Consider the following 248702-nt stretch of genomic DNA (forward strand, 5'->3'; position numbering starts at 1 on the left):
GATGACCTAATTTCAGTGAGACTCGGTTTCCTCATCTGGGAAATGGGGCTGAAAATAATAAAAATGAAATAACAAAGCCTACCTCATAGGGCTCTTGCGAGATTCAATGAGATAATGCATGGAAAACCATTTTCACAGTGCCAGGCTGGCACAGAGTTAGGACTCAGCAATTTCATTCATTGTATTAATTGTGTAATATGAATTGCCCTTGACTGTGAAAGAGCAGAGCTTTTAATTAGAGGCTATGTGGATTGACAAGACAGAATAGGACTCCCCATCAACAAGGCTCTGAGGCCGCTAAGGAGACGGAAGAAGGAACCTTTGAGGACAAGTTCTCTGCATTACTAACCCCTGCCCCCAGCAGAAGATCTAAGGGGTTAGGGGTGGCATGAGTTGGGCCTTTCTGTGCTTCTCCTGGTTTACTCTAGGGGTGAGGTACAGTGAGGAGGAAGGGAAGGCAGAACTGGAGGCAAAACCAGAGCCCTTTTATTTTTATTTTTTTAACATCTTTATTGGAGTATAATTGCTTTACAATGGTGTGTTAGTTTCTGCTTTATAACAAGGTGAATCAGCTATACATATACATATATCCCCATATCGCCTCCCTCTTGCGTCTCCCTCCCCCCCGCCCTCCCTATCCCATCCCTCTAGGTGGTCACAAAGCACCGAGCTGATCTCCCTGTGCTATGCGGCTGCTTCCCACCAGCTATCTATTTTACATTTGGTAGTGTATATATGTCCATGCCACTCTCTCACTTCATCCCAGCTTACCATTCCCCCTCCCCGTGTCCTCAAGTCCATTCTCTACATCTGTGTCTTTATTCCTGTCCTGCCCCAAGGTTCTTCAGAACCATTTCTTTTTTTTTTTTTTTTTTACATTCCATATATATATGTTAGCATACGGTATTTTTCTCTTTCTGACTTACTTCACTCTGTATGACAGACTTTAGGTCCATCCGCCTTACTACCAATAACTCAATTTTGTTTCTTTTTATGGCTGAGTAATATTCCATTGTATATATGTGCCACATCTTCTTATCCATTCATCTGTCGATGGACACTTAGGTTGCTTCCATGTCCTGGCTATTGTGAATAGAGCTGCAATGAACATTGTGGTACATGACTCTTTTTGAATTATGGTTTTCTCTGGGTATATGCCCAGTAGTGGGATTGCTGGGTCATATGGTAGTTCTATTTTTAGTTTTTTAAGGAACCTCCATACTGTTCTCCATAGTGGCTGTATCAATTTACATTCCCACCAACAGTGCAAGAGGGTTCCCTTTTCTCCACACCCTCTCCAGCATTTATTGTTTGTAGACTTTTTGATGATGGCCATTCTGACTGGTGTGAGGTGATACCTCATTGTGGTTTTGATTTGCATTTCTCTAATGATTAGTGACGTTGAGCATTCTTCCATGTGTTCATTGGCAATCTGTATATCTACTTTGGAGAAATGTCTGTTTAGGTCTTCTGCCCATTTTTGGATTGGGTTGTTTGTTTTTTGATAGTGAGCTGCATGAGCTGCTTGTAATTTTGGAGATTAATCCTTTGTCAGTTGTTTCATTTGCAAATATTTTCTCCCATTCTGAGGCCAAAATATAACAGAGGGAGGAACACTTCCAAACTCATTCTATGAGGCCACCATCACCCTGATACCAAAACCAGACAAAGATGTCACAAAGAAAGAAAACTACAGGCCAATATCACTGATGAACACGGATGTAAAAATCATCAACAAAATACTAGCAAACAGAATCCAACAGCACATTAAAAGGATCATACACCATGATCAAGTGGGGTTTATCCCAGGAATGCAAGGATTCTTCAATATACGCAAATCTATCAACATGATACACCATATTAACAAATTGAAGGAGAAAAACCATATGATCATCTCAATAGATGCAGAGAAAGCTTTCGACAAAATTCAGCACCCATTTATGATAAAAAACCCTGCAGAAAGTAGGCATAGAGGGAACTTTCCTCAACATAATAAAGGCCATATATGACAAACCCACAGCCAACATTGTTCTCAATGGTGAAATACTGAAACCACTTTCTCTAAGATCAGGAACAAGACAAGGTTGCCCACTCTCACCACTCTTATTCAACATAGTTTTGGAAGTTTTAGCCACAGCAATCAGAGAAGAAAAAGAAATAAAAGGAATCCAAATTGGAAGAGAAGAAGTAAAGCTGTCACTGTTTGCAGATGACATGATAGTATACATAGAGAGACCTAAAGATGCTACCAGAAAACTACTAGAGCTAATCAATAAATTTGGTAAAGTAACAGGATTCAAAATTAATGCACAGAAATCTCTTGCATTCCTATACACTAATGATGAAAAATCTGAAAGAGAAATTAAGGAAACACTCCCATTTACCACTGCAACAAAAAGAATAAAATATCTAGGAATAAACCTACTTAGGGAGACAAAAGACCTGTATGCAGAAAACTATAAGACACTGATGAAAGAAATTAAAGATGATACCAACAGATGGAGAGATATACCATGTTCTTGGATTGGAAGAATCAACATTGTGAAAATGACTACACTACCCAGATCCCTTTTAAATGGAAGCGCTGGAAGAGAAAAAGACACAGAGATAGATGACCATGAAGATTGTTCTCCTAAGTCCAGTATCCCATGAGGGCACTCACCTCTGCACCCAGGGGCATGAGCAAACAGACATCCCGGAGCTAACTAGTTGGCCTCGAGCTTGCTGAGAGCTGCTGCCGCTCCTGGCCCCTGCTGTGGAAATGCCAATCATGCCAATGACCTCGGAAAGCCCTGATTTGTACATGGACGTAGTCAAAGCCTGGGTGGAAGTCGGCATCACAGCCCTACCACCCCGAGTGAATGCTGCCAGTCAGTGGGGTGACTGTCCACGTCAGAGCCATTCTGATTACTGGTGGCTTGAGGGGTGGGAGTTCTGGAGCTCATTGTGTGATCTGAGGGGCAGCCGTCTCCATCGTGGAGTCCGAGGACTGCATTTCAAGAACTGGGTGAATCTCTGGTGTCCTCCCGCCAACCTCACACAAGGAAAAGAAGAAGGGGGAGTGATCACGCTCTGCTAGAGGTTAGCTTATTTTACAACTAGTAAGGGGAAAGGGGGCCCTTTCTCATACTTTCATTTCAGGTGGAGCCCAGGTTCCTCAATGAGTTGGCATCCCCGCAAAAGACACTTCCTCTAGAAGTAGCTGGGTTCTTCCCCTCCCCCTCCCTGGGTCATGCCTCGGAATGATCAGCTCCAAGGTTCTTCATCCACTGATTGGTGGATACACAACACACACACCTGGTTGGGGGAACAGAGTATAGCCGTATTTGAAAGGAGTTGGAGACATTCTCTTGAAGGTCGGGAAAGCCATGTCACACAAGGTGAGCCTTCAGGGGGTTAGTTTGTTCTAACATTTTGGCAAGGTCTATCCAACCTGCTCAGCCGATAACCCACTTGAGAGAGTGGCAACTTATGTTCTTCATAAAGAAGTGTTTGTGGCGGGATGGGTTGGGGAAGGGTTGCAAACAGTCCCCTCATGGGCCTCTTACCAAGTTCTGCGTTGCAGCTTACATAGCTCCAAACCTGCCCCACTTTTTGCTTCATTCTCAATTAGAGCTGGGGCCCATAGGGCTTGCATTCATATTCTATTCCTATTCATTGCTGTGTAACAGATGACAAAAATTTGAGTGTCTTACCACACAAATTCACTATCTCTCAGTTTCCATGAGTCAAGGGACTAGGCATGGTTTAGCGGGTCCTCTGCACAGGACCTCACAAGGCTGCAATCAGTAGATGAGCCAGGGCTGAGGGCTCATCTGAGGTTCAGGGTTATCTTCGAAACTGACTGGTTATTGGCAGAATACAGTTTCTTTGAGGCCCCTACTTTCTTTTTTTAAATTTATTTAGTTTACTTTTGGCTGCGTTGGGTCTTTGTTGCTGCACGCGGACTTTCTCTAGTTGTGGCGAGTGGGGGCTACTCTTCGTTGTGGTGCGCGGGCTTCTCATTGCAGTGGCTTCTCTTGTTGTGGAGCACGGGCTCTAGGCGCACAGGCTTCAGTAGTTGTGGCATGCGAGGTCAGTAGTTGTGGCTCGCGGGCTCTAGAGCATAGGCTCAGTAGCTGTGGCACACGGGCTTAGTTGCTCCGCGGCATGTGGGATCTTCCCGGACCAGGGCTCGAACCCGTGTCCCCCGCATTGGCAGGCGGATTCTTAACCACTGCGCCACCAGGGAAGCCCGAGGTCCCTACTTTCTTGATAGCTGTCAACCAAGGGTTGCTGTCAGCCACTGCCATTCTCTGCCACTTGGTCCTCTCCACAGCACGGTACTTCGTTCCTTCAAGGCCTACAGGAGCGTGTCTGCTGCAGCTCTCAATCTCTCTGACTTCTGTATCTGACCTCTACACCCTCTTTTCAAAGAGCTCACCTGTTTAGGCCAGGCCCGCCCACACTCAAGGGGAGGGGATGTACAGGGCATACAGACCAGGGAGGCAACAACCTTGGGGGCCATCTGCCTACCACAGACTCTATGAAAAACATTTCATCCTATCAGATTGTTTTTTTAAAAAATGAGGCCAGCTGCTTCTCATTAGCATTCCCCACTCTGGGAAGGCAGAAAATCTGTCAAGCAAAGTCTTCTGAATCCTTGAATCTGAACCAGGCTGTGGTTAAAACATTTCAATAACCTTGGAAGACAGGCCTTTTTCCTTGTTTTTCTCGCTTTTTTTCCCCCCCTAGAGCCCTTGTTCAGTCCTTCAGTCAGTTTGAGAAGGAAAAGGCAGTTCTGGGGCTTAAGCCCCTGAGGTTGGCCTAGAGAGAGCAGGCAAGCATTTACATAGTGACTGATAATGCAGCTTTATATCTCGGCTGGGCCAGACTCCCTGATGACCATTAGTACAGGACTTTATCCTCTTTGGAAGTGGTTCTGGAGGCCCCTCATCCTTCACTGGATAAAAACGTACATTATTTCCTCTTTCCTTACACAGCTTGCCAGCTTTTTCATGCGACTTCATGCAGAGGGGTCTTTTGCTGCAAATGTGTCTTAGGTTGTCCCTGTATGTTTAAAAAAGGGGGTCATTTCCCCACTGATGCCTATTTGTCACTGCATGCCTCCCCCAACTCCTGCATTCATCCATCCATAAAAATGCACAGTGAGCACCTTCCACATGCCTGGTGTCGTGCTAGGTGCTGGGGGTCTCCAGATACGTGAAATGGGGTACTTGTCTTCGAGGGGATATCAGCTATGACAGGGGCACGTACAAGGGGCGAGAGCGTGAGGCAAGGGTGGTAACCTTTGAGCTGGATTTTGAAGAATGTGTAGGATTTCAAGGTTGTAGAGCTGAGGGAGGCGAGGTTCCGGGCTAAGTGAACAGCCTGTGCAGAGCACAGAGAATGCAAAAGAACGTGGTGTATTTAGGGAATGACTGGTGATTCTGGGAGACCAAACCATGAGGGTGGGAATGGGGTTGGACTGCTGGAGAAGGGAGGGGGGCAGGGAGCACCCGATCACTGAGAACTTTGTGAAGAACTTGGCTTTTGTCCTGCAGGCAGCAGGATGTCGGTGAACTAGTCTAAGCTCATGGTCAGATTGGTATTTTAGAGAGAGCGTTGTGACTTTTTTTTTGAGTTACCACTGAGGTGACATTTTGCTAAATATCATAAATAAAAATAGAGACCAGCCTGGAGGCAGTGCCGAGGCCGCTATTAAAGAGCCCTGGTATAATTAAGGAACCAATTCACTTTAAACTTATATTAGCCATGAGACACATGAAAGAAACACAGTCTTTTGTCCTCTGTGAGGAGATACTGGGGAAGCAGAGCTCTGGTTAATAAGTCAGCCTGGGGTAAATGGAAAGAAGTTTTGCCAGTGGTGGTATCTCTTCCTGAAACCTCCTCTAGGAGGATCTGGGCCTCGCCCAGCTGAGTGGGGCTCCATACACAGGAGTCCCGTGTCCGGGACACCCGGGAGTATGCTCTCTGTGACAAGGACAAGAGGCGCCCACCTTGCTGGGAGGGAAGGCAGGGCCTGCTAAGCTGGCAAGGAAGGAGCTTCCCGCCCCCCCACGACAAGTCTTCCTTTGCGTCCTTTCCTTGCCTCGACTTCTCAAAAATTTCTGACCACAAAGATGGTTCTTACGTTACTTCTCCTTCTTTCGCTGAATGTACGCATTCATTGAACAAACATTTAGCAGGTGCCTGACAGAGGTACCAGGTACCATTCCAGGTGCTGGGGGATCCAGTGATGAACAAAATGGACAAGGCCCCTGCCCTAATGGAATTTACATTCTAGTAGAGGAGACAGATAAGAGACTGTAACTAAATTAATATAGAATATAATTTCAGACATTGATGAGTGCTACGAAGATGTTAGTAAAGGATAATGTGATGGAGAGAGACTAGATGCTTTAACTAGGATGATCATGGAGGTCCTCTCTGGGAGGGACCCTTTGAGCTGACTTGAATGCTATAAAAGAGGCAGCCATGCAGCTAGCTGGGGAAAGAGCCCTCTGGGCAGGGGGAGCAGCAAATGCAAAGACCCTGAGATTGAAAGGGGCTGGCTGTGTTGGGGATTAGCAAGAAGGCCAGTGAGGCTGGAGCACAGGGAGAAAGTGGGAGGGTAGCAGGATGGGTGGTCAGTCGGGGGGACGTGGGCATGGGGCCAGAGCACATAAAACCCAGGAGGAGTGAGTGTGAGGGGACCCAATCGGCCGATATGCACTGTTAGGTGGAGATGTTGGATAGACAGTTGGCTATAGGAATATGGAGTTCAGGGATGAGATCCAGTCTAGACATAGAAATTTTGGAGTTCAGTGTCTAGATAGTATTCATAAGGTGTGAATGAGATCATCTAGAATATGGTAGTCCCTAGACCCATGTGACTACCGAGCAGTTGAAACGTGGCTAAGTCCGAATAGAAATGTGCTATACGTGAAAAATACAAACCAGATTTCAAAGGCTTAGTATGATAAAAAGAACATAGAATATCTCATTGATATTATTTTTTATAATGATTACATGTTGAAATGATAATATTTTGGTTCTACTGACCTAAGTAAAATATATTATTAAAAGTAACTTCACCTGTTTCTTTTTGCTCTTTTGAACGTGGCTACTAGAAAATTTAAAATTACCTATGTGGCTTGCAATTGTGGTTCACGTTAACATTTCTATTTAATGGCGCTGGTCTAGGAAATGACTGTAGATAAAGAAAAGGGCCAAGGGTAGAGCCCTCGGGTGCTACAACATTTCAGAAACAGGGAAAGAAGAAAGATACAGCAAGGGAGGTTGAGAAGAAACAGCCAGTGAGGTAGGAGGAAAATGAAGGGAGTGTGATGTTCAGAAAGGCAAGTGATAACATTATTCAAAAAAGAGGGAGTGTCACATGCTGCTGGGAGGTCAAATAACAGATGGGTGGATTGAACGAGAGCAGTTTTAGTGGAGCGGTTTGGAAGCAGTTGGATTTGGAAGGCCTGTTGGAGAGAGTGCAAAAGAATAAGAAGTGAAGACATAAAGGTAGTAAGTATAGATAACCTTTCAGAGTTTGGCTTTAAAGGGAGGCAGAGAAATGGGTGGTAACAGGAAGAGGATTTCGAATCAAGGGGAGGTTTATATGTTTTGTTGTGGTTGTTGGTTTGTTTGGAAGAGGAGGTAGCTCAGCTGATGGTTCTACTGTCCTCAGGGCCTGCAGTCGGGGATACAAGGTAAGTATGCCAGAAAGAATTTGAGACAGTTTAAACTCAAAAGTTAGTTAGATCCAGTGATTCTATTAGTGCTCCAGGGACGCAGATGCCGCCATGATGCCCTCTTTCTTTGTTCTCCCTTTGTCTTTCATATTTTTCTCTTTGGTTATCATTCCCCTTTCTTCTTCTGCCCCTGACAGTGGTGGGTCAGGGGCAACGTTAGCCTGCTGTGGCCTGGCATTTTGGAAAATGGGCTTCTTTTCCATGGGCTTCTCTAAAGCTCAGAGGTAGTTTATTTCCCCAGTGTCTAAGAAGCGTTTCTTAGCGGCAGGGGCTGGGGTGCTGCCATGTTTATTAAGATGGCCCAGGGACTCGCCAGTGATGTGAATTGCTCCTGGCCCAAGGAATTCTCCTGTTCTCCCGCTGAATTTCTGAGGGCCTTCTGAATTTCCCTACCCCTCTGCTCTGTCCAGATCTCCAGATGGAACTTGTGTATGTGTGTGTGTATGTGTGTGTGGTAATTAGTGAGCATTGTGTGGGCCTGCGGTTGTCATCTTCAGGTAGAATTATGATATTGGCTCATAGAGTTTGAGTGACTCGAATAAAGTGTCGATACCTTTCAGCCAAAGCCCAGCTGCAACACACCTGGTGTTGAACAAGCTAGGTTTATTCCTCATTGCAGCGAGAATGAACGTACACTGTGGGGAACCATAGGACTTCTCAGTGAGAGGGTCTCAAGCCATCTTGACACCAGGACCCTGTCAGCTCTCCCTGTGGTTTGGAAGCTTTTGCTTTCCAAAGGCCTCAGTCACTCTCAGTGGGTGACCTCTCAAATCCACCTTAACCTCAGAGCCTGTGGTCACCCCTCTCTAGCTCCAGAGAAGTATCAGGGGCTTAACGGCTAGAGGGCAGCACACGATGGGCCTGGAGCCCATCCATGAAACAGCAATGGCAGCTTGACTGTTTCTGGGAGCAGGACAGATCCAGTGTAGGGAGGGGGCTCCAGAATCTACTTAATCCAACCTGATGGTACTTGAGTCAGACACATCGAGACCCCAAGGCGAGCTGTGAGGAGGGCAGTCTCTGCTTGCCTCTCCGCGGCATTCTTGCTCTTTTCTCTGGGTCTGCTGATCAGGTCCCCCCTCCCCTCCACCCACAAACTCCCATCAAAAATGTCAGCATTGATTTATAAAGGTTTGATTATCAACTGACATGCTTCCCTGGCTAGAAGGCTAGACTGAAAATGTACAGTAGGCTCTCAATTGATTATCTGCACTAGTGGAAAGGAGCCCAGGGACAGATAATTCTCCCGTGATATAGAATCAGAGTCATGGGAGGATTACCCTTTCGATGGTCACTTTGGTTGTTTCCCACTTTGGACTGCTTAAAACAATGCTGTGATAAACATTCTTGCATATACATTTTTGTGTACAAGTGTGAGTATAGCTACAGGGTGAAGTTCTAGTGGTGATGCTACTGGATCAAAAGGTATGTGTATTTTTAACTTTTGATACTGTGAAATTGTTCTTCAGAGAGCAATTTACACTTCATAATGTATGAGCGTGTCCACTTTTCTCATCCTTGTCAGCATGGAATATCATCAGAATTAAAACTTTTGGACAATCTGATAGGTAAAAATGTTAACTTGATACTTTGATTTACATTTCTTTAATTATGAGTAGGACTGAACTTTTCTTTATGTATTTCTTTTTCTATAAACTTCCTGTTGTATCCTTTGCCCCATTTTATATCCAGTTGTTTGTCATTTATTAGTTTATATGCACTCTTGACAAATTTAGAAAATTGGCACCTTTATCTATATTTGTTGTAAGTATTGCTTCCTAGTTTGTTATTCTTTTGTAAACTCTTTACTCTTTTTGGCCAAAAGTTAAAAGTTTTTATGTAGTCAACTATCTCAGTTTTTTCTTTATGGCTTATCTATACAATTTTGTCTGCCTGGGCACACCCATGAATAGTAACAGACCTCCAAATGTAATGGGCCCCAACACAAAGCAATAGATCAGGTTTTGTACATTTGCCTTTTATATTTTGGTAACAGCTTTATTGAGCTATAATTCACATATTATACAATTCACCCATTTAAAGTGTACAAGTCAATGCTTTTTAATATATTCAAAGATTTGTGCAACCATTACCACAATTAATTTTAGAACATTGTCATCACCTCAAAAAGAAACCCTGTATCCTATCACTCAAAAAAAACACCCTCGTCCCTCTAGCCTTAAGCAAGACACTTTCTGTGTCTATGTGTCTGCCTATCCTGGACATTTCATATATGTGGAATCATTGTCTTTTTTTTTTTTTTTTTGGCGGTACGTGGGCCTCTCACTGTTGTGGCCTCTCCCGTTGCGGAGCACAGGCTCCGGACGCGCAGGCTCAGCGGCAATGGCTTACGGGCCCAGCCGCTCTGCGGCATGTGGGATCTTCCTGGACCGGGGCACGAACCTGCGTCCCCTGAATCGGCAGGCGGACTCCCAACCACTGCGTCACCAGGGAAGCCCCATTATCTTTTTTAAGGAAGAATAATTCTCTCTAATGGCAATTTCCTTTGTATATCTTTTCTTGCATAGTGTAAGAATCTAACTGGAGGATAAGGAGTAGGGTAAAATGATTGTATTATATCCTAGATAGTAAATGATTTTTTGTTTTTTCCTCTATATTTTATTTTAGTGATTGAACTATAGCTGAATCACTAAGTGAAATTTCTGGCAGTATGGAAGTTCTGGAGTCCAGTGATGAGGGTAAGTAACCCAATAAAATCTTGGTAACTAGAACTAGATTTGTTTAATGTGTTTAACCCCTAGAAAAAGAATCAAGTCACAGAAAACAAGTTCATATCAAATTTCTAATGACACTAGACTCAGTCCATATTTAGTTTTCCATCTTCTAATCTGTTCTCTTTCATCTCAAACTCTGATAGTCAAAAGAGTTTTGTCTAGGCCCTGCAATCTTCTTTGGGGATGGTTAGCAGGTTCCATTTACTAAGGCATGAGAAGAATTTCTGCTTAATCAGAAAAAAAAAAATCAGAGCAGGCCAGGATCTGAGAGATTCAACTGAGGTTTTGCTGTAGATAGGAATCCAGACTTAACCAACAGATAAATTTGTAATTTGAGGAGTCAAGGGGGGATAGTAACAAAGAAGCCACCATAGGCTTCTGCTAAATGGGAATCAATTTACAAAAATTTCTTTTGCAAAACCTATCCATTGCATAAATTATGGTGCCACCTGTGAATGATAGGAGACCATGAGTGGGGTAATAGAGAGGCAAAGGTCACTAAACAATGATACGCTTTATTGACACTGGAAAAAGGTGGGGGGAAGGGGAGGAACCATAAGGCATAAGATGAGCCATTGCATTTAAAGGCAGAACTGAATTTAACAGTTCACTGGGTTTTTCTTCAATGTTTGCTGAGGTTTCTTAGTGTGGTGCAGAAGACTTGGTCTGGAAGGACAGAGAGAGGGGAACCTTCTTGTGGCTTCCTGGAGGCTCTTCATCTGTGTCACCATTGTTCAGTATTGGGTCTCAGAGAGACTGATTAGACACTCAAAAGTTTGTAGTGAATGAATGAATAAATGAATGAATGATAGGCCTCCTCACCAAGGCAACCCCAACTGCCAAATGAACTGATCTATCTTTCTGGATATGAGCTAGACAGGTGCCTAGAGAAAAAGGTGTCATTGCGCTGCATCCTGATAAAGGGTGGAGGTAAGGAAATGCCCTTTCTCTGTTCCCAAGATGTTTTTCTCACAGAGATCCAGCATTTGGGTACATGTTTAGTATTAGTCATTGCCAGCCAGAGAATAAGGTGCTGTTGGAGGTTGAAGGGAAGAAAGGCCGGTTAGAAGCGTCTTCTTTCCAAGCAGCAACACAAGAGAACAAGGTCACCGTTATGCGCGATGCATTTTGAAAGCTCAAGTGCAACCCAGAAGGGCTGCCTGTGTGCGTGGTAAATAAGCAAATACACAACCCAAAGCAATGATCTCTTCATTGGATTTAAGTGTGTTCTTGTCTGGGGGAACGGGAGAGGACTGCTTCCATGGGCTGTTTTCTGGCATGTGATGCACTGCAGGCCCTCGGTGGATGAGGGTGTTGAAAGCTACTGCCTGTTTGGGGATATGTAGTCCTTGGGCTTGGACAGAGAAGTCAATGGCTTCGTTACAGAAGTCCAAACAGCAGTCAGCTCACTGACCACCACTGCTGTGCCTTGTGGTGGCATAAGTTACCCAGTGTATAGGTGATCTCCATAGACATTGCTGGATACAAATGTGAGTTTTGACCCAAACCTGCTGTCTAGGTCTATCTACCCTTTACACTTTCAGCAACTTTGGAAACCAGCCCACACAGGGCTCAGCTGCTGGCAATATATTTTTAAAAATAAATTTATTTATTTATTTATCTATCTATTTTTGGCTGTGTTAGGTCTTCGTTGCTGCACGCGGTCTTTCTCTAGTTGCGGCGAGCGGGGGCTACTCTTCGTTGTAGTGCGCAGGCTTCTCATGGCGGTGGCTTCTCTTGTTGCGGAGCACGGGCTCTAGGCACACGGGCTTCAGTAGTTGTGGCTCGTGGGCTCTAAAGCGCAGGCTCAGTAGTTGTGGCGCACGGGCTTAGTTGCACGTGGGATCTTCCCGGACCAGGGATTGAACCCGTGTCCCCTGCATTGGCAGGCGGACTCTCAACCACTGCGCCACCAGGGAAGCCCCAGCTGCTGGCAATTTAAAGGCACCCCTTTGCAAAAGAAAGTTTGAAAGGCCAATTTACACCAGTGAATATATGGCAAGTGTCTCGGATTCCATTCGGGTTTCGAAAGTAACATAGCACGTGGACAGTTCCCAGCTTTGTATCTCACTCCCAGGGTCTCCATACACGGGGTCTGATGCTGTCGGGGATGGAGAGCTCTCCTAAGCCAGAGCAGGCTGAAGACTTGGACTCTTGCAACTGAGCTGGATGTCTGGCAATGGGTTGCTTAGTCAGGCTATGTCCAATTTTCAAGTCACTGCCCCAGATCAATGGGCAGCCCACCCCACCTCTTGGTGTCTCCCCAACTCCCTACCAACGAAGCTATACCACCACTATAGCCAGAGCTACCCCCGAGGGAGGAAAGGAAACATTCTTTGCCTCCTAGTGGCCAAGGTTGAAAGAAACATGCATTGCTTAAGGTATTTTAAATCCTCGTGGGAAAATAAGTTGTTTCTGCCGAGCAAAAAACGGAAGACTGGGGAAACATTGGAATATACGCATACTTAATTTTTAACACCTTTTACAGTTCTATAGTCACTAGTCATTTGGTTAATTTAGGAACATAAAAATGTGTTAATGCATAATTTGGTTTGCTCATACAATGACTATGTTTGGTACATTCAGTTTTACAACCTGAAAAGTTTATTAGAAGTGTTTTTATTCAGTTCTTAAGTGTTTGTAGATTGTGTCACCTACTGATTCTGTCCCTCTGTCTTTGCTGGTTTGTGAAAAGCAGGTTTGCAACTCCAAATCGTCTAGCTTTGCCCTCCTCCCTTCCATTCTGGGATTTCAAAGCAAGGAGGGCAATAATCATTATGTTTCCAAACACTCTGAGCAGAAAGTTGTTCTCGTTTCAGAAGGAGATCCATCTGTCAAGAATCGATAAATGTCATTCCTTCTGTTTGAAAAATGGCAGTGCCTGCAAAGGCTCCTTCCCGCTTGTGAGGGGACGCTGCCCAGTTCATCCTCACTGGGCAGGAGTTATTTAGTGGTGTGTTGGAGCTACCTTACGCTGGCTTGGGAGGCTGTGCACATCTCTCCCTAAATGTCATGTTAGTAGCTTGAAATTGACCATGATGGGAGGATTTACACCACAAGAGTAGGCAGACATTACAAATAAGGGCATTTTCCCCAGAGATCCAGTTGGTAAATACATCTCAGCAAAAACCTGATTCTAGTGATTAGTATAGTAATCAGGATTTTACATAAAAATCGCACTATTTCATGGATTGTAGAAATCCTTTGGGGGTGGGAAGATTAAGAAAGAAGGCCGGAGAGCAAAATATAGATTACTTTAGAGCCAAGCCTACTCCATCCTGTATACTTCTCAGCACTTTCACGTTGAATCCTCACAGTGGTTCTATGAGGTCAAATAGCATTTTAAATAATTTATTATCATAGAAATTACTTTAATTTTGTCCTTAAAAAATTGAAGAAGGAAGCTTGGGAAAACATGTTTCCTATTGTACCTCTGCTCTTTATTCTGTCTATCTCAAGGTAGAATTGCCAAGTTTATCCTAACCATGACCCTATCTGTATAGGTACATCCTAGTAGATGAGAAATTCCTCAAATCATTCAAAACTGAAGTTACTTAAGCAACGATTACCAAGCACACAGGCCTACCACCTTCTTGTGTTGCCGCAAGCCGTGCTGGCTTCTGCTTCTAATCATGTATATTTTAGAATTCACTATTGAGTTATAGATATGGGGTTCTTCCCCTTATCGCTAGATAGATAGAGTAGATGGATAGAATTGATAGATCAATTCTACAGATAGAATTGAATCTGGTCTTAATAGACAATTATTGATTCCCTAATTTTATCTCACATCTATTAGCATTTACTACATGCCAGATCTTATGCCAAGATCTCTACCACATTATTTATCATTTATATCAACCCCAATAAGGGCCAGTGTATAAATTATAGGATGCTTAAGGATGGCGCTGCCCAGTGTTCTCAATTTAAGGGAAGTGACAAGCTGTGTTCGTACTCTGCACCCCTCAATGGACTCAGTTGTCTCTCGAGTGTCACAGCGTGCTTTGCACTGTGCTAGTTGCTAAAGAGGATGCTAAAGAGGCCCCGCCTACAGCCTAGATGTGGGAGACAGTAGCTAAGACGTAGAACCGTATCTTATTTCTCTCTCACTGATACCCAAAACATAGTAAGTGCTTGACCTTAATAAACGTTCATTGAATAGGTGAATGAATGAATGAATGCGCAGACTAGAGAACATTCAGATGCAAAACTTGTGGTGCCGACAGTCAAGTTTTAGGTGTACAGAGAGGAGCATGAATTGTAGTGATGGTGGGAAACTGGACTTAAGTCAGGCCTTGAAGTTTAGAAACCTTTCGAATAGGCAGGCCTAGGATTAATCAGTACACAAGCTGGCCATAGCGTTCAGCGCTAGAAGGAGCGCTACTTCAGCGTTTCCCAAAGTGTGTTTTGCCAGACATTCTGCATACACGCGTTGGAGAGACAACACCGTTACCCCGTTTCTCGGCGCTACACCATACACATAGGCATGCTGAAGTTTCAGAAGAGTCTTGTTGCAAATCACACCCTTAAACTCTGTTTAATCAGCATTTCCCAGATTGACGAGACTGCAAACCCCCTTTTCATGCAACAGACCTATGAGTATCCTTCTGAACGTACTCTGGGAGATGCTGATTAGCGTGATACCCTCATTTTCCAGCTGAGCCCCAGAGAGGTTGAGTGACTTACCTGAGGTCACAGAGCTAATCGATAGCAGAGCCAAGCCCGGGATTCCAGAGTTTTCTGACTCTTCGGTGGTGCGTTCCGTCACACCACTCAGTCTTTCTAATGGCAGCCTTGTCGGCAATTCCCTTGGCTGGACCCTTCACTGCTGCTGCAGCATTGCTGTGCTGACAAGAGCCCTTCCAGAGGCCAGGCTGTTGGAAATTGGAATGAGACACCTGAGTTGGTAAATTATTGCATGCGAAGCAGTAAGAGTTGGTTCCTTGCCTCTGAAGAATGCAGTGCAAACTCCCCTGCCTTTTCCCCTCTTCTACTGAGCCCTGATAAAGATATATGTGTTTACTAGGAAGCTCAAGAAAGCCCAAACAAAGCCTGAGGAGCATTTAAAGCTCACATTCCTTACTGCTGCAGAGGGCATCAGCACTGTAGATAATCTGAACCAATCAGTAATAATTGAAGAACATACACAATGCACATAACACACACACACACACACACACACACACACACACACACACTCACACACATCCTCCCTTGCAAAACTCTTTCGTAGGTGATTTTGTCATGTCCTTTGCACAGGGAGCTTCTTTGCCCAGCAGCCCTTTCTTCCCCGTTCCCAGCCCTCTCCCTTGCTCATAAATCCCTTCCTTGAGGACGTCTTCCCTGACTGCACCAACCCCACTGCACTCACTCCTTGGGTCTGCATCCTTTCAGCACACAGGTTGGGCAGTACCAACTCCCACAGGGATTTCCAAGGGTCCTGAAGAGTTTGTCACATGTGGAAGCTTTGCTCCCCAACTGGATCACCATGACTCCAGCGACCGGAGTACCAAGTGCTTATGTTGGCTCAAGAATTGCTGCCTATGAATGAACTTCTTAGGGCCAGGAAAGAGGTGTGTGTTCATAGTTGAAATTGAGTGGCAAGTGAACGCATGGTGAGTTGAGCCAGAATAGAGGCTGCCCAGAGGCCACAAGTTGGGATCTGAGCTTCTGCTTTCACCAGAAACTCAGCTACTTTGTTAGTGAGTTACTAAGAAGAGAACAAACCGGATGAATGGTGCTGTGGGCACTGGGGATGAGGGCCGAGACCTGGAGGGCCTCTGGGATCATACTCCTCATTCCTGCAATGAAGGCCGTTTCCTCTCCTGTCTTCCCTTCCACCATCACACTCTGCCTCACTTTCAATTCTAACTTCCAGGAAAGGAGAAATCCAAATTTAAAGGCTTCAAGAGATTTTTTGGGAAGAAGAAGAAAAAAGAGCCTGAAGATGCCCAGGGAAAGAGGAACCTCAAACCAAACTTGTCCAGTGATAGTACTAACATCTCTTCCGTGAAGCCAGTTTGCGAAGGTCGACAAACCAAGCCTAGGTAAGCTCAGGTGGGGCGGGGAGTGGGGGCGGGGCAAGGGGCAGGTAGCTAGATCCAGGTCCCCCTTTGGCAGCCAAGTCTCCAATGGGCCTTTGGTCCCAGGGACTCTTGGCCTCCCTGCCCGTGGGAGCTGGGCCTGGAGGTCTTTCCCTGTATGCGTGTGTGTGTGTGTGTGTGTGTGTATATATATATATATATACACATATATACATGTTTGCCGTCTGGGCTGCACAGCTCAGTGGGTTGCACGGAGTATGACAAATGCATACCCCCTCCCCCAAGAGTGCTGTGTGAGAGGGTGCGGGTAGATCAGGGCAACCTGCGCAGTCACAGCTACAATGAGATGTAGGGGCCTACCATTAGTTAGGAGCCAGAGGACTCTGTTTCATAAGGTAAGGATGGCCTCCGTCGTTTAGGAAGCTTGAGCTGGTTTGCTTGCCCAGTCCTCAGACTCCAGATCTCCTAATGTGTGATTAAAATCTTAGATAGTGAAGCCATCTAGTTGGGTTGGGGCATAAGGATGAAATCACTGTGTTAATGTAAAAACAAAAAAGCAAGCAAGCAAAGAACCCAAATTCATTTCTCCCTCCATCCCAGGAGACTGGGGTAAATGCTGTAACTGGTCACAGAAGGTATGGGGAAGACTGTTTCTCAGCCAACATTGCCACTCCTATTCAAATTTTCATCTTTGAAGCCTCAACTTCCACATCTTATTGTGGAAAATCTGGACACCCAGTACCTGCAGCTCTTCCTGGATCAATTGGATTCCTGTCTGTGGAGTTCCACTTGGGTCTGTTCCCCTGGCCTTAAATTCCAGGCTTATCTGGACTCCCTACAGAGCTCACGTGTACTGCTACCCATTCCCTCAAGGCTTTACTTGGAGGTAATGGGATAGTTAGCAAACATGTTATACTGCCCACTCACAGCACGTAGGTCTCCTTAAAAAGGACCTTAATGAGTGCATTGAATGTGAGGTATTTCAGATAGCTTTACTAGCAAGGGAGATGGTTTTGCAAAGGGACTTGCCTCATACCTCACAAATCATACCATTATAGACCATTGCATTAGAGGTCTAAGGAAAACTGAGACTAGCCCTAAGAAAAACCCAGAGGGTGAGGTGGGAGAGGGAAGTTTGGGTTTATTCTGATTTGTCTCTACAAATTGGCAAGGGCTGTCTCTACTGAAGTTCTACCTTGCCCCTTTTTACTTGTGCCTCTCCCTCCAAAATGGTCCACTTAGTCTGATATATTCTCCAGACTAAGAAGGTGTGTGCATGTGCACCTCTGGGGCGGGGAAGGGAGGAAAGGAGAGCGAGAGGGAGTGGGTATAAGTGCATGAACTAGTTCATACATGAGGAAGGGTGTTTTTCTAAGGACCTGAGATTGGTCTTTTTTTTTTGCAAGGAGCGTAAATTAATTAAGAATATACCTTAGGAGGCCTGAAGTTCATCCCTGACCCGAACCTCTTGCTTAATTGCTAGGGGAGAAACCCTGGAGAATATCACTCGGGAGTTAGGGAGATCAGCTTGAAGCGATCCATTGAAGCGATCCATTGAAGTGATCAATCATAACAAAACTTATGGCCAGCCCTCTCCTGTGCTGTACAATAGGTCCAGTATCTATTTCCAAGAGTGTTTTAAGCTGTATCTGATAGAACGGACAAATCCCATTCCTCTGTTTGATTCTTTCGTGGGTGCTGGTGTACTACACTTTATTGCCTTTAATTAAGGCCAAGATTTTATTTAGATTTGGGATGTGTTTTCTTTGCCTCCAGGGAGTGGACAGGAGGTTTGGTTTCCGACAGACCTGACCACAGCTGGTGCTAATGTAATCCTTTGATCAGGGAGGGCTTGACACTAGAGAGCCAGTGCAACGGTTATACTCTGGCTGACGCACGGCATGGAAATGACAGAGTTTCTAAGCCCACTTATGGCCTAAGATTTCCTTGCAGTTTTTCTGCACAAAGCAGGGGAGCTGGAGTAGTCACAGATCCTACACTGGTCTCAAGCCTGATTTGAGCCAGCAGGTCATAGAGAAGCAGTGAATGGAAGTGTGTATGTGTGCGTAATGAGCGAACGTGTAGAGATGCTCCCCCAGTGCTGCATCAGAAACAACTCCATTGTGTTCCTCTGGAGTCACGTTAATTTTCTGCTATTTTCATAAAGCAGAGAACCTTGCCTTCACCACCAGGGCCACCTGGGTAGGAGAGTTTTAGGGAAAATGTGGGTAGGACTTTACTACAAAGTGGCAGACATCTGCCTCCTCTCCTCCCTGCTGGCCCACAAGCCACCTTAGCGTTGGTGCCATTTTAATCCCCAGAACACCACATTGTCCTCGGAGTGTGTCACAATCAAATAGCCCATGTGCTCATCCCTCAGCCAGGCAGGCTAACAACGACAAGGTGGGTGCTAGCCCTACACTGCCTGAGCTGCCACTCTAGTTACCATTTACAGATTCTTTTTAAAAATGCCAACCTACATGTATAATTTGGTAAGAAAGGTAATAAATGGAAAAAAAGTATTTGAAGTATTAAAAATTACTTTAACAACATTTTCATCCCTCCCTAAAAGAACCCCTGTACCCATTAGCAGTCAACCCCAGTCCAGTCATAGGTGGCCACTTACCTACTTTCTGCCTCTGTAAATTTGCTTATTCTGGATATTTCATATATATGGAATCATACAATATATGGTCTTTTGTGACTGGCTTGATTCCCTTAGCGTGTCTTCAAGAGTCATCCATGTTGTAACATGTATCAGTACTTTATTCCTTTAAAAATTGAATTGTATTCCACTGCCTGGATATATTACACTTTATGCACTCATCAATTGACATATATTGGGTTATTTCCACCTTTGGGCTATTATGAAGCATGCTGAGTTAGATATGTGTCTAAGTTTTTGGATAGATATATTTTTATTTCTCTTGGGTCTATACCTAGGAGTGAGGTTGCTGGGTCACATGGTAAGTTAATGTTTAATTTTTCAAGGAACCACCAGACTGTTTTCCAAAGTGTCTGAATTCTTTTACATTCCCACCAGCAGTGTATGGGGTTTCCAATTTCTCTACAACCTTGCCAATACTTGTTATCTTAGTTTTGTTTCTAGCCATTCTAGTGGGTATGACGTGGCATTTCATTATAGTTTGAATTTGTATTTCCCTGCTGACTAATGATGTTGAGCATCTTTTCATGGGTTTGTTAGCTATTTGTATGCCTTCTTCGGAGGAATGTTTATTGAGATCCTTTGTCCATTTTTAATTAGGTTATCTGTATTTTTATTTTTTTATTTTTTGAATGAAAGATTCTTTAAATTCTATTGTGCTTTACAATTTTCAAAAGTTTCACACACATGATTTCATATAATCCCATAGTAATCCTTTTCCCCCCTTACCTCTATATTGCCCTTCCACCTTCCCTCTTCCCACTGGTAACCACTAGCTTGTTCTCTATATCTGTGAGTCTCCTTCTTTTTTTGTTTTATTCACTAGTTTGTTGTAGTTTCTAGATTCCACATATAAGTGCTATCATACAGTACTTGTCTTTCTCTGTCTGACTTGTTTCACTTAGCATAATGTCCTCCAAGTCCATTCATGTTGCTGCAAATGGCAAAATTTCATTCTTTTTTATTTTTATTATTGAATTGTAAGAGTTTCTTGTATATTCTAGATACAAGTCCCTTATCAGGTATACAGTTTTTCTCCCATTATGTGGGTTGTCTTTTGAAGTACAAAAGGTTGTAATTTTGATGAAATCTATTTATCTGGTTTTTTTCCTTTTGCTGCTTAAGTTTTTGGTGTCATGTCTAAGACTCCATTGCCAAATCCAGGTTATGAAGATACACCCCTATGATTTCTTCTAAGAGTTCTGGCTCTTATATTTCGGTCTTTGACCCATTTGGAGTTAATTTTTATATATGGTATGAAATAAGGGTCTAACTTCATTCTCTTGCATGCGGCTATCCAGTTGTCCCAGCACTATTTATTAAAAAAAACATTCTTTCCCAATTGAATGGTCTTGGCACCCTTCTTGCAAATCAGTTAACCATAGATTAATGGGTTCATTTATGGAATCTCCCTTCTATTTCATTGATCTGTATGTCTATCATGCCGTACTACCCTGTCTTGATTACTGTAGCTTTGTAGTAAGTTTAAAATTGGCAAGTGTGAGTCCTCCAACTTTATGCATCGTTTTCAAGATTGTTTTGGCTATTTGTGGTCCCTAGCACTTCGCTTTGAATTTTAAGATCAGCTTGTCCATTACTGCAAAAAAAAACTTAAGGCAGCTGAGATTTCTAAAGAGATTGCATTAAACCTGTAGATCAATTGGTGGAGTATTGCCCTCTTGACAAGATTGTCTTCCAATTTGTGAACGTAGGCTGTCTTTCCATTTATTTAGATCTTCTTTAATTTCTTTCATCAGTGTTTTATAGTTTTCAGAGTATAAGTTTTACACAGCTTTCATTAAATTTATTCCTATTTTATTCTTTTTTATAAAAAAATTTAAATTGAAGTAGAGTTGACACACAATATTGTTAGTTTCAGCTGTGCAACATACTGAGTCGATCAAATACATTATGAAAGGATCACCATGAGAAGTTTAGTAGCCATCTGTCACCGCACAAAATTATTACAGTATTATTGACTATAGTCCTTATGTTGTATAGTACATCCCCGTGACATTTATTTTATACCTGGGAGTTTGTATCTCTTAATCCCCTTCACCTATTGAGCCCAGCCCCCCACCTCCCCTCCTCTCTGGCAACCACTAGTTTGCTCTCTGTTTCTATAAGTCTGTTTCTGTTTTGTCTTGATTTTTGTTTTGTTTTTTAGATTCCACATATAAGTGAGATCATACGGTATTTGTCTTTCTCTGTCTGATTTATTTCACTTAGCATAATAATCTCTAGGTCCATCCATATTTTATTCTTTTTGGTGGTATTGTAAGTGGAAGTGTTTTCTAAATTTCACTTTTGGATTGTTCATTGCAAGTATATAGAAATACAATCAATTTTTATATATTGGTCTTGTATCCTGCAACCTTGCTGAACTCATTGATTAGCTCTAGTAGTTTTTAATGGGTTCCTTAGGAGTTTTATACACAAGATTATGTCATCTGTGATTAGAGATAATTTCACTTCTCCCTGTCCAGTATGGATGCCCTTTATTTCATTTTCTTACCTGATTTCCCTGGCTAGAACCCAGTACAATGCAGAGTAGAAGTGGTGAGAGCAGACATCCTTGTCTTGTTCTTGATCCGAGGGAGAAAGCATCCAGTCTTTCATCATTATGATATTAGCTGTGTGTTTCTCACAGATGTTCTCCGTCAAGGTTGAGTGTATTTTTCATGAAAAAATGTTGGATTCTACAAATGCTTTTTCTGCATCTATTGAAGTGACCATGTATGTGGTTTCTTCTTTTTATTCTATTGATATTGTATATTACATTAATTGGTTTTCATATATTAAAGTAACGTTGCATTCCTTGCAAGTCCTACTTGGTCATAGTGTATAATTCTTTTTATATGCTGCTGGATTCAGATGGCTAGTATTTTATTGAAGAATTTTGCATCTATATTCATAAGATATATTGGTTTGTAGTTTTCTTTTCTTGTGATGTCTTTGGTTGAAAATTTTAAAAGGTGAAATATATTTCCACATCCCCAAAGGAGTGTCTTGTGCCTTTAGCCTTTCATTTGCTTCTAACTTTCCCCTGATTTGTCCTAACGTAATTCTTATCAACCTGGTTCCATTCCCAATCAGAAGGTGTTTCCATCTGGGTTTAGCAAGCTGGAGGTGGGTAGGGTGGGTGCATAAGATGAATTTGAAAATAGGACAAATATATTGCAGAACCCTTGTGTGAAAGAGGAAAAGACCTGGTGAATGAAAGTATCCAGCATCTGGGCACATATGTGATATATATATATATATTTTTTTGCGGTACACGGGCCTCTCACTGTTGAGGCCTCTCCCGTTGTGGAGCACAGGCTCTAGACGCGCAGGCTCAGCGGCCATGGCTCACGGGCCCAGCCACTCCACGGCATGTGGGATCTTCCCGGACCGGGGCACGAACCCTTGTCCCCTGCATCGGCAGGCAGACTCTCAACCACTGCGCCACCAGGGAAGCCCACATATGTGATATTTTTCATCAAAACAAAAACACTAGAGACAAATTGTGTGTGAAAGATCTTTTATAACTCTCATCTTAATAATAGCAAGATTCAGGGTCTTCCCTCCCCTTCCTCAGTGTTGCCACTACTGAACTATATACTTTCAATGGTGAATTGTATGGTAGGTAAACTATATCTCAGTAAAAGTAAAGCTATTATATAAAAAAGATACATGTTGATCATTTTAAAAAATCAAAATTATGCAGAAGTACATAGAGTATAAAATGAAAATATCCCTCCTGTTCCTAGTGCCATTCTTCAGAGTTCCTAGTGCCATTCCACCACTAACAATATGGTGGATATCCTTCCAGACTTTTCTCTATGAACACAAACTACATATGTATGTAATATATGTATATGTATTAAATGGGACCATACTGTTCTTTATTTTGTTCACTCTATATCTCATGGACAACTTTCTGTGTCAGCACATATGCTTCTGAGGTGTCTATGGTAGGCCATATTATAGACATATTGATACATGTGTCTTAGGTTCATTTGGTTCCCTTGGCTGCTTTCAAGACTTTTTCCTTCCTGTCCAGGGCCAAGAGCAGCATGGGGAACAAAGTCCTGTCCCACGACAGCATCTTCATGTTGAAGTCTGAGTCTGAAAGATCAGGAAGCAGAATATGCCCCTCTCCAGAGGTCCAGAGAGGCAGACAGCTTCAGGTAACAGTGAACTCGAGCATCAGTGCCTAATTGGACTATTCATCTTCCATTCCCGACTCCTCTCCTGTCAAAAAACAAGGAGGGAGGAATTTGGACCTGCTTCTCAGCTGATTCTACCCCACTGTTGTAAACATTGATGAGAGAACAAATAAATACATGATGTGCTTACCTAGTACCCGGCACACAGTGTTGGCTGGTATCACCATATTCACTTCTCTTTACACACCCCAAGAATGCTTTAAGTATTATGACAGTGACATTCCACTGTTAATGTGCAGACATTCCAACCCCCATGTTTTTTCTTTCTTCCACAGAGATCTTATATTTTTAGAACTCTGCCTAGAGCTTTGAATGGTAGTGTGCACAGAGCTGCGTTTGGAGCTAGGCCACAATCTGTGCCCAGAAGTGGAGTCGGGGTTGCAGGCACCAAGATCACTGAGGTAATAGAAGACAATTGTTCAAAGTCGGACAGATAGACCTACACTTGAATCCTTGCTCTGCTACTTATTGGCTCTGAGACTTTGGGCTGATTGCTTAACCTCGCTAAGCCTTCCTTTCCTCATCTACATTGGGTATAATATTAATATCTACCTCAAAGGGTTGCTCGTGAGGATTGAATACAGATTCAGAGAGATTAAAGAAATTGCTCAAGCTGACCCGTATAGTTAGTGGTAGACCTGGAACTCTGACCCAGATGTGTTGACCTCCAAACCCATAGTCTTTCCCTTACACCAGTCTCTAAGATGTTGAGCTTCTCTGGCCCTGCCTCCACAGGAAGGAGGGTACATCTTTAGTCTATGTAAAATGCAACACCTACGTAGAACAGTCTCTTACCTTCAGTTACCCCTACCCATTGCTCAGTCAGACTCTTCTCCACTAGAGAGCTGATTATTTTGCATTTGGCAAGAGGTAACTGGGGCTTATTTCTGACATGTCTGCTTAAGACCCCCTATCTCTCGCTCTGGTTTTCATACTGTGTGTGGAAGTTCTGCTGGGTACATTAGCCATGAAGGGTGGAGAAGCAAACACTGAGATGGTCACCAGTAGTGCTGATCTTATGGTTGTAAAGCAGCTCCTAGGTCAGCAGACTGTTGGCCTCTCGCACTACAGCAGGAAAAGTCACTTCCATGAACTTTCCAGTCTTCAGTTTTAAACATCAACACCAGCTTTCACTTGTCTCCACAGCTACACTCCCTTGGCATCCAGTGGCAAAAATCGGCAAAAATCCAGGTACACACGAGCAAATGCCACGGGGTTATTTCTTACATTCAGAAAGGGGAACATTGTTTCCTGGACTCCTCCCTCTCTCCCTCCTCTCAGTCCCAGAAACAAAGAGACTCTTATAGAAGAGATAGTCCATTAAAATAAAAAAAGATAAGAAAAAGATTCTAGGGGTGTTTCTTCCCACAATGAAGGGGGCAGGGAAAACCACAGTAGCCCAAAAACAAGTTTTCTTCAATGTCTGGTTTGGGCCCACACCTCATACTTTTGGTTTGCTCCCTTAGTCCCTCCCTTGGGAAACAGGGCTGAAGGTGGAGTAGGGTGTTAACAGAAGCTGAGTCATCAACAACCAGATTGATGCTTGCGTGGGAAACTTCCCTTAAGTGCCAAAGTGACATTCCTAAATGACAGGGTGGTTGATAGCATTAAGTCAAGGGTCCTGACATGCAGTGTTGCATAGAAGCTGGGGTAAATACGGACTTGGTCAATGGTTGGGTCCCTTGAAGGAGCAGGATTCTTAATGGATTAAGTGACATTCAGAGCAAGTGGGAGATTGTGGGAGAGGAAATCCAGGCATACAGTTTTGTTAGAAATACCAAGACCGAGCCAATTTTTTGTTTTGATCTGATAAATGCACGCATCCCCCACGCCCCGAGAGGGGGTGTCAGCGCCCATCAACATGTATTAGCTCTAGAATTACCACAGTTATCTAAATAGGAGCGGAGTGAACGGCTAAAGGAACCATAAGTGATTTCATGAGCCATTCGGAGTTTCACCGCCCCAGCTGTGCGTACTTAGACATACATGGATTCATCTCTGACAAGCATATGCTACTGGCAGATTTTCACCTGATGTCCTATCTGAAGTGTTAGGAATGTGGGTGCCTAGATTACTCTTCGAGATGTTTCATGTTCTTTTTATTTGAGGACAAATTGACAAGAAGAGGTAATAGCAGATTATTAGCATCTTCTTATTGTTGAATCAAACTGAATTCAGTCATTTAAGAAACTGAGAGCACAAAGCAGCTTTTCTTATTGCTCACAGACCCGACTCTCCCTCTGCAGCCCTTCTAAAGGAAGCAGGCACACCGCCTCTTCTGGCTGTTGCCTTTAAACTTCCTGAACTTGAGTATGGGACATCCCCTTCCCGGCCCTCGTAGTTAGGAGACAGGAGTGTGGATTGGTTAAGAACGTAGGCTTAAAGACAAGCAAGACCTTTTCAGATGCTTGCTCTGCCACTGTGAGAGTTAGGGCCAGTCATGTAACTTCTCAGACCTGGTTTCCCCCATCGGTAATATGGAGACCACAAGAGCAAACGCTTTCAAAGAATTGTAAGGTTTGAATGAAATACATCTATGGAGAGCACTCCCTGCCTAGCAGGGAGAAAAATCTCAAATCAATAACGTAACTCTCCAGATTAAGGAACTAGAAAGAGTAAAGCAAGCTAAACCCAAAGCTAGTGAGGGGAAGGAAATAATAAAGATTAAAGCAGAGCAATGCCTTCAGTAAAAGTTAGCTGCCATTAGTATAGTGATTATTATCGCAGTTGGGCTTGGGGATGGTTAATCCCCAAGGTCTCTCCTCAAGAGCCCCCAGTGGGACCTGGTAGTAATAAGAGGGCACCTTAGACATTGGCTGGGAGTACCCCACAGGCAGAAACTCATTGTGGCCCCTTTTCTTTGGCTTTGAGAGTTTGACTGCCGTCTGTCCTGAACAGGAGCAGAGCCTATGACAGAAGCAAGCATGTCAGCTCCATGACAACAAGGATTTTGTTTTGTTTATTGCTGTGGACTCACTGCCTAGAATGGGTATGGTACACTGCACATGCTTAGCCAGTACTTGTTAAAGATAAAATCAGGTGTTCTGATCCACATCAAGGGGACCGTGGCAGGGACCGGTGCCTCAAATTCAAGTGTACCATGAACTTCAAACTGGAATCAACTAAATCAGTCTGCTGAAGCTCAAGGTAAACCCAAACGATCAACTTTATCCACTTCAGAAAACTAGTAAAAACCAGTTCTAACCAGGACTAGTTCTGTAGATTTTCTAAAAATCCCAGAAAATCAATCTTGACCGGCTTAAGACAAGCAACCAACACGGTCAAGATTTGATCCAGACAATTCCTGGACTGATAGAATGATAGAAAGCCCAGATCGTAACTCAAAGACTCACCTTCACAAGATCTGGACTTCCAAAGACAGGGCCAAGGTCGAAACAAAGATCAGACTCAAACAAGATTTATAGTTGGCATCAGTAGGAGGTAACACCAGGATTCTGGTTTGGATCAAACAAGCGATTTGAAGTTTCTGTCTTTGGGGATTGGCAAACGGGTGCAGCCAATCCCCAGAGAGTGAACCAAGGCTATTCGTTTTTGGTTTGAGTACGTACTGGAAGGGAAGACAAGGAGGTAGGAGATCCTTTCCGTGGCTCATTGTTTTCACTTTGGGTTCTTAGCCCTTCAATCATTAAGCAACAAGTAATTTGGAGGAAGGCACACAAGTTTTAACTTTTTCCTTCTATCCTCCTCCTTGACAGATCCCACCACGGCACCCACGCCAACCCAGCATCAGCTCACCTCTTATTCAATCTGACACAGTCTCTAAGGAGTTTGAAGAAATCTCTGTTGCTGATGAGTCACTGAAGAGCCCACGGAAGAAGGGTTTATCACACACGATCTTGACATTGAAGAAGGCAAGTGTTAGCTCCATCCTAAGTCGCAGGTTGTGGGGGACGCTTTTATTCCTGCTGTAGCTCAATGCTAGGGGGATGTCTGGGGAAGGAGCTGCCATTCTTGCTTTTGGTTTGCCTGGTGGTTTACATTTTCTGTCCAATTCTACAAACCAAATAATCAGCACTGTAATTTATAAGAAATGGAAGACAGTATTTCTGAAAAAAGTTTGCAGATGTTTTCAGTTATTTCACGAAGAAAACAATAGAGATTTTTATGGAAGTAAAGCCTCTATAGATTCCAATGCCCAAATCTCAAAGGTTAGGGCACGTAGTATTGTTTGATAGACACATATTCGTATGAAAAGTCATTTGACACGAGAGGGCAGGTATGTGTATTTCATATGTCTAGCTTTGCCAACCAAAAAATACCCATCAACAATTGGAAAATCAGCAGATTTTGCTCACATCAACACTTCCATTCTCATACTATTGTGTGGTTAATTTGATTGGTTGTTTTTGAGCTTGAGAGGGCTTTTAGAGTGAAGTAGAGTTTAGAACAATTAACCTTGGGGACTAAAAAGTATACAGAAAGGTAATTTATGATGAAGATAATTGTCCAGTCAGCGCAAAACTCCTCTGTTTTGATGTTAAAAGATTCTATGGAGAGAAGCAGCCTTCAGTTAGATATGGCAACAAAAAACCAATTTGGTTAGGACCAAAGTTAAAGCACAGGCTTTAACATTCCTTGTTGTCATGGAGCTGACACGCTTGCTTCTGTCATAGGCTCTGCTCAGGACAGATGGCCGTCAAACTCTCAAAGCCAAATTAGGATGCTCACTGATTTATGAATTTAGGCTACGACAATAGCACTAAGTCAGACAAATTGGAACAGTCTGAACTGGTGGAAGGATTGAATTAGATAACATTTTTTATCATGGTAAAATACACATAACATAAAATTCATCATGTTGAAGTGTACAACTCAGTGGCATTAAGTACAATCACAATGTTGTGCAACCATCACCGCTGTCCAATTCCAGAATAGCTTTGGTTCCTGCATAAGGAAGCCCCAGGCCCACTAATCACTCATCACTCCTCCTCCCTCTCAGCCCCTGGTAACTACTAATCTGCTTTCTGTCTCTGGATTTGCCCACTCTGGATACTTCATGTAAATGTAATCACACAATATATGGCCTTCTGTGTCTGGCTTCTTTCACTTAGCATAATGTTTTTGAGGTCCACAGCACAGATCAGTACTTCAGTCATTTTTATGGCTGAATAATACTCCATTGTATGGATGTCCCATGTTTAGTTTAGCTGTTCATCCATTGATGAACATTTGGGTCCTATCCACCATTGGCTATTGCTGCTGTGAACATTCATACACAAGTCTTTGTTTGAACACCTGTTTTTAATTCATTTAGGTATATACCTAGAAGTGGAACTGCTGGGTCATATGGTAATTCTATACTTAACTTTTTGAGGACCCACCAAATTGTTTTCCCCAGCAGCTACACCACTTTACATTCCCACCAACTATATATGAGGGTTCCAATATCTCTACATCCTGGCTAACACTTGTTATTTTCCTTTTTTTATATACAGTGTTTCTAGTGGGTGTGAAGTATCTCACTGCGGTTTTGATTTGCATTTCCCTAGTGACTAATGACGTGAAGCATCATTTCATATGCTTATTGGCCATTTGTATTATCTTCTTAGGAGAAATGTCTATTCAAGTTCTTTGCCCATTTTTAAATTGGGTTGTTTGTTTTTTTGTTGTTGAGTTGTAAAAGGTTTTTTTATATATTCTGGATACTACACCTTTATCAGATATACGATTTGCAAAAAAATTCTCCCATTCTGTGAGTTGTTTTTTAACTTTATCAAGAGAACAAAATTGGATAAAATTTTTAAATTTTTGTTGAAGTCCAATTTATTGATTTTTTTCTTTTGGTACTTGTGCTTTTGGTGTCATATTTAAGAAACCATTGCCAAATCTAAGATCATGAAGATTTACCCCTATGTTTTCTTCTAAGAGTTTTAGCTCTTATATTTAGACCTTTGATCCAGTTTGAGTTTATTTTTACATATTGTGTGAGATAAGGGTCTAACTTCATTCTTTTGCATGTGGCTATCCAGTTGTCGCAGCACCATTTGTTGAAAAGACTATTCTTTTCTCCATTGAATGGTCTTGTCACCCTTCTGCAAATCACTTAACCGTAGATGAATGGGCTTATTTCTGGACTCTCAATTCTATTCCATTGATCTATATGTCTATGCTTATGCCAGTACTACACTGTCCTGATTACTGTAGCTTTGTAGTAAGGTTTGAAATCAAGAAGTGTGAGTCCTCCAATTCCATTCTTCCTTTTCAAGATCGTTTAGGCTGTTCAAGATCCCTTGAAATTCTGTATGAATTTTACAATCAGTTTTTCCATATCTTCAAAAAGACACATTGGCATTTTGATAAGGATGGCACTGAATTTGTAGATCACTTTCGGGAGTATCACCATCTTAACATTAGGTTTTCCAATCCATGAACATGAGATGTCTTTTCATTTTTTTAGTTCTTTAATTTCTTTCAGCAATATTTTGTAGTTTACAGTGTGCAAGTCTTGAACCCCTTGGTTAAATTTATTTCCAATTAGTTCATTCTTTTTGATGCTATTGTAAATGGAAGTGTTTTCTTAATTACCTTTTTTGGGTTGTTCATTCTGAGTGTATAGAGATACAACTAGATTTTGTGTGTTGATTTTGTATCTTTCAACTATGATTGATTCATTTATTAGCTCTAACAGATTTATGGGGATTTTTCAGAATTTTCTTTTTTTAAATTTGTTAATCTTTTAATTTCTTTTCTTTATAGTATGTCATTTATATTGACTTCTCTATACAAATTTATTTGGTATTTTCTTCTGCTTTCATGAGTATGCAAAATCTATCTGGGAATTTTTTCCCCAGACATTGTAATTTTCATATGTTCTGGGAATTTCTATTTGGCTCCTTTTAAAAATAGTTTCCATTTCTCTTTGAAATTCCACATCTGATCATTCATTATAAGTATAATGACTATATCTATATACAGAATTTTCTGTACATAAGATTATGTCATTTGTAAAGAGGGATAGTTTTACTTCCTTTCCAATTTGTAGGCATTTTCTTTCTTTTCCTTGCCTAATTGCTCTGGTTAGAACTTCCAGTAGACTGCTGAATAAAAGTGGCAAAAGCAGACATCTTTGTCTTGTTCCTCATCTTAGGGGAAAAGCTTTCACCGTTAAGCCTTTCACCATTAAGTATGATGTTAGCTATGGGTTTTTCATATATGCTTTTTATCCCTAGTTTGTTAGGTGCTTTTAGCATAAAGGGTATTGGATTTTGTAAAATGCTTTTTTTACATCAATTGTGATGATATTATTTTTTCTTTCTTTCTATTAATATGGTATATTACATTTGATTTTCATAATATATTACATAATTATTTTCATATGTTGAACCTCCTTGCAATTCTGGGATAAATCCCAGTTGCTTATAAAGTATAATTGCCCTTAATATGCTGTTGGATTTGGTTTGCTAGTATTTTGCACATGTATTCATGAGGGATGTAGGTCTATAGCATTCTTTTCTTGTGATGCTTTTATCTGGCTTTGGAATCATGGTAATGTTTGCCTCATAGAATCAGGAAGTGTTCCCTCATATTTTTTTTTGAAATATTTGTGAAGGATTGGCATTATCCTTTAAAAGTTTGGTAGAATTCACCAGTAAAGCCATCTGGTCCTGGGTTTCTCTTTGTTGGGAGGTTTTGATTACTGATTCAATCTCTTTACTTGTTATAGGCATATTCAGATTTTCCATTTCTTTTTGATTCAATTCTGGTAGTTTGGATGTGTCTAGGAATTTATCCATTTCATCTAGGCTATCTATACAGTTATTCATAGTACTGTCTTATAATCCTTTTTATTTCTATAAGGTCAGTAGTAATTGTTCCCTTTCATTCTTATTTTAGTAATTTGTATCTTGTCTCTCTTTTTCTTAATCAGTCTAGCTAAAGATTTGTCAGTTTTGTTTTACTTTTCAAGGAACCAACTTTTGGTTTCATTGATTTTCCGTACTGTTTTTCTGTTCCCTATTTCATTACCTCTGCTTTAATCTTTGTTATTTCCTTCCTTTTGCTAGCTTTGGGTTTAGTTTTATCTTTCTAGTTTCTTAAGGTGGAGAGTTAGGTTATTGATTTGAGACCTTTCTTCTTTTTTAACAAGCATATACAGCTATAAATTTCTAAGGACTGCTTTTGCTGTATCACGTAAGTTTTGTTATGTTGTGTTTTAGTATTAATTCATGTCAAAGTATTTTCTAACTTTCCTTTTGATTTCTTCTTTGACCCATTTGTTGCTTAAGGGAGTGTTGTTTAATTTCCACCTATTTGTGAATTTTCCAGTCTTCCTTCTGTTATTGATTTCTAGTTTTGTTCTGTTGTGGTCAGAGAAGAGACTTCGCATGATTTCAATCTTTTAACATTTATTAAGATTTATTTTGTGGCCTAGCATATGGTCTATACAGGAGAATGTTCCATGTGTATTTCAGAAGAATATGTATTATGCTCTCGTTGAATGGAATGTTCTGTATATGTCTGTTAGGCTTACTTGGTTTATAGTATTGTTTCAAGTCCTCTATTTCCTTATTGCTCTTCTGTCTAACTATTTATTCATTATTGAAAGTGGGATACTGAAGTCTCTATTATTGTATAACTGTCCATTTCTCCCTTCAATTCTGTCAATTTCTGCTTCATGTATTTAGGAGTGGGTCAGTTGTTTGGTGTGTATACATTTATGATTGTTCTACCTTCCTGATGGATTGACCCTTTTATCAACGTATAATGTCCATCTTTGTCTCCTATAACAATTTTGACCTGACGTCTGTTTTGTTTGATGTTAGTATAGCCACCTGACCTCTCTCTTGGCTACCATTTGCTTGGAAGCCCTTTAATCATCCTTTCACTTTCAACTTATTTGTGTCTTTGGATCTAAAGCGAGTCTCTTGTAGATAGCATATAAATGGATCATGTTTTTAAAACTCATCTCGCCAATTTCTGCCTTTTAATTGGAGAGTTTAATTCATTTACATTCATGGCAATTACTGATAAGGAAGGACTTCTTCTGTTTTGCTCTTTTTTCCCTATATATCTTACATCTTTTTTGTACCTCAGTTCTTCCATTACTACCTTATTTTGGATTTAATTAATTTTTTTCAGTGTACTGTTTTCATTCCCTTCTCTATATATTTTAAAATTACTTTCTTAGTGGTTACCTTGGGGATTACAATTAAGAAAATTAACATTTTAAGACATGTAGTTTTCTCTTTCTATTAACTTGAGTAAGCTAACTATGTATTTTATAGGTTAATGAATAGAGTTAAATTATTTATAGTCAATATTTCCTAACAGCAATCTAAACATTTGTCCTGCTTTAATGTCATAAACTCTCTATTAGTAAATTGAAGAATTGAGTCAGGTTGTTATAGGTTAAATCTTGGGCTTGCAGGCAGAAAGTCTAATCTTTGGTGGTGCAGTTAAACCCTTACCATCCCTAGGCATGAGAGTTTCTCAGCTATTTCTGCCATCCTCCCTCGTTTATGAATTCACTAGGGTGACTATAAGGGGGGCAGATGGCAGCAACAGTAGCAGGGCCACACTGTATCCAGTGTAATAGGTCATGTTCATTATTCATCCAAATCATCAAGAAAAGTTGGACTATATTCCCTGATCCCTATTTAGGAAGATAGGGAAGTAATGCCTTTGGAAAAGATGTTTACTAAAGGCTAAGAATGAAAAGATGTTGGTATTTTAAAGGCTGTGTCAGTTAGCTGGAAGATTCACTTTGGTGAATCTTTAGTCTCAGTAACTCTGGACTATAAGTAAAGGGCTGTAAATCAGAGCTGGAAAAGATGAAAAGATTTCATAGTTAAAAGCATTTTACAGGGAAGGACAGTAAAGCACAAATAGATGCCCAGGGTCAAACACTCTGATAGTGGCAGAGCTAAGACCAGAACCCAGTCTTTTGACTTCCGTCCCAGTACACTTTTCACCCCATCATGTTGCCCCTAGCTTAAACATTACAGTTTAGCTTTAAAAGGAAAACAAAGTATAAGTTGAAAGAACAGTTGGTAGGGTGGCCAGCCTAGGAGGGCGTTCTGGTGGCCCTGAGAGAATCTCCTTGGTTTGGTGTCAAGCAGAGGCTGATCAATTGCTATGCACTAAATCCTGTATGTGCATGATCGCCTGGAAACCTCACCACAAACCTGGAAGACAGGGAATGTTGGCTAAGGGAAACTTAGCGTGACTCTTCTTTCTGACTTTCTTCCTTCTGTCTAATTGAGGAAAGGCCTGGGTAGCGCTCTCTAACAAGGCCAGGACATCTACTTCTTCCTTGTGACTCTCTCCCTGACACATGGATGAATACAAAAGAGTCCAGGAACATTTATGACACAGAGGCTGCTGCCACTGGCTCCCTGCTTTGGAATCTCTTAGGTCTGCAAGTCCCACAGGAGGTTTGCCCTTATCCTTAATTTATAGATGCGGACAGAGATTTAGAAAATAATTTGCCCAAGATCACACAGAGAGTAAATGATGGAGCAAAGATCTGAATCCAGGTCTATCTGACCTCATTCACTCAAAAGTAAATAATTTTGAGCTGTGTCTGTTTACATAGGCACTTCGAGTAGGAGCATAAAGAGTTGTATGTTTGCCTTTAGATGTATATCACAAAGGCTTACGCAAAGCTAATTACAGACACTGTTCAGTGCAGTGCAACTCTGACATTTCCAAAGCTGCACTGTCATTACCTGAAAACCTTGATTATACTAAACCAATTTCACCCCCTTCAGTGTGAGGGCTGAGCCCTTCATCTTTTTCTCTCTTCCTTCCTAACCAAACCCCAATCCTTTTTCTTCTTTTGAGCTAGAAAGATATAATTCGTGCTTTCATTAAATCCCCTGAAAAGAAGCCAAACAGGACTTGAATGTGGCTCCCAGGTCTGGTGAAGCAAATTTAAGAATTCCAGTGTTGCCAAGAGTATGATTGTTGTCAGGCCCAGCAACCCCATTTTCAGATTTATGGCCTTGCAGTGTGGGTCAGTGGTTTCTGGGGTGTTTTCTAGAGTTCCCTGCAGCATATCACTCAGAGATCAGAAACCTCAAATCTAGGTGAACCACTTCTAATAGGTAAAATGATCACCAGGTTATGGACGCCATTGGAAATAATTTCCATTGTGAATTGTATTATTATGCTTCCAACAGAGCCATTTGGATAGTAAGGACTTTTTTCCTGATGCTTTTTTCTTCAGCAACCATTCAGGGGTGGGTTCAGAGCACTTAAGTTTGATTCAAGCTCTTTCTTTCCCTCTTTTAGGCAAAACCAAAGCAGGCGAAGCCACGCCTTCCACTGGCTTCTGAAGAAGAGAAAAGCACAACCGAAGGGAAAGAAGCTGACCAAAAGAGGCCGAAAAAAGACAGTATAGGTTGGCATATCTTCACCCTCACCCAGAAACATGTCCTCAAGCTTACCGGCATGATGCTATGTGACAGGAACCCAGGCCTGCTGTTGTGGTCCTCAGAGAGCTTTCAGTTTAAGATGCATGCTAATGTGGTCCAAGTTTATCCATCTAACTGCCCAATTAATACAGTTGCCACTTGTGTGAGATTTAGGTAAAGGGCCATACCTGGATTCCCATTGTACCTAAATGAATTTCCAACCAGAGAGGTGTTTTAGGTTTGTTTGTGTGTTTAATTCTATGTCTAACGTACATGCTGAGTTCCTCCGTGAGCCCAGATATCTGAGGGCAGCCAGTGATTCCCCCTTCAGCATTCCCCCTCAGCAACAGAACCAGACAATAATAACAGAACTGGTGAAAAAGACCCTGGTTTTTTAAAGTTGCTTTTCTCTTCCAGTAGAGAGAAAAGGTCTTGTGTTAACAGTGAGACCAGTTCCCATATCCGTGGGCAAAGAGGGCTTGGGAAGCTGCAGACAGATGTCCTTGGCGGCCAACACCCATCAAATCCCCAAACAACAAATACCACTGGAGTGAAAACCTGTGTGTGTGTGTGTGTGTGTGTGTGTGTGTGTGTGTTAGCTCCAGCTGATGGCAATCTAATTTCAGGCAATACTTGATAAACCAAAATTCCTGTTCCACAAATTAAGTCAAACAGCTCTTTCATATTTTTTCCACAAAGGATTTCACATGTGGGTTCAAAGGCAGGATATCCCTAAATACGTTTTCCCATGAAAAGAAACAAAACCACAAAACTCTTCTGCATAACAACAACAAAACAAGAAATTAAATGAGTAATTTCTTTTGCTTTCTTTTTATCCTCTTTTCATATTTAATTAATTAATTAATTAATTAATTAATTTTTGCAGTACGCGGGCCTCTCACTGTTGTGGCCTCTCCCGTTGCGGAGCCCAGGCTTCCGACGTCCAGGTTCAGCGGCCATGGCTCACGGGCCCAGCAGCTCCGCAGCATGTGGGATCTTCCCGGACCGGGGCACGAACCCGCGTCCCCTGCATCGGCAGGCGGACTCTCAACAACTGCGCCACCAGGGAAGCCCTCATATTTATTTTTAATAGCTGTCACTTTTACACACAGAGGATAATACTTATTCAGTGTCCATGAGGGCAGATACTTTGGTTTTCCATGTCATGGGAGTGGTTTGGAGTACAGCACCCCATGCTCAACACTGTATGCTGGATGTGAAACCACTAGATGGAGCTAGGGACCAGTGGATGATGAGGGAGGGGAGGCCCCCGAGGGCCCTCCCACCTGGGGATTAAAATAAGTTCCTTAGTAAAAGTACTAGAGAGGAGAGGAGCAGTCTGTAGAACTGCTGCCTTGTGCTCGACCTGAAGCCTGTGGACCGATGCAGTTGTTAAGGCTTTCCAAGAATGGCTTTGCATGTATATTACATCAGATTATTTTAATAAAGAGAGTTGAAAGCAGAAGAAATGGGGGGCCATAATCCTACCTTCCAGATAACCCCTGTTGACACCTTTCTAAAAAATAAAGCAATACCTGCACATTATATAAAAATTAAGTAGAATTAAGTAGAAAATAGAAATACTAAGTAGAAAGTAGAATTTCCCTTCACCCTGCCCCAGTCAGTTTCCTAAAAGGTAATCGTTGTTACAAGTTCAAAAATTGCCTTTTGCTGTGTCTCACATCTAATGGTGGAACAGAGTATTGATATAATGGTGATGTGCCGACCTTGGAATCAGTTCATAAAACCGGATTTCACTTTGATTTAAAAATTTCCCACCACAGAAGGCTAATAGTGACCAAGTTGTTCCCTGTGTTCTGAATAGCTACTTCTCCATGCTAGGGAATTCAATAGCAAATAGGTACCCATTGGGCCAGGGAGGAGTATTCTTATCTTACAGAATCAAAAGTACACATCTTTCCTTTTCCTTACTTCTATTTGGTACAGGTGCCTCAGGCTGGGAACAGAGAAACAAAACTGGGATTTATGAACAGAAGACAAGAGATCCGGCTGCAAACAGAGATGCCGCTGAGAGCCAGGGCTACCCATTTCTAGTGGCATACAGAAGACAGTGTGGAAGGAGAGGCTCAAGTACTTTGGAAAGAAGTGAGCATGAATCCAAAGGAAGAAGCTTTAAAGCATCCAGTCTAGCACTTGACCTAGGTAATGGAGCTTGGTTCCCACCTGCCGGTAAGACTGCCAGGGACTTCCGTTCCTGGAACCTGCCCTTGGTGAAGCAAGTCATGGAGCAGCCCCCGACGGCACGAACAGAAAGCACTACTCCTCAGGAGCTGCTTTCAGATAAAGATGACATGAGAAGGAGCAATGCCGGTATAGATTTTGAACGCAGAAAAGCACCAGCATCACAGCCCATACCTGGAGACATGGAAGAGTCCACGGTTAGTGGTCTGTCACCATCCCGTGAGGATGGGGCTTCTGGAGCCGAGAAGACAGAAGCCAGAGCCGCTCTTTTACCCGTGGTGGGAAGCCCTTCTACAACCCGAGATATTTTCTCAGCGTTTACGGATCCTTCTGATAGCCAGTCAGAAGAGGAAGAAGCGTCCATCTTTGATTTGAAAAGTGTCCAATTTAAAATGAAGTCAGCTCAAGATACCTACAAAGAAAAGTCTCCTGGAAACGTTCTCCAGGCCTTTACTGCAAGCACTTCAGATAGCTTGCTGAGAGCTTCGGTAGAGGGAGGTATTTCTGCAGAGAGGCTGCCTCCCAGAAGCCTTTCCCTGTCCTCGGGGGAGCTGAAAGCTGAAGCCATTGCCTCAGAGGGTACTTTAGAGGCTGACAGTGGTTCTGAGCAGCAGCTGGCTCTTGGATATCTTTTCCAGCCCTCCAAGAAGCACAGAAATGAACAAGAAGACTTCCCAGAATCAGAAAGTTCAGCTGCGGGAGTGAGCGGTCCTGAGCAGCAGCAGGTTCCTAGGCGGCGGGCTCCTAGATATTCTTCCCGTGCCTCGGGGAAGCCAGAAGTGGAAACCGTCTTTTCGTGTTACGAGAGTGCTTCCAAAGAGGGGAGTGGCTTTGGGCAGCAGCGGGCTCCCAGGCACTCTCTCCAGCCTTTGAGGAAGTCCAAAGATGGCCAAGAAGTCTTTGCAGAATCCGGTTTTGCTGTGCAAATGACCGGTTCTGATGAGCAGCTGGCTCCCAGATGCGCTTCCCAGACTTTGGGGAGGCCCAAAGACCAAAAAGAAGTCTCCTGGGCTTCAAAGAACGTACCTGGAGTGTGGGGTGCTTCTGTGCAGCAGATGCCTCCCAGGCGCCCTTTCCAGTCCTGGGTGGGCCCTACATCCGAGCAACAAGCCTCTGCAGGTCCAGAGAGCGCTGCTGTGGAGTGGGGCTTTTCCCCGGAGGCGCGGCCTCCCAGAGTGACTTCTCAGGCCCAGAGGAGACCAGTAGTGAAACAACCAATCTCTGCAGGTCCAGAGAGTGTCGACACTGAAGGGGATGCTTCTACCAAGCTGCTGCCTTCCAAACATTCCCAGGCCACTGTGAGACCTAAACTCCAGCAAATGTCAAGTTATGAGGGTGCTGCTGTTGAGGTGGGCATTTCTGGGGGGTCACTGCCTCCCAAATATCCTGCCCAGAGGGTTAACAAGTTTAAAGTTGAGGAAATGTCCTCACGTCTAGAGAGCATGGCGGTTGAAGAAGGCATATCTAAGGAATCGGTGCTTCCCAATCATCTTTTCCAGTTGTTCATGAAGTTTATGGTACAGCATATCTTTTCAGAGATCCCTTCTACTGAGGAGGGAATCCATGTGGATCCTCTGTTTTCAAATCAACCTTCCAAACCCTTGTCGAGGCCTGAAGTCGAGCACCAAGTTTTCTCAGGCTACGAGGGGACCGATGTTGAGGGAGGCATTTTTTTGAAGCAGCTGCCTGCGAAAAGCCCTTTACCGTGCTTGGGGAGGCCCGAAGGCCTGCAGGAAGTCTTCTCACGTTCAGAGAGCACTCCTGTAAAGTGCAGTAGTTCTAAAGAGCAGCCGCCTTGCAGATACCCTGGCCAAGCCGAAGATGAGGCTGAATTTCAGCCACAGACTTTCGCAACAGGCCCAGTGAGTGCAACTGTGGAGTGGAGAGGCTCGGAGGAGCACCTGCCTCCCAGACACCCTTTTCAGGCTCCTGCAGCCCCTGAACACCAGCAACAGGTTTATTCAAGTCCCATGAGAGCTGCTGCTGAGGGAAGCATGTTGGAGAGCGATCCTAGCTGCTGGTCCCTACCGAGAGACCCAGCTTCTGCAAACAAAACCAAGAAACACAGCCAAGACTCTGAAGACCTCACTAAGAACGTCCCGATTCCTGCTACCAAAACTGTGACGTTCACCGATGCTCCTGTCTGGCAAACATCCACTTCTTGGGGCACCTACTCTAAGGAGGAAGTTCTTGAGAGTGGTGATCAAGGTAACAGACATTCAAATTTATCCACCAATCGGGCTGTTGTTGAAAACATTTTTGGAGTCCAACTGAGAAAAACCTCTTCCTCATAGAAGTATAAGGGTGAGAAAAGAGATTTTACCAAGCTTCCTTCTGTTTCCCAAAGGGGTCCCCTCTGGACATTTGTCCACATTCTGTAATGGACACATAACCGTCTCGCCATCCCCCTTTCCCCGTGCACCTTACATGTAGATGGAGTTTATGCTTTTCTCAAAATACCGTTACGTGGATGCTCTCCTCGGCACCATGTAGATTTTAAAAGCCGGCTCATTAATAGAGCACTATGTTCAGACCCTCAGCTTGAAATCTTAATCTATTGTAAATGTTTGTGCTTACACAGCTTCTTAACTCACCTGAAATGTCCAAGAATCCAGAGCTAGGTGATTTCTTGAGCATTTATGGCTCTCAAAGCCTTTGTACCTTCAGACTCATCATCACACAGTCTTGTACGTGCCTATAACCGTATCCATTTAACCACACACTTGCATTAGAGACCACGAAGTAACAAATGCAATAAGATTTTCCTTGGAGTTAGAGAAATGACATCAGTGACCTAAGCGTCTGGCCTCCTAGGAATTTTCCCAGCCCACCTGGCAACCATTGTCCTACCCTGAAATGGGGATAGGAAGAGGGATGGACAAGGGAGGCAAAGGGACCAGTAAGAGGATGGTTTGCAAACTTTGAAGTACAGCTTCTTATCTACTCAAGGAACTCCTGCCTTGCCAAGTTGTGGGGAGGGCACAAAAGAAGGGGGCCCTTCTCTATATGTTATCTTTTTATTTTCATTTGGCAGTTAACAAGGATCCCCATTTGGGACATTATTGTGGGTAGGTCCCAGCCAGTCTCAAGACCCTGCCTGCCTCACTTTATTTATTTATTTTTAAAATAAATTTATTTATTTAATTTATTTATTTTTGGCTGCGTTGGGGGGTCCTCGTTGCGGTGCGCGGGCTTATCACTGTGGTGGCTTCTCGTTGCGGAGCACGGGCTCTAGGCGCGTGGGCTTCAGTAGTTGTGGTTCGCGGGCTCTAGAGCACAGGCTTCAGTAGTTGTGGCACGTGGGCTTCAGTAGTTGTGGCTCGCGAGTTCCGGAGCACAGGCTCAGTAGTTGTGGTGCATGGGCTTAGTTGCTCCGCGGCATGTGGGATCTTCCCAGACCAGGGCTCAAACCCGTGTCCCCTGCATCGGAAGGGGAACTCTCAACCACTGCGCCACCAGGGAAGCCCCTGCCTCACTTTAGTTCTAACTTCTTTCATTCCTTTCTCAGGTAAAGCTCCTGGTCGACAGTCAGATCATGCCACCTCAGAGCCAGCTTGGATAACCATGATAAACCAGAGGCAGGAGAGTCTCCAGGCCAACATTCCTGTGAAAGAGCCAGAAACCAAGAATAGAGCTGGAGCCGAGGCTGAGACTAAGGAACCTAGATACGGGGTAGGACCTGGAACAGCCCACAAAACACTCCAAAAGGGTGCTGGAGCCAACTGGTTAAGCTTACAATGGGAACTTTCCCAGACATGCAGCTCCCCAGCTCTTTGGATGTGTTAGGCAAGGGAAGGGAACTCTTTGGGGGAAAAGACTTGCTTTGTACTCATAGAAATGTGCTCCACTTTATGTTCTTAAAGCATTTGTGAAAAGTAATGAATACGAGAAGATTCTGTAAATCAAATCCTGCCCTAAATATTCTAGAGCAGGATTCCATGAAATTGGTTGAGAAATAAGTAGTTATTAAAAATCCCCAAAGGTCACCACTGGGGTGAGAGTTGAGGAACTATTCTTACAGATATTTTAAGCCTATAAATATGTATATGTATTTAAGAAAATATAAATGGAATTAAACTATACATATTATTTTTCACTTATTTTATTTCTGGGCACCTTTCCATATCAGTACATAATGATTTAACTTCATGTAAATAAAGGTAGTGTTTGGTGTTTGGGTTTCCATATATTGATTTGGTTTGGTCTGGCATCTCCCTATAGGTTAAAAGAGGAGTTATGTGATGGACTAGGCTAATGGTACCACATGTGGATCAGGCATGCTGGGATGATGTCTTGCTTCCAATGTCCCATTTTCAATGTCTTTGGAAGTTTTAGAATGAGAACCCCTCTTGTCAAAACTACATAAAACTGACTCAAGAAAACTCAATGAAATTTACATATCGAGATGTCTAAGTTCCTATACTTTTTTAGGTGCTTACTGAATTTGTTGTGGGATCATGTGAAAATCTGTTTAACTCTTTGCTTTAAAGATCTTTTCATTTCATTATTAGTATTTTTAAGGGAGCAGGGTCATACAGGGGGCAAAGTCCACCTTGGTTAAAGCTTTGTCAGAGGGAAATACACTAGGGTATATGAACTAATTAATTTAGACCAGTTGTGGAGAGGTTAATTTGAAAAGCTTAAACTGTACAATTTTGAAAAGACCTATTGTTATATCACTTTGTAATGCAAGGAGCGCACATCAGATGTAAATAGGTTTTGTTCCATAGAAATCTATGGAACTCAAGTCAGTTAACTGATAAGGTTTGTTTGTGACCACCGCATTTCTGTTAGCTTTCTGTTAAGTGCTGGTAAAGTCCTAGAGAAGACGTTGTTGTCAAGTTACATAATTCTCTTGTTAACCTGTTTACATTGTTTGTATGATTAGACAGCCTTTTCTCCCAGCTCAGAAAGGTGATAAAGTTGAGCCAGCTTAGATTTTGTGAACCTAAATTCTGAACCAAGGTGCTTTCTGTGCTATTTCTTTCCTTATCTCTCTCTTTCCTTTTGATTAATGTTGAACTTATAATACCCAGGACAGGACTTGCACCTTGTGATCTGAATAAGTAATTTGCTGTTTTCATGTCAGGACTTACAAGCTTTCTGTTTTCGTTTTTGTATTAAAGAGAACTGGCCTTGCAGATGAAAACCAACCGAGGAGTGTTTTCACTTCTGATGTTAACAGACAGGAGAAGATGGCACTGAAGCCACCGAAGTCTACCAGAGCAGGTAAAAAACACACCCCCAACCCCCCACTCCCAAAATAGCCCTGGCAGAAGTTGTGAAACTTTTGCAATTTCAGACAATACATGTCTCTTCCCCCAAATCAGCTTATGATTCTCTCATGGTTCTTCCATTAGATACAGATATTAGCTTGTTTTAGGAAAATCCAATTATTATGACTAAGTCAGTCCAATGTATAATTTTCAGAGGGTCTTACAGTCTTTTACCCCATCGAGGAAGCTGTATCGGAACAAAATTGTGATCACTCACTGGAACTTTCCTGTGGCTGGTATTCAAGAGGAAAGAACCAAGCCACTTTCTAGTCCATAGCAAAATGGTATTTTCTCACCTTCTACATTCCCAGGGAAACTGTGGAAAGTAATCCACTATAAATGCCCAACGGTATTGAATTGTTTTTTAACTATTTAGAAGGCTTGTTTCAGCCCCTCTGTATTCTGAGCAGAGGTATGAGAGGTGGGGAAATGTTGAAAGCTGAAACAAACACTGTGCTGTGATAGAATAGAATGGGGTCTCGTCAGTAGAGTCATGTGCCAGAGGGATTTTTTTTTTCAGAAGGAGCAGGGGGAGGGGAGGATAGATTTATATTGAGTCATCTTTGTTCTCTGCCTCAGTCCGCCTCATGAAGAAATTAAACTAGGAATTAGGAACCCACCATCTGGCCATGATACAGCAGCACTTGACCTGCTTATAGCTGTGAATATTCTCATGGGCACAGTAATCCAACTCTCACTGTGCATTAGGATCACCTGATGTACTTTTTAAAAATTACAGATGGCCCTGGATCCATTGCTAGAGATTCTAATTCAATTAGTTCAGGAAATAGCATGTGCATTTGTATTTTTAAAAAGAGCCCTAGGGGGTTCTAATGTGTGGCCAGGGTTGAGAACCACTGGTTGAGTCTAAGCCACTAAGTCAATCAACCGTAAAGCAGGATGAGGGAAGGAGTAGAACTGGGGAATAGTGAAGTAGGCTGCTAGGTAGGAGTAGTTGATATAATGTTATTTAGCATATAGACTTTTACAGGGTGTATCTATTGAGTCATCAACAATCATTTCATACAGCATAATGGATTGGCAAAACGAAAACAATATTACCTAATATGAAATTTTAAAAACTGGACAGATACCATACAACATGTTCCTCTCTGATCTCAATTCAAAAGGGTAAGACAATCCAATAATAACCACCCAAAGATTGGCATTTATAGCTGTAGGTATCTTCTCTCAGGCCTTCCCATGTCAGGCCCCTGTGGCTGTAGCCATATTGATGTTACCCTTTTCACATATCACCCTATGGCATTGCCCATGCACTGACTTTTAGAAGCCAGAGGAAACCTGAAAGGAGGAAAATTTTTACTGCATCCCATAAACATACTTCAGTATCTCTGGGGCTTCTTAACTGCTTGTGTGTTATTTGCTATGGTTCCAGTAGGATGCGAAGATGAGAAGATATTTCAAGTACCTTCTACGGAAGAAGAAACCAGAAGGTTTTCAACTCTCCCAGCCGTGCTACAACAGCCGGCTGAGCCGGCTGAGCCAGCTGAGCCGGATGAGCCAGTCTGGTTCTCCCTGGCCAAGAAGAAAGCCAAAGCATGGAGCCGTGTAGAAGAAGCCACGCAATAAATAGCTCCTGGGTGGAGTATCAGCATTTTAAATGATAATTGCCAATAGCTGCATTAATGTCACGTAGTGAATTATTTACCGTAATCATTTTTATTACGCATAAGAGCCTTAAAAGGGGAATTAAAGCTAATAATTATTTGAATGAAACAGATGCCATGAATGCCTAACCTTCAGTACAGTCACTGCCAGCATCTGAAAACCCAGCTTTTCCTCTATAAAAACTATGTAAAATGTAAAACAGAAAGATAGATCAATGGAACAGGATAGAAAGCCTAGAGATAAACCCACGCTCATATGGTCACCTTATCTTTGATAAAGGAGCCAAGAATGTACAGTGGAGAAAGGACAGCCTCTTCAATAAGTGGTGCTGGGAAAAGTGGACAGCTACATGTAGAAGTATGAGATTAGATCACTCCCTAACACCATACACAAAACTAAGCTCAAAATGGATTAAAGACCTAAATGTAAGGCCAGACACTATCAAACTCTTAGAGGAAAACACAGGCAGAACACTCCATGACATAAATCACAGCAAGATCCTTTTCGACCCACCTCCTAGAGAAATGGAAATAAAAACAAAAATAAACAAATGGGACCTAATGAAACTTCAAAGCTTTTGCACAGCGAAGGAAACCATAAACAAGACCAAAAGGCAACCCTCAGAATGGGAGAAAATATTTGCAAATGAAGCAACTGACAAAGGATTAATCTCCAAAATTTATAAGCAGCTCATGCAGCTCAATAACAAAAAAACAAACAACCCAATCCAAAAATGGGCAGAAGACCTAAATAGACATTTCTCCAAAGAAGATATACAGATTGCCAATAAACACGTGAAAGAATGCTCAACATCATTAATCATTAGAGAAATGCAAGTCAAAAGTACAATGAGATATCATCTCACACCAGTCAGAATGGCCATCATCAAAAAATCTACAAACAATAAATGCTGGAGAGGGTGTGGAGAAAAGGGAACACTCTTGCACTGCTGGTGGGAATGTGAATTGGTACAGCCACTATGGAGAACAGTATGGAGGTTCCTTAAAAAACTACAAATAGAACTACCATATTACCCAGCAATCCCACTCCTGGGCATATACCCTGAGAAAACCAAAATTCAAAAAGAGTAATGTACCAAAATGTTCATTGCAGCTGTATTTACAATAGCCCGGAGATGGAAACAACCTAAGTGTCCATCATCGGATGAATGGATAAAGAAGATGTGGCACGTATATACAATGGAATATTACTCAGCCATAAAAAGAAACGAAATTGAGCTATTTGTAATGAGGTGGATAGACCTAGAGTCTGTCATACAGAGTGAAGTAAGTCAGAAAGAGAAAGACAAATACCGTATGCTAACACATATATATGGAATATAAAAAAAAAAAGGTTCTGAAGAACTTAGGGGCAGGGCAGGAATAAAGACACAGACGTAGAGAATGGACTTGAGGACACGGGGTGGGGGAAGGGTAAGTTGGGACAAAGTGAGAGAGTGGCATGGACATATATACACTAACAAACGTAAAATAGATAGCTAGTGGAAAGCAGCTGCATAGCACAGGGAGATCAGCTCGGTGCTTTGTAACCGCCAGGAGGGGTGGGATAGGAGGGAGGGCGGGAGGGAGGGAGACGCAAGAGGGAAGAGATATGGGAACATATGTATATGTATAACTGATTCACTTTGCTATAAAGCAGAAACTAACACACCATTGTAAAGCAATTATACTCCAATAAAGATATAAAAAAAACCTATGTAACATGTTTGCACTGCTGTCAAACTGAGAAAACTTTAACTTTGAACAATGCGCTTTAGAAGGGAGAAAGCTAAAACATTTTGTTGGAGCAACTAAGAGGTGGTCATTTCCTTTGATCAAATAAATTCATTCTAATGGAAACATCCAGATGATTTGGTGCAACGATTGGCTCCTAGGCTTTATGAGCCTAGTTAAATGCTTCAGTTCTTTGGTTACTGCTCCAAACTTTGCAAAGCCCCCTAAGAAGAGGTGGTAGAAGTGAAAATTCTGGGTCTCCAAGAAAAATGTTGCACAGCCAGTCCCCCAATCAGCCCACTGCCCTTTGAAACACCTTCTTTGTATCCCTGAGGGCTCCCAACACCTGCAACTTACACAGAGCTCTCTTTCCACGTGCCCCATGTCAACGTGTCACAAGTCTGGCAGCAGTGAGCACCTTCCTATGGGGCATAACATTCCTTGGGGATTATCATACTTCTCTGCATCGTTAGCCCATCAGTGTTTGACCTTTTGCCCCAGTGCCACTGTGACCCTCCCTAGTTGCTCAGAAGTGTACTGCACTTCATACATATCCTATTTTTAAAGCACTTAAGATCCTGTTGAAATTCAAAATTCTGCAGATTCCAAAAGCTGTGCTTTCAATGGGGCAGATGGGAAGCCTTCCACAAGGAAGTCTGGGGCCACTAGAGAGCTGTCTTATGCCCTGGCTCCAGCCTTAAAGTGGAAATCTCTGAGTAGCCCAGTTTCTTGTCCGTTTCCCTCAGCAGTCTCTGTTTTAGAAGATTTTAACCTAAGACAAGACTGCACCCTCAAAGCCACAGAACAACTGACTTTCTGCTAACGGGAAGCCTGAAGTGATTGAAGCAGCCTTTCCCTGCCCTCATTCCTAGAGGCACACACACCTCAACAGTCACTAGGCTGGACAGCCCCCACCTCCCCAGTGAACCACTCCCCCCCAAGTCCTTCCCCTCTATTCCAACCCCAAGCACATTAAACACTAATGGAGAGCTCCCTTTGGATGCCTGGACAGTACCTAGCTCATTTTCTCAGGAAACCCAGAAGTGTCTTAATATACCTTTCACTGTGTCTGCCTCTGTCACCTTGGGGCTACTTTGCTTAAACAGAAATGCAGACCTAGACATAACTGTGCCTTTAAATCCCAAGTAGGGTGCTGCCTCATGCAAAAAACAAATTCAGAGAGGCTGTGAGGTGCCAGAGCTAATTTAAACCCTTGGTGCTTGGTTTTCCTGATGATGGTATAATGTGATATTGTACAATCATATGCTAGTTTTGTGTTTTCTCTGTAAAACATCTATTTTTCCTCATACTATATCTTTGCCTTTTTGATAATGCTAGGTTTTTTGGTGTTTTTTTTTTGCGGTACGCGGGCCTCTCACTGTTGTGGCCTCTCCCATTGTGGAGCACAGGCTCCGGATGCGCGGGCTCAGCGGCCATGGCTCACGGGCCCAGCCACTCCGCGGCATGTGGGATCCTCCCAGACCGGGGCACGAACCCGTGTCCTCTGCATCGGCAGGCGGACTGTCAACCACTGCACCACCAGGGAAGCCCCACACGTATTTTTTAACACCGTCGGTTGTAACACATCTTAGCAGATTCCACTTCAGGTTATACTAAGTGTTTTTTCAACTTCTTCAAAAATATTTGACCCAGAGTAGTTCCATGCGGACTGTTCATAGCTACTAATCCGTCAGTCATTTTAAACTCAGCAGTCACCCACCTCAGTCCTAGTCTGCTCAATACTGTTACTGCCAAATTCCTAGGATGACAAGTATGAAAATTTTGACATGTTTTGTTAGACAGTGCAAGTACTACCAGGAAAATCTCAGGCAGGTCTTGGAACTCAAATCTCTCCCAAAGTAAATAAAAATGCTAATTGACTATCTGACTATACCTCTCATATCTGTTCAAGAAGTCCCATAGCTCTGCCACTTGGCACCCCAAAGACGAGCTCATTAGGAAGCTGCCAATGAAAAACAGCTATGAAATGACCAAGATTACTGTGACTAATCATTTCAGAGCTGAGTCCTAATTCACACATAAAGAACAGTAGTACCGGTATAGGATATGATGCTAAAACAGTGCTTCTGTCCATACAATGAAAGGTGATCTTTCATTTGGAGTTCAAGCTACCTTCAAGCCCCTTATTGCTCACCCCAATTTAACAGAAAGTTGCTACATAGCTTAACACCATCAGAGTCAAGTCTCTGTGACACTCAATATGAAGTAGACACAGCAGCTAAATCAAAAACATTCAAGGAATTCAGACAAACCATTGTCAAAATACTTGGTAATAACTGTCCACTGGTAGAAAAGCATGAGGGGTATGTGGGCCTTTGTATAGTGGTTTCTGCAATTTCTCTTTGTGATATTTTACTATCGATAAGTCTAGCTGGCAAAGATAAATATTTCATTCATGAATGAGCACACTGCTTCACCACTTCCAGTTCATCAGAAAGTTTCTCTACCTCTTATGATCAGAGACAAGAAGGCCGGTAATAGTTCTATGGACTTGTTAGGAAAAATCCAGTCCAATGCGGTCTGCCCTTCATAAAACTCATATATGAAGAGAGTCCCAGACAAACAATGTAAAAACAACAATTCAGCATTGACTCCTTAAATAAACAGCAACAGCCTAGCAATATTAATACCATCTGTTGACCCATGAAGTTATAGGACATACACTACAGATCCTAGCCATTCAATCATTCACCAGGCAAGTACTGAGTACGCACTTATATACCCAGGGTTGTGTTAGAGAGGCCTCACTCACAGATGTCCGAGTCTCATGACTTGCTCTAGTTCATGGTCTAGAGGCAGACAGTTGGACAATGATGACACAGGTGTCAAGTGCTAAAACAGGGATGAACACAAAGTGCTATGGGAGTATGGGAGAGAGAATGATTAACTGGGACAGGGGAAGGAAGGAAGTGGGTTGGTGCCTGGGAAGGTACTCAAGGGGAGGCATTTCACCTGGACCTTGAAGGATCACTGGGAGTTTATCTAGCAATGAAGGATGGCAGGGAAAGGGTAAGGAGGTCTCTGCATGGAGAGAAAACAGCCTGCATAGTAGAAGAGATGTGTGTGCATGTGTCCCTGTCCAGGGAATGAAATGGCTCCAGCATGGGCAGCGTGGCAGATGGGCCTGGAAAGGAGATTGAGGCCATAATTATTACTACTAATAATTATTACTACTAAAATTATTACTAAGAAAGTCTTCTACCTCCTATATAAGCACATATTCCTGTTTGTGCCACCAATCTCTTCCTCTCTTGCCTAGCTCAGTGCCCTCCCATCCTTTTCACCTCCTACCCAAACCTATCAGTTTTATTCATTAAATCATGCATTTACACATCTACCAAATTTATTGGGTAACTTTCAATGTACCAATGCCACTCGCCATTGGAACTATCATTTGTATCTGTTCTTGTTTGACACATGAAACTCAAAGATGGCAGAACTGTCCACAGTCCCCATCTTACTGTCTCCCCCACCATCATTCCTGGGCCCTTCTTGGAGGGGTTGGCTGAGACCTCTGGAAGCTGGGCCCTCCCAGCTGCACACAGTGTTGGTGTTTCGATATATTTGCCAAGATTCTATTCATATTTATACTCAATCATATCCTCTCCAGTTGTCTCCTCTACTTCTCAGCAGGGCCGAAACACAACATGATGACTGCTGTCAATCATGAAGTCTCTGGTAACAAGGTGTGCACCTAGAGCCTCTTCTTTGTGAAGGGAGGTGGGACTGGGCACTGGGCTTGCCATGGAGAAAGCTATTGTCATGGAGCAAGGTGTTGCCAATGAAAAACTATAGCTATGAAATGACAGGAGTGAAGAGGACCCTGGAGGAGATGGTGCGTTTGCAGCGGCAGCAAGCTATCTCCCCAGGAGGTTGGAGCTGGGTCCAAGTCCCTGGGAGTGAGAACTAATTGGCACCAGCAAACAAAGAAGACAAGAAAATGCTGAGCGAGTGTGCCTCCGGGAAATACCTAAAGCAAAATGGAGGGAGAGTCTCCTCCCAGCTCTCATATTGGGACTCTCTTCATGGCAAGTACGTGGCCCAGAAGTCCATGGGTCAGTCTCCAGGGCCTCAGTCATCTGCCTGAGCTCGCCCAGGGGTGCAAACCCACCCAGGACGTCCCACTCCCTGTCACTGGTGTTCAGTTGCTGCCTGCCATCCGTCTCCAGCCATCCACCCATAACTTCTGATCTTCTCCAAGTCAGGAAGTTGGCACAATCCAGGATTTCAGATTTCCTTAAGTAAAGGTGCTCTTTCCCCACCCTACCCCTTGTTAGTCAGCAGAAGTGACCACGTCTTTTCCCTTTGCAGATCCATCATCAGGGTCAGGGGGGACGGGGGAGGGACCCAAGGCCACAACAGCTGGAAGAGGTTTTCAGTTCCTGCCGGGCATGGCAGGGCACACTCCCTGAAGACCAGTCCAGAGCTCTCCTTTACAGCCCGGCCCCCAGCTCACCACCTCCGGGAAGCCTTCTCTTCTGCATCTGCTGCCCCTGCTCCCCCACAGGCTCTCCTGGTTGCACTGAGATGTGTGGACATTGTTTGGCTCCCCTAGAAAAGCACAGGCCCTTCAGGGGGACGGTCCCGATCTTCTTCAAGTTTGTGACCCCCATGGTGTCTGCACAGGTAGGTGTTTGTTGACTGAATCACGAGGCCTTTGGAATCCCTCTTCTCACCATCAGTGGCGCTTCTCTTCTACCTGCCCAGGGCCTGTCTACAGAGGGCCTTCCCATCCTCTTCCTGTCTCTTTGGCTCCTCTGCAGGGCCTCCTGGGAGGTTTCCGCTCCCACGGCCGCCTGTGATGCTTGTGGTGCTGTGATGGCGGATACAAGGAGGGACTGCGCCCCCCCCCCCGCCCCGTGAGGCCTCGCCCCCCCCCCACACACACAGGGAGTGACTCGTCCTGTCCCTGGCCTCCTAGACCACCGTGTCACAGCCAGACCGGGCTGTGGGTGCTCACCGAAGAGAAGCACCCACACAGGGGTGTCATCTGCCTACAGGAGCCAAAAGCCCTGGGGTGAAGAGCACAGGGTCCTCAGGCCCAGCACCTCCTGCTGTTCATGGAAGCCACGGAAGGGGCAGGGGACCAGCAGGAGTGCCGGGGTCTCAGGACTTGACCTTGCTTGCACATCCCAAGGGGGTCACTGCACAGGCCTGTGACCCGGAGCCCCTGGGAGTGGCGTGGAGTATCAGGGCTCCATCCCTCCTGCTGAGCAGGAGGGGCTCAGGTCCGGGACCCTGGTCCCGGCTGAGCTGGCACCGACAAAGGCCCCTTTTCACTCACAGGCTCCCCTAGCTTGTGGGGTTTACATTTTTTCCTCAAGGCTCAGCTGTCCTCCCCAATCTGAAGCTCATTCATCATTCTTGGTGACTTTAACATCCACTTGGATCACCCATCCCACACCCTAGACTTTCACTTCCATTACTTCTTTTTTATGAGTGTGTGGTGAAGGCAAGTACAGCATTTATTGCCAGGTACCAAGAAGAGTAAGGGTTGGCTAATGCTCAAAAGACCTGAACTCCCTGATGGCTTTCAGGGAAGGGGTTTTAAATGCAAGGTGAGGGAGAGGGTCACTGGGAATGTGATCAGCTCCTGCACAGTTCTCTGATTGGTGGGTGGTGAGGTAACAAGGTGAGGCTACAGGAGTTAACATACCCATCTTCAGGCCCCAGCCCGTCTGGGGACTGTGCGCTCACTGCTCAGCACCCTCCGTCTGGGTGGGGTCTGGTTTCTGCAAAACAACTCCGAAATGCATCAGCTGCTTCTTGGTCTATGAGGTGCGTTCTTTAATTTGTAATTCTACAACTCTGCTGATCTTTGAGAGTGGCCTGGAGAGGCAAGAAACAACTGCAGTTCACCCTGGGAACACAGACACTGGTGACAGCCATTCCCGGGAGCTCCCTCCACTGTGTGGACACCAGTGCCAGCAAAGCACCATCGTGGAATCCGCCCTCTAGCTCATCAGCACCAAGATCCCATGACTGCTTTTTGTTTTTATTATTGGAGTATAGTTACTTTACAATGTTGTGTTAGTTTCTACTGAATGGCGAAGTGAATCAGCTATACGTATACATATATCCCCTCTTTATTGGATTTCCTTCCCGTTTAGGTCACCACAGAGCACTGAGTAGAGTTCCCTGTGCTATACAGTAGGTTCTCATTAGTTACCATTTTATACATAATAGTGTATGTATCTCAATCCCAATCTCCCAGTTCATCCCACCCCCGTATGGTGTCCATACGTTTGTTCTCTGCATATGTGTCTCTATTTCTGCTTTGCAAATAAGATCATCTGTACCATTTTTCTAGATTCCACACATATGCATTAATATATGACACTTGCTTTTCTCTTTCTGACTTACTTTACTCTGTATGACAGTCTCTAGGTCCATCCAAGTCTCTGCAAAGGACACAGTTTCATTCCTTTTTATGGCTGAGTAATATTCCACTGTATATATGTGCCACATCTTCTTTATCCATTCCTCTGTTGATGGACACTTAGGTTGCTTCCATGTCCTAGCTATTGTAAACAGTGCTGTAAAATATTACATGAATATTACATTGGGATACATGTGTCTTTTTGAATTATGGTTTTCTCTGGGTATATGCCCAGTAGTGGGATTGCTGGGTCATATGGTAGCCATGACTGCTTTAGCTGGTCTTTTCTACAACTTTACATCAGATACTCACCTCTGTGATATGATCCTACACGAGCCTTTTTCATCACCAGAAACTGCTCCATTTTGAAAATTTCTACTCTAGTGCTACAGTTCTTCGATCCCTTCAGATTACTTCTCCAATTCATTGATTCCACCACTTTTTTACTCTTCATCTGCCCATCGTTTTCTCCATTTGCCTCCTTACCTGGTGTAGAGTCCGTCCATTAACATTGTTATAGTCACTCTGTGGTAGGGAGAATGATGATCCACCCCTCCGCCAAGGATGTCCACAACCTAATCCCTGAAATCCTGTGAATACTTTAGGTTATATGGCAAAGGGAAAATAAGGTTAAAATGGAATTAGCGTTGCTAATCAGCTGACCTTAGGATAAGGAGATTATCCTGGTTTATGCCGACAAGCCCAGAGCAATCACAAGGTTCCCTAAAAGTGGAAGAGGGCATTAGAAGAGAAAACTGGAGAGATGGCAGCATGAGAAAGACTCAGCCCAACGTTGCTTGCTTTTAAGATGGAGGAGGGGGCTATAAGCAAATGAATGCAGGGAGCCTCTAGAAGCTAGAAAAGGTTCTCCCCCAGAGTGTCCTGAAGGAATGCAGATCTGCTGACACCTTGATTTTAGCCCTGTAAAACACATTTTGGACTTCTGACCTTCAAAAGTGTAGGATAATAAACCTGTATTGTTTTAAGCCACTAAGTTTGTGATAATTTGTTACAGCAGCAATAGGAAACCAATACACACTCCCTTGTTAAAGTCAGTCCACTTCCTTTCTCCTCTTAGCTGCCTATCATATCCACTAGGCAAAACCCCAAGCCTACTTGAACCACATGGTTCTTTGTCTATATTGAAGCAGCTGAAAATATTAAAAATTGCCTGACTGGTTTGGCCACAAATTTGTGATCACAAGCACACTCAAGACTGCCTGGCAACCTCACTATGCTTCCTCTCCATCTCAAATCCTTGACAACTTCACCATTCAACACCCAAGCCTCTCTGTTCTTAGCTTCCTCATTTCCAATGATTTGTCATCTACTCCCAGTGCCACGCCCAGGGTCCCAGACCTTTCTTAATGAAAATCGACATTACTTCCAAAAATCTCAACTTCAAGCATCCCACACTCTTATATTTCCAGTCTGGTCCTCTTGTTCTTATTATGATCCTCAATGACCACCATATGGTCAAAGTCATGGATCACTTTTCTAATTCTTATCTTTCTTGATCCGTCAGCCACAGCTGTCCACACAATTCTTGAAATAGTCGCCTTTTGGCACTTCTGTGGCACAAGTCTCCTGGGGTTTTTTTTTTCCTGCTTTGGTCACTGTCTACCTGATTCCCTCAAACTGGAGTTTCTCTGGGTTCTGTTCTGAGACTTACCTCTCTGCATTTTCTTTCCCTAAGTGCTTTGATCCTTTTTCATGGCCTGAAAAATAGCCCAAATGATGATAATTTCCAAATTGATATATCTAACCCAAATTTCTCCTCTGAGCTACAGTGTCATAACAAACTCTACTTGACATCTCCACTTGACTATCTCACACATATATCTTTAACCTGAAATGGCTAAAATGGAATTCTTTTTTAAAAATTGAGGTATAATTGACACATAACATTATATTAGTTTCAGGTGTACAACATAATGATTTGTATATATTGTGAAATGATCACCACAATAAGTCTAGTTAACATTAATCACCATACATAGTTACAGATTCTTTTTCTTGTGATGAGAACTTTTAAGATTACCTCTTAGCAACTGTCACATATGCAATACAGTATTATTAACTATAGTCGCCGTACTGTACATTACATGCCCGTGACTTATTTATTTTATAACTGGAAGTTTGCACCTTTTAACCTGTTTCACTCATTTCATCCACCTACCATTCCCCTGCCTCTGGCAACCACCAATCTCTTCTCTGTATCTATGAGCTTGTTTTATTTTAAATTTGGATTCCACATATCAGTGAGATCGTATGGTATTTGTCTTTCTCAGTCTTACTTATTTCACTTAGCATAGTGCCCTCAGGGTCCATTAATGTTGTTGCAAATGGCAATATTTCATTTTTTATGGTTGAGTAATATTCCATTACATGTATATACCACTCTTCTTTTTTTTTTTTTTTTTTTTAAATTGGGCTGCATCAGGTCTTAGTTGCGGCAAGCAGGCTCCTTAGTTGTGGCATGAGAACTCTTAGTTGTAGCATGCATGTGGGATCTAGTTCTCTGACCAGAGATTGAACCCAGGCCCTCTGCATTGGGAGCACGGAGTCTTATCCACTGCTCCACCAGGGAAGTCCCAATACCACATCTTCTTTATCCGTTCATCCATCAACGGACATTTAGGTTGTTTCCGTATCTTGGCTATTGTAACAAAATGGAATTCTTGGTTTGCTCCTTCTCCCAATTTGTTCTTCCTCCTGTCTTCCCCATCCTAGGAAACAGCACTTCTTCCCACCCAGTGGCTCTAGTCAAAATCCTGCTATCCTTCATTAATTCCTTTACACAACTTACATCCAAAATATCTCTTAAATCTGTCCATTTCTCACCTCTTCAACTGCTACTGTCCTAATCCAAACCATCGCCATCTCTGATCTGACTACTCAATAACCTCCTAATCCCTGGAATTCTATGAATATGTTAGGTTGCATGGCAAAGGGGAATTAAGGTGGCAGGTGGAATTTGGGGTGCTAATACTGGAGGGGTCTTGCCCCTCCATTAGATCCTCTGCACAGCAACCAGATCGATTTTCTTAAAATATAACTCAGATTCTTTCACTCCTTCTACTTAAAAACCTTCACTACTCATGGATTAAATAACATACAAACTCCTTATTCTACCTTATAAGAACCTGTGTGATCTGGCCTCTGCCTGCCACTGGTCTCATAGTTTCTAGAGCACGTGAAGTTCTTTCCTGCACATGCAGTTCCGTCTGCTTGAAGTTAGCCATGGGAAGAGTTGAAGCTGGGTCCTTACTCCCCACTCCCATCTAAGTGTTGTTTTCTACACAAGGGTACCCAGTTGAGGTGTAGAGTGAGCTGAAATCTAGCCCACAATCTACTGTCCAAGCTGTACGCCATGGTGTGGGACTGTAACTCCCTAGAGAAAGTGCTTTATCTCTTGACCTCAAAGTGACAGTGAGCACTTAGCACAAGTCAGCAGGGCTATGTGTGTTCAGAGAAGAGTTAATTTTTCTTTTGGAACAAAGGCACTCTATGGGCTGGCAGAAGCCCTGCTTCAACTCTTCCTATAGTTGACTTCTTTTTTGTTAACTAAAATATAGTTGATTTACAATATTATATTATTTCAGGTGCACAACAAAGTGATTCAATATTTTTATAGATTATACTCCATTTAAATTTATTACACAATAATGGCTATATTTTCTTGTGCTGTACAATATATCCTTGTCTCTTATTTATTTTATACATAGTATTTTGTATCTCTTAATCTCCTACCCCTATCTTGCCCGTCCCCACTTCCCTCACTATTTTGTTTTCTATATCTGAGTCTGTTTTTGTTTTGTTATATACATTTGTTTATTTTCAGATTCTACATATAAGCAATAACAGAGTATTTATCTTTCTCTGTCTGATTTATTTCATTAAGCATAATACTCTCTAGGTCCACCTATGTTGTTGCAAATGGCAGAATTTCATTCCTTTTCATGGCTGAGCAATTTTCCATTGTATACATATACCACATCTTCTTTATCCTTTCATCTGTTATTGGGTACTTAGGTTGCTTCCATATCTTGGCTATTGTAAATAAGGCTGCTATGAACATTGGGGTGTATGTATCTTTTCAAATTAGAGTTTTCCTCTTTTCTGGGTACACACCCAGGAGTGGGATTACTGGATCATATAGTAGCTCTATTTTCAGATTTTGAGAAACCCCCATACTGTTTTCCACAGTGGCTGCACCAATTTACATTCCCACCAACAGTGTATGAGGGTTCCCTTTTCTCCACATGCTTGACAACATTTGTTATTTGTGTTCTTTTGGTGATGGCCATTCTGACAGGTGTGAGGTAATATCACATTGTGGTTTTGATTGTCATTTCTCTAATAATTAGTGACGTTGAGCATCTTTTCATGTGCCTGCTAGCCATCTGTATGTCTTCTTTGGAAAAATGTCCATTCAGGTCTTCTGCCTATTTTTTTTTGTTTTTTTAATTGAAATATAGTTGATTTACAATATTTTGTTAGTTTCAGGTGTACAGCAAGGTGAATAATTTATATATATCTATTTTTCCATTATGGGTTATTACAAGGTATTGAATATAGTTCCCTGTGCTATACATTAAATCCTTGTTCCCTATGTATTTTATGTATAGTAGTTTGTATTTATTATTCCCATATTCCTAATTTATCCCTCCCCTCCTTTCCCGTTTGGTAACTGTAAGTTTGTTTTCTATGTCTGTGAGTCTGTTTCTGTTTTGTATACAGATTCATTTGTATTATGTTTTATATTCCACATGTAAGCGATATAATATTTGCCTATGACTTACTTCACTTGGTATGATATTCTCTAGGTCCATCCATGTCGCTGCAAAAGTTCTGCCCATTTTTTAAATCAGTTGTTTGCTTTTTTGATAATAAGTTGTATGAACTGTTTATATATTTTGGATGTTAACCCCTTATCAGTCATATCATTTGCAAATATTTTCTCCTATGCAGTAAGTTGTCTCTTCATTTTGTTGATGGTTTCCTTTGCTTTGCAAAAGCTTTTAAGTTTAATTAGGTCCCATTTGTTTATTTTTGCTTTTGTTTCCTTTGCCTTATGAGACAGATTCAAAAGAATATTGTTATGATTTATGTCAAAGAGAGTTCTGCCTATGTTATCTTTTGGGAGTTTTATGGTTTCAGGTCTTGCATTTAAATCTTTAAGCCATTTTGAGTTTATTTCTGTATGTGGTGTGAAGAAGTGTTCTAATTTCATTTTTTTACATGTAGCTGTCCAGTTTTCCCAGAATCACTTGTTGAAGAGACTGTTTTTTCTCCACTGTGTATTCTTGTCTCCTTTGTTGTAGATTATTGACCATAAGTGTGTGGGTTTATTTCTGGGCTCTCTATCCTGTTCCATTGATCTATGTGTCTGTTTTTGTGCCAGTACCATGCTGTTTTGATTACTGTAACTTTGTAGTATAGTCTGAAGTCAGGGAACATGATACCTCTAGCTTTGTTCTTTTTTCTCAAGATTGCTTTGGCTATTCAGGGTATAACTGACTTCTTATTCTCCAAGTCTCAGTTCAATGTCACCTCCTTGAAGAAGTCTTCTCTCACCTCAGTCATTTTCCATCTCAACACCATGTCCATTTCCTTCATAGAACTTATCACCATCTGTAAGTACAGATTTGCTTGTCTTCCTCACTGTAAGCTCCATGAGACAGAGTCCTTGTTTGTCTTGTGCAGTGCCGTATTCCCAGCACCTAATACACAATCCCTTTCTGAGAAATGGCAATTGATGAGAAAGAGTGAAACTCCTGGGGAGAGAATGTAAAAAACAAAGTGACGACCTAGGTTAGCACCTTGCCCAGGTTAGCACCTTGCTCAGGTGCTGCCTGCCATCCTGATTGGCACTAGAAAAAGTCTCTGCGTCAGGGGAAAATGCACATTTGGCCAGCCATTCTCAAATACAGCAGCACGTTAGAATCCCCTGAGGGTTAAAAGATAATAACATGGCCACTCCTCCCTGCCACGTCGAGGTACTGATGCAGTCTGGGTGGCTCTGGCAGACATTCTCAGTGCACTACCTCAAGACTGCCACCGGGTGGAGCGGTGGGACTGTGTTTTGGAGTAGAGGTTGGGCTTTGCTATAGGTAGAGAGAAGACAAATTAAAAGTTTTTGTGGGTTTTTGTTTCGGGTGTTTGTTTGTTTGTTGGCAACTCTTACCTCAGACCTTATTCCAGGAGGCTTGGCTAGGCAGTGCCTCCAGGAAAGTTCTAGTCCTGGATTCTTTTCCTTGTCCTTCCAGGTTCACAATAATAATAAAAAAAACTACCTAAACCTTCCCTCACCTCTCCTAACCCACCTCCACAAAGCTCCACCACTATTCTCTCACTATGGCCCTCCACTTTCCTTTTTTTCCCCCAGCTTTATTGAGATACAATTGACACATAACACTGCATAAATTTAAGGTGTTCAACATGATGATTTGACACATGTATATGCTGTGAAGTGATTACTACAATAAAGTTTGTTGACACCTTCATCACATCACGTAACTACCACTTTCTCTCAGAACATTTAAGATCTATTCTCTTAGCAACCTTCAAGTATATAATACAATATTGTTAACAATAGTCACCATGGCTTACCTTAGATAGCCAGAATTTACTCGTCTTATAATGGAAAGTTTGTAGGCTTTGACTAACATCTCCCCATTTCCCCCAGTCCCCAGTCCCTGGCAACCACCATTCTACTCTCTGTTTCTATGAGTTTGGCTTTTTTAGATTCTACATATAAGTGAGATCATACAGTATTTGTCTTTCACTATCTGACTTATTTCACTTAGCATAATGCCCTAAGGTCCATTCATATTGTCATAAATGGAAGGATTTCCTTCTTTTTATGGCTAAATAATATTCGTGTGTGCATGTGTGTGTGTATCACATTTTCTTTGTCCATTCATCTGTCAATGGACACTTAGGTGGTTTTCATGTCTTGGTTATTTTGAATAATGCTGCAATGAACATGAGGGTGCAGAAATCTCTTCCAGATAGTGATTTCACTTTCTTCAAATATATATCCAGAGGTAGGATTGCTGGATCATATAGCAGTTCTATTTTTAATTTTTTGAGGAATCTCCATACTGTCTTCCATAGTAGCTGTATCAATTTACAACCCCACCAACAGTGCAAGAGGTTTCCTTACTCCACATCCTCAAATAACACTTGTTATTTGTTGTCTTTTTGGTGATCCCATTCTAACATGTGTGAGGTGATATCTCATTGTGTTTTTGACTTGCATTTCCCTGATTATGAGTGATGTTGAGCATCTTTTCATGTACCTGTTAGCAATTTGGATGAGTTCCCTAGAAAAAAATGTCTACTCAGGTCCATTGCCCATTTTTTAATTGGATTATTTGTGTTTTTGCTATTGAGTTGTATGAGTTCCTTATATATTTTGGATATTAGCTCCTTATCAGATATATGGTTTTCAAATATTATCTCCCATTATGTAGTCTGAAATGCCTTTTCATTTATTGTTTCTTTTGCTGCTCAGAAGCACTAAAAAGTTTGACATCGTCCTACTTGTTGATTTTGGCTTTTGTTGCTTGTGCTTTTGGTGTTTTATCCAAAAAATCATTGCGAAGACCAATGTGAAGGAGATTTTGCCTTATGTTTTCTTCTTGGAGTTTTACAGTTTCAGGTCTTACATTTAAGCGTTTAATCCATTTTGAGTTAATTTTTGTGAGTTGTGTAAGATAGGGGTCTACTTTTATTCTTTTGCATGTGGATATCCAGTTTTCCCAACACCTTTTATTGAAGAAACCATCCTTTTCCCATTGAGTATTGTTGGCTCCCTTGTCAAATATTAGTTGACCGTATATGGGTTGGTTTATTTCTAGGCTCTATTTCTATTCCATTGACCTATGTGTCTGTTTTATGCCAGTGCCATGTTATTTTGATTACTATAGCTTTGTAATATAGTTTGAGATCAGGATGTGTGATGCCTCCTACTTGGTTCTTCTTTCTCAGGGTTGCTTTGGTTATCTGAGGTCTTCTGTGGTTCCATATGATTGAATTGTTTGTTCTATTTCTGTGAAAAATGCCACTGGAATTTTAATAGGGATTGCACTGAATCTGTAGCTCTACTTTTCTTTCTTTTCTTTTTTACCTTTTTATCTTGTCTTACTCTTTTCTTTTTAGGAACCACTCTGTGCTGTGGTTTCCTTACCTGTAAAATGAGGATAAGGGTAGCATTGTTGTGAAAGTCTAAGGAGATACCACAGGCCAAATTGCATTGATCTATCTTCATAAACCCTCACAATGCTATCCTCATCCACGTAGTAGTGGTACTCTTCTGTTTAAGCCAACAGTTTTATTAATGTCGATTTTCAAGAACATGTATTGATATTATGTAGAGTGAGTTATACCTGAGAAGTATTTGGGGAGAAAATCTCCACACACCACTACCCTGCCTTTTGTTATCCATTAACCAGCCTATTATTAACCAGCCTATTATATTAACCAGGCTATTAGTGAACTGGATGGAGAAGGGGCAGGGGAGGTAGCAGAAGAGCTAATAAGAGGTGTTTTGTTTTCACCTGAAAAATGGAGATAATAATAGTGCTTTATAGATTTGTTGTATTAAATGAGTTAGCACATGTAAAAACTTAGAACAGAGCCTGGAACATAAAAAACATGAATTCTCTTGGGCTTCCCTGGTGGCGCAGTGGTTGGGAGTCCGCCTGCCGATGCAGGGGACGCAGGTTCGTGCCCCGGTCCGGGAGGATCCCACATGCCGCGGAGCGGCTGGGCCCGTGAGCCATGGCTGCTGGGCCTGCGCGTCCGGAGCCTGTGCTCCACGGCAGGAGAGGCCGCAACAGTGAGAGGCCCGCGTACCGCAAAAACAATAACAACAAAAAAAAAAACAAAAAACAAACATGAATTCTCAGCATATGATCCCTGCCCTCAAGTAGCTTAGGGTTCATTTGGAGAGATAGGACTCATGCAGTAGAAGGCAATTAACAGTGCATGTTACCTCTTATCACTACATACATAGATTGCATGTAGTGTTAGGCCCTAAAAGTGCCAATAAAATAGAGAAAACTATAAAAGCACCAAGATCAGAGCAGCAGGAAAGTCCTTCGGAGTGGAGTGATCAGAAATGGCTTCATGGAAGATGTAGGACTTGGGGTAGGCCCCAGAAATATGCCAGGGGATGAGTAGGTGGAGCTAGAGCAATGCAGTGGGGGCAAAAGAATGTGGGCTTAGACACAGAAATGCCTGTGGGGTGGAGGGGGAGGTCAGCCCTCTTTGAAATGCATTTAAGGAAGCCGCCTTGCACATGGCCTGCTGGTAAAGCACCAAACTAAAAAGAGAAAAGCATTTCCTAACATCCAGGAGTTAGCCTGGTACTATCGGCTAGCCTTGGTGTTGCTAGGTGCTGGCCTGGCACTAGTAACACCACCAAACTAGAGCTTGGTGTTCTGTTGAACCCAAACAATTTCACAGGACATCAATATTGGACAAGGAAGCTCTGCGACTATGATGGATAGTCACAGACAAAATATGAACATTGTCCAAACCACAGAAATGACCGAATATTTCTCCTTCCTGCCTAATATGAGTGACCACTGCTTCTTTACCAATTACAGTGTCAGCCTCACTCTAGTCTGCCCCCAACTCCAGATAAAATTTATTGAGATACTCATCACAGAACTGCTCTGCTTTCTGACAGCACCCAACCTAGAGTGAACCACAGCTTCCTTTGACCCTCCCCCAAGTCACCCAACCAAAGCTCAAATCCTATAAGTTTCTTTAGCACCCTTTTCTTGAGCTGCCTCACAGTTCTCCATGGTGCACATTCTCTCTCACTGCAGCAAGTGACAAACCCAGCTTGATCACTACATGTGTGTTCCTGGGAGTCTTTGGCTAGAGGACATTGATATTATCACTAAAATGACTGAGGGCTATGGCTGCAGACCTGCCACTCAGTTTCATTTCAAGAATCCCCACACACAATCCAAGAAATGTCTGAAACATTCACAGTACAACACAGCACGATAAATGAAATGACAGGGGCAATCTTAGGCACTGTGGAGACAGAGGAAGACTTCTTTTAGTAACAAGTCACAATCCCACAATCCAGTGCGCATCATACTTCCTTTTGTCCTGATCACGCTCCAGTTAGGGAGATGACTCAGCTCCTCTCTGCTATTGTTCCAACACCCAGACAGTGTCTTTTCACTTCCCAACAAGACTTGCAGCCATGGCTGGTTTTTCCCTGTAATCTATGTATAAAAGTCCACGCACCACAATGAAGAGCAGCCCCCGCTCGCCGCAACTAGAGAAAGCCCGCCCGCAGCAACAAAGACCCATCGCAGCCAAAAATAAACAAATTAATTAATTAATTTAAAAAAAGATAAGTATCTGAACTACAGTTCAAAGCAAGTTAACTCTGATTACAGCTACTGAACATATCTTCTTTTAAAAAATGTTCTCTTAACATTTGGATGCATCATCCTTTCAATTAATAATATGCTGACAACATTTTTCTAAAACTGAGTATAGTATTTCCTTAGTTATGAATAAATCACAGACCCAAAATAACAAATTCAAATTAAAATTCATACTTCTGTACCAATTATCTCTGAAACTTTAAATTTAGATCCCTACTTGCACAGGAGCAACCCACTCACTGCAGCAACGTGGAGAAGGTCTGTGTGCCATGATTTTGGAAACTTTTGACATATGTGAACTAGCCTTACTAAAATGTTCAATCCTATTATCTATCTCATTGTTGAGTCGTTAACAGAAATCCAGTTCTGAAGGACCCCAGTCTCTCGTTATTCAACCTTTTCAGTTGCCTCACATCTTTTCCCATATTTTTCCCCCATAGACTTTTCTCTTGATGAGTTTCTCTGGATGACACAATATAGGTAGGAAAGGTGTCACCTGGCGATGTGTATCTATTCCTATTGCATTAAATCCAAACTTTCTTTCCAAACTGAAGCGTGGAGCAATAGAGATCTGATTGCCCTAGAAGTACTTGAAAGCCTGTTAAGATTACTAACACTGAAACACTCAGCAAGTGTTTCTCAATTTGCCTGGCTAAGTTCGAAATGGTAACATATACAGCATTGTATTGAAGCTAAAACTGGAAGCAACCAAGGTGTCTTTCAATAGATAAATGGATAAACAAATTGTGCTATATCCATACAATGGAATTCAATGATACAAGTAAAAAACTACTAATTCAGGCAACAATATGGATGGATGGATTTTAGATGCATTTTGCTAAGTGAAAGAAGTCAGATAAAAAATGCTACATAATGTATAATTCCATTTGTATTACATTCTGGGAAAGGCAAACTAGAGAGATGGAAAATGGATTAATGGTTGCTAGCGGTTTGGAGAGGAGGAAAATTTGACTAGTGGAAGCACAGGAGATATTTTTAGCGTGATAGAAGTAATCAGTATGCTACTCTAGTGGTAGACACATGACACTATGCATTTGTCAAAACTCTTAGAACTCTACAGCACAAAAAATAAACCTTAATATATGAAAAAATAATAATTTCTAACCAACCAGGAGGTTGGAGGACCCCAGTATGAGATGCAGACTAATGAATCTAGCTGTATTACAAACATATGACATAACCTCCCTGAAGGGAGTGTGGAAAATGATGCTTACCTAAGTAACTTTGCAAATGGTATTTTGACTGGCTAATGTAAAGCTAAAGATAAGAGAGTACATAAACACTCTACTTGGTAAAGGTGTTTCTCATGGAGGTACAGGTGCAATTCTAAAATTGATGTACATGTATACATTGGCCAATTAAGTAAATGGATGGCAGATGGTGGGAACCAGATTCCGACCTGTAGTGGGAGGTTGTAGTGGGAGGCTACAGATAAGCAAGGGGACGAAGCCAGAATGACACATGTGATAACCAATTAGAGATATCAGTTTGAACTCATGTCCATCTTAACACAGATACAGATGAAGACATAGAGAAATAATTCTTGATATGCAAGTATACATGGGTTAGTATGTATGCATATATCTCCTAGCTCTGTCACTGAAGGGGCCTAGAAGCAACAACACTCCAGTAACAATGAGCACACCCAGTCCCCTGATATTGGTTTCTAATGCTATTCTCCAATAAAGAGAACCAGGTCTCCTTGGAGAAGACGCTGATTCCAGGACTGGGGCAGGGAATACATAAGATGAGTCTGGAGCATCTTGTAGCGACAGAGAATAAGAACGTGCTAAAACCAAAATCCCCAAATGATGAGGGTATATCGAAGAGACACAGGAACTGATATGAAAGAGTTTCCAGTGAACAAAGCTGAAATAAGCTGAGTCAAAATATACATAATGAGAATATTGGATTATAACCCAAAGTAAAAAATAAATATCCATGTGTCCATGCTGATATTAAATAAATAATTAATAAATAAATAAATGGGGGAGAAGAGACAAAGCTCCTGTGCTGAAGAATTCCAAATAATTTATGTAGATACTCTGCCTTCAAGGAGGTGGAGTGTAACCCCGCACTCTTTAACTGTGGGCTGGGCATAGTGATCTCCTTCTGAAGAGTGCAGTATGTAAAGGGGGTGGGCTGGGAAGAGTAATGTTACAGTGGAGAAAGCTGACAGACAGTACCTCCAGCCAGGTGACTAAAGTCAACATCAATAATGACAAGTTGGGCTTCCCTGGTGGCGCAGTGGTTGAGAGTCCGCCTGCCGATGCAGGGGACACGGGTTCGTGCCCTGGTCTGGGAGGATCCCACATGCCGCGGAGTGGCTAGACCTGTGGGCCATGGCCGCTGAGACTGCGCATCCAGAGCCTGTGCTATGTGGCGGGAGAGGCCACAGCGGTGAGAGTTCCGCTTACTGCAAAAATAAAAAATAATAATAATGACAAGTTACATTGCTAGCATGTACCCTTGATATGATGTGATGAGAAAGGCACTTGACCTCTGTGGTTTTCCTCCCTCAAAACCCATAACCTTGTGTTAAAAGCATCAGGAGACCCCTAACACGATAAGTCAAGCAAAATGAGAAGACAAAGAAACACACAGCAGATGAAGGACCAAGGTAAAAACCCACCAGACCTAACAAATGAAGAGGAAGTAGGCAGTATACCTGAAAAAGAATTCAGAATAATGATAGTAAAGATGATCCAAAATCTTGGAAATAGAATGGAGAAAATACAAGAAACAGTTAACAAGGACCTAGAAGAACTAAAGAGAAAAGAAAAAATCACAAACAACACAATAAATGAGATTAAAAATTCTCTAGAAGGGATCAATAGCAGAATAACTGAGGCAGAAGAACGGATAAGTGACCTTGAAAATAAAATAGTGGAAATAACTACTGCAGAGCAGAATAAAGAAAAAATAATGAAAAGAATTGAGGACAGTCTCAGAGACCTCTGAGACAATATTAAACATACCAACATTCGAATTATAGGGGTCTCAGAAGAAGAAGAGAAAAAGAAAGGGACTGAGAAAATATTTGAAGAGATTATAGCTGAAAACTTCCGTAATATGGGTAAGGAAATAGTTAATCAAACCCAGGAAGCACAGAGAGTCCCATACAGGATAAATACAAGAAGAAACCTGCCAAGACACATATTAATCAAACTATCAAAAAATAAGTGCAAAGAAAAAATATTAAAAGCAGCAAGGGAAAAACAACAAATAACACACAAGGGAATCCCCATATGGTTAACAGCTGATCTTTCAGCAGAAACTCTGCAAGCCAGAAGGAAGTGGCAGGACATATTTAAAGTGATGAAAGGGAAAAAACTACAAGCAAGATTACTCTATCCAGCAAGGATCTCATTCAGATTTCACAGAGAAATTAAAACATTTACAGATAAGCAAAAGCTAAGAGAATTCAGCACCAACAAACCAGCTCTACAACAAATGCTAAAGGAACTTCTCTAGGCAGGAAACACAAGACAAGAAAAGGACCTACAATAACAAACCCAAAATAATTAAGAAAATGGTCATAGGAACATACATATCGATAATTACCTTAACTGTAAATGGATTAAATGCTTCAACGAAAAGACATAGACTGGCTGAATGGATACAAAAACAAGACCCGTATATATGCTGTCTACAAGAGACCCACTTCAGACCTAGGGACACATACAGACTGAAAGTGAGGGGATGGAAAAAGATATTCCATGCAAATGGAAACCAAAAGAAAGCTGGAGTAGCAATTCTCATATCACACAAAATAGACTTTAAAACAAAGACTATTACAAGAGACAAAGAAGGACACTACATAATGATCAAGGGATTGATCCAAGAAGAAGATATAACAATTGTAAATATTTAAGCACCCAACATAGGAGCACCTCAATACATAAGGCAAATACTAACAGCCAAAAAAGGGGAAATCAACAGTAACACAATCACAGTATGGGACTTTAACACCCCATTTTCACCAATGGACCGATCATCTGAAATGAAAATAAATAAGGAAGCACAAGCTTTAAATGACACATTAAACAAGATGGACTTAATTGATATTTATAGGACATTCCATCCAAAAACAACAGAATAAACTTTCTTCTCAAGTGCTCATGGAACATTCTCCAGGATAGATCATATCTTGGGTCACAAGTCAAGCCTTGGTAAATTTAAGAAAATTGAAATCATACCAAGTATCTTTTCTGACCACAATGCTATGAAACTAGCTATCAATTACAGGAAAAAATCTGTAAAAAGAATATAAACACATGGAGGCTGAACAATACACTACTTAATAACCAAAAGATTACTGAAGAAATCAAAGAGGAAATCAAAAAATATCTGGAAACAAATGACAATGAAAACACGATGACCCAAAACCTATGTGATGCAGCAAAAGCAGTTCTAAGAGGGAAGTTTATAGCAATACAATCCTACCTTAAGAAACAAGAAACATCTCAAATAAACAACCTAACTTTACACCTAACACAATTAGAGAAAGAAGAACAAAAAAATCCCAAAGTTAGCAGAAGGAAAGAAATCATAAAGATCAGATCAGAAATAAATGAAAAAGAAATGAAGGAAATGATAGCAAAGATCAATAAAACTAAAAGCTGGTTCTTTGAGAAGATAAACAAAATTGATAAACCATTAGCCAGACTCTTTAAGAAAAAAGGGGAGAAGACTCAAATCAATAGAATTAGAAATGAAAAAGGGGAAGTAACAACTGACACTGCAGAAATACAAAGGATCATGAGAGATTACTATAAGCAACTCTATGCCAATAAAATGGGCAACCTGGAAAAAATGGAAAAATTCTTTGAAATGCACAGCCTTCCGAGACTGAAACAGGAAGAAATAGAAAATATGAACAGACCAATCACAATCACTGAAATTGAAACTGTGATTAAAAATCTTCCAACAAACAAAAGCCCAGGCCCAGATGGCTTCACAGGCGAATTCTATCAAACATTTAGAGAAGAGCTAACACCTATTCTTCTCAAACTCTTCCAAAATATAGCAGGGGGAGGAACACTCCCAAACTCATTCTACGTGGCACCCATCACCCTGATACCAAAACCAGACAAGGATGTCACAAAAAAAAGAAAATTACAGACCAGTATCACTGATGAACATAGGTGCAAAAATCCTCAACAAAATACTAGCAAACAGAATCCAACAGCACATTAAAAGGATCATACACCATGATCAAGTGAGGTTTATTCCAGGAATGCAAGGATTCTTCAATATACGCAAATCAATCAGTGTGATACACCATATTAACAGATTGAAGGAGAAAAACCATATGATCATCTCAATAGATGCAGGGAAAGCTTTCGACAAAATTCAACACCCATTTATGAAAAAACCCTCCAGAAAGCAGGCATAGAGCAAACTTACCTCAACATAATAAAGGCCATATATGACAAACCCACAGCCAACATCATCCTCAATGGTGAAAAACTGAAACCATTTCCACTAAGATCAGGGAAAAGACAAGGTTGCCCACTCTCACCAGTATTATTCGACATAGTTTTGGAAGTTTTAGCCACAGCAATCAGAGAAAAAAATAAAGAAATAAAAGGAATCCAAATCGGAAAGAAGAAGTAAAGCTTTCACTGTTTGCAGATGACATGATACTATACATAGAGAATCCTAAAGATGTTACTTTAGGATTACTAGAAAACTACTAGAGCTAATCAGTGAATTTGGTAAAGTAGCAGGATACAAAATTAATGCACAGAAATCTCTGGCATTCCTATACACTAATGATGAAAAATCTGAAAGTGAAATTAAGAAAACACTCCCATTTACCACTGCAACAAAAGGAATAAAATACCTAGGAATAAACCTACCTAAGGAGAGAAAAGACCTGTATGTAGAAAACTATAAGACACTGATGAAAGAAATTAAAGATGATACAAATAGATGGAGAGATATACCATGTTCTTGGATTGGAAGAATCAACATTGTGAAAATGACTCTACTACCCAAAGCAATCTACAGATTCAATGCAATCCTTATCAAACTACCACTGGCATTTTTCACAGAACTAGAACAAAGAATTTCACAATTTGCATGGAAACACAAAAGACCCTGAATAGCCAAAGCAATCTTGAGAAAGAAAAATGGAGCTGGAGGAATCAGGCTCCCAGACTTCAGACTATACTACAAAGCTACAGTAATCAAAACAGTATGGTACTGGCACAAAAACAGAAATATAGATCAATGGAACAGGATAGAAAGCCCAGAGGTAAACCCACACACATATGGTCACCTTATCTTTGATAAAGGAGGCAAGAATATATAATGGAGAAAAGACATCCTCTTCAATAACTGGTGCTGGGCAAACTGGACAGCTAAATGTAAAAGAATGAAATTAGATCACTCCTTAATACCACACCCCAAAATAAACTCAAAATAGATTAAAGACCTAAATGTAAGGCCAGACACTATCAAACTCTTAGAGGCAAACATAGGCAGAACACTCTATGACACAAATCACAGCAAGATCTTTTTGACCCACCTCCTAGAGAAATGGAAATAAAAACAACAACAAAAAACCCAAATGGTACCTAATGAACTAAAAGCTTTTGCACAGCAAATGAAGCCATAAACAAGACAAAAAGACAACCCTCAGAATGGGAGAAAATATTTGCAAATGAAGCAACTGACAACGGATTAATCTCCAAAATATACAGACAGCTCATGCAGCTCAATATCAAAAAAAACAAACAACTCAATCCAAAAATGGGCAGAACACCTAAACAGACATTTCTCCAAAGAAGATATACAGATTGCCAATAAACACATGAAAAAATGCTCAACATCATTAATCATTAGAGAAATGCAAATCAAAACTACAATGTGATATCATCTCACAGCGGTCAGAAAGGCCCTCATCAAAAAATCTACAAACAATAAATGCTGGAGAGGGTGTGGAGAAAAGAGAACCCTCTTGCACTGTTGGTGGTAATGTAAATTGATACAGCCACTATGGAGAACAGTATGGAGGTTCCTTGAAAAACTAATAATAGAACTACCATATGACCCAGCAATCCCACTACTGGGCATTTACCCTGAGGAAACCATAATTCAAAAAGAGTCATGTACCCCCATGTTCATTGCAGCTCTATTTACAATAGCCAGGACATGGAAGCAACCTAAGTGTCCATCGACAGATGAATGGATAAAGAAGATGTGGCACATATATACGATGGAATATTACTCAGCCATAAAAAGAAATGAAATTGAGTTATTTGTAGTGAGGTGGATGGACCTAGAGTCTGTCATACAGAGTGAAGTAAGTCAGAAAGAGAAAAACAAATACCGTATGTTAACACATATATATGGAATCTAAAAAACAAACAAAAAAATGGTGATGAAGAACCTAGGGGCACTTCGGGAATAAAGACGCAGACTTACTAGAGAATGGACTTGAGGACATGGGGTGGAAGGGGTAAGCTGGGACAAAGTGAGAGAGTGGTAGTGTATATATGGACATATATACACTACCAAATGTAAAATAGATAGCTAGTGGGAAGCAGTCGCATAGTACAGGGAGATCAGCTCAGTGCTTTGTGACCAGCTAGGAGGGTGGGATTAGGAGGGTGGGAGGGAGGGAGACACAAGAGGGAAGAGATATGGGGATATATGTATATGTATAACTGATTCACTTTGTTATATAGCAGAAACTAACACACCATTGTAAAGCAATTATACTCGAATAAAAACGTTAAAAAACAAAAAGCATCAGATATATCCCAGTGAGGGACAGTCTATGAAATACCTGACGAGTAGGCCTCAGAACTATCAAGGTCATCAAAAACAAGGAAACTCTGAGAAACTGTCACAGGCAAAAGGAGTCTAAGGAGACATGACAACGAAATGTAATGCAGTGTCCTTGATGGGATCCTAGAACAGAAAAAGGACAGTAGGTAAAAACTCTGGACATCTGAATAAAGTATGAACTGCAGGTAATATTAATGTATTCAATACCAATATTGATTCTCTAATTGTAACAAATACATCATACTAGTGTAAGATGTTAGCAATAGGAGAAACTGTGTGTGAAGTATACGGGAACTCTGTATTCTCTTTGCAACTATTTTCTTAAAGGATTCTAAAATAAAAAGTTTATTTAAATAGTAATTGCATGTTTAGTACATGTTTTGTTTTTAGTGTGGTTTAGGCACTGGGAGGAACATAGTAATGAATAAAATGACAAAAAAATCCCTGGCTCATGGATCTGACATTTTAGTGAGGGTGGACAGGCAATGAACAAAATTGCGTAATATGTTAGATGATGACTAATAAAAATAAACTCAAAATGGATTAAAGAACAAAATGTAAGGCCAGACACTATAAAACACTTAGAGGAAAAAATAGGCAGAACACTCAATGACATAAATCACAGCAAGACCCTTTTTCACCCATCTCTTAGAGAAGTGGAAATAAAACAAAAATAAACAAAGGGGACCTAATGAGACTTAAAAGCTTTGCGCAACAAAGTAAACCATAAATAAGATGAAAAGACAGCCCTCAGAATGCGAGAAAATATTTGCAAATGAAGCAATTGACAAAGAATTAATCTCCAAAATATACAAACAGCTCATGCAGCTCAATATCAAAAAAACAAACAACCCAATCCAAAAATGGGCAGAAGTCCTAAGTAGACATTTCTCCAAAGAAGATATACAGATTGCCAACAAACACGTGAAAGGATACTCAAATCACTAATCAGAGAAACACAAATCAAAATAACAATGAGGTATCACCTCACACAGGTCAGAATGGCCATCATCAAAAAATCTAGAAACAATAAATGCTGGAGAGGGTGTGGAGGAAAGGGAACCCTCCTGCACTGTTAGTGGGAATGTAAATTGATACAGCCACTATGGAGAACAGTATGGAGGTTCCTTGAAAAACTAATAATAGAACTACCATACGACCCAGCAATCCCACTACTGGGCATATACCCTGAGAAAACCATAATGCAAAAAGAGTCATGTACCACAGTGTTCACTGCAGCTCTATTTACAATAGCCAGGACATGGAAGCAACCTAAGTGTCCATCAACAGATGAATGGATAAAGAACATGTGGCACATACATACAATGGAATATTACTCAGCCATAAAAAGAAATGAAACTGAGTTATTTGTAGTGAGGTGGATGGATCTAGAGACTGTCATACAGAGTGAAGTAAGTCAGAGAGAAAAACAAATACCATATGCTCACACATATATATGGAATCTAAAAAAAAAAAATGGTTCTGAAGAATCTAGGGGCAGGACCAGAATAAAGATGCAGACGTAGAGAATGGACCTGAGGACACAGGAAGGGGGAAGGGTAATCTGGGATGAAGTGAGAGAGTGGCATGTACTTATATATACTACCAAATGTAAAATAGCTAGTGGGAAGCAACTACATAGCACAGGGAGATCAGCTTGGTGCTCTGTGGCCACCTGTGGGGTGGGATAAGGAGGGTGGGAGGGAGAAGCAAGAGGGAGGAGATATGGAGATATATGTATATGTATAGCTGATTCACTTTGTTATAAAGCAGAAACTAACACACCATTGTAAAGCAATTATACTTCAATAAAGATGTTATAAAAAATTAAAAATAAATTAAAAGAAAAGAAAAAAAGAAATTAAAAAAGAAAAATAGAGGAAAGAGATATAGGATATGTAGAGGTGAGATTTTTAAACAGAGGTCCAAGGACAACCTCGCTGAGAAGAGCACCAATATTAGGACAAGGGCAGGAAATTTTGTAAGGGTCAAAACATAGTAAATTATGCATTCTATCTAACCCTCCGTTAATCAGAATACAGCTCCCTCAGGCATTTTTGTGGTTGGTTTCCCTGCGCTGTGCTTTTTTACTGACGTTCCTAGAACATCTTTTATCCATTTAGACCCCCTTTCTCAAACATTTTTGTTAGTGCCAAATAAAGCAAAAGAGAATTGCAAGAATATAAGGAAAGTTGTGATTATCAAGCTATTTTAGGATTTTTAAACTTTTGTTTATGGTAAATTTAGGAAAGTAAGTAAATATGACTTTAATAGAAGTAAATAGTGGATAACTCCTGAATTAGGAAATTCATGTTTTTGTCCCCTTTATTTCTAAGAACATCTGTGGCCTATATTCAAGTATAAATTTCACCCCCTGTTGGTGAAAACATTCTTAAGCCTAATCAGATGAAGCCACTGATGATAAAATGGGCATTTTCTATTTCTGTATATTATTATATTTCTGTATAACTTGATCAGATGGCTAGAGATCATGTCTTCTAAATTAGGAAATCACAGGGTTCAATATTAGTATTCAATTTCTAGAAAAGGGACAACAGAAAGTCTAAAATAAGTCAGTAAACAAAATCAATCTGTATAAGAGCAAGTTAATACATAATAAAGTGCAAACTATTTTAATTGTGGTGATGTCCAATTTATTTATTTTTTCTTTGGCTGCTTGTGCATTTGGTGTCATACCTAGGAAACCATTGTCTAACCAAGGTCACAAAGATTTACATCTATATTTTCTTCTAAGAGTTTTAGCTCTTACATTTAGGTCTTGGATCTCTTTGGAGCCAAGTTTTATGTATAGTACGTGGTAAGGATCTAACTTCGTTTTTCTGCATGTGGATATCTAGTTGTCCCAGCACCATTTATTGAAGAGAGTATTCTTTCTACATTGAATTGTCTTGGTACCTTTGTGGAAAATCAATTAACCATTGATGTATGGGCTCCTTTCTGGACTCTCAATTCTATTCCATTGGCCTATATGTCTATCCTTATGCTAGAGCCACATTGTCTAGATTACTGTAGCTTTGTAGTAAGTTTTGAAATTGGAAGTGAAAAGTCCTTCAACTTTGTTCTTCTTTTAAAAGATTGCCTTGGCTATTCAGGGTCCCTTGCATTTCCATATGAATTTTAGAATCAGATTATCCATTTTGTCTAAAAAAATACAGCTGTGATTTTGAGAGGGATTGCCTTGAATCTGTAGATCAATTTGGGAAGTATGCCATTGAACAACAGTAAGTCTTCCAATCCATGAATATAGGATGTCTTTCCATTTATTTGAATCTACTTTAATTTCTTTCAACAGTGTTTTGTAGTTTTCAATGTACAAGTCTTACCTCCTTGGTTAAATTTACTCCTAAGTATTTTATGATTTTTATGCTATTGTAATTAGAATTGTTTACTTAATTTCATTTTTGGAATGTTCATTGCTAGTATAGATAAATACAACTGATTTTTGTATATTAATTTTATTTCTGCTATGGAAAGCTTTTGCCCAGGGGAATGACTTCTCAATGCTTAATTCAGGAAGCATCATATCAGAGCTTCGTTTGGATAATCCCTGGGTTTTTCTAAACCCTGTGCTTTTAGGGCTAATGAGGTCTTGAAATAGGAACAGTTGAAATGGAGAGAAAGAAGTGTTTATGAGAGAACTTTGTTTTATTTTTAAGAGATTTTCCTTGTCTGTCTCCTCCTCGTCTCCCTCAATACCACTACCTCAATCCAGGCCCTTATGGTCTTTCTCTTGAAATTTTGGTAACAGTGATTTTCTGACTGGAATCTCCCGGTTTCCAGTCTTGCCACCATCTCCCATCCACTCAAATGCCTTCTCCATGCTGACACTAGAGTGATCTTTTACACCATAAATCTGATATATTGCCAAACCTAGCGGTCATTTCTCCTCCCCTCTTCCATTACCTTTTAGCAACACTTAACATATTTGCTCACACTCTCCTTCATGAAACACTCTCCTTTCTTCACTTCTGGGAAAGTGCTCTTCTGATTTTCTTCATACCTCACCAACTCCTTATTTTATATTTCCTTTTTTGGATCCTATTGGTCTGCTAAATCTCTAAGTGTTGGGCCCTGTCCTGGGACTCTTGTTTCCCATACACTCTCTCTAGCAATCTCAGCCAGTCCCATGGCTTTAAATACTGTCAATACTGATGACTCTCAAAAGTTTATCTCCAGGACTGACTTTTTCCATGAACCCCAGACATGTGTATCCAGCTTCCCACTTGTATGGCATCTCAAACTTAATATGTCCAAAACTGTACTCTTGATTTTCCCCCACCTCCAGTTACAGTGTTTCCCACTTCAGTACCAAGTTGCTCAAGCCCAACACCTAAAAGTCATCTTTGATTCCTTCCATCCTTTTACCTCTCACCTGAAATCTCTTATCAAGTCCTATTTCCTCTACCTTCAAAACATATTCCAAATCCATCCACTTATCTCCATCTCAACTACCACCACGTTAAGCTAAGCCACTATTATTTCATTCCCAGATGACTACAATGGCCTCCAGCCTGGTCTTTCTGCTTTAATTCTTCACAAACACTCACACTCCAGTCTCCATACCAGAGTTATCTTTTAAAAACATAAATCAGATCATGGTCTCAGGGCAGCCAATAGTGTAATTGCAGTCTGAAGGCCAAAGGCTTGAGACCCAGGAAGAGCTAATGTTTCAATTGAATCTAAAAGCAGGAAAAAGCTGATGTCTATGCTTGCAGGCAGTCAGGCAGGAGAAATTCTCTCTTACTTAGGGAAGGGTCAGCCCTTTTGGTTTATTCAGGTCTTCAACTGATTGGATGAGGCCCACCCACACTGGGTGGAGCAATCTGCTTTCCTCAGTCTACCGATTCAAATGTTAATCTCATCCAGAAACACTTTCACAGACGCACTCAGAATAATGTTTGTCCAAATATCTGGGCACCATATGGCCTGGTCAAGCTGACACATAAAATTAACCGTCACAAGTGATAATTTGCATTTGCATAACCTGTAACTCTTCAAGAACATTCACATATTTCTCCTCGTTGACTTAATAGCCACTCTGTATGTCGGAAAGGTAGGTATTAAATAGCCTAGGGGAAACTGAGCCTCTGAAAGGGTAACTGAGACTAAAGTCCAACTCTCCAGATTACCAACTCCATCTACCAGCTCAAACTCTACTTCCAAGGAACAGTAAAATGTTTGGACAATGTCATGGAAATAATAGGGACCCAAGTGATTTGAATGGAAACTGAAAGAGGTATTCACTAAATAATCAGATAGGTCCTCATAACCTGTACATCCTAGCATGGTTTCTCTTGTGGGTTTTTTTGCCCATATGAGGGATTAAATGAGTTGCTTCAACGTGTTGCTTTATGGTTTATCTGGGTGCTGTAGAGGGTACCTAGTGCTCAGTTGCAGAGGAGAAGGAAGGTGGGAAATGTGTATGAAGACATTTTGTGCGGGAAAAAACCAAATAGGTGCGAACACAGAGGATAGATCCATTACCTCAAGTGGCTTTATTCTACCAAAATTCAGTGGGAGGAGATGTATGAATGATTGGAAAAGACAAATAGAATAAATGGATTTATCCTTTCCAAACATCCCAGGATACCTATTCAATCAATATTTCAATTCTTCAATTTTTGCCTTCCCCCTCTTAATGCCAACCTGTGCACGTTTGCAAGGGCTTATCACAGTGGTGAATGTCAATGAGAGCATTCAGAAGGGAAGAGAACCTCCTAGAAATGGCTTTGTAAATGTTAACGCAGGAAATCATCTTCTCAGGATACAAATTAACAAATGTACAAATCAGTTCTGACATTCTGCCTTATAGAGTCTGGTCAACATAAATATCCCCTCTAGTCTGAGTACTCTTCTCCTTGGATTAGATTAGTTAGTTTAGTAAATTAAATATTAAGAGAGTTTTATGGTGTGATGTGTAACCTTGGCTCAGTTACCTGACCTTTCTAAGCCTCCATCTCTTTGTCTATAAAAGTGGGGAAAATTGGCTTCCCTGGTGGTGCAGTGGTTGAGAGTCCGCCTGCCGATGCAGGGGACACGGGTTCGTGCCCCGGTCCGGGAAGATCCCACATGCTGCGGAGCAGCTGGGCCCATGAGCCGTGGCCGCTGAGCCTGCGCGTGCTCCGCAGGCTGTGCTCTGCAACGGGAGAGGCCACAACAGTGAGAGGCCCGCGTACAGCAAAAAAAAAAAAAAAAAAAAAGTGTGGAAAATATAAGTCCCTACATCTTAGAGTTGTTTTGGGGATTGAAACCGATAATGTGCTTAACACAATTCCTGGCACATAGAGAGTGGTCAAAAAATATTAGCTGTTATTATCTAAGGTAAAACAAATGCCAATACAGTGGAAAGTACACGTTGTCCCAGAAAGAGCACCGAACTGGATTCTAGCTCTGATTCTGCTACTAAATTGCCATAATGGCCTTGGGTAAATGACAAAAATCTCTCTGGACTTTATTCACTTGTAAAAAATGAAGACCTTGGACTAGATGCTTTCTAAGGACCTGCCCAATTATAAATATCATTCCACAATAATTCCATAAGTCCCCTATGACAGAAAAGTCCACTCTCTCTGCTCCCTACTAGCCCAAAGGTAAGAAAAACTAAAATGCGTGAATTACTGGATTTAAGAATATATCCATGAGACGATCAGAGGCAAAGTTGCACAGGCTCCTCAGCAGCACTGCAGAACTTTTCTGCCCGTGGCTGTAGCCTGTCGTGAGGGGTGGATGACAGCGGAAGCCCTGCAGGAACCTGCAGGAGAAGGTTGGCACAGTCCAGGGGCGCGTCATGAGCACACCAAACGAGGCTGAGGAACCCGCGCCTTATCACCGACATTTATGTGCCTCTACCCTTCGCATGTGGAACACATGGGCGTGCTTCAGAGGCACCCCCATAATAGTTCTTTGATGACCGTGTCTGGAACAATTAAAACATCGCACTGATCTAGCCTTTGGCCTTGTGCGTATGAAACATTACCGAAAATTTGTTCCTGAAAAAAAAGAGCTCTCTCCAGAGCCTGGAAGCCTGTCGATTTCTCATGACTACAATCCGGAATTGAAAGGCTGTGTGGAAAATTGGTCCTTATTGATTTGGGGGGAGGATATTAAAAGCACACCCAGTCCTGAAATTGTCTGTCTGCACCTGTTGTAGAAAAGACAGCAACATTTCATAGAAGCTCACTTGCAGACTTTCCTTTCTCTGGAGGAAAAAAAATAAAGAAAAAAAAGGTAAATGTAGAAGTTTAGAGGTAAACATCTCAATTACTGTAATGTGCTGTTTCCAGAGAAAGAAACTAGCAAAATAGCCTTCAGTTCGAGGGTTGGTCAGTTCCATTGGTTGAGTGTGATGTCAGGGCACCCAAGGGATACCTATAAGGGATGTCAAGTGTGCAGGGAACCCAGAGGGAACCCAGGGGGCACCCAGGTGGCCAAAGGACAGGTTCTACTGACAGTGAGGAAAAGCATCATGTTTCTATGTGGCTTGGACAAACCATTCCATCAGCATAAACATGGAGAAACCTGGGACACCACTTGCCCTCACAGAAGTGTAACTAGCGGGAGGTAGTTACTGCATAATCCACTCCTTACCGTGTACAGGAGAGGTACAGGGAGAAGCCCATGTGATGTTTCACGCACAACTTTGTGGGGTATGTGCCCTTTGATGTGGTCAACACATGCTTAGGGGCAGCCCTTCGCTTGAGAAGTTGGATTGGATCACTGCCTCTTCCTCCAGGGTGATGAGGTTTTGAGGAAATGATTCTCAATAACCAAGCTCATAACAGAGAAACTTCCAAAAATATTTCCAAAATGATTTGGGGGAATGACTTAATAATGACTCACACTCATTCAGTACTTACGTGTGACAGGGACTCTGAAAATTTCTTTCTATGATTGATCTTGTTTAAACTTCACAGTAATCCTCTGATATACACCATGAGGTACTATTTTCCCCCCATACTGTAGCCAAGGAAATTAAGCCTCAGACAGAGGAAGTCATCTATAGGTAGTAAATGACAGATCTCTGTGACTCCAAAGCCGTCATGACTTCTGTCATAATAGTAATAGAAGACACAGCCCCTTCCTCGAAGAAGAACTAGGAAGACTATGGGGCGGGGATAAGGAAGAAGGCTTATGAGAAGCAAGCACACCCTCTCTCCTTGTGCCTGTGACTCAGCTGCAGCTGTGACTCACAGAAGACTGAAGGTCGCTCAGCAACTTGGAAATGACCTGGACTTCAGTATTAGAGCCAACACATGAGCGCTGTGGTACTGGGTGTTATCCCAAACTGACCTCCCTCACCACCACTCCCACGGAATTAAACATTCTTCCGTCTCCCACGCCTGCCTTCTCTCAGACACATGTGATCAAAGACGCAAATAAGGTGCCTGATTGTGCTGGTTGGGGGGGTGGGGAGGGCAGAGGTGGGTTCTGAGACACAAGGGAGGTTGACACAGAAGCGATTTCCAGGGTCCAAGAATTGGGCAGCCCCCCAGACCGGTCTGTCAACATTCACGCAGCTGGTGAGAATGGGGACTTCGGCCCCTCTGGTGGCGCTGGTGTTGATCAGGTGACAGACTTCCCTCCCACAGGATGCTGAGAAAATAGAACGCATGTCCTTCTCTCTCTCCTTCATCGTATTACCCAGACTGGGAACAAATTTCTCTAAGTCAAACACCATTCTCATCCACAGGTGCAAAATAAAGGAGCTGCCTTATATGAGGCGCTGCAAAAGCAGCGAAAGTGGGCTGATTCATCTATTTACATCTGGTTTGCAGAGGTGTGGCTGAGATAAAAGAAACTAATGGCGGGGATTCATTTCCAGCAGTCTCTATACTTATCATCAATTTTCTACCTGAGCATAAATGGGAATTTCCGGTTGTTGTCATAGGTTTGGGATGGAGGAGACTGAGGGCTGCGGGGGACGTGTCTACTGGGCAATTTAGCCCTTTTAGCCTTGGTAAATCCTCAGGTTCCCAGGCCTAGGTTTTTTGTTGTTTTTTATTTGTTTTTTTGGTACCCGCCAGCATGCAATCCTGGTCTTCCTGTGTTTTCTTGCCCACACATCACTTTACTCTCAAGTACATCTGGCTTGTACTCATCTCCACCCACCCTTCCCCCCCAAAAAGGAGGCCTGCCCATTCTTGCCAGGGAACCAGACCAGCAGGGATTACCTAGTCCGAGTAGCACCAAGCTTTTCAGAATGAAGTCTTAGGCTTTCTGTTTTCTCAGGTTTTGTCCTCCCACTCTTTAGGGCACTCCCCACCCCCCCATTCCTGAAGACATGTACACAACATATATACTCCCAACCCCCAATCCCCACCCCAGGTTGAAGGCCTTCCTGACAATAGGGCCATATTACACAGCCTCAGGCTCCTCCTTGATAAGTGGGCTGAAACCGTCACTCATTCCAGTTATATAACCATTGGTCAGCCAATTCCCACAAGGCCCATCTCAGACTTAGTTGCACCTCATAATTTAATGATTTCATAAGTTACAAGAGGTGTGGCTGCCAGGTTGCTATAGAAACTTTTGCTCCACTGACCTTTTAGTTTCCCCCCAATAAAATTTTAAAACAAAGTTAAATCAACTATCCAATAAGGGATTGGGTATATTTTAAGTATAATGTGCTCTTCCACACCGCTGAATGCTTGAAAGCCTTTTACCTCAGACAAATTCAATTTGTCTCCTGGGTTTTTTGTTTTGTTTTGTGTTTTTACATTTTCAATCAAATAATCTTATTAAGTTCCCCAAAAGGAGAAATAATAACCTGAAAATTACCCTTAATTGTGTATGCTCTTGCCAAAGGACTGTCTTCAATGTCACGCCTAGACTCCATAGGCTGGAATGGAGAAGGAAAGACCAGGGCATTTATAAGATATGGCAAAGAAGAGTTGGAGGTATCGAAGTCTGGCAAGCCTGAGGTCACACCGTAAAACGATCAGCTAAAACTATGTTCTAGGCCCAAGGGATTAGGCCACAAAAGCCCTGAGTCCTGTGCCTGGGAGACCAATGAGCAGAGGTAGGGGCCCAGGCAACCGGAAGTCAGGCCCCAGGCAGGTGGCTGAGGAACAGTGTAAGTCCCTAAGAGCAAAAATGAACTCGGGGCTGAATAACTGCCTTCTGATATAATGTTGGGGACCACAGATGCCTCCTGTCCAGGAGTGGTGGCACCAACTAGTAGCCTGGGAGAGCTATATAGACCCCCTCATATCCGTCTCCCAAAGTTACCCTCAAATAAAAATATTAAAAGCCTTCTTTGATGAGGACAACCTATATTTTAAAATATTGGGTAAAAGTTCCAAAGGACCATATTTGGAGACTTCTGGTTTTCCTACTCCTCCACTATGTACCACCTAAATAGAAGTAGTGTGCTAGTTATAGAAACTCAGCTTCAAGCCAGCCCCCGGCCACACGGAGTGCCCCTGCTTCTTGGCCCAACTCCCCACCTCCCACTAGTAACTATTTGTTGCCCTTAATAGATATATAGATATTCTTTCTTTATAGATATTTTAGAGCTACCGCTTGGTCTCAGGATGACCCTTGGTTTCCAAGTAATAGAGAATCAACGGTTACACAGAAATAATGTCGCATTTTCCTTATTTACCAGTCTTCATGGCTGAGTCCAAGAAGGTCTGGGATAGGGCAGAGGGGGACACATTCTAAGGCAGCTTTCATTCCCAAGACAGCCCAGACTAAGCAGGGCTCACAGCTTCCTTCTCCCAAGGGCCCCACTTAGGGCTGAACAACGTTGGTGGGCTAGCCAAAGCATTAGCTAAGGATGAGGAATGAAAAGGAAGGAACAAAAGGAAGTGGGAAAGAGAAAAGAAAGGAGCACCTCAGGTCAGGTGTTCCTCTTGAGAGCACCTCCGATGGCTGGAGCACTGCTCAAAATTACCTCAATCCTGGGAGCTCTGAGGCCATCACCCATCCAACCTTGAACGTGCCTGACACCTAGAAACTTCTGCAGTTGAATTACTCTCAGGTTACAGATGCAGACCTGAACCATAGCGGTCAGTGGTCTTAATCATAAGCCACAGAAGCCATCTCTAACTGATATAGGGAGAAAATGTATTTATTTAAAGGTTCTTGGTAGCTCACAGAATCCCTGGAGGAGCTAGGGAGCAAGCTAGCTGTAGAGCTAGCCCACCCAGGACATTCCTACAGTTGCCTTCAATGGGCACTAGACATGGCAGCCTGAACTATTAATGCTCTCAACGTTGAATTCCATCTTGATGCAACCATTGCTGCTGCTAGAGAGGCTCTGCCTCCCCCAATATTCATCAGTGGGGACTTCCTCAAATATTGGAAGGGGGTTTAGAGTCTGGGAAGTTCAAAAGAAAGGGGGTGGAATTCATTCACTAAGGCTGCCATAACAAAATAACACAGATTGGTGGCTTAAACAACAGAAATTTATTCTCTCACAGTTCTGGAGGCTAGAAGTCCAAGATCAAGTGCCAACAGGTCTGGTTCTCCTGAGGCTTCTCTCCTTGGCTTGCAGATGGCCACCTTCTCACTGTATTCTCATGTGCCCCTTCCTTTACTTATAAGGACACTGGTCAGATGGGACTGGGACCCATCCTAATGGCCTAATTTTAACTTATTTAACTCTTTAAAGGCAGTATTTCCAAATACAGTCACATTCTGAGGTACTGGGCGGGGGTGGGGTTGGGTTAGGGCTTCAACATATGAATTTTGCAGGGGACACAGTTCAGCCCACAACAGGGACAAATGTTTATTTCCCCAAGTTTGCCACCCTGCACTATTAGTTTGGGAGGACTCACTACTCCATCCCCTTGACCCTTGTGGGGGCAAACCAGGTTGTCTTCCCCTCCCGCAATCTTATCTAATACCAGCTACTTTTCCTTCTCTACCAGTCCTCTATTGAGGTCCCAGCAAGTTTTGTGGCTGCACTTACCCAAATTAATACATCTGGAGTTCTTAAATCTCCTGATCTGATATTCTTCTAGATGAACCATTGAACTTCAAACTCCTTCCTCTAACAGCAGTTGGTTCCTATATAAGGTATCAACTCATGTCCCAAGGACCAGATGGGTGGGGATATCCAGGAAGATATGACTACCATGTTCCTCAAGATAAGTTCTGAAGAAAATGATTTAGAATGTGGTCCCACTGACCTTAGAGGGATCACAGTGTATGTGCACCACTGTTAACCTAAAAAAGGTTAGGTACAGGGGCAATGTTTTCATTATCAGAAATACACTATCTTCTTTTTGCAATGCACTTCTAGGTCAACGAGGAGTGTTAACCCAAGAGTTTGTCTATCTAGTGCTCATTTTGAAAAATTCCATAATCCCATTTTGTAAATTGGTAGTTATTCATTTTCCCCAATGGATGGCTTTATTAGAAGTGACCTGGCTAAAATTCTGTTTGAAAAGAGTAAAATGAGCTGGTTTTATTTGTGACCCCACATATACATCTCTGGACTCGATGTGATGACTTTTCTTTAGCCATATAGACAGAATGTTCTACCATTTAGCTCCACAGCTAAGGGATGGGAGAGGTGGGGAGAGGTGTAAGGCTACTCCTGGAAAAGGAGGGTTTTTGAATGGTGGAAGCCAGTAGAGGATAGAAGGAGAGTCAGAATGAGACTTTAAAAAATATATATAACATGGCTTCCTGAGGTGTGGGTTTTGTTTCTCTTTTGGCAAAGCCAAAATCTATGGGGACCATAATCAAAATGCAAATGTATATTGGGAAGCCATAAGGAAGCTCTTCAGGAGAATAAGGCAAAGCCTGTTTGTGGGAGATGCTGGGAACCATGAGCTGGGCCAGGCAGAGGATGACAAGGCACGCGGTGTTCGGAGGCTAATGGGGAAAAAGGGACGCTGAGACCAAAAGACCAGAATGATGTAATGCGAGCCTCAGAAAATAAGGGCTAAAGGTGTAAAGGAGGGAAACCAGGTGGAAATATAACTATGGATTCAAGATGGGAGAGCTCAGGTGTGGTGGGGCAAGGACAGAGACTACCAGACGAATAAAACGGGGGAAACCAGGAGGTGAACGTCCGATTGGCTTTAGCTTAGACCCTAGAGTCAGAGAAAGACTATTTCAAGAAGGGCCCAGGTCAGAAGGCAGAAAGTAAATAGAGCTGCCTATGGTCCTCTAGGCAGGATGGTCCATAAATGCATGTCAGGGGGCTCTAAGAGCCCCCAAATATATGTACCTATGTATATGGCTTTTAGCAGATTCTCAAAGGCAGAACGACTTATATACATTTTCTATTTACACAGAATGGCCCCAGAGAGATTCAGTGAGTATTTACATTTGCTTGTTTTCTGGGTCAATTCTAGGCTGTAGCCAAATAGTCAGCATGCTGGGGAGACCAAGTCAGAGGGAGGTGTGGGGTGCAGTCCTCAAACTGGTCAAGACTGGGAAAGTTGGTAGTTTGGGTCCTCATACTGGTCAGACTGGGAAAGTTGGGAGTTTGGGTCAAGTTCAAATTTAGCATGTGGTCCTGATATGCTGAACCACCACCAAATCACTGGTATATTATGGGGCTCTTATGTTAACCTTGGTGACCTCAAACAATTATGGCTTAGAACTTCCTATTAAAGAGTGTGGACTTTACATTCACACTCATAGTGAAAGCCAGGCCTATCCCTAAATCTTCAGGGTCCAGAGCAAGTGTACCAACAGAAGTATGTGTATCATGTTTATACATATTGAAAAGTTGCAGATAAAGCTAACAAAACGTTAAATAAAATAATATTCTCCTACCTTGACAACTATTCCTTTATATTGATAAAATCAAAACATTATAACTATGGTTTTCACATGTGGAAAATTAGTAAAATGCCAAAAACTAAAAAAAAAAAAAAAAAGAGTGTGGACTTTAGTGTGTAGAAAGTTCTTAGACAGAGAGCACATGAATGGGCTTCATTGATTCCGAGGAGGTCTGTAAACTGTATATATGCAAAGTGTATTCAAAACAGTGTGTATGCCTTTTTCTAGAGAGCAGATACATAAAGTTCTGCATTTGTGTGTGACACAATAAAGGTGATAACTAGTGAGATACAGCAATATAAAGAATGATGAAACAACAAGGTCCTACTGTATAGCACAGGAAACTATATTCAACGACTTGTCGTAAACTACAATGAAAAAGAAAAAAATATATATATATAGTTGAATCACTTTGCTGTACACCAGAAACTAACACAATACTGTAAATCAACTATACGTCAATTTTTAAAAGTTACAACAAAAGAATGACGAAATAAGGTTAAACTATCTGCTTGAATGACCAAAAAAGTCGGGACAAGGTTGTTTCAGCCTGGAAGGGTTTTCAAGCTTGGGCAGTCCCTCTGGAAACTACAGTGCGGGTCAGAGCTGTGAAACCGAGGATGAAATTGACAGTACTTGCGAGAGGCCCTCTGCTGCCAGAAGGCTTATGTCAGGGCAGGGCAAAACATGGCCGGGGCAGCTAGGAAAGTCATTTGATCAAGGCCTTACATTCACGACCGACTTCAGGGTTTGAGGTTATCTCACAACGAGGCTATTTTTCATACATTCACAGAGTTTCACTGATAGGTCTGGACAAAGACACCATTCATCATACAACTTAAAGCTTGTGTCCCATTTTCAGACAACACTGCGTATAGTGCAACACAAATTAATTTTTATATAAATATTGGATTTATCTTGTGAATAGTAAAGTCATGCTGTATTAAACTGCTCTGTAATTAAATATGTGAATGTGTTACCACAAATTTTGTAACCTTATCTTTGGGGTTTCCTTTTTTTTTTTTTTTTTCTGTATACTCACTATAAAATTTTTTTAAAAATTGTGGTAAAAAGCACATAACATAAAATATACCATCTTAATCAACTTTAAGTGTAAAGTTCAGGTGTGTTCACTATATTCATATTGTCGTGCAACAGATTCTTAGAACTTTTTAATCTTGCAAAATAAACTCTATCCTCATTGAACAAACTCCCCACTTCTCTTGTGAATAGCACAATTATATTGCATTAAGCTCTGTATTAAATGTGTGAATGTGTTACCACAAATTTTGTAACCTTATCTTTGGCATTTCCTCATATTTTTGTTTGTTTTAATACATTGGAAGGATCACAAAATGATCTGTGATTTTCTCACTTAACGGTCAAGTTCAGCCATACATCTAAGCCCCTAGGTGTGCCATCCTGTAGTGGGCAGGGAGAGAGAATAAGCTGGTCAGAGAGAGGAGAGGATGAGTCCCAGCCAAGCCCGGGGAAGAGCCATGAGGACACCTTTGATGGGAGAAAGCTCCCTGCCATGGTAAGAAAGCAGCATTCTGGAAGCAGACTGCCTGGATTCCTATCTCCCTCCGCAGCTTGATTGCTCTGTGCCTTTGAGCAGGTTCCTTAACCTCTCTGAACCTCAGTTTCCTCTTCTATAAAATGGTAATGGTAATGGTATTTGCCTTCCAGAACTCTTGTGAGCACTAAAGTGCACTGCCTGGTACACAGTAAGCACTCAATATATATTACCTGCTTCTGCTATTATTATTATTATTTACCCTTGTGTAGTGGTGGTAAAAGTGAATCTCTCTAGCTGGGATCTCCTGGGCTGAGGACCTGTCAGTCCATTTTGTCATGACCTTAGTGGGATGAATGATGAGGATTCAGCTGCTTAATTCCACAGAAATCCTAGGCCGGGGGAATAGTTTCAGGCTTGTGGTCTGAAGGGGGTGAGTGTGGAGGGATGACCTCAAACAAAAGCATAGAGGGGATTGTTGTCTATTACATCCATTTCAACAGCCGCTGAAAAGGTTGGTCTGAAAATGTCTTGTCGATCACACCATCTTGGCGTCCCCAGAAGACTCTGTTAAAGCACGAATAAATTATCTAAGAGCCCAAACCAGAAATCTGGACTCCTAGAACTTTGCATGTCCACATGAATTAGTTTTCAGGATTGCATTTTCCTGAAAACAGCTATTGGCATTGGGGGTAAGCTGAGAGTTGGAGAAAGGAAAAAGACCCAGAGCCAGTGCTGTGCTGGTAAAAATGTAGCAAACGGCTCCCTGGGAGAGGACCCCTAACTTCCAGTGTGCTGTACAGCACACACCATGGCTGGTTTTGGCTACCAACCTGATGTCACTGATGAGAATGAAAAGTAGTACAACAATTAGGAAGTGATAAACTTTGAGTATCCATTACTTTGTTTTTAACGTAATGTATTTAATTTTAAGTTTATATAACTCGTTTTAAAATAATGGCCGTGTTTAACAACCGCCCTGTAAAATTTCTGAAATCATAACAGTTGGCTTTTGTGAGCCAGGATGAGCCAGCTCCAGCGGCCCACAGCCGGGGCCCTGGCTTATGTTTGGTTGATCAAGGTGAAGAGATTCATCTGGGCCCATTGTCCCAAAGCCTTCAGGTCTTATAAATCACAACCCTCACTCCAGCCCTGCCAACTCCTTTCTTTCCCCACTCCACCCTGGCCTCCCCACTTCTGAAGGTTCCAATCACTCCGCAAAGCATGTCCAACCCACAAACCCTCACTTCTCTTTCTCTCGTCCAAACCCTAATGGGGCTCCTGGGCTCAGCAGCAGGAGTCAGGCTGTGCCGAGAGGACTCCCGTGGCGGTTACCCCACGAACCCTGACTTGGCTGGCAGGCTGGGCTCTCACACGCTAGCCCTGCAACAGAGCAGCTGGTGGTTTCAATCAGGATACAACAAAAGTGTTTGGCACTGGGCCCTGTTTCCCTGTCAGGAACCACCGTGCCTTGAACCCTGTGCTCTGCCAGGCTGAACTGCTCACAATATTCCACACGATTGGCTGATGGACCACTAGATTTTTTTCATGTGTTTCTTCTGCCTGGAATGTTCTTCAACCCCTCCACTCTTTCATCTGGAAAATTTCTCGTCCTTCAGGATTCAGCTTCTGCACCATCTCCTCCAGGATGCCTTCCCTGAATACCTCCCCAAGCAAGATTAGGTGATTTTCCTTTGAGGAAAGTAATGCTCTGTATGATGCTCTGTGTTTTCTTCCCTAGGCTGTGAGCCTCTCAAGGAAACAGACATGTTGTGTTCTTCTCTGTAGCCCAGTGCCTAGCATATAATGTGTCCTGTAAATACTTGTTCCATTAACAAGTGAATGAGTCGGAGGTGCTACTGCCCTTGCAGGGCCTGGACTAAGAATTACCACTGTCGCTGAGCCTCTATTTTGCTGCCAGTTCCTATAGGCAGAAAGGCCTCTGGTGAACACCCTCCCATCTGAACTTTGAAGTAGAGGTGAGCATCAGAAGACCCCCCTTTTCCACTTATTTTTGAACACACGTCAAAGATTTTATTTAATTCATAATTAATGACGGAACCAGTAAGATGTCGCAACCTGTTCTAGGGAGAATTCAAAGTACCTTATTCTACTTAAAAAATCCCTTCATCTGTGGATTTATAGTCCTGTATTGATGGCCAACAAACCCCCCTGCTTCAGGCATCTGGCCCCAGTGGGAAGGATTAGGTAGACAGCCTTCTTTTCTTTGTGAAGCTGTTTCATTAATAATGAGGCTTTAAAAACATTCAGGAAAGATGGAAGTGGACCAGGCACTTGATGGGATTATTGGACCTACGAACCAACCTTGAAATCTCTTGCTTCTGGTCTTCCTGTTAAGGTAGATAAATGTCTGTTGGTGGGGGTGGGGAGGCAGTGGTGGGAATACAGCAAACCCAAGGCCCGAGAAGTGAGAGCGGTGGGCTTCATGAGACGCAGTCTAACAACTGTGGAGTGAGACAGCCTGGATCCCAAGCCCAGCCTCCCTGCCTCCCAGCTGCGTGGCCTTCAACGAGTTGCTTTATTTTTCCGAACCGCAGCATCCTCCTCTGTAAATGATGGGTGATAACAGCACCTACCTCAGGACCAAACAAGATAATGTGAAGCACAGCACCCAGCACATTGTTCACATTCGGTAAATGGGAGCTGCTCTTTTGCTGTCCCCCTTACTGCAGGTTCCCCAACCGAGTATCCACCAGCTGAGTTGTTCTCCTGGGTCCGTAGCACCGCATGGTGGGCAGCTCATAATACTGGTTAAGGGTGTGGGCTCTGGAATCACATTGCCCAGGTTTTAGTCTGTATGACCCTAGGTAAGTAACGTAACCACCCTGTGCTGCAGTTTACTCCCCTATAACATGGAACTAGGGATCTACTTCCTAGATCATAGGGAGGATCCCACAAGAAGCTAAATATTTAAAAACCTAGAAAAGAGCGTGGCATGCAGGAGACACTCGGTGCATGTTAGCAGGGTCTTTGAACGCCTAAGGTTTAAGAACATGACAGTCATTGCTTCCTGAAGACATGACTGCAGTCTTGGTTTGGACATAAGTGGCATCCCCAATCAGGATGGAAGATCAAATCCAGTCACCACGAGAAGAGGATGCCTGAAGTTCTGTCTAGAAGGCGGTGAAAAGTAAGTCACTTCATTTGTCATGATTAACCATTTCCACACCCTTCTTTCCCTCCCTCCTTCCCTCCCACCATTTGGAACTCATCCCTGTAGACTGCCGGAACTGAAGAGCTTAACTCCATTTGTGGACTTCATGCTTCCCTAGCCCTCCTCCCTGGTCCTCTTACGAAAGTGCTCACTGGGGCTTGCAGGAGGAGTACGTGGTCCTGAGAATGCAGTTGCACGCCAGGTGTGGCAATGGGCGTCCTGATGGGTCAAAGGGGCCAGTGATCTCCCCTGTTCCCGAGACCGTGCTGAGTATTTCCATAATGCACCTCTAATATTCAAGAGAAGCAAGATTTTTATAGCGAAACTGGACTTCTGTTAAGTAAGCTATTTGGGGACTTACTTAATTTCATTGCCCTTGTGGTATCCAGAAATTGTTGATATTGCCTTACTGGGAGGTAGGTGGTGTTCTGCAGGAGGGCTAGAGGGCAACACTTCAATAAGCAGAGGAAAGGGTTTTTCAGGGCTTTCTAATGCAACAATGACACTGGCTAATACATGTGTATAAGAGGACAGTAAACATGGGTGGCCAGTCAATGGGAGGATCAGTTGAAATGGGGAAATCGGCAGAAACAGAGGGTGGGAGAGGTGGGCTCCGAGATCCAGAAGCAGGGCTCCTTGGGGCCTCCGCTCTTCTGCCTTGACCAAGGCATGGCTCTGCACTGGGCTGACCATGGACAAGTCTGGCTGGGAAGCTTCTGCATTGCCTGGAAGAAGCCAATATGGAAAGTATTGACACCACCCCCTTCCCATCCCACCTCAGCCCCTCCTGGAGTTAAGAACTCATAAAACATAAGAGGGGAAGGAAATGTTTAAACATCTGAGAGCCTGTGGATTTAGGGCATTTGTCCTTCCCTTCTCTTGCTCCTATCTTATTTTGAGACTGGGAGTTCCTTCTAGGGAGGCATCTTTGGCCCTGGAGAACTCAAAAGGGTGGATCCCAGAGGAGAGGAAGCAGCAAGTGTTGGCTTTGGCTTTGCTCAAACAAGACCTTCTTTTTCGATGATCCAATCCAGTTCTCCAGAAAGGATTAGGCAGGCATTCTGGGCAGAAGAACTGCCTCGGAGGGAAGATCGTGCCTTTGGCCAGCGTGTGCTCTATCTCATGAGAACCAGACAGTAGCAGACGAGGCACAGAAGGGCGAAGTCCAACAGAGCCAAGCGTCCCCTTTGGGCCCTGGTTGGCAGGAGTTCTGATTTTTCTCAACTACCCGAAAGATCCTGTTACAAAGAACAAGGTCAGGCCCAAGTGGAGTGTTCTATCATTTTGTTTTTTTTTTAATTGTTTTACTCCTATGTCTTTTTTTCTTCAGTGGTAAAATAGAACCTGTGTGAAGTCCTCAATGGCACGAGACTAAGATCTGTACCGTAAAGGAGGTGAGATGTTGCTGAAGCTCTCGTGCCACAGGCAGCTCAGTCGACACTGCTCATTGCCCTAGTCAATTTTACCAATTTTCCTGTCAAAGGGTTCATGCTGTGGGCCTTAGCTTTAGCCTATTGTTGAGAAACCATTTAATTGAAATAAAACGTGTAATTTGCTTTCATGAACATTTTATCATGCCAAAGAAAACAGAGTAGGTAGTGCGCTCTGCTTTAAGCAAACTCAATATATGAATGGATTGACAAATAAAGTAGGGGCAGATTATTAGCAAAAAGGTTCAATATAATTAGTAACAACAAGCTTTTCTGGTGCATTTTTAAACAATTAGTTTAATCAGTTCACACCTGCCTCACTGTCACGTACATAAGAGCTTGCTTTCTGAGTGCAGGTCTATTTCCTTGGAAGATCTCCTGGTCAAATGTATTACAACCAATAGGAACAAGAACAAAATAGATGTTCTGATCCCTTTCCTTTCTATTCAGCTTCCATCAAAAAGATACTGGGCTTCCCTGGTGGCGCAGTGGTTGAGAGTCCGCCTGCCAATGCAGGGGACACGGGTTCGTGCCCCGGTCTGGGAAGATCCCACATGCCGTAGAGCGGCTGGGCCCGTGAGCCATGGCCGCTGAGCTTGCGCGTCCGGAGCCTGTGCTCCGCAACAGGAGAGGCCACAGCAGTGAGAGGCCCACGTAAAAAAAAAAAAAAACAAAAAGCTGAAGTTATTTGGGCAATTCTTGCCCTAAAGTATGGGTAGAGTGTGTTAGATACAAAGTGAGACAACAGGAAACATTTTTTAATGAACAACAAGCTTTCACAAAGACTGTCTATATCACATTGTTATTACAACATAGATGAGCTGAAACTTCTTTTGTACAGATTTAGAGGAAAGAAGACCCTAAAGAGACATCAAGCATATAGAGGTAGTTGAATAGCAATATGGGAAGAAAAAAAAAGCATTATCTTAATTCCCCTTTCAGCTCATTACAGTGCAAGAGTAAAATGGCTGCTTAACAAACAACTGGAATTACAAACACAAAGACACATTTGCCACTGTTTAAATGGCTTGCTGGATATTTTAATCCTGGCATTACTGAGAACTGCATAAAATGACAGAACTAGTTTATCTAATAAGCTTACGATGCCACATTGAACTATTTGCTCTCCTTTGATTTTGTTGTTGTTTATTATTTTTGCTTTGACTACAGATAAATGTCAAGCAAGTTTTAAAATGATGCATAAGCTACAGTGTTGCTTTGTAAACTTTAAATGGCTACACAGTCACGAAGCAAAAGCTTGAAAATGACACCAGGAACAGAGATTACAGGCACTTCTCTCTCAAGGTTAATTTAGCTCATTTGAAAATACCCATTTGTAAAGGAAAATGTCTTCATTTCACCTCTGGATGTGCATAATCCAGATTATTAAATAGTCGAACAGTGGGAGCTATCATTCTAAGAGGAACCAAACGTGTACATTTTACTTGGCTCCTTTTCCTTCTTTCTGCACTCAGGAAAGGCCACAAATTGCAGCCCATGCAGCTGGCTGCTTCTCAGAACTGTCTTCTATCAAATCAAAACCTCATTCCTCAAGCCCAAGAATGGGCTGAAAATCTGTCCTTTTCCCTTATTTGGGCTGCCTTCTATTTGCATCTCGATTACATATCTCTGCTATGATTCTGCCTTAGGAAACAGAAATGGATGCAAAGTCAACATGTTGGGAACTCAAGGAATGAGTCCCTGAATAAAACTCCCATCTTGGAAATGGAGTTGGTGAGGGGAAACACAGCCCCCAGCGGGTTCCAGTCTATCAACAGTATGCGATCTATTGACAGTAAGAGACTTCTGAGTGCTGTGAACCAGCCTCAGAGCTCCACTGCTCCAACAGCCAGCCACAGGGGACTATCTGAGCCCAGTCCGGCTCCACAGGCAGAACTGGAAGGGCCACATGTGCAGTGATTCCATGAGTCCCAGCATGCTGCAGCAGCAAGGGGCTAGAAGCAGTCGGCCTTCAGAAAAGGCAAACTGTTGACACAGTCAGTTCTCTACCCCACTGAGTAAGGAGCAAGCACTCTTTTCTCCAAGTTGTCTACAGAAAATTAGTTTTATCATTTTTCATTTTCTACATTTTGCTGGTTATTAGCTAGCAGCAATAGTACAGTACAAAGCAGAAAGGCATAATGTCTGCTTGGTACCTAATATATATACACACATGTACATATATACACAAACACACTCATATATATATATATATATATATACACACACACACACACATCTATATACATACACACACACACACACACACATACACACACACAGAAAATAACCTACTAGGAAAAGACTAGGTAAATCACAATAAACAGGAAAATTAGCTGAATAAATGGCACTAACTACCAAGGGGGAAGTCTTGTCCTTCTGGCCTAGATTTAACTTTATGTTTTTCCTGTATATACTCTTTATTCCCAAGCTTTGCAGCAAAATCAATTTACAAGCAGTGAAATAGTCATGTCCAATTGATTACCCCATTCAAGTACATATCAAAGAAAGCCAAGGCTTAGCCTTGCACTTTGCCTCCCGCCACTACTGAAACAAAAGCTTGCTGTAAAACAGTCCAAATGTGTATCCAGGCTACTGAGAGAAAAGTGCAACTCTGCCCAGCCAAGCTACATTTGCTGGGGTTAGGTCCTCTCTTACCAACGCGAAATATTCTATGATGTGGACTTTTAGACATTTTGGAGAGCAGGAAGTGATGAGATGGTTATTCTAATGGAGCTAGAACTTAAGGCTTCCGTTATATCAGAAATTCTAGACCTCCAAACAACACTAATTTTTAGCCCTCTTGAAAGAGGAAAAATTTGCTGGTATGGGATTCTCCCTTATCTCTGACCCTAATTTGTTTTCCAGTCTTTTCATTTTCCCAAACAGACTTGACTCTCAAAGGCATTACATGTAAATATTTCATCAAGTTATGGTCTGAAAATCAGAGGTGTGGATTCCCCCAACCAAGTTTAAAGGAATTGGAAATGGGTATTGTGTGTAAAGGCAGGGTTTTATGCCAATGTAGTCCCCTGATGATATTTGTAACTATGAATAATCTAATCGTAGCTACTATTTGTTGAATGACTCCTATGTGCTAGGCACTATGCTAAGTGATGTATGTATATTATCTCATGTAATGTTATAAGAACCCTACATGCAGTATTTATCCCCACCACTTGCTAGTTGACAAACTGGTGCTCAGAAAAAGTGAAATCACAAAAGTAACACATCTAGCAATCCAAGACACTTATGACCCTTTTCTTTCTTGCATTTACACTAGACAGTAGGAAATTACTGTCCTAGGACTGTGTTATGACCACATGGTTGGGCACCAGGTGGGAGAGGGAGCCTTTCATTTCCTCCTACCTGAGCCTTGTAGAGTTTGCTTAGGCAGTAACCACACCTATGCTTCCATTCTTTACCAGCCCAGCTGGGCTCCAAACATCAAACCTGGTAACATAATGTTCTGACAACACGGTGTTCATTAAGAAAGTGCAGAAAAGGTTATTTGGTTTCTGCTTACATGAATCTCTTTTTTGTTGCCTGGATCATCTCATTCTCCCTTTTCTGTTTCTGGCCACAGGTGGTGATGGAAGAAGCCAGACTGATTACCTGAGGCATTAACCTCTAGCGGGAACAGAGTGGATGGGCTGTGTGGGAGTCTCGCACTGCAGCTGTCCAGAGTCACATGGGGGGAGGATAATTTGCGTGAAGGTAGGAACAACACGATTCACTTCTTCGCTGTCCTAGTCTTTTCACCCTGTCATTATAACACTCCTGTTTTCAGGTTGTCCTGGCACTAAAGAAATCAAACTGGCACTAAGCAAGCTAAACAAGACCTCACTCTTACCCCCTTTACCACTATTCTTCCCCTGTATTGAAATCTTTGGCCCATCTCAGTGAGGAGGAAAGACCGTGTTTAGATAAAATCATGGATTAATTGCTTCCTTTGAAAAGATTTAAAAGCCAAAAAGATAGTTTGAGGGTTTCTTAAAGGGTTCTACCCTCTTTCCTGGCTTCTTTACACTTTTAATAATGAACCGTCCTTCATCAAGTGTTTGCACACACGCTAGCCAGGCCCTGATCCTCAGAACCCTGAGAAGAGGTGAGGTATGGAGGCTAGCTGGGCATGGCTGTGACACGCCAGACTGAAAACCATTACCTCTGAAGGGTTAAGTATTATCCTGCCTGAAAGTCCCATTACTAACTGCCCTGGGGAGAAATTAAGATGTAATTAGACTGCTGAAATAAATGCCTATAAGAGATTGTAATAGAAGACACTCCTCTAATTCATCTCTTGATTCCAGGAAAATAATTCCTTCATCCTGGCTCTGTATGACACATAGAAAATGGATTACTTTTATTGTACCCTGGCTTCTTCCACAACCTATGCCAAATCCCTTAAGTATTTTATATTGTTGGATTCAAACTGAAAGCAAAATAGAATCTGTAAGGATAGATGATCTTGGCATGATTCTGAACTTCCTTTAAGCATCCAATTGGATAGATACAAAAATGGTTCAAGAACTGGGATCAAATGTAGCAAAAACTGTTAAAGCAAAAATTGCACATTTCTAGTATTGTTACTTCCCCCTAGGTACATGGTAAACCACATCAATAAATAAAGCAGTATTTTTCAGTAATGCACACTTAAATAGTTACAAACATACATGTAGAAAAAAAGGATATGATAGTGCAGAAAATAAATTATTAATACAGAAGGAAGTATGAACATTATTTTACACAACGCTATATAAAATATGAACCATTTGGAATGACACCTCAAAAGTCAGTGAAATAATGCAGCAACATGATTAGTAACTGGGCATCACATTTCAACCACACAGTCATTCGTCTATGAAAGACAGAAAACTAAAGCAAAATCACTTTAAACTTTGAGAAAATTTTACGTCAAAATCAAAAAAAAATTTTTTTTCTTCTGGGCTCTTAAACAACCTCTGCTGTGCATGTAGTTGTGCAGCATGTCAAGAAGCATCTTAAGAAAGAAAGTTTCAAACAGATCACATTCTTTTGGTCTTTCTACTTAATCTCTTTCTGATCAATAGCACGCTAATGCCTCTGTTTGATGCTTCCTTCTAAGATGTTATTGCAATTAGGTGTATTTACAAGACGACTCCCCCATGGTGGTGAGGGGAGCGTGGGAGCTCCTTTTCAGCAATCCACTCACTAGTTTTGGTTTCGGGATATAAAGGCCAGGACTCGCCGAATACCGTTCAGTCTATCCTTTAGGGACCTCATGGCTAGGAACGGGAGCTGAGCTCGGCTTTCCAGTGGAAGAACCGCTAATGTCCACCAGCACCAGGCCGGGCCATTGGGGTTGATCTGCAAGAGAAATGCAATGGGTTCGTCTTATTCCTGTGGAGGTGATCCTAGCCTGTAGGCTTCCAAAGTTGCCAGGAAACATCCCAGGTGGAACTGCTTCCGCGTGTGGCAAGGACTGCTAATTACCCCCCATCTCTATTTCCCTTTATCTTAGCTGGGCATACAGCCACCCAGGGGGTGGGGGTGGGAAGGCTACGTTTCTCAGCCTCCCTTGCAGCTAGGTGAGGCCATAAGACAAAGTCCTGGCTAAGGAGATGTAAAAGGCAGTGGTAAGTGTGACTTCTAGGCCATGCTCTGGGAAAGGGGCATGTGCCCTCATTTCCTCTTTGTCTCCCCTTCCCCTAGCTAGAACACAGACATGCTGATGATCAGTCTTCTTCCATCAGGAGGATGAGGGCAACACTCAAAGGGCTTTGTCAGGAAGGAGCCTGGGTCTGAATGATCTCACGGAACAGGGGTGCCCCAGCCCTCCATCTCTATGACTTACACTCTCTATCTAGTTTAAGCTACAGTTATTTTTGGTAGTGGTTAAAGCAAACACATCAGTTTCCTAACGAATACACCATACCTTCTAGCCAGTGTGATTTTACAAGCCGAACTATCTACTACAGTCGGCCCTCCACATCCATGGATTCAACCAACTATGGATCAAAACTGGTTGGTTGAATCTGTAGATGTGAAACCTGTAGATGCAGAGGGCTGACTGTACCCATTGCACTACATAATTTTATAGAAGGGATTTTGGTATCCATGGGGCCTCCTAGAACCAAACCCCCATGGATACTGAGAGACAGCTACTCAGCCTCTTCCACCTCTTAGATTCTGTTTAGGCCCTTTGGCCTGATGCATAGAGCATATGGGTCTTCAGTTCTCATGACCCCTTAGGCTTTGCATGTCTCTTACCTCCATTTCCCTGTTTCTGGCTGAAGGCAACAGAGTCCACATATGCCAGCTCACTAAACGGGGCCACGGCTAGCTTCTCCCCTAAAACCAGAGCCTATGATTCACAGCCCCAAAGCACAGCGATCCCACTTTGCAAAAATTCCAATTGGAAAACACAGTCACATAGAAATATATTCCATCCCAGGTTTCCTCTAATAAAGAGCTTTCCTATCCTACAGTGATCCTGCACCAAAATTCTGTTTGTCAGCAGCGTCCCAGGTACACGTTGCAGACATTGGTGACTTAATTTCCTACTAAGCCCCAAATGAGCTTTCTGCCCACACCCTTCAGAAGGTTGGCTTTAGGACCGCAGAGAACCACATTCTACACGCGGGATTGTTTGCTTCCAAACTGGTCACCTGATTCTCCCACAACCTTCACTGCCTCTTTGCTTCTCTGTGCCTCTAGCTCCATTTGGATTCTTTTTGTCCCTCGCTGCAGTCTGTAACGTGTTATCCCTCCTATGATGAGTTCTGAATGTTAGACTGCCATATCCTGAACTGTATTTCCCAGGACCATTAACAAAGATGTTTAAGCTGATGTGAACACATGTGGTGGTTCCTAGGAAACCTCCTGCAGAGGCTTAGAACATTCTTATTAATGGGACCACTGGGGCTACAGCATTGACTCGACCAAACTGGATGGGTTTTATTTTTTCTGCTGCTGCTGCGGCCAAAGCAACAGTCCTAATAAGACGTGAAATGAAACCCAAGATTTCGGCTTTCTGTGTCACTGAGCCCTTATGAATCACACAGTGGCACCTGTGTTTTGTCTTGTGGAAGATGCTGTTACCATTGCTGATCGCTATCTTCTGCCTGACTAGGGGAGAATGCTTTCCAGAAGGTGAAGGGGAACATTCAGCTTGACCATGAGGTTTCTCAGAGCTCTGCCGTAGTCCTGAGTCACAGTGGCCCAGAGCCAGGAGCTGGATCATCTGGAAGCAATGGCCTTTCTCCCTCCAACATTCACGATGCCTTTGAATGGGGGCGGGAAAAGGAGCCACCTCTGCGGCCCGGAGAAACCAAGACACTGCAGCGCATTAGGGAACAGACTGGTGTTTTACAGCCTCGGAATGCAAGAGGAAGAAGGGACTTTAGAGACCTCGTCGTCTACCTCCCTCATTTCAGAGATGGGCGGAAAAGTCAGAAAGGGGAAAGGACTTAGCCGAGGTCACACAGCTAGAGAGGTAAGGAGGACCAGTTTTTTGGCATGGAAGTCAGAATATACATATTCTATTTTACTATTGTGATAAAGTCAGGAATGAGTACAGGGAAAGAATCAAGGAAGTTATGGAGGCGATTATGCAGGAACCAGGTCAGAATGTGGAAAGGTGATGGGGGGAAAATATTTGACTAGGATATCTCCAGCCTTGTCCTAGAGAGAGTATTCCCTGACGTACACCAGGCAAACAAAGCTTGGTGAAACTTAACTATCTCCACTTTCCTGGAGAGCTTCAGATCTGCAGCTTGATCTCTCAAATGGACCTGTCCCTCCGGGAAATAGACTGATCCAGTAGAATCTAATGAACTCTTTTCTAGTATAACTCAGCCAAGGGTAAATTTAAGGATTGGGTCAGTTGTCTCAGGAAAACTTGTTCATCCCTGATGAGGACAATGGCAGGGGTCTGGACCTGCAGGGCTAAGCGTGGAGGGACCTGGGGGTGAAAGGTTTCTGTGATCCTGCAGTTGGAAGCCTGTAAGGCGGCTGGCCCTAGCTCCTCACTCCTTGCTCCTGCAGCAATCAGGGAGAGAGTTATGAAGCCTCCAGGAAGTGGCAGCCTTTGGTCTCAGCTCCCTAGGTACCCTTCTCTTAAGCCTGGCCTTTTGTGAATCTTGTCACCCTAACACATCATCACGGTAGGAATCTGGACTCACAATTAAAGGTTCTTCTGTTGATGGTGCCTGTGTTCCCATCCTCTCACTTAACTAATCTCTTAAAACCTATCTTGGATCCAAGTTCCTACTGCTTTACTTTAGCTCCTCCAGTTCTGATGAGGGGTCCTTTTGTTCTTACCCATGATGCCTACTGCCCAGCCGAACAAGACCGATTCGGATCCATCTTCCTCTCTACGCTAAATTTGCTGGGTGGAAACCACACACGCATCTAATCACAAACCCCAGGCTCTCTCATCTGGTGGGGACGACTGATTACAAAGAGACATTTTTATATACCTGGGGATCAGCATCTTTCTCTGGCATTGGACCAAAATGATTGAGTATCCGATTCTTCAGAGATGATTTGAGTGAATGAAACCATGACGACGCTTGCTCATAGACACAGTTATGTAATCCCATGAGCTCAGCACAATCCTCTCCTTGAACCTGAAAGTATCAAAGTGGAAGTGAAGCATTCTGTACCTTCTCCCTCATGCCTAGAGCCCCTTTTGACACCTGCCTATTTGAGCATCCATCCTGTCATCTTACGGGAAGACTCACCCTTCCGGCTTTCTCCTGTGTAGTGTGTGAAAGGCTCCTCGGCCAGAGGATGGGCTGTGTGTAAATATTGCTGAGGGTGGAGGACAGAGAAAGGTTCAGCTGGGTAAATGAGCTGAAACAGCCAGATGTATAGAAAACCAGTGATGCTAACTGGCCTGAGTGGAGGCGTGCTGTTAAACTAGGTTGTGCCTGTTCATGCCTCTCTCCTTTTCATTGTTTAAACATCTGCTTTCCCACTGCTCCCCGGGAAGAGAGGGAGCAGTGTCTGTGTCTCCGTATGTAACTTTATCTTCCATGTCAAATACATTTATTCGTTGAGCAAATGTTTATTAATTTCGTACTATGTAGTGAATGTAAATATAAACACTTATGGGATTATTTACCTCTTCTTCTACCCGTTAGTTCAGAAAACCAACGATTAACTGGACATGTCATCTTTCTGCCTTATGGGATGATGGATTATTGGGAAGGGCTCTTGGCCAGGCTGCACAGCTAAAAATAGACATGTGCATGTGAATCTACAATTATCTCAAAAGAAAAAGGTTTCAAATATAAATAAAGCAAAATATAAAATACATATGTATAGATCCAGCTCCAGATCTTGGTATCCCTGGCAGAGACCTAACTCCTATGCTGAATGGGCCCCAGGGTTGGCCTGGCTTGGCATCTCTTATGCATGAATATAAATCAGCAACTAAGCGGGGAAAGCCCAGACAAGGGGCGCAATCACTGCCATTCCACAATCGAACAGCAGCCTGGCAGCATTCAGTGTGGCAGCAGCAAATCGGTGAGAAATCCCAAGGCCCCCATCCATGCCCAGAAATCCTTTTGCAATCATCTTGGTCTGCCAAGCTACAGGGCTAGCTTGGCTTCAGGATTCGTGGCACTGACCACCCTCACCTTTTGGTCTTCAATGTATTCGATGTCAGCTGTGTTGTAACCATCCCGCTGGCCCTGATGGAGGACCTTGAAGCGTCTCTTGCCTATGCTGTCGACCACTGAGCGGCCGTCAGCAAAGAACTGAACGTTTCTGATCTCTAGGATGCAGCCATATTCCGCAAACCTGTTTATGGGGAATGGACTCAAGAAAGTAAATTCTTGATGAGCTGTTTCCCTAGCCTGCGCACCTCCCCCCATTTTTATAACCCCATGTTGGGCCTTGAGGGACTTCTGCCTTCTTGCCTGTCCCAGGGTCTATAGCTGCAATAACACCACAGGCAGTGCCTGTATGAGAAAAAATTTTAACGTGTAACTGCTACCATTTATTGTACTGTGCTCACATGTCCATTATTAACTCACCAATCCTCCCAACAAACCCCACGAGGTAGGCACTATTATTGTACCCACTTTACAGATAAGGAAACTGAGTCACCGAAGGTTCAGTAACTTGCCCGAAGTCAAACTTGCTCCAAGGATGGAGCCAGAATATGAACCCAGGCAGTTTGACTCCAGGGACCACACTCTTATAAAACACGTTTTAGACTATATACCATCTGTTTAACAAAAGGTTGATCCTGGGGTTCCTTTAAACAGGCAGCCTCTCACACGGTAAACTAGGGGCCAGAGGGACCCTGATCCTTACAAATGCTCCTGGGAGGGCCCCAAAGTAAAACAAAAAACCCTTTCCACCCAACCTCCCTTTACTTGCATAGCTCCTCACTTACCTTTTGACAGGATCTCCAAGGCACATGCCAAACTGTCGTGTGCCTGTCTCAATGCATCTACGAATCATCAGACGGTAACAAGGCTCAAAGATGTGCAGGGGACAAGGAACCGTGGGATATGCCATGGTACACACGAAAATAGGCACGTTCTTATTTAAGCTGTCAGGAAGAGCAAAGGACATGCATCTCACAGCGTTGAAGCAGAACACAGAAAGGCTGGTCAAATTTCACCATGTGGTTCCCCCGCAGGAAGGCAAGGAGACATCAGGTTGAGACTGATAAAAAATACTAAAATGCATCTGGTGCTGTGGGCTGAATCCTATTATCCGGTGCACAGGTTAGCCTAAGGGCTACGATTAAAATTGACATTCTACACATTCTAATTTGGGTAATGAAGTTCTCTAGTACCTTAACATTGTCGGTGATAGTTATACCTCATATTATTCTTTCTTTCTTTCATGCTCTCCACTCCAAACAATCTCTCTAGGTGTCTTGCTGGCAGTATGGGGAAGGGTGGTAAAAGTGGACCCAGCTCTCCAGAGGAATGGTGGGAAAATCTCTGCAAGACCCCCGTGAACATCTCACATATTTGCAAAGCCCCCAGAGGATCTGCATGGCAGGCCCAGCTGGGAGGAGGAGGGAACAGTGGAGAGGCAAGAGTAATCTAGCCCAGTGATGTTCAAACACTCCTGTGTGTGCATCAGAATCACCGGAGGCCCTTAAACGCAGACAACAGGCCACTGCACCCCCGCAGAGACACTGGTGCAGTAGCTCTGAAATCGACACCTACGAGTCTGCCTCTCAACATGTGCCCATGAAGACTCAGACACATGGCCTGATGGGGAACCACCAATCGGGCCAGCTCCTCCTGGATCACTGTTATTTTATCCAATACAGGGACATCTGAACATAAACTTACCAATAGATATATAAGATCATTTGCCCAAATCTCAAAAGGATTAAATTTAGGATTCCTTTTAAGAGAAATCCACCTAGTATATTCCAGTGTTTGTCAATCAGACATTAAATGGTATTTGAGAAGAGGGCCCAGAGAGACTCAAGGTGAACTTAAGAATCAGAAATAAAGATAAAGATGCCTTGAGTAGATCTAATATGTTAATGAGCAAAGAACGATTTCATTTCTGGCTCCCCAGCACAGCATGTTATTCAAAGTGAGAGGCACAAACGAACTGGTGGCAGTTTAGAAATGTTCTCTACAGGGTGAGCATAAATCCAGAACAGCTTTTGCCGTTGGGAACTTTGCCCCCAGAATGCTGTGAGAATCCCACCAGGGATGGGGAGATGGGGGGTCAGCAGTATGAGAGACAGAAATCAGTGATTTCCTTCCTGCTTTTTCTGCTAGGTGAGTTGTTCTTCCGGCCAGGCAGAGAGCTTGGAGCCTTACTTCTTTCTCCATCCCTACTCTCTACCTCTCACAATACCTGTGATGGAAGAGGAAGCATAATAACAAGCAGCATTCTTACTATTGCTTTTAGTAAGTGCTTACTATGCACTAGCTCATTTGATCTTCATAACAAGTCCAAGTCTGTTATTATCCCCAAGTTACAGATGAGGAGACTGAGGCCCAGAGACGTTAAGTGACTTGCCTAGGGTCATGAAGTATACTCACTTTGTGGCAAAACTGCATCATAAGCCCAGGTCTGGCTGATATCAAAGTTCTTAACCTCATAGAACCTCCTTATGTACCTGAAAACCGTCTTCTGGATACAGCTGACCCTTGAACAACACGGGGGTTGGGGCGCCAACCCTCTGCCCAGTTGAAAATCAGCATATGACTTAGAGTCGCCCTCAGTATCCGAAGTTCCTCTGTATCCGCGGTTCTGCATTCATGGATTCAACCAACCACGGATCGGATAGTGTAGGACTATAATATTTACTACTGAAAAAGACCCACGTATAAGTGGAACCGCGCAGTTCAAATCCATGTTGTTTAAGGGTCAACTGCCCTTCATTAAGCCCCCCTGATTAAATTATTCCAATAATTTGGTATCCGTGATACCCAGTTACTAGTGCCAATATGTGACCTGGTCAGTGGTTCGGCTTAGGTTTCTTCAGTGGGTGCTGGTAAATGAACAACTCGCTTTCTGAGGATGGAGCGGGTAAGCCCTTGTTACAGCATTTGCCAATTTCTGTGGTGTTAAATACTCTCACTGTGGCCAATTTCAAGCTACCAACATGGTATCACTAAATGAGGAGTTAGGAGGGAATGTACACTTTCAGTTCTATGACCTGGTATGAGTGAAACTGAAAACAGCAATGTGCATATGCATACTTAGAAAGTTCTTCCATTTCCTCTTCATAAAGCCTTCTTCGTTCCTTGAGTTCTTCTGGAAGGAATTTAGCTATTAGCTCTTCCATTATGACATTTTTACTGTATTTTCTTGATGCCAAGCACTATACGGGGAACAAGGCAATTAGATATTATGCAGTCAACAGAAAAACACAAACCACTTCTGATGTAATCAGTAGAACAGTTAAATGTCCCACATACTGGAGTAATTTAGACCCACACACTGGCAGCTCATACTATCATAATGTATATATTCTCTGGAGGTTAGAGTTTAGCTTAAAAAAAACCCACATGCAATGAATTACTTTTATAATTAGAAAAATTATTTTAAAAAGGGGAAAAGACCTGCAATGGAGTTTTAAAAATGTCATAGCTTTCCTACAACGCTGAAATTGATTGAGATCATGTTCTTGTCAAAAAAGGGAGAAAATCCTTTCCTTTCCTTTTTCTGATTATTGCGTTTATAAGCTCCCAGAAATGGTCTCCATCTGGGATATGCTGAAAGTCCGTGGTCAAAAGGTTCAGGGAACTAAAAAGCAATTTTCAATTATTGATCCTTTCCTGCTGTGCCCCACTCCCAACCCCACCCCAATGCTTGGGCTTCAGGATATTTCAAGTCTATATATTATACATAGTTTTTTCTCCTCTAATTTTAGTTTTAAAAAGAAAAGCTATACTGGTGATTTCATTTGCCTATTTTTTTTTATTATACCGTCTAGGTATCACTGGATTTACGTTATAAACCCTGATTTCATAACCTAACTCGGGCTCAGTTGTCAATTGTCACTATTACTCTCCTCCCAAACCCCCTAGTCGGTGCATATCCAGGGATCTGTAAGGAGTGGGTGTTTGTGTGAACCAGGCAATGGGAAGGAAAACATCTGCAGAGAACTGCTGGCTATGGAAACCAGCCACACAGACCCAGCAGGGGGAGCTCCGGAGTATAAAACGGCAGGCTTCAGACATTTTTTCCTTTCCCAGTACGGGCTACGTCTGCCTATTCCGCAGTGAACATGATCGGAATAAGATATTTCTCTCTCTGGAAAATGGTGCAAGTGTGACCCTGTGCGAAGACACAGAGATAGATGGGAATATCTTCTAGGCCCTAAGTCCAGGACCTCACAGCCTCTGCCTCCACGATGCCTTCTCAGCCACTGCCATTGCCTGGCTGCAGAAAAACCGGCTGCTTTGACCAGTCCCAGTCTTTGGGGAAAAGCAATGACTCAGGAGGTAGCCTCTCCAAGAGGGAGGTGACTCCTCCGCTGATGCTGAAACAAAAACCCAGTAAAGGTACATACTAAAATTTTAACGGTAGATTTTCCTTCTTTCTGTTAATCTGAATGTTGTAGTGTTGCCACAACACCAATGTATTATTGAAGTATAAGGACCATGGGCTTCTCACCTACAATCAGGACAGCAAATACCACCTCTTCACCTAGGCCAGATATGACACTGACCCTGCCCGGCAGCCCAATACACAGCTTCAGGGCTATCCTGGATGATTATTGCACTCCCTTCCCTTAATTTAAATGTTGGGGTGTTGGGAAAGCTTGACACATGACTCCTCTGGATCTACATTCACCTAGAGGTAGTCTTGCATCATCTCCAACCTCTCCTCAGGGATGACAGGGGTCAAGGAACATTTATACTGATTGTAAAATATGGTACACAAGTCCCTGGGGTGGGGGGACAAGACGGATGCCCACATCTGCTTGTGCTATAGAAAATTACAGCAAGTCCATTTGAAAGACAAAGGTGGCAGTTTGGGTGATTCATTTTAGAGAATCTGGAAGCCCCAGAGATTTTCCAGCAGACAAATGTCTGCTAATAAGTACAGTGGCAGCTGAGGAGTGGGGCAAGGACCACAATGAAGGTCTGTGAGGTTTTCCTGGGGACCTGGGAGTGATCTCTTCAAACCACAGAATAAACATTGATGATAAGGGGACATCGGAGCTCATCTGGTCCAAGCCCAGGGAGGACAAAAGATTCACCCAACATGATAGTGAATCAGGTGCCATGATGGGATTAGAACAAGAATCCATGTTTATCATCATTTTGATACTTTTGTTTCCAACACAAATTAATTTCACTACTGACAGTTCATAAAAAGCTAGATGTTGCCTCATTTCCCTGGAGGACTTTGTGGAGAGGGGAGGGGTGGCTCTAAGACAGGAGAAATAAATGGTCTGAGGGGGTGTTTTGCTCTAGCACAGTGCAGTGGCTTGGGATCCAATAGGATGCTGTCTTCGTACCCAATTCCCAATAAGCTAACCCAATCAAGAAAGAAAGAACGTTTTACCTGTGAAAGACCATCTTTGCACAGTGGGCACTTCGCATTGTGATCTAGGCATCTTTCAAGGCATTTTAAGCAAAAGGTGTGTCCACAAGGTGTTGTGACTGGCTCATAGAATAATCTGAAATTTAGGAATCAGAAGGCAAGAAAACTGCAATCAGACCAAACATGAAAGACAGAGCTATTCAATGTTCAGGTGTTATAGTATTATTTGGGAAATTCTATGTGCGGGGGTGGTTCTTTTTCCTTTTTTAAAAAAAAAAAACCCTGCTGTTGTTGCAGTTCAGAAAAGCATTTGCTTTTTATTTCTGAGCTGGATTTAAATGCATTAAATTATGCATTTATTAAAATTTAGGACATAGCTAGATCATTTTGTAACATTAGTTCTAGACAGTCTCTTCCAGGGCATCCACACTTTTTTCCCTGTCAGGTCCTAGAGAGATGAAGATGAATGCCCAGAGTGTCTTGAATAGCTTCCATTCTAAAATACTCAGCCAACCTGTTCACCTGAATATACGTAAACACATAGATAAACAAACACACACTCCCATATTTAAGTACTTTATATCATATTACACTGGAAAAAGACTAGGCTTATTTGCTAACCTTGATTCCATTTTTCACCTAAGCAATGTTTACAGCCTGAAGGATCTCAAAATTGCACCTGTAACAAACATAACTGCCTTTTATATGGATGGATCATTTTCCTAGGGACAACAGAGTAATATTATTAATGTGCTTACTGATGGATAGACAGACAGACACATACATATATACATGTGTATGTATACACATACTTTAATTAGATCCTATTTTAATTGTTTTGCAGGAGCTATTTTTTCAAAGCAATCTGAGGATCTCTTAAAAAGCGGTTCTGTACATTCAGAGATTCATGGATTTATTTTGCTTAAAGAAAGGCTCACCTGCAGCAGGACCACTGGATGGGGGCAGCTGAAGATGATGCTTCAGAAGCGGAGCTCGCACTCACCAAGAGGACAGAGAGAAGGGAAAGACGCCTGACCAGCCTATTTTGACCTCACAAGAGTGTTCAGTTGACAGGAAGAGGCTGCAGGCTGCACAGCCCCCTCGTGTGGCCAGGAGGTGCACCAGCAGCCTGGCCCGCACAGCCAGGCTGAACAGAGGAATCAGAGCGTCAGAGCTGAAAAGTACTTGAGGAAAAAAATCGAACCCGCCAATCAGAATGAAACTGAGATCCAGAGAGGATGAAGTGGTTGATCTAAGAGTACACAGCCAACTGTTGGCAGATGACATGGAAAAAGAAAAGGTACACGTCTTCCCCTTCCAGTAGTGTGCCTTTTCTGTTAGAACAGTGATTCTCAACCCCTGCTGTGTGTGAGAACCACCTGTGTTGCTTTTTCTTTAAATAGCTTTATAGATGTATTATTGACATAGAGGTATAGACTGCACATACTTTAAGCGTACAGCTTGAGAAGTTCTGACACACGTACACACCTACGGGGCCACCTCCACAACCAAGATAATGAACATGCTTGTCACCCCCAAGTGTCTCCTTGTGCCCCTGAGTAAACCCTCCCTCTTGCTCCTCCCCAGACCACCGCCCTCCCACCATCACCTGGGGAACTTTAAAAAACTACAGAGGCCCAGGATCTCACCTACAGAGATGCAGATCAGTTGGTCCAGGGTAAGGGCCAGGCATCAGGATTTGTCGAGCTCCTGGGGTGGTTTTAATGTGTAGCCAGGGTTGGGAATCACTGTATTATACAATCCTACTAACCTCTGCGTGGGCGAATCTACTCTATTGGTCTCCAAACCTAATTATCAGAGTCCCAGGTGGAACTTTAAAAACGCAGACGTGGCAAAGTCTCACTGGATAAAGTTTACAATTCGGGAGGTCAAGGGGAGGAGCAGAGATTTGATATTTTTAACAAGCCAATGAAGGTGTGGGCTAGGAGAGAGATTTTTCATATATTTACTGTTTTCTACTTTTTAAATGTTATCAACCTGTTTAAAAAGCAGTTAATTTGTTTAACCGAGTTAATAAATTTTAGTTACTAAATTGGTCAAAAAGTAAAATTAATTTTCAGAAAACCTCTTTGATGAAGGTCCTAACCAGTGTACTGAGGCAAGGAGAAAAAAAGTTTGAGGACTTAAAAGGGGAAAAACCAAATCTGCTGTTATTCACAAATGGTATGATGATGGACTTAGAAAATCTAAAAGAATCTATAGAATGATTATTAGAATTAATAAGAATTGATAGAATTAGCAAAGAAGCTAGAGAAATACACACACACACACACACACACACACACACACCCCATTCAACTGTAGCTCTATATACCAGCAACAAGCATGAGAGAATACATTTTTGAAAAGATGACATTTACAATTGCTTTTGAAAATTGAGTGCCCGGGAATAAATCTAACAAAAGTTTATGAGACGTCTATTGAAAGAAACTGTAAACATTTCATTGAAAGAAAGTAAAGAAGACCTAACTGAGTCCCAATAAAAACCCCAATGGGTTATTTTACTTGTTTGTTTGTTTCTGTGGAACTTGGCAAGTTGATTTCTAAACTTTATAAGGCAAGGCAAAGGGCCAAGAAGAGCTGAGACACTTTTGAATAGCAGCGATGTAGGAGGACACGCTCTACCAGACATCAGAACTTACTATATAGTGATTAAAACAGAGTAAGACTAGCACAAGGACAAATAGATCCGTGGAATAGAAAAGAAAACCCAGAAATAGACCGAGACCCAGATTCTTGATTTATGACAAGTGTGGCGCTTCAAAGCAGAGGGAGGATTTTCAATACATAAATAGCATTCTCAATAACGCTATCTGGGATAGTTGGCTATCCATAGGCGGCAAAGAAGTTGGACTGCCTCTCACACCATACACAAAAAGCAATTCCATGTGGGCTGTAAAAATAAATGTGAAGGGCAAACAGTACAGCTTTTAGAAGACAAGATAGAACATCTTTCTGACCTCAAGGGGGGGAAAAAGATTTCTTAAACAGGACACACACACGAAAAAGCTAACTGTAAATGAAAAGAGTGATCATTGTTACTGCATTAAACTTAAGAACTTGTTAGCACGTCGAAAGGGGCCATTAAGAGAGCAAGAAGGCAAGCCAGAGCGGGAGAAGATATCTGCAGCACACGTGACTAACAAAGGACTTATATGTAGAACATACATAGAGCTCCTACAAGTCAGTAAGAAAAAGAGAGATAACCCAATCAAAACTGGGCAAAGAGTTATATACGCACCAGCAGACATAAAAACTGTTCATAGTAACGCTGTCCATAATAGCCCTAAACTAGAAACAACCCAAATATCCATCCAGAATATAACTGATTTTGGTCGATTCATACAATGGGACACTATACACTAATGAAAATGAACAAACTTCACCTACATGTAATAACGTGGATAAATCTTCATCCTGAGGAAAAGAAGCCACAAAAAAAGAATCCATTCTGGATAATTCAACTTATATGAAGTTTCTTTAAAAATAGGAAAAACGAAATTACACAGTTTAGAGATACATACAAAGGTGTCAAGTTAGTGGTTTCAGTGTCGGGGGGGGTGTCATGCTTTGGAAGGGGCACACGGGCAGCTTCTGGAGTCCTGGCAATGTTTTATTTCTTGGGCTGAGAGGGGTTCCATGAGTATCCTCTTTACAATATTTTGTTAAGAGAATATATTCATATTTTTACATACTTTCCCACTGTGTCTATTTCACAATTTAAAGTGTTTTTCAAAATTGAGATTTGCAAGCTGATTTTGGGAACTACTGCTGTGATCTAACTCCTAGAAGCAGCCAAAGCAGATGATCTCATTTCCTCAGTAATTTGAGACCTATGAATCCGAATGCTTTTTATACATTACTTGACGACGCTAATGATGAACACTGACTGATGAATCTGTATCTGCAAAACGATTTTTCTTGAGAATTTCAAGCCTTTTGTTCATTGAAGAATGTAATCCACATACAAATAATAATGATATAGCTGGCCAATTAATTGCAACAAATACTGACAATTAATGAGCAGACGAATGAAACAGACACAGAAGGATAGAGCAACTCTTAGCAAGAGCTATGATTAAAATGCTCCTGATTTCAGTGGTCACAAACAAGAATGCTGCCACAGATGCTGCATGATTATTGCTTTGAAATAATTCAAGGTTCAGATGCTTAGAATAGATCATCTTTCAATACTCAACCCACTTCTATATTCAGGCTGACTGAGTAAAGTGACTGGGGACAGATGGAATATATTTCTCTCGCTATCCTGGATGTGTACAATACTGTTTTTCATATAAATTAACTTTATACAGTCACAGGCAATAATTGGACTAGCTCCATTTTACTATTGAGGAAATTAGGACTCAGACAAGTTAAAGAACTTGTGCAAGGTCACACAGCTAGCTAATAAGTATCAGGGCTTGGGATTCTAAGTCACATGTGAGTCACAAGCCCATCTTCCTTCTCCACTACATGACACAGCCACGACTGTTGTGTTCATCTATATCTAGAACACACACCATCCGTGTATATGTAGGTGCACACACTCACACACACACCCTTTCCTCTCTCCCTCTGTCTCTCTCCCTTCCTTCTCCCCACTGCCAGAGAGAGAGAAACTCTCTCTATGTAGACAGAGCTAGAAATAGATATATACTCAAATCCCTCTCCCTTTTATTTACCAGTTTAGGTAATGATTTCGGAAAACACTTCAGGGGGGCATTTATAAATCAGAGTAGGGCCAGATTTTCTCACAAGAGAGCATTTTACATTGTCACAGTGATGGAGTAAACAATAGTAATAATAAATGCTTTCAGTTAGATGTCAGCCCGGATAAGATGTTTGGCCTGTCTGGAAATAGCTATCTTTTCCCACCAGTTACATCCTTGTATTGTGCTCTTTTGCTGCTATCAAATGAGAGCAAAGAGGGAATCAGGAGGAGGGAGGGGGCAGGGGGAGAGAGAGAGAGAGAGAGAGAGAGAACTGAGCAGCTAAAACTAGGTTAAATATAAAGCTTTTCATTTCAATTGACAAAGAGGTCACTGGGCCATTAGGTAACTGGTTCAAATATCAAACATTCTTGCTCCACATCTCAAAATATCCTTGTCACCCCAAAAGTCCTGCTCCACAGCAGCCCCAGAGGTGGCCCCCAGGGCTAGGATATCTGGAGCAGGTAAATCCCAAGGGAGGATCTGCACTCACTGAAGACTGAGGGGCAGAGAGTGACTTCCCTCAGCACAGCTCTCCCCGTCCAGCAAGGGATCCAGCAAGGGAAACTCGGAATGGAGACTGGAAAGTTTCTCATTAGCTCACCCTCCAACTGCTGCTCCATTCACTCTCTCCACCATTCTCCCTGAGGAATTTATAAGCCCCTCGGGACTTTCCCTCTAGAATCAGAACAAATAAATTCACACTCTAACTTGTCTTCTACCAATGCAGCACCACGGCCACTGGATTTCATTCTAGAAACCTGCACAGGAGGTACAAATGTCTATAGTTTCATGACTCGGCAGATTGTTTGAAAATATCTACCCTTAAACCCTCTCCACCAAAGACACATGAGGGTCATAACGGAACGTAATAATAATCCTAATAACAATTTAAAAAAGAAAAGCACTGAAGAGAGGTAGAAACAGGAGCTTTTCCAAGACTGCAATAATTCCAGCTAAAGCATATATTTGAAATGGCCTCTGTCGATATGTGATTTCTGACTTGGGAGACAAGCCCTGTTGGAAGGGGAACTACATGCTTTTGAACTAGTTGTAAGAGCCTTGCGATCAGAAACGTTCTCTAGACCTGGCAGGCTTCTTTTCACCTTAAAGCAGCTAGAGTCCCACCCACCCCACCCCCCGGCCCCGGTAACTTACCAGCCCATACAATAACTTCTCCAGGCAAAGATGGGTTTTTGCTTTGAAGTCTCATTTAGAACAGAGGGGCAGGATAAGGGAAATAATGGCTTTTAAACTCAGAGCGAGCCAACTAGAAGGGGGTCTTATCCTCTTGGTGTTTATTTCTTGGACCAAATTTCTAACCCTTCTCTGAAGCTCCCTGTTGAGATCAGGGACAAACAAGATGAAAGGGAGAAAAGCAGAGGAAAGGGAACAAAAGAACTTCAACCTCAGGATTCTTAGCCCTCAGGGAAAACACAAACAGGATGAGTCTGCGTGTTTGATTCTGCGTCCCCGGGATGCCGGGAGGAGTGTTAAGGAGGATAAGTACACCAAAGACCCAGGCTTTCTGAGTGAGCTGAATCAAGTCTATCAAAGTCTGACATCTGAAGGACCACGGCTCACATCGCGGGCTGAGAGCCACAAAGGCGTTATTACCTGTGGAGGCCCATTTGTCTGCTATGTTGCTGTGAGGGGGAGGGGGAACTGGTTATACAGCCCATCCTACCCTCGCCCACTCCACCTAAACTCAGACAGTATACGGCAGGCTTGCTGCTACCTTCTTTATCGAGTCTGTCTGAGCTTATGAGCAAATCTGACAACTCTAATTTTTTTAAGAGAGAGAAAAAGTATGTGTTCGGGTAATGGCCACCTTACTCATTTTTCTTCAGAGGACAAGAAAAGTCATTCCGAGTATGCCTGGGATTGATACGGAAGGCATATGTGCTTGTAAAGGGCAAGAAGACCTCTGAGGAGCCTCCGCTGGCTGGATCCATCTGTGTGGTGGACCGAAAGATTTTTCCTGACTTCTCTTCTCTTGGTTCAACCATCTTAACAACTTTTGTGCAAATATCTCAGCCTCCTTTTAAAGCTCTTTTGGGGGAATAAGGCACACTTGAGAATCTACTGAAAGCTGTGGACCTCGTCCTGGAAAACTCACACACACGCACACAGACACACACACACACACACACACTTTTACATATAACTGCAGGGAATTCTTAGATCTATTAGAATCCATAGATAGAACCCCCTCAGGGGTCCATGGACCTAAAGTTAAAGAACCTCTGGTCTAGGAAAAAAAGTTAACATTTATCGAGTACTTACTATATGTCAAGCACTATTCTAAGTGTCTTAAATAGATTTTCTCAGTCATAACAAGCCCATAGAGCAGGTACTACTGTTCTCTATTTTACTCATGAGAAAACAGTGGCAGAGAAAGTCACTTGCTCCAGGTCAAACAGCCAGTAAGTGGCAGAGCCTCGGTTGAAACCCAGGCACCCTGGCTTTGGAGCAGCTCCTCTTAGCCACAAAGCCACAGCTGTGAAATGAAACAAGTGAAAGTCATTTCTTTGCACAGACCACTGCTGTAGCAGTTTCCTTTTTGTGTATGTTGGAGGGTGGGCAGGCATGTGGATAATTTGTGTGTCCAGAGGTCTGAGAAAGTAGAGATGACGTGGCAGTGGGTGGAGGAGAGACGCTTGGCCAAGTGGTACATGCCTACTACTGACTACTGTGCAGGGCACAGAACAAAAACTAATCAGGCCCTCTCTTGGCTTCCAAGGAATAGGCCTGTGGTGCTGACACTGGCCCTTGAGCTTTGAGACCTTGATCAAGTAGCCAGTTGAGATTAGTTCCAGGGTCACAAACTTAAACGCCTACAAGGCACCCGGAAAGCAAAGCAAATGCGAGAGGAAGGCTGGTGTAAGGCAGTGGCCATGGGAGGGGGGCCGTGACCAACTGGAGTGCGTGTCCTGTCTCAAAACATTCACTTTTCACAAGCCCCCAAATCCCGTGAAGGCCGAACAAAAGACATCCAGCCTGTGCGCCATCAGTCTGTGACCTCTGAGTAGACTGTTTCCTTTCCGCTCTCTAGGTATTTCCAAGTCAGGAGTGCGGGGAATGCATTCTGTAAGCAAGGGACACAAGCTAGCCCGTGTGACAGTTAACGGCGTGATTTCCATTTTGTTAGAACCACGCTTTTCCGTGCTAACCAACCAAGCAGTAGTTCACTAGCAGACAAGTCCTGACACCAGAGGGGAAGAACACTCAGGCAGTGACAGTACACATCACATACCTCATACAGAGGGAGCATTCAAGGTCAGAGGCGTCAAAAGATGCGAGTGGAACACTGAGAGCAGGTTTGGCCCCCGGAGCAGCGGGAGGATCTGTGGTTTAGAGAGCAGAAGTCAGAGCTGAACCAACCTTGGTTTCACAAACAGCACTTCTGAGGCAAAAGAACCCAATTATTTTTTCAGCCTGCCACTCTCACCACCTCCCAGAGAATTGATTTAGTGGCCACGTGAGCCACTGAGAATGGGGTACCCTGAAACAGGCGCTCACGGGCTTCCAACAGTCCCATAAAGAGACGCGCAAGTCAGGGACCGTCCGGAGCCCTGGGGGCTTCCTTCAAATGCAACAGGCGCCTCACTCAACAAGCGGCGGCGGCAGCAACTCCGCGGACTGAGCCAGGCCTTCAGAGCTGACACTGAATCTTGGCACTGCCAGCGCTCTGGGAAAGGTCTCAAGCTGCGGCTGCCGCTTCTCAGATGCCTGCCTACGGGAACACGACTGGGAAGGAGCGGAGTGAGGCCTGATCGCGCTGCCCTTGTCCTACGTTCCCGGAATGGGGATGGGGGTAGCCAGAGGCTGGCCTGGAAGGAGGTGACACCACCGAGGGCATGAGATGTCACTACTGGACGCCGTGCTCTCACAGAAGCCCCACAGGCACCCTGGAGGCGGCAGAGCTGAGAGCTGGGCCCCGTGCAGAGCCGCGGAGCCCTCCCGTGGAGGGTGAGGGACCTCCGCATAGTGGTGAGCCGGGCCCTCCTCCGAGCCGCTTGCCCCCCGGGGAGAGTCCGCACCTGCCTTAGACGCTTTCCTAGGCACCTCGGGGTCTTGGGGCTCGAGTTGGCCGCGCTTCCTTTTCTTCCCCTGGCATTTGCCGGTCTTGCTGGAGGCAGCCTGGGGAGAGGCAGCGGCCCCCTCCTCCTCCGCTCCATCCTGGTCTTCGGGGCCGTCTTGCTGCCTGTCCCCTTGCACCGGCACGAGGTTCACCGGGCTGCCTCTGTGCCCCCCGGCTGCTGCCGTCTCCTGACCAGAACAATGTGGGCGCTCCAGCGTTTCCTGGAAAGGAAGAGCCGAACATCAGGATCTCCTCATGACCAACGTCGTCCTCTGATACTTCTCCCCAGGGGCACAATGAGAAGATACCGCACAGTGTTGATCATCTAGAGGACGTGTAGCTTAACTGATGGGCGGTCACAGGGCACAGGCAGGCCCAGCTGGGGCGGAGCGGAGGAACCTCTGTCCGAGGCGAGGACAGAAAGGCATGCGGGGAGAGAGTCTTTGGGCCGCGCTGAAGGGGGTGATGGCAAGTGCAGTGCCAGGCCCCGCTCCCCTCCAAATCAGTCCCCAGTCACTACCTGGGGGAAACCAAGGCATGCAGTGCAGCCAGGGTACATCCAGCCACTCAGTACTTCCTCTCACCCTCACTGCCATTCCGGGCCCTCCTCGAGCCCCACACCCAACTCCCAAAGAACTTTCGGGAAGGCTCTGGCACAGGTGTGTTCACAGGCCTGCCGAGTGCCCTCACGCTCCAGAGCTATGTGTTACACTGGTCAAACTAGGGACAAATTAGTCTTTTCACTAGATTTGGGGTGAGAAGTCTGAAAAAGAGACAAGATCATTTGGCAAAACGATCCATAATGTCTCTAGCCTTTTAAAGAATTTTTGTCCAGGAGAAGGACCTAGAAAAAAACAAATCCAATGACAAGGTGTTCATGCAGGTTTACCTAGAGAACCCCTCTCTACTCCACATCCATAGCACATGGGTCAAAACGCTCACGCTGTTTTCTCCCCTCCAACTCCAACCAAAAAAATTGGTAGATAGATGAAAAATGGGCAGTGCACAGCTGGGAGAAAATGATGAGGTACGGAGAAAAAGGATGTGGGTTTTCTGAGTCCCTAACCTGGGGAGTTCAGGGGTTTTTTCAGCACTGTGGCACTGCCGCATCCTTTCCATGAGCCCCAGGCATAGTCTACACGGTACACCGCTTTGCAAGGCAAAGTCTGGGTGGAAACCCAATCCCTGCTCCCCAGCTGGCTCACATGGGAAAGCCAGGGGTGCTACTTTTCTTCATTTCAGATTGAGCTGCCATTAGAAGTCACCCCAGGGACTCTGGTTCAGTGTTAGGGCTCTCAGTCCTGTAATAATGATCTCAAACACGTATTGAGATGCACTAGGGGTGCTTTGATTTCAGGAGATACTCTAAGTTCTGCCCCCCCACCCTTTTTTGAGTCAGGTACACCTGCATTTTATTCATTCTCCAGAGCGGGGAAAGAAGTCAGGGAGATGTAAGATTCTCACCTGTCAGAGAATCCAAGAAGCCACAGAGACCCCAGGGCTCACATACAGGGGAGGAACACGGATAACAGATGGTGGGCAGGCAGAGGTCCCGAGGTGCCTAGACCTTCAGAGCTCAACTCTGCCTTCACGTCTGCCCTTCTGAGCCCCAGCCTCTGCCCACTTGCCCTCTGCTGGGAAAGCTAGGGCCTGGAGACCATCGTTTTCAAAGACTCAAATACCTGCGACTTCCTAGGTCGCTTCCCTCTCCCCCGCTCCAAATATGTATTGGAAGTCTACTTACGTGTAAGACACGGTGCAGGAATATGAAATTACCTCCCCTTGGGGATCAAATGGAGTTGTCTTTGCACAAGGAACTTAGCTGGGAGCAGCTTGCACAAACAAAAAGCAGGAAAGGAGGGGCTGTCAGGCCCTCTTCCCAGGCTCCGCCCCTAAGCTGATAAAGCCACCCCGACTGAAGGGCTCCAGGGGAAGTGGGCCAGATCCTTTCTAGTTCTGTCAACTCTCTCCTTCAGCTGGATCCGACCAAGAACTGAAAACTGAACGTAATAAATCATCAACCCCGGGCCCCCGCCTAAAATCCAATTTCATCTTTAGGAAATAGCCTTCTAGCGAAGAACGCAGCCATGAGCGACTCCATTTCTTCTTTCTCGGGAACCGAATGAGGTAGGAGAGTGAGGGCTCACTCCCCATGTTTGCCCACAAAACAGCCGAACGAAGAGTCACGAGCGAGCTGGGTGAGTGGAGTTTTACCTGTGACAACTTTGGTAGATTATGGCTGGTGCCTTCAGTAGCCAATGACTCTACGTGTTCCTTTAATCTAGGGTGAGGTGCCAACAGCTTCAGGATATCGGGAGAATGTTCCTGAGAAGCCCCCGGGAATGATGGTGAAAAGAAACTAAGGAGAAGCTGTGACATAAAACAGAAGACTTCACTACTTAAGTTTCTACAGGTGCTTGGGTGAAGGGTGGGGGGAGGAAGGGGCAAAGGGCACAGCTTGCGGGGCCAAACTCCAGGGAGGAAGCCTTGGACCACAGACCCCGACACAGTGGGGTAGGGGTCCTCACTTCAGTGCATCGGAATTGCCTGGGAGCTTAGGGAAAGTCCAGGTTCTAAGTTCCCATGCCCGGCTCCCCCAGGTCTGAAGTGTGGCCCGAGAATCTGGATTTTGAAAAGGCACTACAGATGCCTTTGTCACCCTAGCCAGAGGTACAAACCACCACTCCACTGCTGCCATTCCATAGAAATATCTGCAGGGGGATTTCAAAACCTACCTAGGAGGAAAGAGGCAGAGGTGAAGACGGGAGAGAAACATCAGCTGGGGGACCTGGAGTCGTGTCGGCGACACCCCCATGGGTAGAAGGTGACAAATGTCATCGAGGTTCCTCGCTACTTCTTCCCACCCTGCCCATTTTGCTCCCTCCTCCATCAGCCCCGGACCATGAATCCCTTCAGCAGTGAAATGTCCGGAAAAGCAGAACCCAACCTTCCTTCCTCTTCTCCTAGTCTCTCCTCCCCGTTTCTGGCCTTCACTTTCCAGAGAATATCAGGTATCTTCCAGGACCGGGGGCAGGCCGGTTCCAGTCTATGGCTGGCTTCCTTTGCAATTGATAAGCTGGGGGCAGTGGTGCGGGGGCAGGTAGAAGACCCAGAAGGGACTGCGAGACAAAGATGTGCGGGCGCGCGGACGCTGCGCCATCGGCTGCCCACATCCTTGTTTCAGTTCTCCCCTGTGAAAGCGCCAGTCATCAGCATACATACGTATCTATCATGTGTAACACAACACAGGAAGGCAGGTCACTCACTTCTAAAACATATTCACAAGTTTGCCACTGAGACCCACTAAAGGGCGCTCCACCCTTTGTTCTGGGTAATAGGGTATTAACTCATCAGGGGAATCTGACCGAAACTCTGACCAAACTCTCTCTGGTTTGACTTGCTCTTTTGCTGGGCCCCAGCAGTTCCTTCATGATGTTCCTTCTGATGCCAGCACTTTCCACATAGCCAAGCCCTGCTCGTCCCTCAAGGCTCAGCTCCAGCACTACCTTCCCCTACTCCCCCAGCCTTCCTGATCTCTCCGGTCCTTCCGTGTTCTCGACTGCACCATAAGATAGCACCTTACACTACACAGTCTTGTGTTAGCCTCAAATTGCATTGCAGATGTAAGTCTGGTCACCTTCTGGAGGGCACGTGACAGATGTCCAATAAATACTCATCACACTGGATGGAACTGAATTAAGACACTAGCCATTCCAGGGCCCAGGGAGAGGCCTAGGGTTCAGACCCAAAGTCTTCAGACAGATGCCTCTATCTCCTCCCAGCTAGGAGTTGGTAAAGGAGTGAGGTGGGGAGGTACTCACAGTGACCAGGGCCATAAATGCCACCTTTCAGAGGCTCCTCCCGAGTGGCCCACCAGGACCAACCCACCTCTGAAGCAATCTCCCTGGAATTCTCCCAAAAAGAACAGTATCAGCCATAGGGCATCCCAAGGTACAGGGATAAAAGGGTAGAGTGCGGTGAGAGGGAAAGAGAGGCAGAGAGGGAACTCGAAGGAAACAAAGCAGAAGCAACAGCAGCACTGACCTTCTTCCTTTAATACCTAAGATAGACTAGGCCTTCTCAGTGGCTTTGGAAAACAAAATTTGGGGTCGACTCTCAGTGGGAATGAGCATTCCACATACGAACGGAAGTCAATTCCACTTCAGTGTCTGCCTTTGAAAGGCCCAAATGGCTCAAGAGGGCAAAAAAGAATCTGAGGTAAATACAAACATTAAAAAGAAACCCAGGCCTGTGAGTGGCTAAGGCAGCTAATTCATCCCAAGTGAGCCTGGACCATCTCTGTCATACCTTTATCCCTGGAATGGGAACAATCCAGTAAATAAGCACAGCGGAGGTCCTCAGTGTTCTTAGGTAACTGCCATGCCCTCGCCACACTCAGTGGAAACTCGCCTCTAAATACTCACCCCAGCTTCAGAACTCTGCAACACTCGTCACAGGCAAATGCTCGCTTGTATTGTCTGAAATTTATATTACACTATATAACAAGTGCAAGATTGTAAGGTAGGTCCTTGAGGACTGACACTGTGGCTTATGCCTCTCTGGGTCTCAGAGCTTAGCACAGTGTGTTCCCCTGCCCCGCTAAGGCAGCTATGGGAATGACACTAGGTGGTCTGTAAAATCGGGCTGTAAAGAGAGATCAATCCAACTGATGATACCAGAGCCTCTCAGGCCAACTGGGAAATGGACAAATGAGAATAAAGGAACCACTCCCTCCTGAGCCCAACACCTGCCTCTTTTGGCCTTTGCACACTCTGTCCCCCAAAGTCAAGGCTCTTCTAATCGCCTTTGTCCATCCATCCCAGACCCGGATAATTCCATTGCTGCTGTCCCCCCAGCCCCATCGGTGGGTGCTAAGACTCCTGACAAGGCCTCCTGGGGCAGCAGGATGGTGGAGCAGCTCACAAGGCAGACTCTGGAAGCAGGTGGAGTTGGGTTTGATTGCTCTTTCACCAATCACTAGGTGTGTGACCTCAGGAAAGTCACCAAGCCTCAGCTTCCTCATCTGTCTCATCTGTAACATGGGCATAAATAATAGTACCTACCCTCATAGGGCCATTGGGGAAATTAAATTATATCTTCCCCATAAAGCCCATAGCACAGTGTGGGGTGCACAGGAAACGCTCAATAAATGTTAGCTGTTATTATTATTATTACTCACACTATGGAGTGCAGTTAAGATTTGGGAAAGGGTCCACAGCTTGGAGCAATTCTCTGCCACCAGCGCTCTGACTAACCAGGCCAAAGCAACTTCCCGGAAAAGAAACCTTCTGTGAGAGGCATAGCCTCCAGAGCTCAGCTTCCCCTAGTTCATTGATTTTGCTAAAGATTCCTTTCTGGGGCCTTCAGAAACCACTCCTGTCTCTTGCGTCCTTTCTTCATCCACTGCTCTGCCAAACTGTACTGGGACAGAGGCACTTGGGGAGTGGCGGTGAATAGGGAGTGGGAGAGCAGAGGCCACCACTGATTGCTAACATCCAACTTCCAGGCCAGTTAGCCAGACCGTGAGAATACATTGCGGAACAGTAAGCAACGAAGTCCACGAATTGAGGATGCTTGAGCCTTCACTAATGCGTCCAGTATTTAAACAGTAACATCCACATTCTCCCAGGACTCAAGAGTTGGAATGACTGTTTGCATGTATTGTAATAGTCCTTGACTTATATTCTGTATGTGTTTTATTTCCAGCAAAGGAGCTGAAGGTTGGAGTTCTGCATATGGCAGGGCAGATGGGACCCAACATCCCTTCTGAGGAGCTGGCTGCCCTGTGTGACTGGTGAAGCTGTGACTTAGCTAAAGAAAAGTTCTACAACTGCAGGCAGCCTCACACACAGGACCTCTTGCCAACAGCCAGAGTCTCCTCAGGGGGCCTCCATCCCCATGTTAACTTATTTGGTTTTATTTTGTTTTGTTTGTTTCCCACTGACAACCCAAACCCCGAGTCAAAGAAGCAAGAACACCCCTCATCAGCTCCTACAGAAATGCAGGAACTGCTCGATCTGATTGTACACGCCAAAAGGATGGTGCTTCCGGGCCATCAGTTGGCACTTGTGTCTCGCTCCTGTCCCCTCAACCCAGGGAGCCACCCACTCAGGACCCCCAATCCCAGGAAGGGCAGTTCCCTCACTCCCCCCACCCCGGAGAAGACAGAGGGGTGGGGGCCCACTGGGCAGCTGGACCTGACGTCATCTCAACTCACCCTTTGGGCTTCAGCTCTTGCTCTTTTGTTCTTTCCATCGAGGGACACACAATATAAAAACTCCCTTAGTGCTTCCTCCACCTTGCCTAGGGTGGCTAAGGCTTGCGCTTTTCTGAAGTGTGCCTGGAAGAAAACATGAGCATTCAATCCCATTCTTATCCACCTCTTGATGCTGCTATCGTTCATAACACCAGCTAACTGCTTCGTGGGTTTTCATTGTCGTGTGAAGGGTTTTAAAAGGACTATCTCATCTATAGCCCTACTAGGTAGGCAACTGTTCTGAAGCCCATTTTCAAGGAGATAAAACTGAGATCCAGAGAAATGACTCACCCAAAATAATAAGAGATTGTGGAATCAAGTTTTGAGCCTGGGACTGACTGATACCGAAGCCCAAATTCTCAACCACTGTGCCTCCGCCTCCCTCTCTCCCGGCCCCACCACTGTATTGGAGGACGTACCAAATGTAGCAAGAACCCCCATTTGAGCACATACTAACCAGGTTTCAGGACCTGCCTGGATGGACCTTCCTGGTAACTGGTCTGTCAAGCAGAGACCTAGTCCATCTTACCGGCTGAGCGACCATCTACACTCACTGATCATTTATCAGAAGAGGCCCAAGTGAGCCAAGGCATGTGATCTCTCCAAGACCTCGAAGGTAGCTAGTAGCAAAGCTGGAACTAGAACTGTGCCCCTCCCCGTGAAGCAGACCGCCCTTTGGAGGGCTAACCAGGGCCTGCGCAAACTCTTTGGCTCCGGTGGGCTCAGCCCCCTCGCCACGTCTTGAAATAGCATAAGAAGTTTTAGGGCTCCTCAGGGTCCAGGCCCAACTGCCCTGGGAAAGGTGCATCCCGGGGAAGAGTGAGGAAAAAGAAAAGAGGTGGGAGGAGGGCTGCCTCCTCTCCGTGCCTTAGGACAGGTGCTCCTGGCAGCTTGGCTTGGAGGCTGCCCCTCAGGGGCCTGCTCCCCACTCCCTCAGCTCCACGGCTGAGCCCGAGTGTAACTTAGTGAAGGAAATAATGCAGGGTGCAGCTGCTGGGCACTCTAACATGCGGGGCCTCCCCTTCCGACACGCCTCTGCAGGCCGCAGTGCCCTCCGGCTCGGGCCTGGCTACAGGGGCCAGCCGGGATCTGCCTTCCTGAACAGTGGCCCCTGCTCCAAGCCTCTTGGGGGCCTCCCCAAGAACTCCCCCTCCTTCTGGAGCCGGATGCATGGCTTGTTGCATCTTCCCAGCAGTGCTCCGGGGGCCCTCAGGAGAAAGGCTGGTGTGACATTTCAGGGCGGCTAGAGGGGATAAGTGCTGGCAGCCTCGAGAGGCTTTGGGATCTGACCAATCATACCAAGCAGCCACGCGTATATACTCCAGCTGCTCAGGGCCGCCAGCTCACCCTCCTGGAGCTGCACCGCCTGCAGGAAAATTTGAGAAGCACGAGCCCTGGCTGGGGGGCTGGAATAGGGCTGCACGTGATGAACTCCTCCCACAAGGGCGTTTCATATAGAAACGGTGGGAAATATGCAAATCAGGGTGTGAGGCGGCTCTGAATCAGAAGCACCGTTCAAGTCTTCTCTCGACCCCCAAGTCAGCAGAGGTCTCTCGTCACTGCCTCTCTGCTTACGCCAGCACTTTGGGGAAATGAACTCCTGTTTAATATTTCCACCAACTCTTCCTTCACTGGGGAAGTCACTTTTCCTGTTTCATCCAAGATGGTCCACTGCTTACTCAGCCTTGTTTCCCACTGCACTGTCGAGGCCCCAACCCTTAGGGGGCCTAAGCAGAAAGAGTTGCAAGAGAAGTCCTCTTACGCCCAGGCAGCTCACTGGCCCGCACCACTACAAGGCCTGAAATAGCTCCCACTGAAGCTCCTGTGGGTTAAGACTTTGGTGACTTTGAATAAACTGTAATTGTGCTCCTTGGGAAAGAGAATATACTAATCCATCATCATTCATGAAAACCTTCTCATGAAAGAACATACGAGATTCACTCTGACATTAATGGCCCAGTATGCAGCTCCACAATGTTTTATCTGAAGTTCCCAGATCCTGAAAACAGTCTGATAATCCAATATTTTCATAAGCTTTTCAATATTTTCAATATTTTCATAAAATATTGATATTTCAATATTTGAAATATTTTGAAAATATTTCAAAAAATATTTTCAATATTTTCATAAGCTTGACATCAGAATCATTAGGTGGCAAAACCTCACCTAAAACGATGTGTGTTACAGTCTTTGTCCCACTTCGTGTGTATTTTCATGTAATATCCTGCAGAAATAGCGTGTGTGACTATGGGGCGCTGTCCAGAGCTCAAACCTGGGCTTTGTGAGATTGGGAACATTCTGGATTCTGAACATATCTGGCCCCACAGGATTCAGATAAGGGATCACAGCCTTGGATGAGTTGGGGTTGTGTAGAGAGAGCACCACACCAAGAGCCAGCGTTACAGAATGGTCACAGAATGGTCTCTTGGCCATGCTCACCTGTAACCCTCACTGCACCCCTGTGAGGCGATCAGGGCAGACAGCAAGATCTTCCTTTTGCAAACTAGGACACTTAGGGTTCAGAGAGTGAAGCGACTTCCACATGGTCACTTGGCTTGCAGGTAGTAGAGCCCAGGCTCAAATCTAATCTTCTAAACAAAATATTGAAATGTGGCTGAGGGCCAGTCCTGAGGCCTGACAGAGATGCAGAAAGTGACACTTTGCACCCTGGCATCTTGAGAGATGCTGAACCTGTCTTTCTCCCCACCCCTCCACGTGACCTACATGTTTAGGGGAACCGGCAGGCTGACTGACTACATTAAGGACTTGAGATGGCAGAATGAGCCAGCAATACTTCTCTCTCCCTCCTGTTTCTACTGTCCTGGGAAAAGAATGATGCTGTTGACGGCAGACACATGCAACGCTATGTGCCAGGCACTGTTCTAAGTGTCTGCGTGCATTAGCTCATGTAATTCTCACAACAAACCCTGTGAAGTAGGTGCTTTGAATATCCTCATTTTATAGATGAGGAGATGAGGTACAGGGAGGTTAGGTAACGTGCCAAGGCCGCACAGCTAGTAAAAGTAGCAGAGCTGGGACATAAACTCAGGCAGTCTGGCTCCCAAGTCCCTGCTCTAGAGAGTCACAAGGCCCAGGCTGCTCTGCGGGTCATCAGTGGAAGATCAGGTTGGGGAGGAATCCAGCTCCCTTGCAGATCCCTAAGTCACCCTTTGTCAAGGGACCCCCCAGCTCCTCTGAAGAGCCTTCTCCCTGCTCTGAGTGAGGGAGGCGGTCCTTCCTGCCAGTTCCGGTCTACAGTACAATTCCTTCCCATCCCTCCCATCCCACACTCACCTTAAACCCCATGGGGCGGAGCTTACATGCTATTTCTGCATCATGCAGTGCATCCTCATGAGACTCCAAGGTGAAATAGATTTGAGACCGGTTGCTGTAAAGCAAGTGGTCATTTGGAGCTGCCAAAATGAGAAAAAACAAACAAAAAAACCTTGAGCAAAATGGCAAGTTATCTAGGACTTTTCTGCTAGGGACCCAAAGGCATAAGCTCCATCTCCAGCCCTAATATTGCCCTGCCTACCACACCCCCCAGCCACTCTGGGTCTGAGCTTCCCCAACTGTAAAAAAGTCATTTTTCCCCTTCTCTCAAGCAGTTCCTTAGAGGGCCTGTGGTGTCAGTGGTGCATTAGCAACTTTGACTCTCGCACCCTGGAACTCTCGCACCCTGCTTCATGGCCGTGGCTAGCAACTGGCAGCCTGGCTTCTGGGTGAGGTATTGCCCACAAGGAAACAGGCCAGGGAGGAAGGAGAAGGGGATGGCCAGATGTGACCCCCATCCTTGCCACCAGGAAGACAAGTCCCAGTTAGTCTCCCGGTGATATCAGCGACATCTCTGTCTACAAACCCCAGCACACGTGAAGTTCTTCTGAAGAAAACAGAAATGCATCTGCAAGCCTCCATCCTCTCATTACAGATAGGCAGATGTGAATGGACAAGGCTTCTGGGAATAAAGTGAGGTTGGCTCTCATCAATACTCTGAACCACTAGATGCCAGGGCTGGAAAGGCCTTTAGAGATCATCTGGCTCAATCAACCCATTCTTCAAGGAGAATCAAGCCCAGAGAGGGGAAGGCACCTGCTCAAGTCTAGCTAGCTGGCCAGACTCATTACTAACTTGCAGACTTTGAATCTGGGGTGGGAGACAGGTTCCTTTTTTTCCGAAGGGGAGTGTAGTACTTTGAATAGTAAGGAAGAGAGACTGGCCATCTTCCGGCACCAAGATACTCTTTGTTGGGGAGGTCCCTTTCCTCTTAGAAGGGTGAAGAGGTCTTGACATTTTTCACCTTGACTCCTCTGGTGGTGCAAGGAAGAACCCCCAGGGGAAAGTGGTGACAGCAACAAACGGGGAGGAGGAGGAGGGCAGGAAGGGGCTTTCGTGGCCCTTGGGGGTCGGCTGAAAGGAATGGAACCTCCCTTGGAGACCTGGGCTTAAGCGGTTGCCACCTGTCTACGTCATACTGCCCTGCTCTTCCCCAGGGACTGGGCTCCACCTTCTGCTGCGGGAACAGGCTTTGTTGGGGTTTTTCCCCCAGGGGTGTGCAGAGGGTTCGCCTGGGTGCCCATTACTTGCTCTTAAGACATCAGTCAAGAGTTTGCAGTCTTCTCTGTCCCTTTCCTTGCAGCACACACTGTGCTTTGCTTGGGCACACGGGGTCTCGTTCCTCCCCCTCCCCCACTACCTGTTGCAAGCTCGGGTGGAGATGCAACACGTGGAGGCGCCAGCCCACCCCCTCCTCCACCCTTCCGAGTGGGGCTCAGGGCACCCTGGGATCCCAGAGCCCTGTCTGCCCAGCCCTGTCGCCTCCTCCCCGGCACGCTTCGCCAGACACCGCGCCCCGCCGCCGAGCTCCTGGCAGCCGGCCTGAGCTGGGCAATACCCGCGGCTCGGCGGCCACTTCCTGGGTCCAGACGCGGGGGGTCGGGGAGGGGGGAGTCGTTCCCTGAGGGAACTCGGGCGCCCTAGTGCGGCCCGAGGCGCGGGACTGCCCACATCGCCCTTGAGGCCGCAAAGACCACCCATCCCTCCTCAGGCGGCACGGGAAAGCGGGACAGAGGCGGCCCCCTTGGCAGCCAGCCCACGGTCCCCGAGGATCCCCGAGCTGTCGCCTGGCCGGTCGCCCTCTGGTCTGTCGGGCTGGTGTTCGAGGCGAGAGCGCAGGCTGCGGGCGGTCGGGCGCGGGGGGGGGGCATCTATTTCAGCCGAGGATCGTGTGATAGGAAGCGGTGACAATGAGTCACAGGGCGACGGGGCGCGAGCGCTCCCCCCACCCCGCCCGCACACGCTCCCGGGATGGTTTCCGAGGCGAGCGTGGCCCACTTCAGCTACCTCAGCCGTTACACAATCCCGCCCGCCCGCGCGGAGGAGGGGCCGCCCGGCCCCGGCCGCGAGCGGCCCTTATGCAACCAGTGCTCTCCTGACCTAATTCCACGCCGGACCCACCCCACCGGGAGCCGCGGCCCCGGAAGGGACAACTCCCGGCAGCCACGGCGGCCCCAGGCCGGGAGGGAGCTGCAGACGCAGGCGCCGACCGAACATCCCAGGCTGGCGGGAGCCCAGAGGCCCCGGCGCGCGAGTGGGAAGGGTGCGAAGTTCCCCTGCTGGCCCGAAAGCTACGGACAGGTGTTAAGAGGGGCCCGTGCGCGCAGCGACAGAAGGAGAAGGCGAGCCCGAGAAACAGACGGTGACACGGAGCAAGAGCCAGAGTGACAAAGATACGGAAAGAAAGAAAAAGACGGAGAAACAGAGCGACACAAACAGAAGCAGGGACTGAGACACGCAGAAACACACAAGCTAACAGGAGACACAGAAGAAGACAAAGAGCAAGGAGATAGACAGAGACCCAGAGAAAGGGCCATGAACCAGCAGAGACAGAGAAAAAGTCGGAGACGGAACTCCAGAGCCCCCCTCCCCCACTCCGGTCGCGGTCCATCCCAAGGTCCGCGCGCCCTCCTCCGCCCGGGCCCACCCCGCAGCTCCCCGCCGGGCTCGTGCCCCCACCCGCCCCGGCCCCGGCGGCACGGTGGCCTCACCCAGCCTAACTGCCTCGTTGTACTTGAGCAGCGCCGCCTCCACCTGGCGCTCGCGGTACAGCCGGTTGCCCTCGTGCCGGAGTTGCGACGCCCTTGCCGGGCCCGGGAACAACTTCCCGAGGAGGCCGCTGAGCACCACGTTGACCCGCAGCGGCGGCGCCTGCTGCCCAGCTCGCCGGGCCCCGCGCGCCCGCCCGGTGGCCACCATCAAAGCGGAGAGTTTGACCCCGCACAGCGCACAGCGCCGGTCGGCTGCCCGCCCGCGTTCCAGGCACAGTTTACAAAAGGTGTGTCCGCAGGACAAGGACACGGGGTCTGAGAGAAATCCATGGCACTTCCGGCACTTGAAGCCGTCCCACACCTCGGTGGCCTCGGCGGCCGTCGCCGCCCCTGCCTCTTCCGCCGCCAGAGCGCAGCTCGCCCCGCGGCTCCCGTCCGGGGGCTCCGGCGCCGGCTCCTCGCCTTGAGGGACTTTCTCGGCCAGGCAGCGCACCAGCTGCTCCAGCTGCTCGGCCACCAGCTGCTGCCGCTCCGAGAGCTGTCGGTACACCTCGAGGGCTTCACGGAGGCGCCCCCCAGACGCCAGGGCGTCGGCCTGCGTGAGAAGGACTTTGCACTCCGGCGTCGAGGCCCTCGGAGGACGCTCCTGCGGCGGCGGCCGAGTCGGTAGAGGTGCGGGGCCTTCTGTAGCCGCTTCTGGGTGGGGGCCCGTGTCTCCGCGGGCCGGTGATGCCGCCGGCTCCGCCAGCTCTAAGTTGTTGCTGCAGAGCTCGGCGGGCAAGCTCAGCATCTGTTCAGTCTGAAATGAATCCATAGGGAGAGGGACATGCGTGGGGAAGAGGCGTCTAGGGGCCGGGGACGCGGAGCAGGGAGCGGCGGCTGGAGGGAATCGGGGCTGCCACGGCCGCCGCTCTGCCGCTCGCCGGTCCCTGCAATGCCTCCGCGAGCTCCATGCCGGCCGCCCCGCGCCGCCTAATAACTGTCTTGTCTCAGCAAAGTGTTATATAAAACGACACCACGTGACGCGCCGCCAAGCCGCTCATTGGCCGGCGGCGGGGCGATTGTTACAAAACCAGACAGTTTTGTAACAGTGTTGTGCTTGCTTCTGTGGGCTTAGCTTTTCTTGGCTTCTTTTTGCGGTTGTTTGTATTTACACTCTGTCTTAGTTCCCCCTCGCAATGTGGTTCCTTTTCGGAAGACGGGGAGAGAAAGAAAAAACCCAGCGTCTTCTCCTGGACTTCTCCGTCTCCAAACCCTACCCCATCCCTCCTCCAAACCCGTCAGCAAACAGGTCCTCTCTGCCAGCCGCCTGCTAGCGGTCCCCTCTCCCCTCAAGAGGCCGGTACCTCGAGGCACGCAGTCCGCCAGGTCTTTAGGGACGCCGGAGGCTTGCCCTCCCAGGGGCGACGGCGGCTGTCTGCGAAGGGAAGCGGGTTGGGAGGGTCCCCGGGCAGCCCCCACTCGGGTACCGGCCCCGGCTCCTCACACCCGGGGTCCCTGGCCACCTTCCCCAAGGAGTCCCCCAAAGGTAGTGAGTGCGGTTATCCGAGGGCGCTTGATCTCCTGTGCCGGGAAAGACTCGGAGCAGCGGGCCCGGCGGGCTCAGCAGTTTGGCGGCGCTCGCTGAGCGGAGAGGGACATGCGGAGAAGATGCGCTCGCCGGCTAGCGCCCGGAGGAGGCCCCCCGCGCGCCCCGCTTCCTCACCTCTCTCTCCTCCAACGCTGGAACCTGCGCTGGGGCGGGAGGCCGGCGCCCCGGCCCTGGGGGCCACCGGCAGGATGGGCGCGGCCGCGAGCACAAGGCCTGCTGGGGTCCGTGGGCACTCCGGGGGCGTGGGAGAACGGCGGGCGGAAGGCGGGAACCCAGAGCGCTGCTCGGGAGAAAGTCCACGAGTCCCGGCGCACTCCAGCGGCCGGCCCCGCTGCCTGCCGGTCCGCCGCTCCAGAGCGGAGACTTCCGACGCAGGCGTGTCACAGTGGGGGGCTGCGCCCAAGCCGCGATGCTTGGCTCACAACGGCTAGGGGTCTCAAGGGTGCCCCGCTTCCTTCCAGAAGGCCAGAGTGAACCGCCCACCCCACGTCTCCCTCCCACCCCCACACTTCGGACGGGAGCCACTCGCTCAAATAAGGGTCCTGCTGCTCCAAGCAGGGAGGTGGGGTCTGGACTTGTCTCCGGCTCAGTGGGCCTGCAGAGTCGGCAGGCTCTCGGTACTGCCTGGAGCCACGGCCAAGGTAGAATGCCGCCGCAGAGGCCTGAGGACCTACAATGGGCACCTGCTCTGGCCATTTCTTAGCTGAGTGACCTTGGGCAAGTGATCTAAAACTCTGGGAGCCATCGTTTTGGCTTCTGAACCAGTGTCAAGGATGACTAGTTATGTTTCAGAGCTGGGAACCACAGGCTCCATCCGGGCTGTGTCTCTTTAGGTCATTAATCCCCCTTGAGTCAACACCAAGGTCCCAGAGAACAGGTACTGTGCAGCTATCCTTAGAGCCTCCCTCTGAGACAGGATGGGGGGAGAGGGTCAGAAGGGAGAAGGGACACGGGCACATGGGGAAAGGGACCAAGAAAAGAAACCAGAGGAACTCAGGATGTAGGGAAGAAGGCACACATCGGAAAACCTGGCTTGCAGCCCTGGCTTTGTCATAACTTGCTGTGAGACTTTGGGCGAGTCCTCCCACAAGGTCTTAGTTTGACAAGGTCTTGTCCTAATGTCCAAGGTTCCCTCCAGCTTGAACCTTGACAGCCTTCTATCCTAAAACTAGGTGTCATGATACCCAACTCAACTACTTAAGTACAAAAGACTAGTCCAGATGTTGTGGGAGATGGTGGCTTGGACAAGGGGGTGAGGTCAGCAGTAGTAGTGGAAGGGCAGGGGTGGCTAGATGGCTGTCCTCTTCTTCAAGGTCAGGCCTGAGCTAGAGTTTGAAGCTGGGGGAGTCAGGAGGCCAAGAGGTGGAGGAGAAGACTATGCTGGGCAGTTGGGGAGAAGCTGGAGCTCCTGCTGACTTGCTGTCTAAGGGGAGCTCCTTTCACCTTCAGTTTCCCCTGTTAATTGAATGGCGTCTATCAGTCCGTTCAGGCTGCTATAACAAAACGTCATAGACTGGGTGGCTTATAAACAACAAACGTTTATTTCTTACAGAGAAATTTATTTCTGGAGACTGGGAAGTCCAAGATCAAAGTGCTGGCAGATCCAGTGTCTGGTAAGAACCCTCTTCCTGGCTCAAGACAGCTGTCTTTTTTCTGTAGCCACACATGGTGGAAAGGGGCAAGGGATCTCCGTGAGGTCTTTTATAAAGGCATGAATCCCATTCATGAGGAACCCTCATGACTTAATCACCTCCCAAAGGCCCCACCTCCAAATACCATCACATTGGGGATTAGGTTTCAACATATGAATTTTGGCGGGGGGGGGGGACACAGTCTGTAGCAGGGTTCCAGGCATTAATTATCTGCCTGTCCCTTCTGGCGCCTGTGAGGAGGGATAATCTGTGGGGCAGGTAAAGAGATTTATATGAAAGGGCCATGAGATGGAAAATGATGACCTCTTAATTCAAAAATTTTATCCCTTTGACAAGTTTTAAAAATAGATATTGGTTATCCAAAATTGTCTTCCAGATGCAGATTTGGGCTGTGCCTTTGCTCCCTGGACCACCTCGACAAGTAAGCATTCCCTGGGTTGGCTTCCCTCCCTTACCCGCCATGGCAAGGAGGCAAGGAGAAGGCCAAGTCAGGCAGCGGGTTTCATTCAGTCCTGCAGACTTCGAGTGGAGTTGCTCTCATCAGGTGGCCCCTCCGGACAGCTGTGTGTGCCATGGCTAACCAGGAACTTAGGAAGGTTGAAAGCTGCCAGTGTGTTGCAGGGTGCAATGGTGCAAAAGGCAGCACCATCCACTCACTACCAGGCCACGTGAGAGTTTTACGTTGCATTTTCACATCAGGACTGCCTGTAGGATAACACCCAGTGGGTTTCTATTGAATACTGGAGAACATTACCACAATGCTTGTCCTTCCTTCTTTCTTTAAACAAACATTCCATTGGTATTCATTTGTGGACCAACTCACAAATCTCCTACTCAAAACTTCTTCTCCTCTGCCCTTAATGATTGAAGTTCCCTAGAACTTGACAATGAGGGGAGAGGAGAAATTGAGAACGCTTTTTCAGATGCCAATATTCCCTTTAAAGGGCTGGGTCCTTCAAACCTCCAGTTATTTTGCCAGCATCCCCTCCTGGCTAAGGTTAACCAAGAAAAAGAGCAAGAGTTGATCCGCTCCTCCTTTTCAACTGACTTACAGCAAGTTTTCCAACTGGGCCCTGAGGATTCTCGCTGGGGCCCAGAGGAGACAGCAGGCAGGGTTCAACTCTAGCTCCCCTCAACCAGGGCAACCTTGTGTCCACCTGTTTCATGTAGTGAGCTTTGGGGATGATTTCATTGAAGAAAGGCTTTCCCTTCCTTAAAATTAAAAAGTTTGAAAACTGTAGCAGTTTTCACCTCTTTTAACATATTTGCTGAGCATCTTCTATGTACCAGGCACTGTTCTAGGTATTGGAGATATATCAAAGCAGCACTTCGCTCCCAGGTCCTCCCTTATATATGGTGGCAGCTTTTCCCCACACATTCTTGTCCCGGCCTCCCAGGCCAACTAGAGGGCAAGGACTAGTGTCTTATGTCTTTCATTTCCTCCTCAGGGGACAGTATTTGAACAGACCGTACTGAACACTGCAGTGGACATTCTGACCCTACATGGGAGTGTGCAGAGGGACAAGAGGAAACCCAGCTAGAATATGTCATACCTTTGCCCTGGGTTGTTCACAGAGAGAGAGGGCATGCAGATAATTAAGGGTTAACAGTCCTACACTTGGGAAGGACTGGTAACAGCTCTGGGATGGAAGAATCCAGTCAAAGCCAGGGAGCTGCAGTGAGGAATGAGCGACACCGCCACACACACACACTCACTCTCTCTCTCTCTCTCTCTCTCTCTCACACACACACACACACACACACACACACACACTCACACTAAGCATGGAAGCTTGGCCAAAGCATTTACTTGTTCTTTACTTGAGTTTCTCATTTTATAAACTGGAGATGATCCATCGATTATGTAGTCCTTAGAGGAAAAAAAATTAGGCATGGTGGGCATTAAAGACATTGACATGAAAAAGGCTGCCCTTGCTATCTAGAGTAGCCAAAAAATCCAAAGCTAAAAGAAACTTTACAGATCAGCCCCGGTTTCACAAGTGAGGGAACCAAGGGCTAGAGAAGGCGAGCGACTTGCTGCAGGTCACAATGGGAGTTTGTGACAGAGCCAAGATTGGAAGCTAGGGCTCTTGCCTCTTTGTTTAAAGTTCTTTCCATGTGACCAGAAAGCTTCCAAAGGACACAGAGCGTCTCCCAAATAAATAAGAAATTATTTCAGATTTCCGAATTACAAGATTTGCCATTCAACAAATATTTACTGAAGAGATACTAGGTGCTAATGGAGCTGGCATTTGCGGGGCAATAAGAGAAGGGTAGGTCATGGTTTTTACCCTCCAGTAGCTAACTGAGGAAACAAGAGGCAAAGATTTGAAACAGTTAAGTAAAAATAACAAGCAGTATGTGAGAAGTGCCAAAATTGGGGGAACAGTGAGTCCAAGGGAGAGCTCAAAGGAGACAGAACGCAATGCTTCCCATCTCGTAGCAAAGGTTCCTTTAAGCTGAGTTGGAGAGGATTTACATAGAAAAGTTAAAGACCACCCCGATGCTCAAATCAAGGGGGTTCCCTTCACCCTGGGGGCCACTTGGCCGGGAGAAAGGAGAAGAAATCCAAGTAAGCCAGGCTGGGCAAGGCCCAGGAATTTGTATTTTTAAAGGCCACCATGTGATTACCATGCTCAGCCAGGTTTGAAGTTCACCCGTGTAAAGGGTAACGCAGAATAGACTGGATAAGGGCACCCCACTCCTCTCCCTAGCGCACCCAGCTTCTCTGGGGGTAGGCACCAATAAATCTTGTCTACATTTTACTGAAGGGAAAACTGAGGGTCCAGAAACTTTCGATGATGTGTTCCAGGTCATTCAGTAAGTAGTGGGGACTCGGTTTCTTGCCAACCAGTAGAAACCGAAAGATCATAATACACCATCCCGAAGAAGATTTTGCTTCATTTCTCTGTAAGACAAGTCAGACCCGCTTGGTTAGCTAGAGAGTTCGTTGCCCAGAGTACAAAAAGGAGCAAGTCTCTGGAGCTGCCAGGTGTGTGGGACAGAGCCCAGGGCGACGGTAGTTGCTGGGAGATCAGAGTTCTAACTTTGCTGTGTGACTCAGCCCAAGCCACTTCCCCTCTCTCTTTGTCCTTCACCTATTAATAACGATGTCCCACGTCACGTTGGGATAGCTACCAGTGATGGAAAATGCACAGCGCGGTTAGTTCCGATGTGATTCCTGGGAACAGAAGGGATCCACAGCCATCTGCCGACTGTTGTGAGTAAAATATGTGCTGGCTGCCTTCGGAGCAGAGGCATTTTCTTCCCAGGAAGAGGGTGGGCTGGAGGCCTGAGGCTGGACTCTGCCCTCTTCAGGGGCATTGACCAATGCGAGGCTCTAGAGATCCTGGCAGAGAGCAGTCTGGTCTTAGGAGGAAAAAGAAAGAAAAGGCAGGTTATCTGGAGGGAAAGCAGCAAACATTCATCAGAAGGAAATTATCTGAAGACTTTGGCAGGACTGGGAAATGGGTAAAATCAAGGCTTGGATCTTCTTTTATAAATTGTGGTAAAATATCGAAATGTAAAATTTACCATTTTAGCTATTTTTAGGCGTACAGTTTACTCTTAAGGTCATTCACATTATTATGCAACCATTACCACCACCCATCTCCAGAACTTCTTTTCATTTTGCAAAAGCGAAACTCTGAACCCATTAAATAACAACTCCCCGTTCCTCACCCCCTCCAGCCCTGGCCAATCACCCTTCTATTTTCTGTCTCTGTGAATCTGACAACTTTTGGTATCTCAAATAAGTGGAATCATATGGTATTTGTCCTTTGGTGACTGGCGTATTTCACTTAGTATAATGACCTCAAATGTTCATTCATGTTGTAGCATGTGCCAAAACTTTTTCCTTTTGAAGGCGGAATAATATTCTCTTGTAGGCATATCCATTTATCCATCAGTGGACACTTGGATTGCTTCCACATTTTGGCTATTGTAAATAATACTGCTATAAACATGAGTATACAAGTATCTTTTCTAGACCCCGCTTTTACTTCCTTTGGATATATACCCAGAAGTGGAATTGCTAGATATATGGTAATTCTATTAATTAATTAATTAATTAATTAGGTTGCACTGAGTCTTAGTTGCAGTAGGCGGGCTCCTTAGTTGCGGCTCACGGGCTCCTTAGTTGCGGCATGCATGTAGGATCTAGTTCTCTGACCAGGGATCGAACCCGGGCCCTGGGCATTGGGAGCATGGAGTCTTAACCACTGCACCACCAGGGAAGTCCTGGTAATTCTAGTTTTGTTTTTGTTTGTTTGTTTGTTTTTGCGGTACGCGCGCCTCTCACTGTTGTGGCCTCTCCTGTTGCGGAGCACAGGCTCTGGAGGCGCAGGCTCAGCAGCCATGGCTCACGGGCCCAGCCGCTCCGCGGCACGTGGGATCTTCCCGGACTGGGGCATGAACCCGTGTCCCCTGCATCGGCAGGTGGACTCTCAACCACTGCGCCACCAGGGAAGCCCTGGTAATTCTATTTTTAATGTTGAGGAACCACCATACTGTTTTCCACAGTGGCTGCACCAATTTACATTCCTACCAGCAATGCATAAGGGTACCAATTGCTCCATAGCCTTGCCAACACTTGTTATTTTCTGTTGTTTCTTTTTATAATAGCCATCCTAATGGGTGTGAGGTGGCATACCATTGTGGTTTTGATTTGCATTTACCTAGTGACTAGTGACTTGAGCATCTTTTCATGTGCTTATTGGCCATTTGTACATCTTCTTTTTTTTTTTTTTTTGTGGTACGTGGGCCCTCACTGCTGTGGCCTCTCCCGCTGTGGAGCACAGGATCCGGACGCGCAGGCTCAGCGGCCATGGCTCACGGGGCCAGCCGCTCTGCGGCATGTGCGATTTTCCCGGACTGGGGCACGAACCCGTGTCCCCTGCATCTGCAGGCAGACTCTCAACCACTGCGCAACAAGGGAAGCCCTGTACATCTTCTTAGGAGAAAGTCTTTTGCCCATTTTAAAAAAGGATTGTTTGTGGCTGAATGAAATTTTTCCATCTGCAACAACATGGATGGACTTGGAGGATATTATGCTAAGTGAAATAAGTCAGACAGAGAAAGACAAGTACTGTATGATCTCACTTCTATGTGGAATCTAAAAAATACAACAAACTAGTGAATTTAACAAAAAAAAGCAGACTCACAGATATAGAGAACAAACTAGTTCCCTTTCCAGTGGGGAAAGGGAAGGGAGGAGGGGCAACATACGGGTAGGGGACTAAGAGGCACAAACTATTAGGTATAAAATAAGCTACAAGAACATATATAGTACAACACAGGAAATACAGCCAATATTTTATAATAACTATAAATGGAGAATAACCTTTAAAAATTGTGAATCACTATATTGTACATCTGTAACATATAATATTGTACATCAGTTATATTTCAATAAACAAATAAAAATTTTAAAAATCGGGTTGTTTTTTTGTTGAGTTTTAAGAGTTTTCTATATATTCTGGATATTAATACCCTATCAAATATGTGATTTGCAAATATTTTCTCCCATTCTGTGTGTTGCTTTTCACTCTGTTGATAGTGTCCTTATCTGAAGACTTTGGCAGAAGTGGGAGATGATTAGAATCAGGGTTTGGATCATAAACTCGAAGTTTCTGGATTCAAAATCTGGCTATTTGCTACTGGGAAAGCTAATTAACCTCTTTGAGCTTGCCTTACTTTTTTCATCTGAAAAATGGGGATAATGCTTATAATAATACCTAGCTTGCTATAATGAGGAATAAATGAGATCACACATGTAAAATCTCACCGCAGAATCTAGCCCAGGTTAAATGCTCAGTAAGTGGTAGCCTTTATTAGTATTGGGCATAATAAGGAACCAGAATGATGTAATTGAAATGTGATATTAGTTACGATCAAATGGGTGAGTAGGCCAACAATATCAAATAACCGACCTGAGCACAGTAATATTACATAATACTTATTAACTCTGGTGTAACAAGTTGCGGTTTACAAAGCATTTATTTTTTTTCCCTTTTGCTTTTTTTAAAAATAGATCTTTATTGGAGTATAATTGCTTCACAATACTGTGTTAGTTTCTGTTGTACAACAAAGTGAATCAGCCATACCCATACTTATGTCCCCATATGCACTCCCTCTTGAGCCTCCCTCCCACCCTCCCTATCCCACCCCTCTAGGTCATCGCAAAGCACCGAGCTGATCTCCCAGTGCTATGCTGCTGCTTCCCACTAGCTAACTATTTTACATTCGGTATGTCGATGCTACTCTCACTTTGCCCCAGCTTCCCCCTCCCACCTGGTGTCCTCAAGTCCATTCTCTATGTCTACATCTTTATTCCTGCCCTGCAACTAGGTTCATCAGTACCATTGTTTTTTTAGATTCCATATATATGCATTAGTATACAGTATTTGTTTTTGTCTTTCTGACTTACTTCACTCTGTATGACAGACTCTAGGTCCATCCACCTCACTATAAATAACTCAATTTCGTTTCTTTTTATGGTTGAGTAATATCCCATTGTATATATGTGTCACATCTTCTTTATCCATTCATCTGTCGATGAACACTTAGGTTGCTTCCATGTCCTGGCTATTGTAAATAGAGCTGCAATGAACATTGTGGTACATGACTCTTTTTGAATTATGGTTTTCTCAGGGTATATGCCCAGTAGTGGGATTGCTGGGTCATATGGTAGTTCTACTTTTAGTTTTTTAAGGAAACGCCATACTGTTTTCAATAGTGGCTGTATCAATTTACATTCCCACCAACAGTGCAGGAGGGTTCCCTTTTCACCACACCCTTTCCAGCATTTATTGTTTCTAGATTTTTTGATAATGGCCATTCTGACCAGTGTGAGGTGATACCTCATAGTAGTTTTGATTTGCATTTCTCTAATACTTAGTGATGTTGAGCATCTTTTCATGTGCCTCTTGGCCATCTGTATGTCTTCTTTGGTGAAATGTCTATTTAGGTCTTCCGCCCATTTTTTGACTGGATTGTTTGTTTTTTTGATATTGAGCTCCATGAGCTGTCTGTATACTTTGGAGATTAATCCTTTGCCTGAGGGTTGTCTTTTTGCCTTGTTTATGGTTTCCTTTGCTGTGCAAAAGCTTTTAAGCTTAATTAACTCCCATTTGTTTATTTTTGTTTTTATTTCCATTACTCTAGGAGGTGGGTCAAAAAAGATCTTGCTGTGGTTTATGTCAAAGAGTGTTTTTCCTGTGTTTTCCTCTAAGAGTTTATTTTTGTGTGTGGTGTTAGGTAGTGTTCTAATTTCATTCTTTTACATGTAGCTGTCCAGTTTTCCCAGCACCACTTATTGAAGAGGCTGTCCTTTCTCCACTGTACATTCCTGCCTCCTTTATCAAAGATAAGGTGACCATATGTGCGTGGGTTTATCTCTGGGCTTTCTATCCTGTTCCATTGATCTATATTTCTGTTTTTGTGCCAGTACCGTACTGTCTTGATTACTGTAGCTTTGTGGTATAGTTTGAAGTCAGGGAGCCTGATTCCTGCAACTCCGTTTTTCTTTCTCAAGATTGCTTTGGCTATTCAGGGTCTTTAGTGTTTCCATATGAATTGTAAATTTTTTTGTTCTAATTCTGTGAAGAATGCCATTGGTAGTTTGATAGGGATTGCATTGAATCTGTAGATTGCTTTGGGTAGTATAGTCATTTTCACAGTATTGATTCTTCCAATCCAAGAACATGGTATATTTCTCCATCTGTTTGTCATCTTTGATTTCTTTCATTAGTGTTTTATAGTTTTCTGAATACAAGTCTTTCTCCTCCTTAGGCAGGTTTATTCCTAGGTATTTTATTCTTTTTGTTGCAATGGTAAATGGGAGTGCTTCCTTAATTTCTCTTTCTGATTTTTCATTGTTGGTGTATAGGAATGCCAGAGATTTCTGTGCATTAATTTTGTATCCTGCAAACTTACCAAATTCTTTGATTAGTTCTAATAGTTTTCTGGTGGCATCTTTAGGATTTTCTATGCATAGCATCATGTCATCTGCAAAGAGTGACAGTTTTACTTCTTCTTTTCCAATTTGGATTCCTTTTATTTCTTTTTCTTCTCTGATTGCCGTGGCTAGGACTTCCAAAACTATGTTGAATAAGAGTGGTGAAAGTGGACATCCTTGTCTTGTTCCTGATCTTAGTGGAAATGCTTTCAGTTTTTCACCATTGAGTATGATGCTTGCTGTGGGTTTGTCGTATATGGCCTTTATTATGTTGAGGTAGGTTCCCTCTATGCCCATTTTCTGGAGAGTTTTTAATCATAAATGGGTGTTGAATTTTGTCAAAAGCTTTTTCTGCATCTATTGAGATGATCATATGGTTTTTCTTCTTCAGTTTGTTAATATGGTGTATCACATTGATTGATTTGCGTATATTGAAGAATCCTTGCATCCCTGGGATAAATCCCACTTGATCATGGTGTATGATCCTTTAAATGTGCTGTTGGATTCTGTTTGCCAGTATTTTGTTCAGGATTTTTGCATGTATGTTCATCAGTCATATTGGTCTATAATTTTCTTTTTTTGTGATATCTTTTTCTGGTTTTGGTATCAGGGTGATGGTGGCTTCGTAGAATGAATTTGGGAGTGTCTCTCCCTCTGCAATTTTTTGGAAGAGTTTGAGAAGGATCGGTGTTAGCTCTACTCTAAATGTTTGATAGAATTCGCCTGTGAAGCCATCTGGACATTGTTTGGCTCCCTTAGAAAAGCACAGGTCCTTTAGGGGGACAGTCTGTTTATATTTTCTAAACAGATAGGTCTATTTATATTTTCTATATTTTCTAATTCTTCCTGGTTTAGTCTTGGAAAATTGTACCTTTCCAAGAATTTGCCCATTTCTTCGTGGTTGTCCATTTTATTGGCATATAGTTGTTTGTAGTAGTCTCTTATAATCCTTTGTATTTCTGCAGTGTCAGTTGTGATGTCTCCTTTTTCCTTTCTAACTTTAATGATTTGCATCCTCTCCCTTTTTTTCTTGATGATTTAAACATTCACCATTCATTCAACAGGCTCCGCTGGAAACATAATGATGAGTAAGACAGTCCTGCAGAACTGAGTGGGAGAAACCAACAAGGCAAAAGGCCATTTCAATCAGGGTGATGAGTGCTAAGATGTCAGAAGCATGGGATGCTGGGGTGCACTGAGGAGGAGGAGGTCAGACTCCGGGACCACTTCCCCTACAGGATTACAGGGTTAGGGGGAGGATGGGGTATGGGGAGGGGCTGAGTGTTCTAGATAGAGGAAAAAGCTACTGCAAAGGCTGGAGGTGAGAGAGGCTGGCTCATTGGGGAACAGCTACTAGTTTATTATGGCTGGAACCTGAGAGAGGAGCAGAGTGAGATAAGCCTGGAGAGGCAGACAGGTGCCCGACCATGAAGGGCCTTGTACACCAGGGCAAGGGTTTGGATCTTATCCTGAGAGTAATGAGAAGCTATTGAAGGGTTTTAAGCATATTCGCCATGTAACCGGCTTTGCCTTCTAGAAAGATCTCTTTGGATCAATGTGTAGAGTGGAATGAGAAGGACACAGCCTGGGGCAGACGAGGTAGAAAGATGAACTAAAGAAGGAACCATGAGGACAGAGAGAAGTGGAGGGTTCAAGAGACATCTAGGATAAAATGGAGCAGATACGGGGACTGATCGGATGACCTCAGCTGACTATTTGGGAATAACTCAGGTATTAGCATCATTCCTTCATTTGAGATGAGCCACAGAGGCTGAAGAAGGTTAAATGATTTGTACGAGGTCCCAGAGCCGGAAAGAATCTGATCAGGACTCTGTCTTTCCATCCTGACATCTCCTGTTCACTCCTCCCGAGTATGCTGTTAGCCGAGTTCCTTGATCTTTATGTGTAAATCCCCTTTCAGGAATTCAAATCCTGTTTCTCCATTGACAGCTTTGCAGCATGTAAAGGTGTGAAGCCTTAGTTTATCTGAGTTTTTAATTGGTTGTCAATGTCCTAAGGCTTTACACCTTTGAGCTTCGAGATATTCTTTTCCCCAAAAAAGAAAAAAAAAAGATATTCTTTTCCTTCCATTCCACTTAGTGTTTTTTTTCTGCACAAATCTTTTATTTATTTATTTTTTAAACATCTTTATTGGAGTATAATTGCTTTACAATGGTGTGTTAGTTTCTGCTGTATAACAAAGTGAATCAGCTATACATATACATATGTCCCCATACCTCCTCCCTTTTGCGTCTCCCTGCCACCCTCCCTATCTCACCCCTCTAGGTGGTCACAAAGCACCGAGCTGATCTCCCTGTGCTATGCGGCTGCTTCCCACTATCTATTTTACATTTGGTAGTGTATATATGTCCATGCCACTCTCTCACTTCGTCCCAGTTTACCCTTCCCCTTCCACTTAGTGTTTAAACAGCAATCTGGAAGCAAACCTTTCCATCCCAGGGAGGCTCAAATGAAGAGTCCGGGGCTCAGAAAGAGTGAGCCCAAGTCCTAGGCTTGGCCACTAATTAGCTGTGCGATAGAATGAGTCACTTTCTACAAACTCATAGCTGAAAACTCAGGGGAAGAGAATGAACAAATGCATAGTCACTCGGATTCAACAACTTTAGAATCTCTTAAAGTAAGTATACCTTCAAATTGTGAAAAGCCACTCTCTTGTGAATCTGTTTGGTAAAGTGAGTTTCTGACCCCATATGATGCTCATAGGTATTAGGGATTTTCCCTAAAACTCAACTGTTTGCTCACCAGGGAGTATGCCCCTGCTCTGTAGTTGCTGAGCACGGTGTTAATCAGACTTAAACTGCCGACCAAAATGCACGGGTATGTTTGGTTTTCTCTCAGACACTTGTACTGCTAAGACTTTCTTTTTTGGTGGGGGGAGGTGCGGTTTTCTGTTATAAAACCAGCAGGAAGAGGGAAAATGAATGAAGAAGGTGAATTTACAGTTTATGGAAAAAGCCCACCATGCACTATGCCTATCCTGAGGCATGGAGGACACGGTAAAGGAGCAGTGTCTGTGAGGGGCAGGGCCCTGCACCCCAACCGTGAGATGACAAAACTATTCTTGCTTCAAACCCCACAAGCTAGGGGAGCCCGTGAGTGAAAAGGGGCCTTTGTCGGTGCCAGCTCAGCCGGGACCAGGATCCGGCAGGGCTGCAGCTCCTGATCAGCAGGAGGGATGGAGCCCTGATACTCCACGCCACTCCCAGGGGCTCCGGGTCACAGGCCTGTGCAGTGACCCCCTTGGGATGTGCAAGAAAGATCAAGTCCTGAGACCCCGGCACTCCTGCCGGTCCCCTGCCCCTCCCGTGGCTTCCACGAACAGCAGGAGGTGCTGGGCCTGAGGACCCTGTGCTCTTCACCCCAGGGCTTTTGGCTCCTGTAGGCAGATGACACCCCTGTGTGGGTGCTTCTCTTCGGTGAGCACCCACAGCCCGGTCTGGCTGTGACACGGTGGTCTAGGAGGCCAGGGACAGGACGAGTCACTCCCTGTGTGTGTGGGGGGGGGGCGAGGCCTCACGGGGCGGGGGGGGGGGCGCAGTCCCTCCTTGTATCCGCCATCACAGCACCACAAGCATCACAGGCGGCCGTGGGAGCGGAAACCTCCCAGGAGGCCCTGCAGAGGAGCCAAAGAGACAGGAAGAGGATGGGAAGGCCCTCTGTAGACAGGCCCTGGGCAGGTAGAAGAGAAGCGCCACTGATGGTGAGAAGAGGGATTCCAAAGGCCTCGTGATTCAGTCAACAAACACCTACCTGTGCAGACACCATGGGGGTCACAAACTTGAAGAAGATCTGGACCGTCCCCCTGAAGGGCCTGTGCTTTTCTAGGGGAGCCAAACAATGTCCACACATCTCAGTGCAACCAGGAGAGCCTGTGGGGGGAGCAGGGGCAGCAGATGCAGAAGAGAAGGCTTCCCGGAGGTGGTGAGCTGGGGGCCGGGCTGTAAAGGAGAGCTCTGGACTGGTCTTCAGGGAGTGTGCCCTGCCATGCCCGGCAGGAAGTGAAAACCTCTTCCAGCTGTTGTGGCCTTGGGTCCCTCCCCCATTCCCCCCTGACCCTGATGACGGATCTGCAAAGGGAAAAGACGTGGTCACTTCTGTTGACTAACAAGGGGTAGGGTGGGGAAAGAGAGCACCTTTCCTTAAGGAAATCTGTTATCATTGCCCAAGTGTCTTCCCCTCTAGACCATGAGCTAGGGCAAGCCACGAGTCTTGGGCACCTGTCAATCCCCAGCCCCTAACACAACTCCCAGTATATAGTAGGTGCTTAGTACATGCTCAGTGAATGACTGAATAGCTAGGGTCTGGAACATTTGTCCTGTAATTTCAAGTGGACAACCCAGCTTTTTCATGACCTGAGAAGACACTTGTTTTCCTATAAAAAAAACTGTCTGGGGCTTCCCTGGTGGCACAGTGGTTGAGAATCTGCCTGCCAATGCAGGGGACACGGGTTCGAGCCCTGGTCTGGGAAGATCCCACATGCCGCGGAGCAACTAGGCCCGTGAGCCACAATTACTGAGCCTGCGCGTCTGGAGCCTGTGCTCCGCAACAAGAGAGGCCGCGATAGTGAGAGGTCCGTGCACCGCGATGAAGAGTGGCCCCCGCTCGCCACAACTAGAGAAAGCCCTCGCACAGAAACGAAGACCCAACACAGCCTTAAAAAAACAAAAACAAAAACAAAAACCTCGAAGTGACTATGCTGGTGAGAAGCCCTTACTCTGTAAAAAAGTACTGTTTCTAGTGTCCTCCATAATTCAAGGTGTTTAAAAAAAAAAAAAACCTGTCTGCCTGGGAGCATTTGATTTTGCTGTAGGCAAAGGAGCTGACCTGTTAGTCACCCTTTTCACCACAGGACTTCCATCAAATCCCCCAGGTCTGCCCTCAGGCTAGGACAACTTCCTCTTTCTTCCCCAACCCCAAGACAGGCTTTTCTTATAGCCAAGGACCCTCTGAGGCCTCAGGTGCACTTTAACACACACCCTGTGAAGACAACATCCTGCCTTTACCGCCCTCACTCAGTCAGGGGACGCTGCCATCTTTTGAAACTCAAGTTGGAAGCCTTTCATGAGAAAAGCCTGCACACTGTGCCCCCTCCTGCCTCTCTTGGCTGCACAGTTGAGTGAGTCATTCATTATATTACAGGTAAATATGCTTGAGTCATAGAGATGTTTCATGTGCAGCCTTTTCTCCCAAATAGATGGTGAGCTTCTTGTTGCCAGAGATGGTAGCACCTGCTTTTCTGTCCCCAGGAATGTCTCCCCAAAGGTAGTGCACACAGGTGTGCAGTAAACACTTGCGGATTGAGGAGAAGGCAGAGAACTGATCTGGACCTTTCAGGGGTCCTCAAGCCCCAGACATTCACTTTGTCTATGACTGGTTAACTAACCTTCAGCTCTCAAGTTGCCCCAGAACCTGGATAGGCAAGACGCAATCCTGTTTCAACTTCGGACTACAGATCGGGAAATCCTCGTTATAGGCCTGACTCTGCCGCTAACTAGCGTGCACTTTGGTAAGCCAGTTAGCTGCTTTTGGCCTCAGTTTGCGCAATTAAAAAAATAGGGAGACTGCTACTTCTGGCTAAGATGATGTGGTAGAAATTGTATGTACTCTCCTGCATGAAACAACCAAAAAAAAAAAGCCAGACAATATGAAGCAACAATTTTCAAGACACTATATATTAGGCAACAAAGGACAGTGATCCCAGAGAGATGGAAAGCAAACAAGAAGAGCCCTGTGAATGACCAGCTTATTTGTAAAACAACTTTATTGAGATATAATTCATATACCATACACATTATAATAATTATAATTCACATTCATCCATTTCAAGTGTACGATTCAATGGTTTTTAGTATATTCACAGACATGTGTGACCATCACCAATTTCAGAATGCTTTCCTCACCTCAGAAAGAAATCCTATACCCTTTAGTTTTCTATTCCCTATTCCGTCCAGTCCTAAGCCACTATTAATCTACTTTCTGTCTATAGATTTCTTTATTCTGGACATTTCAAATAAATGGAATCTTATAATATGTGGTCTTTTGTAACTGGCTTCTTTGACTCAGTATAATGTTTTCCAAGATGAATCCATGTTGTATCATGTATCAGTAAGCACTTTGCTCCTTTTACGGCCAAATAATATTCCATTGTATGGATATAGCACATTGTATTTATACATTCATCAGTTGATGGACATTTGGGTTGTTTTCACCTTTTGGTTATTATGAATAATGCTGCTATAAGAAGTTTTTGTTTGTTTGTTTGTTTTTGTTTTGTTTTGTTTGCAGTACGCGGGCCTCTCACTGTTGTGGCCTCTCCCGTTGCGGAGCACAGGCTCCGGACGCACAGGCTCAGCGGCCATGGCTCACGGGCCCAGCCGCTCCGCGGCATGTGGGATCTTCCCGGACCGGGGCACGAACCCGTGTCCCCTGCATCGGCAGGCGGACTCTCTACCACTGCGCCACCAGGGAAGCCCACAAGTTTGGTTTTTTTCTGTGGACATATATTTTCCTTTCTCTTGGAAGGAAGATATTCTTCAATTCTTAGAAGAGAATTGTTGGATTATATAGTAACTCTATGTTTAAACTTTTCAGGAACTACCAGACTGTTTTCCAAAGTGGCATTTTACATACCCACCAACAATGTACAAGAGTTCTGATTTCTCCGCATCCTCGTCAATACTTGCTAGTATCTGGCTTTTTTATTATAGCCATCCGAGTGGGTATGAAGTGGTATGAAGTTCATTGTGGTTTTGATTTGCATTTCCCTGATGATGTTGAGAAACTTTTCATATGCTTATTGGCCATTTTGTATATCTTCCTTGGGGAAATAATCATTTCATATCCTTTGCCCATTTTTTAATTGGGTTATTTATGTTTTTATTATCAAGTTGTAAAAATTCTTTATATAGTCTAGATACAATCCCCTCATCAGATTAATGACTTGCAAATATTTTCTCCCATCCTGTGGGCTGTCTTTGCACTTTCATGAATGTCCTTTGAAGCACAAAAGTGTTCTATTTTGATGAGGTCCAATTTATCTATTTTTCTCTTTTGTTTTTCATCCTTTTGGTGCCATAAATAAGAAACCTTTGCCAAATCTAAGGTCATGAAGATTTACCCCTATGTTTTCTTATAAGAGTTTTATAGTTTTAGCTCTTATATTTAAGTTTTTGATCAATTTAAAGTTGATTTTTGTATATGGTATGGGGCATGGTCCAACTTCATTCTTTTACATGTGGTTATCCAGTCGTCTCAGCATTATTTTTTGAAATAACTATTCTTTCACCATTGAATGAACTTGGCACTCTTGTCAAAAATCAGCTGACCATAGACACATGGGTTTATTTCTGGAGTCTCAATTTTATTCCATTGATTTATATGTCTATCTCTATGCCATTTCCACACTATCTTGACTATCATTGCTTTGTAGTAAATTTTGAAATTGGGAAGTGAGAATCCTCCTCCTTTGTTCTTCTTTTTCAAGATTGCTTTGGCTATTCTGGGTCACTTACAATTCCATATGAATTTTACAATCAGCTTGCCATTTTCTAAAGAGAAGCCAGCTGAGATTCTTATAGGGATTGCATCAAATCATAGATCAATTTGGGAAGTATTACCATCTTAACAATATGAAGTCTTCCAATCCATGAGCATGGAATGTGTTCCATTTAGATCATTAATTTCTTTCAACAGTGTCTTATAATTTTCAGAGTATGTTTTACACTCCTTCACTTAGCTTTATTCCTAAGTATTTTATTCTTTTCAATGCTACTGTAAATGGAATTGCTTTTGTAATCTCGGATTGTTCATTGTAAGTATACAGATCCACAATTGATTATTGTATATTGATCCTGTATTCTGCAACCTTGCTGAACTTTTTAATTAGTTATAATAGGTGTTTTGTTTTCTTTGTGGATTCCTTGAGATTTTCTACATAAAAGATCTTGTCATCTGCAAATAGAGATAATTTTACTTTTCCCTTTCCAGTGTGGATGTCTTTTATTTCTTTCTGTGGCCTAAGTGCCCTGGATAGAACTCCAATAAAATGTTGGGCTGCAGAGATTGTTTTGTTCCTAATTTTAAGGGTATAAAGCACCTATGCTTTCACCATTAAGTATGATGTTAGCTGTGGGTTTTTCATAGAAGTCCTTTGTTAAGTTGAGGAAGTTCTCTTCCATCCCTAGTTTATTGAGTGTTTCTGTCATGAAAGGTTGTTGGATTTTGTCATATGCTTTTTTGCATCTATTGAGATGATCATGTGATTTTGTTTTTTATTCAATTATTATGATGTATTACATTAACTTACTTTCAGATGTTAAACAGACTGCTTATTCCTAGGATAAATCCCACTTCTCATAGTGCATAATTCTTTTTATATGTTGTTGGATTCACTTTGCTAAGGATTTTTGCACCTATGTTCATAAGAGATAATAATCTGTAGTTTTCTTTCCTTGTGATGTCTTTGGTTTTGGTATGAGGGTAATATTAGCCCCATAGAATGAACTGGGAAGTGTTCCAGTCTCTTCTATTTTTGGAAGAGTTGGTGAAGAGAAGAGTTAGTATTAGTTCTTTAAATGTTTGTTAGAATTCAGTGGTGAACCGTCTGGACCTGGGGTTTTCTTTGTGGGCAGTTTTGTTTAAAATTACTAATTCAGGCTTGTCACTTGTTATAGATCTATTCATACTGTTTTTTTTTCTTCTTGAGTCAATTTCAGTAGTTTGTGTCTCTCTAGAAATTTGTCCATTTCATCTAATTTATTGGTATATAATTGTTCATAGAATTCCCACATAATCCTTTTTTATTCCTGTAAAGTCAGTAGTAATATCCCCTCTTTCATTTCTGATTCTAGAAATTTGAGTCTTCTTTTTTTCTTAGTCAATCTAACTAAAGTTTTGCCAATTTTGTTGATCTTTTCCAAGAACCAGCTTTTGGTTTCACTGATTTTCTTGATTGTTTTTTCTATTATCTAGTCCAATAATTTCCACTCTGATCTTTATCATTTCCTTCTGGCTTGCTTTAGGTTTAGTTTGCCCTTCTTTTCCCAGCGTCTTAAGGTGGAAGATTTGACCCAACTTAGTGCCTTCAGAAAGTTTCCAGGATAGGACATGGGGAAGGGGAGCTGAGGCAGAGCTTGGAAGACTCCCTGGGTTGCGGACACCAATCTCAGAGTTCAGGGAGCCAAGTCAGGTAGAGCTTATACATTTTGTCCTGTTTTTTGGTTCTTTAAAGTAAGAGGGTAAATCCAGTCTCTGTTACTTGGTCGAACGGAAATTGTGCAAAATCTTCTTAAGTATCAATAGAAAGCTTTATTTAAATCTCAGAATGGCCTCTCCAAAAAGAAAGAAAGAGAGAATGAGAGGATCAAAGGAGGGGTGGGGCAAGCATTTGTGGTGTTGGGCAACAGAGACAAGGCTGGTGCGGTCATCAGGTGGTCGAAGCCATCAGATACACAAGGTTCCAAGTTACAAAAAGAAAATGTATTGTTCTTCTCTCCTTGTTGAGATATAGTATATACACACATAAGACTATTTTCTTAGATTTAGAAAGTCACTGGTGCAGGTTAATGTTGTATAATTGTTCATTTTCTCTTATTTTATTCTGTAGTTGGGAGGAGTAGAAAGAAAAGGATGGAGGAAAAAAGAAAGAATCTGTTCTTCATTCTTTAGGTTTTTTGTTTTTTAGAAGCCCAGGGGAATTTTATCAACACTGATATCACCCCAGAGTTCATCCCCCAAAAAGTGATATCCACTGATATCCAACTTTTATCCTACCTTCTACATATATATTTGTCAGCATTTGTTCAAGTTAAAAATAAAAGTTTACTTTCAGTAAATAAGCTTAACTATGAACAGATTTCTCATTGGTAAATAACACCAAGTAAAGTCTTTCCTTATATTATTTGGTTTTGTTTTGGCCCACCTTACCTTTGAAAGCCATCACTTTCTATCACTGGGTAAGCCTATTGTGAATTCCTTTATTGGTATCTAATATAATAAAGCAGAAACTAACACACCATTGTAAGGCAATTATACTCCAATAAAGATGTTAATAAATAAATAAATAAAAATTAAAAAAATTAAAATGTCAAGTTAAAACAATTTTCGTAAAGAGAGAGATAGACATCTAGCCTCTGGAATCTGGTTACTAAATATGGGGTCTGTGTATCAACAGCATGAGCAACACCTGAAAGCTTTGTGGATATGCAGAATCTCAGGCCCTCCCCGGACCTTCATAGTCACATTTTAACAAGGTTCCCAGGAAATTCCTATGCACGTTAAACTTTTAGATGCATACTGCTCTAAAAAGCACCATTATCAAAAAAAACCCCAGTGACGATCCAGGTTGGCCTAGAGGCCCATGTAATGTTGAAGAGCAACATTTTGGTTTAGAGAGCCATATGGGAAGAAGCTGGGCTTCACCTAAGGTGGGACCAGGCTTAAGTCACCAATTTGGGACTACTGCAGGTAAACGGAACAGGACAGAAAGGGTTGGGCTGGGGTGCAGCCTAGAACTCACAGAGGCTGAGACACAGAGAAAGACCTAGAGAGGCAAAGATGGAATGGTGGCGGTGGAAAAACGAATCAAGGAAACTCTAATTCCAGAAGGATACAAATACTATAATATCATTTATATGGATTTTAAGAACATGTAATACAATTACTATATATATATATATATATATATATATATAGTAATTGTACGTGTGTGTGTGTGTGTGTAGGCATACATGGGAATGATACACATAAATGTAGCATACATATAAAGACATGTATGGGAATGATAGCACATCTAGGGTAGTGGTTACCTCTTGGAAGGTGTATTAGTTATTGTGTAGTATAATAAATTACCCCCAAAACTTAGCTGCTTAAAACATACTTTCAGGAATCCAGGCGTGGCTTAGCTGGGTCTTCTGCTTCAGGGCCTCTCGCAAGCCCGCAGTCAAGGCGCTGGCCAGGGATGTCACCTCATCCGAAGGCTCTACTGGGAAGGGTCTGCTTCCAAGTTCAGTCACATGGTTGTTGGCAGGATTCCATTTTTCACAGACTGTTGGACAAAGGATTCAGTTCCTCATAAGCTGTTGGCTGCAGGCCTCCTTGAGTCTCTGGCATGTGGGTCTCCCTACAGAGCATCTCGCAACATGGCATCAAGCTTCACCAGAGTAAGTAAGAGGGCAAGAGAGAGTGCCAGCAGTACGGAAGTCACAGTCTTTTGTAGCTTAATCACAGAAGTCCCATCCCAACAGCCCAACACCTTTGTCATATTCTACGCATTAGAATCAAGTCACTAAGTCCAACCTAGATAGAGATTTCTCCAAAGAAGACATACAGATGGCCAAGAGGCACATGAAAAGATGCTCAACATCATTAACTATTAGAGAAATGCAAATCGAAACTACAGTGAGGTAACACCTCACACCAGTCAGAATGGCCATCATCAAAAGGTCTATAAATAATAAATGCTGGAGAGGGTGTGGAGAAAAGGGAACCCTCCTACACTATGGTGGGAATGTAAACTGGTACAGCCACTATGGACAACAGTATGGAGGTTCCTTAAAAAACTAAAAATAGAGTTACCATATGATCCAGCAATCCCACTCCTGGGCATATATCCGGAAAAGAGCAAAACCCTAATTCGAAAAGATACATGCGCGCCTATGTTTATAGCAGCACTACTCACAATAACAAAGACATGGACACCTAAGTGTTCATCGACAGAGGAATGGATGAAGAAGATGTGGTGCATATGTGTGTACACACACACACGCACACAGATGCACACACACATATACAATGGAATATTACTCAGCTGTAAGAAAGAATGAAATATCGCCATTTGTAGCAACATGGATGGACCTAGAGATTATCATACTAAGTGAAAGAGGTCAGGCAGAGAAAGACAAATATTATATAATATCACTTATACGTGGAATCTAAAAAATTAATACAAATCAACTTATTTACAAACAGAAATGGACTCAAAGACATAGAAAACAAACCTATGGTTACCAAAGGGGAAAGGGGAGGGGGAGGGATAAATTAGGAGTATGGGATTAGCAGATACACATCATTGTATATAAAATAGATAAACAAGGATTTACTGTATAGCACAGGGAACTATATTAAATATCTTGTAATAACCTATAATGGAAAAGAATCTGAAGCTGTACACCTAAAACTAACACAATACTGTAGATCAACTACAGTTAAATAAATGAAATGTTTTTTAAAAAAGAAGTGCACCAGGGATTATAGTAGCTGTTGTGGTGAAAAATTCATTTTCACAACCCTTAGGAAGTTCCAGGTGAGGTTGGAAACTCTCAGCATTATTAGTGTCCAATAAGGGTGTTAATCGTACACATGCTCAGAATGCAGATTTTCTTCCCAACATCAGTACACTTTATGATTGCTCTACTCATGATCCATATAACAGAATAAATTCCTTCACTTTAGGACCAACTGTTAATAGCCTTTGGGGCAAGACGAAGATGACAGCTGTGTGCTCGTTCTGTACAACTCGGAATGGTATCTTGTCCATAAGCAGGAAATTCAGTTCAACTAAGCAAACCTGGAACAAATGCCAAGTATAGCACTCGGCTCCAGTTACCACTGCCGTATTCTCTCTCCCTTTCTTAAGAAAACACGTCTGTGGCTCCATCACAGGGCTCTTAAGAATTGGCACCTCTTGCTTGCCCCTTGGGCCCAGGAGCACAGAACATGCCATGGTGGAAAGGTTGCAGGCCCGTGCTGTTGCTGTTTGCAATTACTTTAATTCCCCAAAATAATCCCTTGACTTTCAACTTCTCAGAAGGGAAACTGAAAAGATGAGGAGAGGGCAGGAACACACATAACCACATTGTCTCACATTATGCTTATTACCTCAAGCCCATTTTCTTCGCAAAGTGAAGCTTTTGCAGAATTCATAAAGGAGGGCCTTAAACAGACTCTGAAAGAGTTTTAAAGTACTTCTTAAAAATTACCCAAAATAGGATTTACCAAATGTTCAAAAGTAATTATGATGAATCACAATTGTAAAGAAACAGTTTTCTGTCTTTATTACAAAGTTATTTTTAAAGTGTTTCTTCATGAATCATACAAAATAACTGATTGCAACATAAACTGTCATTTTTATAACTATTTCTGAAAGAGGGAAACTCTGGTTTAAAAAAAGGCAACCAATATTTTAATTGAAAAAACTAATTTCTGCACAGTAAAAGAAATGACACAATAATGAGACAATGCATCCCCAAGTGTAAATTATATCATTATTTAAAGTTACTATTCTTACATTTTGGTGCAATTCTAATCCATAGTAAACCTCTAAACCCTCTTGGTAAAATGGCAAATCCTTCAGGATTATTCCATTCTTTCAGGATCAGAGCAACACTGTATCTTAATTTTTGAAACTGGAACCCATTTTTTTTTAAACAGAGAGACATATTGATGATAGAGTCTATGAATTCTCTGTCCAGACAGGTTCCTATTCGGAGTGAAGTAAGGAGCACTGAATACTTTCACAGGAACTGACACCGCATACCATTCCTTTGTTTTTTAAAAAAATGGAGGTATTTTAGTAAAAAAGTGTGATCTCTATTCTCAGGTCCTTCTGTTCTCATCACTACCATGAACATCAATAACTGGTCGTACTGACACTTCTGTTCTCAAGACACAATGTTCTGAATGGAGTGGAGGGCATTTGGTACTTACAGAACTGTACTGAGATGCTCTCGATACTAGACCCTTCCCCATGTCAGCTGTTCCTGCCATCATGACAGTTGGCATTTCTGAAAGCACCCATCAAGTTGTATGATAACATAAATTACATGTCTGTATTTCCCATTAGACTGTGAACTTCCTGAGGGAAGGGATAGGCCTTTTTAAAAAAAGTATTATCTTTAATATTTTCTAATACAGTGCCTCAAATGATCATAAAGATAACAATGATAATAACAACTCTTAGTGAGCACTTACTACGTACCGGGCCCTATATTCTAAGCACTTGATGTGATTAACTCAACTAATCCTCACAATGACTCTATGTGGGAGGTACTATCCCCATTTTACAAACGAGGAAACAACAGGTTGAGTAACTTGTCCAAGACGATACAGCTAACTTAGCTGCAGAGGCAGGACTGGAACCCACGCAGTCCAGCTCCAGAGTAGCCTTTCAAAGATATTGCCCTGGGAAGCTTCTATTGCTCAAAACCTTTTGCAATTCCTTCTTCGGAATTGTTTTCAGAGCCAGTTTATGAATCGCAGAAGAAAAGTAGTCAGTACATTGTGATCACAGCTCATTTTTAAATAGACAGTGTTATTGAGTTTGATGAATACCTGATTTGCCCAACATGTTTCCGAATAACATCTGTTTGCCAAAAATCACATTCTCCAGCAAAAGAAGAAAGATTTGCTATCGTTGAAGATGGTCCAAGAATATGATGCAGAGACTTTTTTCAGTTAACAAACATTTACTGAGCAACTGCTTGGCCCCAGGGATACAAAGTCAAACAAGACATCTTCCCTACCTTCAGATAAGGGAGACACACAATCCAGTGTGATAGGTGCTTTGATAGATGTAAGCACAGGATGCTCAGGGAGCCCAGAAGAAGAGCATCAAACCCAGACTTGAGGGTGAGGGCCGGCTCCCTGGAGGAGGAGGTGAGGTCTAATTTTAGTCCCAAAAGACAAGTAGTTGTGGCCACACCAATAGAACAAGGGCTCGGGCTCTCAAGATGGCTACACTAACTGGGAGATTATGTCTTCGGATGGGTACACCCTCCCAGGTTTATTTTTAGAAGATAACAATCTTACTACTTTTAAGTTCACACCTGGTACTCAAGTTGGTTTTGCTTTTAAATGAAACCTGGAAACATGACATGTGTGGATGGCAGTTTGAACGTTGCCTAATTTTAAATGTTTGCGTGTTGTTTGCTTTTGTTAGTGAGCCATTTACAGTTCTTCAAGTTTCCCTGAAGAATTTTGCTGATGGAGTAAACAGAAAACAAACCAATATCTAAGGAAGTCCCTGTTGTCATAGTCTATTTGTATATGGTGGGCACATGCTGATGATTTGTTTAACAGAGTAAGGAGTCAATCCTTAATACTGATTCTCCCTAATTGAAGCAAAATAGTTGGTTTCCTTTATTTCCTATGAGCCAAGGTAGGACAGGATACCCCACACATGGAGAGAAGTGGATGCTCTGGCAGAAGCTTATACTTTTCTTAATATATCAACTTGGAAAACAGTAGCTTTGAACACTGAGCAGTGGGACACGTGGCGATCCAAGAAGGGCTTTCTCTCGTTTTGTGGCTTATCTGCCCTTAAAAACCAAACTACCCCAGGATCACACAAAATTGTCCTCAGAGAGGGGAAAGGGGGCTTGGGAGGTGGGTTAAGCACTGTCCACCATGGGTGGGCTCGGTGCTTGGAGATGACGAGAGAGGGAGGAAAGTGCTCTGGATACCCTAGTTGTATGCTGAGGCAAGAGTTTGAAGGCTCTCTTCTCTGTAGTCCTCATCCGCTAGGTGGCCTGACCCTAACTCTGGAATCGTTAAAGAAAGCAAGACAGGACACATAATGAGGAAGCTCAGATGAGGCATGGGATGCTGCCTGTGAAGAACAGGCCTTTCTGGGATTTGAGAGTGAAACAATCATGAGTAGGAGGACACACTGGGCACTCAGGAGACAGGAACTCGTGGTGGGCAAAGGGCACCGAAGACAAACTTGATCTGCTTCACAAGTCTGTCTAGAGCTGGGCCAAGTGAGCTCAAAAAGTAGGGGGCAAGAGACGGTAGGAAGGAAAAGATATCTGCCCACCTATCATTTATTGACTCATTTAGCACATGAGATGTTTAAAGAACTGTGAGAGACAGCTGAAGGAGCTACAGAAAAGAAAGCAATACAGTTCCTGCCCTCAAGCAGTCTGTAATCCCAAGGGAATCCAAGGCTGTGCAGAACTTATGCCTTGTTGCTAAGATATAGAACAGTGAGAGAAATGGGAAAATGTCCTTCTCTAGACCCGCCACACCTTCTCCCCAGCACTACTACTATCCCTGGGGGCAGGTTAGATCAGTCTTCTCTGGAAAGTTCCCTCTCAGTCTTACAACTCTACTTCTTCTAAGAGGCTGCAGAATCAGCGTTTGTTTCGTTTTGTTTTGTTTTTTTGGCCACACCGCACGTATTGCAGGATCTTAGTTCCCTGACCAGGGATTGAACCTGCGCCCTTGGCGGTGAAAGTGCGGAGTCCTAACCACTGGACCGCCAGGGAATTCCCAGAATCAGCGTTTTCAAGCATGGCCTAGGAATCCTCTAGATTTTACAAAGAATGCAGGAATATTCTTTCAAAAGATTTCCCTATGTGTTTCTAGTTCATTGGAAAATAAAAAGTTAAATTTATATTCAATTTTTCAACAACTTACTGTGGTGGTTAAGTTATGTGTCAACTTGACTGGGCTAAAGGGTGCCCAGATTAAACATCGTTTCTGGGTGTGTCTATGAGGGTGTTTCCGGATGAGATGAGCATTTGAATTGGTGGACTCAGTAAAGTAGACTGCCCTCCCCAACGTAGGCATCATCCAATCCATTGAGGACCTGAATAGAACACAAGGTGGAATGAAGAATTCGCCCGTTTTGCTTCTTGTCTGCCTGAATGAGCTGGGACATTGATCTTCTTTCCTTGTAGTGAGATTTTATACCATTGGCTTACCTGGTTGTCAGGCCTCCAGAATTGGACTGGAATTCATCCATTCTCTAAGAATTATACCACTGGCTTTCCTGGGTCTCCAGTTTGCAGATGGCAGATCTTGGGACTTCTCACTTCCGTAATATTGTGAACCAATTCCTCATTATATTATATTATATACACACACACATCTATCATCCATCTATCTATCTATCTATCTATCTATCTATCTATCTATCTATCATCTATCTGTCCTACTGGTTCTGTTTCTCTGGAGTACCCTGACTAATATGTTTACTCATTGTATAAAGTAGTGTTATTCAAACTTTTTTTTCTTATTAGGAGTTGAATTCATTTTGCAAACAAAGTTCACAGAGAATATCCACACATAAAACATAAAACAGAACAATTCTGACTAAGGTAGGGTGAGGTCCAAAGCTTTCACTTCACAGCTCTTTCATCCATTACTGATAATAACTCTCAGCAAACTAGGAATAGAAGGGAACTTCATCAACCTGATAAAAAGCATCTATGAAGAACCTATACCTAACATCATACTTAATGGTGAAAGACTGAGTGCTTTTCCTATAAGAAGATCAGTAACAAATCAAGATGTCCATTCTCACTCTTTATATTCAGCACTGTACTAGAGGTTCTGGCCAAAGCATTTGGTCAAGAAAAGATGTGCAAAACCTGTATGCTGAAAACTATAAAGCTTTGCTGGGAGAAATTAAATAAAATCTAAATAGTGATATTTATACCTTATTCATGGGTCAGAAGACTCAATATTGTTGAGATAACAATTCTTCCCAAATTGATTTACAAATTCAATATAATCCCTTTCAAATTCCCAGCAGGAATTTTTATAGAAAATCACAAGCTGATTCTAAAATTCATATGTAAATGCAAATGACCTAGAATTGTCAAAGCAACTTTGAGAGAAGAACACATTTGGGAGGTTAACACTACCTGATTTTGAGAGGTATTATAGGAAATTCCCTGGCAGTCCAGTGGTTAGGACTTGGCACTTTCACTGGCGGGGCCCGGGTTCAATCCCTGATCAGGGAACCAAGAGCCTGCAAGCCATGTGCGTGGTGCAGCAAAAAAAAAAAAAAAAAAAGTATTATAAAGCTACACTATAATCAAGACAGTGTGGGACTGATGTCCAAACAGAAAAATATATTAATGGAAGAGAACAGAGAGCCCAGAAATATACTCACACAAATATAGACAACTGATTTTTTTTTTTTACAAAGGTGTAAAGGCAGTTCATTAGAAAAAGAATAACCTTTTCAGAAAATGGTCCTGGAAATACTAGATATTCATATGCAAAAAATAACTTGGATTAATATCTTGCACCATACACAAAATGGATCACAGTATTAAATACAAAAACTAAAACTGCAAAATTTCTTGAAGAAAATTTAGGAGAAAAATCTCATGACCTTGGGTTAGGCAATGATTTCTTAGATATGACACCAAAAGCATAAGCCATTAAAAACAAATTGATAAGTTAGACTTCACAAAAATTAAAAACTTTTGTTCTTTGAAAAACACTGTTAAGATAATGAGAATGACAATTCATAGACTGGAAGAAAATGTTTGCAAAGCATATATCTGATAAAGGATTTGTATCCAGAATATATAAAATACTCTAAAAACTCAAAAATAAAAATAGACAACCCAATCAATATAAAATGGGCAAAAGATGTGAATAGACACTTCACCAAAGAAGATATTCAGATGGCAAATAAGCACATGAAAAGAGTTTCAACATCACTGATCGTTAGGTAAATGCAAGGTAAAACCAAAATAAAAAGCACTACACATCAATTTGAATGGGTAAAATTAAAAAGAATTGTCATAGCAAGTGTTGCTGAGGATGCCAATAAACTGGAACTCTATCACATGGCTGGCAGTAATATAAACGGTACCACTTTGTAAAACAGTTTGGTAGTTTTTTAAAAAGTTTAACATACACCTATGAAATGATTCAGCCACTCCTCTCATCGATATTTACCCAAGAGAAAAGAAAACATTATCCATAGAAAGTCTTGTACACAAATGTTCATAAAAGCTTTACTTGCAATAGCTAAAAACTGGAAATCCAAACATCCATCAACAGGTGTATGGGTAACCAATTAGTTGTATATATACCCACACAGTGAAATATTACTCAGCAAAAAAAATAAGGAATGAACTATTGATATATGCAACAACATGGGTGAATCTCAAAATAATTATGCTCAACAAAGGAAGCTGGAAAAAAGATGTATGAGTCAATGTATGATTCAAATATAAATTCTAAAAAATGCAAACTAACCTAAAATGACAGAAAACAGATCAGTGATTGCCTGGAGACAGAGGGGAAGGAGGGATTACAGAGGGCACTTGGGAACTTTGCGGTATGTTCACCATCTTGACTGGGCTGATGGTTTCATAGGTGTATACAAATGTCAAAACTTAATTATATGCTTTGAACATGTGCAGTTTACTGTATGTCAGTTATACCCCAACAAAGCTGTTGAAAAGAATTGACTCACATAAATATACCCACTGATTTTTTATAAAGATGAAAAAGCAATTCAGTGGAGCGTGAGGAAAGACTAAGGTCTGATGCCTATGGCCAATAAAAACACAATGAGCCCTTTTGGGATTCAGATTATTACTTACACGGAGAACGAAAGGAAGAGTAGCCAATGTACCAGCAACCCATGCTCCCTGTCCTACATACCGGAAAGGCGTGACCACAAAACAAAAAGTGCCTCCCAGCCTCTTGTGTTCCAAGTGGATCACAAGGAGTTCTGCTAAGACTCAGATAAATACAGGTCAAGCCTTTGCCTATGTGATCAATTTCACCAGACTGCCATGACAGAGCTGTTCCCCTACACAGAAAAGCCGCAGATCCTGAGTCTTGAACGGGCTTCCCTGGGCAAAGTTATTCCACACCTGTAGTTCACTGATAGAGAGAAAGCACATCCTTGTGTGGCTTCAGATGGTTCAGATGACCTCTCTGAACTCTACTGAATGCATATATTTTTCCTATCACTTTTGGTCTGTATCCTTTGATGTAATAAACCTTAGCTGCGAGTAAAGCCTGCTATTGAGTCTTGTGAGTCCATCCAGTGAACCATTGAACCTCGATGGTTATGGGACCCCAGAAACATGGTTATTTTTTTCAATAAATGGTGCTGGTAAAATTGGACATCCATAGGCAGAAGTATAATATAATAAACCTAGACCAAAACCTCATAACTTACATAAAAATTGACCCAGGGGCTTCCCTGGTGGCGCAGTGGTTGAGAGTCCGCCTGCCGATGCAGGGGACACGGGTTCGTGCCCCAGTCCGGGAACATCCCGCATGCCGCGGAGCGGCTGGGCCCGTGAGCCATGGCCGCTGAGCCTGCGCGTCTGGAGCCTGTGCTCCGCAACGAGAGAGGCCACAACAGTGAGAGGCCCGTGTACTGCAAAAAAAAAAAAAAAAAAAAAAAAGACTCAAATTGGATCACAGATTTAAATGTAAAATTATAAAATTTTAGAATGAAACATAGCAGAAAATATTCATGACCTAGGGTTAGGTGAAGAATTCTTACACATGACACTAAAAGCACAATACATAAAAGAAAAAAATCACTAAATTGAACTTCCTTAGGATGAAAAAGTTTTGCTCTGTGAAAAACCCTGTTAAGAGGATAAAAAGACAAACTATGGACCGGGAGAATATATTTGCAGATCACATCTCTAACAAAGGATTTGTCTACAGAATATATCAAGAACTCTTAAAACTCAACTGTAAGAAACCAACCACCCAAATTTTTAATGGGAAAAGACTTGAACAGATACTTCACCAGAGATGATATACAGATGGCAAATAAATGCATGAAAAGATGTCCAACATCACTAGTCGTTGGGCAAACACAAATAAGAACACACTGAGATGAGACTACATACCTATTCAAATGGTTAAAATTAAGCACTGATAACACCAAATGTTGATAGGGATGCCGATAAACTGGATCGTGTTATCACTGTTGGTCAGAATGAAACACGGTACAGCCACTCTGGAAATCATTCTGACAATTAAACACAGAGTTACCTACGACCCAGCAATCACACTCCTGGGCATTTATCCCAGAGAAATGAAAACTTAGGCCCACACAGAAACCTATACTCAAATGCTCACACAACTTGAAACCTGAAAACAAACCAAATGTCCTTCAACAGGTGAGTGGTTAAACACATTGTGGTACATCCATACTATGGAATATTATTCAGCAATAAGAAGGAACAAACCACTGATATACCCAACAACTTGGATGGCTCTTAAGGGCATTATGCTGAGTGAAAAAAGAAAAGCCAATTTCAAAACATTACATACTATAGGATGACATTTATATAACATTCTTTTTCTTAAGGAGTTATTTATTTTTTTAAATTTTATATTATAGTTGATTAACAATGTTGTGATAGTTTCAGGTGTACAGCAAAGTAATTCAGTTATACATATACATGTCTCTATTCTTTTTCAAATTCTTATCCCACTTAGGTTGTTACATAATATTGAGCGGAGTTCCCTGTGCTATACAGTAGGTCCTTGTTGGTTATCCACTTTAGATACAGCAGTGTGTACATGTCAATCCCAGACTCCCTAACTATCTCTTCTCCCCACCCTTCCCCCCGGTGACCCTAAGTTCCTTCTCTAGATCTGTGAGTCTGTTTCTGTTTTATAAGTTCATTTGTATCATTTCTCTTTAGATTCCATTTATAAGTGATATCATATATTTCTCTTTCTCTGTCTGACTTACTTCACGCAGTATGACAATCTCTAGGTCCATCCATGTTGCTGCAAATGGCATTATTTCATTCTTTTTAATGGCTGAGTAATATTCCATTGTATATATGTGCCACATCTTCTTTATCCATTCCTCTGTCAATGGACATCTAGGTTGCTTCCATGTCTTGGCTATTGTAAATAGTGCTGCAATGAACATTGGGGTGCATGTAACTTTTTGAATTATGGTTTTCTCTGGATATATGCCCAGGAGTGGGTTGCAGGATCATATGGTAGCTCTATTTTTAGTTTTTTAAGGAACCTCCATACTGTTCTCCATAGTGGCAGCACCAATTTACATTCCCACCAACAGTGTAGGAGGGTTCCCTTCTCTCCACACTCTCTCCAGCATTTATTGTTCGTGGATTTTTTGATGATAGCCATTTTGACTGGTGTGAGGTGATATCTCATTGTAATTTTAATTTGCAATTCTCTAATAATTAACGATGCTGAATGTCTATTCATGTGCCTCTTGGCCACCTGTATGTCTTTTTTGGAAAAATGTCTATTTAGGTCTTCTGCCCACTTTTTGATTGGGTTGTTTGTTTTGATGATATTGAGCTGCATGAGCTGTTTGTAAATTCTGGAGACTAATCCCTTGTCGGTCACGTCATTTGCAAATATTTTCTCCCAATCTGTGGCTTGCCTTTTTGTTTTGGTTATGGTTTCCTTTGCAGTGCAAAAGCTTTTGAGTTTAATTAGGTCCCATTTTTTTATTTTTGTTTTTATTTCCATTACCCTGGGACAAAATTGTAGAGATGGAGAACATATAAGTGGTTGCCAGGGGCTCAGTGTAGGGGAGGGGAGAAGTAACAATAAAGGGGCAGCATGAGGAATATCCTTTGTAGTGATGGAAGAGTTCTGTCTCTTGACTGTGGTGGTGAAGTGGTTATACAGATCTGTACAAGCAATAAAATGCCATATAATCACAAAGACATACCAAGAAATAAGTGCATATAAAAACTGGGGAAATCTGATTAGGGTCTGTAATCTACTTAACTGTGTTGTGCCAATTAATTTTCTGGTTTTGACAATGACTAAAATCATGGAAGATGTCACTAATGGGGGAAGCCGGGTGGTAGGTACATAGAACCTCTCTGTAGTATTTTTTGCAACTTCTTGTGAGTGCACAGTTTTTTCCAAATAAAAAGTTACAAATTGATACTCAATTCAGTTATTAGAATTATGTATGTTTGGAACAACGTGAGCTGGTGAATCTATATTTTCAACTCTAAATTTTATGAAATCTAAGGCAGATCAAGTATTTCTGGTGAAATTTACCCTCCAAATTGAAATGTGCTGTAAGTGTAAAATACACACCAGACTTCAAAGACTTCATATAAAAATATCTCAATAATTTTTATAGTGATCATATGCTAAAATGAAAGCAGATCAGATTGGGTTATACACAATATATCATTAAAATTAATTTCACCATTTCTTTTTACTTTTTTAAAATGTGGCTACTAGAGAATTAAAGACTAGTATTCACATTATATTTTTATTGGCTAGGGCTTCTCTAAGGTTTCACAAAGGTAAAAACTGCAGGAAGCAGCTATTACCCTTAGGCAGCAGGGCAGGCGGCAGGGGGCAGGGGGAGAGAAGTGGTTGAATTACTAAAACTTGGGAGACGGGGTCCCTGGAGCTAAACCTCAGACTTCTGAAAAGGGGGCACTTGCCAACTGGTACTGAGACCTCTGAGCTTGGAGGAAGGTCCCTGTGGTGCTGGACCCAGATTTCTGAAGAGGGAGGCACAAGGTGGTTGGTGGTGTCTCTCAGCAGACACAATGAAGCTGATTCGTCCAAATGGTGGAAAAACTGCAACCAGATTCAGCTGATGCTATAGGAAGGCACTGCTGTTTCCAGGGTGACGACGCAAGGCTATGGTGATACAGGAACCACAAACAGACAGGAAAACCCACGGTAAACAAACAGGTAGGAGTAAGTCTCTTCCTTCTCCAGCTTTGCTGTCTCCCTCTACTGCCCCCTATTAGCAGAACCTAACATAGAGTCAGCCAACAAAGCAGAGACGTGGTTTGTAGTGCCCTACTGCCAGCATCACAAAGCAGGGTCTGGAGGTTTGGAGCTGAGACAAGAAATTAGTAACTGCCACAGTACAACTGTGACAAAGTCACTTAGCTAGCCTCCAAATATCTGTATTGCCCTTCCATCATGCTTGAGTTGTGGTTGGGAAGTGGCTCTGTAGACAGGAACTACCATTTCTCAGTTCCCTGTGCATCTAGGTGGGGCCTTTCCGACAAATCTTCTCCCACGGAATGTTGGTGGAAGGGGTGTGGGTGACATTGAGGCCAGTCTAAGAAGCTCACATGCCTTCTCTACTCTTTCTCTTTTCCCATCTACTGGCTGGTTGCCAGCATCCAGGGTGACCTTGGATGCCAAATGTTGAAACTGACAGAGCTAATGTTACCTTAATGGATACATAATTCTGCAAACACCATGTCTTGGCCCCTAGGTAGAAGGGGACATTCTATCCTTAGTTGCCATGCGATTGCCAAGGAGGTTTTTAAATCTACCAGCAGGGAGTTCACAAATGCTTATCAAAACTCTACTCCCATGAAGCCATATTTCATATAAGAAGAAATATTCATTTTGCCTTTTGAACTTAAAGATTATTTAGCTGGGAAAATGGATACTCTTCTCAAGAGTTTTAGAGAATTTATTCATGCATTCTAAACTGGAGAGTACTTACTTAGCATTGATAATGCTTCTGGTATAATATTGCAATTATGTTATAGCACACTGTTAAACTTGTTCAGAAAATCTGTGTGATTTTAGGTAAAATACACATTCAGGAGGAGGGGATGAGGATGAATTCTAGCACCTCTCTTCACCAGAAGTGTTTTGTTTTTTAAATGATTCATATGCCAAATTATTAACAAGCGGTCATCTTCAGTCTCCAATTAAAGTCATATGTTAACACACAGATTTGAACTTCCACCAACCCCTTCATTCAACACAGGTGTAAAGGGAATGGCTAAGGGAATGGCCCTTAGGCACCAATGTTATACTGTATAAACTATAATCAGAATTCTCTCAGATATGCAGGCTAGATTCAAGGAGATGAAGGAAGGAGGATCTTTCTGGGCTAGTCAAAGAGAACAGTTGCTTGAAAACCTTCCATGCATTATAAGAGGAAGCCTGGAACCTCCGCAACAGTGTCATAAGATTGCCTTAAATTCCTTTTTAGATTGTTACAAAGTTTAGAATTTCGACCTTCAAATTTTGAAGAAACTGGTTAAATATGTTTTTAGAAAGGCAACCAGCAACCTCTCGTGAAATTCATGTTGAGTGTTGGCTAAAGAGGCCAAAGAGAATGGAAGGAAGACCTGTACTAGTGTCTCCACGAGTACATTTTAATAATAGTATCTCAGTAACTTACATTTGATGGGTATTTGTAAGCTTTCACTGACTCCTCCCACCAGCTCCGTGTGGTAGTCTGATTATATATCTATCTCTGTCTAACTGGCAAGAAAATGGTCTAAAAAAGGTTTACACGAACTGCCCACCATTATGGGACAAAACGGTGGTAGAACCAGGATCAGAGATCGTAGCTCTTCACTTCTGGCCCAGTGCACTTTCCTAGAGTGAACATTTCCGATCTCTGTGTTTCTGGAACCTCTGTGGTTTATTTCTGACCACCTGGACAGAAAAAGAGAGGGGAATTCCAGGCTTTGCTCTAAGCAGGAAACCTCTAGCCTCGCCTCTAGCTTATTACAGGCGCTGTGTGCTCTGGCTCGTGCCCAAGCCCTCTTCCTCAACTCGGGGAAGCCCTTGCCATCGAAACTCTACCAGCCCTTCACCATCCGGCTGGAGACCTTCTCCAGGCGGCCTCTCCTGACCAACCCACACTCCAGTCATTATTCCCTTAGCACTTGAGAATCCAGAACATTCAGCTAGTTGGACGTTTTTGTGTGTTAGGTGGTGGGGTTCTTCTAAAAAAGAGAAAAATGACAACATAACAATCAGAGGTTTAATCAAACTGCCAGATTATAGGCTATGACCAGGATTAATACTGATGAAATAAAAATTCACATTGTAAGTCAAGAAAAATGTAAACATAAAATTTTTCTCTACCCTCTGGCCTCCTCCCTCCCCTCCAGTGTGCACCGTGTATCTGCATTATCCACCAACCAGACCTCCCCAATGGCAGAAATACCTGCTCAACCATAAAGAGCAATGTTCTCCTGGTACCAGCAAGATCCCTTCTTAGGAGACAACATTCCTCCTTAATCTTGTAAGAGGCCACAATGATACACTACCCGGTAACTCCTTAGGGGATAACGTTCCTTCTTAACCCTGTAAGGGGTCACAATGACCCACGACTTTGTACATGCAGATCTGAATTGTGTAAACTATCAATACGTCTGATGTATAACCCTTTGTCTCAAAAATGGATATAACTGTGCTTTGACCTCTAATGGGCAGAACAGTTCTCAGAGCTCTCTGAGAGACTGTCTCCCAGGTTATAATCCTCAGGTTGGCTTGAATAAAATTTTCCACTCCGTTCATAGACTATTGATTTTTTTTTCATCAACAATATGAATTCAGATTAATTTCTTCCACTTTGTCTCTCTACTTAAAATTCTGAAAAGTGATTGGTCTAGAGATCTTGCAAGATCCGCATGGAAGAAAGAATCGGTGGTCGTTAGACTGTCCTCCTTTACGGAGGAGAGTGGGTTCAGATACTGTAGAAAGATTGGCCACCTGAACCCAAATGAGGTTTCTCCTTAGCCCTAAGTTAACCAAAAGATTCTGCCTTAGGAGCTTCCATTCCCTTAGTATTCTGGGGATGGGGGCGTGTATTATTACCTGGATGTGATATATATGTTTATTTTAGCTTTTCAAGTAGCATCTTCTACTGTTCTTGGGTGCAAAAAGATGGGTACTTAATTGATACCTGAGACATTTCCTGTCACAACATTATCCAAAGGTGACTTGAGTATGTCTGATAACTATATTTTTCATTCATTTGCCAAGTGAAATTTATAACAGAAGGGATCAAAGCTCTGGGATACTGGGAAGGAAATTTGCATCTCTGACTGAAAAGGTCAGAGGTCCTATGAGAATGGATAGCCCTGGGGAGTTCCGAAGCCCTTGTTCTAAGAAAAGGAAACTAAATGGAGTTCTCTTTCATTCTGAAGGATGATGAGATGACTTGGGATAACAAGACTCACTTTAAAGTGATGAGCTATCCTATTTGAGCTTTAGCTATAGTAAAACTAATGGCTGCAAGGACCAGAATGATATGCTTATTAGTTATATGACTGGAGAGCTCCAGGGCTATCTACCCTTCGGAGGTAAAACTCTTATGGGTGCCCCAGCAAAGTGAGGTGGCACATCCTGCTTAACTCCAGGGGACCATTTCTGAAGTCGTACACACGAAGATATACTTCAGATATCTCTGTCAGTCTGAAGGTTTCCACAATAGTTCAGTTCAACTAGTATTTCTCAAATGTCTATTTTCCAAGCACTGTGGTAGTTGCTAGAGATGCAGAGGTAATAATAACTAGTTGTGATAGTCAAGCATTACCAAGACTTTTTTGTTTTGCTTCGTTTTTTACTGTCAGACCCACTGCTAAATGCTTTAGATACATCATCTCATTTCATTCTTTCCATTGCCCTGTGAGGTATTCGATTCCCACTTTACACATAAGGAAAAGGAAGAATAGAAAGGTTAAATAATTTGCCTAAGGTTACACAGCTAGTACAGAGCAGAGGTGGGACTTAACCCCAGGTATGTCTAATTCCAAACTTCATGATCTAACCACTATACCATACTTCAGAGACTACTGAGCTTTAATACCCTGATGGCGAAGCAGCAGACACATACCCAAAGAAAGAATTTCAAACTGTTATGCTAAATGATGAGCTACAGGTATGCGTACCGTGCTATGGAAATACAGAGCATAGCATACGGATTTCTGTAAGCACAGACTCTGGAGCCAGACAGCCTGGGTTTGAAGTGTGACTTTGCCACTTATCAATTATGTGAATTTGGACAAGTTAAACCTCTATGTGCCTCAGTTTCCTCATTTGAAAAGAGGGATAATAATAGAACCTAATTCATAGAGTTGTCATTAGGATGAAAAGGACTTAGAATAGTTCCTGGCACATAATAAGTGCTATTCATATGTTAAATAAAATAAACAAGCTTAACTCTGAAGCAGGTTCCAGGGAAGGCTTCTTGAAAGGGCTGATGCCTGAATTGAGTCACAGAGGATAAGTTAGAGTTAGCCAGGGGAAGGAAAGTGGGAAAGGTGGGCTAGGCAGGTGGGGAGAGTGTCATTGGTGGGGCTTCACTAAAAGCAGCTTGGTAATTCTAGACTACAGTGTAGAGTGCAGAAGAGAAAGTGGTAAGGGGCAGGTCTGACAAGGCCTTGTATGTCACTTGAAGGACTGTGGACTTGATTTTATAGGCAACAGGGAACCATGAAAGAGAAGGGTTTTATGCAGGGGAACAATATGGACAGATGTACATGGGAGGGGAGATTTGTTATATAGCCTGAAATTTACTTTAAAAACACTCAGCACAGGGACTTCCCTGGCGGTCCAGTGGTTAATACTCCACGCCTCCACTGCAGGGGGTGAGGGTTCGATCCCTGGTCCGGGAACTAAGATGCTGCATGCGTCCCGGCCAAAAAACAAACAAACAAACACAAACAAAACCTCATCACAGACAGTGTGAGACACACACACACCTATATGTGTACATGAACATACATACATATACTCTAGGGACAGTTAATATCTGAAGCATCTCAAAGAGGAACACACTCTAGCAGTGCTTAGTGTGCACCTGGAAGACTCTAATTATGAGTCCACACTCCAGATGCAGCTACTGGAAAGCTTCAACCAGTCTACCTAAATCTACAGTAGAGGGTTTGCTCATTTCTGTAGTGGATATTACTGTGAGAAAACCGTAATTCAAAAAGAGTCATGGACCACAATGTTCATTGCAGCTCTATTTACAATAGCCAGGACATGGAAGCAACCTACATGTCCATCGACAGATGAATGAATAAAGAAGATGTGGCACATATATACAATGGAATATTACTCAGCCATAAAAAGGAACAAAATTGAGTTATTTGTAGTGAGGTGGATGGACCTAGAGTCTGTCATACAGAGTGAAGTAAGTCAGAAAGAGAAAGACAAATACCATATGCTAACACATATATATGGAATCTAAAAAAAAAAAATTGCTTCTGAAGAACCTAGGGGCAGGACAGGAATAAAGACGCAGATGTAGAGAATGGACTTGAGGACATGAAGAGGGGGAAGGGTAAGCTGGGACAAAGTGACAGAGTGGCATGGACATATATACACTACCAAACGTAAAATATATAGCTAGTGGGAAGCAGCCGCATAGCACAGGGAGATTAGCTCCGTGCTTTGTGACCACCTAGAGGGGTGGGATAGGGAGGGTGGGAGGGAGGGAGACGCAAGAGGGAAGAGATATGGGAACATATGTATATGTATAACTGATTCACTTTGTTATAAAGCAGAAACTAGCACACCATTGTAAAGCAATTATACTCCAATAAAGATGTTAAAAATATATATATAGAAACAAACTTTCACTGGTTAAATAAACAGTGTTCCAGATTTATGGACTGACACTTTTGTCTGCCCGTGCATGAATGGGGCCTAAAACACTGGTGATCCCAGAGTGGCATTCTAGGTCTAGGAATCCATTGGGTCCTGCCTCCTGACACTTAATGGATGAGTCTGTTACCTGATCTGACCAGAAGTTTAGGTAAAATGCTACTGCTGGAGAATTGTTAAATGTGCTTCAGGTGAACCTTTCCTGCGTGGGGCTTCATGGATCTCACGAGGACAGGTGGCAGGACTATGTCTAACTGCTAATAAATGTGTGCTTGGCAGAATTGGGTCAAAGTCCTGTTTTCAGTGGAACATACCACCTGGTATGGAGATTGTGAGGGATGAGAACTACAACCCACAGCTATCTCTAGTCACTGGAATCTACTGATCTTCACTGGAAAGTACCTGACGCTGTGAGAGACTAAACTGACTTAGATCAGTTTGCAACAGAATTAAACGGGGGCAAGTATGGAGGCAGGGAGATGAGTTAGGAGGAGACTGCAGCAAGTGGTTCCATCACTAGAGGATGAACATCTAAACTAGGGCAGTGACAGTGAGGAAGAGGAAAAGAGAATGGAGACAAGAAATATTTCCGAGGTCAAATCAGCAGGCCTTGGTGATCCATTGGATGGTAAGGTCCAGCGGCAGTTTGTGATAACCTGCAGGTTTCTTGTTTGAGTAACTGGGTAGACATTGGTGACATTCACTGATGTAGGGGCAGTATAATAACCAGACGAAAAGAGAGTTTGGGGTAGGGGCAGGAGGAAGCATTTTAATTATGCTTTGGATACTCTGGGCTTAACACCCACACGGAGATGTCCAGCAAGCATCTGGGTAATATAAGCCTGAAGCTCAGGGGAAAGCCAGGGCTGGAAATGTAGATGGGAAGTCATCAGCACACAAGGGCTGCAGAATACTTCAAAAGTGGATGGATCCTCAGCTACCATAATACAAAGGCAGTAGATGATGTTTAAAAAGTGTTTGACAAGAAATAGCAGAATGTGGAAAACGGCATGGAGGTTCCTCAAAAAAAGCAAACACAGAATTACCATATGATCCAGCAATTCCATTTCTGGGCATATACGCAAAAAAATGACAGCAGAGACTCAAACAGATATTATACACTTGTGTTCATAGCAGCATGTTTGTAATAGCCAAAGATGGAAATAGCTCAAATGTCCATCAATGAATGAATGGATAAACAAAATATGATGTTGTGTGTGTGTGTATAAAATACAATATTATTCATCCTTAAAAAGGAATGAAATTGTGATATATATATATAACAACTCAGACAACCCTTGAAGACGTTTGCTAAGTGAAATAAGCCAGACACCAGAGGACAAATATTGTTCGATTCCATTTATATGATGTACCTCGAATAGTCAAGCTCATAGTGACAAGACCTAGAACAGTGGTTACCAGGGGCTGGCGAGGAAGGGAATAAGAAGTTATTGTTTAATGGATACAGAATTTCAGTCTGAGATGATGAAAAACTTCTGTAGCTGGATAATGCTGATGATTGTACAACCATGTGAATGTACTTAATGCCACTGTACACTTAAAATCACTTAAAATGGTAAATCTTGTGCAACGTATATTTTACCAAAAGAAAAAGAAATAGCAGGGGCTTCCCTGGTGGCGCAGTGGTTGAGAGTCCGCCTGCCGATGCAGGGGACACGGGTTCATGCCCCGGTCCGGGAAGATCCCACATGCCACGGAGCAGTTGGGACCATGAGCCATGGCCGCTGAGCCTGCGCGTCCAGAGCCTGTGTTCCGCAACGGGAGAGGCCGCAACAGTGAGAGGCCCATGTACCGCAAAAAAAAAAAAAAAAAAAGAAAGAAAGAAATAGCAGGATAATCCTATTCTTTTAAATGACTGATGTAAACATCTTAAGAAACACTTCGAAGAGTGACTGCTGGAAAGGGGTGGGCATAGGGTCTTCTACTTATCACTATAAGCCTTTGGCACGCTTTTATTTCTTAACTGCATGCATGTATTACATTGAATAAAAACATTTTAAACTAAAAAGAAGAAGTGGATGAGATCACTGAGGGTGAGGTTGGGGAGTTCGTGGAAGAAGAGGTACCTTAGGGTAAAGGTTGCAAGAAACAATAACCCATTAAAATAAGGTAAGGAAAAGAGAGGGTTATTACAGGGATACGGGGAATCACGCAGAAACGTAGTCCAGTAAGCACAGCAGCACCTCACAGAAACTCCAAAGTCGTCTGGGTGCCGCCTCCTGTGCTCGCTCTCATCACTCCCGTCTCCCTCCTATTCCTCTCACGACTCTTCCCCTCTCTCTCCTCCTCTGTCTGCTACCCCGCATCTCTCTCCGGCTCATGAGCTCTTCCTTGGTTCTCAGGGAGTGTTGCTTTTATCTCCCACACCTGCTCCTCTGCCTGGCAGTGTCTTCTAGTCACTCATCCACTCCCACAGCCACAACTGTAGCATCAGCCCCTGAGCCTGTGCGACCTCTCAGCCTGGTTCCCTGCGGTCCGCGTCCTCCATCTCACCGCATTCCTGGGGGAGAGAATGGACTCCCGCAGATACGGTGTCCACTTCCCATTAGATAGCCATCCCTAGGCCCATTAGCTGTGTCCCCGGCTTTACCATCCCTTCCTGAGAGATGACAGGTTGGGAAGTATTGTAGTAAAGGAGATTTAAGCTGGGTGTGAACCCAAGATATAACTACTATCAACTAAGATCCTTGAGGAACAGAGGAGTAGGAGAATCTGGAGAAGAAAAACCAGGGAAAAGAGAGTTTCAAGCAGGTGGATGGTTGAGCTGTGTTAAATGCTGCAGAGCCAGAGCCCTTAAAGACCAAAAGGTGTCCGCTGAGTTTGGCATTGGGGTGAACGAAAAGGAAGGATTGAGAACATCAAGTACAGACCATTCTTTCAAGAGGCTTGGCTGACAAGGGGATAGCTGAGGGGGGGACACAGGTTGAAAAGATTTTTCTTTTTATCAAAACGAAACAGAGGTTTTGTTGTGGTTACAAATGCAGCCGGGTAGAAGGGAAGAGCAAAGAATTGTGAAGAGAGGAACAGGTGAAAAGGTGGGTGTTGAACTGAAGAAGGGATACATTATCTGCTGAGATAGGTAGAACATCCTGAGAACTGCAGTTGTAGCTTTTCAATTCTGAGTCAGTCTTCTATTTGCCATACAGACCAACCCTAACCGTGGAGCTACTCTGAAGAGAAGAAGAGGGCCAAGGGCAGAACCCAGAATGCCAACACTTAATGCAAGCGAGGGTCGACTCCAGATCTGATCATCCAGGGTGAATACTTAGTTTGGGTCTAGCTTTTCCTACTACTGTACGGCTCTGGATCCCTTCTTAACACCTAATTGGCTTCATGCCCCAGGAATGCAACTAATAACTTTTACAAATCATAATTCGAAAGGAAAGTATATAGCAATAAAGTCACATATCACATTCTGGAAAGAGGACAGGAATGGGAATCATGAGAGCTGCTGCCTTCCCTCTCTGGGTCTCTGTCTCCCTGTGTGTAAAAGTGAAGGGCCTCAGTTGTTTCTATGGCTCCTCCGGTTGGAACACTCTGATTCTTCGACTTCCGGCTTATCTCTACTTCTCTTGTAGCTGTATCAATGCTCTCCTACATTAATACAAATGGGTGGAAGCTGACCACATTCTTTTTCAAGCTCGTGATAACAGGAAAAAAACCTGAAGAACGTGGACAATCACAAAATATGATAAGTAAAAGAAAAGGAGAGTCAAAAGGAAAAAATATGATTGGCCTCTTGCTACTAATGCCAGTGCCCAGGGACTTCCCTGGTGGCGCAGTGGTTAAGAATCTGCCTGCCAGTGCAGGGGACACGGGTTCAAGCCCTGGTCCAGGAAGATCCCACATGCCGTGGACCAACTAAGCCTGTGCGCCACAACTACTGAGCCTACACTCTAGAGCCCGCGAGCCACAACTACTGAGCCCGTGCACCACAACTACTGAAGCCCGCATGCCCTAGAGCCTGCACACCGCAACTATTGAGCCCACGTGCTCTAGGGCCCTCATGCTGCAACTACTGAGGCCGCATGCCGCAACTACTGAAGCCCGTGCGCCTAGAGCCTGTGCTCCGCAACAAGAGAAGCCACCGCAATGAGAAGCCCGCACGCCGCAACGAAGAGTAGCCCCCGCTTGCTGCAACTAGAGAAAGCCCGCTCACAGCAATGAAGACCCAACGCAGCCAAAAATAAATTAAAAAAAAAAGAATTCACAGTCACTTAAAAATAGATAAATAAATAAAAAGTAATGTCAGCACCCAGCTGTGCAACAGTAAGTCTGTGTTCCCTTGAGATCAAATCAATGGCTCAGAAGTGGAAAACTCAAACCACTTTTTTTCTCTGGTCGAATCAAGATTTCCTACTCCATATAAAATAAAAATTTAAAAATAAGGAAGAAAAAATCAAAATCTACTCCCTATCCCTGTTAACTTTTCAGGAGATAGTGAATATTTTCCTCTCTTCATAACACCCCTCACAGTTGTCATAAGCATTAAGAATATTTTAATACACGTAAAAGAAAGGGTGTTTACTGTTCTCAATTCACCAACTATTCCTACCAAACTTTCAGAACTTCATTGCGGGGGGGAAATTAGACTAGGGACAGTGTGCCCTGCCCACCTTCTCCCACACTGCCAGCTAGGAACAATTTACCAGTGTCAACGCCTAGGTTCCTCACTCCTATTCTGAAGTTTAAAAATACTTTAAGAGTGGGATTGTGAGGAAAGAGCATGCTGTCGTTTCTACAAAAAGATGGTAGAACTGATTTGTGTGTAAATCATATCCTTTCAGTTCTTTTTCCAGGGTCGAGGATGGGATTATTCATTCTCGTCTACACCCTCTCACCCTCTAGTGACCAAATGGCTTTCATTTGTGCCCAAGTGGCCAGGGATAGAGGTAAAAGCAATGGTCAAGAAATTAACCTGTTCATTTATATGAGACCCAGGAGCATGAATCAATCACACACGCCTGGAACCTCACCACCATGAGATAATTAGCGTGCAGCCCCACAGGCGGGCAGGGTAGAGAGAATGAACAACTGAAGTGGAAAATCAGATGAACAAAAACGTAGGGGAGGTTGAAAATGTTCATGCCTCAACATGAAAGTCTCCGATTGCACCAGCTCTAAAGATGCATTTCTTTCCCATTCGCATTCGAGTCTCAAACATTTAACTAGCTTCCTAGGTGAGCTTTATTTCTGTTATTTCTCAGAAAGCACTTCCTCTGTGACTATTACTTTGCCAAGGTTTGGACTATCTTACTGCTCAGTTCTCCCACTCCCTGGGCCACACCTCAGCACACCTGCTTGGAGCACGGGGGCCGTGGCCAGAAGCCCTCAGGAAGGCCACTGCGCCTGCCCCAGTGCCTCTGCGGTCCATCTGCTGCTCCCCTTACTTAACCACGGGCTGCTGTCATTATACGGTTTGAATCTGTTACAAACCACGATGACAAACTGCACTTTAGATTATTCCTTCGCTGTTTTAAACATCCTTTTGATGCACTAAGAGCCACTTACATATACATAAAATAAGCAGCTGTCTCTTTTATGAACCATCAGATTGAAAATGTGTCAACTCAAGCACAGTCTACCAATTTACCAATTGTTGGCCTACGGCTAATTAACAGAAATGAGCTATGTTACTGGCAGACACACCGACCGTTACTTCATTAATTGTACATGTCTGTGTGTGGCGGGAAGTTGTAAAATAACACTGGTGAAGAAGACCAGGGCCCTGGTTCACCCCGGGGCAGAAGGGGCGTTCGCTTCCTAAATGCAGTGTGCAAGGGTTGTCCTACTGCCCTCAGTGCCAGGGTAAGCCCAGCCACTGAGACTGACTCCCCTCCCTCACAGGAACCGGACTCGATTCACCCACCACCTGAAGTCTCCGATACTTGGCAGTCAATCCCTTTACAGGTAGGACTTCAAGAGTGGCCTGCCTTTGGGGAGAAGGATAAAAGGCTATAAACACAAAAGAAGGGGAAACTGAATAAAAAAGAAAGCTCTCCTTCGATCAGAAGGTGCCTTTCTCCTTAGTTAAGTACACTGGATTCATAAACACTTTTATTGAATTGGGTTTCAGAGCTTTTACTTAGTGTTGACTTACTAGGTAGATGACAGCAACAAACAAGGCATCCTTAAAACGTTACCTTCTAGGCAACTGTACTCATTCCTGTGCATGGGACTGGTTCTAGAATCGCACGGAAGTTCCTGGGCAAGAAGCATATGTCTAGAAGTCCACTGGCCACTGCTGTCCTGGTAGGTTTCTCAAGTGGTGAGAGAAGTGATTTGGGAACAGTTCAGGCAGTCAGGGGTGCTGCTTTCTGGTTTTAGACCTCTATAATGCTTGTTTAGAAATTATTACTTACTTCTTGCCTCTCTACTTTTTTTTTTCACCAGAAGAAACAGATTAAGGACTGGATAAGAGAAACGTTAATAACTGTCAGTCATTTGACCAAAGGTGATTTCATTGTACACAGATTACACTGTTGCTACACTATTACAAAGCCTGCTTAGAGAACTAATCAACAAAATTGGAGAGCAATTCTTAAGTAAAAAGGGATCTTAAAATGAACTACCGAGAGATACAACAATGTGATGAATCGCAAAGACATGATGCTGAGTGAGAGAAGCCAGTTTCAAAGTTACCTACCGTATGATTCCATTTCTATGACTTTCTCAAAAAGGCCAAACTACAGTGACGGAGAACACATCAGTGGTTGCCAGGGTTTGGGGGCGGGGGTTGTGTGTGTACCTACAAAGGGGCAGCATGAGGGAGTTTGGGGGGATGAATCCAGATACAGTCTGTATCCTGACTGTGGTGGTGATTACATGAAACTATACATGTGTTAAAATTCATAGAACTGTATACCAATAAAATCAATTTTTCTATATATTAACTTAAAAACTAATATTAAGGGAAAATGCACTTTTCCCATTGTTTGTTTGGTCCTCTGTGAAATCAAGTTTCGCCTCTAAAATCAAGTGCTAAGTTCAAGATGCTCCAGGTCTGAAGAACAGGCATGAAAAGGGCTCTTCGGAAAAGATCATAAAAACCCTCTGAGCTCCTCCTAAGGAAGGTGTTGAATCTAAGAAGGCGGCGGAGCATATGTTTGGAGGTGTTGGGTGAGCAATGGAATGGGGTTTGCAGCCCATCACCCACAGCTTCTCATTCCCCCTCAGAGTTCCTCTTGGGGTTTGAGCCCACTGGCTGACTGACCAGGGTTAGGGGTGGCGACTGTTCACCATACAGAGTTAACAGGCCCATTCAGGCCTCACATATTGGCTCCATGAACAATCATCAGGCCAGTGATTCCTACTTTAGAAGGGCTAGGGTGGGGACAGGTTGGAGATACCCTATTTTGATTTCCTGGTGTGGCCCTCTGATGTGAAGACATATAGCAAATGCTTGCTTTTTCATGGAAGTGATTTGCAATTAAATTTGGTTACTGAGAATTTCCAGAAGGTGAACAATACCTGCCTGGATTATCAGAGGCTCCCGAAGGGCCTGCATCCCCAGGTTGGGGGAGCCACTGTTCTTTATAACTATCTAGTCTGTAGCCAGATGGCCAACTAGTTCCATGCCCGCGCAACGAGCCACATTCCTTAGCCCAGCTTCTGGCAAAATGTTCAAGGGCTCAATTTTTTGTCTTCATCTTTTTTTTAATTGAACTTTTTATTTTGAGATCATTGTAGAGTCACATGCAATTGTAGGAAATAATGCAGCGAGATACCACATACTCTTTAATCCAGTTTCCCGAAGGGGTAACATCTCGTCAAACTGTAGTATAACATTACAATCAAGGTATTGACACTGCTGTGAACTGTTGATCTTGCCCAGAGTTCCCCAGCTTTACTTTGTAAACATTTGTTTGTATGTGTCTGTGTATTTAGTCATATGCAATTTTATCGCATGTGTAGGTTCATGTATCCACCGACTCGATCAGAACTGTACTATCACCAAAAGGATTCTTCCTCTGCAGCCACACTCACCTTCCATCTGCCCCATTCCCTAACCACCGGCACCCCCTAACCTGTTCCCCATCGCTATGTTTTTTGTCATTTCAATAGTATTATATAAATAATCATATAGTATTGTAATCTTTTAAGACTGGCTTTTTCTCACTCAGGAGGATTCCTGGGAGATTTATTCAAGTTATCACATGAACCGATACCCCATTTCTTTTTCTTGCTGAGTAGTATTCCATGGCACGGATGTCCTACAGTTTATTTAACCATTAATCTGTTGAAGAATACATGTGTGAGTGATTCAGTTTCTCTGCATCCTCACCAGCATTTGGTGTCACTATTTTTTATTTTAGCTATTCTGAGAGGTGTGTAGTAATACCTCACTGTGGTTTTGATTTGCACTTTCCTGATGACTTACGGTGTTGAGCATCCTTTCATGCCTTATTTGCCATCTGTATATCCTCTTTAGTGAAATGTCTGTTCATATCTTTTGCCCATTTTCTAACAGGATTGTTTGAGTTTCCAGAGTTCTTTATGTATTCTAGATAAAAATCTTTTCTCAGATATGTAGTTTGCAAATATTTTCTCCATTCTGTAGCTCATAATTAATAGGATCTTTCATAGAACAAAACTTTGTAATTTTGATGAAATCCAAATAATAGCTTTTCCTTTTATGGATCATGCTTATGGTGTCAAGCCTAAGAACACTCTGCTGAGCCCCAGCCCATGAAGATTTTCTCCTGTGGGCTTTTTTTCTACAAGTTTTATAGTTTTACACTTTAAGTCTGTGATCCATTTTGAGTTAATCTTTGTATACGGTGTGCTGTTTAGATCAATGTTCACTTATTTTGCCTATGGATGTCAATTGCTCCTGCACTATCTGTTGAAAAGGCTACCCTTCCTCCACTGAACTGCTTTTACACCTTTGTCAAAAATCAATTGAACAAATTTGTGTGAGTTTATTTCCGGGTTCTCTATTCTGTTCCATTTATCAGTGTGTCTCCCTTCCACTACTACCATACTAGCTTGATTACTGTCGCTATATAGTAAGCCTTTACACTGGTTTATTCTTTCAAAAAGTTTATTCTTTATAAAAATCATTTTAACTAGGTCCTTTGCCTTTCCATATAAAAAAATTTGGGGGGTGGGGGGAGCTACACCACGTGGCTTGCGGGATCTCAGTTCCCCGACCAGGGATGAACCCATAGCCATAGCAGTGAAAGCCCAGGATCCTAACCACTAGGCCACCAGGGAACTCCCTCCATAGAAATTTTATAATAAGCCTATCTATATCTACAAAAATCCTTGCTTGGGTTTTGATAGAGATTTCATTAACCTATAAATCAACTTGGGGAGAACTGACATCTTAGTATGTTAATTTTGAGTTTTCCAATCTATGAACACGGTCAGTCTCTCAAATTACTAATGTCTTAAGTTCTTTCATCGGTGTTTTGTAATTTTCAGCATACAATTCCTGTACCTGTTTCGTTAAGTTTATACCTAAATATTTCATTTTCTTTGGAGCACTTATAAAAGGTGTTATTGTTTTTTTTAGATTTCCAGTTACTATATAGAAATGTAATGGATTTTTGTGTGTTGCTCTTGTATCATACGGCCTTGCTGAATTCCATTATTAGTTCTAGAAGGGTTTTTTTTTTTAAGATTTCTTGTGATTTTGTATGCAGATGATCAAGTTTTCTGCAAATAGAGACAGTTTTACTTTGTTCTTTCTAATCTGTATATTTTAAAGTTTCTTTTTCTTGCCTTGTTTCACTATCTAGAACTTCCAATAAAATGTTGAATAGAAGTGATAAGAGCAGACATGCTTGCCTTGTTCCAATCTTAAGAGCGAAAGCATTCAGTCTTTCACCATTAAGTATAATGTTAGCTGTATGTTTTTTGTAGATGTTCTTTACATAGTTAAGGAAGTTCCCCTCTAATTCCTAGCGTACTGAGAGTTTTTATCACGAATAAATGTTGAATTTTATCAAATGTGTTTTTCTGTGCCAATTGATACGGGCATATGATTTTTGTTTAGTCTTTTGATATGGCAGACTATCTTGACTGATTTTTAAAATATTGAACCAGGCTTGTATACCTTGAATAAATCCCACTTGGTCATGGTGTATAATTCTTTCATACATTGTTGGTTTCATTTTGCTAATGTTTTGTTGAAGATTTTTCTAAGTTCATGAGATACTTGTCTATAGTTTTCTCCCTTTTCTGCACTGCCTTTGTCTGGTTTTGCTATCTTTCTGGGACTCTGATATGAATGTTGGATCTTTTGTTATTTCCCACAGGTTTCTGAGGCTCTATTTTTTTCCAGTCTATTTTCTCTCTGCTGCTCAGATTAAGTTCTATTGGTTTATCCTCAAGCTCACTGATTCTATCATCTGTCATCTCCACTATACCACTGAGCCTATACAGCAAGTTTTGAATTTCTATTACTGTATTCTTCAGTTCTATAATTTCTGTTTGGTTCTTCTGTATAACTTGTTTTTCCTTTGCTCAGACTTTCTTTTTCATTTGTTTCAAGAGATGTTGCAATTGCTTACTGAAGCATTTTTGTGATGCTGCATTAAAATCCTTGTCAGATAATTCTAACAACTGATTCATCTCGTTATTGATGTCAGTTGATTGATTGTCTTTTCTCATTCAAGTTGTGATTTTCTGGTTCTTGGTATGATGGGTGATTTTTCATTGTATTCTGGACATTTCGGCTACTATGTTAGGAGACTATTTAAATCTTTTATTTTAGCAGGCAGTCAATGTTTAGGTTTAGCACACAAGTCCTAGCCTACTTTTGTGGGCTGTGATTTCAGTGACGATTTAGTTTTCAGAGCCTCTGTGGTGCAGTTTTGTTCTGATTGGTTAACGTGGTGCTGATGGGGCCCTCACTGGTCCCTGCTGGTGTTGCCTGAGGGAGCAGAAGGTGCTTTACCAGGCTGCGTTGCCTGGATGTCTCTAGGTGGAGGAAGTGAGTCTCTAGTCTGTGGAAACAACAAATCTTCCCTGGCTTTGCTTACTCTGGTGGAACCCCACACACACACTTGCCAGTGCTGTATGCCCTCCTGGTATCTCTTTTGGGGAGAGGGGATCCTTAAGACCATGGAGACAATGGCTTCCTGAGCCAGACTACTTGTTGTAGTGGGATTTCCTCTTGATGGTGCCCTGGTTGCACAGTATCTTTTGGTGGCGGGGGGGAGTCTCTGGCCTGGTGGGAAAGGAAAGCACTTTCCCTGGCTGCTTCTTGTCAGTGGGGCTCCCTGTTAGACTCCCTTTGCTGGAGTTGCCATGCTCACTTGGTGTTGTCAGCAGGACTCCCATTCAAACCAGAGGGAGAAGCAGCCCATCTGAGCCACTGTTGCTAGGTTGGCAGCTGGGAAATGCTGGGCCTGGGTCGCCTTCTTCTGTTGGGTAGTAAGTCATAAGGCTACCATAGCGTTCCTCCAGTCCTGGAATTCCTAACCATTCTACCGTCCTCTTTACATCTTCTAGAATTCTCCTTTGGTTGCCTCTTGAATTATTTCTAGGATTCATAATTATACTTAGCTGTGAGGAGCAAGGAGAAATGAGTCTATGCCATCTTGTCCAGACTGGAAGTCGAAGACCAATTTTGCACTGGTTTCTGCTGCTGCTTCTCCTGGGAATGACTCAGGCTTTCATCTGCCACCCTTTCCTTGGCAAAGAGAAGCTCAGGAGGCTTTGCTTTGGTTAATATAACAAGCTCCCAGTTTGGGGGGGTTTGTTTGTGTGTATGTGTGTGTGTTGTTTGTTTTTAAGGAAGGCTGGCAGAGATCAGCCCTGAAGGAGCAACTGTGTTACAGTGGGGTAAACACTCTTGATAGGACGCTGAGTCAGCTGTGGATCTGCCTTGCCTGTAAGATACTCCTGTGCCACTGTACTCACAGGATCAGATTTTGAGGAGTCAGAACAACCAAAGTTTGGTATTTCCAGACAGGATGGAGGCAGAAAATAAGATTTTAAAATATTCTCCTTCCTTTGCATAAAACCTTGGCATATCAGTGTGTGGCATACTCTGTGTAGCACTGGTCCTCAAGGAAAACAAGATGCCACTGGAGAACACTGCCTGTTATGGTAGGCTGAATCATGATTCCCCAAAGATGTCCACATCCTAACCCCTGGGATCTGTGGAAATGTTACCTTACATGGTAAAAGGGACTTTGCAGGGGTGATTAAGTTAAGGATTTAAGAGGGGGACATTATCGTGGATTATCCAGGTGGGCCTATTCTAATTACAGAGTCCATATAAGAGACAGACAGGAGGGTCAGAGTTAGAGGAGGCAATGTGAAGCAGAGGTCAGACAGTGAGAGAGAGGTTTGAAGATGCTACGTGCTGGCTTTGAAGATGGAGGAAGGGGCCAGGAGCCAAGGAATGCAGGTGGCTTCTGGAAGCTAAAATATGGCGGATTTTTTAAAAAAATAAATTTATTTATTTATTTATGGCTGCCTTGAGTCTTTGTTGCTGTGCACGGGCTTTCTCCAATTGCCTTGAGCAGGGGCTACTCTTCGCTGCAGTGCGCGGGCTTCTTACTGCGGTGGCTTCTCTTGTTGCGGAACGCGGGCTCCATGTGTGCGGGCTTCAGTAGTTGTGGCTCGTGGGCTCTAGAGCGCAGGCCCAGTAGTTGTGGTGCGTGGCCTTAGTTGCTCCGCGGCATGTGGGATCTTCCTGGACCAGGGCTCGAACCCGTGTCCCCTGCACTGTCAGGCAGATTCTTAACCACTGCGCCACCAGGGAAGTCCCAAAATGGCTTATTTTAAACTTCTGATCTCCACAACTGTAAGATACTAAATTTGTGTTGTATTAAGCCATGAAGTTTGTGGTAATTTGTTATAGCAGCAACAGGAACTAAGACACTGACAGAGGGCAAGTGACATGATCAGGGTAGGAGGCCAGGGGGTATCGCAGAGTAGTAGGAACATGGCTACTGCACAAGGACATGCTGAAAACATGCGACTTCAATCTGGAAAGGGGAAACCTGAGAGGAGACTGATTCGAAGTCTAGACCACTGCTGAAAAACAGAACTTTCTGTGATGATGGGAATGTTGTGCACCTGCATTCTCCAGTACGGTAGCCACTAGCCACACGTGACTACTGAGAACTTGAAATGTGGCTAGTACTACTGATTTACTCAATTAATTTATATTTAAATTGTAAAAGCTTCATGTACCTAGTGGCTACTTGTATTGGACAGAGCAGGTCTCTACCATTAAAAAGAGTGTGGATAAGGTAAATACAAACTTATTCATTAAATCCTGCAATGCTAGAAAACTAGCCCCAAATAGCTATATCATATTAAAGAAGCACCGACACTTCTCTGGAGATCAGATTTCTCATTATCTCTGCCATAATATAACCACAAACCTAGAAATGAAAAAGACATCTAAACAGCATGTCACATGGCCATCATAAAATCCATGAACTTCACAGGAGGTGTATGGGGTCAGTCCTTGGTCAAACACCTGTACATTAGAAGAACCTAGAATACGCTGATCTCAGCCTCTGACACCAAAAAGAGTAAAGCTGGAAAGTAAACGAGATAGAATTTCAAAAGCACAGAAATCTGGGACCCATTTAATAGGGAAAGACATATTCCTACATGCCTCAAAGGTCCAGGGCAAAAGCAGATGGTCATAATGGCCATTCTGAGTCACAAAGGAAGGTTATATTATGTTCTGAATTATCTGTTAAAGAAGACAAACAGTGAATGATGTAATCTTTTTTTTTAACATTTATATGGGAGTATAATTGCTTCACAATGGTGTGTTAGTTTCTGCTTTATAACAAAGTGAATCAGCTATACATATACATATATCCCCATATCCCCTCCCTCTTGCGTCTCCCTCCCACCCTCCCTATCCCACCCCTCTAGGTGGTCACAAAGCACCGAGCTGATCTCCCCATGCTATGTGGCTGCTTCCCACTAGCTATCTATTTTACATTCGGTAGTGAATATATGTCCATGCCACTCTCTCACTTCGTCCCAGCTTATCTTAGAAAAAAGAAAGAAAAACTCAACAAAGGAAATGGGTAAATGCAAAACAAAACAAAACAAAACTATCTTTCCAGTGTCATGCAAAACCCCTACTTTTAAGGTTCCAGCCACTATGCTGTATCATCCACTCCAGCTCCTCTTCACTGTCACTTACACAGGAATGATATGCACCAGCGTTGGTAACTCACTTCAAGAACTCTCTCACCATTACCATCAACACCATTCTCACCTCATCCTCCTGCCTTACCTGCCACACAACTTCCAAATTTGGATCAATGCAGTCATCGACCTCTGCTGTTTCTATGTCCATTGTGCTGAGCCCTGGGGGAGGAAACAACACAACAGTACAGATAGGATCATCTTGAAAAGCACAGTCTCTGTGGAATATTACATAGCACTTATATACACAAGAAATCTATATGTGCTGAAATGGAACAATATTCAAGGCACCTTAAATTCAAAAGCAAGTGATATCACAACCCTGAGTATGGCAATCACCAAAAAGATAGATTGTAACAGGTGTTGGTGAAGATGTGGAGAAACTGGAACCCTTACAGGCTGCTTGTGGGAATGTAAAATGGTGCAGCCACCTTGGAAAACAGTGTGGCAGTTCCTCAAAACGTCAAACATAGAGCTACCATATGACCCAGCAATTCCACTCCTTGGTACATACTCAAGAGACATGAAAATATACGTCTACACCAAAACTTGTACTTGAATGTTCAGAACAGTATTATTCATAATAGCCAAAAAGTGGAAACAACCCGGTGTCCACCAACTGATGAATAGATCAACCAAATGTGGTCTATATGCACAATGGAATATTATTCAGCAGTAAAAAGACTGAAGTTCTGACTCATGCTATAACATAGGGGAACCTCAAAAACATGTGCTAAGTGAAACAAGCCAGTCACGAAAGACCACCTATTATATACTTCCATTTATATGAAAGTCCAGAATAGGCAAATCTGTAGAGACTGAAAGGAGATTAGTGGTTGCTCAGGGTTATGGGTGGGGATTGTGGATAAGGGAGTGATAGCTAAAGGGTACAGAGTTTCTTTTTGAGGTGATGAAAATGTTCCAAAAACTGATGATGGTGGTGGTTGCACATATCTGTGAATGTAACTAAAAACCACTGAATTGTACACTTTTAATGTGTGAATTGTATGGTATGTGAATTATAGCTCAACAAAGCTGTTTCTTTTTTAAAAAAAAAAAGCAAGTGCTAGAATAATGCATGTACTATGAGTTCATTTACATAAAACCCCAAACTACATATGCATGTAATATAAACATTTGTGAATGTATGTAAATATCCAGAAGATGATTTGGAAGGCTACCCACCCATCTGTTAGCATTGGTTACTTCTGGAGAGGGAAACAGGATTGCCTTCTGTACTATCACACTTTCCTGTTTCTCCTCCTACCACCCTAGTTGTTCCTTCAAGTTGCTTTTGTAAGCGTTCCTTCCCCTGCCCGTCTCTTTTGAATCTCATTCTACTCTTCAGGCTCTTCTTGAAGTAATCCTAAGATCATACATTTCCTATGGCTTCAACAACCTCCATCCGTATCCTGACTCATTCATTCAGCAAATATTCATTGAGCACCTACTAGGTACTGTGCTGGTACCTTTGATTCCTTCCTCTCCCTCATCTCCCATCCCTCATCCAGCAAACTCCACCAGTCCTCTGTCCAATAAACATACTCTGTCTCTCTACTTCTCTCCATGCCCGTGGCCTCCACTGTAATGCAGGCTACTGTCATCTCTCCCAGATCACTGCAACAGTGTCCTCCCCGGTCTCCCTGCTTGCATAGGCCATTCTCTACACAACAGCCAGAGCCCACTTTTAAATATATAAATCAGCTCATATCAGTCTCCCTGCTTTGAAGCCCTCCAAGGACTTCTGAATACACTTTGCATAACATCTAAGCTCTCTACTTTGACCTAGTAAGATACAGCCCTTGCCTAAATCTCTGATCTCATCCCATCCTTGTTTGCTATGCTCCCAGCTATAATTTGCTCCCTCTTGAGGGTCTTTGAACTTGCCTAAAATGTTCTCTCATCATCCACGTCTCAGTTCCAGTGTCAGCTCCTCAGGGAGGCCTTCCCTGATCATCCCAACTAAGTAGGCCCCAAGCCTGGTCAGTGTCGCATCGCATCTCCTGTTTTACTCTCTCCCAGCGCTTACTGTCATCTGCGGTTGTTTCATTTGTTGGTTTGCTTGTTCATTATATTTTTTCCCTGCCACTTGCATGTAAGCTCCATGAGAGTGGCAACTCTATTTGCCTTGTTCCTGATGAATCTCTAGCACCTAGAAGGTACTCAATGAATATCTGCTGAATGAATGAGTCGGGAGATGGATGGAGGTTGTTGAAGCCATGGGAAATGTATGATCTTAGGATTACTTCAAGAAGAGCCTGAAGAGTAGAATGAGATTCAGAAGAGACGGGCAGGGGAAGGAATTCTTACAAAGGCAGCTTGAAGGAACAACCAGAGTGTCTGACCCTCAGGTGTTTGGCTGAAGCAACTAGACACATGGTAGGTGCCATTCACTAAGGCTGGAAGACAAGGGGAGGAGCAAGCGGGGTTGGGGATTGCTTCAAGAACTGAGTTCTGGACATGCTAAATTTGAGATGTGTATGAGTCACCCAACTGGAGATCCTAAGTAGATGGCTAGTTAAAGAAGTCTAGATAGACTTCAGTGAGGTGGTCAGGGCTAGAGATGGAAGTTTAGAAATTGAATTCATCAATACAGATACAGTATTTAAAGCCCTGGGAATAAATAACCTAGGAAGAAAGCAGAGAATGAGAAAAAGGGGGCCTGATGCAGAGTTCTAATGTCTCCCACATTTGTATCTCCAGTCCTCACCTCCTTCTTCTAGGAGTTCCAGAACCACTATCAAATGCCTTACATAAACCCAGTGTGTCCCAAAATGACTCCATCGACTTCCTCTTCAAAACCGGTCCTCCTTCTGTATTCACCAGTCAGTTGGACCTCTTCGTAACATCTCCAGTACTGTTCCCCACCTTTCCATCCCCGTGACAGTTACCTTAGGTCATCAATCTCATCATCTCATGCCTGGATGACTACAATAGTTTCTTAGCTGGTATCTCTGCCTCCAGTATTGACCCCCAACTGCTGCCAGTAGGGTCCTTCTAAAATCCCTTGATCATGGTACTTCCTTTCTTAAAACCTTTCAATGGTTTCCCATTGTTCAAGATAAAGTACAGGACTTCCCTGGTGGCGCAGTGGTTAAGAATCCGCCTGCCAATGCAGGGGACACAGGTTCGAGCCCTGGTCTGGGAAGATCCCACATGCCGCGGAGCAACTAAGCCCGTGCACCACAACTATTGAGCCCGTGTGCCACAACTACTGAAGCCCACGTGCCTAGAGCCCATGTTCCGCAACAACAGAAGCCACCGCAATGAGAAGCCCGCACACCGCAATGAAGAGCAGCCCCCGTTCACCGCAACTAGAGAAAGCCCATGTGCAGCAACGAAGACCCAATGCAGCCAAAAATAAATAATTTATGTTTTAAAAGAAGATAAAGTACAAATTCTTATACCTAACGTATAAGGTCTTTCAGGACCTGCTTCCTGCTGACCTTTTCAATCCTGTCTTCCGCTTACTCCCTCTCCCTTACACCCTAGGCATACCAATTTATCAATTGCCTTTAGTTCTCTGGATGCATCATCCTTGTTTATTTCTACAAACATGTACCTGCGATGCACCCCACCACTACCTGCTCTCCAGCTCTATGAAAAGTTTTGCCCTCCAACCAAGCCAACTTGCTCTCTTCTCTCTTGATGTCCCCTCAGCATCCTGAGCATCTTCCATCTTTATTTTCTGTAGTATCTTATTGTATTTCCATGTTCATGTTGCTCTCTCCCTCTACTAGCCTATAAGCTTAATGAGGGCAGGGATGGTACTTCCTTAGCTTTGTTTTGCCAGCACCTAATATAGTGCCTAGCATATAGTAATCACATCAGCCAATATTTATCAAGTGCTTATCAGTGCCAAGTAATTCTATAAGTGCTTTACATGTATTGATTCATTTACAACAACCCTATGAGGCAGGTAGTATTATGCCCAATTGACAAATAGGAAATAAAGACAAATACGAAATTAAGTAACTTTGCTCAAGTTACACAGCTAGTAATGGATACAAGCCCAGTCAGTCTAGCTCCAGAGTCTGTGCTTGTAATCACTAGTCTCTCAGCAAATGCCTGTTCAATGAATGTGGAATTGGAAATGTGGGACATGTGACTTTTTTTCATGTTATTATTCTGACCTTGACTATTTCATCTTTTCTTTCATTAAAAACTCTCATTTCATTCAGAGCTCAGACACAATAAAGTTACAAAATCAAATAACAGATCCTGTGCTATGGAGCTCAAGGGAGTCAATAAGGGCAAATGTTATTATCCTCACACCTCCAGGCACTTAGCAAGTCAGGTTGATTTACTCATGTTCAGCGACGAGGGCCAAAGCACAGAAAAGTAAGATAGGACGAAACATCATAACATCTTAACATCAAAACATCCTGACAGCAACCATTTACTGAGAGCCTCATAGATGCCAGGCACTTTGTTGAGAGTTTTACATGGATTACCTCATTCAATCTTTCCAACAGCCCTCTGTGATGTCCGTACTGTTAGGCTCCCCATCTTACAGATGAGGAAATAGGCTCAAAGACGTTGGATAACTTGTGCGAGGTTGCAGAGTTAGTAAATGGCAAACCAGGATTTACACCAGGGCTGCCGGCTGCAGTCCGTGCTTTATTTTTTTTTAACATCTTTATTGGAGTATAATCGCTTTACAACGGGGTGTTAGTTTCTGCTTTATGACAAAGTGAATCAGCTATACATATACATATATCCCCATATCACCTCCCTCTTGCGTCTCCCTCCCACCCTCCCTATCCCACCCCTCTAGGTGGTCACAAAGCACCGAGCTGAGCTGATCTCCCTGTGCTATGTGGACCGCCCCACTCACCCTTGTCAACCATGACTCTAGGGCTGCACTGCCCCCATTGGACAAACTAGCCATACACGGCTAGGTCAATTTATTTATTTACTTTTTAAATTTTATTGAAGTATAGCTGATTTACAATGTTGTGCTAATTTCTGCTGTATAGCGAAAGTGACCCAGTTATAGATATATATATATATTCTTTTTCATATTCTCTTCCATTATGGTTTATCACAGGATACTGAATATAGTTCCCTGTGTTATATAGGACCTTGTTTATCCACCCTATATATACTAGTTTGCATCTGCTAATCCCAAACTCCCCATCCATCCCTCCCCCACCCCCTCTCCCCTTTGGTAACCATAAGTTTGTTTTCTATGTCTGTGAGTCTGTTTCTGTTCTGTAAATAAGCTCATTCGTGTCATATTTTAGGTTCCACATATAAGTGATATCATACATATGGTATTTGTCTTTCTCGTTCTGACTTAGTTCACTTAGGATGATAATCTCTAAGTCCATCCATGTTGCTGTAAATGCCATTATTTCATTCTTTTTATGGCTGAGTAATATTCCATTGTATACATGTACCATACCTTCTTTATCGACTCCTCTGTTGATGGACACCTAGGTTGTTTCCATGTCTTGGCTACTGTAAACAGTGCTGCTATGAACATTGGGGTGCGTGTATCTTTTCGAATTATGGCTTTCTACAGATATATGCACAGCAGTGGGACTGCTGGATCATATGGTAGCTCTATTTTTAGTTTTTTGAGGAACCACCATACTGTTTTCCATAATGGCTACACCAATTTACATTCCCACCAACAGTGTAGGAGGGTTCCCTTTTCTCCAGACCCTCTCCAGCATTTATTGTTTGTGGATTTTTTGATGATGGCCATTCTGACCAGTGTGAGGTGATATCTCATTGTAGTATTGATTTGCATTTCTCTAATAATTAGCAATGATGAGCACCTTTTCATGTAGGTCAATTTAAATTAATTAAAATTAACTACAACTAAAAATTCAGTTCCTCAGTCACACCAGCCACACTTTAAGTGCTCAAAAGCCACACGTGGCTAATGACTGCCACACTGGGGAGCGCACACAAAGCCCATTGCCCTCGTCACACAAGGCTGCATAGGTCAGCGTGGCACCAGAGTGTGCTGGCTATGACAGGGTAGGTTCGGTGAGCTGCTTCCAACTGCTGCCCCCCTTCTCACCACCCTGCCAGTCTGGCTCTTCTCACTTCAGCGTCCTGGGGAAACTTTGAGCCATACGTTAAGGTAATAACTTTCATTATCGTCCCCTCCATCATTCACCTCCTCAGTAATATCACCCTGTCTATCCACTGCCTGCAGTTCACCCTCGTGCCCCATCCCAGTCGCACCCTCCCCTCTCCAGTTCTGGGGAGACAGAGGTCCCGTTGTTATTCATTCTCATTGTGCCTCCAACCAACCCAGATGATCCAGTGCAGGACAGGCACTTTACAGCCACAAGAAGCAGAGATCCCTGACTGTCGTCCGCGGCCACACCCTGTCTCCCCACCTGCTGCTGGCTCAGCTCTCCAGAGGGAGGGCTCACCCTAACCCTGGCCCAGCCGGCTGCTGAGGTGCAGCCTCCTGTGGCCACCACGACTCCAATATGATTTTGGAGCTGGTGAAAAGGACCTGGAACCTTTCTAAGATCACATGTTACCCAACGTCAATGAAATCTAATAGGATGCCAGAAGGCAGGCTGGTTATATATGATCTGCTCTGCACACAGGGACGAGTTGGGAAGAAAGGAGACAAAGCAGCCAGGGATAGAGGAGCTAAATAAGATACACTCAATTACCCACGGTCATGGAGAACAGACATGGTAGCTTATTAAAGCCAGTCAATAATCCCAGAGGCACTCTGGAATCCATCATACGACGCAGCCATAACCTACCTCTGAACCCCAGCGGATTTATCCATCTAATTAATTTTTCTCAGACTGATATTAAAATAAGTATATATTTTCCAAGCTGATTCTAACTGATGTCTAGAGAAGTGGGCAATGGCATGCATACTGGGAAGGGTAAAGACAGCCTAAAACGATTAATTTGCCACCGAAAATCTCAATGTATGTATTTGAGAGTCACCTGTACACACTGTCCAAAGAATTCTGCCTGTCAAAGCAACTAAAGGGTTGAGCCACCTAAGACTCTTCTCGGAGGCCCACATCGAAGATGTAGGAAATGGTCAAGTCAAGCTGGATGTCTCTCAGTCCATAATGCCCCCAGTCACAAAGTCAGAGACACCCTGCTGATTCCCAAAAGGTTCTCATGCAGAAGCAACTTCACTCCAGAGCATGCCACTTAACAGCAGGGGCTACAGTAGGGAAAGGAGGGGTGGGCAGGCTCTGTCCCCATCCCCGTGACGTGTGGGCCACACCACCTCTGAAAACACAGCTGTAAAACAGGGACAGTAAGCGCCACTCAGGGTTCTGCTCCAGTCATGCTTGAAGTGGGTAGAGCAGAGTGATAATGGAGCGTGGAAAGGACAAGGGGGCAGAAGAATCAACATTCCTGAAAGCAAGAGCACTCACGAGACATGCATTGGTTTCTGTTTTCCCTCCGAAGGGGAGAAAGTAGGTCAACACACTCAAAGAACTGTGGCCAGGAACAGTGGGTCTGAGAGGGAGCCACCGGCTGAGCCCTGCCAAGGCGAAGCAGTGAGACACATGCCTTTCACTTTCAGGCATTTGTCTGAGGTCACTTGGCCTCGGGAAAAACTCGGGCTGTGAATCCCTTGGTGTGTATTCTCTGCAGGCCCTCGGAGTTGGGTGCAAGGGGAGCCTCGCGTTTTAAGACAGACATCTAAATGATTGGCTGGCGTGAGCTGGCAGGCACAGGAATGTTCATGAGCAGACTGCCTGCTTTGGCTCTCAGACAAGGTGGACAAGGCTCGGGGCAGTGTGGCTAAATATAGACAGCACAGGGGGCCCAGAAAGCAGGAGGGCTCAGTTTCATCCCCAGGTCTCTCGGTTAACCTGAGGCAAACTCCCTGAGTGTCTTTCTTTCATGGACTGACTTGTTCTTGGTAAGGCAGGAGCACTGAGGAAGCTTTCCCAGGCCTAGAGCAGGGGGTCACACTGAGTCTGCTGCATTTTCTTGCCTCATCTTCCCTCAACGACCCAAGTCTGGGGAAAAGACCGTTTGTGATCAGGTGGGAGGTGGAGTCGCCGATTCACGTATGGAGACAGGACAAGCTGTGATGACCCGCTGGCAGCCACACGAGGCCCCCTCAACGAGGTTGCTGCCCAGCCAGAGCCAGAAGGAGGCTGACTGACCCCTGGTCTAAAGGCAGAGGTGGCAGAGAAGCATACCAGAGGCGCCAAATCAGAACTCTTGCTGCACAGCACACAGCTACGAGGCAAGCAGTGTGAAACCCAGGAACTTGGGTAGGCGGTTTTAGGAGGAAGTTCAAAGCCCAGGCAGTTCCCGCCCTCCGCCACTGCTCATACGCCATTCCTTTCCTCAGCAAGACTCTACTTGGACAGAAGCAAGAACCCAGACCAAGGCGGCTGCTTGTCCAGCCCAGTTAGGGGGCAGTGTTCTTAGGAAAAACCATGGAGCAGGGGAGGCCGAGCCCAAGGAAACTCTTCAGCATTTCCCGCCCCAAGGCCCTCGGCCCTACCCTCATTCCTGGACACTTCCGCCAGAAGTCACTATATCCCTGGGTGGCAGGAATACCTGGGAGGAGCTGCTTTTTTTTTTTCCGATTATAAAACTGATAAGTGATTATTGTATAAAATTGAGAGCATAAAGGAAAATAGAAACTAGAAAATTTTAAACATCACTATAATCCCATCACCTAAAGATTACTACCGTTAACAGCCTTTATGTAAATTTGGAGTAGTCAGGCCTGGATTCAAGCCCTCGCTCTATTGCTTACTTACAGTGTGACTTTGGGCAAGTTACATAAGCTCTCTGAACCTCAGCTTTCTTACCTGCAAAATGAGAATAATCATAGCACTCACCTTAAAGTGTTGTTTCAAGGATCCGAGAATTCCCGTGAAGAGGTGTAGTCGTCCCTGGCAAATAGTAAGTGATCAATAAGTGCTGGCCATCATCACCACCACCATCATCATCATTCTACGTGCCTGTATTCAAAACCCTCCATAACGACGGCTGCATAATATTTCACCTTGTGATGGTACTATTTCCTGAGTGTTAAACATCTATCTTGCTTCCAAGATTTCGGTATTACAAAACTGCTGCAAGGAACATTCTTGCACATAATCTCTGATCATTTCCTTAACATGAATCTCCTAGAATTGAGTTTACTGGGAAAAAGAATATGAACATTTTTTAGGCCCTTGTTCCAGACTGTAGAATGGCTTTCTAGAAAGGTTGTACTCACTTACATGTCTAGCAGCAGGGCATATAAGTACCTATCTCTTCATACTTTCACCAACACTGAGTAATAACATTTTTAAAAAGTCTTTGCCAATTTGATAAGGGAAATGGTGTTTTGTTTTCACTTGTAGGACTTTGACCATAAGGGAGGATACACATTTTAAGCTAACTCTCTGTTAAACTCTCTGGGAACACGTGAGTTCCTGTATGGGAGGAGTCCCTATACTTTAGTTTTGCTTTCTTAAAATATTTTAAGTCTCTTTCCCTTAGTAACTGACATACTTGTAATAAAAGCTGTGCTGGTTTATAATAGCATATAACTGAAAGAAGAAAATGCTTGTCTTTTTTTAATGGACCTGTACATACACATAAAAACATACACAGGGCTCCCCTGGTGGCACAGTGGTTGAGAGTCTGCCTGCCAATGCAGGGGACACGGGTTCGAGCCCTGGTCTGGGAGGATCCCACATGCCGCGGAGCAGCTAGGCCCGTGAGCCACAACTACTGAGCCTGTGCGTCTGGAGCCTGTGCTCCGCAACAAGAGAGGCCGCGACAGTGAGAGGCCCGCGCACCACGATGAACAGTGGCCCCCGCTTGCCACAACTAGAGAAAGCCCTCGCACAGAAACGAAGACCCAACATAGCAAAAATAAATAAATTAATTAATAAACTCCTACCCCCAAGATCTAAAAAAAAAAAAAACACATACACAATTTTCCCCAGGCATGTGAGTAAATAAATTACTCTGCCTCAAACTTAGCATATCACTTGGATATAGTTACACGTGTTAGTTCAATTTCAAAGTCATGCCCCCAACGTCAGTATAATTTTAACATTTTCCATTCAAGCTTAAGTGTCAGTTATAAGTCAGGATTCTGATTTTCCATCTTTTTCCCCCCTCAATCTGTTAGATAGGTCAGAGTTCTTAGTTGCAAACTACAGAATCCACTCTGACTAGTTTAAGTAGAAAGGAAATTTATTGAAGAATATTAGACAGTTCCAGGATCTCTTGAGACCCATAAAGTCAGGCTCTGAAGAAGCCAGAAGCATGGTGCAAGTACACTGGTAGCACTGCTCTGGCAAAAACACCACTGCCCCTACCCTGCAGAAGACAGCAGTGCCCCACGATCCTTGCCTTCCATTTGGAATTTCCAGGCTGCTGGTATCTCCCTTCCAACAGCCCCTAGAAGCCCATCAAAGAGAGCAATGGGCTGGAGAGATTCGAGCTGCTCGATGGGGCCCCTCTGCAGTCTCCTGGTTTCTGCTGTCCAGGACAGCAGGACTGACATGCCCTATGTTGGATACCGGAAAGCACAGAGAAGTTTTCTGCATGTTTTGCTGGTTCTCACCCAACTTTCCAGTAGAATGTAAACTTTTAAGGGCAGATACCGGCTCGTCACTGTTAAGTAGTCACATACTGATTATTTATTAATTATCTGCTACATGCACCAACAAATATTTCTGAATGCCTACTCTGAATTTGCCATGGTGCTGGGTGCTGGGGATATAAACTGTGGACTAGATAGAAAAGCGTCTTCTCTCACAAGCTTACATTCCAGCCAGCGCTGAGTGACAGCAAATATATAAACAATCATGATTTCAGGTGAGGCAAGAGGCAAGGCTACCAGGCAAGGCTGGTCAGAGAAGGTCTCTATGAGGGGCTGACGGTGGGAATAAAATGCTAAGGATGAGAGGGATCCAAGCATTTGAAGAGTGAGGGGAAGAACAGTCCTGGAAGAAGGAATATCACGCAAGGAGGACACAGACTGACCCACCGGCTCTGGGGCTGGAGCATGATGAGGGAGCAGGGCAGTGAAATGCTTGCATTTTAATCCGAGCACATTGGAGCCACTGGAGGCTGTGAAAGCAGGGAGTGGCGACATCTGCTACACATTTCGAAGGGTCGCTCTGGGTGGTGAGGGGAGAACACACCATAAGGGAGACAAACAGAAACACCAAGGTCAGCAACGCAGACGGAAGATGATGGTGGATTGCAGCAGGGTGCTCGAAAGAATGGGAGGTCGGCACATTTGGGATACGCCTCAGAGTTCGAACCAACAGGAATTACAGATTGGCTGTGGGAGGTGAGAGGAAGAGGAGAATCAAGGATGATGCCCAGATCTGGGGGCTTGAGCAACAGAGCAACTGATGCTGACAGTTGAGATGGGAAAGAGTGGTTGGGGGCGGGGCGGTTCGAGTTCACATTTTGACAGGTTCACGTGCCAGTGTCTACGGGACTGGACGGGGTGAGTAGATAGTGACGTGTATCTGAGTGGAGCTCGGAGGAGACGCCAGGTCTTGTGTTGCCCCACACTGAGCACTCTGAGAGGGGACATGAACTGTACCAGACATAGCTTGGAAGAAGGAGTTAAAACAGAAGGTCTTGTCAATCAGTCCTTGTGTGTCTCCAGGGGAGCCTGGCATCATAATTGACCCTTGACCTACCCCGGGGACTATGGCCCTCAGAAGGCTTTTTTATGTCTCTGATTGACCTTGTTGTTTTACGTATCTGTCCAGAGAAATGGGGCATGTTTGTACCAGTTCAGGGAGGACCTCTCAGGAGTGTTTGAGAAGAGCCATGATGTACCTGCTTTCGATGCTGGAGTCCTGAGTTTTGTTTCATAAACACCTCAGACCCTGAGACTTGGTGGACTTTCCTGGGCACAGACATGTCACAGGTGTCCCTGTAGTTTGCTGTGAGCTGCTCCTGTGTGGCCCTGGGTAGGGAAGAACTCGGAAGCCTGTGCCTGAGCGATGCGTATATTTTTCCCACTGCCTTTCTCTGTATCCTTTGCTGTAAGAAACCTTAGCTGTGACTAAAACCCACTGTTGAATCTTATGAGTCCTTCTAGTGAATCACCCAACTTGAAGTGGCTGTGAGCCCCCCGAAACATAGCCTTTGCCCTCAAGGGGCTTAAGCTTTGGCTGAAGAGGAGAAAGGAAGAAACATGAAGCAACAGTGACCCAAGCAGGACAATGTATTTATATAGCATAGTCCGCCCGAGGACAGGGAGTAAGTCTTTATTCATCTTTATATCCCCCAAAGAGGGCTGGGGAACTGCAAGGGCCTCGGTAAAAGTTTGCTGAACTTCACGCAAGAGGTGGAACTTCCTGGATGGTGAGGATTTTCAATAAGCTAAGAAGAGAGGGAAGGCCTGCCAATTGGAGAAAACAACTTGATGGAGGCCCAAAAGCAAGAACAGGCAGGGTTTGTTTGTAGAAAGCTGTCCTCTCAGTCTCCGTGCTCCACAATGCCTGGCTCAGTCACCAAACAGTGGGCATTTATTAAAGTCGGCCACTTGTCAGGTATCCGGGCCCAAGTTTGCTGCCACACCCTCTCCAGCCTCCACCCCTGCTTTTCTGGGTAGCGCTAAGGATGAGAGGTGAGAGCAGAGCTTATTCCTCCTGCACCCACTCAAGTCACTTGCAAGAGAGTGAACTGCGGCTGAGATGTCTAGTTCCAAATCTTACTGCAGCACAGTTAGCTGGGCTGATCTCCCTGTGATTCTGAGATAAAATTCCAGATGGGACTACAATACCTCTATTAATCCTGAATTCCATGTCAGTTCCAAAATCAAAACTCCCAGAACTTAGGCATCTCTAATATAATCTTGCCCAATTCCCTGGGCAGCTTTCAAAAGAAATAGATTCATGACTTCTTCACCACAAGAGAGGCTCAGGTGAAGGGAGATATGGAGACCAAAGAAAAGAGAAGGCACTCTCAAGAACGGACCAAAACATTTCTGTCTGCATGAACAGGAAAGAGAATGGAAGGACGAGCACTTGGACGTTATAGAGATCATCGAATGCAACCGTTGCCCCTCCCTCTCCAACAGATGAAGAAGAGATTTGTCTAGCATGGAAGCAACTGAAGTGTCCACCGACAGATGAATGGATAAAGAAGATGTGGCACATATATACAATGGAATATTACTCAGCCATAAAAAGAAACGAAATTGAGTTATTTGTAGTGAGGTGGATGGACCTAGAGTCTGTCATACAGAGTGAAGTAAGTCAGAAAGAGAAAAACAAATACCGTATGCTAACACATATATATGGAATCTAAAAAAAAAAAGGTTCTGACGAACCGAGGGGCAGGACAGGAATAAAGACACAGACATAGAGAATGGACTTGAGGACACGGGGAGGGGGAAGGGTAAGCTGGGACAAAGTGAGAGAGTAGCACTGACATATATACACTACCAAATGTAAGATAGATAGCTAGTGGGAAGCAGCCGCATAGCACAGGGAGATCAGCTCCGTGCTGTGTGTCCACCTAGAGGGGTGGGATAGGGAGGGTGGGAGGGAGGGAGACGCAAGAGGGAGGGGATATGGGGATATATGTATATGTATAGCTGATTCACTTTGTTATAAAGCAGAAACTAGCACACCATTGTAAAGCAATTATACTCCAATAAAGATGTTAAAAAAAAAAAGAGAGAGAGAGAGAGAGATTTGTCTAGGACCACACAACAGCTCCAGGACCAGAACCCGGTTTTCCTGATTTCCAGTCCAGTGCTTTACCACATTTTAGTGGTATTCAGCCCTATTCAGTAGTTCTACTGCCATAAGAATCATCCCCAAAGAAGGGGGATGCGTTAAATTTCCAAATTAGCAACCATCCCTTGGTGAAGCACGTTAAGGGCCAGCACAGGGGAGGGAGCAAGAGGCTCAGCCGCGGCAGCACAATTGCAAGGGCTAAGTGAGACATGTTTCTCACTGCTTTACAGGCTCTGCAGCCTCACTGCTGCTTTGCTTTGAGCCAAGTCAATCACGCTCTGTGTCATGGGGTGGGGGGTCAAGGCAGGGAGAGGAGTGAACAAAACAGACTTTCCTGCCGGCAGAGGTGCGTGGCCAGACTATTAATCGACCAGCGAAAGGAAGGAGGTAATTGCAGATGCACATGACGGCAGCAGAAAGCCCTGGCCCGACCAGCATCCCTCCCACCCAAGGCCTGCCAGTTCACAGCAGCCGGTCAGAAAGCTCATGGCCATGAGAACGGGATAGGTTGCCAGAGTGGAATATGCACATCAGCCTCTGCGCCCTGCCCAGACTTCTGACTCAGAGGTGGTGACGAAGAGGCTGGGCTGGTCCAGCAGCACAGTGAACCCAGACGACAGGCTGGCAGTGACTTCTTTGAGGACCGAAATCACTTCCTGTTTGGGAACCCCAAACCCTGAGCTGCACTCCCACACAGCTCGGGCCTCCACAGAGGATCACAGGTGGCTTCTAGGCCAATCGCAAAAATGTCAGAAAAAGCCTAGAGGTAGTTAAGGGAGCCTTAGATAAAGTCTGAAATGCGACGCCTCTACTGAGTACCAAATCCGAGAACGAATGAATTCAGGATTCAAATCACATTCTTACTCAATGCCTGAATCACTCTCACAAAACAAGACTGAGATTCAGCTCCTCTCAGGGCTTCAAATCCTCACCATAAAAAAGCATTATATTGTCATCACAGGAAATACCCCATAATTCTAGCTTAGGTGAGGTACGGCAGAGTTAGAAATAACTGGATTTGTACAGATAAGGGAATCATATCCTTTAAACACCAAAACATTTAAACAGTATCTTTGATGACATGAAATATACGTGCATATATTACACGCTTCCCAGATTTCTTAATTCACTCGATGTTCTTCTGGCTAACTCAGAGTAATCAGAATCAACATGCTTTATTATGTTATGCCATTTTGTTTTTCTGTCTCTTTTCAGAATATCAGGCCTTCAGCCAGCACTTCCTCTGTCAGTATCTCTGAGCTTCTTCCCCCCCCCATCCCCCACTCCAACATCTCTTCCTGTTGCTTCTAATCTGTACAGTTAGGAACCAGATTACAAAACTCTTTATAGCTATGTAACAAGCAAGGCACTAGAAAATAAAGTGCCTTGGGGAATAAAGTTTGTGGCTTTAGTGCTATCTCTGTGTGTTTAAGGGAGTTTGTGGCTATTCTTTCCAGGTTTGGGGAAAATTTCCAGAGAACAGAACCTGGCCTGGGGTTAAGTGCTGTGCTACTGAATATTTGCCTGGGATCAGGCCAGGTCTCAAAATCCCCTGTGCCCACACCAACTCCCTGGCTCAGACAGCTCTGAGTGACAGAAAATTGGGAAGAATAACCAAGAATAAACATGAGGCCGTGCCAGATTCTTCTTTCAGAAAGTGAAGTGCTGACAAAGTAAGGGCTTGGGGAATCTGCTCTAACCTCCAACAGAGGAGCATCCCTGCACTATCCCCAAAACTGTGAAGCACTGAGGAAATTAAAAAGGTGAATTCTCAGAACTAGAACCAAAAAATCTTAAAATTTGTATGGAGACAAAAAAGACTCCGAATAGCCAAAGCAATCTTGAGAAAGAAAAATGGAGCTGGAGGAATCAGGCTCCCCGACTTCAGACTATACTACAAAGCTACAGTAATCAAGACAGTATGGCACTGGCACAAAAATAGAAATATAGATCAATGGAACAGGATAGAAAGCCCAGAGGTAAACCCACGCACCTATGGTCAAGTAATCTATGACAAAGGAAGCAAGGATATACAATGGAGAAAAGACAGTCTCTTCAATACGTGGTGCTGGGAAAACTGGACAGCTACATGTAAAAGAATGAAATTAGAACACTCCCTAACACTATACACAAAAATAAACTCAAAATGGATTAAAGACCTAAATGTAAGACTGGACACTGTAAAACTCTTAGAGGAAAACGTAGGAAGAACACTCTTTGACATAAATCACAGCAACATCTTTTTTGACCCACCTCCTAGAGTAACGAAAATAAAAACAAAAATAAACAAATGGGACCTAATGAAACTTAAAAGCTTTTGCAGAGCAAAGGAAACCATAAACAAGACCAAAAGACAACCCTCAGAATGGGAGAAACTATTTGCAAATGAAGCAATGGACAAGGGATTAATCTCCAAAATATACAGACAGCTCATGCAGCTCAATATCAAAAAAACAAACAACCCAATCCAAAAATGGGCAGAAGACCTAAATACACATTTCTCCAAAGAAGATATATAGATTGTCAACAAACACATGAAAGAATGCTCAACATCACTAATCATTAGAGAAATGCATATCAAAACCACAATGAAGTATCACCTCACACCGGTCAGAATGGCCATCATCAAAAAGTCTACAAACAATAAATGCTGGAGAACATGTGGAGAAAAGGGAACCCTCTGGCACTGTTGGTGGGAATGTAAATTGGTACAGCCACTATGGAGAACAGTATGCAGTATGGAGGCTCCTTAATAAACTCAAAATAGAACTACCATACGACCCAGCAATCCCACTACTGGGCATATACCCTGAGAAAACCATAATTCAAAAGGACACATGCACCCCAATGTTCATTGCAGCACTCTTTACCATAGCCAGGTCACAGAAGCAACCTAAATGTCCATCGACAGATGAATGGATAAAGAAGACATGGCACATATATACAATGGACTATTACTCAACCATAAAAAGGAATAAAATTGGGTCATTTGTAGAGACGTGGATGGATCTAGAGCCTGTCATACAGAGTGAAGGAAGTCAGAGAGAGTAAATTAATATCGTATATACATGGAATCTAGAAAAATGGTACAGATGAACCTGTTTGCAAGGCAGAAATAGAGACACAGACGTGAAGAACAAACGTACGGACACCAAGCAGGGAGGGTGGGGTGGGATGAATTGGGAGATTGGGATTGACATATATACACTATTATGTATAAAACAGATAACTAATGAGAACCTGCTGTATAGCACAGGTAACTCCACTTAATGCTCTGTGGTGACCTAAATGGAAAGGAAATCCAAAAAAGAGGGGATATATGTATACATACAGCTGATTCACTTCTCTGTACAGCAGAAACTTACACAGCATCGTAAAGCAACTATACTCCAATAAATAAATAAGTAAATAAAACATATGCGTACACAGATTTTACCAGAAAAATAAAAATAAAAATAAATAAACATAAAAAGGTGAATTCTCATGCTTAGGCAGATCCAGAGAGAAACCCAAGGACATAAAAAAAATGCACTAATCAATTTTTAAGCACATGATACCTTATTGTTAACTACAGGCACTACATTGTACTGCAGACCTCTGGAACTTTCTCATCTTGTACTATATATCTCTAACTTTATACCTATTGAACACCAACCCCCTTCCCATATCCCCATCCCCCCATCCCCTGGCAACCACCATCCTTACTTTTGACTGTTTTAGATGCCTCATATAAGAGGAATCATGCAGTACTTGTCCTTCTGTGACTGACTTAGTTCACTTAGCATAATGTCTTCTAGGTCCATTCACATGTCCAAACTCACCAAATTATATATATATTAATTATTTGCAGTTTTTTACATACCAATTACACCTCAGTGAAGCTGGAGAAAAAATAACTAAGCCATGGGCTCTACCTTCCAGCAAAACAAAAATGCACTAATCAGAAGTAAGGTAAATAAAGTGAATTTTGAAGTTTCTTAACTATGGTAATGCTTGAGACCATTGAGGTCTTTCTTTAAAATCCTGGGAGAAAAATAACACATGCAATTTATAATGTAGTACCAATAGCCATCATGTGTTCCATGTTTTTACAATTTAGAAACCATTTTCATAGTCAATACTTCATTTGATAAACTGCAGAGAAGGCCATTCTCTCTCACATCCTCAGCCATCACTTGTTACTTTAAGAAGCAACATTTGAAATTTTCTACTGTCTATATTATTGACAGCTAAATCCCCACTGTGTCCACATCCTCTGTAGACGAGGATTACCACAGGGTCCTGCTGGGAGAGCTGGGTCAGGCCCCAAAGGCCCAGCTACGCATAAGATATAAAAGGAGGATTGCCTAAATGCTGGGGTCCCTGCCTTCTGGGGACCTATAACCTCAGAGTCCTGCCTCTGCCAGACCATTAACACCCACACGATGCAGGGCAGTCTCCTTCAGCCTGTCCCAGTGTCCTTTTTAGCCCAGGATGGAGGTAATAATGCAGAATCCACAGGTCAGCATTTGATTACTTTGGCCTGGACATCAAACAACTAGCAGGATGATGACAAGGTTCATCTCTGAAACTTGATTTGACCATTCTTAAGGTAGAAGGGATAAAACTTGCCTCTACCTAGTTCCCAGATATTTGGAGATGATAAATGAAGTACTACAATGACATATTTTAGTTTTCAAGGTGAATTACTTTGAAGTCCTTGGAAAGATCACAGAAGGCTGAGAGAGTCTAACTGGCTCAAAGTTAAGTATCTTCGATCACTCACCAGTTTTACTAGAAATCATACACAACATCTCAAACTAAAGATATGGAAAAGAGAAAAAGCTTAGGTTTTGATATTGGGAAGTAGGAGGAAACTTAGTGAGGAAAGTGTCAATCAACAGCAGGAGTATGAAACAGGAAGAGGTGGACATGAAAAAGTCAAAGTGAAGAATTAAAATTTTGTTTCTGGGAAAGAAAGGGGGGAATATAAACAGCAACCATCGAACGATGTTCTCCCATAAAGAAAACACAAAGAAATTTTGTAAAGTGGTTCAATCCGGAATAACTGATAAACAATTAAAAACACATCATAAAGGACATAATGCTTATATGTGTGAAATAAATTTAAATGGAAAACTCCAACCAAAGTGAATGCTGTACTGAGTCTCAGAAATCTTTTAACCATAATGAGTTTGGCTGTGATTCTAGAAGGTAAGGGGATGTGATTTGTATCTCAGAACTGTCTATTTGGGTGAGTCTCATCCAGATTCGAGCTAACAAGACCCACACAGGGTATCGCAACGAAGCCAAAGGAGAGAAAGGAAAAACTAATCATCCTGCCCCTCTTTCAGATACAGCCCTGCCTAACCCCTACCTCCTTATGTTGCTGCCCCTTCACACCCTTCTAAGCCAGCCAGCTAACCAGCCAAGCAGTCACCCTGCGGCTAACTTACTTACGTCTGGTCTAGGGCCTACCCTGCAGAAAGATACACATGCCGGAGGCAGGAAGCTGAGCTGCAATTCTGGCAGATGTGCACTCCTTGGATTGGTCTACACTGATTCCAGCCACCCCTTCCTCTGGAAGACACTAAAGGCAGTAAGAGTAAATTATTATTTCCTTAGTTTGCTCACGCCTGTGATTCCAAGGGAAAATAACAACAACAGAAGAAAATTGTTGCAAGGGCTGGGCAGCCGAAGTCACCAAGTACCACAGGATTGATTTTTATACACACACACACACACACACACACACTCTAGTATACTCTAGTGGTTATGGTTCAGCTAAACACGCTAAGTCAAGACAGGAGAAGGCAACCACTTTTTTACTCTCAGGTCCCTTCTGGGAATTTGGTCCTCACTTCTAGTGAGAAATCTGGAAATGGCTCCACTGGTCATCCTCCTCCTGGGAGAAGGACCATCTGAACTGTGGAAAACTTGGCTTTGGGAGGGGAGTGAGTTCCCTATCTCAGTGATACTCCTGGACACTGGGGGAATTCTGCTCCCTCAATCTTGTCAGAGGGTTTGCCGTAAATTAATTTATGGTGACTCAACCCTGGGGCAGTAGGCCCACTAGAGACATGGACAGCCTGCCCCAACCTTGTGAGAACTTCATAAACACAACTCTTGCACTTTCTCATCAAACACTCCCTCAGCTCCAGTCAGACCTGGAACCTGGGACTAGAGTGACAAAGGTGTCTGACCTGGGGGCAATTCTTCTGTTCATATGAGTGTGACTCTCAGGACAGAGCAGAAGTGAGAATGTGTGCTTCATGGTGAGCGACGAGGGAGGACAAGGAAAAGGACTGTACCTGTCAGACAGGTGAGCGCTGCCCGTCCTGTCCCCTTTCCTTAGATAAAACAAGCGCTGTCTGTCAGGTTGGAGAGCTGGTTTGGTCTTCACAGTCCAGGCTGTTACAGAATTAGAAAATCAGCATCACTCATACATTCCCTGAGAGTGGGGTGGGAAGTTAAGGGTCAGTTGGTACCCAGGGGATGTAGCAGAGACTGTTAACAGCCACCAAATACACCAAGTATGCTTCTACGTACCCCCTGCAGTTAGACTGGGGCGAAGTGATTGGTTCCTGCCACTGAAATATGTGAAGTGATGTGTGTCAGGGCTGGGATGAGGCAGCTAAGGCATACGGGTTTCCAGCTGTCTCTTCCTCTGCCATGATGCCCCTGGAGGTCACGTGTGCCAGATGGCATTGCAACAAGATTAAAGAGAGCCAACCAGTCTGCATCAAACCTTATTTACGTGAGCAACAAATAATCCTGTGTTGTTTATTTGTTACTGCGTCAGAGTGTACCCTATCCTGACTAATACAGGAGCCAAAGTAGCGGCCCATCCCCAAAGCCAGAGACTTTAGTGCACTAAGTTTAACCTAGTCCCACTTACTCACAAACTCTAAGAGGATGATTGGATCTCACATGTTTTCCAAGACTTTCTTCAACAAAACATTGTCTCTGAGGGAGGATGGTTCAGCCTAAAACAGTAACTTCAAGTGTAAAGGCCACCTTTCCCAAGACACGTGTCTTCAAAATATCATAAAGCATCCAAAACTCATTCAATGGCTCATGAAATCTCTTCCCAGGCACCTATAACATCCTGCTGTTTCCCATTTGACTAACACCACTGGACACAAGTGCTGGCTTATAGCCTCTATAAACAGAAGTTCCTCATAAATTCAGGTTCCCATAAAAATCAAACAAGAGAAAAGTGAAAAAAGAGCCACCAGTAAGTTTCTCTCTGTCGAGACCATCTCAGTTTCGTGAGGGCCCTGGTTCAATTCACTTTTCAAGTTTGGAATAGGAAAAAAGAGGAGCTTCCCTCACTCATTGTCTCTAAAACGTCTGGATCTCTCTTGGAGAGCCAGCAAGGCCAGCATGAGGCAGAAGGCACATCGCTTTAGAGCTTGAACTCAAAGGGCTGGGATGCTTCCGGCTGGGCGCTATTCACAAGCTGCTGAAAGCCCTACCTTTCAGAGCACCTACTTACTCAGATGACAAGGACCCCGTATATGACTACTTGTTGTACGTGACCAAAACGTGTCTTTAGAAACACGTCTTTCAAAGGCAGTCACATTATCAGTGTAAGTTTCAGAAATTACACACATATATTTTTCTCGGGCTGGGACTGGATGGAAATGTTCATGTATTCAACCCCTAAGAGAAGGACTGTCTGGTGGTTAGGGGCTGCACGAAAGCCACGGCCTGGGCCCGTGCTCCGCACCCGGAATCTTCTGGCGGGAGGGGATGGTCAGAGAAGTACTTACTCTCTGACCCAGAAGGCCTCTTCTGAGCATTGCCCAATGCTCCTGTTATACAACATGCAAAATAAATAACCAACCTTAAAAGTCAGGCGGCCAAAACTCTACTCAATAATAAGCCCTTTTACAAGCTGCTTATCACTTGCCAAAATCAGCTCCAGAGGAACACCAGGAACTCTGAATTCTATTGTTCTTATGAACTACTTGGGGAATATAGACAAGCTTCACTGGCTTTATTGGTTTTCTAAGAGACAAAAGACAAAGGTTTTCATCTACCCATACTCTGACCTTGATCTCAAGAATGTAAATACAGACAGCCCCATCCCACCATCTCAGCGAGGTCCCTATTACAAGTGTGAGTTAGAAAGGGGTCCTGATCTTTTCCTAGAAAACACGCCGCTCTCTGCTTTCCCTCTCACCTGATTGTTGGGGTGAGGAAGGGAAGATAAATGCCAACCTTTTCAGAAAATTCACTGGGAGGGAGCGAGAGGGCAGGACAGAGGCACCTGGAATGCGGTCTTCTGCCTGCGAGGGCTCTCTGGCTTAACTACAAAAGGAAAGAGGAGTTTTGCTCGAGGAAAACTGTTCAAAACCATTTTTGGTACACTTAGGTTGGCCTGATGATACGTTGTTGTTGGCCCAGAATGGTTTCTCTAGGTTTCCAAATACACTGTGGAGCCTCTCGTTAAGGGGTCTTGTTAAAGAAATTGATGGGAGAAATCTGTTATAAAACTCATTTCTGATGAACCACAAAAGGGATTTTGATACCCACTTGGCATTCTTATTCCAGGATCCTCAACCCACAGATGCAAAGCTCAGGATGTACCTGCTCTAGAAAACCTTACTGCCCTCCCATTTCCCCTCATTGCTCCCTTCCTCTGCCAGGCTCTATACATACTGACTTGTTGCCTTCACTAGCTGAGAGGTTTTCTTAGAGCAGGAACCAAGCCGTACTCCCCTCTGCATCTCTACTGTCTAGCACAGTCCACGGAACATGGTACGTGTTTATTAAATCATTTAATTAATGATAAGATTAACAATAAATATAGTTAATATCCAAATGTTCAGTAACCGTGTTTAACTTCCTATATTTTTTCTCATTTTCCAGATGAAGAAGCTGAGGCAATGAGGGGTTAAGAAGCTAATAAGTGGCTAAGCAATGACACAAACTAGGCCATCAGGCCCTAGAACCTTCATTCTTAACCGCTACATGGAGCAGTACACAGCAATAAATAAGTGAGCTGATGAAAGGGCTATACACATATGAAACCATTAAACATGAACCTGGTTTAGTCACACAAAAATGTGTTAGGCACCTAGCACTCTGTGCCAAGCCCAGTGCTAACATAAGGGCATCATCTTATTCCTCAAGGAGAAGAGAGACAAATAACGAAAGCTTATTGAGCACTTACTACATGCTGGGCACCGTTCTAAGTACTTCACACATATTCTTTCCTCTTTACAAAATCCCTATGAGGGCACTACTACTACTATTATTTTATATTGAGATAAGACAGGTGAGAAACTGAGGCACAAGGAGATTAAGCAATTTGCAAGAAGCACTATTTAAACCCAAGCAGCCTAGCTCCAGAGCCCGTGCTCTTATCCACTACACTCTGCCGCCTTTTCTGTTTACAACCACACACAACTCAGTGTAACATGTGCGAAAAGAGAGAAAGAGAAAAAGTGGTATCGAAACTCAGGGAAGGAAATGGTTCATTTTGCCTGAGACGGGGCTCACAGAAGGCTCTGCAGAACAAGTGACACTTGAGCTGGGCCTTGAAGACATGAGAATCGGAAACAAGTTCAAATAAAAACAGGACATGGAGACCAGTAAAACTTGTATGTGTTTTCAAAGCCATCACCACTAACGCACAGAGCTAGGAAGCAAGCCTGGCCCGACAATGGCTTCTGAGGCCACTTCCTGCCAAGGAACAGGGTTGTCATTCGCGGAACTGTGACCTGAATTTTTATGTCACTTTTCCCACTTGGTTCAAACTCTACCTAGGGTTTTGTCATGCTCACAGTATCTATAGAAATTTCTTTTCCTCTCCCTTCTCTAGGTAATAGGAGATAATAATGTTTCTGGAAGCGGATCTACAGGCTGTCTTCAGTGTAACTGAGGCCAGATCCTTCAAGGTTGGCAAAGGAGGCTGGAATCACCCAGTGGACAAGGGGGATGGCTAGAGCTCATGGCCCCAGCCATTTCCACACGTGGAGATACTCTCCCTTTCCCTAACTGCAGAGGGTCTGAGTCCAGTTTTAGTAAAGGCTGCCCACGGGTTTCCTTAGAGTTTGTTCCAGTCAAACCTACTGGCAACTTCCCCTCCCTCAACATCTAGCTTCTCTGACGATTACTGGCTACTATGCCCAGAAATGCACGTGACTACGGACTAGTGAACTCCAACGACCAGTGAGTACTCCTGGGGCAAACGTTCCATTATTTCTCCCATTCTGAGTTTATTTTTGTGGATGGTGTGAGGGACTGTTCTAACTTGATTGGTTTACATGTGGCTGTCCAGCTTTCCCAGCACCACTTGCTGAAGAGACTGTCTTTTCCCCATCGTATATTCTTGCCCCCCTTTGTCGTAGATTAATTGACCGTAGGTGCGTGGGTTTACCTCTGGGCTCTATTTCTCCCATTCTGATACCTTCTTTTGACCCCCTCTCCCACACACCATTCCAGTTACTGCCTCATCTCCCTCCTCTTCTTGACAGCAAAACTCTTCAAAAGATTTGTCTATATTCCCTGTGTACAATTTTTCTCTTCCCCTTCTCCCTTGAACCCACTCCAATCAAGCTTTTGCCCACTGAAAAGGCTTTTATCCGGGCCACTCCTGACCTCTATGTTGCTAGAGTCCACTGAATATTCTCGGTCCTCATCTTGCTCGGCCAACCAGAAGCACTTCTCACAGCTGATCATCCCCCCTTCCCAGAAGCACCTTCTTCACGTGGCTTCCGGGGCACCATTCTCTTCCGGTTTTCCTTCCATCTTCCTGGCCACTCCTTGTCAGTCTCCTTTGCAGGTTCCTCATTGTCTTCCAAACCTCTGGCTGTGGGAGTGCCCCAGGGCGGGGTCCATGGTCCCCTTCTCTTAACTATCCTCACTCCCAGTGATTTCATCCGTCTCACGGCTTTAAATACTATCTAGATGCCTATGACTCAAGAATGTTTATCTCCAGCCCTAACCATGCCTGTGAGTGCCAGGCTCATACATCCCACAGCTCACTCCTCATCTAAGTTAGACTTAGATGTCTAACTGGCATCTGAAATTCAACATATCCCAAAGTCAACTTCCAATATACTCCCAACCTTGTCTACCCACAGTCTTTATCACTGCAGTTAGTGGCAACTCCATCGTTCCAGCTGCTCAGGATGAAAACCTTGGCATCGTCTCGAACAGAAACACTGTGTTATACAACTCCAGAGGGCACGAGCCACATTTTATGCAATGCTATTGGTGTTATGTAACATGGTGACCCTGTTTTCCTTGATTCCTCATTCACATCCCACATCTGATCTGTTAGCAAATCCAATTGGCTCTACCTTCAAGATATACCCCCAAATCCAACAACTTCTCCCAAATTCCAGTTACCAGCCTGGCCCAAGCTTATCCCCTTAAACATAACGTATTATCCAAAAAACAAGAGTGATCCTTTTAAAACATGTCAGATCACACCATTCTTACTCAAAATCCCCCACTGCTTCCCATCTCACTCATAGTAAAAATCAAAGTTCTTACAATGGCCTTCAAGACCTTGCATTATTTGTTCTTTTTAGCACTTATCCCTATCTAATATACTACATATTATTATCTATCTAACTTACTTATTATCTCTTGCCCACATATGAAATAAGCTCCATGAGGTCAGAGACTTGGTCGGTCTTGTTCACAGATGAAGCCTCAGCATCTATAACAATACCTGACACAAAGCATATGCTCAGTATATATCTGTAGAAGAAATAAAAGATTGGGAAGAGGGAAATCTTCACACATGGGCCAGAATCATACCAGAACCCAATATAACAAGTGAAATGGCATTTGGGTCAACTGGTGCTGAGACCAAGTCAAGTCCCAAGAGACGTATGTGCAGTTCTTACTTCCTATTATTTGTTTTCCCATTGCTTTGATATTTTGCCTGATGAAGTCTCCTTTCTTTTGCCTCTAAAGAAAAAAAAAATTGACCTAGCTATAGTAAGGAGCTCCCCCTGGTGGGAGCAACCCCATCAAAGGAATGGCAAAGAAAATCATAGAAAACAGGCTTTAAGTTACAAAGGAGATCGCTGGAGACAAAGGAGTGACTCCAGCATTTCACAGGAAAAGTCCTTACTAGAAACAAGAGAAACTAAAGATTAGATTCAAGGTACATGGGGGAACTTGTCAACTTATTTTACTGTTGAACATCTTTTGCATCTGATGATGAGAAAGAAAATAATTCATTTAAAGTTGAACAACCTAAGTACCTTCCCTCAAGGAATTTAAAATCTGGTAGAGGAGGTAAGTCATGAATACAAATAAGTACAGGGGCTTCCCTGGTGGTCCAGTGGTTAAGACTCCACGATTCCACTACAGGAGGCACAGGTTCAATCCCTGGTCAGGGAACTAAGATCCCACATGCCACTCAGCCAAAGCAAACAAACAAACAAAATAAACAAATAAGTACAAAGCAATGAGTATAACTGTGAAAGAGTGAATGGGGGCTAAATAAAAGGAATAAACTAAGAGCTATGACTTACCTAGGAAAAAGAAGGATTACTTTAGGCTGAGTAAATCCAGGAAGACAACTTGGAGGAGGTGGTTCTTGAGCTGAGCCTTGAAAAACAGACAAATTTTTATTGAGCGTAAATGTAGGGAAGGGCACATCATGTGGAAACCCAAGTTGACCAACGGGACCCTGTAAAGGTCACAATTTGAGTGACAACACAGAATTCAAACTCTTTCGTAAAAAGAGCAGAGAGGGATTCTCAAGAGAAAACTCCTTGGCAGAGGTAGACACAGGAGGGAACCAAAGAAAGCTCCTTTCCTTGTTTTCCCTCGCGTGAGAGGAACACTATTAAAAACTATAGAGGAGGGGCTTCCCTGGTGGCGCAGTGGTTGAGAGTCCGCCTGCCGATGCAGGGGACACGGGTTCGTGCCCCAGTCCGGGAAGATCCCACATGCCGCGGAGCGGCTGGGCCCGTGAGCCATGGCCGCTGAGCCTGCGCATACGGAGCCTGTGCTCCGCAATGGGAGAGGCCACAACAGCGAGAGGCCCGCGTACCGCACAAAAAAAAAAAAAAAAAAAAAAAACAACTATAGAGGAAAAAGAAGATAAAATACAATCTCCATGATAAATGGTCCAGCTTCCATACTAGAGGATTTAGAATCCACAAAACTAATGAAAAAGCCCATATAGACATGCAGGGTCTATTCTGTTCTATATTTTATCTGAAGGTAATGTGCAGAGAACATCCTTTTCAAATGAGGCTGGTCTCCCTTCTATTCCCTCCTGTGCAATGTCCTTCCTGTGGAGATGCCAAAATGCATGCTGAATCCATCCACCCCTCTCAATTTCCACTGCCATCCCCCTAGTCTGAGCCACCATCATCTCTCCCCTGGTCTAGTGCCACAGTCTCCTGACTGGTCCCCCCACTTATAGTCTGGCCCCTCTGTAAGCCACGCTGCACACGGCAGTCAGATCAACCTAGGGATATTTGGGGGTGAGATAAATAACTCATGTTTCATTTTCTTTTTTTTTATTTTTATTTATTATTTATTTATTTATTTTGCTGTGCCAGGTCTTAGTTGTGGCACGTGGCATCTTCATTGCTGCGTGTGGGATCTGTAGTTGAGGCAAGCGAACTCTTAGTTGTGGCCTGGGGGATCTAGTTCCCTGACCAGGGATCAAACCCGGGCCCCCTGCATTGGAAGCGCAGAGTCTTAGCCACTGGACCACCAGGGAAGTCCCTAATGCTTCATTTTCAACTTTTCATTTTGGAAGTACAGACAATGAAAAAAGGGGCACAATAGCACAAAGAATTCTCATATACCTTTCACTCAGATTCTCCAAATGTTAACATCTTCCATAACCACAGTACAATATTATAAATCAGGAAATGAACATTCATACAACACTATAACCTAATCAACAGACTATCTGATTTTCTCCAGTTGCCCCAACACTGTCCTTTTTCTAGTCTAGGATCACACCTGTCTCCTTCAGCTCCTTTAATCTGGCAGAGTTCACTAGTCTTTCTTTCTTTTCTTTTTTTTTTTTTTGGTCTTTCATTACCATGACACTTTTGAAAAATACGACTGGTTTCAATTTTGGGTTTGTCTGATGGTTCCTCGTGACTCAATTTAGATTATTTGTTTTGGCAAGAATACTACAGATGTGATGTTGTGTCCTTCTCAGTGCATCCTACCAAGAGGCACCTGGTATCAGTTTGTTCCACAACTATTGATGTTAACTCTGATCATTTGGTTAATGTGGTGTCTGCCAGGTTTCTCCCCAGTGAAGTTACTATTTTGCCCTTTGTAACAAATAAGCATTTTGTGGGGAGATACTTTGAGACTATAAACATGTATACTGTTTTTCATCATACTTTTGTCCATTTTGTGGAGAAAAGGGAACACTCTTGTGCTGTTGAGTGGGATTGTAAACTGGTGCAGCCACTATGGAAACAGTATGGAGGTGCCTTAAAAATTAAAAATAGAACTGCCATATGATCCAGCAATTTCACTTCTGGGTGTTTATGTGAAGAAAACAAAAACTCTAATTTGAAAAGATATATGCACGCCCACGTTCATTGCAGCATTTACAATAGCCAAGATATGGAAGCAGGGCTTCCCTGGTGGCGCAGTGGTTGAGAGTCCGCCTGCCGATGCAGGGGACATGCGTTCGTGCCCCGGTGCGGGAGAATACCACATGCCGCGGAGCGGCTAGGCCCATAAGCCATGGCCTCTGAGCCTGTGCGTCCGGAGCCTGTGCTCCACAATGGGAGAGGCCACAACAGTGAGAGGCCTGCATACCGCAAAAAAAAAAAAAAAAAGATATGGAAGCAATCTAAGTGTCCATCGACAGAAGAATGGATAAAGAAGATGTGGTGTATACAAAAACAGACACACACACACACACACACACTGGAGTGTTACTCAGCCATAAAAAAGAATGAAGTTCTGCCATTTGCAGCAACGTGGATGGACCTAGAGAATATTATGCTAAGTGAAATAAATCTGACAGAGAAAGACAAATACTGTATGATCTCACTTACATGTAGAATCTAACAAACAAAATGAAAACAGACTCACAGATACAGAAAACAAACAGGTAGTTACCAAAGGGGAGGAGGGTGGTGGGAGCAAAACAGGAGATGGGAATAAAGAGGAACAAGCCTCCGGTTATAAAATAAATAAGTCACAGGGATGTAATATACAGCATAAGGAATATGGCCCGTAATATGTAATAACTTTGTATGGGAACAGATAGTTACTAGACTTATCATGGTGATCATTTCATAATGTATGCAAATGTCAAGTCACTCTACGGTACAACTGAAACTAACATAATATTGCATGTCAACTATATTTCAATTTAAAAAAAGAATTCCAATCTTGTAAGTAACTTAGAGTCATCTGAAATTGGGAATACTGACACATGCTAATAAATCTCAGAAGAGAATGAAGTTTATAGATTACAACATCAATTTATTAATTTAACAGTAAAGTGGGCATTCTTTCCCCACAGGCTTGCCTACTAAGACAGTTTTCTGGTGAGCCTAGAACAGGGATCCACAAACTCTTCCTTTTAAAGGGCCAGACAGTAAATTTTTTTGGTTTTGTGGGTCATATACTCACATCTGTCACAATTACTCAACTCTGCCACTGCGGGGCAAAAGCAATGATAGACAATAAGTAAACAAAGAAGTATGGCTGTGTTCCAATAAGACTTTATTTACAACAATAGACGTCAGGGTTTCTAGAGCCCTGGCCTAAAATAAGAATAAGAGGAGTAGTAGTTACATGATTCAAATGCTTGATCACATCAGGCTTTTGTAGCCTGATGTGTCCATCAATGGAGGAGATAAACCTGTCTCCGCTATCAGATTAGACACGCTGCTTAGCTGGACACTGCCAACGTTTGCCTCTCTAGTCCTCCTTTTTAAATGCCAGCCACCCTTCAAAAATCCCACCCCATCCTAAAGCTCTACTTACCAGTAAAACTCTCAGGGAAATGCCAGCAGCCTCAGTTTACATTCTGCGGCTATTTCATGGAGAAAACCTTGATCCTTTGTTACCTTCGGGGTGGGGCGGGGGGAAGAGCACCCTCCATTCTTACTTGTGTTCCCCTGGAAAAAAAGTGACAGATTTGGCAATATTAATACTTATAAGAGGCACTAGCGTGTAAGCTCCATGAAGAGAGAGATTACTTTTTAAATTAGAAAGAATCTCTTATTTTTACAAAAGCAGTGTATGTTTGTTCATTGTGGAAAATTAGAAAACAAAAATTAATAGAAACATTACATTTCTACCACCCAGAAATTACCACTGTTAACAGCTTAGTATATATCCTTCCAGATCTTTTTCTAAGTATATATAATATGTATATGTACTTCCTACCAAAATGAGGTAATGCGTGTGCATAATGCTTTTTCTCAACTAACGAGCTCCACCATTCCACGTTAAGAAGTTTTCATCTCATCTAAGACCCATCCATATTCATATCCGCTTACTTTTCCCCAAAATGTCCTATAAAACTAGTCTGTTCAAATTAAGATCCAACCTCAGATCACACATTGCAAGCTAAGTCTCTTTTCATTTAGAACAGTATCCTTTTTTCAGGACAGGAATTTTGCTTCCCAATGTATCCTCAATGCCTTTAACAGTTCTCGGTACACAGGAGTAGATCAAATATTTGCGTAATTAAGTAATTAATAAAACACTTAGGAGATGGGGGGCTTTCGCCCTCGAGCTTATCTCAACCACCCATACCCTTTATCTTCACTTTATAGATAATAAAAATCAAGGCCAGAGAAGTAAAGTGACTTCCCAAGGTCACCCAGCAAGTACATGGCAATTTCTCGGTTTCTTCTGTTAAACCAGGAGTTGGCAAACTTTTTCTGTGAAGGTCAGATAGTAAATATTTTAGGCTATATGGGCCAAGAAGCAAAAGCAAGGATATTACGTAGGTACTTATATAATGACAGAAAAAAATTTCCATAAATTCTTTACTGATGAAACTCAAAATATAATAATAATTGATTATACGGTTTTGTAATACAGGTCTACTAATGAAAAAATGGAATTGAAGAATAATATTTTGTTTTATTGTGGTTGAAACTTAGTGTTCCCTATCATCAAACTGATTGTAAATGTTCATCTGAAAAAACATTCTTAGCTGCCAGGTCATAGTGTGCCAACCTCTGTCCTATACTATGCTGCTTGTCTGTGATTTGGCTTTTTCTTTGAAAGTCTGAATGAAAATAACATTCTTCCTAATTGACGGTTGTAATTGGGTTCTGGCTTATTGAAGTTATATGGTATGAAAATACCAATGAGGAAAACAACTCCTTGGCTGCTCCTTTAAAATGTATATCTTGTCTTACTTCCGTTACTCTGGTACCTAACTGTTGGTAATGACTGTCTTCTTTCATTTAAATGGTAAGGTAGGTTGCACCGTGACTGTGGCTTTCACGATTAACCATGTGATAATATTAAATGGGGCTGGGACTTCCCTGGTGGCGCAGTGGTTAAGAAACCGCCTGCCGGGCTTCCCTGGTGGCGCAGTGGTTGAGAGTCCGCCTGCCGATGCAGGGGACACGGGTTCGTGCCCCGGTCCGGGAAGATCCCACATGCCGCGGAGCGGCTGGGCCCGTGAGCCATGGCTGCTGAGCCTGCGCTCCACAACGGCAGAGGCCACAACAGTGAGAGGCCCGCGTACTGCAAAAAAAAAAAAAAAAAAAGTATCCGCCTGCCAATGCAGGGGACACGTGTTCCAGCCCTGGTACGGGAGGATCCCACATGCCACGGAGCAGCTAAGCCCCTGCGCCACAACTACTGAGCCTGCACTCTAGAGCCCGTAAGCCACAACTGCTGAGCCCGGGTGCCACAACTACTGAAGCCTGCGCGCCTAGAGCCCATGCTCCGCAACAAGAGAAGCCACTGCAGTGAGAAGCCCGTGCACTGCAATGAAGAGCAGCCCCCCCTCGCTGCAACTGGAGAAAGCCCGCGCGAAGCATCGAAGACCCAATGCAGCCAAAAATAGATAAATACATAAATAAATAAATAAAAATATTAAATGGGGCTGACTAATTGAGAAATCACTGCAAGTGAGGATGGTGATTGTTTGGCCTATGTCAAGGTTGATAATTTTTCTTCTAAAATAAAAATATGCTATGCTATTTAAAGATATAGAGGTAAATATCCAAAGAGTTAAAAGAACAGAAACTATTGGTTTGAGGGAAGCAGGGAATGGGGAGGAAAACTGGGGACTCCTCTTTTTAAAAATAACCAACCTTGTAGAAGTATTTGACTTTTTAAAACTATGTACATGTGTAATTTTGATAGAAATACACAAAAGAAAACCAAGGCACATTAAAGCGCCTTCTAGAAAAGGCCTTTTTAATACTTTCCTATACACAAAAACAAACTCAAAATGGCTTAAAGGCTTAAATATAAGATATGACACCATAAACTCCTAGAAGAGAACATAGGTAAAACATTTTCTGACATAAATCATAGCAATATTTTCATAATTCAGTCTCCCAAGGCAAAAGACATAAAAGCAAAAATAAACAAATGGGATCTAATCAAACTTACAAGCTTTTGCACAGCAAAGGAAACCATAACAAAACAAAAAAGACAATCTACGGACTGGGAGAAAATATTTGCAAACAAAGGATTAATTTCCAAAATACACAAACAGCTTATACAACTCAGTATCAAAAAAACAAACAACCCAATCAAAAAAATGGGCAGAAGACCTAAATAGACATTTCTCCAAAGAAGACATACAGATGGCCAACAGGCACATGAAAAGATGCTCCACATCGCTAATTATCAGAGAAACACAAATCAAAACTACAAAGAGCTATCACCTCACACCGGTCAGAATGGCCATCATCAAAAAATCTACAAATAATAAATGCTGGAGAGGGTGTGGAGAAAAGGGAACCCTCTTGCACTGTTGGTGGGAATGTAAATTGGTGCAGCCACTATGGAAAACAGTCTGGAGGTTCCTTTAAAAACTAAAACTAGATTTACCATATGATCCAGCAATCCCACTCCTGGGCATATATCTGGAAAAAAACATAATTCGAAAAGATACATGCACGTCAATGTTTATAGTAGCACTATTTACAATAGACAATAGCCAAGAAATGGAAGCAACCTAAATGTCCACCGACAGATGAATGGATAAAGAAGATGTGGCACATATATACAACGGAATATTACTCAGCCGTAAGAAAGAATGAAACATTGCCATTTGCAGCAACATGAATGGACCTAGAGAATACCATACTAAGTGAAGTAAGTCAAACAGAGAAAGACAAATATTACATGATATCACATATATGAAATCTAAAAACAATGATACAAATGATACAAAACAGAAACAGACTCACAGACATAGAAAACAAGCTTATGGTTACCAAAGGGGAAAGTGAGGGGAGGGGTAAATTAGGAATATGGCATTAACAGATACATACTACTACCTATAAAATAGATAAACAATAAGGACTTACTGTATAGAGCAAGGAACTATATTCAGTATCTTGTAATAACCTATATTGGAAAAGAATTTGAAAAATATATAACTGAATCACCTTGCTGTACACCTGAAACTAACATAATATTGTAAATCAACTATACTTCAATTTAGAAAAGAATACTTTCCTCCATCCTCCCCCCCCCAGACTAGGTTAGGTGTCCCTCTTCTCTGCTCCCCAGAGCATCCCTTGCTCAGCTCCATCAGAACACTTAACACACTGTACTGTAATTATCTGTTTCTCTACCTGTCTCCCTGAAGGGACTATATATGAGCTCCTTGCAAGGAGGGACCATGTATTATTCATTTCAGCTCCTAGATTAAAATATTAAAATAGGTATCCATTAAAGTGAAGTGAAACTAGCTAAATACCACTCAGTCTGGGCAAATTAACATCACAATGAGATACCAAACAAAAAGACAAAACAAGTGTTGGTGAGTATGTGGAGAAATTGGAACCTGAATACATTTACCGACGGGAATATTAAATGGTACAGCCACTTTAGAAAACAGTCTGGATGTTCCTAAAGAAGTTAAACATGCAGTCACCTTATGACCCAGAAATCCCACTCCTAGACCAGGGAACAAGTGAACATGGTCCTTGCCCTTTCCAGTGTAGAGACAGAGAATGAACCCAAGCTTACAGGGCAGTGTGTTAAGTGTTATGACAGAGGTCTGCTAAGGGCACTATGGCAGCACCTGAGCAGGGCAGTGAAATCAAGAGAATTGAAAACATATGTCCTCACAAATGTTCACAATAGGATTACCCATGATAACCAAAAAGTGGAAATAAATGTCCATCAACCGATAGATGGATAAATAAATGTGGTATACCCATTCCATGGAATGTTATTCCGCCATGCACACATATATACAATGGAATATTACTCAGCCATAAAAAGAAACGAAATTGAGCTATTTGTAATGAGGTGGATGGACCTGGAGTCTGTCATACAGAGTGAAGTAAGTCAGAAAGAGAGAGACAGGTACCGTATGCTAACACATACATATGGAATTTAAGGAAAAAAATGTCATGAAGAACCTAGGGGTAAGACAGGAATAAAGACACAGACCTACTAGAGAATGGACTTGAGGATATGGGGAGGGGGAAGGGTAAGCTGTGATGAGGCGAGAGAGTGTGGCATGGACATATATACACTACCAAACATAAGATAGATAGCTAGTGGGAGGCAGCCGCATAGCACAGGGAGATCATCTCGGTGCTTTGTGACCACCTGGAGGGGTGGGATAGGGAGGGTGGGAGGGAGGGAGATGCAGGAGGTAGGAGATATGGGAACATAATGTATACGTATAACTGATTCACTTTGTTATAAAGCAGAAACTAACACCATTGTAAAGCAATTATACTCCAATAAAGATGTAAAAAAAAAAAAGCAATGAGGTACTGATACATGCTACAGCATGGATGAACCTGGAAAACATCATGCTAAGTGAAAGAAGCCATTCACAAAAGACCACATATTGTAAAATTCCATTCACATGAACTGTTCAGAAAAAGCAACTATAGAGACACAGGGCAGTTACATGGTTGCTTAGGACTAGAGGTAGGAGGAGAGATTAACTACAAACAGTCTTTTGGGAATTTGGGGAGGGGTGATAAAAATGCTCTAAAACTGGATTCTGGTGATGGTTACACAACTCCATAAGTTTAGTAAAAACAAGTGTACATGTAAAATGATTGAATTTAATGGTATGCAAAGTATAAAGGCTCTTTTTTAAAAAAAATCCCTCAATCTATTACATTATTTAGTTTCTCTCTAAATTAACTTTTTTCCTCCATGACAAGACCTGGTAAGAACTGTGGTAAATGAAGTTTCTGAGGCATTTTTGTCGGTTGGGGTTTGGGGCTGTGCTGACAGAAACATCAAAGTCAGCCTCTCTGAATATTGTGTGATGAGGTGTACAATGCGTTTCCGGTTGGGTGATCCCAGTGTGTAATCTGGACAATCTGTGGTCTGCCAGTTTAAGTGTGAGTGCGCCAGGCCCCTACTCCAAGCAATAAACTGTAGTCAGGTAACAAATTCACTTCTTGCAACTCTCAAGCCTTGTTCACAACCAGGTGAATTATTCTATTACAGCATATCTGTGAAAATGTTAGTGGTTTTTGCTTGTGTGTTTGGGTATTTTTTTTGGCAATTTGGTCAGTGCTTACTAGGCAAGGATGTCCTGCCAGAACAGCTGATAGATACTAACTCCTCCCCTCCAGACCCGCCCCCTTGGATACTCCAGAGGAAAGCACACCTATCTAAGGGCGATGGGGGACGTGCCAGGGGATGGAACAGCACCTCTCCGAGCTAGGGGAAAGGCTGGGACCGAGTCCCTCCTTCTTTGCGTTGCGGAATGGGCAAAAACTGCCACAAAGTAAGGGTGAGGTGTTTCCTCCCAGGGCCTCCTGGTGCCCGGGAAACTCACGCGTCTTCTTGCAGGGTCGCCAGGAGGTTACAGATAATTGCGCCCAGACCTCAGTCGCTTTCGCCGCTACAGTTCCACCGTGTGGTCCGCGCACAGCGAAAGAAGGCGATGAAGACAAGGAGCCTGAGCAGGCTTGCAGCCGTCCGGAGTTCCAAGCCGCGGTCCCCTACGCCCCAGCGCGCGGCTCCCTGACCACGTGACCGCCACCCCTCCCCGCACGCGCGATTATGTCTTGGCGCCCCCTGGTAGCCGGAAGCGGGCAAAACCGGCGCTGTTATCACCAGCTGGTCGGAGCATGCGTGGACTGGCGAGTGGCTTCCGGTCCGCGGGGCAGCCCAGGCAGAGGCGGAGGCATCTGCGGCGGAAGTGGCCGCGCCGCTGGCCCAGGGCGAAGCCGCGATTCCGAGGGGAGCTGACCCAGATCCAAAGTGGAGTAGGTGGAGGCGGCCTCCACCCCTTCCTCCTTTCTCCCCAAAGGGAGAAGGACCCCAAAGAGGACAGAATGGTCAAATAATTATCTCGAACCTGGATGCCAGCTCCCTTCTGCAAAAACGGAACAGAATAAGGAAGCTTTGTTGAAGATGGTTTTTGTTGACGTTCCGAAAAAATGCATTTGTAGCCTCATCGATATGAGCTAATTATTACCTCCCTGAGCCTCAGTTTCCTCTTATAAAATAGGGATAATAATAGTACCAACTTCACAAGGTGTTTGTGAGGATTAAATAAAATAATCCACCCAAAGGGTTTACCAGACTGTTAAAGCTAGCTATTTAGTTGTTTCTCAGGATAAGAGTATTATCTTTCCTCGAGATTCAGAGAAACGAAAGGATTTTGACACTACCAAACAAACGCATACCTAAGGTGAATTATTCATAAAAATGTTTTGTATATGAGGAAACAGTCCATCCGCACACTCAGCCTGGACACAGAAACAAAAGCACGCCATACTATGTACATAAATGTGTCTTGCTAGTCCACTGTCTTCGTTGGCATTACTTTTCCAGGACTCCTCTGTCCAGGCAAACAGTTTCTTCACTACAGCAACGTCCCCAAAGATCCATCAACTCTTCAATGGAAAGCAGCAACAGTTTGCTCTCTGAAATTCTTTAAGTCCCTCTCCTCAAAATCCTCCCCTTGCAGCTTCCACCAGTCCCAGACTGTTGGTATCATGATCCTTACCCAATCCTAATCAAGCCCCAGAGTTGAAAGACCCTCTGCCTTAAACCATGCTTTCATTTCTCAATAAATTCTGCCCTTTCCTTCCTCCCTGAAACAGTGGCAAAGCTTTGTGAGGTGAGGGTTCTCCCTTACAGAGGTAAGTGATAAATTCAGCATTGTCCTATCAACAGGTGCATTGGTGATATTTGGGGAGCCAGCACTTGACGGTTTTGAAGTCCCCACTGACATCCAGTGCCCCTGAGACCTCAGCACCACAGCTCAAGACCTTCAGCTTGGAAACAGTATGCTCCTCCCGCCTCTTGGACCTCCAGCTTGGGGCTCTCTGACCACAGTGGTAAGGTATGTAGCTTTCACATTGGTTAGAGCTCTGATCCCTCGGAGCTTCCAGTTGCTGAGGATACTAGTCCTACAGCCTGCACATGACCCCCTGTGAGAAGCCTGACCCCGCGGATTATAGGGCCCTCCTCTGTGTTCTGACTGTCCCCTGGCTCACCCCTGCCGTGGCTCTCACCACTCTTGTTTTATTCTGATGAGCTACTGCACTTAATAGTAAGCCAAGTGGGGCAGAGGATCCCTGCATTGTAATTGTGAGGTCAGCCTGTGATGTGGCTGGGGCCTGGGTGATTTTATGACAATGTCTTCCTCTACATCCACCACGCTCACCCACCATCCTCTAGCTGAGCTTCAGTTCTCTCCTTTCATTCGTATCTTCTAATGGTAAAAAGAGTTTTATCATTTTCTTTTCCTAAGCCTTTCAGATTTTACATTAACGTCCCTCATTTTATTTTCAGAAACGTTTCCACCAATTCTTTTGCTTTGTCTATGAAAATAATCATACTTACTACAATTAATGATCATTATTTGTCAGCCAGTAACAGCACAGTGTTTATTTCTTGTATTTGGCGGGGGGGGGGTGTTTTTATATTTGCTCAGGCTTTACCACCCCCTTACTTCTCTTTTTGCCAATCTTTATTTTCTACTTTTGAAATTATTGCACTTATTAACAGAAAAAGAACAAAATTTACTCAATAAATTGTACATATATCTACACCCACAAAGTTAGAAAAAGGATTTAAAAGAAATATGCCACAATGTTCAGTATTCACCTATGGTTTATTTTTTCTTCCTGTATACTTTTATGGCTATTTAAATATTAACCATGTAAAATATTTTGTATAGTTTTGTGACATTCTAAATACTTTTATAACAACTCTAAAATTATTTGGTGAATAAAATAGTTTTACCAAGCATTCTGGCAGACAGAGAAGGAAAAAGTTTATGTGTCATTTCTTGAGTTTCAGAGATCAGTGATACTGAAGACATTCTATTTTCAATTATGTTTCCCTGAGCTAAATTAGATCTTGGTCCATTCAGGATATTTAAAATCAACCTCCATCATGTTCCCTCTAGTAAAATTTAAGTTCTTTTACTTACAGATTTTCAAACAGCTTTAACCTGTGCTTGATGAACAGGAAATTGATCAGATGTTCATATCTGCCTGGTACCCCTGCCCCAATAACTGATCTTCCACTGTGATACAGTTTTTCTCATTAATGTCAACACTTCTACTTCAGATATATGATGGAAAGTTCATAGGCTTTGGTGCCAGACTTACCATCTGTTTACTGGCATATGACACCTTAATCCTGTTGCTGTCTCTTGCTGAGACCCATTTATCGCCTCTAAAATGGGGTTAATAATTCTTACTATATTATTGACATGTTCAACACATAGCGAATGAAAATAATATTCATTATTTTACTCTTTTTTTACATCTTAGGTTATTTATTTATTATGCATGCAAGTCTTACATATTTTTATTGAAGTATAGTTGATTTACAATATTGTGTTAGTTTCAAGTGTACAGCAAAGTGACTCAGTTACATATATATTTTTCAGATTATTTTCCATTATAGGTTATCACAAGATATTGAATATAGTTCCCTGTGTTACACAGTAAATCCTTGTTGCTTATCTATTTTATGTATAGTAGTTTGTATCTGTTGATCCCATACTCCTAATTTATTCCTCCCCCCTCCCTTTCCCCTTTGGTAACCATAAGTTTGTTTTTATGTCGGTGAGTCTGTTTCCGTTTTGTAAATAAGTACTATTTGTACTATTTTTTAGATTCCACATATAAGTGATATCGTGTAGTATTTGTCTTTGTCTGACCTCACTTCGTATGATATTCTCTAGGTCCATCCATGTTGCTGCAAATGGCAATATTTCATCTGTTTTTATGGCTGAGTAATATCCCATTTTATGTGTATATATATACCACATCTTCTTAAATCAGTCATCTGTTGATGGGCACTTGGGTTGTTTCCATGTCTTGACTATTGTAAACAGTGCTACGATAAACATTGGGGTGCATGTATCTTTTTGAATTAGAGTTTTCCTCTTTTCTGGATACATGCCCAGGAGTGGGATTGCTGGATCATATGGTAGCTCTATTTTTAGTTTTTTAAGGAACCTCCATACCGTTTTCCATAGTGGCTGCACCACATAATTATTATTCTTAATTATCCTTTAATAAAAGGGAAAGAGCAAACACTACCCAAAACATTCATATTTTACAGGGCAGTTATCTTTAATATTTACAAATGCACATGGAGTGATTGGGACTTTGAAACACCTAAACCTAAGGTCTGATGATGTGACATGTATGTAGCCACAAAGAAACCCATCTCTCACTTTCTGCCATGCTAGGAGTGAATGGTCCAACTAATAAATGACAACCTGGGAGAGTGAGAAACAAGCAATTGATCTAGAAAGTCTCCCAGGTTTCTGATCTCAACTAGATGGGTGGTGGTTCAGCAGTGTACACTGTTCTCTCCTTGACTGACTCCCCTCCAGTAAAATTTGTTCCAGGAAAGGAGCAATAATAAAGGTTGCCATTCGCTGAGTACCTACTGTGTGACAGGCACTTCATTCATTCTAGCCACAAACATTTATTGAGATCCAGCTTATATTCCAGGCAGTGTTCTAGGAGCTGAGGATACACCAGTGAACTAAGCAGACTAAAATGTTTATAGTCTAGTGGGGAGAGGCGGGAATAAACGATTAACATAATAAATCAGTAAATTATGTAGTATGCTAGAAGAGAGGCATGTGATGGGCAAACAGCAGGGAAAGGGAAATGAGAATGCTGGTCCAGGTGTGCAGTTCTATTTATTTTTTTTAATTGAAGTATAGTTGATTTACAGTGTTGTGTTAATTTCTGCTGCACAGCAAAGTGATTCAGTTATATACAATTCTTTTTTATATATTCTTTTCCATTATGGTTTATCATAGGATACTAAATATAGTTCCCTGGGCTATACATTAGGACCTTGTTGTTGATCCATTCCATATATAATAGCTTACATCTGCTAACCCCAACCGCCCACTCCATCCCTCCCCAAACACCTCCCTCTTGGCAACCATCAGTCTGTTCTCTATGTCCATGCATCTCTTTCTGTTTCATAGATAGGTTCATTTGTGTCATATTTAGATTCCACATATAAGTGATATCATATGGTATTTGTCTTTCTCTTTCTGACTTACTTCACTTAGTATGATAATCTCTAGTTGTATCCATGTTGCTTCAAATGACAATATTTAATTCTTTTTTATGACTGAGTAATATTTCACTGTATATATATTACCACATCTTCTTTATCCATTCATCATCATGTCGATGAACATTTAGGTTGTTTCCATGTCTTGGCTATTGGATTAGAGTTTTGTCTGGATATATGCCCAGGAGTGGGATTGCTGGATCATATGGTAATTCTATTTTTAGTTTTCTGAGGAAGCTTCATACTGTTTTCCATAGTGGCTGTACCAACTCACATTCCCACCAACAATGTAGGAGGGTTCCCTTTTTGCCACACTCTCTCCAGCATTTGTTATTTGTAGATTTTTTAATGATGACCATTCTGAGTGGTGTGAGGTGGTACCTCACTGTAGTTTTGATTTGCATTTCTCTAATGATTAGTGATGTTGAGCAGCTTTTCATGCGCCTATTGGCCATTTGTATTTTTTTTTTTGGAGAAATGTCTATTTAGGTCTTCTGCCCATTTTTTTGTTTGTTTTTTTGTTTTTGTTGAGTTGTATGAGCTGTTTGTATACTTTGGAAATTAAGCCCTCATCGGTTGCATCATTTGCAAATATTTTTTCCCATTCTGTAGGTTGTCTTTTTGTTTTGCTTATGGTTTCCTTTGCTGTGCAGAGCTTGTAAGTTTGATTAGGTCCCATTTGTTTATTTTTGTTTTTATTTCTATTGCCTTGGGAGACTGACCTAAGGAAACATTGGTATGATTTATGTCAGAGAATGTTTTGCCTATGATTTCTTCTAGGAGTTTTATTTTTTAATTTTTTTAACATCTTTATTGGAGTATAATTGCTTTACAATGGTGTGTTAGTTTCTGCTTTATAACAAAGTGAATCAGTTATACATATACATATGTTCCCATATCGCTTCCCTCTTGCGTCTCCCTTCCTCCCACCCTCCCTATCCCACCCCTCTAGGTGGACACAAAGCACTGAGCTGATTTCCCTGTGCTATGCGGCTGCTTCCCCCTAGCTATCTATTTTATGTTTGGTAGTGTATATATATCCATGCCACTCTCTCACTTTGTCACAGCTTACCCTTCCCCCTCCCCATATCCTCAAGTCCATTCTCTAGTAGGTCTGTGTCTTTATTCCCGTCTTACCCCTAGGTTCTTCATGACATTATTTTTTCTTAGATTCCATATATATGTGTTAGCATACGGTATTTGTTTTTCCCTTTCTGACTTACTTCACTCTGTATGACAGACTCTAGGTCCATCCACCTCACTACAAATAACTCAATCTCGTTTCTTTTTATGGCTGAGTAATATTCCATTGTATATATGTGCCACATCTTCTTTATCCATTCATCTGTTGATGGACACTTAGGTCATATCTTATGTAGTCTTTAAGCCATTTTGAGTGTATTTTTGTGTATGATGAGAGGGTGTGTTCTAACTTCATTGATTTACATGTGGCTGTCCAACTTTCCCAACACCACTTGCTGAAGAGACTGTCTTTTTCCCATTGTATATTCTTGCCTTCTTTGTCAAAAGGTTAATTGACTGTAGGTGTGTGGGTTTATTTCTGAGCTCTCTATTCTGTTCCACTGATCCATATGTCTGTTTTTGTGCCAGTACCACAGTGTTTTGATTACTGTAGCTTTGTAGTATTGTCTCAAGTCTGGGAGGGTTATGCCTCCTGCTTTATTCTTTTCCTTCAGGATTGCTTTGGCAATTCTGGGTCTTTTGTGGTTCCATATAAATTTTAGGATTACTTGTCTTACTTCTGTGAAGAATGTCATGGGTAATTTGATAGGGATTGCATTAAATCTGTAGGTTGCTTTGGGTAGCATGGCCTTTTTAACAATATTCATTCTTCCAGTCCAAGAGCATGGGATATCTTTCCATTTCTTTGAATCATCTTCAGTTTCCTTTATCAATGTTTTATAGTTCTCAACGTATGTCTTTCACCTCCTTGGTCAGGTTTATTCCTAAGTATTTTATTTTGGGGGGTGCAGGTGCACAGTTTTAAATGGGCTGTTCAGGAGGAGGTGCCATTTGAGCAAATACTTGAACATGGTGGGGAGTCAAGGCACAGGGATATCTAGAGGAAGAGTTACAATAGCCAGGGCAAACACGTGTAGTGAGAGTGTGCCTGGATTCTGTACCAAGGTATTGAAAACTTCCTGTGCTCTGCACAGGGGTTATAAGCCTCCTGGGGAGGACAGATAATTAGACAAGCAGTTACAATACAAAGTACTACCTAAGCTGTAAGGAATGACCTTTAGTGGAGTCAGAGAAAGCTGTCCCGAAGGAGTGCCAGGGGAGATGATACTAGAAATTTGATAAGAGTTTTGCCAGATGAAGGGGAGGACCAGGCTGATAGACACAGCACATTGGGAGTCACAGATAACACATAAGCCCTGGTGGACTGGTGGTCTTCTAAGCCCCTTTCTAGAGGGACCACTCTTCATTTGTCTGGTTGGGCCCAATGATCTGAAAGCACTCCCAGAGTTTTAAAAGCGTAGCATTCCATTCCAAGTGCGGAGCCTAATTTATTCAGCCAAACTTTACTCGTGGTCTTTCAAGTTGTTTCCAGTTTTCCACTATTACAAAAAAATTAAAAGCTAGAATAAACATCTTTGTTCATAAGAATTTTTACACTTGTTCAGTTACTTTCTTAGCCTCAATTTCGGGAAGTTAAACTGCTGGATTCAGGGTTTTCACATTCAACCTTTGATACATTTCCCCTTGGCCTTGTAGAAAGAATGTGTCAATTCTCAGTCCTGCCAGCAGTGTGGGAGAGAGACTCTAGCCCACGTCCTTACCAACAATTTGTTATTTTTAGTATCTTATCCCAGAAATTGGATATAAAAATAAATACGAGGAGAAGATGGTTTCAGGCTCTGAGATGGAAGTTTCCTAAAATGATAACTTTTTCTGCCTTGTTCAATAAAAGAAATGAGACCAAGGCCATCCTACTATGCTTAGGGTGTGAGTGTGACAATTCAGAAATCCATACCCAGGATGCAGCCAATAGAATGATCAGATGTCTTGTACCTGTTACCTTAGGAATGACTTTACAACACAGTGGTAAAGACTGCAGTCTCTGGGGAGGGGCAAATCTGATGTTCAGTTCCAGCTCCAACTTTTACTAGCTGTCTGATCTTAGGCAAGGTCCTATAACCATGTGTGTGTCAACATGCTGGTCTGTAAAGTGGGGATGGTGAGTGTGGTACATATCTGAAAGAGCAGTTGTGAGAGGCCATGATAAACTGTGACCTCTGATCTGAGATGAGATGCTGCAGCTGGAGATCCATACACCCTGTCAGGATGCAGTGGGAAACCCAGCCCCACTCCCTGTGCCCCCTTTTATCCTGTCCCTGAGATCCCTGGTAGTGACAGGATTGGCGGGTTACCTGGATCGTAAAGAACTCCTCAGACCTCAGTCATGTCTCCTTCCAGCCACGCACTGGGGAGCCTGTGTGACCCTCTGGGATCAGCTCCCCTGACCCCTAGCTCCCATCTGCTGCTCAGGGGAGTTGTTTGAGTGGGGGAAGACTTGGCTGGTCTTGACCTGTCTGAAAGGATAGGAGTGCCTCTGACATGTGGGGGAAGGAGACCTCCTCTGGGGACACCAAAAGTAGGAGAAATCCACCTCGGCATTCAGTAAGTGTTCCCTTATCACCCCATCATCAATCATCATCATTACCACCATCATCACCATCACTAAAACACTCAGGCATTTCTGAATCCACTCTTGTACCTGTCAGGGGCCAGGTTCGGCGTAGCTCCTGGAGCCCAACTGTCATGGTGTCAGATTAACACTGAATCAGCACTGCCTGCGTAGCATGGACTGCATTTAATTTTCCCCGTCCTTCCTTCTGTAGCAGAATAATGCATTCTAGCCGAGTAATAATAGCTACCATTTCTTGAGAGCCTACAATGGACCAGCCCTATGCCAGTCACTCATACACTGGGCACCTGGGGAAGACAGGTCTTATTATCCTGAATTTATAAACCTCAGTTTCCTCATACTTCATATGCAGATAATAACACCTACATCGTAGGGTGCTGTGAACACAGGAGAGTTAAGACGTGTAAGAAGCATAGCCTTCTCACCTGGGAGAGTGACCTCTGGCTCCACCACTAACTAGCTGCATGCCCCTAGGCAGGTTTCTTCACTTTGCGGAGTGTTTCCTCATCTGAAACGTGCTAATCGTAATACCTATTTTATGGAGTTGATCTGAGGCTTAAAGGAGCTAATGTGTTTAAAGGACTTGGTACAGGGTGCCTGGTACTCAGTAAGCTCTTAATAAATCGCAGTTGTGATGATTTTGATTACTATTATGGAAGGATCAGGAAGAAGGAGAAGATTCAGCAAAGGAGACTCAGAACTCGGCACCAAGAAGGTCGGGGAGGGGGGAACCGTGAGAGAGGGTCTCATGGAAACCAAGGGAAAAGAGTGCCAGGAAGGAGAGAGACATAATGCAGAAGGGTACTCGGAGGCCAGTTTCTTCTGACAAGACAAAAGGGTGATTTTCATCTCCTAGCGACCAATGAGAAATGAAGGCAGAAAGGAAGAAAAGAAGCCTATCGTTTGAGATGAAGTCTTTTTTAGGCTAACCCCATTAGTCTGATCTGAATGCCCAGGTCTCTGTTCCATGTCTCCTAATTAGTGAGAATACATATTTCTTGAGTAAAGGAAAAGCCAGTGTCACACAAAGTGAAAAAAGAAATGTCAGATCACATCAGGTTGGCGAAATAAAAATGTAGACAATCTCAAGTTCATACGATAAAGAGGAGGATGGAGGAGGGAAGAAAAGGGGGTGAATCACAGAACAGATTTTCAAGGCGGTGGTCTATACTGAACTCCCAAGCTAACTCCAGTGAAAAGGAGGGTAGTGAGACGGGCAGAATTTATTTATCTATCATTTCAGGTTTCTCTTCTACCTGGTGCCAGAAAGAAATCATGGCAACATAAAGTGGGTCTTTGGGCAAATATTCAACAAGTATTTATAAGGTAAAATTAAGACGAGCAGAAAGGGAGAGGTATGAGGAATTAAGGGTTAAAAATCTATGTGAGCTGGGAAATGGTGGTGGTCCCTGTGGCTTTGGGGGCCTGAGTGGAGCTGCCTCTTGCCTGAAGGTGATGGGGGGGGTCCTCTTTGGCTCTGGAGAGATGGAGGTGGCTACCAAGGTCCCAGAGCTGCCATGGATGGATGCAAGGAGAGGGCCTCTAGAGGCTGCGCTCCTGGCCGGTTCTCAGCTAAAGGGTCCGAGGCAGAGAGGCCCTCCCAGTCTCCCTCTGGCCAGGAGGGTTAAGGAGGCCGAGGCTTAAGGCAAACCTGGGATGCTAGGGGTGGGGGAGGAGTAATGGCAGAGCTAGGGAGGCTGAGCCTCCAAACCCCTGCACCGAGAGAGAGTGTGTGGCGGTGTGTGGGGGGGGCACTGGGGGGTGTCTTTCAAGGCAGGTTCAAGGCGTGGCAGCCCAGGGAAGGCTGCACTGGCTTCTTACAGCGCCTGGCATCTCCCCCTCCCTCCGCCCTCACCTGCTAACATAATTAGAAGCCCACTGTCTCTCCCTGGGCGCCTCAAGCTGTACCATTCCTGGCACACACAGCCCAGAGTTCTGTATGAAACCCTGGAGTCTGTGATTCCCACCGGGCTTCCTGTCCCTGTCAGGCTCCATGTGAGTGTCCCTGGTCATCGGGCCCTCAGCTGCTCTGCTCTTGCTCTGTGCTTAGCCCCTGACACACCATCTCCCGCTGCTGCGAGCGCTGTCCTCTCGGCTCTGTGGAGCACCGATTTCCTGCAGGACAGCTGCTTCAGGTCCCCAGGTGTGCGCGTTCGTTTCGCTCCACCCCATGGCTTAAATGCAGTCGTCCCTCTCCACCACCCACCGCCAGCCCTGTCCTGCTCACAGAGGTAGGAACTTATACACCTACAAGAAACATAGGGATCCTCAGGGTCTGAGGTCAGATACGTCCTCTTTTACCACCCTCCGATATGAGATCAGGAGAGGGGACAGGGCAGGTTCCTGGGAAGGTTCTCCGCCCCCCCCCAACCCCATCCCGCCTCTCCAGGCCATGAATGCCCACCACTCCACTAAGATAACGTGGAGAGCTTCCAGGCTTTCTGATCCCCGTGTTCCTTCATGCGTCCTGGCAACTATATTGCTTTTCGCTCCTCCCCAGCTATTCTCAGTTCCTGGGGTGAGTGGGGTTGGGCTTGGAGTCCTCGGGCTGCACGTGTCCTCTAACATGTAGCTTCAGGGCTTCCAGGCTGAGGCTCAGGGCGCTGTGAGGAGCTGAGCCTCCTGGTGCTGGGCTCCTTTTCCTTAACTGGGGAGTGGGAAGAGGGCCATGTCAGCCCCCAGGAGGTATTCCCGGTTGTGACCAGGATGCGGTGAAGCAGCGGCAGCAGCGATCTCAGAAGTCCACCCAGAGGAGGGAGGGATGCCCCTCCCCAAAGTGGTCAGGAACGAAGCCGCTGGGCTCCTCATTTTGGGCTATTCAGCACCAGACTCCCCCGCTGTCAGAATCCTCTGGATACATTAGAGAAGAAAGCATTAGCGTGTCGTCAGCTAGCGGGTGCCACAGTTTGGCTCTGTGACCTAAGGGACAGGTCAGCTGTGGTAAAGGGGCTCTGTCCATTTACCTCTGGGGAATATGTCAGCCCATTTCTTCTTCCTTTTTCCCCATCTGCAAAGGGAAGTTAATAAAAACCCCACCTCAGGGTATAACCCCACCGTTTATAGCTTTTTACTATATTTTTCTTATTCCTTTTTCCTTTACTTCTTCCTAAAATAATATCAGAGACATTAAGATAGATGCTGATATATATTTATTGACATAGAAAGACGCCCACAACATATATTATTTGGTGAAAAAATACACTTTAGAATGGCACTTATATTTGATCACTTTTTTCTATACATATATCTGTCTGGGTACATAGGTATAGGGAACTATCTAGAAGGACATTCATCACAGGGTTGACAATGGTTATATAAGGGTTGGAGGGTTTGGGGTTACTTGTACTTTTTGTACTTCCCTTTATTGTTTTAATATTTAACAATGAATTATACCAGTTTCACAAAGAGAATAAAGCCATCAAGGAAAGGGGCACACACAGAAGGTAGACCCTTGGGCAGCAGGGGATTGGAAGCAAGGACGGAGGTCAGGCCATCTCCCTCCACTGTGCTAATATTCAAGACCCTTTGTCTTCCACCCCAAAAGAAAGCCACCTTGTGGATTCATTCATGCAATTAGAAGCACCACTCGCCATTTTTCCCATTGCTGGACTCTGTATGTAGGTTAGGGTTCATTTAAAGCTGGGGGCTAGCACCTCACTGTGGCTCAGAAGGGTCACTGGGTTGGCCAGGGGCCTCTCTTGACCCCTCCTCGGTATGCGTCAGCTCCTGCAGGGTGATAATCAGGTTCTCAAACATCTGGGCCTTGTTGCTCTCATTGTCACAGGTTTCCTTTGAGTGGCCCTCCTGTCCACAGTACGAACAGTGGATTGTGTTTTTTCGCTTCCTGGTTCTACGCACATCCCCAGGACCATCATTCTTATACCCAGAACCCCCGCTGGTACAAGGAGATTGAGCCCTGGAATTGCTGGGGGAATCAATGACTAGCACTTGATTCCGAGGTCTGGCCCTGCGTCTGGGGAGAGGAGAACTCGAGAATGAAAGTGGAGGGTCCCGAGACTCCACCAGGATCACATCCTCATCTGAGTCATCATCGGGGGTATCATCTATCTCTATCACGCTGCAGTCGGCATTACCGATCACTATGGGTCGGGAGCCCCCAAATGCCACTGGGCTAGTTGCCCTCTCCACCATTGACTCAGATCTCTTGGCCCGCTTCCGTTTAATAAAAGTGTCATCCCAATCCTCTTCCTCCCTTATCATTCTGATTAACTCCAGGAAGCTGGGGAGACGTTCCTGCTCATTTGCATACATCCTGAGAAGATTCTTCAGCCTGAAGCGCAGGTCCCCATTCAGCTCAGCCCCTAAAAGGAGCTGGTGCAGGCGACTCTGGTTTGCATCTTTCTGAGCTATGATCCCTGCCTGAATAGCATTCTGGAGCTGCACCTCTAAACGGATCACGTAAAGGGAGGCTTTCTCCCCTTGTGCCTGCAGGGTGTTAAAAAATCTACCATGAGCGGTCACACTGCTTTCAGACTCCCCAAACACCAATTTCATGGCGTGCAAGAAATCTGCCACACTTAGATTGGGGTTGGCCGCCTGCAGCAAACGCATGACCTCCCGCGCGGGGCCCCTCAGGGTTTTCATCAAGCGCTTGAGTTTTTCCTCCTCAGACATATTCCAATCTGGTAGGACCCCATTGACTTGGGTCAGCCAGTTTTCAAAGGTTTCTTCCCCCTGGGCTGGCATCACCCTCCCCGAGAACAACTTCATGTTTCTCTCTGCCATGTTGGCCATTAAAGGACCAAGACTTCTCTCCAGGGACCTTAGCATAGAATGGGCCCAAGGCGGCAAGGGTGCGTTCTGCCGCCGGCTGTTACCCACGCGCGCAATGATGCTAGCCATGACGGACGATGACCGGGTTTCTGAACGTAACAAGATGCTCAGGCTTTTTGGAAGAGCCTAATCTGCAGGCGTGCTGGGGGGCTCTGCCTTCCTCTTATCTCGGTAGCAACTGCAAAAAAAGAAAACAAAACAAAAAGCGGGAGGAGGAGTTAATAAGGGACGGGCTGCACCTGTATTATCTCCCTTCCTGAATATCCTGCAGTACATTTTATATCTGCCCACTGCCCTAAAAATATCCTCCAGAAGACTGGCAATTACAACCTCACGGAGCCAGCCGGTGTCTTTGTAAAAAGCAGGGTGCTTTTTACAGCCTCATCCATCCCCTCCCGCCAGTCCTTCAAGAGGGACGGCAACTGTTGCTTCTAATTCTAAGTGTAACAGTGTATGGAGCTGATATTGGGCTCTCAAAATAGAGCACAGCGGTCACAGATTTGTGGGAATAAATAAGATCTCATTAACCTCTTGGTCTCCGGTGTCAACCACACCCCTTTCTTAAAGTCCCCTCTCCCCCGCCCCATTATTTTTCAGATTCTTACAGGAGCTCAGGAGCAAGCGCGCGCCTTTATTTCACTTCCAGCTTCTGCAACCGGTGGCCTCCGTGAGAAAGCTCGCCTCTGGGGTACGGTCGATCGCTGTCCCCCGGGGGTCGCCGATCCGGGACCTTAGGGCGTCAAGACTGCGCCGCCGCAGAGGGCAGGGCAGGGAGGGAAGGGTCAGAAGCAGCCTCATCCCTCATCCCGCTCCCACCCCGCGCCCGCCCCCGCCCCCTCCCCTCCCCTCCCCCCTCCTCCAGCGGCCTCCGTAGTACCCAGACGGAAAATTCCTTCTCCCACGTCTGAATACAAGCCAAAGCAAGCCCCCCTCCCATTACAATTCCTCCGGGAAATCGTCGCCCTACCAGCTCTGCAATCAGCCGCACAGAATTCAAGTTCGGATTCGGCTTTGGTCGCCTGCCAAGGAGAAAGGGAATAGGAGTTGGACGCTCACACCCACGTATTCCTCCCCCAGGAAGGGATGAGGAGATGCAAAGGGGTTCAAGGCAGACACTTTGCGATTCTCCCCCCAATACCAACGCGCCCCTTGCCACTTCCCCCCGAAAACGCCCGCCCTCTCAATCCAGGCAAATCCTACCCGTTCGGCAGCAGCCAGTGGAACCCCACCTCCTCCCTCAGCGCAGCCGGGCCGCGGGAGTGCTCCTCCCCCCTGCCGCACACCCCTCGATTTCCCAAACGGGGAGCCGCCCAGTCCTGGTAGGGCTTCCCCCTCCTCTCTCCTCGCGGGGCAATCGCGCCCCCTTGCTTTACCTGTCTGTGTTCGGCTGGTGGGCAGCGGACGCTCCGGCGTTGCCAGCTGTGATTCCGCCTTCAGTCTCCGCGGCCCTGCAGGGCGAAAGGACGGACGCCTCCTCGGCCGCTGAGCGACCCGGGACCGCCCGACGGAGCTGCTTCGCACGGCCACCCAGCGAGTGGTAGCCGAGTCGAGGCCGCACAGTTCTCACGGCAGCCGTGGCTGCTTTTATCTCTGCCACCCCCACCCCCACCCCCCCCCCACCCCCCGAGACAAAAGAGCGTGACGAGCTGGCAGGCGGGGCCAATCAACGGAGCGCGGGGGCGGACGCCCCGCGGCGCCTCGGGCAGGACGCAAATGTGCGCCGGCGGCCGAGGGGCTGGGGCGGTGACCCGCAGGTCCCCGGGACGTCAAGTGCAGCTTGGCTGCGGGGACCGGAGGAGTTTTCGAGTCTTCCCCTCTCCCTCTCTTCCTCGCCTCAACCCTGGGCCTTGAAGCCAGGTGCATTAAACATGAGGCGGAATGGATTTCAAATAAGCAATAAAAGTTCTTCACCTTCGTAGAGGCGGAGTGGACAAAAGAAAAGAGGGTTAGCGCTTTCTTTGTGCAAACAGCTCGCACAGACTTTTTTTTTTTACTGTGAAGGAGGTGGCAGCACCACGTCCATTTAACAGTGAGGGGACTTGGGCACTCAGGCTCTTAACCAATACTCACTAAAGTATGCGTGCATGGCTGGCTGCCTCAATCATTTGGGGGAGCTTGTTGGAAATGCAGATTCCTGGGCCCGGCCTCTGGGAGATTCTGACTGACGAGGGCTAGAGCTGGGGGTGGGATTTCGTACTTTTAACCAGCACTGTAGTTGATTCTGAGGTGTCAGGAGGATGGTGGATAATAGACCTGCCTCCAGCGTATCTGTTCACAGCGTACCTATGGTGAAATGCAACGCCAGGGCAGATGTTCCTCCTGGAGTCCATGATCTTCCTGAAATTGTAGGCAAAGATTTTGGACTCTGTAGGAGGCTGAATAATGTCCACCCCAACATATCAAGTCCTAATCCCTGGAACCTGTAAATGTTACCTTATCAAGTAAAAGAGATTTTGCAGGTGCGGTTAAAGTAAGACTCTTGATGTGGCGGAGATCATCCGGGATCATCTGAGCGGGCCCCACAACTGACCACAAGCTTTCTTATAAGAGAGAGAGGAAGAGAGAGGGCTGATGCACACAGAGTAGGAGAATGTGACGTTAAGACTGCGGCAGACATTGGGGTGGCGTGGTCACAAGCAAAGGAATGCTGGTAGCCACCAGAAACTGGAAGAGGCAACAAGGAAGAGAGTACAGCTCTGCCCAGAGACACTGATGTAGAACTTCTGGCCTCCAGAACTAGGAAAGAATAAACTCGTTTTTTAAACCAAGTTTGCGGTGATTAACTACAGCAGCCATAGGCAACTAATACAGACTCCTGTATTTTGCCGAGTCCATAGCTTTGTAGATGTTTTTGAAAATATCTATTTATTTATTTTGGTTGTGCCAGGTCTCAGTTGCAGCAAGCGGACTCTTAGTTGCGGCATGCGGGCTCCAGTTCCCCGACCAGGGATCGAACCCAGGTCCCCTGCATTGGGAGCACAGAGTCTTACCCACTGGACCACCAGGGAAGTCCTGGAGCTATTTAAATAGTGGTTAAAAACCATTCCCCTACAGTCTTTCTTCATTCATATCTTCCTCCTTCCATTTGTACTTGAGGACGAAGTGCAAGAAACGAAACACAATTTGCTTACACACAGCTCTCTGCTACTGATACAACTCTTCCATTTCTCAACTTGAAGACAGGTTGCTAGGCTGCTCTTCTGTGAGCTAAGGACAGGTTGAGGGGACCTGTCCTTCGCTGGATTTGGCATCACTGGCCTCAGAGGAGTAACTCCATGGAAATGGCATGCAGGGCAGCCCGGAGTGAATCGCCGGTGAAGCCAGTGGCTCCATGTATTAGGGTGCTGGGGCTGCCATAACAAAGTATCACAGACTTGGTGGCTTAAACATAAGAAATTTATCTATTTTCTCACAGTTCTGGAGGCTGGAAGACCAAGATCAAGGTGCCCACAGGGATTGGTTTCTCCTGCCGCCTCTCTCCTTGGCTTGCAGATGGCCGCTTTCTTGTTGCCTCTTCACAGGGTCATCCCTCTGTGTGCTCTAGTCCCTGATGTTCAAATTTCCTCTTCTTATAAGGACCCCAGTCAGTTTGGATTAAGACCCACTCTATCAGCCTCATTTTAACTTAATCACCTTTTTAAAGTCCCTATCTCCAAATACAGGAGAAGTATTGGGGGCTAGGGCCTCCACATATGAATTTGGGGGGGATGCATTTCAGCTCACAGCACTCTATTTTCCCTTACTTCTGGTTCTGGGAAAACATGTCTCCTTTCCTTCATGTAGAGTGTGACTAGGAGGTCCCTGTGGGGCTTTTGGGGGTCAGGGTGGTGGCAGCGTGCACTGCACAAGTGCAAAGTTGTTGCTGCTGTTTGCTTTTGACTGCTGACATTTGGTGCTTTTTTTCTTTATTATTATTTTATTTTTGGCTGCGTAGGGTCTTAGTTGCCGCATGCGGGATCTTTCACCGTGGCCCGCGGGCTTCTCTCTAGTTGTGGCATGCGGGCTCCAGGGCACGTGGGCTCTGTAGTTGCGCGTGGGCTTTGCTGCCCCGCGGCATGTGGGATCTTAGTTCCCCGACCAGGGATCGAACCCGAGACCCCTGCATTGGGAGGCGGATTCTTTACCACTGGACCACCGGGGAAGTCCCTTGACTGCTGACATTTGGAAGCAAGTGAACAATCTGATGTCCTTCGGCTGCTGTTGGGTTCCTCTTTAGCCTGCTAATGTACGTCACCTGCTCCTTTCTGCTTTCTTATTTCCAACCCCAATACTTAGAATGCCTTGGAGTAGACAATCCCAATTTGGAGATGAAGCCCCCTGCATCTCAGGAGTGTGGCCTTTCTCTCATGGACGGAACAGTGGGGGTGGTGGCAGAGGGTAGAGGGTGGTGGAGGTAGAGAGAAGGCAGGTTGGTCACCCGGAAGAGTCAAGGGTGATGCTGGCGGTAGCTAGCTCATGGGTTACCCTCAGACTCCTCCTTCGGCTCGCCAGTGCTGTGAAATCTGACCCTAGCCTCTCAGCACACTCTTGTTCTGAATTTAAATAGCTTCATCACCAAATCAGGTGATCTGCAGTTGGACATGGTGGCATCATAAAAGACAAAGACTAGATCTCAGAGCTCTGACAAAAAGTTGGAAGGAAATGGATTGTGTATCAGGTGCCTGGGTGGGGTCATTAGAACAAAGACAGGGTCGCTCCATGTAGGGCTAGAGGAAGAATGTTGGATGGTGAGCAACCCTTATCTCTGGTCTCATGTTGCCGGGTGTCGGGGGACACTTCCAATTGCAAAGATTCAGCTCTGGTCGCTCTAAGGAGGTCACATTTATTTTCCAATTGCAAAAACATAAAGCTTAAAAACCTGTAGGTTAGGAGCTAAGGCTTTCAGTTGAAACAGTATTAGCTACCTTCGGCTGCCTCCTCTGTGCCAGGAATTTTCCCTCTGTTATCTCATTTAAGCATCTCTGGCAACTTTGTTGAGATAGACATCGTTCTTTCATCAGAGGAGCTGAGGGCATGCAGGCGCTTCAGACTAGGGCTTTGGCTAATCAGAAGTCAAAGCTGGGATGGGGATGCTTACAGGAGACCCTGACCATAATAAACTGGGACCCTGAGGGCAGCATCTTTCATGAAAATCTTCAACAAGAGGGTGAAATAAGGATATCTTTAAACAAACAAAAAGTAGGAGAGTTTGTCGCCAGCAGACTGCACTAACGGAAATTCTAAAGGATGTACTTCAGGAAGAAAATGATTTTAGAAGAGCTAAATGCAGGAAAGAATGAAGAGCCAGAAAAGTGATAGTATGTGGACAATGTTAAGTGAACATTGACGACAGAAGGAATCATAAAAACGTCTATTCTGCTTTTAAAAAATAAACTTAAAGTACCGTACAATAAGAAAAGACGGGGCTTCCCTGGTGGCGCAGTGGTTGGGAGTCCGCCTGCCAATGCAGGGGACACGGGTTTGTGCCCCGGTCCGGGAAGATCCCATGTGCCGCGGAGCGGCTGGGCCCGTGAGCCATGGCCACTGAGCCTGCGCGTCTGGAGCCTGTGCTCCACAACAGGAGAGGCCACAACAGTGAGAGGCCCGTGTACAGTTAAAAAAAAAAAAAGAAAAAGAAAAAGAAAGACGTCAGAGAGGCATAAATGGAGTTCAACTTTCCTAAGGGCCTTGTATCATATCGAAAGTGATTTAGGTATTTATTAAATTTATACTTTGATAAGGTAATTACATGTGTAGGAATTAATAGGATGTAACTATTAAAATAATAGCAACAGAATATAAAATTCCAAACTAGTAGAGAGGGAAAATAATTGAATAAAAAAATTCTGAGTCAATTTTTTAGGTCAAGAAAGAAGAGGTTAAAAACACATAGGTGGAGGTTAGAGGGGAAGATGGCGGAAGAGTAAGACGCAGAGATCACCTTCCTCCCCACAGATACACCAGAAATACATCTACATGTGGAACAACACCTACAAAACACCTACCGAACGCTGGCAGAAGACCTCAGACCTCCCAAAAGGCAAGAAACTCCCCACGTACCTGGGAGAGGGGATTAAGAGCGCTGGTTAAAGGAGCTCCAGAGACGGGCGCGAGCCGTGGCTATCAGCGCGGACCCCAGAGATGGGCATGAGACGCTAAGGCTGCTGCTGCCACCACCAACGGTCCTCTGTGCGAGCACAGGTCACTATCCACAGCCCCCTTCTGGGGAGCCTGTGCAGCCCACCACGGCCAGGGTCCCGGGATCCAGGGACAACTTCCCCGGGAGAACGCACGGCACACCTCAGGCTGGTGCAACGTCCCACCGGCCTCTGGCGCCGCAGGCTCACCCCGCACTCCATACCCCTCCCTCCCCCCGGCCTGAGTGAGCCAGAGCCCCCGAATCAGCGGCTCCTTTAACCCCGTCCTGAGCGAAGAACAGACACCCTCCAGTGACCTACACGGAGAGGCAGGGCCAAATCCAAAGCTGAGCCCCTGGGAGCTGTGAGAACAAAGAAGAGAAAGGGAAATCTCTCCCAGCAGCCTCAGAAGCAGAGGATTAAAGCTCTACAATCAACTTGATGTACCCTGCATCTGTGGAATACCTGAATAGACAACGAATCATCCCAAATTGAGGAGGTGGACTTTGAGAGCGAGATTTATGATTTTTTCCCCTTTTCCACTTTTTGTGAGTGTGTATGCTTTGTGTATGCTTCTGTGTGAGATTTTCTCTATAGCTTTGCTTTCACCATTTGTCCTAGGGTTCTATCCGTCCAGTTTTTTTCTTTCTTTTTAAAAAATTTTTTTCTTAATAATTATTTTTTATTTTAATAACTTTATTTTATCTTACTTCATTTTATTTTATCTCCTTTCTTTCTTTCTTTCTTTCTTTCTTTCTTTCTTTCTTTCTTTCTTTCTTTCTTTCTTTCTTTCTTTCCTTTCTTTCTTTCTACTTTTTCTCCCTTTTATTCTGAGCCGTGTGGATGAAAGGCTCTTGGTGCTGCAGCCAGGAGTCAGCGCTGTGCCTCTGAGGTGGAAGACCCACCTTCAGGACACTGGTCCACAAGAGACCTCCCAGCTCCACATAATATCAAATGCCGAAAATCTCCCAGAGATCTCCATCTCAACACCAGCACCCAGCTTCACTCAACAACGAGCAAGCTACAGTGCTGGACACCCTATGCCAAACAACTAGCAAGGCAGGAACACAACCCCACCCATTAGCAGAGAGGCTGCCTAAAATCATAATAAGTCCACAGACACCCCAAAACACACCACCAGACATGGATCTGCCCACCAGAAAGACAAGATTCAGCCTCATCCACCAGAACACAGGCACTAGTCCGCTCCACCAGGAAGCCTACACAACCCACTGAACCAACCTTAGCCACTGGGGACAGACACCAAAAACAATGGGAACTACGAACCTGCAGCCTGCAAAGAGGAGACCCCAAACACAGTAAGATAAGCAACATGAGAAGACAGAAAAACACACCGCAGATGAAGGAGCAAGATAAAAACCCACCAGACCTGACAAATGAAGAGGAAATAGGCAGTCTACCTGAAAAAGAATTCACAATAATGATAGTAAAGATGATCCAAAATATTGGAAATAGAATAGAGAAAATGCAAGAAACATTTAACAAGGACCTAGAAGAACTAAAGATGAAACATCAACGATGAACAACACAATAAATGAAATAAAAAATACCCTAGATGGGGGCTTCCCTGGTGGTGCACTGGTTGAGAGTCCGCCTGCTAATGCAGGCAACGCGGGTTCGTGCCCCGGTCTGGGAGGATCCCATGTGCCACAAAGCGGCTGGGCCCGTGAGCCATGGCCACTGGGCCTGCGCGTCCGGAGCCTGTGCTCCGCAATGGGAGAGGCCACAACAGTGAGAGGCCCATGTATCGAAAAAAAAAAAAAAACTCTAGATGGGATCAATAGCAGAATAACTGAGGCAGAAGAACGGATAAGTGACCTGGAAGATGAAATAGTGGAAATAACCACTGCAGAGCAGAATAAAGAAAAAAGAATGAAAGAACTGAGGACAGTCTCAGAGAACTCTGGGACAACATTAGACACACCAACATTCGAATTATAGGGGTTCCAGAAGAAGAAGAGAAAAAGAAAGGGACTGAGAAAATATTTGAAGAGATTATAGTTGAAAACTTCCCTAATATGGGAAAGGAAATAGTTAATCAAGTCCAGGAAACACAGAGAGTCCCATACAGGATAAATCCAAGGAGAAACACGCCAAGACACATATTATCAAACTGTCAAAAATTAAATACAAAGAAAACATATTAAAAGCAGCAAGGGAAAAACAACAAATAACACACAAGAGCATCCCCATAAGGTTAACAGCTGATCTTTCAGCAGAGACTGTGCAAGCCAGAAGGGACTGGCAGGACATATTTAAAGTGATGAAGGAGAAAAACCTGCAACCAAGATTACTCTACCCAGCAAGGGTCTCATTCAGATTTGATAGAGAAATTAAAACCTTTACAGACAAGCAAAAGCTAAGAGAGTTCAGCACCACCAAACCAGCTTTACAACAAATGCTAAAGGGATTTCTCTAGGCAGGAAACACAAGAGAAGGAAAAGACCTACAATAACAAACCCCAAACAATTAAGAAAATGGGAATAGGAACATACATATCGATAATTACCTTAAATATAAATGGATTAATGCTCCCACCAAAAGACACAGACTGGCAGAATGGATACAAAAACAAGACCCATATATATGCTGTCTACACGGGACCCACTTCAGACCTAGAGACACATACAGACTTGAAAGGGAGGGGATGGAAAAAGATATTCCATGCAAATGGAAATCAAAAGAAAGCTGGAGGAGCAATTCTCATATCAGACAAAATAGACTTTAAAATAAAGACTATTAGAAGAGACAGAGAAGGACACTACATAATGATCAAGGGATTGATCCAAGAAGAAGATATAACAATTGTAAATATTTATGCACCCAACATAGGAGCACCTCAATACATAAGGCAAATACTAACAGCCATAAAAGGGGAAATTGACAGCAACACAATCATAGTAGGGGACTTTAACACCCCACTTTCACCAATGGACAGATCATCCAAAATGAAAATAAATAGGGAAACACAAGCTTTAAATGATACATTAAAAAAGATGGACTTAATTGATATTTATAGGACATTCCATCCAAATACAACAGAATACACATTTTTCTCAAGTGCTCATGGAACATTCTCCAGGATAGATCATATCTTGGGTCAAAAATCAAGCCTTGGTAAATTTAAGAAAATTGAAATCGTATCAAGTATCTTTTCTGACCACACTGCTATGAGACTACATATCAATTACAGGAAAAGATCTGTAAAAAATATAAACACATGGAGGCTAAACAATACACTACTTAATAATGAAGTGATCACTGAAGAAATCAAAGCGGAAATAAAAAAATACCTAGAAACAAATGACAATGGAGACACGACAACCCAAAACCTATGGGATGGAGCAAAAGCAGTTCTAAGAGGGCAGTTTATAGCAATACAATCCTACCTTAAGAAACAGGAAACATCTCAAATAAATAACCTAACCTTGCACCTAAAGCAATTAGAGAAAGAAGAAGAACAACAACAAAAAAACCCAAAGTTAGCAGAAGAAAAGAAATCATAAAGATCAGATCAGAAATAAGTGAAAAAGAGATGAAGGAAATGATATCAAAGATCAATAAAACTAAAAGCTGGTTCTTTGAGAAGATAAACAAAATTGATAAACCATTAGCCAGACTCATCAAGAAAAAAAGGGAGAAGACTCAAATCAATAGAATTAGAAATGAAAAAGAAGTAACAACTGACACTGCAGAAATACAAAGGACCATGAGAGATTACAACAAGCAACTCTATGCCAATAAAATGGACAACCTGGAAGAAATGGACAAATTCTTGGAAATGCACAAACTGCCAAGACTGAATCAGGAAGAAATAGAAAATATGAACAGACCAATCACAAGCACTGAAATTGAAACTGTGATTAAAAATCTTCCAACAAACAAAAGCCCAGGACCACATGGCTTCACAGGCGAATTCTATCAAACATTTAGAGGAGAGCTAACACCTATGCTTCTCAAACTCTTCCAAAATATAGCAGAGGGAGGAACACTCCCAAACTCATTCTACGAGGCCATCATCACCCTAATACCAAAACCAGACAAGGATGTCACAAAGAAAGAAAACGACAGGCCAATATCACTGATGAACATATATGCAAATATCCTCAACAAAATACTAGCAAACAGAATCCAACAGCACATTAAAAGGATCATACACCATGATCAAGTGGGGTTTATCCCAGGAATGCAAGGATTCTTCAATATATGCATATCAATCAACGTGATACACCATATTAACAAAGTGAAGGAGAAAAACCATATAATCATCTCAATAGATGCAGAGAAATCTTTCGACAAAATTCAACACCATTTATGATAAAAACCCTGCAGAAAGTAGTCATAGAGGGAACTTTCCTCAACATAATAAAGGCCATATATGACAAACCCACAGCCAACATCGTCCTCAAAGGTGAAAAACTGAAAGCATTTCCACTAAGATCAGGAACAAGACAAGGTTGCCCACTCTCACCACTCTTATTCAACATTGTTTTGGAAGTTTTAGCCACAGCAATCAGAAAAGCAAAGGAAATAAAAGGAATCCAAATGGGAAAAGAAGAAGTAAAGCTGTCACTGTTTGCAGATGACATGATACTATACATAGAGAATCCTAAAGATGCTACCAGAAAACTACTAGAGCTAATCAATGAATTTGATAAAGTAGCAGGATACAAAATTAATGCACAGAAGTCTCTGGCATTCCTATACACTAATGATGAAAAATCTGAAAGTGAAATCAAGAAAACACTCCCATTTACCATTGCAACAAAAAGAATAAAATATCTAGGAATAAACCTACCTAAGGAGACAAAAGACCTGTATGCAGAAAACTATAAGACACTGATGAAAGAAATTAAAGATGATACAAATAGATGGAGAGATATACCATGTTCTTGGATTGGAAGAATCAACATTGTGGAAATGACTCTACTACCCAAAGCAATCTACAGATTCAATGCAATCCCTATCAAACTACCACTGGCATTTTTCACAGAACTAGAACAAAAAATTTCACAAATTGTATGGAAACACAAAAGACCCCGAATAGCAAAAGCAATCTTGAGAATGAAAAACGGAGCTGGAGGAATCAGGCTCCCTGACTTCAGCCTATACTACAAAGCTACAGTACTGAAGACAGTATGGTACTGGCACAAAAACAGAAAGATAGATCAATGGAACAGGATAGAAATCCCAGAGATAAACTCATGCACATATGGTCACCTTATCTTTGATAAAGGAGGCAGGAATGTACTGTGGAGAAAGGACAGCCTCTTCAATAAGTGGTGCTGGGAAAACTGGACAGGTACATGTAAAAGTATGAGATTAGATCACTCTCTAACACCATACACAAAAATAAGCTCAAAATGTATTAACGACCTAAATGTAAGGCCAGACACTATCAAACTCTTAGAGGAAAACATAGGCGGAACACTCTATGACATAAACCACAGCAAGATCCTTTTTGACCCACCTCCTAGAGAAATGGAAATAAAAACAAAAATAAACAAATGGGACCTAATGAATCTTCAAAGCTTTTGCACAGCAAAGGAAACCATAAACAAGACCAAAAGACAACCCTCAGAATGGGAGAAAATATTTGCAAATGAAGCAACTGACAAAGGATTAATCTTCAAAATTTATAAGCAGCTCATGCAGCTCAGTATCAAAAAAACAAACAATCCAATCCAAAAATGGGCAGAAGACCTAAATAGACATTTCTCCAAAGAAGATATACAGTCTGCCAACAAACACATGAAAGAATGCTCACCATCATTAATCATTAGAGAAATGCAAATCAAAACTACAATGAGATATCAACTCACACCAGTCAGAATGGCCATCATCAAAAAATCTAGAAATAATAAATGCTGGAGAACATGTGGAGAAAAGGGAACACTCTTGCACTGCTGGTGGGAATGTGAATTGGTTCAGGCACTATGGAGAACGGTATGGAGGTTCCTTAAAAAACTACAAATAGAACTACCATACGACCCAGCAATCCCACTACTGGGCATATACCCTGAGAAAACCAAAATCCAAAAAGAGTCATGTACCAAAATGTTCATTGCAGCTCTATTTACAATAGCCCAGAGATGGAAACAACCTAAGTGTCCATCATCAGATGAATGGATAAAGAAGATGTGGCACGTATATACAATGGAATATTACTCAGCCATAAAAAGAAACGAAATTGAGCTATTTGTAATGAGGTGGATGGACCTAGAGTCTGCCATACACAGTGAAGTAAGTCAGAAAGAGAAAGACAAATACCATATGCTAACACATATATATGGAATTTAAGAAAAAAAATGTCATGAAGAACCTAGGGCTAAGGCAGGAATAAAGACACAGACCTACTAGAGAATGGACTTGAGGATATGGGGAGGGGGAAGGGTAAGCTGTGACAAAGCGAGAGCGTGGTATGGACATATATACACTGCCAAACGTAAAATAGATAGCTAGTGGGAAGCAGCCGCATAGCACAGAGAGATCAGCTCGGTGCTTTGTGACCACCTAGGGGGGTGGGATAGGGAAGGTGGGAGGGAGCAAGACGCAAGAGGGAAGAGATATGGGAACATATGTATATGTATAACTGATTCACTTTGTTATAAAGCAGAAACTAACACACCATTGTAAAGCAGTTATACTCCAATAAAGATGTAAAAAAAAAAAAAACATAGGTGGAAAAAAAAAACATAGGTGGAAACAATACAAGCCCAAAATAAAACGATAGCTTGAAACCTAAATATACTAATAATTTTATTAAATGTTTGTGGGCTAAATGCTCAAGTTAAAAAATAGTGTCAAGGGCTTCCCTGGTGGCGCAGTGGTTGAGAGTCCGCCTGCTGATGCAGGGGATGCGGGTCCGTGCCCCGGTCCGGGAAGATCCCACATGCCGCGGAGCAGCTAGGCCCGTGAGCCATGGCCGCTGAGCCTGTGCATCCGGAGCCTGTGCTCCGCAACGGGAGAGGCCACAACAGTGAGAGGCCCGTGTACCACACACACACACACACACACACACACACACACACACAAAAATAGTGTCAAATGGGATTAATAAATACACCCATATGCTGTTTAAGAGAGACTAATCCAAAATATAAGGATACTGATAGGTTGACAATAAAAAGATTGAGAGAGATAAATCATGCAAATAACATTTAAGTGATAGAAAACTTGTATACCTGTGTTTGTATCAGACCAAATACACTTAAAAGCAAAAAGCATTATTAGAGATATAGAGGGTTATTTTATAATGATAAAAAGTTCAATTCACCAGGGATGATTATGCACTTATAACAAAACCTCAAACTACATAAAGGCAAAGTTAACTTACTAAAAAGACAAACAGACAAATATACAGAATGGGAGGTCTTACACCTCTCTCAGTAGTTGATCAAGGAGAGAAAAAAATGTCTCTGAGGATATAGTATATTTGAACAATACAATTAATAATTTGAGCTAATAGCCAATGTATAGAACACTGCCCACCAACAACTATAGAATACACACACAGAACATTTATAAAATTTGACCATGTACTAGGCCAGAAAGCAAGTCTCAATAATTTCAAAAAATTGAAATCTGATGATAATGCAAATAAGTTATAAATCGATAAATATAAAAGATAACTGGAAAATCTCTGTGTGTTTGGAAATTAAGGTACACAGTCTGAAGTAACTGATGGGTCAAAGAAGAATGACAGTAGAATTTAAAACATTTGTAGTTGAACAATAATGAAAATATATCAAAACTTGTGGGATGTAGCTAAAGCAGTGCTTAGAAGGAAAACTATCTTTCAGCAATGATGAAGGGCCAAGAAAGTTCATGAGTTAAGTATCCAATTCAAGATTTAAGAAAGCAAAAAAGATATGCCCAGCAAAATTAGGAAAACATGAAATGAGAAAGATAAGAATATAAATTAGGGGAAGGCGGAAGATGGCGGAAGAGTAAGACGCGGAGATCACCTTCCTCCCGACAGATACACCAGAAATACATCTACACGTGGAACAACTCCTACAGAACACCTACTGAAGGCTGGCAGAAGACCTCAGACCTCCCAAAAGGCAAGAAACTCCCCACGTACCTGGGTAGGGCAAAAGAAAAAAACAGAGACAAAAGAATAGGGACGGCACCTGCACCAGTGGGAGGGAGCTGTGAAGGAGGAAAAGTTTCCACACTCTAGGAAGCCCCTTCGCGGGCGGAGACTGCGGGAGGCGGAGGGGGGAGCTTCGAAGCTGCGGAGTGCACAGCAACGGGTGCGGAGGGCAAAGCGGGGAGATTCCCGCACAGAGGATCGGTGCCGACCGGCACTCACCAGCCCGAGAGGCTTGTCTGCTCACCCGCCGGGGCGGGCGGGGCTGAGAGCTGAGGCCGGAGCGCAGGGAGAGGACTGGGGTTGGCGGCTTGAACATAGCCTGAAGGGGTTAGTGCACCACAGCTAGCCGGGAGGGAGTCCGGGGAAAAGCCTGCACCAGCAGAAGAGGCAGGAGACTTTTCCTTCCCTCTTTGTTTCCTGGGGCGTGAGGAGAGGGGTTTAAGAACGCTGCTTAAAGGAACTCCAGAGACGAGCGCGAGCCGCGGCTAAAAGCGCGAACCCCAGAGACGGGCGCGAGCCGCGGCTGAAAGCGCGGAATCCAGAGACGGGCGCGAGCCGCGGCTGAAAGCGCGGAATCCAGAGACGGGCGCGAGCCGCGGCTGAAAGCGCAGAATCCAGAGACGGGCGCGAGCCGCGGCTGAGGGCGCGGACTCCAGAGACGGGCGCAAGCCGCGGCTAAAAGCGCGGACCCCAGAGGCGGGCGGGAGACGTTAAGGCTGCTGCTGCCGCCACCAAGGGGCCTGTGTGCGAGCACAGGTCACTCTCCACACCCCTCTTCCGCGGGGCCTGTGCAGCCCGCCACTGCCCGGTTCCCGGGATCCAGGGACAACTTTTCCGGGAGAGCGCACAGCGCGCCTCAGGCTGGTGCAAAGTCACGCCGGCCTTTGCCACCGCAGGCCCGCCCCGCACTCTGTGCCCCTCCGTCCCCGCCGGCCTGAGTGCGCCAGAGCCCCCAATCAGCGGCTCTTTTAACCCCATCCTGTCTGAGCAAAAAACAGACGCCCTCCAGCAATCTACACGCAGTGGCAGGGCCAAATCCAAAGCTTAGCCCTGGGAGCTGTGAGAACAAAGAAGAGAAAGGGAAATCCCTCCCAGCAGCCTCAGAAACAGCGGATTAAAGCTCCACAATCAACTTGATGTACCCTGCATCTGTGGAATACCTGAATAGACAACCAATCGTCCCAAATTAAGGAAGTGGACTTTAGGAGCAAGATCTATGATTTTTTTCCCCTTTCCTCTTTTTGTGAATGTGTATGTGTATGCTTCTGTGTGAGATCTTGTCTGTATAGTCTTGCTTCCACCATTTGTCCTAGGGTTCTATCCGTCCATGTTTTTTTTTAATTTTTTTTCTTAATAATTAATTTTAATAACCTTATTATACTTTACCTTCGTTCTTTCTTTCTTTCTTTCCGTCCTTCCTTCCCTCCTTTAGACAACGAATCATCCCAAATTGAGGAGGTGGTATCTGACAGCAAGATTTAGGATTTTTCCCCATTTACCTCTTTTAGTGAGGGTGTATGTGTATGCTTCTGTGTAAGATTTTGTCTGTATAGCTTTGCTTCCAACATTTGTCCTAGGTTCTTTCCGTCCCTTTTTTTTTTTTCTTCTAAATAAGAAGTTTGTAATTCAATAACTTTATTATACTGTATTTTATTTTTACTGTATCTTCTTTCTTTCTGTCTTTTTTCCTTCTTTCCCTCCTTCCTTCCTTCCTCCCTCCCTCCCTCCCTCCTTTCTTTCCTTCTTGCCTTCCTTCCTTCTTTGCTTCTTTCTTTCTTTCTTCCTTCCTTCCTACCCTCCTTTCCTTCTTTCTTTCCTCATACTTCTACTAATTCCCTCTACTTTTTCTCCCTTTTATCCTGAGCCTGTGGATGAAAAGCTTTTGGTGCTCCAGCCAGGAGGCAGGGCTCTGCCTCTGAGGTAGGACAGCCAACTGCAGGACACTGATCAACAAGAGACCTCCCAGCTCCACATAATATCAAACGGCGAAAATCTCCCAGAGACCTCCATCTTAACACCAGCACCCAGCTTCACTCAACGACCAGCAAGCCACAGTGCTGGAAAACCTATGCCAAACAACTAGCAAAACAGGAACACAACCCCACCCATTAGCAGAGAGGCTGCCTAAAATCTTAATAAGGCCACAGACACCCCCAAACACACCACCAGACGTGAACCTGCCCACTAGAGAGACAAGATCCAGCCTCATCCACCACAACACAGGCACTAGCCCCCTCCACCAGGAAGCCTACACAACCCACTGAACCAACCTTAGCCACTAGAGACAGACATCAAAAACAGGAGGAACCACAAACCTGCAGCCTGCAAAAAGGAGACCCCAAACACAGTAAGATAAGCAAAATGAGAAGACAGAAAAACACACAGCAGATAAAGGAGCAAGATAAAAATGCACCAGACCTAACAAATGAAGAGGAAATAGGCAGTCTACCTGAAAGAGAATTCAGAATAATGATAGTAAGGTTGATCCGAAATCTTGGAGATAGAATGGACAATAGATTGGACAAAATGCAAGAATCAGTTAACAAGGACCTAGAAGAACTAAAGATGAAACAAGCAACGATGAACAACACAATAAATGAAATTAAAAGTACTCTAGATGGGATCAATAGCAGAATAACTGAGGCAGAAGAACGGATAAGTGACCTGGAAGATAAAATAGTGGAAATAACTACTGCAGAGCAGAATAAAGAAAAAAGAATGAAAAGAACTGAGGACAGTCTCAGAGACCTCTGGGACAACATTAAACGCACCAACATTCGAATTATAGGGGTTCCAGAAGAAGAAGAGAAAAAGAAAGGGACTGAGAAAATATTTGAAGAGATTATAGTTGAAAACTTCCCTAATATGGGAAAGGAAATAGTTAATCAAGTCCAGGAAGCACAGAGAGTCCCATACAGGATAAATACAAGGAGAAATACGCCAAGACACATATTAATCAAACTGTCAAAAATTAAATACAAAGAAAGCATATTAAAAGCAGCAAGGGAAAAACAACAAATAACACATAAGGGAATCCCCATAAGGTTAACAGCTGATCTCTCAGCAGAAACCCTACAAGCCAGAAGGGAGTGGCAGGACATACTGAAAGTGATGAAGGAGAAAAACATGCAGCCAAGACTACTCTACCCAGCAAGGATCTCATTCAGATTTGATGGAGAAATTAAAACCTTTACAGACAAGCAAAAGCTGAGAGAGTTCAGCACCACAAAACCAGCTTTACAACAAATGCTAAAGGATCTTCTCTAGGCAAGAAACACAAGAGAAGGAAAAGACCTATAATAACGAACCCAAAACAATTTAGAAAATGGGAATAGGAACATACATATCGATAATTACCTTAAATGTAAATGGACTAAATGCTCCCACCAAAAGACACAGATTAGCTGAATGGATACAAAAACAAAACCCTTATATATGCTGTCTACAAGAGACCCACTTCAGACCTAGAGACACATACAGACTGAAAGTAAGGGGATGGAAAAAGATATTCCATGCAAATGGAAGCCAAAAGAAAGCTGGAGTAGCAATTCTCATATCAGACAAAATAGACTTTAAAATAAGGACTATTAAAAGAGACAAAGAAGGACACTACATAATGATCAAGGGATCGATCCAAGAAGAAGATATAACAATTGTAAATATTTATGCACCCAACATAGGAGCACCTCAATACATAAGGCAAATACTAACAGCCATAAAAGGGGAAATCGACAGTAACACATTCATAGTAGGGGACTTAAACACCCCACTTTCACCCATGGACAGATCATCCAAAATGAAAATAAATAAGGAAACTCAAGCTTTAAATGATACATTAAACAAGATGGACTTAATTGATATTTATAGGACACTCCATCCAAAAACAACAGAATACACATTTTTCTCAAGTGCTCATGGAACATTCTCCAGGATAGATCATATCTTAGGTCACAAATCAAGCCTTGGTAAATTTAAGAAAATTGAAATTGTATCAAGTATCTTTTCTGACCACAACGCCATGAGACTAGATATCAATTACAGGAAAAGATCTGTAAAAAATACAAACACATGGAGGCTAAACAATACACTACTTAATAATGAAGAGATCACTGAAGAAATCAAAGAGGAAATCAAAAAATACCTAGAAACAAATGACAATGGAGACACAACGACCCAAAACCTGTGGGATGCAGCAAAAGCAGTTCTAAGGGGGAAGTTTATAGCAATACAAGCCCACCTTAAGAAGCAGGAAACATCTCGAATAAACAACCTAACCTTGCACCTCAAGCAATTAGAGAAAGAAGAACAAAAAAACCCCAAAGCTACCAGAAGGAAAGAAATCATAAAAATCAGATCAGAAATAAATGAAAAAGAAATGAAGGAAACAATAGCAAAGATCAATAAAACTAAAAGCTGGTTCTTTGAGAAGATAAACAAAATAGATAAACCACTAGCCAGACTCATCAAGAAAAAAAGGGAGAAGACTCAAATCAATAGAATTAGAAATGAAAAAGGAGAGGTAACAACTGACACTGCAGAGATAAAAGAGATCATGAGAGATTACTACAAGCAACTCTATGCCAATAAAATGGACAATCTGGAAGAAATGGACAAATTCTTAGAAATGCACAACCTGCCAAGACTGAATCAGGAAGAAATAGAAAATATGAACAGACCAATCACAAGCACTGAAATTGAAACTGTGATTAAAAATCTTCCAACAAAGAAAAGCCCAGGACCAGATGGCTTCACAGGCGAATTCTATCAAACATTTAGAGAAGAGCTAACACCTATCCTTCTCAAACTCTTCCAAAATATAGCAGAGGGAGGACCACTCCCTAACTCCTTCTACGAGGCCACCATCACCTTGATACCAAAACCAGACAAGGATGTCAC

The 248702-nt window shown here is 43.6% G+C and overlaps 3 protein-coding genes and 1 long non-coding RNA gene across 14 annotated transcripts; 1 reads left to right on the plus strand and 3 right to left on the minus strand.

Moving 5' to 3' along the window:
• The first annotated feature begins 7437 nt into the window (after positions 1-7437).
• Positions 7438-43837, plus strand: KIAA1210 (KIAA1210 ortholog). The gene is given in 12 exon segments (XM_060292001.1): positions 7438-7509; positions 10368-10438; positions 16353-16521; positions 23229-23355; positions 23670-23795; positions 27111-27266; positions 34397-34460; positions 34652-34756; positions 36717-39320; positions 40480-40643; positions 42098-42200; positions 43644-43837. Coding segments are annotated over 11 exon segments (3840 nt in total). The 5' UTR covers positions 7438-7509; positions 10368-10410.
• Positions 43838-90876: 47039 nt separating this feature from the next.
• On the minus strand, positions 90877-127234 carry LONRF3 (LON peptidase N-terminal domain and ring finger 3). 3 transcript variants are annotated; one of them, XM_060291896.1, is made up of 12 exons: positions 126230-127234; positions 123480-123598; positions 120147-120269; positions 116144-116299; positions 113889-114150; positions 113102-113192; positions 105137-105251; positions 102820-102941; positions 100527-100685; positions 99763-99925; positions 98599-98748; positions 90877-95485 (listed from the first exon to the last, which is right to left on the minus strand). In XM_060291896.1, the coding sequence occupies exons 1-12, from the start codon at positions 127041-127043 to the stop codon at positions 95330-95332; spliced, it is 2430 nt and encodes an 809-aa protein (XP_060147879.1). In that variant the 5' UTR covers positions 127044-127234; the 3' UTR covers positions 90877-95329. The 3 variants fall into 3 exon arrangements, with proteins under 3 accessions (XP_060147879.1, XP_060147880.1, XP_060147881.1); XM_060291897.1 differs by lacking the exon at positions 116144-116299 and having other exon boundaries at positions 99763-99943; positions 126230-127233; XM_060291898.1 differs by lacking the exon at positions 116144-116299 and having other exon boundaries at positions 126230-127230.
• Positions 127235-131246: 4012 nt separating this feature from the next.
• LOC115848963 (uncharacterized) lies at positions 131247-216550 on the minus strand. Of its 8 annotated transcripts, none has more exons than XR_009560628.1 (9): positions 216366-216550; positions 213910-213949; positions 210380-210513; positions 206923-206998; positions 200728-200827; positions 189560-189613; positions 180832-180905; positions 148327-148494; positions 131247-132841 (listed from the first exon to the last, which is right to left on the minus strand). It is a non-coding gene; the product is annotated as an uncharacterized lncRNA (long non-coding RNA). The 8 variants fall into 8 exon arrangements; XR_009560631.1 differs by lacking the exon at positions 131247-132841 and adding an exon at positions 143243-147048; XR_009560632.1 differs by lacking the exon at positions 213910-213949.
• An 11368-nt stretch (positions 216551-227918) lies between these two features.
• Positions 227919-231161, minus strand: ZCCHC12 (zinc finger CCHC-type containing 12). Of its 2 annotated transcripts, none has more exons than XM_030849789.2 (4): positions 230945-231161; positions 230539-230590; positions 230177-230316; positions 227919-229749 (listed from the first exon to the last, which is right to left on the minus strand). In XM_030849789.2, exon 4 carries the CDS (start codon positions 229638-229640, stop codon positions 228432-228434), a length of 1209 nt encoding a protein of 402 aa, XP_030705649.1. In that variant the 5' UTR covers positions 229641-229749; positions 230177-230316; positions 230539-230590; positions 230945-231161; the 3' UTR covers positions 227919-228431. The 2 variants fall into 2 exon arrangements, with proteins under 2 accessions (XP_030705649.1, XP_060148271.1); XM_060292288.1 differs by lacking the exon at positions 230945-231161 and adding an exon at positions 230772-230813.
• Between the last annotated feature and the right edge of the window lie 17541 nt (positions 231162-248702).

This window comes from Globicephala melas, chromosome X (genome assembly GCF_963455315.2).
Source record: "Globicephala melas chromosome X, mGloMel1.2, whole genome shotgun sequence".
Lineage (NCBI taxonomy): Eukaryota > Metazoa > Chordata > Mammalia > Artiodactyla > Delphinidae > Globicephala > Globicephala melas.

What these genes read in the sequence shown, in the direction of transcription:
- LONRF3 (XM_060291896.1), bottom strand. Translation starts at nt 127,043, where the DNA reads ATGGATTCATTTCAGACTGAACAGATGCTGAGCTTGCCCGCCGAGCTC. An exon ending in CAAGAGCTGAAGCCCAAAGG is followed by an intron (nt 116,300 to 120,146) that starts GTGAGTTGAGAT and finishes TTTATGTCACAG; the next exon opens with CTTCTCCTTAGTTTCTTTTC. An exon ending in GAAATGGAAGAACTTTCTAA is followed by an intron (nt 100,686 to 102,819) that starts GTATGCATATGC and finishes TCTTCCTGACAG; the next exon opens with CTTAAATAAGAACGTGCCTA.
- ZCCHC12 (XM_030849789.2), bottom strand. Translation starts at nt 229,640, where the DNA reads ATGGCTAGCATCATTGCGCGCGTGGGTAACAGCCGGCGGCAGAACGCA.